The sequence below is a fragment of the Bidens hawaiensis genome, unplaced genomic scaffold, assembly GCF_021521415.1.
Source record: "Bidens hawaiensis isolate Kalapana, Puna unplaced genomic scaffold, B.hawaiensis_p1.1 tig00029003_1, whole genome shotgun sequence".
NCBI lineage: Eukaryota > Viridiplantae > Streptophyta > Magnoliopsida > Asterales > Asteraceae > Bidens > Bidens hawaiensis.
The window spans coordinates 33,538-280,038 of NW_027505142.1; the positions used below are offsets into that span (position 1 = coordinate 33,538).

General features: G+C 36.1%; 18 protein-coding genes, 3 long non-coding RNA genes and 3 pseudogenes across 24 annotated transcripts; 9 read left to right on the forward strand and 15 right to left on the reverse strand.

The window, feature by feature from the left end:
* Nucleotides 1-27,308: 27,308 nt before the first annotated feature.
* LOC143611043 (glutamate receptor 3.4-like) lies at nucleotides 27,309-32,405 on the forward strand. The gene is made up of 6 exons (XM_077085357.1): nucleotides 27,309-27,389; nucleotides 27,505-28,030; nucleotides 28,197-29,533; nucleotides 29,679-29,988; nucleotides 30,932-31,341; nucleotides 31,765-32,405. The coding sequence occupies exons 2-6, from the start codon at nucleotides 27,754-27,756 to the stop codon at nucleotides 32,209-32,211; spliced, it is 2,781 nt and encodes a 926-aa protein (XP_076941472.1). The 5' UTR covers nucleotides 27,309-27,389; nucleotides 27,505-27,753; the 3' UTR covers nucleotides 32,212-32,405.
* A 27,350-nt stretch (nucleotides 32,406-59,755) lies between these two features.
* LOC143611031 (septum-promoting GTP-binding protein 1-like) lies at nucleotides 59,756-62,416 on the forward strand. Its single transcript, XM_077085350.1, has 6 exons — nucleotides 59,756-60,403; nucleotides 61,165-61,303; nucleotides 61,386-61,479; nucleotides 61,569-61,608; nucleotides 61,707-61,790; nucleotides 62,191-62,416. Exons 1-6 carry the CDS (start codon nucleotides 60,014-60,016, stop codon nucleotides 62,353-62,355), a joined length of 912 nt encoding a protein of 303 aa, XP_076941465.1. The 5' UTR covers nucleotides 59,756-60,013; the 3' UTR covers nucleotides 62,356-62,416.
* Nucleotides 62,417-67,062: 4,646 nt separating this feature from the next.
* Nucleotides 67,063-77,498, forward strand: LOC143611049 (kinesin-like protein KIN-7D, mitochondrial; annotated as a pseudogene). Its single transcript, XR_013149696.1, has 25 exons — nucleotides 67,063-67,639; nucleotides 67,728-67,825; nucleotides 67,914-68,003; nucleotides 68,098-68,150; nucleotides 68,636-68,701; nucleotides 68,962-69,015; nucleotides 69,130-69,189; nucleotides 69,703-69,781; nucleotides 69,877-69,944; nucleotides 70,187-70,243; nucleotides 70,331-70,435; nucleotides 70,566-70,670; nucleotides 70,749-70,856; nucleotides 70,954-71,085; nucleotides 71,685-71,863; nucleotides 72,310-72,486; nucleotides 73,238-73,375; nucleotides 73,693-73,812; nucleotides 73,936-73,986; nucleotides 74,064-74,111; nucleotides 74,319-74,462; nucleotides 75,204-75,839; nucleotides 76,328-76,457; nucleotides 76,568-76,681; nucleotides 77,311-77,498. The product of XR_013149696.1 is annotated as a kinesin-like protein KIN-7D, mitochondrial (transcript).
* Nucleotides 77,499-88,449: 10,951 nt separating this feature from the next.
* LOC143611044 (B-box zinc finger protein 21-like) lies at nucleotides 88,450-110,149 on the reverse strand. 3 transcript variants are annotated; one of them, XM_077085359.1, is made up of 3 exons: nucleotides 109,699-110,149; nucleotides 108,425-108,794; nucleotides 88,450-88,797 (listed from the first exon to the last, which is right to left on the reverse strand). In XM_077085359.1, exons 1-3 carry the CDS (start codon nucleotides 109,882-109,884, stop codon nucleotides 88,790-88,792), a joined length of 564 nt encoding a protein of 187 aa, XP_076941474.1. In that variant the 5' UTR covers nucleotides 109,885-110,149; the 3' UTR covers nucleotides 88,450-88,789. The 3 variants fall into 3 exon arrangements, with proteins under 3 accessions (XP_076941474.1, XP_076941475.1, XP_076941473.1); XM_077085360.1 differs by lacking the exon at nucleotides 88,450-88,797 and adding an exon at nucleotides 107,544-107,632; XM_077085358.1 differs by lacking the exon at nucleotides 88,450-88,797 and having other exon boundaries at nucleotides 108,411-108,794.
* An 18,321-nt stretch (nucleotides 110,150-128,470) lies between these two features.
* Nucleotides 128,471-129,437, forward strand: LOC143611050 (uncharacterized). The gene is given in 2 exon segments (XM_077085365.1): nucleotides 128,471-129,190; nucleotides 129,242-129,437. Coding segments are annotated over 2 exon segments (510 nt in total). The 5' UTR covers nucleotides 128,471-128,817; the 3' UTR covers nucleotides 129,379-129,437.
* Nucleotides 129,438-131,893: 2,456 nt separating this feature from the next.
* Nucleotides 131,894-133,059, forward strand: LOC143611040 (uncharacterized). The gene is made up of 2 exons (XM_077085356.1): nucleotides 131,894-132,355; nucleotides 132,457-133,059. The coding sequence occupies exons 1-2, from the start codon at nucleotides 132,098-132,100 to the stop codon at nucleotides 132,775-132,777; spliced, it is 579 nt and encodes a 192-aa protein (XP_076941471.1). The 5' UTR covers nucleotides 131,894-132,097; the 3' UTR covers nucleotides 132,778-133,059.
* A 1,819-nt stretch (nucleotides 133,060-134,878) lies between these two features.
* Nucleotides 134,879-137,545, reverse strand: LOC143611025 (cysteine protease RD19A-like). Its single transcript, XM_077085346.1, has 4 exons — nucleotides 137,074-137,545; nucleotides 136,874-136,993; nucleotides 135,437-135,683; nucleotides 134,879-135,262 (listed from the first exon to the last, which is right to left on the reverse strand). Exons 1-4 carry the CDS (start codon nucleotides 137,500-137,502, stop codon nucleotides 134,991-134,993), a joined length of 1,068 nt encoding a protein of 355 aa, XP_076941461.1. The 5' UTR covers nucleotides 137,503-137,545; the 3' UTR covers nucleotides 134,879-134,990.
* Nucleotides 137,546-157,033: 19,488 nt separating this feature from the next.
* On the reverse strand, nucleotides 157,034-158,396 carry LOC143611028 (E3 ubiquitin-protein ligase RSL1-like). Its single transcript, XM_077085349.1, has one exon. It carries the CDS (start codon nucleotides 157,958-157,960, stop codon nucleotides 157,349-157,351), a length of 612 nt encoding a protein of 203 aa, XP_076941464.1. The 5' UTR covers nucleotides 157,961-158,396; the 3' UTR covers nucleotides 157,034-157,348.
* Nucleotides 158,397-163,880: 5,484 nt separating this feature from the next.
* On the reverse strand, nucleotides 163,881-165,790 carry LOC143611032 (TATA-binding protein-associated factor BTAF1-like). Its single transcript, XM_077085351.1, has 7 exons — nucleotides 165,608-165,790; nucleotides 165,255-165,410; nucleotides 164,725-164,819; nucleotides 164,400-164,617; nucleotides 164,271-164,325; nucleotides 164,111-164,192; nucleotides 163,881-164,017 (listed from the first exon to the last, which is right to left on the reverse strand). Exons 2-7 carry the CDS (start codon nucleotides 165,304-165,306, stop codon nucleotides 163,881-163,883), a joined length of 639 nt encoding a protein of 212 aa, XP_076941466.1. The 5' UTR covers nucleotides 165,307-165,410; nucleotides 165,608-165,790.
* Nucleotides 165,791-166,931: 1,141 nt separating this feature from the next.
* On the reverse strand, nucleotides 166,932-168,825 carry LOC143611046 (E3 ubiquitin-protein ligase RSL1-like; the record flags this gene model as incomplete). Its single annotated transcript, XM_077085361.1, has 2 exons — nucleotides 166,932-167,500; nucleotides 168,439-168,825. Coding segments are annotated over 2 exons (624 nt in total), but the record flags the coding sequence as incomplete, so codon positions are not given.
* Nucleotides 168,826-169,908: 1,083 nt separating this feature from the next.
* On the reverse strand, nucleotides 169,909-172,151 carry LOC143611026 (E3 ubiquitin-protein ligase RSL1-like). Its single transcript, XM_077085347.1, has 2 exons — nucleotides 170,231-172,151; nucleotides 169,909-170,083 (listed from the first exon to the last, which is right to left on the reverse strand). Exons 1-2 carry the CDS (start codon nucleotides 170,836-170,838, stop codon nucleotides 169,909-169,911), a joined length of 783 nt encoding a protein of 260 aa, XP_076941462.1. The 5' UTR covers nucleotides 170,839-172,151.
* A 76-nt stretch (nucleotides 172,152-172,227) lies between these two features.
* Nucleotides 172,228-174,005, reverse strand: LOC143611027 (E3 ubiquitin-protein ligase RSL1-like). Its single transcript, XM_077085348.1, has one exon. The coding sequence runs from the start codon at nucleotides 173,842-173,844 to the stop codon at nucleotides 173,209-173,211; it is 636 nt and encodes a 211-aa protein (XP_076941463.1). The 5' UTR covers nucleotides 173,845-174,005; the 3' UTR covers nucleotides 172,228-173,208.
* Nucleotides 174,006-174,893: 888 nt separating this feature from the next.
* LOC143611030 (uncharacterized) lies at nucleotides 174,894-175,562 on the forward strand. The gene is made up of 3 exons (XR_013149694.1): nucleotides 174,894-174,947; nucleotides 175,257-175,332; nucleotides 175,406-175,562. It is a non-coding gene; the product is annotated as an uncharacterized LOC143611030 (long non-coding RNA).
* A 134-nt stretch (nucleotides 175,563-175,696) lies between these two features.
* LOC143611047 (E3 ubiquitin-protein ligase RSL1-like) lies at nucleotides 175,697-176,236 on the reverse strand. The gene has a single exon (XM_077085362.1). The coding sequence runs from the start codon at nucleotides 176,234-176,236 to the stop codon at nucleotides 175,697-175,699; it is 540 nt and encodes a 179-aa protein (XP_076941477.1).
* A 2,479-nt stretch (nucleotides 176,237-178,715) lies between these two features.
* Nucleotides 178,716-179,708, forward strand: LOC143611029 (uncharacterized). The gene is made up of 2 exons (XR_013149693.1): nucleotides 178,716-179,120; nucleotides 179,601-179,708. It is a non-coding gene; the product is annotated as an uncharacterized LOC143611029 (long non-coding RNA).
* A 2,974-nt stretch (nucleotides 179,709-182,682) lies between these two features.
* On the forward strand, nucleotides 182,683-184,865 carry LOC143611042 (F-box/FBD/LRR-repeat protein At1g13570-like; annotated as a pseudogene).
* An 8,443-nt stretch (nucleotides 184,866-193,308) lies between these two features.
* On the forward strand, nucleotides 193,309-201,307 carry LOC143611038 (uncharacterized). Its single transcript, XM_077085354.1, has 12 exons — nucleotides 193,309-193,580; nucleotides 193,666-193,775; nucleotides 194,521-194,590; nucleotides 195,346-195,487; nucleotides 195,573-195,710; nucleotides 197,512-197,651; nucleotides 198,767-198,814; nucleotides 198,909-199,019; nucleotides 199,337-199,518; nucleotides 199,638-199,759; nucleotides 199,846-199,922; nucleotides 200,172-201,307. The coding sequence occupies exons 1-12, from the start codon at nucleotides 193,407-193,409 to the stop codon at nucleotides 200,289-200,291; spliced, it is 1,434 nt and encodes a 477-aa protein (XP_076941469.1). The 5' UTR covers nucleotides 193,309-193,406; the 3' UTR covers nucleotides 200,292-201,307.
* Nucleotides 201,308-202,816: 1,509 nt separating this feature from the next.
* On the reverse strand, nucleotides 202,817-204,244 carry LOC143611048 (chromatin remodeling protein EBS-like). Its single transcript, XM_077085364.1, has 4 exons — nucleotides 204,112-204,244; nucleotides 203,658-204,003; nucleotides 203,502-203,570; nucleotides 202,817-202,943 (listed from the first exon to the last, which is right to left on the reverse strand). The coding sequence occupies exons 1-4, from the start codon at nucleotides 204,209-204,211 to the stop codon at nucleotides 202,817-202,819; spliced, it is 642 nt and encodes a 213-aa protein (XP_076941479.1). The 5' UTR covers nucleotides 204,212-204,244.
* Nucleotides 204,245-206,374: 2,130 nt separating this feature from the next.
* LOC143611035 (beta-galactosidase 5-like) lies at nucleotides 206,375-208,097 on the reverse strand. The gene is made up of 3 exons (XM_077085353.1): nucleotides 207,913-208,097; nucleotides 207,233-207,435; nucleotides 206,375-206,639 (listed from the first exon to the last, which is right to left on the reverse strand). The coding sequence occupies exons 1-3, from the start codon at nucleotides 207,979-207,981 to the stop codon at nucleotides 206,528-206,530; spliced, it is 384 nt and encodes a 127-aa protein (XP_076941468.1). The 5' UTR covers nucleotides 207,982-208,097; the 3' UTR covers nucleotides 206,375-206,527.
* A 37-nt stretch (nucleotides 208,098-208,134) lies between these two features.
* Nucleotides 208,135-209,754, reverse strand: LOC143611036 (uncharacterized). The gene is made up of 4 exons (XR_013149695.1): nucleotides 209,494-209,754; nucleotides 209,053-209,419; nucleotides 208,439-208,548; nucleotides 208,135-208,215 (listed from the first exon to the last, which is right to left on the reverse strand). It is a non-coding gene; the product is annotated as an uncharacterized LOC143611036 (long non-coding RNA).
* Nucleotides 209,755-217,119: 7,365 nt separating this feature from the next.
* On the reverse strand, nucleotides 217,120-217,938 carry LOC143611039 (protein CASPARIAN STRIP INTEGRITY FACTOR 1-like). Its single transcript, XM_077085355.1, has 3 exons — nucleotides 217,785-217,938; nucleotides 217,616-217,671; nucleotides 217,120-217,525 (listed from the first exon to the last, which is right to left on the reverse strand). The coding sequence occupies exons 1-3, from the start codon at nucleotides 217,849-217,851 to the stop codon at nucleotides 217,379-217,381; spliced, it is 270 nt and encodes an 89-aa protein (XP_076941470.1). The 5' UTR covers nucleotides 217,852-217,938; the 3' UTR covers nucleotides 217,120-217,378.
* Nucleotides 217,939-225,844: 7,906 nt separating this feature from the next.
* On the reverse strand, nucleotides 225,845-228,368 carry LOC143611052 (TATA-box-binding protein-like). Its single transcript, XM_077085367.1, has 8 exons — nucleotides 228,307-228,368; nucleotides 227,715-227,802; nucleotides 227,542-227,613; nucleotides 227,408-227,458; nucleotides 226,882-226,926; nucleotides 226,698-226,790; nucleotides 226,475-226,576; nucleotides 225,845-226,395 (listed from the first exon to the last, which is right to left on the reverse strand). Exons 1-8 carry the CDS (start codon nucleotides 228,366-228,368, stop codon nucleotides 226,117-226,119), a joined length of 792 nt encoding a protein of 263 aa, XP_076941482.1. The 3' UTR covers nucleotides 225,845-226,116.
* A 2,537-nt stretch (nucleotides 228,369-230,905) lies between these two features.
* On the reverse strand, nucleotides 230,906-233,246 carry LOC143611053 (TATA-box-binding protein 1-like). Its single transcript, XM_077085368.1, has 8 exons — nucleotides 233,002-233,246; nucleotides 232,390-232,477; nucleotides 232,247-232,318; nucleotides 232,111-232,161; nucleotides 231,940-231,984; nucleotides 231,763-231,855; nucleotides 231,288-231,391; nucleotides 230,906-231,185 (listed from the first exon to the last, which is right to left on the reverse strand). Exons 1-8 carry the CDS (start codon nucleotides 233,055-233,057, stop codon nucleotides 231,077-231,079), a joined length of 618 nt encoding a protein of 205 aa, XP_076941483.1. The 5' UTR covers nucleotides 233,058-233,246; the 3' UTR covers nucleotides 230,906-231,076.
* A 2,799-nt stretch (nucleotides 233,247-236,045) lies between these two features.
* On the reverse strand, nucleotides 236,046-236,513 carry LOC143611037 (bZIP transcription factor 44 pseudogene; annotated as a pseudogene).
* Nucleotides 236,514-246,501: the final 9,988 nt, after the last annotated feature.

Consider the following 246,501-nt stretch of genomic DNA (forward strand, 5'->3'; position numbering starts at 1 on the left):
GTCTATCTAACCCTCAGGTTACTCGTAATCTGTCGGGGTTCGACTGGTGTTTCTTCAAGGTCCGGACAGAAAAACCCGAAAAAGACCGAAACCCGGACATGCTCTTTAGCATTCGGGTTTTCATCTGGTCAGGTATTCAAGGAAATTCGGTTTCAGGTCGGGTATTGGGCCATGACCCAGGTTAACCGAACTATGTAAGGAGCGACCCAAATCGTGTAATCAAGTATAATAACATATTTAAAACACTTATTTGGTTCCATATTGGTTGGCTGCTAACGATACAAAATCTGGTGACGTCCCAATCGACGTCAGTGTTGGTGAGGTTTTGTTCCGATCGACGTTAGTGTGGGTGAGGATTTGTTTCGATGGCTTATACTTGCATCTTACAAGGACGACGTAAGTGACGTGAGATACAAAATCACAGGTTTATATGGACACCGGAGAAGTACATGAATCATTAATGGCCGGAGAAATGGTTTTCTTTGAAAGAAACGTAGGCAATGAAGAAATATAATGAAATAATTAACTAGTAAAAGTAATCTTTCTTTATCCATCATATACCAAAAGCCAAAGTTTTCTATATGTATGCTACTCATTTATAAAGAATTTTAATTAAAAAGTAAAAAGTTATAAAATACAAGTGCATAAAATGTAAGCTGAAATAATAATATAATAATACATTGAAAACCTGATACGTTGCATGCGTGTACAGTGTAAAGCCATACCTAACGTATCAAAATAATAATTACTAATTTATGTTTTTAAAGTGTTTTCTTCTCTATATTCTCTGTCCCACCTAACCCTTTCTTCTACATCACATTCATAAAGACTCTCATTGAGACTTGAGGATGATATCCAAGCTTGAAGTTCAATTGGTTTCGGTCTTTTCTATCTACCCGGAGTCGGGTTTCGGTCCGGGTCTGGTCGGTCTACACAGATGAACACCCTTACTCATCTCCCCTTGTGCAGCCTCCACTCTCTCTCCACAGAACCACCGTCGGCGTTCGGCTCCCATCTATTCCTCCACGGCACTCATCAGTTGGTTGTCATCGTCAGTCACGCCTCCACGGCACTCGTCTGTTAACGTTCTTGCTTGCAAAAACCAGAAAATTTGTATAGGTTAATTAGTTAAATGCATAATATTCTGTCAATTGGGCCACACTTTTCTACAAATCGTACAACCTAGTTTTGTATTATAAGGTATTTTTATTATTAAAATAGGTGGGTATTTATTTTCTTTAGGTTTTCGGATATCCGAATCACTAACCTACTGGATATCCGAAAGGTCCGTCGGATATCCGAAACTTCGAATATCCGCTTTTGAACAGCCCTACCCATTATAGAATGTTGTGAATTTCAATGGAATTCATCTGTTTGCCTATAATCATTAATAAAGTAATCAACTTGTACTCATTTTTTTAAAGAAATTTTTACCATTAAATAATAAATGATATAGATGATTTTTATGTATTATGACTTTTGGGAAACCTGATATCATCTGAAGTTTCAATTATTCCTTCATTCATATCGATGTTAATGCTATTCCTTCCTTGTTAGACTGAGGGGTGTGGGGGTTTCAATAGGGGCGCTAGAGTCTCTCCGCTCGCGCCCCCAGGCGCTAACACCACACCATCAGGGGCGCTAGAGGGCAAATAGAGGCAGGCGTGAGCTTGGTAGCGGGAGAAAAGAGAGAGAGGAAGTCACATTGTTTTTAGCAAAAAGAGCCGTATTAAATTAAAAAAAAAATATTTTCTTAAACTTTTAATATATACCTTTATAAAATATACTCCATTTCACAATTATACACCTTTTCTCCTAAAATCCTCTCAAAATTAACAAAAAAAAATGTCGTGGTTCTCGTTTGATTCTGACTCCTCCGAAGAGGATGATTTGCTTCTTCAAGTAGAGGGAGTTTTGACTGCAACCGTGGTGGATCTTTTGCAAAATCAAGCCCAGCAACCTCGAGTCCCGAGAGTTAGAGCACCACCTCGTGATCGTGATCGATCGGATGCTAACGATACTTTGATTAGGCATTATTTTAGCCCTCAACCGGTATACGAGGAGTCGGATTTTCGAACTCGTTTCCGAATGAGCAGACAATTGTTCATGCGTATAGCAAGTGATTTAGAGGCACGGTATCCCTTTTTTCAACAAAGGGAGGATGCTAGGGGTCTCCCCGGTTTTACCTCTCTTCAAAAATGCACGGCTGCTATCTGTCAATTAGCGTACGGCACTTCGTCGGACGCTTTGGATGAGTATTTACAGATGTCGAAAAGGGTTGCACGTGAATCCCTTCATTTTTTCTGCCAAGGTAAAAAACATTAATTTTAGTTTTTATTAAATATTTATTACATTTTTTAATATATAGTATATGTTTATAGATTATTTTAATGCCTATAACTATAGATATATATATATACTTATATCGTATTTATATACGTAGGAGTCATATCGATTTACTCTCGGAGATATCTGCGTAAACCTACAATGTATGACATCCAACGCATATATGAGGTGCACGCAGAAAAACATGGTTTTCCTGGGATGCTAGGTAGCCTCGATTGTACGCATGTTGGATGGGCTATGTGTCCAACGGCCTGGCGAGGTCAGTTCCACCTTGGTGATCATGAAGGGCCGACCCTTATACTTGAGGCGGCGGTGTCACAGGATCTTTGGTTTTGGCATGTTTTTTTTGGTGTTGCTGGGTCAAATAACGACCTTAATGTTATCGATCAGTCACATTTGATCAACGACCTTATCGACGGGGTTGAACCACCTCAAGCTTTTGTTGCAAATGGAGAACTCTTCAAGTACGAGTACTATCTGGTCGATGGTATTTACAACGAATGGGCTTTGTTAGTGAAAGCTTTTACAGATCCAATCGCCGATAAACAGAAGTATTTTACGAAGAAGCAAGAGTCTGCTAGAAAAGATATTGAAAGAGCTTTTAGAGTTCTGAAAAAACAATATTATGTGCTGGCGAACCCGATACGTTATTGGACTCGGGAGAGGATAATGGACGTCGTCTACACGTGTCTGATCCTACACAACATGACGTCAGAAGACGAGGGCAAAGCTATCTGCCAAAACTACCAAGGTGACATTCCGCCACAACCGTCCACAATCAGTGATCAACAAAGACTTCATAACATAGCAAATATCAAGAGCCGTGAGACACACGGGAATCTTCGACGTGAGTTGGTTGAACATTTGTGGGCAAGGCGACACGATGATCCTGTATTAGATTAGTGTTATTATTAAGTATTATTGTTTGTTTAATTTTTAGTATGTTTTTTTTTGTAATTTAAATTTTAGATATTAATGTGTTTTTTTATTAATGTGTGTTTTTTTAATATTTTATGTGTTTTTTTAATAATATGTTATTTGAATATATTTATAAAAAAAATAAAAAAAATTTCGTTGGAGCCCCTCCACACCAGGGGCCAGGGGCTCCACCAGGGGCTCCAACACCCCCCTTATTCAGTTTATCTCTCTGCCACACGTCATAATATTATTGGTTCTTGGCTCTGCTTGAGCCCCCACTAAAGCCCCCACACCCCTTAGTCTTATTGGCCTTTAGGGCTCATTTACAAATCCGTCGATCTAGAGTTGAATGTTGTGAATTCCAATGGAATTCATTTGTTTATTTAATAAACCATATTTATTTATTTATTTATTTAACTACTAACATAGAAAGTGACTTTGGGAGATAACGGAAGAGGTTTGCGTCAAAAGCTTTTAGTTTGCCTTGCCGTCCTCATTTCTGCTGTGGTTGTGTCGTCTATCATCATATGGGTGATTCTTAGTCAATGGCTTGGGTCGAATCCTTGTAACATCCTAAAATTTTCATATTGATAAATAAAAGAAAGTCATGTTTAGTAATTTCACGTTTTAGTTATTTAATGTCGAGTAAGGAACGGGTCTTGGGCTTAGTTATTTTATGAACTCGGCCTGTCTCGACCCGTAGGAAGCCAACCCGAGCCTAACCAAACCCGTAGTATATAAACGAAAGTTCTTGACACTTCCACCATTTTCACCATCTTCCTTCACTTACACCCACCCAAACACTCTCATTTCTAGAGAGAGAAGCTAGAGAGAGAAAGTTCTCAAATCACAAATCCGAGTCCACAATCTTGTTCCTAATCGTTTTTGGTAAGTCCCTCTCGAAAATCATCCGTTTTCATAACCATTTTCGACCTCAAATCGAGCAAAAACTCCCATTTTCGTAACTTGAGTCTTCGGGTCAAAAACCGCCTTGTTTTGGTGTCAAATGCAAGCTTTTGTGTTTAAAAGTACTAGGAATCGATAGCCCTTTCAATCCCGAGCATTTCCATGTCAAAAACTTTGATTTTGGGTCAAAAATCTGGAAAATCTGGAAAACCCGTGGGTTTCTCCGTCGCCCAGCTTGAAGGAGTCGAATCAGACTCATTCGATCGAACCAGTCGATCGAATCAGTCCATTCGATCGAATGCGTAGATCGAACAAGTCCAGTCGACCGAATAGGGAAGCAACCGAATGGTCTCCAACTCATTCGATCGAATGAGTTTTGTATTCGATCGAATGAGTGTTGTATTCGATCGAACGTGTTCCTATTCGATCGAACGTGTTCCTGTTTGATCGAACGTGTTCCTATTCGATCGAACGTGTTCCTATTCGATCGAATCAAGCCAGAACCAAGCTGTTTCCAAGTTCGCCTAAGGTTTAACTTCGCCTGAAGCGAAGTTCGTCTATAAAATAAATTAAAAACCTAATGGAAAATGTGTTAAGGCAGTTATCGAAAATAAAATTTTTCCAAGCTGACCTGGCAGCTTAACCCCAGCCAGGGGCTCTGCCCCTTGGACCCCGCTAGGGGCTGCCGCCCCTAGAACCCCGCTGCCAGGGGCGCTGCCCCCGGACCCCCGTTCGTTGTGGGTCATATATAGATAGAAATACAAACGAGTAGCAGTAGTTAATTGATATGTGTAAATATTATACAGTTAGCCGAGCCCAGTTAAAGAAAGGAATTACGATCAACGGCGAGCGTAACAGGATCCAGGTGAGTTTCTAGCCCCATTTATGTGTTACGTCTTCGGGGCTGTGTGCATACTCAATATGTTTGTTAATACACTTATCCTAAGAGATAAGTGTATGCCTTATGTGAATAATGTGAAATGTATGAATGATGGCATGACGGTACGTGAACGATCTTCGGATATTGCACGTACTGTCAGGTTGTAACGCTAAGTTAAGGTAAGTATGATATGTATGCTTAGGGGTATGAACGTAAGAAAGTTAATAAAAGAAGGAAATAACGGATGTATGGTTGTATGGCAACGAAGAGGGAATCGAACCCTACTAATATTCGAAAACATGGGACCAGACCCTAATAATATCTGTGATGTTAGGGACCAGACCCTAATAATATCTGTGATGTTAGGGACCAGACCCTCATAATATCTGTGATGTTAGGGACCAGACCCTAATAATATCTGTGATGTTAGGGACCAGACCCTCATAATATCTGTGATGATAGGGACCAGACCCTTATAATATCTGTGATGTTAGGGACCAGACCCTTATAATATCTGTGAGGTTATAGGGCGAAAGGCTCTTTAAAACGTATGATTATGAATGTAAAGAAAGTATGTAAGTAAGAAAGAAAGTATGTAAGTAAGGATGAAGGTATGAGTACTTATGTGTGAATGAAAGAAAGTTATGAGGTTAAGTACGTATGTATGTAACAAGGTATAGTATGGTAGTGTATGATTAACTAGAACTCACTCAGCGTAGCTGACTTTTAGTATGCACGCAGGTGAGTAGGATGAGACAGCTGGCTTGAGTGGAGGACACATGGCAGAAGACTAAGACCTGGCATCTGAAGATCCGATATGTTTTATAAGTTATGTTTTGATTTTGAAAGACAAGAGGAATGTTTTAAGACATGAGTATGAATTGATATGTAATGTTTTATGAAAGTTTTATATTCCGCGTAAAGTTTTTAATTAACTCTGATATTTAGAACTGTGTTTATGAGTAAATCCAACACGAAAGTAGGGTTACCGGTTACGGGGCCTTACAAGTTGGTATCAGAGCATAAGTTCGAGAGATTTAAGCATCCTACATGCTTAGACTCGAACAGAAAATGGGATTTAAGTAAGAAAGGAAAGAAGATGCCAGTTCAAGAATGCCATGTGTCGCTCAAGCAAGATCAGTAAAGGTAAAGTGTATGATTAAATGATATATGTTAATGAGAGAGAAAAGATATGTGAACGATAGGGATAGGAATAATTGACTGTTTAAATTGACAAACTGCTTAAGTAGAACCAGCACAAATAGACTCATAAAGGGAAGTGTATATGACACGGAAAGTAACGTGATCAGCTAATCGCAACTGGCCACTGTTATTACCTGTTAGCCTTACTATCCTTGTACTAACTAGTTCCTTGAGTGATGATGTTTGTGTTTTCCCTTGTAGAATACTAATGGCGGGAGCTGGAGAATTTGTTAGAACTGGGGGTCGCACTGGACGTCGTGGCAGGCCTCGTCTTGTCCGGCAACCCTCGGTAGAAGAAGCTTCCCACACCGAAGATGAAGGAAGCGCAGCTGGAGGAGACCAGAACAACAACGAGGAAGTTCAACTTAGTCCTGCAGTTCAAGCAGCCATTGTTCAGGCTGTAGTTGCTGCTGTGAAGAACCTGAATCCCGAAGGATCTGCTGGAAGCCGTGAACGAACTGCTGAAGGGGCGGGTGGTGATGGTAGAAAGGATGGGGAAGGTGAAAGAGGGGCCTCGAGTGGGGATAAGTCTGTGAAAGTCGATGATAGGAGAGGAGGACAAGGTGGGTGCAGCTATAAGTCCTTCAAAGGTTGTGACCCGCCTAAGCTGACTGGTTTAGGAGACGCAATCGCTACTCTCCAGTGGATAACCGCTATGGACAAGGTTATCCGCATTAGCGAATGCCGTCCCGACCAAGCTGTGGGCTATGCTACTCAGTCATTCGTAGATGAGGCTATGTATTGGTGGGAGGGTGTGGAGCAGAGGAAGACCCGTGAAGAGATCAAAGGGATGAAGTGGGAAGATTTGAAAGAGTTGGTAATGAAGAAGTTCTGTGCAGATGCCGAGGTTGAAAGAACGGAGATGAAGTTCCAGAATTTAAAAGCCGGTATGATGACGCATCGTGAGTATACCACGGAGTTCAACCGACTATCTAGGTTGGTGCCTGACATGGTTGACACTGAGGTCAAGAGAATCAAGTGTTATGTGAGGGGGTTGCCACAAAAGGTCCGCATGTTAGTCAGGGCGGTTCAACCTGCTACTTTTGATTCGGCTGTTGGACTCGCGGAAATGGTCTATGCTGACGTGGCCGCGGATGATGGGGTGGAAAGGGACGAAGAGGAAGAGAAGAAAGGGGTCACTCCTGCTAAACGACCCGGTACTCAGTTATGGAACTCCAGGGATAAGAAACAGAAAGTGTGGGAGAAGAGATCGTGTAAGACCTGCGGAAAGAGGCATGGTGGTGAGTGCAAGTGGGGTAAAAGTTCTAATGTTTGTCTCAAATGTGGAAAGGCTCATGGTGGAGAATGCAGAATGGGGTCGAATGCCTGTTACAAGTGTGGGAAGGTAGGGCATTATGCCAATGAGTGCAGTGTGAAGCCTGCATGCTACAAGTGTGGTAAGACAGGTCACTTTTCTAGGGAATGTACAGAGATTGAAGCTGGAGGTAGTGGAAGGAAGAATGCCGATCAAGCTAGGCCAAGAACTAGAGCCTACATGCTGACCCAAGAACAAGCCAAGCAGATTCCGGATGTTGTCACTGGTACGTTCCTAGTAAACGGCATTTCTGCTTTAGTATTATTTGATTCTGGTGCGAATAGAAGTTTTGTAGCTACGACATTCAGTAAACTCGCTAAAATGAAAGGCTGCCGAGTGTCTGAAACTTTTGTAGTAGAAACCGCAAGTGACACTTCGGTGAAAATAACAAAAATGGTTAAGAATTGTAAGATAGAGTTAGAGGGACATGAGTTCCCTGTTACTTTGTATGTTATGGCCTTAGGAGGGTTCGATGTAGTCTTGGGTATGGATTGGTTGTCTGAGTTTGAGGCTCAGATAGTATGTAAAAGTAAGATGATAAGGTTAAAGTCATTGGATGGTAGTGCGGTGACGGTTTATGGTGATAAGGAGAGTTATGGACTTAATGTCATTTCGATGATAAAAGCCGAGGGTTTGTTAAGGCGAGGGTGCGGTGCCTACCTGGCGTATGTTGTCAACGCTACGGCCGAGACGAAAGAAATGAAGGATGTTCCTATTGTGCGCGACTACCCAGAAGTATTCCCTGAGGATCTTCCAGGGCTGCCACCGGAGCGAGAAATAGAATTTCAGATAGATTTAATACCAGGAGCCCAGCCCGTCGCGAAAGCGCCTTACCGTCTAGCACCGTCCGAGATGAAGGAATTAATGTCCCAACTGCAAGAACTCCTCGACAAGGGTTTTATCAGACCGAGTGTTTCTCCATGGGGCGCACCGGTTTTGTTTGTGAAGAAAAAGGATGGAAGTATGAGAATGTGCATAGACTATCGTGAGTTGAATAAGCTTACGGTAAAGAATAGATACCCCTTGCCTAGGATTGACGATCTGTTTGACCAACTGCAAGGTTCGAGTTGGTTCTCACGAATAGATCTCAGATCAGGCTACCATCAGCTGAAGGTGAAAGAGGTAGACATCCCTAAAACAGCGTTCCGAACGCGGTATGGACACTACGAGTTCCTTGTAATGTCATTCGGTCTAACAAATGCTCCTGCAGCATTTATGGACATGATGAATAGGGTGTGTCGACCGATGTTGGATAAGTCGGTTATCGTCTTCATCGATGACATATTGATTTATTCAAAGAGTGAGTCTGACCATGCCGAGCATCTGAGAGAGGTATTGGAAGTTCTGAAGAAAGAAAGGTTGTACGCCAAGTTTTCGAAGTGCGCGTTCTGGTTAAGAGAAGTGCAATTTTTAGGTCATGTGGTTAATCCGGAGGGGATTACCGTGGACCCAGCTAAGATTGAAGCGATAACGAATTGGAAGACTCCGCAGAATCCGACTGATATACGAAGCTTCCTAGGGTTAGCTGGCTACTATAGGAGATTCATCGAAGGTTTCTCCAAGATAGCCGCACCGCTGACCGGTATGACCCGAAAGTCGATAGTATTCAGTTGGGGAAAATTTCAAGAAGAAGCCTTTGAAGAATTAAAGAGAAGACTCACGCAAGCTCCAATCCTTACTTTACCCGATGGTGATGAGGATTTTGTTGTTTGTGCTGATGCCTCGCATCAAGGGTTAGGTTGCGTGTTGATGCAACGAGGGAAGGTGATAGCCTACGCGTCTAGACAGTTGAAGGTCCATGAGAGTACTTACCCGACGCATGATTTGGAGTTAGCAGCTGTAGTGCATGCTCTTAAGATATGGAGGCATTATCTGTACGGCACCAAGTGTACTATCTATACCGATCATAAGAGTTTAAAGTACTTCTTCGAGCAGAAAGAACTGAACATGAGGCAGAGAAGATGGTTAGAATTGATAAAGGATTACGACTGTGAGATTAAGTATTACCCCGGTAAAGCTAACGTGGTCGCTGATGCGTTAAGTCGTAAGAATGAGGAAGTCCTTGCAACAGTGAAGTCATACAAGTTGATCATGAACCCGAGTCTTTTTGAAGAAATCATCAAGGTGCAGTCAGAAGTGTTGATAGATGAAGGGTTAGTAAAGAAGGAAAGGATTTATGGCCAGCAAGATGAGTTGATGGAAAACACTCATGGAGTTAAGACTAGGTTCGACCGTATGTGGATCCCACGCCATGGTGATCTTAGAAGTCGAATCTTAGATGAAGCTCATAAGTCAAGGTACTCAATCCATCCAGGAGCTACAAAGATGTACCAAGACTTGAAAAGAGATTACTGGTGGCCAGGATTGAAGAGCGATGTAGTGGATTATGTTGGTAAGTGCTTAACTTGCTTACAAGTCAAAGCCGAACACCAAAAGCCTTGTGGGAAGATGCAACCGCTAGAGATACCTGAGTGGAAATGGGAACACATCACCATGGATTTCGTAACTAAGCTACCTCGTACAGCTAAGCAACATGATACCATCTGGGTGATTGTGGACCGTTTGACCAAGAGTGCTCACTTTCTGCCCATACGAGAGGCCATCTCGTCAGAAACGTTAGCAAGCTTGTTCATTAAGGAAATTGTAACCAAGCATGGAGTACCGTTATCGATCGTGTCAGATAGGGATACACGGTTTACTTCGAGGTTCTGGAAGAAATTTCATGAAGCTATGGGGACGAGGTTGAACATCAGTACGGCGTATCATCCTCAAACCGATGGACAGTCTGAAAGGACGATCCAAACCCTTGAGGATATGCTACGTGCTTGCGTTTTAGATTTTGGTGGAAGTTGGGATGATCATCTGCATCTGGCAGAGTTCTCCTATAACAACAGTTACCATTCGAGTATTGGTATGCCACCGTTTGAGATGCTGTACGGTAGACGATGTAGAACCCCGGTGTGTTGGGGTGAGATTGGTCAGAAGGAAATGGGAAGTATAGAAGTGGTTCAAGAAACGTCTTCAAAATTCGATCAGATCAAAGCAAGAATGAAAGCCGCTCAAGACAGACAAAAGTCTTATGCGGATAAGCGGCGTCGACCAATTGAGTTTAACGTTGGCGACTATGTGATGCTTAAGGTCTCGCCTTGGAAGGGGATTATCCGTTTTAGGAAAAGAGGAAAGTTGAGTCCGAGGTACATTGGACCGTTCAAGATTGTAAAACGTGTGGGTGAAGTAGCTTACAAACTGGATTTACCCGATGAGTTAGAAGGAATTCATTCAACCTTCCATGTTTCTCATCTGAGGAAGTGTCTAGCTGATGACACGTCTCACGTGCCCTTAATGGACATCGAGGTTGATGAACAATTGAACTACATCGAGCAACCGATAAAGATCGTTGATCGCAAGGAGAAGCAGCTTCGTCACAAGATTATACCCTTGGTCAAAGTGATATGGAAACACCGCAAGGGATCTGATGCTACTTGGGAAGTCGAGGATGAGATGCGCAAGTTTTACCCTAGTTTGTTTATGTAATAGTTAGGTTTCGGGGACGAAACCTCTTTAAGGGAGGAAGACTTGTAACATCCTAAAATTTTCATATTGATAAATAAAAGAAAGTCATGTTTAGTAATTTCACGTTTTAGTTATTTAATGTCGAGTAAGGAACGGGTCTTGGGCTTAGTTATTTTATGAACTCGGCCTGTCTCGACCCGTAGGAAGCCAACCCGAGCCTAACCAAACCCGTAGTATATAAACGAAAGTTCTTGACACTTCCACCATTTTCACCATCTTCCTTCACTTACACCCACCCAAACACTCTCATTTCTAGAGAGAGAAGCTAGAGAGAGAAAGTTCTCAAATCACAAATCCGAGTCCACAATCTTGTTCCTAATCGTTTTTGGTAAGTCCCTCTCGAAAATCATCCGTTTTCATAACCATTTTCGACCTCAAATCGAGCAAAAACTCCCATTTTCGTAACTTGAGTCTTCGGGTCAAAAACCGCCTTGTTTTGGTGTCAAATGCAAGCTTTTGTGTTTAAAAGTACTAGGAATCGATAGCCCTTTCAATCCCGAGCATTTCCATGTCAAAAACTTTGATTTTGGGTCAAAAATCTGGAAAATCTGGAAAACCCGTGGGTTTCTCCGTCGCCCAGCTTGAAGGAGTCGAATCAGACTCATTCGATCGAACCAGTCGATCGAATCAGTCCATTCGATCGAATGCGTAGATCGAACAAGTCCAGTCGACCGAATAGGGAAGCAACCGAATGGTCTCCAACTCATTCGATCGAATGAGTTTTGTATTCGATCGAATGAGTGTTGTATTCGATCGAACGTGTTCCTATTCGATCGAACGTGTTCCTGTTTGATCGAACGTGTTCCTATTCGATCGAACGTGTTCCTATTCGATCGAATCAAGCCAGAACCAAGCTGTTTCCAAGTTCGCCTAAGGTTTAACTTCGCCTGAAGCGAAGTTCGTCTATAAAATAAATTAAAAACCTAATGGAAAATGTGTTAAGGCAGTTATCGAAAATAAAATTTTTCCAAGCTGACCTGGCAGCTTAACCCCAGCCAGGGGCTCTGCCCCTTGGACCCCGCTAGGGGCTGCCGCCCCTAGAACCCCGCTGCCAGGGGCGCTGCCCCCGGACCCCCGTTCGTTGTGGGTCATATATAGATAGAAATACAAACGAGTAGCAGTAGTTAATTGATATGTGTAAATATTATACAGTTAGCCGAGCCCAGTTAAAGAAAGGAATTACGATCAACGGCGAGCGTAACAGGATCCAGGTGAGTTTCTAGCCCCATTTATGTGTTACGTCTTCGGGGCTGTGTGCATACTCAATATGTTTGTTAATACACTTATCCTAAGAGATAAGTGTATGCCTTATGTGAATAATGTGAAATGTATGAATGATGGCATGACGGTACGTGAACGATCTTCGGATATTGCACGTACTGTCAGGTTGTAACGCTAAGTTAAGGTAAGTATGATATGTATGCTTAGGGGTATGAACGTAAGAAAGTTAATAAAAGAAGGAAATAACGGATGTATGGTTGTATGGCAACGAAGAGGGAATCGAACCCTACTAATATTCGAAAACATGGGACCAGACCCTAATAATATCTGTGATGTTAGGGACCAGACCCTAATAATATCTGTGATGTTAGGGACCAGACCCTAATAATATCTGTGATGTTAGGGACCAGACCCTCATAATATCTGTGATGATAGGGACCAGACCCTTATAATATCTGTGATGTTAGGGACCAGACCCTTATAATATCTGTGAGGTTATAGGGCGAAAGGCTCTTTAAAACGTATGATTATGAATGTAAAGAAAGTATGTAAGTAAGAAAGAAAGTATGTAAGTAAGGATGAAGGTATGAGTACTTATGTGTGAATGAAAGAAAGTTATGAGGTTAAGTACGTATGTATGTAACAAGGTATAGTATGGTAGTGTATGATTAACTAGAACTCACTCAGCGTAGCTGACTTTTAGTATGCACGCAGGTGAGTAGGATGAGACAGCTGGCTTGAGTGGAGGACACATGGCAGAAGACTAAGACCTGGCATCTGAAGATCCGATATGTTTTATAAGTTATGTTTTGATTTTGAAAGACAAGAGGAATGTTTTAAGACATGAGTATGAATTGATATGTAATGTTTTATGAAAGTTTTATATTCCGCGTAAAGTTTTTAATTAACTCTGATATTTAGAACTGTGTTTATGAGTAAATCCAACACGAAAGTAGGGTTACCGGTTACGGGGCCTTACAATCCTCCCACCCTCCAAGCTTGAAATGTGCCCAATGTTGCCATGTATCTAACAAAGCCAATTATAATCAAGATACAACCGTGTTCGTCGCGGCCACTTTCGCAATTGATGAGATAGTTGCCACACACCATTTTATCCAAGTGAAAGAGGTTGGATCTAATCATTATCTCGTTGTAAGAGTTGGTGACCACTTCAATTTGACACTCTTGGCCCATTGCGGGCGGTGGCATGATACATGGATTAAGAAAGTTAAGTATATAAATTTTTTACCACAACAGATCGAACTGGAAACTGAAGAGCATGTTAGCTTACTAACCCAAAGACTGTTGTCACCGGGTTTTCTGTGGGTCACTTTATACAGCGATACCCGCTATATCTCAAGGCACAAAACCTTTAAACTGTTTCCAAAGAAAAGTCAAATAAATTACGTGGCAGATGTATCGGTTTCAGTTCTGCAAACTTATGGAATGAGATCCAGTAAGTCTGAGCCCACCTGATATCTGAAGAAGACGAAGATGATACCAGTAGGTCTACTTAATCTAAGACTGTTTGTGTGAATATTTTTCTGTCCTGTTAAAGACAGAAAAATATAATCACACTACTAGAATCATAATATTAAATATTCTAGATTAATTACCATCAATCTAAAAATCAATGGGCCAATTATTTTAATTGAAGCATCAAACGCTCTTCTAGTATCATCTTCAATTTCTTCAGATATGAGGTGGGCGCAGACCTACTGGAGCCCAATCCATAAGTTTGCAGAACTGAGACCGAGACTTCTGCCACAGAAGTTAAATGGCATGTCTTCTTTGGAAACAGTTTAAAGGTTTTGTGCCTTGAGATGTATCGAGTATCGCTGTATAAAGTTACCCATAGAAAACCCGGTGACAACAGCTGTTGGGTTAGTAAGCCAACATACTCTTCAGTTTCCGGTTCGATCTGTTGTGGTAAAAACTTTATATAGTTAACTTTCTTAATCCCTGTATCATGCCACAACTCTCCATGGGCCAAGAGTGTCATATTGAAGTGATCCCCATCTTATAACCAAAATTTTCTTTGATCCAACCTCTTTCACTTGAATAAAGTTGTATGTGGCAACTGTTTCATCAATTGCAAACGTGGTTGCGACGAACACGGTTTTACCTTCGATTATAGTTGGCTTTGTTACGAACAATCCAACAATGGTTATGTTTCGACGGTCGGAGGATTCGACCCTATCCACTGACCAAGAATCACCCAGACGGGACAACCACAACAGCAACGAAAATGGCTAGACAAAGTAAAAGCATTCAAAGCAAAACTCTACGGTTATCTCCCAAAGTGACTTCCTGTGTTAGTAGTAATAAATAAATATGTTTTAATAAATAGATAGATGAATTCCATTGGAATTCACAGCATTCAACTCTAAATCGACGGATTTGTAAATGGGCTCAGAAGCTCAAGATCAAGAAAGGAATAACATCGATATGGATGAAAGAATAATTGAAACTTTATGTGACATTCATTAATTTCGGGTCTCGTTTGTATTCGTTTATCATGTAAACCAACCTATTTTGTAAACCAAAGCTTATGATATAATCAAAATGATGGATTTTTTGTTACAGTATTGTTTTACACTTGTTGGGTCTTGAAAACATTCTTTTTGGTCCTTAAAACTCCTTAAAATGACTTAAACCAAACTTTGGGGACTATTATTGCCATTTACCAAAAACTTGTTTGACCATTTCAGCCATCACATGCATCTTTACCCTATTTGTATGAACCATACTCTTACCATTATAAAAACATTGCTCCATACACCATTTTGGTTGTTCATCTTCTCCAAAATCTCTCTCAAATCCAAGTATTCATCTTCAACATTTTGTTATTTTGATTTCTTAAGGTCAACTAACTATAGTTTTTTATTTTATCTTGTTCATCTAATATTACTAACACTTGAATATGGTGGTATAACATATATATAATACACACCCCTTGTTTCCTTTATTTGTTACTTCACCGACTCCGGTTGGTTAAGTTTCGAACGTCATAAGGCAAGGCTTCATGGAGGACTTCGTGTTCTTGATATATATATACACACACATAACTTATTATACATATCACTTATGACTAACTTCTAACCCTTTTAGTTTGTTCATCTTATTTACAAGTTCCATGGTGTGGGTTTGTATAAGACTAACCTCGGTTTAACCGAAACTAGTCCAAACCGGAAACCGAACTTTTATTTACTAATTTTGTTAAAATAGTTGTTTAAACATGTTTATTGCTAGATTTGAGTTTCAAAAATCATTTTTACAAGTTCTTTGATATTAAGCATATGGAATCCATCTATGAACTCGTTGGGAGATGGAAACCGAACTAAACCGAAACTTTTGCTTAAAAGACTTGTAGTTAACTTTTTAGTTGTAAAATTTAAGTTTTATTCATTTATAAACCAATATACAAGTTTTATGATATTTGGGCATGTAGAAACCATCTATGAACTATTTGTGAGATGGAGACCGAACCAAACCAAACTATACCGACTTTTACTCGCTTAAGACACACAAGTGTGTTTTTAGCTATCAAGACTTGTATATTTTCTTTAAAAATAGTTTACAAACTGATTTTAATTATTTTCTTAAGTACTTGGAATTGTTGGATCCAACTTGATCTCATCACATAGTTTGGACCGACAAAACCGTACACTTGCTTAACGTGCGTTGTTTGTTCTAAACAATAGATCTACATACTTGGTTAAGTGTTAGTATATTTTAATGAGTTATCTAATAACAATTAATATGTTGGAAAGTTGACTTTGGGTTTGACCATTTGTCAAGACCCGAATCGACAACCCGAACACTCGTTAAAAACCCGTTTTAGTATCCCAAAGGAACTTGCATTTTAGCATTTTTCTCACCTTATTACTTAACATTGGTTAAGTAAATATTAAGGTTAGATACTTTAACCCGGTTTCGAGCAAACTTACATTTTTAAAGGATTGTTATTATAAATTCTTAAATAGTTACATTTTAAACCTTGAACTTTAATTGTTTACTTTTTGCAACAATTATTTTATTTAAAGACCTTCAAGACAACCATTATAAATCCAAGATTTTATTGTCATTTAGGCCTTGCTCGTTAAACTTCATCCATCCGGTTATTCATCTTTTACCGATCAAGTTTTATACTTGAACGTGAGTAACTTCATACCCCGTTTTCTATCTTTTGTTTTGGGGTGACATTTCATACTTATTCAAATCAAATGCTTTATACTTGAGCCTTAAACCACAAACGTTGTTGTATACTTTACTTGAATAATTGCTCGATTTGGTGTTCTATGCTTATGTGCCTATGTGTTTATCGCTTTCGGTTGGTGGAATCTATAAATCCTAGACTACTTGGCATCCCCTTGTAGCAATGTGTCGTTAACGTAATGCAATTAACGATATTCTATTAAATCCTAGACTACTTGGCAATCCCTTGGAGCTAGGTGGCGCTAACGTAATTCTATTAGCGATTGTCAATTTATCCAAGTTTATAGCTATTATTTATGGTTTTGTATACCAGTTTTGTGGCTTTTCATACTATATATCTATTGTTCAAACTTATGAATTGCTCACCAACCTTTGTGTTGAAAACTTTATTTTATGAAATGTTACAGGTTCGCATCTTGGTTGATTATGGAGTTCGGCGAAGAAAATGACACAAATACCGTTAGGATATTAGCAAAAATGAACAATATTTGATTTGCTATATTTTGTTGTATTTGACTTATGAATATTTGGTTATGTGACATTTTCGATGTTGTGAAATGAAATGAGTTTGTTAAATATTGTCGCTTTAAATAGTGTCATGCGCTTATGGGCAATCGTTACACCTCGGCATGTTCCGCCGCCTTTGGTCGGGGTGTGACACTTTAGATGATATCAGGTTTCCTAAAAGTCATAATATATAAAAATCATCTATATCATTTGCTATTCAATGGTAAAAACTTCATTAAGAAAAGGAAAATTGGATTTTAATAATCCCAACTTAACGCAGTTGGCCGATAATAATCCCAACTTTGAAAATAGTTGTCACTGATCCCAACTTTCACACTATTTGTTTTCATTGGATCACCGTTAAAAAAAACTTAACGACGTTAAGTTTTTTCCAAATTTCAAACTGATATTTTAGGGCTTTTGATCGGAATGAGGATACGAGTCGATTGATGTAAAACTTACCATCAAACGGTGGTCCAAACGACTAAAGGATGCTTCAATTCCGATGTTTAAACTTTTAATTAACAAAAATCAAACCGTTTAAAGCGTCATTTCGAGCTAAGTTTTACATCAGTCGATTCATATTCTCATTCTGATCAAAAGCCCTAAAATATCAATCTGAAATTTGAAAAAAACTTAACGTCGTTAAATTTTTTTTAACGGAGGTCCAATGAAAACAAATAGTGTGAAAGTTGGGACCAGTGACAGCTATTTTTAAAGTTAGGATTATTATCGACCAACTGCACTAAGTTGGGATTATTAAAATCCAATTTTCCTTAAAAAAAAATGAGTACAAGTTGATTCCTTTATTATTGATTATAGTCAAACTGATGAATTCTATTGGTTTGAGACGTGGTTTCTATTTGATGATTGTGCTTGTGTGTGCTTCTTTTGCAGCCAGAGAGTTATCCACAAGCCACTTCTACTCCTCTACAAGATTGATGCCTTCTCTTCTTCCATTTTCTCGGCGCCTTCTCTTACACAGCTTTGAACGGTGATATGGAGATGCATCCTCGATACGCAACACATCTATTTCAGGCCGAAGGTAAGATCTTGGGTTGTTAAAATTTATTTGACTGATACTTATTCGTCAAACTGATGAATTCTAACGGTTGGCAAGGTCGCTATTTGTAGCGCTCATAGAGAAGAAGAGATCGGAGTTTCAAACAAAGGTTTTCGGCAATCGACATGCTGAAGGAAGCCATGGGTTTTGTGGTGAATTTAAGTTATGATGTTGATACTGAGACATTGGCTTATCCTTTCGAACAAGTTGATGTTCTTTAGATTTTTGAGGTATTGACTATAAATGCTATTAACGTGCAGATTCTTGCTTTTAAGATTGTGGGTTTCGATTGAAATTGAGGATTTTATGTTGGTTTAGGTTATTTATAACACGGAGGTTTTGGGTTTGTGACTGAGTATTGTTGAAGAAGTAGATATCTTTCAAAACTTTATATCTGCTTCTTAAGAATGTTTCAATCTATATGCCTGAAAACTTTGATGTTGATATTCATGTACCATAAAATCTTATCCTGACAGTTTGTTTTTTGTCATCTACAGCCGTGACGTTATCCTCAATATTCAAGTAACGTTCTAATTATAGCCATATTTATCTTATTCTTTTATGTTATGTTTTTAATGATAAACCTGCATTGTTTGGAACCTTTTACAAGTGGTTGAAACCAGGTCAAAAAGACTGCAGACAATTTTGGAATACCATTTGAAGATTTTGTAAAATACATTAAGAAAAGAGGATACGATCTTCATGATGTGGAAACCTATGGTAAGACAAATCAAAAAACGAATGCATAAAAAACGTAAAAAGAGAAACCTTTGTGTTAGTTTATTTGTAATTATTGTGTGTATTGATTCATTTACTTTTATTCTTTAGATGCTTCGAGATACGGGATATGTAACGGCGATAGTGGAGGATAGAACAAAGCAGGTTCTTTTATAATCCCTCAAGGATCATTTTGTTAAGAGGTTAAATTATTTTTGAAATATTATACTAATCATAAAAGATGAGGGCCGGAATAAGTTCCTTGCCAGTCACCGACACCCTTCGTTCATCGGTTACCTTGAAATAGACATGTCGATGAATGTGTTTAACACTTTCATTTATCGTTGTTTAAAAGGTGACCCTGATATAGACACGCCAGCCGTTCATCTATGTTTATCATTGGCTTTTCATCACTCAGTTGGTGTTCCTATTAAGGTGCGTATCTTAAACCATTTAACTTACTGAATATAACACAAAGGTCAGTTTTTGTAGAGTTTATGCCCAAATTGCATTTAACACAAAGGCCAGGATGGTCAGTATAGCTAGAGTTATGGGCAATTGTGGTTGTCATGGTCAGTTTTTTGTAGAGTTTATGCCCAAATTGCATTTAACTATGACAAGTAACAAATTGCGAGTGAGAATATAGGGAGGTTTATTTGGTTTTGCTTACAAGATTCTAACTTTAGATTGAATCTTGTAAAGCAAATATATGGTGTTTTTTTTTAAATCAGCCATATATATAGCAATATCAAAGTTTTCAATCATTTAGACTTGAGATTAATGGTTTTGTGGCTCATATTTTGGGTTTGTAACTACGACTGAAATTTGTTACCCACTATGTGTTTTCCTTAATCAAGGGTGGTTTTAAGAGCTTTCATGCGCTGTAAAAAAATGACTATAATTATTAGTATATTTATTAAAAAATAGGCATGTAATTTCCATCCTTCCAACTTTGGCTTCACATGTTGAGTCTTAATCACAAATACAGTACAGATCCTATCCGACCATGCACATCTGATAGTGTAGATTACTCAACTTTTGACTCAAACTTAGGCAACTATAAATTTGGTTTTAGATGTTCAAAAAGTGAAAAACTGGTTTCTAGGTCATATAGGAAGATCTCGAAGATTCCGCCCCGGAATAATTTTACCAAAACAAGATGATTTTTTGCTAAGAGGACAAGGCTATAAACAGATTTAATGTCAGCAACATTGTTGATGAACCATTTGATCGTACAGCAATTTAATAAAACGTAATATTATTAATCAATCTGCATTGTTGAAAAGTAGGTATGTGAAGTAGCAACAATTACCACCTAACAACTATAAAGATATACCAACCTTTTTGTACATCCTTTAGCAGCTTCAAGTTTGGACTTCTTGGATGATGTAGTGTTTTGTACATTTTAATTGAAGTTTGTTGTTCTTTATAGATGCCTGCAATATGCTCCGTTTATATGATTCACAGTATTATTAAATGGGGCATTTTCCAAACATGTCAACCTGATATGTCGAACATTTCGCCTGTATCCGTTCTACAAACGATGCTTTAACCCACCGCGCAACGTGCAGGGGACTAACAACTAGTTAAAGAATAAAACACAGATGTAACAGTTGAGTAATTATTAATAGCAAAAGAAAGATTTCTTTGCACACATTATTAACCTTTGTGAAGTATAAAGTGAGATTTTGGGTGGGGTCTTGTTGGTTTTTTAAGATATAAATATTAGAATTGATTCTAGTTTATTATCATGGCTAGTATGGTTTATTAAAAAAAGTACGGTATACTTTGTTTATATCATCGTATAAATAAAGTCTGGCCAAAAACATGAGAATCGATTCGGGTTTAACTTTTATCACTTCTATAGAGAACCATGACTTGATAAAAAAAGTATGCCATGTTCTCGTGTTGGTTTGTTTTAATCACCATTTGAATGAAGTTTGGTTTAGTTTAGACGTGTATAAACGTGTCGTTTCATAGTAAAACAACAAAAACATATTACAATCACTTTTATGTTTCAAATGAACGAGTATTGTGTTTAACGTTATAAAGATACAAGAAAATGTTGTGTGTTAACCTATGTATTGTAGAAATTGCAACAAATACCTTTTTAACATAGAGTTAATATCTTTTAAATCTAATAAGAGTTCATTGCAAATTGTACTAATCCATCAATTCGAAGCTTGTGAATTAAACTAATTGATAAACTAAAGCTTTTTGAAAATGGAATTGATTGACGATTTGAAGCTTGCAACTGAGATTATTTAAACAACCAAAAATTCAAAAAACAGGGTTTGATATGTTGTCGTGTATTACACTTCAAAGGTTTTTAAAATGGTAACTAGAGTAATTATTTTCCTTAGTAGAGTAATTATATTATTGGATGTTATAACCTAAACACATAACTAGAGTAATTTTGTCCTAAGCAGATTAATAATGTAAACATAAAAATTAGAGTAATTTTTAATTTCAAGCAGCATACTTTTATATCATAAGTAGAGTAATTTTCAATTACAAGTAGTGTAATATTATTATAAATAGAGTAATTTACATTTTCAAGTAGCGTAATTATATAGTATAATATTATTAAAAATAGAGTAATTTTTATTTTCATGTAGCGTAATTATATATTACAAGTAGAATAATCAACATTTATAAGTAGAGTAATTTGTGAAATGGGGGGTTCATAATTTGTTTGATTTCATAATTACTTTAGTTATATAAATAATTACTCTAGTAGAGTAATTTTCATATCTTCTACATCTGAACATCCTTTAAAACCCTAAAAACTTCATAATCTTTAATCGACTGGTTAGTGCATTATGTGGTTTCAATTGAACAATCCCAAAACTCAAATTGAAGTGTGCAGCTCATGATTCTGATTCTAAAATCAAATTAATTTGGTGAAGATGTCGAGCGATTTTGATGAAATTTGGGAAACAGTTTGATGGAAGTGATTAAATTTGATGAAGATGTTGAGCGATGTTTATTTGTGAAGGTGTAGAATCAATTTCTTGTTAGTTATGGCTATGCCACCGCCCAAATTTCAATTATTGTTTAGTTCGCATGTTTAATACCATTTTTTAATTTTTATGATAACTTCCCCCTATATAAAAATTGTTTCTTTCTTTATTATACTTTTAACCATTTTGATTTGCCCTTATTTTCGGCTTTCATTGACGAAAATTTTTTAATCTTATCATAGTTGATACTAATAAGTAATACTAAATTTAGTGAAAATCATTTTTTTAAGTCAAATTTCTTTTACTTCTCAATGACTTAAATTCATAACGTTCGAGAGGCTTTCTCTTTATTACTGGGCCAATAATGCTAAAACTAGCGGGATTTATTTCTAGCTCATCTGTTAATATACTAAACAGTTTGCTACATATATCATTAAGGGTGTGTTTGGGATTTCTTATATAAGTGAAAAAAGACTTTTGATAAAAAAGACTTATAAACTTATGAAATTTTAAAAAGAAGTTTTTAAAAGAATGTTTGGATTAGCTTATGTGTTGGGAAAAACCAAAATGACTAAAAGGGACACTCTTTTTTAAAAGGAGTGTAATGGGGTTTAAGGGTGAGAGGGGTGTAATAGGTTAATCAAACTCATTAAGTTAATAAGTTTCAAATTTCTAACTTTTCTAAGGCCTTTTCGTTTGCCAAACACCTTATACACTTTATTAACTTTTCAAAAAGTTTATAGGTTATAAGTTGATGAAAATAAGGAATCTTAAACACCCCCTAAGTTCTCATCTTATAAGAAGACTATACCTATGTGAAATCTAATTTGTAGTAAGAAAAAATAATTATTTTTGAAAAACCAACAAAGACTGGTCATCCGGGTATACATGGAAAATGGTCGCCCACGCCCGCAATCACAGGTAGGGCTGATGATGTGGCTTGTCATCGATTTTAGGGGAAACTCATCGCCTGAAGACACACAATAATAAAGTTCATTACTCATATGATATTTTATCACCGATGTGACTCATACACATGACCTTCCATAAAAAAATCATTGGAGCAGCTGAGCTTAAGAAAAATAGATAATTGTAGCTTTGAAAGAGGAAATATAATTATAGTATGTCACAGTGGGCTATGTTTGTTATAAAATATCGTAATGCGTTCTACGTTTATATAAAACTAGCTTTATAAACTCGTGTATTACACGGAATAAATTAATGTATAAATTACAATAAATAATTTAATATAATTAATAAAAAGATAACTAAGCCTCTTTATATTATGTAAAAAAAATGTATTACAAATATAGTCGTATTATATCATCAAATATATTTGACTTTTAAATCGAGAATGAGTTGTTCTACAATCGGTATACGATAATGAAGCAATGCCACTGAATGAAATTTAAAACAATAAGGTCTTTCGATGTGAAAGATATAGCTAAAGTCTTTCACAAATTTTCAATATTTAATAAACATGGTTTGTTGTAAATTTTTGAATTTCACCAAGTATGTCATGAAATATATTCTAACAATGTACATTAGTATAATATGTAAATATTTATTTGTATAAAGATGCATAGATATAATACAAATAGAGTTTAAATAAAAATGAAAATTTTTATTAGATATAATTTAATAGAGTGTAAAAGGAAAGTGAATAATTTTTTATATTTGCCATATATAAATTTTAAACCACAAACTGACACGTGTCACAATTATTTTACTTTATTAGAATATGTTGATATTAATTAATCTTAAAAGTCACCTGAGAACATAAAAGTAATATTATACCATTATCGTATTTCAAGTGATTAGAAATTCGTTGAGTGTAAATACAATATTAAATAAGAGTCTCCAACGTTTGAAAATAAAAAAATGAAAAAAATAAGAAAATATAGGATGAGTCTACCAATAATATAAGAAACACATGTTCGACGTGTAGAAGTACGCACCACACTGGTCAAGGTGGGCCTTACTTATCAAGCTACGTAAAACATCAATTCTCAAAACTACAGACAAAAATTCGCCAAACACTTAAGATATTTTTCCTTTGCTGACTCGTTAACCTAACTATCCTATTATTAAATTTATAATACTTAATGAGTTATGTCATGACGATAATATTAATAGGATTTATACCTTGACGTATATGTAGATTTAATAATAGGATTTTTATGGTTTACAAGTTTCATTCGTGACAAAATGTTATGTATTAGTCAGGAATTTTACTACAATAGGCCTTCAAGTGATGGGTTTCTTCTAAATTTGGTGGTGGGTCGAGTCACCCGCACTGTCTATGGTCACAAGCGAGAGTGGCCTTTTGCTAATGAATATACCCGAGTGGTCGGACTTTGTTGATTGTTAAAGAAAAAGAAACATTTTCCCAACACATCTTAATACCTCTTTGCTACAAACTTTTTTTATTTTCTTTTGGTAGTCAAGTGGTATTAAGGAAAGAAGACACTATATCAAATTACCAATAATCTATCATCCAATAATCTATGTATTTAACTTAGTTATATCCGTTAAGTTGCTTACTTCCATGGGTAATTATGTCTATTCAAAAGAGAGTTGCGATGCAGCTTGTTGTCTGTTTACCTGCCACTTCATTGTAATCGTTTGAAATGTTATATTCGATTAATATATATGAACTATTAAAATACCATAAAATTCCAATTTGCCATTATATATTATACAATCTAATTCTAAATTATATCAATGAACGGAATATTTATATTATATGGTATCTTTGGGAAAAATACAAATACAAACAAAGAAAATGCAATTTGACATGTAAGATGCGGTTTGAATAAAACACAGATGTAACAGTTGAGTAATTATTAATAGCAAAAAAAAGATTCTTTGCACACATTATTAACCTTTGTAAAGTATAAAGTGAAAGATTTTGGGTGGAGTCTTGTTGGTATTTTAAGATATAAATATTAGAATTGATTCTAGTTTATTATCATGGCTAGTATGGTTTATTAAAAAAGCGTGGTATATGAATCATCGTATAAATAAAGTTTGGCCAAAAATATGAGAATCGATTCGGGTTTAACTTTTATCACTTTTATAGAGAACCATGATTTATTAAAAAAGTATGCACATGTTGTCGTGTTGGTTAATTTGTTTCGATCACCATTTAAATGAAGTTTGATTTAATTTAGACGTGTTTAAACGTGTCGTTTCGTAGTAAAACAACAAAAACATATTACAAACACGTTTATGTTTCAGATGAACGAGTATTGTGTTTCACGTTATAAAGATACAAGAAAATGTTAGAGGGTGTGTTAACCTATGTATGGTAGAAATTGCAACAAATACATTTTTAACATAGAGCTAATATCTTTTAATTCTAATAAGAGTTCGTTGACAAGTGAAGCTCATAACAATCCTATAATCACATACATCAGCCCAAAAAACAAAAGTAAATTTAAATAGCATGTCACCTTTCTCTAAAGGTACATGATATCCACGCAATACTCGAACTATGTCACTCTTTCATCACCATATATATATCATAACTAACTTATGTGCTCCACCACAACACAATGGGCTCCCTTCGTTTGCTTATTGTATTCTCCGTTTTTTTAAAGGAATTGTTCCTATATTCCATGTCTTACACTTAGCTAAATCCGTTTTTGAAAGACTAAATTATCATACAACAAGCATTGTAGCAATTGTAGCAACAGTTTGTTACATCGACCATTTGGAAGATGGCGCCATTTATTGTATTTTGTATTTGATGTCTACTTAGATCTTGTATGCGATTCTTTGGTGAACTAATTCGCTTTAAGATTTAGGGGTGTGTTATAACGTGTTTAGATTCATGAAATGTGCTTATGACCGCATATAAACATGTTAAAACACTTTTTAAGTGGAGATTGGAACATGAAAAAAATTAGTCATGTGCTTGAAACATGAAATCTTATACACACATGTACATAAAGTTGCAACACCGCTTTAAGTAGCATATGAAAAATACCCTTTTATTCTTAGGACTAAAATGTGAATAGGTACTTGCATGTTCGTATGTTACACCATGTAGTAACATATGAATCTTGTCACATGATGCAACTATGGTACGTACCTTTTCGGAGTCCTTGAAGGAAGTGAATGGGTTATGGCCTATGGGTCTTATCTAGAGTGGTATAGGACATTGGCCATGGTACTCTTGTTTGTCTCGGTTAGTGATGATGGTATAGTAGTCTGGATCAAGAAACATTTTTTTAGATAGTTAGGACGATTGGTTTGCTAACCTAGTGAGACTCGTCTAATCACCAAGAAGAAAAATTGATTTTAAACAATTCAAACTATGCTATATTGGCAAATAATAGACCTCACTCCACACGTGGATAGTTGCTTACGCGGTACGCCTAACTGCCAAAAAACCTTATGTAGCATGATTACGTGGCATGGACTCTTTATGAACATCTTTTAAGTATTATATAAACAAAAAATTAAACTCCATCTCTCCATTCACTAACACAATTATGAACAAAATGAAGAGACGTTGCCTCCACTGTCACTAACATTGTTGTTGTCGTCGTCGCCACCGTTGTCACTAACACCACCACCAGCACCGCCCACGCCACCACTACCAGCGGCCCAACGCCGTTGCCCCCGCCATCACCATCACCACCACCGTCATCACCGATGCCACTACCGTTATCATTTCCATTGTCACCACCGTCACCGTTACCATTTTTCACTTGGTAAATTTTCTTTATTTTAAGGCAATGGTATATTTGTCATTTGCATTTGATTTCTTTGTTTTTCCTTGAATAGCAAACACCACGAATTAATAACTAATACATATGCCATAACTTAACCCAATAGGACATATGACAACAAAAGAAGATGATCAATTTCTTCTTTTTTTTTTATATTCACTCTCTCATACATTTTATTACACGGTTAGTTTTAACTCTTTACTTACATGTAACATTTTACCCCTTGATAATATTAAAAGAAATTATTAACTTTTTTTTTTAAACTTACTATTATACCTTTTTAATTAAAAACTCCAAACATACTTATTAATGCCGTCATAAATAGTCTTCGTACCCGTCATCAATGCCCATTGTCAATGATCATAAATGGTCTTCATGCGACCCATACCAACCACAAGCCCACTTGTCTAACCGCCTAACTGGTAACATTAGTCATTCTCCTTCTTCTTCATGGATTTGTTGAGGATACGTCAACAAAATAACAGAATTACTTAAGGGTATAAAGGTAACTTTATAGTAATAAAACATTTAAGTTTTAACATTTACTATAGTCAGGACTCAGGAATCAAAATGCCACTAGTAATTAAACAATTAAGATTCAAAGTCTAAATTCTTAAACCTAGTCTAAATTCTTAAAACCCAAACTGCTTAATTAATTCCAAAGTTATATATAGTATTACTATACTAGAGACAAAAAAAAGTTCAACATTATTAAAGTAACAAAAGGGTATAATCTTATGTGGATGTGAGGAGGTTTGGTTGTTAAAACAATCTTCTCTCTATTTCTCTCATCTCCCACATACTCATCTCCCTTTCTCTTGTACTTGTTCAAAATCAACCTATACACCATATTTTATGCATCACTTTCTTCATCATTTTATATTTCTTTCTATAAGTTTCACAATTTTTTAATCCAACTTATGCTACTATTTCAGGTTTAAAAATCTTCTTTTGATTACCTACATCATCATCTCAAACAGTTTGCTAAATTAAGTTACCTATCCAGCAAAAAAGAAAAAAAAAACATTTATTCTATATTCCTATGCTTTAAATTCTTGATTTCTGCTCTAAATTTCAAGATTCCAACTTCACACCAACACCCAGATGATTCCTTCTAAACCCACCTACAGTTGACCCATATTTCAAAAGGGTATCTTCCAAAACCAGTTTTTAATCATCCTATAATGAGAAAAACTGTGTTTTTCTTGCTTTTTGCTACATGGGTTATGCTTGCAGTGGCAGATGAGGGCATAATAGGAAATTCAACTTCCTCAAGAACACCTAAAGTTGTGAATATTGGAGCTTTGTTGACAGTTAATTCAGTTATTGGAAGGTCTGTAAAGCCTGCTATTAAAGCTGCTATTGATGATGTCAACTCTGATACTTCAATTTTGCCAGATACCCATTTGAATCTCATTCAACATGACACCAATTGCAGTGGCTTTTTAGGCACCATTGAAGGTATACTTTCAATTTCACAAATAATATCATCATATTTAATCTTGATTGACCCATCAAAACCAGTGTTAAAAATGTTAATAAACAGAAGATAATTTGGGATTTTAGAAGAATTAGTTTGACTTTAAAAAGTCAAACTTGTTGATTTTTGAATAATAATTTGGTGTAGCTTTGGAGTTAATGGAGAAAGATGTGGTGGCGGCAATCGGGCCACAATCGTCTACAATCGCACACGTCATCTCACACGTTGTCAACGAGCTTCAAGTACCTTTACTGTCGTTCGGTGCGACTGATCCTACGTTAGCAGCTTTACAATATCCGTATTTTATCCGAACCACACAAAGTGATTATTACCAAATGTCGGCCGTTGCTGACGTTATTGAGTACTTCGAATGGAAGGAAGTGATAGCTGTCTTTGTGGATGATGATTACGGTCGAAATGGTGTTTCGTCGTTAGGCGATTGGTTAGCCCAGAAACGGGCTCGAATTGCTTACAAAGCTGCGTTGACGCCCGGTTCATCGGTTGATGATGTAACCGAAGTGTTGACCACGGTCAACTTGATGGAATCGCGCGTTTATGTGGTTCATGTGAATCCTGACACGGGTTTGCAAGTTTTCACGGCTGCGAAGAAGCTCGGGATGATGACGAGTGGGTATGTTTGGATCACGACTGAGTGGCTGCCAGCAGTGTTGGATTCGTCAGGCCCACTGGGTTCAGTGGGCCTGTTACAGGGTGTGTTGTCATTCAGACAGCACACCCCGGACTCCGGTTTGAAAAAATCTTTTACTACAAAATGGAACAACATTAAACCGAAGGAAACATCCGGTTTTAACGTGTATGCGCTTTATGCTTACGATTCAGTATGGCTCCTTGCGCGGGCTCTCGACACGTTTTTAAAATCCGGCAAAAGCATCACGTTTTTGTCTGACCCGAATCTTAAAAACACGAGTGGGTCTCGCCTGCAATTATCTGCGCTTCAAAGGTTTAACGAGGGACCACGGTTACTCGAAACGATATTATCAACTAATTTTACGGGCTTAACGGGCGAGGTTCGGTTCGATCAAGACAAGAATCTCGTTCAACCCGAGTACGATGTTTTAAACATTGTCGGTAACGGATTACGAACAGTCGGTTACTGGTCAAACCATTCCGCTTTGACCACAAACCCGCCTGAAAAAGTTTATGCGAAACCATTAAACGGTTCAACAGATACTAAGCGTCTTTATAGTGTGATTTGGCCCAGTGAGACGAGTGCGAAGCCACGTGGATGGGTGTTCCCGAACAATGGGAAGCCGTTAAGGATTGTAGTACCATATAGGCATAGCTATACAGAGGTTGTTACAAAAGATGTTCGGTCCCCAGAAGGTGTACGAGGTTATAGCATTGATGTTTTTGAGGCGGCTGTAAATTTACTACCATACCCCGTGCCTCGGAAATATATTTTGTATGGTGATGGTGTTCGGAACCCGAGTTATAGTAATCTTGTGGCTGCTGTTGCTGATAATGTAAGTTGCTGTTTTGGTGTATATTGTATTTGACTTTTTGTGGTCAACTTGCTTGTTCTTAATTTCATAGTTACAAGTAAATAAGTAATGTGGTTACTTTGACCACCAAAGTAAAAATCTAGAACTGATTTGCCTTGTTTTTCAGACATATGATGCTGCAGTTGGAGACGTTACAATTACTACAAACAGAACAAGAATAGTTGACTTTACACAGCCGTACATGGAATCGGGCCTCGTGATCGTTGTTCCTGTAAAAAAGTCAAAAACCAGCCCGTGGGCTTTTCTCAAACCGTTCACCTTTGAAATGTGGCTCGTCACCGGTGGCTTCTTTCTTCTTGTTGGGTTTGTTGTTTGGATTCTTGAGCATCGATTAAATCATGAGTTTCGGGGACCCCCGAGTCAACAAATTATCACAATTTTCTGGTTTAGTTTCTCAACCATGTTCTTTTCACATAGTAAGTATACTCCATTTGTTATAAGTGTCTTGATTTGTGCTTCGGTACTAATTATCTATTATTCATTAAACACTTTTTAATGTCCGGATAAACACATTTAACATCTAATTAGTTACACTTTCTAAAACCTTTTTTGCGCCCATGAGAACTTGTTAGAGAAACTCGCGGGCCCCACCAATGCATTGCTAACCCGGTGGGACCAGGTAAAGTGCACTTACGCTAGCGCTAGAGGCATGCCCAAAAACTTAGCTAACCGGAATAACCGACGGTTTGGTATGTATTTTCAAAATCTATTTTTTGGTTCAGTTTCAGCTTTGTTATCAGGCAAAAACCAAAAAATCGGAACTGAAGCGAAAAAAACAAATTTTAGTAATTTATTGTAATTTAATAAATGGTGTAGCCCACAAACTTTAGGTCCAAATGTGTAATAAACATTTAATTAGTAAATAACAAAAATAATTTAGCCATAATTCATTATTTTGGCCTTTTTCCGGCCAAATTCATTATTTTAGGCTTTTTTTTTCGGCCCAACATTTTTCAAGCACAAACAGTAATACCAAAAATCCATTGTGAGAACCGAAATTAGTTAAAACTAAAACTAATCGGTTTTCAAAAATAAAAAAAGTAGAAGTTTTGGTTTTTTGCCTTTTGGTTCTATTTGATCCAAATACCAAAATAGTACAAACCAAAAAACCGAACTGAACTCATCGTGAAAACTGAAAAAATAGAAACAAAATAGTTTTCGATTCATGCACAGCATTTACCACTATTCCACACCAGATTTCAAAACCCATTTAGTGACCTTTACTTCCATTTCACAAAAATCTACTTTTTAACAAAATATGTCACTTTTGATAATCTTACCAATAAAATTATTTTCAACTAATCATGTCTAACATTCAAAGTTTCAAACATCTAAATATCTTATGTACTATTCATATAGGGGAGAACACAGTTAGCACATTGGGAAGATTTGTTCTACTCTTATGGCTATTTGTAGTATTGATCATCAACTCAAGCTACACCGCAAGTTTGACGTCAATCCTCACCGTCCAACAGTTGAGTTCACGAATCGAGGGCATAGATGGGATGATTTCAAGCAATGATCCTATTGGAATTCAAGACGGATCTTTCGCATATAATTATTTGGTCCAAGAACTTAATATTGCACCATCTAGAATTAAAATATTGAAAGATACAACAGAGTACATAAACGCCCTTCGGCTTGGTCCAGGCCGCGGTGGTGTAGCTGCCATTGTTGATGAGCTCCCTTATGTTGAGGTTTTTATGACTTACACCAAGTGTGAGTTCAGGATTGTTGGTCAAGAGTTCACGAAAAGCGGTTGGGGATTTGTAAGTTTGTTCTACTTTTAACTTTTTGACTTTTGTGGTTTGACTTCTCGAGTCAAACCTTAAACTTCCCAATATTGAAGTTGAAATATTTCTTCACTGGTTTAACACCAAAATCTTTATATTTTTCTATAGTATTGTGAGTTGACTTTTGAGTCAACTCTTAAATAAAATGTTCATGTCAAATTTTAAACTTTCTAAAATGAAATTTGCTTCGAGATTTTGGTGTTATTATCAAAATTTTTACGTTTTGTATAATTTATATTGGATTTCTTACTATTTATTAAATCTGATTTTTAAAACTTCGAAAGAATCCGCATCGACTTTGTAGTCAAAAACCAAAGTGTTTGACCTCAAAAGTCAAACTATTAGTTTCACACCTATAACCCCAATATCAAAATAATAACCAATTTGTAAAACTTTCAGGCATTCCAAAGAGATTCACCTCTAGCACTTGATTTATCAACCGCGATCCTCCAACTTTCAGAAAATGGCGATTTACGAAGAATTCATGACAAATGGTTAACCACAAGTTCTTGTGCATCTCAAGTTTCAGAAATAGACACCAATAGTCTTTCTTTAAGTAGCTTTTGGGGTTTGTTTCTAATATGTGGGATCGCGTGTTGCATTTCTCTCGGTGTGTATTTTTATAGAGTGTTGCGTCAGTACCTTCGATTCGACCCGGATTTAGAAGAATCACGCGCGGTTCCTGAACCCGAACCGGATTCAGCTAGACGGAGTTCAAGAAGGTCATTTCGGTCTACGAGTTTTAAAGATTTGATCGAGTTTTATGATAGAAAAGAAGCTGAGATTAAGGAAATGTTGAGGCGACATAAGCGACAAGTTAACGGGCATAATGATTCGCCTAGTTAAATTGAGACGAAGGATTTCATATATTCCAATGCATAATGTATGACGAAATATAATGTTTTTTAAGTTTAGAGGGGATATATGAAACCGACTATTTTGTAGAATGGGATGTATTCTTTATACTCTTCTATGTGTATATTGTCATTAGTTAAAATTCAGTGTACTCTATTTTACAATATATCAATTTTATAATGCCATAGATTAGGGCAATAAAAGTTAAATAAAATTTGTTACTAAATGAATAAATGATATTACTTATAAAAAACAAATGTATGTATTTGTTTGTTATTTTTTTTTTAATTTTAGTGTTATCAACATATTTTAATAATTTGTGTCTTGTAAATTAAGAAAAATGATTTCAAGTTGTGTTATAGTATATAAGCTGGAAGATGCAAAGTGGATGCTTTTAGATGTTAGCGGGACATGCTAATTCCCGACCCAACTACACGTTCGGTAATGGGTGGGTTGGGCTGATTCCATGGTGCACAGAGATTTTGGTGTGTTAAAGGATAATTTGAGGTTTACTAATTAATGAGTATTAGGAGTGTTTATTTCAAATTTATGTTTAGATATAGATAAGTTAGAACTATATCTTGTTTAAAGGCTTTTTGTAATTATTTTTTTGTTATCAATGAAATTTTGATTATTTGAACCCTTATTAGCCATCACTTGTAAAGGAAAACTTTATCCAGCACATTAATACTACTAAGACAAAGACTGTTTGATAGAGTTTGTATTTAATAAAGGGTTTGAGCTTAGCTAGGACTGGTTAGGTAATATAAACACGTGTAATCAAGTTTTTAAGTTGTACGAGCAATGGCCACATTTCTTCTAGCTCCATATAAGTTTCCACTTTCATCCCTTGAACTTCTATGAGCAGTGCACGATGATCCTTACAAATCTATGTTGTCATTTAAGCCCTTGATCTTTCAAATAATTCTTTTTCAATCTGAAACATAAACAGTTTGGGTTATAACTTTGTAAGTCATAAAATAACTTGTTTCATTTCCTAAAATTTTAAATTGATTCAATTCAAGATTGAAATAATTTGTATGAATAATCACACGCGTGTGTGTATATTTCAACAAAAATTGAATTTAAGCCCTTAGAATACGATTCGAACTTGAATGTGTATATTGAAGTTCTGCACCAGGGTGGTAAAAGGCTAATGAGAAACTTTTAAGGGTCGGCACGAGTTACTCATCAACATGAGCCTTTGTGAATCAACATTGAACTTTATAGATGAGCAAAAACGGTTGTTGGTTATGATAATGTATATATGTTAATAACAAAATTGTGGGTCAACGATAATTGAAGTGGGTCGTAATAACATTTATATGTTAGTAGCAAAATTGCGGGTCAGTAACATTAAAGTAGCTCATGATAACGTTTATATGTTAGGCCATGGGGTATACTCTAACCTATACATAGGTTAAAGTGACATGATACTTTAAAGATGGATTAAACCACTCACCACTTGTGTTAAGTGTGTTAAAATGGCCCATGAGTTATGCTTTTAAAGGGTTAAAAAGAACAATATGCATTAATTATGTATTAATTACTAATTGATTTGTTATATTAATTATGTGTTAAATGGGGATTAAACCATTTCCTTTGGATGACATAGAGTGAAAGAGAAAAAAATGATTGATGTGGAACTTATGTGGAGTTAAAATAGGTTAGAGTATACCCCATGACCTTAGTTGCAAAATTATGGGTAAGTGAAAATTAAGGTTGCATAACTTATTGCTCACATGTGACATTGATTATGATCTTATGTTCTCACTACATTATATTTTGGGTTTCAGTTGGCCTAATAAAATGTACACTAGTCTTTTTTTCACATATGTACAAATATGATGTAAACTTTGAAAGCGCGTATGTTCAACTCTCTTGATCCAACATTAAAAAGTGGGAAAATTACATAAATAGATATGTTTGACTAAGAATTTAACAAAACAGACATGTCTATTTTAGTCTACATCTCTCTAATCATTGGTTTTTTGACCAATACCAACTGACACGTCACCGAAGCCAGCCTTAGCCGCCACTTTATGGGCACGAAATTTTATGAAAAGTAAACGGGTCTCACCTTTAACCAATAAAAATTCGACACGTGTCAAAGGCGGCTAAACTTAGCCTACATCTATGGTTATTTAGCCGTCATCTTTGACTCTTAGCCGGCTTTGTGATACGTGTCTATTTAGTTAGCCGGCTCCAAATATTCCTTCTTAGCCGGCTCCAACTCGGCTTATAGGCTAAGGCTTCACTTAGCCGCCTTCTTTTTTTCATTTAGCCGTCTAATTTTAGCCGCCAAAATTGAATATTATACCAACCTTATTAAATATTTAGCCGACTTCAGTTAGCCGTCTTCTTAGCCGGTGTAAATTTAGCCGCCAAAATTGAATATTTTACCAACCTTACCAACTCTATTAAATATTTAGCCGACTTCACTTAGCCGTCTTCTTAGCCGGTGTAAATTTAGCTCCCAAAATTAAATATTTTTACCTACTCACTTAATTATTTAGCCGGTTTCGTTTAGCCTCCAATTGTTTTTCTCCTAGCCTACATGTTTTAGCCATTAGCAATAAATATTTTACCTATCCATGGAACCCATGGGCACTCCTACTATCCATTTCTTAACTTTATTTCGTATTTTTGTTGGAGTAATCAACGTGGTGATTCACAAGATTCTCCGACTACCCATAATTATTTCGATAGTTCGTTATTTAGTTTGGTCGGTTAAAACGCCGTGTAACGCTCATTGGGACGACTGTAACATCCCGAAATTTCTAAGAATAAATAATTAATATATTATTTATTTAAAATGGAAAAGTTTACTTGAGTTAATAGAAAAATAGTAAAATGATAAAGATGGAAGGATAAGTATGCTAATTAGATGTAATTAATTATGGACCAAAAAGGAAAGATGGGCCTAAGGTCCATGGGCTTAAGGGAGTATAAATACCCCTTAAAACCCTAATCCTTTCCATTTTCATTCATCTCTACACCATAGCCTACGCCATCAAAATACACACTTAACCGAATTCCCGTTTTTGAGAAAACCACCCACAAAGACACAAAGATTCCCGGAGATCTAGCCGTCGGATCGGTCTCAAATTTTAACCGAGTGTTTATGGTATATAAATGAAGATTCCCACCGATTAGATCTTCGATCAGAGGTCGAGAAGTACGTCTTTTATTAGCAAAACCGTAGCAGCTCAACATGAAGATTTCCGGCCACTGTTTCACTATTCCGGCGACTGTAGCGGCCGTTTCCGGCGAAGTTGAGCTGATGGATTTGTAGATCGGGACGAGAAGATTCCGTGGCCGCTTGAATCACTCAAATCGGAGTTCGTTTGATATGGTTTTGGGCCTCTCGAGTGATATTAGACAAAAACTTCAAAGGTACGTTTTTGTTAAAAAGATTTACTTTTCATGACCGGATTTATATGAAAATTGGTAGGATGATAGATCGGGTCTAGATAAATCGTAAAGTTACAAACTTGAAGATTAAAATAGACTTAACGAACTCATGCTTATGAACGGATCGTTTAAACGTTTTAAGCTTAAAGATCCAAACTTTATGCGTTTTCGGGCCGAGTCTTATCCGAAAATGACCATGGGAATGTTCACGGGATTTATTAACATCGTATCAAAGGATTTCACGTTAAAACTGAGATGTTTATGGGTTCAAAACAAAACCCGAAACTGATACTGTACAACTTCGCCTGCAAGCAAGTTCGCCTACTGATCAACTTCGCAGTATAAGTTCGCTACTGTAGATAAGTTCGCTTAAATGATAAGTTCGCTTAAAGGATAAGTTCGCTTAATGTTAAGTTCGTTTAATGTTAAGTTCGCTTAACACTAGGTTCGCTTAATACTAAGTTCGCTTAATACTAAGTTCGCTTAAAAGATAAGTTCGGTTAAATGATAAGTTCGCTTAAAGGATAAGTTCGCTTAATGTTAAGTTCGTTTAATGTTAAGTTCGCTTAATACTAAGTTCGCTTAATACTAAGTTCGCTTAAAACTAAGTTAAAGTAATCTAATACGATAGGACGAGTTTTGATACGTATAACTTATATACAGTTAGCCGATCTCAGTTAAAGAAGGGGATAACGATTAACGGTGAACGCGACGGGATCCAGGTGAGTTTCTAGCCCCATTTATGTGTTATGTTTTCGGGGCTGTGTGCATACTCAATATGTTTGTTAATACGCTTATCCTAGGAGATAAGTGTATGCCTTATGTGAATAATGTGAAATGTATGAATGATTGCTTGATGGTACGTGAACGATCTTCGGATATTGCACGTACTGTCAGGTTGTAACGCTATGTATAAGGTAAGTATGATATGTATGCTTATGTGTATGAACGTGATAAAGTTAATAAAAGAAGGAAATGATGGTTGTATGGTTGTATGGTTACGAAAAGGGTACCGAGCCCTAATAATACTCGAGGTATGATGTATGGTTGTATGGTAACGAAGAGGGAATCGAACCCTACTAATATTCGAGGAAAGAGGGTACCGAGCCCTAATAATACTCGAGGAAAGAGGGTACCGAGCCCTAATAATACTCGAGGAAAGAGGGTACCGAGCCCTAATAATACTCGAGGAAAGAGGGTACCGAGCCCTAATAATACTCGAGGAAGGAGGGTACCGAGCCCTAATAATACTCGAGGAATGTAGGGCGTAATGCTCTTTATAACGTAAGATACGAAAGTAAGTTAGTACAAAAGAAAGTATGAATGAAAGAATATAAGTTTATTTGTATTGTATAATGTATGATTAACTAGAACTCACTCAGCGTAGCTGACTTTTAGTATGCACGCAGGTGAGTAGGATGAGGCAGCTCGCTTGAGGAGACACGTGGCACTGAATAAAAGGCTGGCATCGGAAGACTCAAGACGTTTAAGTCTAATGTTTTGTTTATTTTGAAAGACAAGATGTTGTTTTAAGACAAGATGTGTTTTGTTATGAAATGTTTTATGAAAGCTTTTATATTCCGCGAATGTTTTAATTAACTCTGATATTTAGAACCGCGTTTATGAGTAAATCCAACACGAAAGTAGGGCTACCGGTAACGGGGCCTTACACCGACAAACTTCATTGCATTGTTAATTCGTTAATTAGTTGGGACAATCAAATTGCCAGGTGACGCTTTTGGCTGTCCAACTCAGTTGTTTTTTGTTAGTTCGTTGGGCCATTCAAATTTCCATGGGAAGCTCATGGGAGGCCAACACCCACAAGTTATATTGCGTTAGTTTATTGTTAACCTAATAATATAAATTTTAAACTTACTTAACTCCTCGTGTAGTCATGTTAATCTTATTGACTACATCATTTAACAACTGTTTACGCAATGTACCCCCCCCTCGTCTTATAAACTTTCACTTTTAATCCTCATGACGCAATTTCCTTTACTTCTTAAGGCAATGTTATTATAAGTTACCTACATACTTAGACATTTTATTATCCTAATGTTTTCCTCAGCTCATCCTTCATCTTATAAATCTCTATTTTTGGTTCTCGTAGAATGTCTTCCCTAGGAAATTATCGTAATCAATGCCGTTCACCTACTTCTCGTGATTGTTGTTCGACTACTAGAATCACCAAGGAGTGTTGATGTATGCTATTAATCGACCAACCGCCAATCTCGACAAAACTAAAATACGCCGAATAAGAAATTTATACTAACTCATATCCATTAAAATATTATTTAAGTTGTATTTTCTTATTTATATCCATATCCTTAAACTATAAATTTCTAAGTACATTTAAATCATTATCCTCAACTTTAAACTATAAATATCTTATTATCTCTTATTTTTCTCAATATCATGATGCTTTTCACAACTTATTTTTCACTCTATAAATCTTCATTATTAAAATTCAATTATTGTAAATTTTACTATTAAACTAAATTATGTATTCTCTAAATTTAATTTCCATTTCTAAAAAAAATTAATAATAAATAAATAAAATAAAATTCATTAATTCAACTTTTATTATTAAATCGACTTTTTGATTGAACCTTCATCGTAAATATTTCAACTCCCTACTTTGATTTTTTTGAAAATTTTGAATCTTCACTAGTACTAATACATATACATATACGCATCCCCATTATCTCATATCAACTCATTCCCACAACTTACCCATCATTTCATTAAAATTTCATCCTTGGTTCAACTCTCTAAATGATAAATTGGAATGTTTTAAATGATAATTTTGTAGTTGTTAGAATAGTCATGGTGGTTCATGCATTTCTAGCCTCGCATTTATCTCAATATATTGTATGCTTCACTTTAATTTAAAATTTATTATTTACTCAAATTTTCATTATTGGTAATTCAAATTACTTACTCCCTAATATTTATAACGATTTTGTGAAAAAGGAAAAAACCACGAATTCCCAATTTAATCTAATTTATCAATTACCTACCTTATATTTTATATAATTTTAAAGGTTTAATTTGAATAGGACTATCTCACTGATTCGGGAATATCTGCTTCCCAGTTTAATCTATTAACAATTTTATTCAAATACGTATATTTTCGCATTATAAATAATATTTAAATTATTAATTACTAACTATTATAATATTATAGAACATCTTAAACGAATTAATCTAATCTCAAAATCACAAACTTGAAAAGTTATAAATTTATCATTAATTCCTCTTTAAATCTCATAAATTCTCAACTAACTGAACTCGACACACCAAAATCTTCGTTTAAACTTATACTCTCGATCTTAATAAATGTTATAAATTAAACCTTTGCGTAATTCATCCCTTTAATAAAATTCCTTTATCGAAGATTAATCAATTAGGATCTTGTATCTCCATCTTATTTCCTTTATTCTCGATTATCTTAAATAACACTTGTCGTATCCCGCCTACTGCACAAGTTGTCCCGCAACAACCTACCCCTCATGCTCAACCTAATGTTCCTAATACCCGTGCTTGCTACCATTGTGGAAACCCAAATCACCTCCGAAATGCGTGTCCTCAACTTATCCAAGCTCACCAAACCCAATCTACGACTGCACCATACTACTTGACCCATGCTTACCACGCTCAAACCCATCAACCTCATGTTCGTCAAGCTCCTCCCATCAATCAAGGTCAACCTTACATAACCCAACACTACCACACCTCGCAACCACAAGCACAAGTTTACCAGACATATTTCCACCAAACAATCTTCATGCAAACTGTTCAAGCTCACGTTATTCAAGTTACCCAAAATCAATTTACCTCAACTGCTCCTACTCCTGCAACTCTTCATGGTGCCTCAAGTCACGCCAATTAAGCTACTCAACGTTCACGAAGACCCTTGCTGTTCCCTTTATCTATCTTATTTTATTTTGTCTTTTTCTTAATTACGTATGGTAATGCCTCATTATGGCTTTGGATTATTTCCAATTTGCACTATTTACCTTCTACCTAATAAATAAAGTTTCTTTTGATTTAATAGATTGTTTATTGAAGCCTGCTTCCATCTTATTCTTTTATCTTCATTAACTCTACCTATTTATAAGCTAACCCTTCTTCAACTTTAAATACTTTTATCTTTACGTTTAAAGTCGTCTTAAAATTTCTTTGCTTTAATAAAATTCACTACAACTTTTGAAATTATTTTATATATTGGTTTTATAATTAAAACTTCTTGAAACTTTTGTTTACACAAAATCATGAATTTTCAAACGTTTTGTAAATCCACACGATAGGACGAATCATGTGGACCATCCGACGATGAAAATAATTATGGTCCGGAACATAATTATCGAAATCATCGCATGGAAATCATGATGCGTAGGATTGTGTGTCATAACATAGAATCGAAAGTAGTTGGGATAATGGTACAAATGTAAAGATGATAAGGACATGGTGGATACGCCGCTGGTACATCCTATATATAAGTGCCCTTATCGGATTTGCATTTGGAGCGTTAATTTAACTATTCAAAGTTCTGTGCTATGATAAATTTTTAAATTTAATTTTAAAATTTTCATTTCCTCAAAATCTAATGGTGTCGTTATAGTAATCTTTAATTTCGGGACGAAATTTCCTAAAGTAGGGGAGACTGTAACAACTCGAACTTTTCAGAACTTATAAACCCGAACCGTTTCGGTGTTCGGTCATTTTATAAATTATTTCGTTTATCGATTTATTTATATTGTTGTTTAATTATATAACTATAACTTCCTTACTTTGGCAAGAATAACCCAGCATAAAACCTTTTATTCATATTTGTATCCAACCTCAAACATTAAGGGTTCAAAGTGAAAATTATTATAACCCATTTTGCCAAATGGGTATCATGACCCATAACTAGATCCCAGCCCAAATCCTTGCCCGTTTAGCGAAACCCAATCCCAATCTATTTGTCTTGGACCACAATTTACGTAATAAACATGGAAATTGAATATGTTGTTATGTTATTCATGCCTTTTTAGGCCAACCGACGTTCTTAATTTGGTTAATCGATCACAATTGATACGTCTTTGTTGATATACTTGGCCGACACTCTTTGATCATTAATCTATATCATAAAAATCTTTATAATTCAATTTCTTTCACTCACACAACCCTTATACCATCGAAAACTAAAACCCTATACTTAATTACGTTAATATCGTTGTCTGAGTTGTGTACGTGAGTTCGTATAGCCGGCCATTGGTATCTCAATTAACCATCGCATAAACAACGAACAAGGTAATTTCCTATATGATTAGTTTCGCGTTGATCTTATATCTAATAGCCCTAACTGTAATTAATCATACAATGATCGAATTTAAAGAACTGATTGTTGCTAGGGTTTATGTTCATTCTGGTCTGGTTCACTGTTTGGTTTTATTTAATTATTTCAAATCTATTTCGCATGAACTGGTTAGCCCAGTTGGTTGGAACCTTGCTTGCCGAGTGGCAGGTGGCGGGTTCGAGTCCCTGTCACCCCGTTTCTGATTTATTTTAGTTATTATTCTTTTTTAAGCTATTTCAATAAACAATATATATAATAATAACTAAGAAATAAATTATCTTATTAGAAACCAATCATATAAAACTTGTCTTCTCACGTTTTTGGTCCGTGTATGTACGTATATGTGTATTTAGATATACATATATGTATATATACGTGTATATATATATAATACCACGTAAACTAATATTTTTGGTTATATATATATATATATATTTATATATATATAAATGGACAAGCTTATTGAATGTTTTAGCAAACTAATAAATTTTTTTAAATATGTATTTTACTTAAATAATATTTCATAAAATAAAATATTATAATACACTTTTAAACAGATTAATAAACTAATAATATTGTTAAAGATGTGTTTTATCTATAATAAAGTATTATAAATGACTTAATAGCTTTATAAATATCGAACTCGCTTATCCGATCTAGTTCATTAACTCAGCGTATCTATGTTCTATCTTCCTTTATAGGCCTTGTCGTCAACGTGTGATTTCTGCGAATCATCATTTTTAATATTTCTCTTTTCACTTTTGTTCGTCTATCGAGGTGAGTACCCATTCCCCTCTTTTTTGCTCGTTTTCTCACGTTTTGGGGACATATGCGTAAAACTTATATTTCTCATATATACTTATACACAAAACTGCAACTATTGTCTTATGTGTTAACAACTTATACCTTACTTGTTTATGTGCTTATTTGCTTTGTATGCTTCCGCATTCGGAGAGGTCTAACATAATCTCAGTCTAGTATGATCATACGCTAGTCGTTAGCCTTTGTGCTTCTCGACATCTCAGTTATACTTGCTCATTTGGTTAATTTGTTATTCTCATATGACTCGTTCCAGCTACATATTTTTGTTATATACTATATATACATTTAAACTGGTGTGTTGCTCACTCAACCTTGTGTTGACAAACTATATTATTTTCAACGCATATGCAGGTTATCGTGTAATGTGGTTCTCAAGCTTGTATTTGAAGAAAACTTAGGTTGCATGCTAGAGAAGAAGACGCAAGAATTAGAATATTAAATTTTTATTTGATTAAAATTTTATTTATGTACTTTGGTTAATTTGATGTAAATGATTATTTAATTTAATTAATAGATATTATCATTTTAATAATGTATGATAATAACCTTTGAAAAGCTGTGAGCAATCAGTTCGCCCCCGCATTTCCGCCGTAGGTTGGGGTGTGACAATTGACAGCTAAGCGGAGCTGGCTAAATAATTGAGTAGGTAAAAATATTTAATTTTGGGGGCTAAATTTACACAGGCTAAGAAGATGGCTAAGTAAAGCCGACTAAATATTTAATAGAATTGGTAAGGTTGGTAAAATATTCAATTTTGGCGGCTAAATTTACACCGGCTAAGAAGACGGCTAAATATTTCATAAGGTGGGTATAATATTCAATTTTTGCGACTATAATTAGACGGCTAAATGAAAAAAAGAAGGCGGCTAAGTGAAGCCTTAACCTACAAGTCGAGTTGGAGCTGGCAAAGAAAGAATATTTGGAGCCGGCTAAATAAATAGACACGTATCTCGAAGCCGGCTAAGAGTCAAATATAGCGGATAAGTAACCATAGATGTATGCTAAGTTTAGCCGCCTTTGACATGTGTCGAATTTTTATTGGTTAAATACGGGACCCGTTTACTTTTCATAAAATTTCGTGCCCATAAAGTGGCGGCTAAGTGTCGAATTTTTATTGGTTAAATATGGGACCCGTTTACTTTTCATAAAATTTCGTGCCCATAAAGTGGCGGCTAAGGCTTAGCCGCCTTAGCCGGATTCGGTGACGTGTCAGTTGTTTATTGGTCAAAAAACCAATGATTGAAGATATCTAGGCTAAAATAGACATGTTTATTGTAACATCACGTAAATATTGGGCAAAAAATGCCAAGTTTCCAAAAGTCAATGGACCAAATTCGTTAATATTCAAACTCAAGGGGCTAAAATGAAAATTCTAATTTTCTGACCCATCGCGCTACCCGATGGATCAGAAAAGACACCCATCGCGTACCGCGATGGGGTGTCTGACACGTTGTGACACGTGTGCCACGTGGCACACGGTGGCACCGTCTGCCGCCACGTGTCACCACGTGGCAAAACGTCCGCCACGTGTCGCCACGTGGCAGGTCTAGAGGGTGACTGGCCGAGCCTATGTCGCGGTACGCGACAGGTGATCCAATTTTGGCTATAAATAGAAGAGCCACGGGTTGTCACAACTCACACCTCAAAACACACACATTACTCTCTCTCTCTCTCTCTCTAACATCTCTCTAAACCTTGAAGTTCGTGCCCTCGATCCATCTCGATAACCGTGCGTCGATTCCTCGTTTTCCGTGCGCATTACCTTGATATTCATACCACTCCCCGACAATACTCCAATCAAGAAGGAGGTGCTGCCCCAACGTCCCGATGATCTTCTCGAAGTACGTGTCGTGAAGAGTTGGCGTCTCGATAAGTGAGTCCAAGGGGAAAGGATTGATCAACCGTGTGTTGATAAGGGAAATAGAGTTGAAGTGCTGCCCAAGTGAGTAGGGTCTATTAAGCCAAGAAAGGTAGGCATAATGCCCGAATAAAATAATAATAAAATATTATAAAGGCTTAATACCTCAAATCGAAGTTATTATCGATAAACAAAGAAATATATAACAAAGAAAATAAAGAAAAGAAGAATGAAATATATATGTGTGAAAATGTATATATGTATATGATTATTCTTTATTATAAAATATATTATTTAAGAATAATGAGTATTCTTAAATAATAAAGAAAAGGAATACGTTTCTTAATGAAAAAGAAACGTAGGGTTTTTATGAATAAACTAAAGGTTTATAACAATTACTTTTCAACTAAATGTTTTAAAGTAAAAAGAAATATTGAACTAAAGGTTCATCGAGATAAATAAGACTAAAGGTCTTAAGCCGGATCATGTATCCGACTAACAAAAAGTTATACTCGTACTATAGGTACGAGATAGCAAGAGAAAGACTCACGGACGGTGTTGGAAGCCGATACCATTGAAAAGGTGAATACGCCCCACTTTTACATACTTGTTTTCAAACAAACAAACGTGTTATGTGTAAAACTTTACATGAGGCTACGTGTCTCTAAAAACATTGTAAATAAGAGTATAAGCCTAGCCCTTAGGCTGTGGTATACGTTTGTCTGGATCCTTACATATGTGGAACGCGGTGGGCACATCGCACCACGCTTGGTCACGACCTCCAGCCACGATGGGTCGGGCCTAAGTTACGTCCGAGTGAGACTGACCATGTGTATTATATTTATGGTGCCTAAGTTATGTCGAAACGCTGCGGTGTTTTGCTGAGGTGACCTAGTGTAGAGACTCGAGTTTAAGATGATTGTTTAACTTGATTATTCCTAAGCCTAGATGGGCCGAGACTTACGTGGTCTCGAGGGGTGATTAAGTAAAGAAAATATTTTTAGCGTCAGCATATTCTCCAGCATTCGTTGCTGATGTATTTTATAACATTTTGCAGGTAATCAAGATTAGAGCTTGAAAGACGAAGAGCTCAAGAATCCGATGGCTCGGATAATTTTGTGTGAATATTAAAATATGGTGGTTTTGTAAAACTCATAACAAGTAAACTTAAAGGAGACTTTCGTCTCGTATTATGTAATGTAAATACTATAATTTTGATCCTCATGTTTTTATAAAGTCTTCCGCATTAACCCGCTACTCTGATTTATTTACAAATGTGGTATCAACTATTGATCACACTCCTAGGCCTAAGATGGAGGTTTGACAGGTTGGTATCAGAGCCATCGATCTTAGCGAATTGGGTATCATAAAACAATACCCAATCTTCGTTCCAAGCATAGGAAATATTTACTTGTTTATTTGAATTAGGGATAAGATTGGTTGGTAACCTTTTATTTCCCTCTCCTCTATCTAAACCACCTATCAAGATGTCTTTCAAGAAATTAATGGAGTATTATGATAATGAAGCAAGAAGGGCAAGAAAATATTACAAGTTTCCAAGAGACATCATGAGCAAGGATTACTTTGAGTCATTCTTTAACTCCAACGAGGAACATAACCAAAACCCCAATCCAAGTCCAATCTACCATTTAGATAACACTCCACATCAAGAATACCAAGCACCAAGACATTCCAGCTATCATCCAACAAGTCTACCCATGTATCAACCGTCCGAGGTTCCGACATACTATCCTTCCGAGATTCCGACTTATCAACCAACTGAAATTCCACCGTATTACCCAACTGGAAGTTCAACACACTTAGCAACTAATCCGCACCCTTCATATGCTTTCCTCTCTAATTTACCAATCAAGGAGGAACCAAAATCATCTTCATCCGACTGGATGCAATGCCACTCCGATCAACGAAGGTGGCATACCGGCACTTCAATTATAGACTCTGCCGATTCCGTCATCAACAAAGAAGGGCCATCTCAGATGAGAGTAACGATGCCATACGAGAAGATCCATATGCCAGCAATGACCGAAGAAGAACCAGAAGAGGAACCTGAAGAGGATCCCGACCTCGAGGAGGAATATCCTGACAATCCAAATGAAGTAACCACATCGATCGAAGAACAAAACTCAACTCCAAGCTATGGTTCGGTCGACCCGTATATGCAATTTCTCCATGAACTCAAGGGTAAGGCGTCATCAAGCTTTCCACCATACCAAGGTGAGATTCCATCCATTGAAGAGCAAGCAAAAGAAATTCAAGAACAGAATGAGGCTGCCAATGCTTTCTTCAACTATCAATCTGATGTGACAACATCTCCATACCCTGATCCTAAGAACCACTATGATATTGTGATGATGGGTTACCGCGACCCACCTCCAAGATATGGGTATCCTATTGACATACCTCAGTCCCAGGAGGAGCATTTGGATCGAGCCCTACAGGAAACGGATGAGTTGAGAAAGAAGATTGATGTTAATGGAAAGAAAAAGAAGAAGATAGGAGACAAGCTTCTTCGAAAGTGCAATAAGCTAACCAAGGTGGTGAAGAAATTCATGAAGGAATGAGAAGATGATGGAATGTTTTCAAGAAATGAAGTTTATGTGTAAAAATAGTTTGTATGTTATAATATACGATGTAATAAGGATAGGACTTTATATATCGCTTAAACGATATATAAGTATGTTGTAAAATAATATACATATCACTTTATGATATGTATATGTATGTGAAATAAATAAACTTGTATATTAAGAAAAGAAATATGTTAAATTACAGATAAAGAATAAAAGAAAAGAATGTCTTGACAAAGTAATAACCGGGAGGTTTCCCGAAAGGAAGCCGAGAAACGAGAAGAAAAAGGGAAAGGTCCCGAGAAAGAACAACTGGAACCAATTCCCGATAAATATATGAATCAAATTCAACAAATGATCAAAAAGGCCGTTAGGGAAGAATCTGAATTCAGATCACAATCTAGACAAACCAAACATTCCCAATCAGTTCACCCTTCCCAAAAATCTGTTAAGTCTCGTCCAAAACCATCTCATTTAGAAGAGAGTGTTCATGAGTCGAATGCTGATGGAGGTGTTAGACAGGAATTTAAGAAACTTAAAATCGGTGGGTGTTCGTTTACAGATTTCAAATACTATGGACCGAAGGAATTCCATGGTGACAAGGGAGCCATAACAACCGTGAGGTGGCTTGAAGAGATGGAGACGATAGTGATTACAAGCAAATGTTCAGATGAAGAGAATATTCAATACTCCGCCCTGATGTTCAAAGACGAAGCAATAGAATGGTGGAACACGTTTATGATGAGTAGAGGAAGGGAGGAGATGTATAGTTTGACCTGGACGAGTTTAAAGAGTTGTTGATGTCGAAGTTCTGTCCGATGCACGAGACGGACCAGATTCAAACCAAATTCTTGGCTCACAAGTTTGTTGGAACGAACCTTCGTGAGTATAACACGAAATTCCACGAATACTGTCGTTTGGTTCCCCAGCTGGTTACCCCTGAATCCAGCAATGTTACACGCTATATATGGGGGTTACCACGAGAGATTCGTGATATGGTGAGGTCACACATGGCAAAAACCGTTGACTCCGCGATGGAGTTGGTTGGGTACCTGATGGGCGGAATGATCCGCAATAAGGAAGAGGACAAGAAGGTTGTTACAACACATGACACGAGGAAAGGAGGAGACTCCCGCTTCAAGGGTAAGGGAATTGACCAACGAAGGTCTGGCTTTAACCCCAGTGTTCCGCAATGCAAAGTTTGCAAGAAATATCATAGGGGTAAATGCAACTTCACTCCTCGAGTATGTGAGTCGTGCAATAGACCCAGCCATGCGAAGGCCGACTGTTGGAAGAAGAAGATGACCTGCTACAACTGCAAAGACATGAGGCATCTTAGCTTCGAGTGTCCAAAGAACAAGCCCGCGACTGGTGGTGCGGGTGGTAGCGGTCAAAAGAATGAGCCCAAGAAGGGCGATGCAAGAGTCTTCGTCCTTGATACGAAGAAAGCGGCCGACACACCGGAAACCATTACCGGTACGTTCCTTGTTAACAACGCTTATGCTAGAGTCTTGTTTGATTCAGGAGCCAAATTAAGTTTTATAGATTATAACTTCTGTAGTCTATTGAACGAACCTTTAATCAAACTAAATAAAACTCTAAGCGTCGAGACAGCTAATGGCGAAACCGTTAAAATCACCGAAGCCTTAGAAAACGAATAAATCTTATTAGCCGGTTATGTTTTGCCTATTCAATTATTACCTATGACTCTTGCTGGCTTTGATGTTGTATTGGGTATGGATTGGTTATCCGACAACCATGCTCGTATCCTCTGCAATAACAAAACCGTTGAACTTCGAGCCCCAGATAAACGAACTATTCGAATTGAAGGGGATAAAGACGCTGGCCAAGTTAGCCTAATCTCCATGATAAGGGCTAACAAATGTCTAAATCAAGGATGCTTAGCATTCATGGCCTACGTCACCGAAGAATCTAAACCCAAAGAACTCAAAGACGTTCCTGTTGTTTCCGATGTTTCCGATTATGCCGATGTCTTTCCCGACGAACTTCCTGGCATTCCTCCCGATCGTGAAGTAGAGTTTAGGATCAATCTTATTCCTGGTACTACTCCGATCGCCAAAGCTCCATATCGACTCGCGCCAACCGAGATGAAGGAATTGTAGAAACAATTATACGAGCTTCTCGAAAAAGGTTTCATACGACCAAGTTCATCGCCATGGGGAGCGCCAATACTTTTCGTTAAAAAGAAGGACGGATCCATGCGCATGTGCATTGTCTACCGAGCTCTCAACAAAGTCACAATCAAGAATCGTTATCCACTCCCTTGAATCGATGATCTTTTCGACCAACTTCAAGGTGCTAGCTTCTTTTCAAAAATCGATCTTCGTTCCGGCTATCACCAGCTCAAAGTTCAATCTGAAGATATTCCGAAAACCGCCTTTAGAACAAGGTATGGCCATTATGAGTTCACTGTTATGCCATTTGGACTTACTAATGCGCCAGCTGCGTGCATGGACATGATGAATCGTATCTGCAAGCCTTACTTGGATAAATTTGTTATCGTCTTCAGCGACGATATACTTATTTACTCTAAATCTAAGGATGATCATGAAGTCCACCTTAGAACATTACTCGAAATTCTTAGAACCGAGAAATTGTACGCTAAGTTCTCAAAATGCGAGTTCTGGTTGCACGAGGTGCAATTTCTTGGTCACATCATCAATGTTAATGGTATTCAAGTGGACCCCGCTAAGATTGAATCTATCTCTAAGTGGGAAGTCCCAAAGTCACCAACCGAGATTCGAAGTTTCTTGGGATTGGCCGGCTACTATCGAAGGTTTATTGAAAACTTTTCCTGAATCGATGTTCCCCTAACTTCTTTGACTCGTAAAAATATTAAGTATGATTGGGGAGCAAAGCAACAAGAGGCATTCGATATACTCAAACAAAAGCTTACCCAAGCACCTATACTGGCCTTGCCAGAAGGTACTGAAGATTTCGTTGTCTTTAGTGACGCGTATCATTCTGGTTTGGGATGTGTACTAATGCAACGAAAGAAAGTAATCGCTTACGCCTCTCGTCAACTCAAGGTGCACGAAAAGAACTATACAACTCACGATCTAGAGTTAGGCGCCATAATCTTTGCATTAAAGATATGGAGGCACTATCTCTATGGAGTAAGATTTATCGTGTACACTGATCATAAAAGCTTGAAACACATATTTGAGCAAAAAGAACTTAACATGCGCCAACGACGCTGGATGAAAACTCGTAACGAATATGACTATGAGATCGTTTATCATGAAGGTAAAGCCAACGTCGTGGCCGATGCCTTAAGTCGTAAAGAGCATGAAAAGCCAAAAAGAGTCCGAGCATTAAGGCTAGAACTTCAAATCGATCTTATTGACCAAATCAAATCTGCTCAAACTCAAGCGATCAATGAAAACAAGATCTCCAATGAAAAAAGTAACGGCACCATTGACTCGCTAGTTAAAAGTGACGATGGTATTCTTAGAATGGGAAACCGAATTTGGGAACCAATCATTGGAGATTTGCGTGAGAAAATTTTGAATGAAGCCCATAAGACCAAGTACATGATGCACCCCGGTAGTGACAAGATGTATCAAAACCTCAAATCGAACTACTGGTGGAATGGGATTAAAAAGGACATCTCTTCACACATTGCGAAATGTCTAACTTGTTTGAAAGTCAAGGCTGAACACAAAAATCCTTTGGGATTACTTCAGCAAACCGAACTTCCCATATGGAAATGGGAGTTAATAACCATGGATTTCATAACCAAACTCCCAAATACGACTCGACAACACAATTCTATTTAGGTGATAGTCGATAGATTAACCAAATCCGCTCACTTCATTACTATCAATGAGTCGTACTCAATGGATAGATTAGCGCGTATTTATATGAACAACATTGGTGCCTTGCATGGAGTACCGCTATCTATAATATCTTATCGAGACAGCCGTTTCACGTCTCACTTTTGGAAAAGCTTCCAACAAGCGTTAGGTACAAAACTAAACCTTAGCACCACCTATCACCCACAAACTGATGGGCAAAGCGAAAGGACAATTCAAACGTTGGAAGATATGCTCCGAGCTTGTGTGACTGACTTAGGTGGAAGTTGGGATGACCACTTTCCCCTAATGTAATTCTCGTATAATAATAGTTATCACACAAGAATTTAAGCCGCACCATTCGAGGCGTTATATGGTCGAAAATGTAGAACGCCCGTGTGTTGGTATGAAACCGGAGATAATCAATTGTCTGGACCCGAAATAGTCCAAGAAACCACCGATAAAGTTCTTCAAATCTGAGAACGACTTAAGACGGCACGTGATCGCCAAAAGAGTTACGCCTACGTCCGTCGTAAGCCGTTGGAGTTCAATGTTGGTGACAAAGTCTTATTAAAAGTCTCGCCATGGAAAGGCGTAGTTCGCTTTGGAAAAAAAGGAAAACTAAGTCCTCGATTCATTGGACCCTTTGAGGTACTCGAACGAATTGGAACAGTTGCATACCGATTGCGACTACCAGAGAAAATGCAAGGGATACACGACGTATTCCATGTTTCGAATATGCGAAAATGCTTAGCCGATGAATCTCTTTCGATGCCACTAAAAGATGTAGAAATTAACGAAAACCTAAAATTCATTGAAAGACCAATTCAAATTGAAGATTTGAAAACAAAGAAACTTAAAAGACGAACTTTGAAAATCGTAAAAGTAAAATGGGACTCACGAAGAGGGCCCGAATACACTTGGGAACTCGAGTCCGAAATGAGAAAGAAATACCCCCACTTTTTCTCGTAAGCAATCTCGAGGACGAGATTTATTTCAAGGTGGGGAGGATGTAACATCACGTAAATATCGAGCCAAAAATGCCAAGTTTCCAAAAGTCAAGGGACCAAATTCGTCAATATTCAAACTCTAGGGGCTAAAATGAAAATTCTAATTTTCTGACCCATCGCGCTACGCGATGGATCAGAAAAGACACCCATCGCGTACCGCGATGGGGTGTCTGACACATTGTGACACGTGTGCCACGTGGCACACGGTGGCACCGTCTGCCGCCACGTGTCACCATGTGGCAACACGTCCGCCACGTGTCGCCACGTGGCAGGTCTAGAGGGTGACTGGCCAAGCCTATGTCGCGGTACGTGACAGGCTAAGCCAAGGCCCGTCGCGTACCGAGATGGGATCCAATTTTGGCTATAAATAGGAGGGCCACGGGTTCTCACAACTCACACCTCAAAACACACACATTACCTTCTCTAACATCTCTCTAAACCTCGAAGTTCGTGCCCTCGATCCATCTCGATAAACGTGCCCCAATTCCTCGTTTTCCGTGCCCATTACCTTTGTATTCGTACCACTCCCCGACAATACTCCAATCAAGAAGGAGGTGCTGCCCTGACGTCCCGACGATCATCTCGAAGTACGTGTCGTGAAGAGTTGGCGTCTCGATATGCGTGTCCAAGGGGAAATGATTGATCAAGCGTGTGTTGATAAGGGAAATATAGTTGAAGTGCTGCCCAATTGAGTAGGGTGTATTAAGCCAAGAAAGGTAGGCATAATGCCCGAATAAACTAATAATAAAATATTATAAAGGCTTAATACCTCAAGTCGAAGTTATTCTCGATAAACAAAGAAAATAAAGTAAAGAAGAATGAAATATATATGTGTGAAAATATATATATGTATATGATTATTCTTTATTATAAAATATATTATTTAAGAATAATGAGTATTCTTAAATAATAAAGAAAAGGAAAACGTTTCTTAATGAAAAAGAAACGTAGGGTTTTTATGAATAAACTAAAGGTTTATAAGTATTACTTTTCGACTAAAGGTTTTAAAGTAAAAAAGAAATACTGAACTAAAGGTTCATCGAGATAAATAAGACTAAAGGTCTTAAGCCGGATCGTGTATCCGACTAACAAAAAGTTACACTCGTACTATAGGTGCGAGATAGCAAGAGAAAGACTCACGGACGGTGTTGGAAGCCGATCCCATTGAAAAGGTGAATACACCCCACTTTTGCAAACTTGTTTTTCAATCAAACAAACGTGTTATGTGTAAAACTTTACATGAGGCTACGTGCCTCTAAAAACATAGTAAATAAGAGTATAAGCCTAGCCCTCAGGCTGTGGTATACGTTTGTGTGGATCCTTACATATGTGGAGCGCGGTGGGCACATCCCACCACGCTTGGTCACGAACTCCAGCCACGGTGGGACGGACTTAAGTTACGTCCGAGTGAGACTGACCATGTGTATTATATTTATGGTGCCTAAGTTATGTCGAAACGCTGCGGTGTTTTGCTGAGGTGACCTAGTGTAGAGACTCGAGTTTATGATGATTGTTTAACTTGATTATTCCTAAGCCAAGATGGGCCGAGACTTACGTGGTCTCGAGGGGTGATTAAGTAAAGAAAATATTTTTAGCGTCAGCATATTCACCAGCATTCGTTGCTGACGTATTTATAACATTTAGCAGGTAATCAAGATTAGAGCTTGAAAGACGAAGAGCTCAAGAATCCGATGGCTTGGATAATTTTGTGTGAATATTAAAATATGGTGGTTTTGTAAAACTCATAACAAGTAAACTTAAAGGAGACTTTCGTCTTGTATTATGTAATGTAAATATTATAATTTTGATCCTCATGTTTTTATAAAGTCTTCCGCATTAACCCGCTACTCTGATTTATTTACAAATGTGGTACCAACTATTGATCACACCCCTAGGCCTAAGATGGGGGTGTGACATTTATTTTGGTAAATTCTTGGTCAAACGTGTCTATTTATGTAATTTTCCCTTAATAAGTGATCTTAAGTATTGTTTTTCTACATTATCCAAAAGATTATTTCGTAATTTACTACTTTTAAAAAAGTGATCTTTACCTTATAAAAGATCTATTGGTTTTAAATAATTCTAACTATCAGCTTTTCTTTGATGTCGTCCCAACTAACAAAATAATTGGTGACACTTTCACCTTTTATTATTTTTCTTCCATCGAACCCTGGCTAACAGAATACCAACTCCATAAAAATGTTGCTAACATGCCAAAAACTTCTTAGCACATTTGTGTGGCATTAATCACCACCACGGTGCCAGACTGATGTGTGCGTGCGTGTGGTATAAAATATGATGGATGGAATGATTTGATTTTGAACAAGATCGTGTTTTAAATTTATAAAAGTGATTTCTATAAAGACTAAACACACACAAAATAGGCAAGTGTACCTATCGTATATGTAGAATAGTATTGGTAAGAACCAAGTATCGATCCGTGGACACAAATGTTTCTAATAATGAATCGTTGTTTTGCTTCAATCGGAGGTTATAATCATTTTGGGGTTAATTTTTTTTGAACTTTTTAGAAAATATAAATACTTATATAAAATATATAGGTGACCAAGACAAGAGATTCTAACAAGAGATTCATCGCATGCTTGGATCAAAGTATGTGTATCTTTGTATATAGTGGGCCAGAAAAATCCTGCATCAAACACTTTCCTGACCGTGGTGGCGGTACCATGGTGTCCACCTGTTGGTCCTTCATGGGAGTGTTTGAGAATGTCTAAGGCCTCCTTGCCTGCTACACACCTACGAATGACTTGATCCACACCTATTCTAAATACGTATGGATCCTCCTAGAAGTAAAACTTAAGATCGGAGAAGAACTTCTTCCGCTGTTGATGGGTAAGTCCTTTTCTTAGGATCCTACAGGCTAAGTAATTTGCGAAGTCGGCATACCAAGGACTTTCGTCTTTTTCTTCTATGACTCCTTGAATGTGCATGAGGATCTCATGTGGGAAATTATCATTGATAATTTCTTCGTGAAGTTCTTCGGGAGTTGGACATTCTAAACGTGAAAGGTGGTCTGCGGCTACATTTTCTGCTCCCTTCTTGTCCTTAACCTCGATGTCAAATTCTTGGAGTAATAGGATCCATCGAATGAGTCTGGGTTTGGCATCTTGTTTGTTGAATAGGTAACGTATTGCTGCATGATCGGTGTAAACTATGGTTTTGGAAAGAACTAGGTACGATCTAAATTTTTCAAAGGCAAATACTACTGCTAGTAACTCTTTTTCTGTTGTGGTGTAATTCTCTTGTGCATCGTTAAGAGTTTTACTGGCATAGTAAATTGGGTGAAAGTGATTTTCTTTGCGTTGTCCGAGTACGGCTCCAACTGCAAAGTCACTTGCATCGCACATGATTTCGAATGGAAGGGTCCAATCGGGTGTGGTCATGATTGGTGTGTCAACAAGTTTGTCTTTTAATGTGTTGAATGATTCAATACATTCTTCAGAGAAGACGAATTGTGCGTCTTTCTCCAGAAGTTTGGTCATAGGTCTTGAGATTTTTTAGAAGTCTTTTATGAAGCGTCGGTAGAAACCTGCGTGACATAGAAAACTTCTAATGGCTTTGACTGAAGTTGGTGGCGGAAGTTTGGATATGGTTTCTATTTTGGCCCTGTCAACTTCTAGTCCGTTTTGAGAAATCTTGTGACGTAGAACAATGTCTTCCTTTACCATAAAGTGGCATTTTTCCCAGTTGAGCACTAGATTTACTTCTTCACACCTAGCTAACATTTGTCTAGGTTTTTCAGGCAATGATCGAAGGAGTCTACAAAGACTGAGAAGTGGCTAGAGCGTTGGAAGGTGGCCACCATGCAGCGTTGGAAGGTGGCTGGAGCATTACATAGTCCAAATGGCATTCTTCGGTAGGCGAAGGTTCCATACGGACATGTAAAAGTGGTTTTCTCATGATCTTCAGGAGCGATGGGAATCTGAAAGTATCCGGAAAATCCAACAAGAAAACAGTAGAACATTTTTCCAGATAATCGTTCGAGCATTTGGTCTATGAAAGGAAGTGGAAAATGATCTTTTCTTGTGGCGTCATTAAGCTTTCGGTAATCAATGCAAACTCGCCAGCCTGTGATGGTTCTCATTGGTATTAGTTCATCCTTTTCGTTCATTACGACCGTCATTCCTCCCTTCTTGGGTACTACTTGAACGGGACTAACCCAAGTGAATCCGAAATCGGGTAGATTAATCCGGCATCAAGCAGTTTGATTACTTTCTTCTTCACCACATCTTGCATGTTGGGATTGAGACGTCTTTGATGTTGGACCACGGGTTTGTATTCCTCCTCCATGAGGATTTTGTGAGTACAAAAGGAGGGACTGATGCCCTTAATATCCATAAGGCATTAAATTAATACTAGCTCTTAGGTCAGCCAGGGCATTGCTAACAGATAAATTTCCTATGAGACAAGGGATAGTAAAGCTCCCTGGATCGGTCATCTTTGTCGGTAGCTTGCTTAGGAGGACAGCTGAACATTCTTCACTTAGGGTGACATGCGAGAGCTCCTCCAGCTTCCTTTTGTTTGTCAGTACTTCTTTGAGAAATTTGGCATATTTTGGCATTTGAGCAATAGCTTCGACAAAAGGGATGTTGATATGGAGTTGCTTAAAGAGTTCTAGAAACTTCCCATACTGGGCTTCCAATCGCTCCTGCTTCAGTCTTCCAGGGTATGGAATAGGTGGAACATAGATTCAGACTGGTTCCTTAGGTTGTACTATGCTTGTTGGGGTCAGCCTTTCCTGCGTTTCATCAGGAGACTTTTTCTCCATAACTGATTCTGAAGTTGGTGAGACAACAGTGGTCGTATCGCTCCTGAGTGTAACGGCGTTCTCTTCGTTTCCAAAATCGCCCAAATCCACGCCTCATTACATATGGCCTAATGAGCTAACAGGATGGTTACAACTTACAAACCCATTGGTTTTTTTTATGGACCACTTGATCCCAACACGTACTTGGTTCTAACTGGTCTCCACAAACATGGATCTTGAAATCCAAACATTTATCGACAACCCTTACCCAATTTATTGTATATGAATTTATGGTATGTGACAAACAATTGCATATGCTGTCATTGCACGTTCTCTTCACGTGCCATGTAAAATGGTGCCTAGATCTTGGTGTAGATCTTGGTGGGTTGTAAGCGAAACTCTTCTTTGTGGCCTTCTCCAGGACTTCAAATTCTTCGTTAGGTGATTTGGATCCCAGGTCTCCACCAGCGATCTGGTCGATGGCCTGTTTGTTTTGACTGGATTGTGCATCAAAGAAAGTTTGAACTTGTAACCATACGCTCAGTACATAATGTGGGCATCTTCTTAGAAGACTTTTATATCTTTCCCATGCTGCGTGTAACGATTCGTCATCATCGGTCCGGAATCCGGTAATGCATTGGCTCGGTATTAGGCAGTTTTATCGGGCAGAAAATATTTGAGGAGAAACTGTTCAACCATCTGGTCCCAAGTGGTAATGGAACCAGAGGAAAGAGATTCTATCCATTCTAGGGATTGGCCCCTTAGAGAGAAAGGAAAGAGTTTGAGTTTGATTTGATCTTCTGAACAGTTTTGGATTTTAAAGGTTCCGCAGATTCGTAGAAATGGGGATATGTTAGAAATAGGGTCTTCGTCGAGGAGACCATGAAATTGAACTGAATTTTCCACCATATGAATGGTGCTTGATTTGATTTCGAAATTTTCGGTGATTTCGGGTGGAGCCACTCCATTGCCGTAGCCTTCGAGAGATGGCTTGGCATACTGGCTCATGTTCGACTCATTGTTCTGGGCCGTCATCATTTCTTCGGTTTGATTTTCTCCTGATGTGGTGGCGTCTACTGATTCGTCTTTGATTGCTTCGGCGGTTTCTGCAGTTCGTTTACGAGTTCGTCGACGAAAGAGTCGTTCTGGTTCAAAAATTGGAGAAACAAGCTCAGGCCCAAAAGTAGATGACATACATGGGACTAAATCAAAATTGAACTAAAGTAAAAGTTAGCTAAGGTTAGTCTAAAAGGTTAGTCTAATATTAAGCTACAAGTTAAGCTAAGCTATTTTAAACTAATATCTAAATTAATTATGCTAAAGTAAAGATAAGGTAATTAAAGGTAAAAAGTAGGCTAGCCGTAAAATTATATATTTTAATATTTAGTAAAAAAATATTAAAGTGAAATAGAAGTTAAAAATTTGTACAACTATAAACATTTTACCTCTCTGAGGACATGGTCCAGAATAGAGATTCGTGGAGACGTAGGATTAAGGTTAGAGACTTTTTAGGGGAAGGTACCTAGTTAGCTTAGCTTTGTATTTAGGGTCTACTTAGGCTAGCTTGACTCCTTGTTGCTTATGTATATTTTTTGTTTGATGCTGTCTTGTGATTCTTATGCCCAAATCTTATTTACAGATTCCTTGGTATTTTGGTAGGGTGCTACTCTATGTATTGCTAAGTGTCTTTGCTTGTAGGATGTATGTTTACTCTGTTTACCTGTATGTAGCTTTATGAGCCGAGGGTCTCTCTGGAAGCACCTCTCTATTCTCACGGATAGAGGAAAGACTTGCCTACATCAAACCCTCCCCTGACCCTACCGATAGCGTGCTATGCGGTGGGATATACAGGGCTTGATTGATTGATATAAACATTTTTTTTGTTTAAACAATTTAATTCCAAATGGGCTTACTTTATTATGATTTTAGTTGTGTAAAAAATTTTTGTATAAAAATAAACTTAAAAATGCCTCAAATAAAATAAGAACCCACAACCTTTTGGTTAGTTGTCATACCCATTACCACTAGACCAAACTAGTGGTCATGTTATTGTGTTGAAACATTGAATATACATATATTTAAAAAAAATCAGGTCTAGCAGGGTGTCGGGTCTGTGGCCGTCGACTACCCCGCCATACCCTATAGCCGGCTCTGGTGACTGTCATCGAAGATGGGGAAGACCACCATTATTGATGATGATGTTAACCATGTGTGTGCATTTGACACATAAGCGGTTTTTTACACGTAAGCATGACATGTCAGCAACATTTTAATAGAGTTAATACTTTGTTAGTCAGAGTTCAATTAATGAAATAAAAATGATAAAGTGTGAGATCATCACTAACCATTTTATTAGTTGAGACTGACATCGACCTATATGTAATAATTGAGATTACTTAAAATCAATAAATCTTATAGAAACATAGCCAATAAAATTTTGATTATCATTACCATGAAACTTTGAAATTAAGTAAATTCCATATCAGTTGAGTAGTAATGAATTTCTGATATGATAACGAAAACACAACATGAATGAGAAAATTTGATCGATAGTAACCCAAATTGTTTGCAAACATTGAAAAGGTTAAGGTAATAAACTTTAAAAATTACAACGCGTTGAATTAAATTCATAAAAAATGAGAACATAAATTACCTTAAACTACTATCAAATAATGTAACGACAACCTAACTATGCTCTCCTTACACATGTACCAAGGTTTATATTCGTGTATTCCAATTGATGAAGGTTTGCCACATGGCCAACATTTGGTCTACATTGCTATGCTAACTTCCAAACTAACTATATATATTTAATTGGCCACCTTTCAATTATTATATTAATAATATAAAACCACATAATTACCCTCACAAACAATACCATTATTGATCATGTATGATCTGGCTTAACTACATGCGTGACATAGACAATGTATGGTCTTAAGAAATTAAGCATGCACGTTATACATGTATATGCGTATAAATATATTATATACACACATATAAAGGATAAAATTAATAAAAATTGAGAAAGCGATTAGGGGTGTCAAATTAACCAATGTGGTTGAAATAGACGCGGTGACATTTTGTTAAATTGTGTTAACAAATTTAAGCTTTGAAGTTGAACATATATGCATTCATTTACATTATTTTAAATTTATCTAATTTTTATTTTTTTTCAACAACTAATTTTGTTGCCCAGATAGTACGCATGTCAACAAAAAAATGATGGAATCGTCAAAGATCTGGTCTTTTCTTTCCACATTAGTTATTATTCGTGCGGAACTGTTTGTAATGCTTGAAATCAAATTTTATTTTAAATGAACACTTGTGATTTGATGTTCATCGTGTTTGTTGATAGGCAGGATTCAAAATCAGACATTCATACGTATACTTGAAGGATAGGAACATCAATAAAAATGAGGAACATATCAATGAAGACGAAAACAAAAATTTTAAAGCCTAAATATGTACGTATTTTCTAATATGATTAATGATTATACCCATATAACTATTCAACATGTGTTTTGTGTGTGTTCATAGTTTGAGACTTTGAGTTAGTTACACGGAGATGACCATCGTAAATTACACATCTGCTTCATAATTTCATTTTCAACAAATTTGATCCATATTGTCAATTTTTACTTTCTTCAAATCTTCAATGATATCTTCACTTGACGAGCGCCATTCATGAGTTTTGACCGTCTCATATGAGCTTCACACCAAGCGTAAGATTGTAAAATTAGGCGTGTGCATGGAACTAAAATAACCGACTACTAACCAAATCCTAAAATGTTTAAAACTAAGTCTCAAACTACAACAAATATTATCCCTTTTATATTACATAAAAAGTATTTATGAGATCCTTAATCTTATTGTATTAAAATAATAATTGGTTGTGAAATAGAAATAGCCGAAAGGTAGCGGAAAGCCGGTCGAGTGCAAATTGCCACCATACGTGATTACCATAAAGCTTCTTCCTAGAAAACCGGTCAAATGTCCCTATTACACGGTCACCGTCACCAATCCAACGGTTGTTAAATATACATACTTTATTCAATTTAATATTCCCAAAAATATTATTATTATTTAAAAAAAAAAAACTCAAACCCCACAAATATAACAACACAACAGTTCTTCACAGTCCATCAATCAAAAAACAATTTACAAAAAAAAAATGAGTCAAATCAGCAGAAAAAAGTGGGGATTAAACCTCAAACGAACAATAATATGGCGGGTAGCTTTCCTCCGGCGATGTGGTCGATCCTTCTGGCGCCAAATTCTGGCGTGTTGGATCGGAAAATCAATCCGGTACCGGCAGTTGTTGAATAATAATACTGGGTCGAGTCCTTTGATTCCGACGTATCATCGGGAGGCGGAGAGGACGACGGCGATTGATATGGCCACCGTGTGCCACCAGTTTCCGTCAGGGGAGTTGACGGCGTCAAGCGGTGAGATGACGTCATCTTGCGGTGGTGGTGATGAGCTTGATCAAGATGCGTCTGATTTGGTGGCATTGAAGATTTGTTTGTTGGGTGATCAACATATTGGCAAAACAAGCTTCTTGGTTAGTATTTTGTTTTGTTTTATGTTATTTTTTCAATAAATTTAAATTGATATTTCGTTAGTTTTTAAATTTTGTATGTTTAATTTGTTCATTTTGGAGAAAAACATTTCTCACTTATTATTTTTTAGCTATTGAAACATTTTTCGTGTCTAGTTTTGATGGTTTTTAGTTCAATCGATGATTGATCATTGGTAAGGATTTTTAATTCTAAACAAAAATCGAACGGTTAAAAGTTAATAACAAATACATTTTAATATTGTTTGGGTTTGAACCGGACCATAAACGTGCTAGAACAATTTAAGCAATACCAAAATCAGAAATTCATAGTACACATTTTATCATCATGTTGGTTTTTTTACCTCTAGATGACTAGATCTATCATTTTTCAACATTTGCTCTAGCCTAAACCTAAGAAAAATTATTTTATATTTTCTTGACAAACACAAATAGAAAATACATGTTTTTACCTATTTATTGTTTTTTTTAGACTGAAAAATTATTTTCTTTGTTGGGGTTTTCTTAAGTTCTTAAAAAACTTGTACATTGTCTGGCATTCTAGCAAAGTCATAGAAAATACCAATTTTCTAGAGTTGATATCTATTTTTAAACTAAATTTGTTACAGACTTATTGCTATATTATACTGTACGAGTGACACAAATAATATTTATAAATACCCATATGGCCATTTTTACTGTTCCATTGAAGTTTTCTTGAAATCTTGACACCTATTTAATCAAACCTTTTTTTTTAATCATTGAAGGCAAAATATGTTGGGAAAGAAAAGAATCAAGAAGAATTACCAGCTAAAGGAATACATCACATGGATAAAACCTTATGTGTCAGAGGAGCTAGAATCTCTTACAACATATGGGAAGTTAGTGGTGATGCATTGTATCCGGGTAAACAACAAATCATATTTTTTTTTGTTGAAAATTAATTCAATTTTTAATTCTCTAATGACTGTTTTATTATGGTTCATAGATGGTGATTCAAAGACTTTGATTCCTACAGCTTGTAAGGATTCTGTAGCGATCCTGTTCATGTTTGATCTAACAAGTCGCCGAACTCTTAACAGGTATACGAACATAGAAATATTTATCTTTTTTTTTAATACATCTTTTATTTTAATTGTTGTTTAAACTGCTGGTTTTGTATTGTGTTTAGTGTTATCAACTGGCATAAGCAAGCTAGGAACTATAATCAGGTGGGTATAAATTACATCTAAAGTAATATATATTTTTAAAAAAAAATTATATTTCTTTATCGATTTTGTCTAATTAGTTGCTTGTTTGAATCTTATAGACCGCGATCCCAGTAATGATCGGCAGCAAATTTGATGAGTTTGTCCAGCTTCCGTTAGATTTGCAGTGGACGATCTCAAGTGAGGTAATATATGATGTTCTTCCTGTTTTCATATCAGATGAAGCTTATTGATAAAACGACAACGCTACGTATGAGTATTAATGTAGGGTAGGTTTGTGTGCCCATGAGGTTTAAGTTTTCCAAAATAAACAACCAAACTTCATTATTATTGAAAGGGACATTTGACCTTTAAAGCAAATTTAATTTTGAGGTGAACACCATTGACCTTTTCATGATGAAAGTGATGGAGCACCTATCACTAGCTTCTAAAAGAATGTTCTCTATCCCACCTCCAATCTTTAATATTGTCACAAGAGTCACATCATGAGAGGTAACTCACACCCTTTACTAAAAGTAGAAAGCTACATATGATGTCATATACATGTGTTTTATGTTATGTTATGTTACTTTTTTAATTATGTAGGCAAGAGCATATGCGAAGGCCATAAACGCGACCTTGTTCTTCTCAAGTGCGTCTTACAACATAAACGTAAATAAAATCTTCAAGTTTGTAACTGCAAAGCTATTTGATTTATCATGGACTCTGGAACGTAATCTTACAGTTGGCGAGCCTATTATTGATTTCTAGTGGATTATTGCTAAGCATAGATTCACACCCTCCTTCACATTTGCATTTATGATGTAAATAGTATTTAAAGAAATATGTAATGATCGAGAGGAAGTGGTCATAGGATCAATATCACATTTTGTGAATCGTCTTTCTAGATAAGTGAGATATTCACGGTTGTTAGCTTGTTTTTTATTTGTTCGTTGGTCATTTGATTTTGAATGTATTGTGGAGAGCTTGGTGGAGGTATACAGGCTTCCCTGTCTTCATGTATATCCCATGATTTATTTCTTAACTAATTGATTACAAAAAAGTTAAATAGCTCGTTTAGGCACGTTTACTTTTGTTATATAAGTCTTAGTTAACCGCTCGTGAATGTGGGTGTTCCTTGAATCTTCTCTTCTATTGTCTCAAACACAAAAACATAAAATGATCAAATAATGGCAGGTTACTAATGACTCATGGCCATCCTTTCATATTTTAAAATTCGATCAGAATTTGGTTTGTTCTGTAACTATTGAGCTAGTAATATTTTATATTTCAAGTTAGCTCCGACCCATGTTACTCTAAGGTGCTAAAATTGGCCTCTACATCATTTTGTTGGTTGAAGACATTTTGGATGTTAGATTTAATTTATGTCAGGGGAGAATCTAACATGAACTTTACGGGTTTTGGATTAGTTTAGACTTAATATGAGGGTTAAAAGTACTTAAAACCCGTGATCATGTTTAGCTGAATGGGTTGTTGTTTAACCTGTTGTTTTTCTAACTATTTTAGACTGTCATTTGATGTCACACCTAAAAGTAGTTTGGTATTCTACAGAAATGCTTGAATCCATATTTAGCAGTTCAGGGTTTCTTCAATTATTAATGTCAAAATTTAAAACTACAAGCCTGGAAGAACAATTTAATCTCCTTTAAGTTACAATAAAGCAAACTGTTATAATACATTGTAAATTCCTAGAGTGCTCATTTTGTCTAAAAATTTAATCGTAAATTTTTTATATTCGTTTGTAATTTTTTATTAAAATTTGTAACATTAGTGTATTAATTTGCAAAATTGAAATAAGAGTTATTTTGTTGTGTAGGTTTTAATATATAATGAATTAACTAAACAGAGAAAATTGTCACCAAGTAAATTATTATTTGGATCCATAATTTAATTGGGTTTAATTTCTCACATAATGCAATTATCTTCTTCTCTTCGTAATCATTTTAACCTCCGGGCTTTAATATGTTTTTAGATGGCTAAGGTAAATATTATTGGACCAAAAGAATCATCACAAGATGATGGATAGAGAGGACAGTTTACACGTAGGCTGCAATGCTGCATATTTATTTCAAATGCACTCAAATCTCGAATTAATTGGGCTGAAGGAAAATTGACTAATAGAATGCTATTGGGCCGGCTGTAAAGAAAAAAGGAAATAAAAGATTTGGACGTCATCCCTTGGGCCCAAGATGTACATGGCAGTGTGGGCTTGTGGCACTCCAATGGCTCAGCTACGAGATCAAAATCATTCCCAGGCCCACGAATTTCTATTGCAGGCAATATGACCAAGCTAATGTTTAAGGAAGCTATTACACGAACAGTCGAACACCACCTCCAATCTAGACGTCAAGTTGTATAGGCTTATACAACTAGTATCAATTCCGACAAGCCCGCAGCCGGCCCAATGGGGGGCAGGGTGGGCTACAACTTCAGACCCGACCTTCCGAAGGGCCCAAATCTAATTATTTTAATAATTATATATGTTTAAAGTAATATACACATCTAGTTTGTGTACAACAAAATTTCCTTAGTTCAGCTAGAGTTACAAGTTTTAGTCTTGAAAAGAACATAATTTGTTTTTTATGTTTTTTATTCTTCTTTCTCCTTATAAAAGATGTCCCACAAAAGGCAATAATTGTTTAAACAATTAAACCAAATCTAAAAAAGATACAAAAATCTAGGAGTTTAACTAAAATTTCATGTGCCGGGATTTAACGTGTAAGTAGAACTAGCGAGTTGTGTAGCAATCTCCTACGAATTCCATTAACATACTACCTTTAAATAGGCCAGGGGGTAATGGGGGTATAGTGTTTGGTTAACTTAAAAAACACATCCCAATTGTTCATGAAACCTCTTAATGACATAGCACAAGATTACGATATAACCGCCAATTGATATTTTTATGGAGGGCAGTTACCCCTCAATTTTTTCAATGTCGGTCCGCCAGTGTCTTGATAGTACATGTGTGTACATGTACAGGGCCGTCCCAGAGAATCTATAAGAATTTGTGGGCTCGGGGCGAGTAAAAAATGGGCCCTGAAAATATAAACTCAATAACATGTACAACAATAATTGCGATATCAATAAAAAAACAAAAGTATTGTACCAAAGTATACTTAAACGAATGAGAGTCTTTCCTAACATTTTTATTTTAATGTAAATGTTCTTTATATAATAAAGTCTTATAAAATAGGATTAACAAAATATATGACTCATAAAATGGACTTATCATGTTTGACAGTTCTAGAAAAATATTAAAGTAACATGTGTTAAGTTATAGCTCAAACTCTAGTTTTAGTGGAGCTGGGCTTGCAACCAATTAGTAAAAATAGGGGTGGGAGGAGAAATTCGAACATGCACATGTTGCTTGGAAGATGAGAACGCAACCAGTTACACTTACTTCCTTTTGGTAGTTTATGTATGTTTGTTATTAATATATTAAGTGTGGAAATTTTTTATGGGCCTCAAAATATGATGGACCTTGGGCTGCAGCCCTCTCCGCCCCACCCTCTGGGCCGGGCATGTACATGTACATATATCACAATTCTTAAGTTACAATAAAGCAAACTGTTATAATACATTGTAAATTTCTAGATGTGCTCATTTTGTCTAAAATTATTACAGACAATAAGAAGATACAATCATGGGAGCGTAACACAAACGTTGTCCGATAAAGGGATTGAGTGTGTTTGGGTAACTAACCCCACTAACATGTCCACTGTTATTCCCGCTCAGTTTACGTTACCTTTTCCACAATAATATTATTATTGCCCACGTCACTTTCACGTTTTAAATCACCCCCACATGCCACGTTGTCTTTTCAACTCCCCCACCTTGCTATTTATACGGAATCAATTAATAATAGATGGTGTATGCTTCCATATTTTCTCTCATTAAGTGATCATTCTTTCATAATTCAGATAGATTATGTTTGGGACCTCTCTATTGTAGTAATAATTTGAATATTGGATATTAGTTTTGAATTAAGAAAATATTAGACAATCATGCATTATATGTGGTATAGTATAAATAGCGTTAATCGTTACTAGTTAGATAGCCCGTGGTTGAATACTCAAAAAATATTGCTTGAAATTGGCTTGATCAGTTGTAAAGAAAGCAAGCTTGAGATAGCCCGGGCTTGACTTGTTTGCTCGTTTCATACTCTAGTTCAATGGACTAACATCAGCTTTTTCATAGAATAGTTAGTAAAAAAATATTTTCAAAAATCTAGAGGTTCTAGGTTCATACCAAACGTTGTAATAACACACCTAGCTTTACAAAACTAAAGAGTATCACGTTCTCTCTTTCTATAAAACTCACTTGAACTTGCACCAAACACAATAACCGAGCCAAGCTGAGTTAAACTAGCTCGGTTTTAAACAAAGCCTAGTTTGCTCTCTGCGTTTAGCTTAGTTTGTAATTTACGAATAGTGCTGACTTGTTTTGTAAACGAGCCAAGTTTGAGATAGTGTGCATGCTTGATATTAACGAAATATAGATACAAGCTCGTGCCACGTAGGAACAACATACTTGTCTTAATGTTCATGTTGGTTGTTTATACAAATTCGCATTGATGTAGCTACTACGCACATCTCATATAATGTTTCATTTATGATGCATTAATTGTCGTATATTTGTTTTCTTTTTTACGCAAATACACTGTTATTAATTTATCTCATTAATACCGCTAGGTAAAACATTTGTTGGTGGGCCGGTGGTGCCACCACCAAAAACAGAAAGAATTATATAATATCCCCCAGTTAAGTAGTAGCTTTCGATTACCTACGCCAATTCTCCAATTCCCCGCAAAAAGCTTTGATCTATTTCTAATCCACCAGTAGCTCAACTACTTAATATCTCTAATAATGTCTTCAATTTTAACCTCTCTATCCTAATGAAGCTTCTCGTTTCCAGCTTTTCAAATTCTCCAACTAGCTATGTTCAATATACCATGTAAGATATATTTCTCTTTTTTCCTTTAGATTAAGTGACACATGTAAATTAAAGCATCCTTGGTAGAGAAGGGAAAAGGCGAAAGAAACTTACACCACATCTCAATATGATGTCAAGTTGCCAACCACCGTCGAAACCAAACAACCAGTAAGAATGTATTCAATAATATCAGCGTTAGAATTACATAACAAACGATTGACGTAACACACCACTATTTTTCTCTTCTCTAAGTTGTTATTTTCATGTAACAAACAAATATAGCCGTTTTTTGTTTGGCATCATATCATAATTAATTTATATTTGATATATTTAATTTCCTAATTAGTTACAAAATAATATTATACTAGTACTTTTATTAATAATAGATTCTCATTCAGAAATTTTGAAAAAACAATAAAAAAAACGGAAATCCGTCCATCGTTCTCCGTCTCACTCTCTCTCATTTTAGGGATCTCTTGCTCTCTATCTACTCTCTGCAACTGCTGCAACTATTTCCTTTGTCTTAACCAACAAGAAACACACACACACACACACACACACTTATCTCTATCTATACGTATCGATACTCACATTGTTAATTTCTCTCTCTACAATTCCTTCTATCTCACTCACCAAAAATTAATCAAATCACTTTACCAAGGACCATCACCATGTGAACCTCTGACAATATTCTCTCTCTCTCTCTCTATCACACACACTTACTTCACTTTTTGAAGACTTACGATTGATTATATTGTTTATATATAATATAATCATCATCGATAATAATGTCAGCTTCTTCATCATCAAAAGTAAGAAACAATTCAACTTCCCACCACCACCGTAAACCGTCGAGTCCGTTTTCCTCATCTTTTTCATCCTCGTCCTTTAAGCAGCAGCAGCAGCTTATTCCTCGATCCGGTAACGGTTCCAGATCCACGCCTCGGTCTGACTCGATGTATTCCAAAGGAGGAGGTTACGGCGGCCGGTCGCCGGTAGGTTTTCCGTCACCGGATGAGCTTATTGGAGAACCGGTTGATAGTGTGCCGAGATCCGGACCGGGAGATAGCATTTCTGTTACGGTTCGGTTTCGGCCGTTGAGGTAATTTGATTGTTAATTGTTTGATTTGAATTTGATTGCCTAGGGTTTTGAGAAATAATTAGGTGATATTTTGTTGTTGACATTGTAGTGAACGAGAGTATCAGAGAGGAGATGAGATTGCTTGGTATCCGGATGGAGACAAGCTCGTGCGAAACGAGTATAATCCTGTCACGTCGTATGCGTTTGGTATGGTTTTGGCTTTATTCATGGATGCAATGATTAAGTTGAATATTTGATAATTGTTTATTATTATTATTATGTGATGACACTGCAGATAGAGTTTTTGGACCGTCTGCTGTTACTCAGGAAGTGTATGAAGTAGCCGCTCGACCTGTTGTGAAGACTGCTATGGAAGGAGTAAATGGTGCGGTAAAAGCATATCAAATTAAATCAAACAATTGCACAACGGATTGAATGAATGTTAAGTTGATCGTGCTAATGTATGTCTGTTAGTGCAGGTACTGTCTTTGCTTATGGTGTTACAAGCAGTGGGAAGACGCATACAATGCATGTAAGAGAAGTTTATACTCGGGTTATGTTATTAGTGTGTAATGATTTTCAAAGTTATATATTAAATGATTTCATCTTAAGAGGACTGCTAGTAGATAATTCATTAGTCACTTGGAAGTCTTTATTAGTTTAGTGATGTGTGTGGCACCTAGTTATTTGAAATATCTGGTAGTTAGTAGTAAAGGACATACTGGAATTATGCTGCTGCTGCTGATATCAGTTAAGTAGTTAACTGTTATAGTTCCTTAGTTGCATTCTGTAAGCTTTTTCGGTTAGACTATCAGAGGTGCTGATTAGATAGATTCTTAGTTGTTTGGTTGATTTCATTGGATTACATAAGGAAATGCTGATTTGATTTGATATGGAAGAAATATGATGAAATTATCAGTTTATCATGACTTTCAGTCATCTCTTCAGCTAGTCTTGCCGTCTTGGTTTATATGTATGCATGTGTATTTTCTCACAAGTCTTTCAATTTTTTTTCAGGGTGATCACCATTCTCCTGGAATAATACCATTGGCCATAAAGGATGTTTTTAGCATTATACAAGATGTAAGTGTTTCACATAACCTTATCTTTGGTATTTGAATGCTTGTTAATTACATAGTTTGGTTGTGCGGCATATTCTTTGACAGTTTATTGTCGATTAATTGATGTCTCTCTTACAATCATACACCATCTTCTATACACTCGCACACATGTGTGTCAGTGTGTATCTAATATCCGTATTGAGTTGTGCCACACATGGTTTATTCTTGATGTTTCAGGAGCATAGTTTATGACTATAACCTCTTTATATATTTACATTGCAGACTCCAGGAAGGGAGTTCTTGTTGCGCGTGTCATATCTAGAGATCTACAATGAGGTTAGTGACACCGCTTAGATGGTTGCTTATGAACTAATCAATGCAAACACACATTATATTTTACTTCTGACGGCCAGTATTGTCACCATAATTTATATATGCTACTTGTGTCAGGTAATCAATGATTTGCTTGATCCAACTGGACAAAATCTCAGGATTCGAGAAGACGCACAGGTTTCTACAGTAACTATACATCTGATTTCCGGTTTTTAAATGTTTATTCATTTGCTTTTTGTTATCCCTTTTGAACTCGATGGCAGTGATTTAAGAAAATATTTTTAGGTTTTTTAAGTGTCCACCTAGCTGTTAAGCATCCACTTGGCACTTCAACTAGTCAACACCACTTAATTGTCAAATTAGTTGCAATAGTCAAGTGGAAATTAATCAGCCTTTTCAACTAGTGTTTATCTAATTTTCTCAATCTGGTGGGCTTCGTTCCAATCTTTTTATTTGCAGTTGTGTTGGTAAAACAAAATTATTAACTTAAAAAAGTATATATGTTAAAAAGTTGATTCCATTATGTTTAGGTAGTCTAAAATAAGTTTATTAATATATTCAAGTTGACTTCTTATGCTTTCGCTTAACATTTGTGTAGTTGCCTGAATTTATTTTGGTGATCGAGCTCTAACCGGTCACTTGTTTGTGTGTATGTATGCTTTCCTGATCGTGTTATCTGTTCATTCATAGGGCACATATGTGGAGGGTATAAAGGAAGAGGTTGTCTTATCACCTGGACATGCTCTTTCTTTCATTGCTGCTGGTGAAGGTACTGCTGAAATCTGAATTAGACTGTGCTCTAATGTTTGTGCATGTATATGTTCATGCAATCTCTAGCTTATTTGTCTATTTTTTTTGTTGCAGAGCACCGCCATGTTGGTTCAAATAATTTTAATCTGCTCAGTAGCCGTAGTCACACTATATTTACTCTGGTATGTATTTAATAATGTTTCAAGGTGTACTTGTGTTTATTCTTTCGTTATTTTCAGTTTTTCTGTATTCAGATAGATACGTGTATGTTGATTTCAAATGCCTGATGTTTGTTTTTAGTTCCATTATTGGCAATTTATATTCTTGAATTAAGACTGCACGTGTCAACAAGTTACTTGCTTTGCTGATAGTCGTTGTGACAACCAGTTACCAAATTATCTCTAATATAAATTTGAATGTACAGATGATTGAAAGCAGCGCTCATGGTGACGAGTATGATGGAGTGGTCTTTTCTCAACTTGTATGAACAATTTTTTATTAATATCCTTTACATAATTTTATTGTTTTTATAGTTTACTTATACCTTTTTTTTTAATATTTGTTCCAGAATCTAATTGATCTTGCGGGATCAGAGAGCTCAAAAACTGAAACAACTGGACTAAGGAGGAAGGAAGGGTCTTACATAAACAAAAGCCTTCTAACCCTTGGAACTGTAAGTCATTATATATTCTTTACTGATGTGTTTGATCATTCTTCTGGTATTCTTTACTGATATATCTGTTGTTGGTAATGTTATCGAGTTATTTGATTTTTTTTTAATTTGGAAATTTATGCCACTACAGGTAATTGGAAAGCTTAGTGAGGGGAAGGCATCTCATGTGCCATACAGAGATTCCAAGCTTACCCGACTACTGCAGTCTTCATTGAGTGGCCACGGACATGTTTCGGTTAGTTTAAATAAACGCCTAAACGATATGATAAAGTGCCAATTTATAAATTTTTTAAATTACTTCTTTTCCTGCCAGCTTATATGCACCATAACCCCAGCTTCTAGTAATATGGAGGAGACACATAATACCTTGAAATTTGCAAGCAGGGCAAAGCGTGTTGAAATCTATGCTTCTCGGAATAAGGTTTGCAATGGAACAATATTTTATGATTTTTGTTTACAAATTTAAAGTTATAAAACTAAGCTGACAGTTGTATGCTATTGAAACACTCGTTTTTCAGATTATTGATGAAAAGTCTCTTATTAAAAAGTACCAACGAGAAATATCAGTTCTTAAAGAAGAGCTTGATCAGCTCAGAAGGGGGATGCTTATTGGTGTTAATCCCGAGGAGATAATGAGCTTAAAACAAAAGGTATTTTTTTTATGTTTGGGATAATCTTTCTGGTAGTGATCTATGTATTCAAGTTTTTTCATTATGGGCTACACATATATTGAAACTACTTTTACACGCCACCTAAGTATGCGTCAGTTTCTTATACACCAACTTGCAAAAAAGCGTGACAGATGATGAATCGTTGAAAATATCCTTTTGAATTTCAATCACACAAATGATTCGATGTACAAATAGTAAGGTATTTATTGTTTTTCTTTTTTTACAATGTTTTGGCTTGCTTTTGGTCGGGTTTGGTTTTTCATTAAACTGTATAAACTATTAAACTATGCGTACTTTGATTGGGGGGGAAGGGATCTATATTTGTATTCTACTAAATATATAATCAGGTTTTATATGGTTATACCAATTCTGGCAAAAAAAACATTACTAATGTGCCTGTATCTGAAAAAAAGACATAAATGCCCTTCTAAAAAGTTATGTTGTTCCTTTTGATTTACAAAATTCTGGCATGTTTTAGGCCTAACTAAAATATATAGACAGTGAGCATATCAGTTTCTTTAAGTTTGTGCTGTGTATATATCAATTTACCAAGTGGTATATACCTATATATTTAATAGTTAGAAGAAGGACAAGTAAAGATGCAATCACGGTTGGAGGAAGAGGAAGAAGCCAAGGCAGCTCTAATGAGTAGAATTCAAAGGCTCACAAAGCTAATACTTGTTTCCTCAAAAAATACAATTCCTGGATTAACAGATGCATCTGCTCATCACGCAGTTTATCTGCAAATGAGGATGATGTAAGTTAAGTAGTTTCAATATTTTATCAATCTACTTTTTCCTTTTATCAGGTTATGGTTTTTAAAACATTAACAACTGCATATATATCTTGCTTGTGCAACATTTTGTATGAAACCTGAATTTCTTTGTTTTAGCTGGTTAACTTTTTTCTGTCCCCCTTTTTTCCTCGAGTTTTATAAGTAGTTAATTTAGTAAATGGGACTACAAAAGCTATATTATTTGAATAATGCTTTTTTATACATTTATCGCTGGTTTAAGACGTTAAGAGGTTGCAACTTGCAAGCATATAGATACACTTTGGATCACTTTTGACGCAATACATTTTTAACCATCATTTAAGTTTAACCCGAATCTATTAATTTATGTTTCTGTTCTGGATGTTTGGTTGCATATTGACTTATGAGACTTGACTTTGATGACCTTTTTTTATTTGCTTATATTTCAGAATGGTTCTATGCTCTTGCAAAGTGAGAATGTAAACGATTCCCCATCAGAAATATCTTACGAACACAAACACAGAAGAAATTCCAGCAATTTATCAGCAGCAGGTAGCGCCATCACGGAATCTACTCCAGTGGGTGACCTTATTAATGGTTCTGCTGGTGGTGCAAAACTGGCAACAGTATGTTTCAAAATTCTTCTTTTGTGCATAGTTATAGTTATTTAATTATCATTAATGTTCAGTTTGTACTGTTTAGTACTTCACAAAATGCCTATGTTGGATATGGCTAAGCTTCACCTTGACCCCAAATAACACTTCAAAAGTTAGTTTTTTTTTCTGTGAGAATTTTTAATGTCATAAGAACATGTTTTTACACCTAGTTTGCTTTCACTCCAATGTATGCGTCAAATCTTTTAGGACTAATTATCTTGTATATACATTGTAAATCGTATTATCCAAGTTATCTTTTTATACAATTAATACGTACCATATGATTTGCTTAATACATGTATGCACCTTCATTTCTAGTTTTACTTGGTTTAACTAAATAATTATGTGAAGAACTATAGATGCGTAATAAAAAGCTACATGTCATATTCAATATTGGACTCATTTTAAAAATCTCAATGACATTGTTCTAACAATATGTATTTTATAAAAATAATATCAATCTTTTACGTTGTCTATTTAATAATTTATAAACTAGCCAACATATAACATGGGTATAATTGTATAACAGTATAAATAATAAAAGATCATTGCTGAGAAGGATAACCAAACCTATATAAGTTTGGTGGGATGAATTTGAGTAGTCTTACACCAAATTTTGTGTGTTGGTGCATGCTTTGGAGACCGTTTTGGGTTCAGAAACTATGATTTTTTTTTCTTCAAATATATTAATCTGATATGAATAATCTTTTTATTCTTATAGGGTGTAATCTCGATAGATGAGATGGACCTTCTAGTGGAGCAAGTTAAAATGCTTGCAGGAGAGATAGCATTCAGTTCAAGTACAATGAAACGTTTAGTAGAGCAGTCTGCAAATGATCCCGAGATCTCAAAAACACAAGTATTACTTGCTTCTACATCTGAATTTTACATGCTTTATATTCAAGCTATGAAATTTGTTCTTCAAGTTTCATGCCTTACACTTGATGTATAACTTACAAGTAATTTGTATAAATAGGCTAGGTATTATAAATTAAGGGTAATAGCTAATAACCTTACCTATTATAATGACATTTACCTTAAATGTGCTTATGAAGTATAAAGGAGATAAATAACCTTTTAAATTTTTATGAGGATGGGACATAACCCAGATTTCTATGCTAATTTAAAATATATATATATATATATATATATATATATATATATATGTTTCCACAGATAGAAAACTTGGAAAAAGAAATAGAAGAAAAAAGAAGGCAGATGAGGGTATTGGAAAAACAGATTATTGCAAGCAATGAAGCTTCAATTTCAAATACATCATTGGCTGATATGCAACAGGTAGTTTCTTTTTCCATTTATTGTGTAAATTCTCATTTCTGTTATTTTTGGTATTTGCAAGCTTGTGATTTTTTATGTATTCATTTGCAAGTTCATTAACATGTATGTCTGGTTGTTTTATAGACAATGATGAGATTGATGACGCAATGTGACGAAAAGGGGTTTGAGCTTGAGGTCTGCATGCTTATATCATTTATTATTTTGTTCTAGTTGAATTATAATTTTCTTAATAATATCTTTCACATTTATAGATCAAGACAGCAGATAATCGCATTCTCCAAGAACAATTACAGAACAAGGTATATATGAACGTCTTTAATGCCACATGTGGCCCTTTTATTTCTGTTTATTTATTACATGTGGTTTGAAACATTACTAAAATTGGTTTTAAAATTATGTTACACATCATTGAACTATAAACAACACCTTCTTATCTTTTCTACACCTTAATGCTACACAGTTAATATATGTTTTATTATTTTGACATTTTTTGAAACATATTGTAGTGTTCTGAAAACAAGGAGCTTCAGGAGAGAATAACATTGCTTGAACAACTGTCTGCAGCCCAGAGTGAGAAAGCCATGCCATCATCTCGACATCATGGATCTGATGAATACATTGATGAACTAAAAAAGAAAATTCAGATTCAGGTAATTTATCTCCATACTGTTGTTTTGACCTAAAACTCTTTATGGTCCAAAATATATTATGTTAATTAAGGGGGTTGCGGCGCAGCTTGTTGCCCGGATACGTATTGTAATTTTTTTTTACTTTGAGTAATGAAAAAAATATACTAATTATAATATATATTAATATTGATTACTCGATTTTTGTGCAACAAAGTTGTTTTTTTATAAAATTTTAATTTCACTTTTATACTTTAAATAATATACGCCTTTAACCCGTTTAATTTTCATTCAGCGTGATTTTTATCTGACAACTTTCCTTAACATTTAAAAAAAAATTGAATACACAGTTGGGTTTAATTTATTTCTCTCGACATTTTGGTATATTTTGTTGAAAAAGGAGTTATATTCAAAACAGAGCACCGTGACGAACCCGAACCGATCGAACAACATTGATACCGGTATCGGTATTAACAGGATCGGTAACAGTATTTGTTATTCTGGTTACGACATATGTAAAACACGGGCTGATATTCTTTTGGCGTATCAAGACTTTATTTTTTTGGTTTTTTATTTCATTTGCTATAGTGAGTGGTTGTCTTTTAACAAACCAAATCGATACCGACCAAATGCCTGCCGCATCGTGCGGAGGAAATCAAGTTTTATTATTTCAAATTTTCAATATATATTATTAAAAGTACAGTTAATTGACTTTCAGTCCGTTCGGTTGTAATTTAACATCTTTACTTTTCATTTTTTTGGCAGGAATTTCAGAATGAGAAACTAAAGCTGGAGCATGTTCAGCTTCTAGAAGAAAACAGTGGATTATTAGTACAAAATCAAAAACTATCAGAAGAAGCTTCATACGCAAAAGAATTAGCATCCGCAGCTGCTACTGAACTAAAAAACTTAGCCAATGAAGTCACCAAACTTTCATTTCAAAACACAAAACTGGAAAAAGAATTAGCAGCTGCTCGTAGCAATAACCGACCAAAGTCGGGTCGAAATGGTCGGATAATACCGGGTCGGGTCAACGATGAGTTTGACTTAGAAGATGTTAAAAGGGAGCTGCAGGCAAGGAAGCAACGAGAAGCGAGTCTCGAGGCTTCATTGGCTGAGAAAGAAAATATTGAGAATGAATATAGGAAAAAAGTTGAAGAATTAAAGAAAAAAGAAGCGGTTTTGGAAAATGATTTGGCAAACATGTGGGTTCATGTTGCTCAGTTGAAGAAAGAGGTTAATGGAACAAATACTAACAGTGTTGAAGGAAATGACAATGTGAATGAAATGAAAGTAGATAATGGTGGTTTCAATAATTCTGTTGTTAAAGAAAGCGTTTCGGATGTTGAAGAAGTAGGTCATGATGTGCCAAAGGAAGAGCCCCTTGTTGCTCGCTTGAAGGTAATTCGTTATTTTGAGCTATCTTTTAATCTTGTGCTAAATAGTTTGTTAATGTTTTCTATGATTGTTTGCTAATTATGGTTACAACAAATATTATCTTTTCTAAATCTTTGAAACTCACGGCACCCCCGTGAAGAGATCATTACGTTAAATCTCAATTGCGCTGGGCACGTGGTCTTTAGAGGTGTTTGTATATGGGGAAAGTTACTAAAATAACTATTTTGATCATTGACTTTGACAAAATAACCCTTGACTTTTTTGTTTATCATTTGACTCTCTTATTTAAATTAAGAAAATCGTTCAAGATGGAAGTCTGAAATGACACATGTCGCCCTCTGGTTGATCCGCAATTTTAAAAAGTCATGTTATTAATCTCAGTCGAAATGGCTATTTGTTGATTTTCCTTAATATTTGAGGACTGTTAGATGAGCTTGTTAAAATTAAGGGATTTAATAATTTAGATTAAGTTTCGTACTTGTGGTCTTCAGGCTCGAATGCAAGAAATGAAGGAGAAAGAACTCATTTACAATAACCACAATGATGCAAATTCTCATGTATGTAAAGTATGTTTTGAATCACCAACTACAACAATGCTTCTTCCTTGCCGCCATTTTAGCTGTGAGTTCCATCAAATTGTCCCAATCATATTTCAAACATGTTTATTTCACAGTTTCTTAAAGTCGAACACATTATATTTATCATACCACTATCTCTTACATTTTTTGCAGTGTGTAAATCTTGCTCGGTTGCATGTTCTGAGTGTCCAATTTGCCGGACAAAGATTGCTGATAGAATTTTTGCTTTCACCTCTTGATATGCAAATACCTTCTATTAAGATGAAGGTATGTCATATATCTTGTTTCATAATTGATGAAGGTATGTCATATATCTTGTTTCATAATTCAGATATATATGATCATCATTGTCCTACTGTCATTTTATTTTTTGCAATCTTACTTCCAAAATTTCACAAAAAGAAAAAAAACACAAAATTTAAGATATGCTCGTTTTACATTTAGGCTTTGATGTATTTAAGCTTACCAATTGACCATATAACTTTCTAAAGTTAATAATAAAAATTTGTGTATATATAACTGAAATAAGAGCAAATGATTTTGTCCTTTCGGTGTACAAGGAAATAACATAAATCATCCACTATGTCCCATTAGTTGTAGTCCTTTCCGCTAGCGGACATTAGAATGTCTGTTAGACCCATTTATGTGCCTTGCATATGAACACACATATGTAGAGAGAGAGGTATAAGTGGGTGAAATGACTAAACTACCCTCATGTGCAAGGCGCATGACTGGGTTTAACTGAAAAATATATTTAGTTTTTTAATCATAATATATATTATACTTTATAACCTGTTATATTTACAAGAATTTGGCTTGCAACACTGATTAAGCTCACTAATACTTTATATATACAAGTAATTATATGATTTTGATATGTGTTTTATGTGTTGCAGGAATCATCCGTCATTCACCTGCTGGTTATGTTTTGTGTTACATAGCGGGTGCCATTCTTTAATTGGTCAAATCATATACAAGTATTGAAAATGTATAGTACCATTTTCTGCATCTTATTAGTCTTAAATGGATTGTAAAATTAGAAAACCTTAAGAATAACTAAAAATAGAGGTCTTGTTTGAAATTCTATTTTCATGTATAAAGGAAAATCTACCACCAAAAATGGCTTTGTTGGCCATGGGGCATAACCAAGCAACTGTTTGTCACGTAAACATGTATTTATAAAACGAGTACTTGTTTGAATAATTTTAATCAACTAAAGGATGTCAATTTTTTCCTAACAAACTTAAAAATAACATTGGAACAACCATTGAACTTTACAACTGTTATCTCTTTATCATTTTGCTTTAAAAATATTCTAAATCTTTCAGTCTTAAAGGAGCAAATGAGATTTTTCATTTTTGATTGAAGTTAATATCTTTTAGTTTAAAGAAATATATAATATGTATAGTAGAATTTAACAAGTTAAAATGACTAAAGTTTTTGCAATAATTTAACTTTATTAAGTGGTTATTGTTAATTATACTCGTCTCCAAAATTCCGTTGTGTATATAACAATGTTATTTAATAGTAGCTTAGTTATATTATTTAAGACATCAAAATTCTTGCTTTTTGCATAATCGAAAATGCGTCTCGGAATCTTTTAAGTACATAAAATAAAAGCAATTGTTGTTTTTCCTTTTTTCAAGTTTTTAAGATACAAGTTACATAACGTTTACTTAAACTTATTCAAATGAGTGTAATCGTTTTATAGATACAATTTTCGGTGATGACACATGACGGAATATAATTGGTTTGTGGCACAATGTACATTACATGAGACAACCTCGTTCGTTGGTTTAAAAACATCTTGCTTAACCTTCGTGTGATGTATAAAAGTGCCTCACGTTTTCTACTTTATGAAAAAATTTTAAATCTTCCATTTAGGGTTGTGCGTGGTGCGGTTTTAGGCTAAAACCAAACCGAAAACCAAAACTTCGGCTTTTGGATTTTTTTTTAAAACCGTTCAGTTCTGTTTTCGTTTTTCGGTTTTTTTTAGCTTGAAAATTTGAGGCCGAAAAGAAAATTAGCCGAAAATAATGATGTTAGGTGGCCTGTATAAGTAATGCTGTTAATTTTTAACTAACAAACTATTATACATTTAGCCAAAAGTATTTGAGTTACATATTTATCATATTATTATAAATTACTTAAAATTCGGTTCGGTTTTTTGACATGCAAAATCGAAACCAAACGGTTAGTTCGGTTTTTACAAAACATAAAACCAAACTGTCAATTTTTATTTCAGTTCGGTTTTTTTGGTTTAGGTTTTTAGTTTCAAGCCAGTTTTTTGGGTTTCATGCTCTATTACCAAAAGTTACAAGACCTACCTCAATTAGCTACGTTTAGTTGTTATGTTGGGGAAATGAGAAATTGAAGATATTTAAATGAGCCGTTTTGATTCGAATTATTTTGACTTTTAACACATAATCCAACCCGTTTATGTAGCAACCTCTCGTGCCCTATTAAACAAACTAGGATGTTGATCTGTATTACATACAAGTTGATAAAAAAATTAAACAAACATGTCAATTTATAAAAATTATAATATACATGGCGATAACAAAACAAAACACTAAAAATTACAAATTTTAAGAAATACAAAATAATAAATTAGAACAAAAATCCATATAACATTAAATATAGAATATCGAGTAGGTGTGGGCTCTGTGGCTTGGCGCCTGAATCGATGGACCGTATTTTTTTAGAGTGCTCGACGGCTTCAGAGGTTTGGAGGTGGGTTAGCAACTGGTGTAAGGTGCCGATGATTGCAGCTTCTTCAGTTAGAGATTTACTTACACTTCATGATCAAGTGGGTTTGGGGAAAGTCGAGAAAGAGGCTTTCCAAGGGATCGTGGTTATAACCTGTTGGAGTATTTGGAAAGCAAGGAACGAGAACAGGTTTCGCAGTAAGGATATCAAGATTGAAGGCATTATTGGAGAAGTAAAATCGTGAGGATTCCTTTGGTTCAAGTATAGGTCAAAATGTAGAACAATCTCTTGGTTAGATTGATGTTCTTTTAATTTTAATATGATGTAATTTTGGTGTGTTTGGCCTCTCTCTGTTTTTGGAGAGGGGTGTTTGGTGTTTGTTTTTTCGGTGGTGTTTATAAAAGTTATAATTCGAAAAAAAATAGGGTAACATATATAGGGTTTTACACCTTAAAATTACATATAATAATTAACCAAACCAGATGTTATTAACATAAAATAACATTTTACATGATTAATTGTTTTCCAGTACCATGCAAAATGCATTCCAAGTTGGAGGAAGTACGTTTACCATCCAGACTTGCATTAGAAAGTTCATATGCCTTTCGAATTGCAGTATCACATAGTGTTTGAACTCCTACTAAGAGGCATTCAGAAACATGAAAAAAAAATCATCGGGTAACAAAAGAATCGAATTATTTGAAATAAATGAAGCCTTAACCCGCTCAAAGTAAGCTTTGCTTTTTCAAGAACAATGTGCATCCTTCAAAGAATTTTCACTTTATCATAAGCTACATTATAAGTATGCATATAGCAGCATACCACGTGTTAACTTTTAAGCCTAATTTTAATTTGTTTTAAATGAACATTACTTAATAATAATTCATTAGTTACGAGTAGATATGAGGTCATGACGATTTGAGTTTTCCCCATTCTATTAAAAGAATGAATGAATATACTACAAATGCTTAGTTTTTTTTTACCTATTGGTGCTTATGCAGTTGATTAGTACCCACACAACTTTCTTGAACCCGGGCCATGATGAGTATATGTATATTGGTGCAAATATCGGTTTAAGATCTAACATTAGCACGGCTACGTGTGCAAATTTGAAGGATGTATTGACGTGAGGTCGAATACTTACTAAAAAATAAACCGATTACAACTAACTAGATAACGGTAAGCGGGTGTTGAACACGGAGAGTTTGTGAAAAATGTGTTACTAAGTAGCTATTAAATTTATCTATATTAAACTAAGTGCAAAAATTAAATTCAATGATTTGGTTGTTTGATTTGAATAACAAAAACGAACTAACACAAATAAACGAGTTTTAAACCAATATGAGAAAATATGTCTTCCCTCGGTTTCAGGTTTCTACAAATGCCAAAATAAATGTTTAACTGAGATGAACGATAAAGATATAGTTCGTGATTATGCAACGATTGTGATAATTGAAAACCAAGTACTTGGATTGTAAATGCAAGGTAATCACTCAAATATCAATTAGATTATCTAACCCCAAATCCCTCCCAATTAATCTCGATTGCTTACAGAACCAAGAACTGACGGCTTAGAACACGAACTCGATAAACTAACAATCTAACAATCAATTCATAACACCATAATAATGAAATCAATAAGATCAAACTATTTTCTCAGAAATTGCATAAACATTCAATCAACATTCATAAAGAAACCTTACAATCCGAGGGAAAACACAAAGAGAATTAGCCAAGCATCATTAGGTTCATCATCCTTTCGATTAAAGTAATCATACGAATCACAAACCCAACTAATGATTACCAATACCAAAATATTGTTCTTGCACTCCAAATTCGTCCCTAGGGTATTCTTGATTGAAAGATGGCTAAAAAGACAATGAAAAACGGATTAAAAACAAAGAAAAATTGGCAGTTAAGGCTCTGACCGTGGCCCACGGTTCCCACCGTGGGTCATAGTGATGTTCTTGAAAAGTTGAACCATAGCCCATGATGGTCGGGTGTTTTGTATGTATTTTAGTGTATTAATTATGTAGTTTTATTGAGTATATTGTTAAAACTTTGGTACTTCATACGTGCTTTTGTATTTCAGGTAATTGATCGTTAAAGATGCTAAATGGGAGACCTGTACGAGCATGGAATGATATCTCGGGAAGACCGAAGCATTATTTGATGTCTTGGGAAGTGTTTCAAGGATTCGGGAAGAGTATAGATGAGTGATCATAAGCCGATGCTAAAACTGAACAAGATGGGTTGACTAAATGCGACCTTGAAGTAAAATGAGCATATCCTGAGCTAGAAAATGAGTTACGAGAACCATAATATATGAATTTTGGGTTTCTCGACGAGAGGAATCTGAAAATGAGGTTTTCTTAGGTCGCGGTACGCGATGTGATGGTCATATGGCCATCGCATACCGCGACGGGAGTGCAGACTAGAATTTTAGGTTTATATGTTATTTTTCATTCTGAAGAACCCGAACTCCGTTTTTACAACCAAGAGGCGATTTCCAGCAGTTTATAGGCGATTTCCACTACCCTAGCTTGTGTCAAGACTATATCTATAATCTCCTAAAATCGCACCCGGGATGTATAGTTTGTAATCTTTACAGTTTTTCTCATGTGATTAAGAACACTTGTATATTGTTATTGATGATTGATATATGATTATTGATGTTTAGTATTTCTGTGTGTTCGGTCGGTTTAGGTTTACGTTGGTCTGAACGACCTGTTACCAGTTGCTAGATAATTAGTCATATAACTTTTTGGTTAGAATGAATACGATAAAACGTACAATTACCCTTAACTGAGTCACACTGGCAAGGACCGTTTGATAACCAGTGCCGTGTGTAAAGTAATTGTTGACGTCTAAGGTTTTGTCTGGTTGATCAGTTTTCAGTTAATCATTAATAATAATTTTGTTAGGTTGCATGAGATACTGTTTGGTTGCTTACTTGAATTCCCGGGTGTGGTTTGCTTTGTTAACTGTTTACAACTCGTTTATTTGTTCGTTGCTTAGTTCTCTTAATTCAAAATATTGCTTGTGTGATCAACACTAAAACCAGTTACTTCATAATTATAATTCTGTTACACGAATTGCATTGACCACATACTCCTTGTGACACGATACCCTACTTGCTCTATCTATTTAGAATAATTAGGTTTTTGATTGACTCAAACGACGGTCATCAAAATGGCGCCGTTGCCGGGGAAGTGTATTAGCCCACGGTTCCCACCATGGGCCCCGGTGGCCTCCACGGTGATGTTGCTGCCACGGTATGGTGGCTTATGTTACTTTTTGGTTAATTGGACCGTGGCTCACGGTCTGGACCGTAGGTCACGGTGGACTTCAGCCACACACTTCATTTTTTCACATGTTTTGACTATCTCGACTTGCCGGTTCCTTCGGTTGCCTCGTTAGACACCATAATAGCTCCGGAACCTCCTTTAAACCTGCAATTAACCACACAACAATAGTTATCTATTTCCCACAAAATTAACACTTAATATATGGATTTTTATGTCGGTTAAGCACACTTACTGGTCATCCTCCGATGCACCCGTCATGTATACTCAAAATTAAACAAACTTTATCTAAGATCACATCTTCACTTCGCAATTTGTTAGTGGGGTTGCACCCCATAATTTTGCTGTAGATGCAAATTGTACAAATTTATGTATGAGTTTTGGCTGCACTTGAAACTAAACGACTTATACAATCGTCTAACAACTATCACCCAACTAAATTCAACATCTAATCAACTTAATAAATTATAGAGGTACTAAACCAAGCGCAACAACAATATTTAGTTTACAACTTCGGACAAAAAATGGTACTTTGAGATTGTAACTTTTACTTTTGTTTTGTTGTACATTATCTAAGGCACATTTTACATTGACTTATAGTTAATATTCATCATATATGGACTATGTCACATTTTATATCTATGTTATTTTTTAATCGATAAACCACTATGTTAATGTTTTTCAAGTTGAGTAACGAAATTATTTGGATCATTACTTGGATACCGGAGAGTTCATTGAGTGTTTTGTAAATCCGCTCAAAGCTAATTGGTGATAAGTTTGTGTTTTTGTAACATAAATTTGTATTCTCTACCTAACTTTACGCCACCCGCCGCAAAACGGGGGGTCTAAATACTAGTTTATCCTTAAAAATACATGTATGTAAAGAACACGTATCTTTGGAATAAGATCAATAAATAAACAACTTGAAAAGGAGTTGGTCTTCGTAGAAGCCCATGCTTCCCCATGCCAACTTTTGTATCATGTTTTAATACATTTACATTTACATTTAGCGTCTATAGTATTTCACTGTAAGTGAACAAGTGACACTTACAGTCCAAAGTTTATCTATTTGTATAGACTGAATTGTTTACGTAATAATGATTTTGTTAGTTGTCAAATCTATAATATTAAACAAACATGTGTATCATTATATTTGATATATCCATATTGAGAACCATAATTGTATTTATTTTCACAGCTTTCGCTTTATCTTTTACATTTCCGTCAGCATTCACAACGCTCTCCTCTACATTTACAACATGCTTGTAAATGCTTTTATATTTGTCCACAAATGATTTAATCTTGTTTGTGTTTAGAAACTAGAAACATGCGTCACGCAACGCCTCTTCGATTATCATGTTATCTTGCGCTATGCATTCAAACAATGTTTCAACTTTACATGTATCTAATAATAAAACACATCACATGTCACTAGTGTTATGAAATTCAATATACTAAAGAATATGCAATGGCGTGTACATGATAATTATAAAGCATACTGTGAAATCAACAACTTTATGCCCGTTGTCTGAAAATTCGACTTCACTCTCGTTGTCACTCTCGTTATCACTTTCATCACCACTCTCGTTATCACTCTTATCGCCACACTCGTCCACATACAAATCCCTAATCTTTCCACTCCCAAATCCCAATTTTTTTTCTCGAACCTTTCTCTATGTTGCAACATATCATTTGTCCAAAATTTTACTAGACTCGTTTGACGATCTACATTATATCTTGGGAAAACCAGTCTAGCAACATACATCAGCTATATTTTCTCAAACAATAACAATCAATATTGGCGCATGCAGTAAGAGCAATAACATTTAATTATTGTACACGCGACACAATACGTACTAAGAGGATTGTTAGTGGACCGCTGAACATTGACTTTTCATTGCAACTTTCCCATTTAGTTTTACGTTAATTCATTGAATTAGCAATGAATGAGCATTAGCCGACGTTGCCTAAATCTGTGTCGTCTTTGATGCGGTGGAGAAAATCAAGATTGTATGCTTTACTTCTCCAATTACATTGAAAAACAGCTTCACAAGGTCAAGTTTAAACATGATTTCGTCATAACGGTACGCAGACATCATCTTCGCTATTTTCGATGACATAATGTAAATTTTCTTTCAAGCCAACCGTATACCCGTGAATCTATTATTGTACTTAAGTAAAGGTAATCGGATCTCGTGGTTTGGATATCCAAGCAACTGACCTATAGACTTTTCGTCTATTTTTACCTTAAGGTCACCAACATCGATCTCCATCCGATCTTGGTTGAAACATGTCAACCACGTAGTGCCCAAGCGTGACGAGTATCCTATCTATTCTAAAATCAAGCATCTTCACAAAACATATGCTCCTAATAGCATGCAATTGTTTTTTTGAGAGGTTTTTTTATGGCTTCAAACAATTGGTGCGGAGATGAGCGGGTTCGTATGCCGAACCATTGACTTTTCCTACGTTGTCTGTGCTTTCCGTCACCTATCAAAACATCAATAACACATGTGTGCAATATGTTATTAGTGTCTATACATAAAATATTTGTACTTTACATATGCTATGCATCATTATTGCATATATGCAATAGATAGGTGCATTGATATATGTAATACACCAGAATCATGATTACGTGTAATACATGAGTAATGCATATACTTAGTATGTAATAATGCATATACGTAATACGTAAATAATGTGTATATGTACATAATGCATATACGTAATACGTAAATAATGTGTATATGTAATACACCTGTATTTCATATATGTAATACACTAGAACCTCGCGTATACGTGTAATACATTAGTAATGCATATATGCGATACACATGTGTATGGCGTATATGTAAACATTTGCATTATGTATTGCGTATATGTAATACATTTGTGTCACGTATACGTGTAATACAAAAGTAATGCATATACGCTATGCATTAGTAGTGCATATATGCAATACAAATGCATTACATATATATATATATATATATATTATCAGTAATGCACATATGTAATGCATCAATCATGCAAGTAATACATCTGTATTTATACGAGTCATACCCCTTATAGCGGTGTCTTCTTCGCTACTAGTTTATTATTTGTTTTCCTCTATGTTCTCCTCACCATCACCATTTGAACTATCATCGGCCAATGTCTCACATTTCACTCTACGTGTACGTGTTAGTTCGTCCCCTGTTTCACATGATTTGTAAAAAATGATATAAAAACACACGCAGTTTAAAATAAAGGAAAACAACTTAATAATATAAGCTACAATTCTGTTTGGAGTTATACATATTTTTCAAATCAAACTTTTAAAAAAATTCATAGAATTGTGAATTAAAAAGTTATAAACATATGTATAATTGAATTATCGACTAGATGGATATATTGGGAACTTTGTGGATTAACGTTAACAATTTCAGATGTTCATTGAAAAAAAGTACATTCATGAATAACCCAACAAAAATAGTATACAAATATGTAACATTAACAGTACGTTCGAGGTCATAAAGTTGAATTGGGTTATCCATTGTGTTAAAATATTTAGGTACTTGTTTAATTGCAATCTATTCACTTTTCTTTCCTGCATAATTAGATTTTCAAGAGGTTGAAGACACATCATAACCATTAACAGTAACATAGAAAGAGCATAGTGTTTAACTACTTACGTGGAGCCACTTATCATAATATGCATTTGAGTTAATCAACAAAATTCATAATTATTGTTTTTGTTAACTATTAAGAATGTCACAAACATACATATGTGTATTTACACTCGTATCATCTATGTACATATGCGTACAATTCACTAAACATCGTCTATGTGCATAAGAACAACTACTACATAAGTTTTGAGCACCTATTTGCACGCAAGTTTGAACAACTAAAGATATATAAAACACCTCAATCGGTTGGTTTTATATGAATTTATTTATTTAAAACAGTCTAAAATGTGAACAAAAGTCGGCTCGGATGTTACTTTTTCTATTTCGACCCGCCAAACCAGACTGTATTTGCAGCCCTTTGTTCGTAGTTTAAATCAAAGTTACAACATATATTGGCAAAACATGTTTGCGGTGAATGTATGCATGATGTGATTATTATTCAAGCATTTCATCAAACACTTAGTATGCATCATAAAAATAAGTTGACATGACAACTCAATTTAGCATCACCTTACAAACACATATCGTTGCAAACACTCATCACTAAACAAGAGTAACAAGCATGCCCTAGATTCAAGTTAATCATTTAACTCAAAATCCGTAAGTTGTAGATACATACATACATAGCAACAATTAATGATTACTCTCAAATATTAACTAACTATAAGAGAAACATTTCTAACTCAAGACTGTAAGTTACATACCAGGAGACGAGACGAGAGCGGTAGTAGATTCGGTTGTGTGTCGAGCTTAGTGCGTGTTAGGGCTGGATTTGTCTATCTTTATATGAATAATTCTAAAATCTATTATTTTATTAATTTTAATTCTATTCTTCTTTTAGTGTATAACGATTGGCGGTGGAACACATGTCATGTATCCTTCGGGGCATTACGTTTTAGGTTATTAAGGATGGAGCTATTTTGTCTAACACCATACTTGAGTCGTTACGAGGTTATTGTCATATTACCACCAGAGCTTCTCACAAATGATCTCAAAGAAGCAATTCCGAATCACGTATAGATCCATATAAATGCCCTCTGGTGATGAAGAAGATCTCAACCACATTTCGTCTTCTCTGTTCAACATCAAATATGAAAGCCCGCAAAGCACTTGTTTGAAGGGGTTAAAGATCAAAATCTCTGAACCACCCACCGATGCTTAAGGAAACACTATGTTCGACTATTGACGTGTGTGTATAAAAATGATAGTGTGTAGAGGGAGTTTGTGGAAGAGGAACTACTTACTTGAATGTTGAGAAAAAAAACACATGTATATATAGGAGGATAGTAGGCTTAACCCTAATGGGCCATTTTCAACTTGGGCTTGCCACGATTACGGTTACATGGGTTAGGTTTAACCTATTATACTTAAGTCTTCTTAGATTGGTACTTTTACATAACTTTTTTTAAGCTGCAAATACCATTTAATAGTACTTGATGTAAAGACAAAATGTGGTCCAGAAAAAGACATACAACGGCCATTATCACATGGGCCCCCCAAAATTGTACTAATAGAGATTTAGGATAACGACGGGGAAAGGTCTCCTCCGGGACCACTTCCATCATAATTCTTTTAGATGCGATCCGTATGGCTTTCCCAAACCACTAACTTCCAAAGTCCTACCCAATATGTTCTAAAAAGCGGAAGGAACTCGACTGAAGATAGGTCTGCAAGAAAATCCAACTTTTTCACGAGTTCATTGATAAAAAAAACGTCGTAAGAATGAAGATCTTTTAATAGAGTGGAGTCAAACTGATCAACAAGAAAGAGGCCCTATTTACTAGTTATTACGAAGGAATACTTACCAATATGAGTAGGTTTAATTCCATTGTCATTTGCTATTCCATATGATCTTTACATTGACACCACAATTTATGTTTTGGGTTATGAAAAAAAACTTTTTTTATAAAAGTAAGCTTAAATGAATTGATTAATTAGGTTTAAATATTAACAGTAAATATATTTTTTTTTCTTTCAAAAAATTATAAATACATAAAATTTTCTTTTAAAAATTTCGTGCCTACTGAGGTAACCGGTTCGGGAGTCGAAAGGCGTTACCTTCCCCGCCCCTCCTAGAGCCACTTCTAATCTTCAATGACAAGACGCCTCCACCATCAAGATGAACATCACAAACCTCTCTTCGTTTTACCCCTTAAAGATACAATTATCATAATTAAGTAAAAAAACAATTGTTTGATTGTGAGTCAGGGTCCTTCCAGCGTCTAATTTTAAGTGTTACTAGCTTCATTGTTTTGTATTCAATACTTAAAGTTATTATATGTAATTTTATATATTTAATATACAAACTTTAATTAGATTACTTTGAGAAAACAATAAGAAACCCATGGACCAAGAAAACGACAATTTAGAATCCAACTCACAAGAAAAAAGAGAGACCCTGCATTACCCTACCCAACCCAATATTCTAAACCGAACAAAACCATACAATTTAAATACGATTTATGGTTATGTTGGTCTCTTGATGGATGAAGAAGAGCATACAAAGAGTGCATTTTTTTGCTCTTCATCTAACTCTTCAAATAGTTGACCTCATTGATGACTTTCACACAAACATTGTCTTGATGATGAATTTACACAAATGCCCATGTCTTGTGACTATCAATAATCCAAATCACATGGCTTTGAGGATCTTATGTATAAGTGTATAACAAGTAGCAATATGCTTCTCATAAGCCTGTCCATTCATTTTTTTTAACGACCAACACTATTATATTTAAATAAAATCTAGCGAGCCGCTAGACCCACCCGTACATACGCCAACACGTACAAAAAGACGAGACACCAAAACAAATACAACCAAAAGAACAAAACGAACCTAGTCACCTAATCGACTTAAGTGTGTTACAAAGGCTACACCAAAATCTCCCAAGATAGATAACCTTTTTTACCCCTATTCTTAATCCAAAGAAATCTCATGATCTTTATCTCTTCCACCAAGCTCGACACATGGATCGGAGTCCCGGAGTGCACTAACGTATTTCTTCTTTTCCACAAGCACCAAGTCGCAATCAAACAAACTGCTTGGAAGACTTTGGCTTTCTCTTTAGGGAAAGCCGAGAACTTATGGAGGTTTAGTATTGTTATGATATTGACCAATATAGTATTTTTAAATACGAAGCTAGAAAAACTTAATTAAGATTTATGATTCAGTTTATGGCATATTTCTTTATTTCCTTTCAAGAGGAATCACGTATATATTGTTAAAAATTTTAAGAATCTTGGTAAATAATCTCATACGCAGGAAAAGAAAAGAGTCAAAATTGGGTCACTTACTAATTAATATACTTCCAAAAGAAAATATGGCTTATTGTGAAAATAAAGTGCGTACACGAAATTTGTACGTGAATTTCATGGCCAATGCGCTAAAAGCTTTTCTGACATGGACATTAATATTAAGGGGGTGTTTGGGATTGCTTATTTTCACCAACTTATAACTTATAAATTTTTTGAAAAGCAATAAGATGTTTGGGATTGCTTATATTGTGAGAGGAAAAGTTTCATAAATTACACTTTTGTAACTTATTAACTTAATGAAAAGTTATAAGGAGGCAAAATAAGGAATCCCAAACACCCCTAAATCATTAACACATATAATATATGAAGATATTTATGATTAATATTATTTTTAAAGGTTGTTATGTCTCGTAAAATATAGCATAATAGTATGTTTTTTTTTTGTTTTTTTTGGTCTAAGAACAATAATCAATGTTAACTTGGAATATTGTTTATCAGTAGTCAATCGGTTTAGTTGTAGTCTCATGACAAGGACGTGGGTTCGAGTCTCGTTTGTGATAATAATGTAACGTGTAAGCCAGAGGTTTCACCATATTATGCATTCGAACAGCGGGTCAAGTAAATTGTGTTGTCTGCTATCACGGACGTCGTTGGCTTATTGCTAATGGGTGTATCCAGGTAGTCGAGCTTTGTTGAGCGTTCATATATTTTAGAATATTATTTTTAAAAAATTATAATTCTTTTTGAAAAGAAAAAAATAATATTATTTTAAGGGTTTAAATTGTAGTTTTTTTCAAACTTAAGATTCCAATTTAATTTTGTTTATAACAGCTTACCGAAACCGTACGGATCAAGGACCTCATCAACATGCCAACCGGGTCACGTTTCGGTCAAATACTCCTATATATCCATTGAACCACCTTCTTCTTGACTCACACCACAATTCAAATAACAATTATTCGTCAAACCGCTTTTCTGATCAATCGAACAGTTGGAATTTGACGTGAAATGAGTCAGATAACGACGTCGACAGCGTAACTCCGGTGAGTAGAAACCGAGTGTGTTTCTGTGTGTGTCCGTTCGCTCTATGAATCAGAGCATCGCATTCTCTGCATAATGTAGCTCGGTCTTCTTTGTAAAAAAGTTGTTAATAAGAATAGTTTGGTAAATATTTTTCAAAGAACACCATTTTAGTAAATAGTTTTTTCATCAGTTTTTTTATTAAAGAAAAAACTTGCAATCTCTCGATTGATAATAAGACAAGTGGAATTTAATAATTTATCCTTAAAAGAGAGATGTGCAAAGAAAGCGTATCATTGGAATAAGATCAATAACTAAACAACTTGAAAAGGAGTACATATCCAAAAGTACCTTCAAACATTTGTGGTCCTCGCAGAAGCCCATGCTTTCCCATGCCACCTTTTGTATTGGTGTTATACACTTATACTACATTTACATACACACATGTGTATATGAATGCATGTATACATCAATATTAAGGTTTTGACATAACTTGTTTGTATTATTTGAATACCTTTTTTTGTTCAATGTTTTGTAAACGGACAGGATGTCAAAGCTGTAGCTTGAACGCACCTATGTTAAAAAATCAGTTGAAAGGAGAAGATAGGGATATGCAACGACGGTTTTTAACTTGGTTCGCTTCAATGTTCGTCACTTCATTTGATTCGCTCAAAACCGAGCTATTCATTTAATTCTAGTGCTTCTAGTATTTGACTATAACCGAAAAGTGACACTTAGAGTCCAATGTTTAACTGTTTGTATAGACCGAACATTTTACATAAAAATGATTTTATTAGTTGTCAAATCTATAATATATTAACAAACATTTGTATCATTATATTTGATAGATGTATAAATAATTTTTGCCTATAATAACTATGAAAATATGCGAAAATTCATCATATAAAGTCAATTAGGACAAAAATTTACACATGTTTAAAAGTTTTTATATATAAAAGTTTAAATTAGTTTCACAAAATCAGCTTTTGCCGACTTCGATTTCAAACACAATTCATTAAACATGGGAAAATAAAACTAAGCTTTTATTTGGAAGCAAATAAAAACACACGTTTAATGCAAAACAAATTTTACAAATAAAATTATGAAAAAATCACATAATAAATCTGTATAACTCAAGTTATGTATAGTGTGAACAAACAAGTTTTTAACAATTAATCCATCACACTTTAAGTTAATGCATTATAAGTATTTATGTGTTTCTTTTATTTCTTTATAAACGTATTTAGAGAATATTAAAAAAAATACATGAAATTCTAAGATAAGAGGGAGATGATCTAAACCATTGATCAATCAAATATAGCTAAACTAAGGAAAAACAATAATCATTAACTTTTATCTATGTTTACTATATTTTTAAATGTAAATAACTTTTAGATATTTCATTATTTTTTAAAACTGTTATACAATTAGAACAATTTTTTTCTTATATTTATTTTGAGCATGCTATTACACTTCATTATTTTTAAATGGTTAAATTAAAGAAAACAAATATTTCTATCTTAGTTCAAGAATAGTATTGTTATATTGAAATTTTTGTAAAGAAATTTGAACAGGGTGTCAACTGTGTTCGCCTACGTTGCACTACATATAATGGCGCATCGAACCCTTGCCTTCTTTGTTTTTCACATTTTTGTTAGACACTTATCCCTCCTTTTTTGGTTCAGGTGTCAAGTTTTGATGGCTTCTTAATAGGCCTGTAAACGAACCGAACATTAGGTGAACTGTTCATGAAATATTCGACGGGAAGTTCGTTTATGTTCGTTTATTTAATAAACGAACGAACATGAACAAAAAGTTTGTGTTCGTTTAATTAAACGAACGAACATGAACACATGTTCCGTTCGTTCATTTATGTTCATGAACGTTCGTTTATGTTCATTATTTATGTTCGTTTGTGTCTGTTTGTTTATGTATTAATAAAAAATAATTAAATATTATTTGGATGAGTTATTTACTTAAAGTTATATATTTGTTAATCTGTGTTCATGTAAGTGTTTTCATTCATGTTCGTTTATGTTTGTTTGTGTTCATATATGTTCTTTATCTTTGTTTAGTTATATTTGTTTATGTTTGTTTGTGTTCATATATGTTCTTTATCTTTGTTCAGTTATATTGTAGATTTTAAACAAACAAACCTAAACGAACACAAATGTTCATTTTTTAAATAAACGAACATGAACATAAATATTTGCCAGATTAAGTGTTTGTGTTTATTTAAAGTTAGATGAACGAACATGAGCATGCCCTTGTTCGTGTTCGTTCAATTCGTTTATATGCTTTCATTATTCACATTGATGAATACATCGGTCTTAATATCTAGGCTTTGCCGATTTTATTAGTGTTCGTTTGTGTTTGTGAACCGTTCGTGAACACATTATTTTCCTTTCAAGTCCCGTATCGATAATCAACACACAAACTAAACGAATAACTCTCGTTTATATTAATCAGAAAATATCACTCTAAAAACTGATTACAAACCCTCAAACCCTAACTCGGTTTGACTCTTGATGAACCCTAACTCGGTTACACCAAACTCACCTCTCTAATGTCTAACCATACCCGGTTTATATAGACTAACCTAACTTGCTAGTCAAGACATTACCAAATATAATAAACCCTACTTCTTGGGTTGGGCCTTACACTTGGGCCAGGCAACATATCACACCCCGACCAAAGGCGGCGGAACATGCCGGGGTGCAACGATTGCTCATAAGCGCATGACACTATTTAAAGCGACAATATTTAACAAACTCATTTCATTTCACAACATCAAAAATGTCACAAAACCAAATATTCATAACTCAAATACAACAAAATATAACAAAATATAGCAAATCAAATATTGTTCATTTTTACTAATATCCTAACGGTATTTGTGACGTTTTCTTCACCGAACTCCATAATCAACCTAGATGCAAACCTGTAACATTTTATAAAATAAAGTTTATCAACACAAAGGTTGGTGAGCAATTCATAAGTTTGAACAATAGATATATAGTATAAAAAGCCACAAAACTAGTATACAAAACAATAAATAAGAGCTATAAACCTGGATAAAATAGTTATCGCTAAACAAGTTAGCGACACCCAACTATAAGGGGTTGCCAAATAGTTTAGGATTTTATAGTTATCGTTAATTGCATTACGTTAACGACACCTTACCATGAGGGGTTGCCAAATGGTCTAGGATTTATAGTTCCACCATCCAAAAGCGATAAACACATAGTCAAATAAGCATAGAACACCAAATCGAGCAATTATTCAAGTAAGGTATACAACAACGTTTGTAGTTTAAGACCCAAGTATAAAACATTTAGTTTAGATAAGTTGAAATGTCACCCCCAAAATAAAAGATAGAAAACGAGGTATGAAGTTACTCACGTTAAAGTAATAAACTTGAAAGATTGATTATTTGGAGATTTGCCGGAACGGCGAGTTTAACGTATGAAGCCTAAATAAAAGAAAGTCTTGGATTTAGAAAGGTTGTCTTGAAGATCTTTAAATAAAATAATTGTTGCAAAAACTAACCAATTAAAGTTCAAGATTTAAAATGTAACTATTTAAGAATTTATAATAATAACCCTTTTAAAAAATGTAAGTTTGCTCAAAACCGGGTTAAAGTATCTAACCTTAATATTTACTTAACCAATGTTAAGTAATAAGGTGGGGAAAATGCTAAAATGCAAGTTCCATTAGGCTAAAGATACTAAAACGGGTTTTTAACGAGTGTTCGGGTTGTCGGTTCGGGTCTTGACAAATGGTCGAACCCAAAGTCAACTTTCCAAAATATTAATTGTTATGAGATAACTCATTAAAACATACTAACACTTAACCAAGTACGTAGATCTGTTGTTTAGAACTAACAACGCACGTTAAGCGAGTGTTCGGTTTTGTCGGTCCAAACTATGTTATGAGATCAAGTTGGATCCAACTATTCCAAGTACTTAAGAAAATAATTAAAATCAGTTTGTAAACTATTTTTTTTAAAGAAATATACAAGTCTTGATAGCTAAAAACACACTTGTGTGTCTTAAGCGAGTAAAAGTCGGTATAGTTCGGTTTGGTTCGGTCTCCATCTCACAAATAGTTCATAGATGGTTTCTACATGCCCAAATATAATAGAACTTGTATATTGGTTTATAAATGAAGGAAACTTAAATTTTACAACAAAAAAAGTTAACTACAAGTCTTTTAAGCAAAAGTTTTGGTTTAGTTCGGTTTCCATCTTCCAACGAGTTCATAGATGGATTCCATATGCTTAATATCAAAGAACTTGTAAAAATGATTTTTGAGACTCAAATCTAGCAATAAACATGTTTAAACAACTATTTTAACAAAACTAGTAAACAAAAGTTCGGTTTCTGGTTTGGACTAGTTTTGGTTAAACCGAGGTTAGTCTTATACAAACCCACACCATGGAACTTGTAAATAAGATGAACAAACTAAAGGGTTAGAAGTTAGTCATAAGTGATATGTATAATAAGTTATGTGTGTGTAAATATATATCAAGAACACGAAGTCCTCCTTGAAGCCTTGCCTTATGACATTCGAAACTTAACCAACCAGAGTCGGTGAAGTAACAAATAAAGGAAACAAGGGGTGTGTATTATATATATGTTGTACCACCATATTCAAGAGTTAGTAATGTTAGATGAACAAGTTAGAATGAAAGACTATAGTTAGTTTGACTTGAGAAGTCAAAACTTCAAGAATACATAAGAAATAACAACCTTGAATCTATGGAGTTTTGAGAGAGTTTTTGGAGATGTAGCAAGAGTAAAATGAAGAAGATGGGTGTGTATATATAGGGAAGGAGTGAAGGGTTGGGTATAAAGATTCTTTTATGGTTTGCATAAAAATGGGTATGTTTAAATGGTCAAACAATGCATAATAAAAAAAACCAATATTTTATATATTTTATATATTTTAAATGACAAGATCCAATATTTTATATATTTGAAATGTTCGGGTTACAAACGGGTCGGGTTTACATAACAAAAGTGACCCGAAATTGACGAATGTCACACAACAATTGACCCAACAATCACCCCCTCAATTGTTGTACCCGAGTCACCCCCTAATTTCCTACTCGAAATTGGCGGGTCTTCAACTTCACGCTTGTCATCATTCTCTTGATTCTCCCGAGGTTTTTCATGATCTCTTGCAATGTTCTTTCGGCTCCACTTGGCTAGAAGTAACACTTGCTTCGTTTGATCATCACACGCCTTCCCCTGGGCTTGAATCACTTTCTTGACAACGCGTTTAGTTTCTTGAACACTCTTCTTTGGACTTTGAATTTTGGAACTTGGATCTTTGATTGGAATCTGACTCGTAACCGGCTTGTCTTCTTTCAGTCCAATTCTTTGAAGATCCCTACCTGCTAAATTCTTCATTCCAATGATAGCTCGTTTACCGGGACTTGTTATCTTGAGACTAATCTTGTACAATCAATTCTTGGTCCTTGTCACCTTCATCAAAAGCTTACCTGTATCATCTTTCATGGTTAGCAAATCATGTTTCATGTGAATCTCGCATCCACCTTCCGTTACTTGACCAAGACTTATGATATTGCACTGTAAGCTCGAAATGTAGTAGACATCGGTCAACAAACGTTGCTCCCCCGTTTTTCCTTCAATTAAGACCGACTCTTTTCCCCGAACATCAATACAAGATTCATCTCCGAACTTCACCGTTCCCGTGACTTGCTCATTCAATTCATAAAAATACGATTTATTACCTGTCATGTGATTCGATGCTCCGTTGTCGAGATACCAAACATCTTTCTACATAGGTTCAGTTTCGAAACGCTTTGGAATCACACAATCTTCATTCAGAAAAACCGTTTTCTGATCACCTTTAATCATAAATAAACTTGGATCAAAATCATCAATTTTGTTCAAATTAGATTCTTCCGTTTTCTTCATACGTTCCGGACACGAAGACGCAAAGTGACCGAACTCATCACAACGGAAACACTGAACCTATGACATATCATTTCTTCTCCATTGATGATACTTTTTTTGACCCGTATACCTTAACCCACGATGTTGACCATCTCGGTTTTCACAACCATCTTGATCCTCATCCTCTCGGTCTTGACCTCCGGTTTCCCGGCCTCTTCCACGTCCCTGTGAACTCGGCCAACCCTTACCTCGGCTACCGGACTGATCATACGACTTACCTTTGTAACTACTTTCCGACCGATTGAAAAGTAACTGACCTTGTGAATTTGAAGCGTGTTCTCTCCCTTGTAGACGTTCCTCAAACGCCTTAAGTCTTCCAACAACATCTTCAAACCTCATACTATCAAGATCAACCGTTTGCTCGATTAATGCTACCAAGTTGAAGTATTTGTCTGGAACCGCATCCAGTAACTTCTTCACCAAGACATTTTGCTCGAACACGTGACCAAGACCCGTTGCCTTTGAAACCATACCGGTTATTTTTCTTGCAAACTCGTCAACAGTCTCGTCTTCCGCCATCTTGAGTTTCTCAAATTCACTTTTCAACGTCAGTAGTCGAGCCTTTTGAACTCGTTCGGCCCCAACAAACTGTGCCTTCAAAGCCACCCATATTTCTCGAGCATTCTTGTATTGAGAAACCTGAAGAAGAATATTACCTTCCATAACCTGGAACAAAAACAACCTTGCCGTTTTATTCTTCTTCGCATCAATAACCGCACCCTCATTCGGTTGAACAACTTCCCATAACTCTTGATCATCCAAGATCGCTTCCACCACAATCACCCATGTGATGTAATTAGTTCCGTTCAACTTTGGAACCTGCAACGATATCCCCCCACTCGCTTTGGGTTGGATTATCGAATCTTCTTTGTTACCTGCCATTGACGGTGTCAAACCCCCTTGCTCCACTTCGTTGGAACAAACACAAACAACTCAGTCCCAAACAACCTTTCGGAACCGAACCCGTTTACTCACAAAAACCCGGTTACAAATATCTCTTGAAAAACCAAATTGTTGAAACAAAAAAAAACACCTTTTTTTCTTGCTATAAAAAGAATATTATACTTTCTCCTTCGTACACAAGACCTGTGTAAAAAAAATTCGTGTTGACCTTTTGTTCTGATAAAGAAATCAAAACTATTGTTTTCTTTTCTTTTGAATGCTGTGAGGATGAATTCTTCGAGATCCTCACAACATTCAACACCAAATATAAAGTCTAACACCAAAATCTTGGTGAGTAATAATTACAAAGAATTCCAAAAACACCTTTATTTTCTTTCTTTATTTAATCGCAAAATAAAGACCAGAAGAAACAGAAAGCAAACTCAACTTGTTCTTCGAATTGTCGTCGTTGGACAACAAAAAGAACCACCAACACAGGTTAGACTAACCCGCGTTAACAGAACACTCTTCGATTCGGAAACCCAACTTGGTTCCGATATGCGCCAATGATAGCTCCTCCTCAAGCCACCGCTCGCCGCCGACCGATTATCGATTTCTTGAACTTGGCTCTGTACCAATTCAATTCCCGTATCGATAATCAACATATAAACTAAACGAATAACTCTCGTTTATATTAATCAGAAAATATCACTCTAAAAACTGATTACAAACCCTCAAACCCTAACTCGGTTTGACTTTTGATGAACCCTAACTCGGTTACACCAAACTCACCTCTCTAATGTCTAACCATTACCCAGTTTATATAGACTAACCTAACTTGCTAGTCAAGACATTACCAAATATAATAAACCCTACTTCTTGGGTTGGGCCTTACACTTGGGCCAGACAACAATTGACCCAACATCCTTAACGAACGAACACGAACATAAAATCTCGTTCGGTAAGTGTTCGTGAACACATTATTTCCTTAACGAACGAACACGAACAAGGCCATGTTCGTGTTCGTTCGGTTCGTTTGCAGCCCTACTTTTTAATCTTTATATCACTTTGTTGTTATAGTTATAATCAGTTTCTATAGTATGTATATTATAATTAAAAGGTTAAAATTTTGGTTGATGGGCATCTTTAAAGATTTCATTCATAAATGTTTCAAGCGCCCACGGCCCATGCTTCACAATAATCTTGTGTCTAGTTTGGGGACCATTATCTCCAAAGCAAAGAAAAAGATAATCTCCATCATCTTCCAACCTTGGATCACACAACCCTTAGATTTTCTAGTATCTTTTAGGTTGTCCTATTTATGCCCTTTTCATCTATTAAATCAAAGTATTGATTATGTTGGCATGCATTTTGAAGAGGTAGGTCCCAGCAGAGACCAGTTGGTCCCGCAAGACTCACCTTGAACAGGGACGTCTGCGCAAAGGCCATCTGCTCCCGCAGGACCCACCATGCTCATAGGATCTTACGCGCAGTACACAAGCTGAACACGCAGGGAAAGCCTCCCAATGGTGAAGTACCCCGCCTGTTCCCGCAGTTGCGGATACAAGCCATCAGGAAAGGCTACCCGCAGACAGCAGGGCTACACGCACAAGACACTAGCTACTTCAGTAGTCACATGAAGGAATGAGCAAGGCGGGAACAATCCCGCCTAAATGAGCCAGTCTGATTCTGAAAGATCTTTTGTACCATACCTACCAAGGTATGGATAGGACAGACGATCTGACCAGAACAGCCCATGAGCCAATCACAGGGTGACAGCTCATCGACAACAGGGCGAGGAGGAGCACCCTCTAGTACTGTTTGTCACTATTAGCCGCTGCCTACTCACCAACCCTTACTGAGGAGCATGCGCGGCCTACAGTTGGTGGAATAGTGTTACTGTTGGCCGTAACCTATTCACCAACCAGCATGGCCTGCGTACAATCCACAGTAAGTAGGACGTGCATAATCTACAGTTGGTGGAATAGTGCAGCCGACTTTGTTACTGTTGGCCGTAACCTACCCACCAACCAGTATGGCCTGTGCATAGTCCACTGTTGGTTGAACAGGAATACTATTCAGCCGGCTGTACCTTCTAGGAAACCTACCTTCGGCTATAAATACTCCAATATCTTGGAATGGTAAGATCATCTGCTATCCAGTTATCTAGCAATCTCTTAATATACACTTATATTCAGAGCAACCTAGTCTGATTCTCACGCCGGAGGGTGGTCACAAGGAGGAACCCCCCCTTCTCAGTGACGAGCTTACGGTGTTTGTTTTGCAGGTCTCCTGAAGAACAGCCTTCTCAGCTAGACCTCATCCGTGGGAAACATTACTTAACCCCCAGATTATCTATAATCTGTACAGGGTCACTTAGTGTTTCTTCATTGGCGCCATCCGTGGGACTGAATTATCAACTCGTCAATGACATCCTTTACAGACGTAACTTTCTTGGCCCACTTTTGAGATGCGTGGACAACTAAGATGCCAACTACCTCCTAAGGGAAGTACACGAAGGCATCTGTGGGGTACACGCAGGTCCCCGCGCTGTTGTAGCCAAGCTAAACAACGCGGGATACTTTTGGCCAGGGATGCATACGGATGCACTGGCATACATCAGAAAATGCAGATCTTGCCAGCTTTACGCACCTAACACGCATCGCCCGAAAAACGAACTGGTTCCAGTCACTTCTTCGTGGCCATTTCAGAAGTGGGCCATCGATGTGACAGGCCCATTTCCTACAGCAGCAGGAAATGTTCAGTTCCTAGTGGTAGCCATCGACTACTTCACCAAGTGGATAGAAGCAAAACCTTTAGCCCAAACAACCGCAAAGCATATCAAAAAATTTATTTGGGAATTTATAATTTGTCGTTTTGGACTTCCACAGAATTTGGTGAGCGATAACGGCACCAACTTTGCTGACAAAAAGCTACAACAGTGGCTAAAAGAACTTCAAATCACCCACACCTTTACCTCAGTGGCACACCCGCAAGGAAATGGTGAGGTGGAAAGAGCAAATAAAAGCATCGTCGAAGGCATAAAGAAAAGACTCTTGAAACACAGATCCGGCTGGGTGGACGAGCTTCCGCACGTCCTTTGGGCAAACAGAACGTTGAAGAAGGCCAGTACGGGAGAAACCCCGTTCAGCCTCACTTATGGCACTGAAGCCATGGTCCCGGTCGAAATTGGTCTACCCTCACCAAGGGTCTTGAGTCAGCCAGAAGACAATGATGCGGAAAGACGGTTGGATCTTATGCTAACCGAGGAACGCAGAGACTTAGCCGCAGTGCGTGAAGAGAACTACAAACGACAAATGCAAAAGTACTACAACACGGGGGTAAAACTCTGCAACTTCAAGGAAGGAGACTACATACTGCGTAACAACGAGGCTTCGAACCAAGAACGCCCAGGAAAGTTGGCCCCGATCTGGGAAGGGCCATACGTTATCAAACAGGTTCTGGGAAAGGGCGCATACCGGCTCGAAAGGCTCGATGGCACTCCCATCCCAAGAACATGGAATGGAGCTCAATTACGCAAATGTTATATGTAGATCAATTCCAAAACTTGTAAAGAAAAGGCCAAGAGACACTTCTAATGGAAATGATTCTCCTTTCATAATGTGTTTACCTTTATCCTTATGAACTCCCCACTGGTGCCGGTATTTACCGCATAAATGAGGAGAAGTAAGTCATTGCGTGTGGAAGGCGGCAAAACCCGCATAAGCACAACGTTAAAAATAAGGGAAACCTACACGCAGGTATGATGAAAGTAAAGTTTAGCCATCTTTGTAAGTGCAAGTGACGGTCTTATCCGCACAATCACAAATAAGGAAGCAAAACTTCAAACTATCATCTACCACGTTCAAAGGTTATCCTAAAAAAAAAAAAAAAAAAAAAAAAAAAAAAATACTTAGAAATAAGGATAAGGAAAACCTACACGCAGGTCAGGTATGGGTAAAGTTTAGCCATCCTACCAAGTGCAAGTGACGGTTTACCCGCACAATCACGAAGGAGGAAGCGAAACTTTAACCCACTATCAACCACGTTCAAAGGTTAACTTATCCTAAATACTTAGAAATTTCGAGGAAAAATGAGGAAAACCTACACGCAGGTCAGATGACGGTTAAAATTTAGCCATCCTACCAAGTGCAAGTGACGGCTTACCCGCACAATCACGAAGGAGGAAGCGAAACTTTAACCCATCATCAACCACGTTCAACAGGTTAACTTATTCTAAAAAACTTGGAAAATTGCTAACTTAAACTAAGTCATGAGCTTGTAAAGCAAGGAATCCAAAGAAGGAAATAACAATCTTATCCGCAAAAAGATTTATATTCCAATGATATATTACAAGAATGGCCGGGTTACTACCCGCCTGAAAGAATAAATCTATACAAGTCTCTTAGCAATGGAAAGGGATCTTCAGGATCAAGCTTCAGGGGCGCTTCCACTTGGACCCGCTCCGTCAGAAGAACGGGGTGGTTCGAGGAACGCTTTAAGGACAGCTAACCCATCATCAGCAGCAGCTACTTCGTCCACCTTTTCCACCACTGGATGCGGGAAGGCGGCGTATTGGTTCAATGCTTGGTCATAAATGGCTTCGGTATCCACATCGAACAAAGGGAAGTTGGAAGGCGGGACGCCTTTCTCAACAAACCCTAGACCCAGCAGGAAGCCGGCCTTTTCCCCATCCTCATGAGAAGCGTTGAGGGCTGCGGTCATAGCATCATCGTAAGTGGTCTCTGAAAAGACCCGACGCACAACCTACAAAGAAAAAATACAAGTATTAAAACCTTTTCTTACAAAAGAAAAGCGAGAAGATAAAGCTAAAACATACCTGAGGCAACGCTTCTCGAAGAAGCCATTGGAGGGCAGCTTGAGCTTCGTTATGGGCGCGTTCGGCTTCGCTCTTGTTAAGGTTGGCAAGTAAAACTTCCTTTGCGGCAGCCTCTTCGACGCCCTTAAGCTTCCGCTCGGTGTGGTCAAGCACCCCTCTTTGGTCCAAGATTTCCTGGAGTTTCTTGGCATCCTCCATTGCCAAGGCATCATGAGCGCGTTGGAGAGCCTCTAATTTGGCCTTGAGCTCCTCATTCTCCACACGCAAAGGCTCAGCAATGGCTTCAGCCTTGGCAGCCCTCTCGGTTGCGTTTCGCGCAGTCTCCCTGGCCAGCCGAAGCTGTTCATTCACAGCTTGGGCAGCCTTGGAGCGGGCCTCGAGTCGCGCCTGAACTTCAACCTCGAGGGCCTTGAAGGCCTTCTCCTTGTCGGCGGCAGCTGCCGCCAGCTGTTGGTTCTCCTCCCGGAGAGCACGCGCCTCAGATACGTCCTTGGCGCGAGCTGCTTTCAACTTGTCGTTTTCACGACAAAGCAGCTCGACGCGCGGCTGCATCCGGGCTTGGAGAACCCGAAGCTCATTGGTTAGCCTACCCTCCTGGTAGCTAGCCATGGCTTCCCCCAACGCACCATGAGGAGCAGCGTGGCGAGCCCAGTCCACGCACTCCACAGGGGTACGAAGGGTTGTTCCTCGGCGTATGTTCCATCGCGGAACATACACTTCATTGGAATCCGACACTGCAAAAGAAACAAAGGCAGTAAGGAAAAGATGATAAAAAACATAAGGGAAAAAGAAAGGAACCCTACGCACCTGTAGGGTCAATGACAGGCCGATAGCCGCCAAACCCATCACCTGAACCTAAAGGAAATCCATCCAACAGGTCAAGCAGACGGGAAGGGGGCAAAGATCGGCGGGAAGCCCTGCGCGTACCTGATGGTCCGGCCGTAGGTGCCGGTGGCGCGGGCATGGTGGCAGCCGCCGTGGTCGCCGTTGGGTCGCCGCCGCGGTCGCCGCCTCCTCAGCAGCAGCAGTAACCGCCGGCTCCGTGAAGGATGCTGTAAAAATCGCACTCACGGCCGGCGGTGACGTCATCTCGGCCGGAACAGTTGGCTCAAAGGAACGAGCAACTGGACCAGCGGATGCAGGCGCAGGCGCCTGGGTCGACGCCTCAGGAAGGCTGACCGAGCCTACCGTCATTGGCGGGGAGGTACTCCCCTGCGCTTCACCCCGGAATGCGTCAACATCCACGCCTGCACAAAGAAGAAAGTGAGAAATTTAAGTAATAAATCTGCAAAGACATTATGATTGCACTTACGGGTTCTCTTGACCCTGAACGTACGGACGGGCGGGGAGGAACCCGATGGAGCCGGCCTCTTGGTACCGGTCACCGTCGTCTTCGTTGGTTCCCCGGAGGTAACGGTCGTAGCCTCCGGAACAGTGGTCTTCTCACAACCGGGCTTCCCCGCCACCTCTTCACTATCTGACTCCGAGTCAGATAGAACCACCGGACCAGCCGTGGAGGCCTTCTCCTTCCCTTTCCCGCCGGCAGCAGCTTTCTTCTTCCGCACCAATGGAGGAGCATCTGAGGATTCCTCAGAAGAAGACAGGTCAAGAATTCCAACAGCGGGTACAGCGTTAAGGGGTTGAGGAAAGAATATCGCCTTACCTGGCCGCCGGTGGCTCAGGATCTCGTGGCCCAGCGGATAGACCTCCACAAACCGATCCGCTGTTTGCTCCAGGATGGGCAACTCGCCCTCGTCCAAAGCACGAGTACCCATCCGCGCGGGACCGTCGGCTTCCCGCGGAAACAGAAGCGACTCCAAATCATTTCCCTCTGAAAGAAAAGAAACAGTTAGAAGACAAACTTGTATCAAAAAAGAAAAACAAGACATACCATAGGGAATAGAGTTCAAACCGTATTCGAGGAGGATGGGAACCAGAGACGCATCTTTCCACACCCGGCTCATCCCTAACATGACCATCCCGGACTCCGCAAACCGGTAAACCGGAGATTGGATCCGGGATATCTTCGAAAACCATTCCGCCTCCTGGTAGTTGGGGGCGTGAAGGCTCGGTATCGCTTGGCCATTTTTAAACTTCATGGCAAGGGGGATGGCGCGGGCAGAAATGTAGAAGAATTCCTGCTTCCACGCGCGAAGACTGCGCTCGGTGTCGCAAATCTTCAGACCCTTAATACGGGTCGTCAGGGTGTACCACCCTTGGATGCACCTCCAGGTATAGAAGGTCATCAGGCGGTCCACATGGGGCTCGATGCCCAAAATCCGGCACACCCACTCAAAATGGCGAATCTTGGCGATCGCCATGGGGTGCAGCTCGGTCAAATGGACACCGTGCCTCTCAAGGACACGGTAAACAAATTTTGTCAATGGGAATCTAAGATTCCCATAGACAAAAAATGCAGCATAAACCCCGATCTTGCCACTGGGGGCATCGTACACGGTCTGGTGGGATTCAGGAAACTCAGGCTCGAGATGATCGAGCATGAACTTCCTGACAACATACCGGTACTGATCGCCGGGCAGAGCACACTGGCACTCACCAGCAGTACCCCTGTCGTCAGCTATAGCTTCAGCATCACGAGAAGACATTTTTGCAGAAAGAAGAGTGATTTCGGGAAAATGCTTGCCTGAAAAGGGGGAGTATTTGCCGGAAATCACTAAGAAGAAGAAGAAGAGTGAAAAGTGTGAATTGCAAATAACCCTCTCCCCCTTTATATAGTAATCGCAATTAATGCGGTGAATTTAATGCGGAGGAGAGAGAAATCAAAGGTGCAATGAAACTATGACACGTGGCAAAAAGCAAGCTGGCAACAGCTGTTGAAAGGACGTGTGCCAGTAATTTCGCGGCCACGCGCCGGAAAAATCATGCCCACGCGCCTGAAAAAGCGACTGGAATGACCATGTTCTGTCACGTCACCATAACTTCCTGCACGTCCTGACATAGTCAGAAGAAACCGTCACACGACGTTTCAGATGTTTGGATTGTTCTTATCCTCACCAACCTTTCGAATTTCAAAATTCAAAATTCAAAAAGATTCGAAAGTAAGCGGGAAAATACCCCTTACCTTGGCAACCAAGTAACCATAAGACGGATGCGGGTACAGTGTTAAGGCAAAACCTTCCACATACCTAGCACCCGCAGGGAATTGAAGCCAAGAATACCCCGGCAACAAAGTAACTATAAGACGGGTGCGGATACAGTGTTAAGGCAAAACCCTTCACGTACCTAGCACCCGCAGGGAATTGAAACCAGGAAGGATCTTCTGGGCAATGCTTGTGGAAACGGAAATAACATCCCCGCATAGCGGGAACGTCGAGAACTACATTGTTTGAGGCTCCAGGATGGAATTGGTGGTTTAAACATAATTGATCACTATGTTCAAAACCACTAAAAACTCAAGGAGAATCCACACAAGTGAGACTCAACGTTCCTGACTTGCGAGAAGGTTACATACCTACCCGCATCATACCCAAAGATCAAGCAAAAAAAATCGTGAATTTTTGCAAGTGACATTAGGAAACCCGCGGGAAGGATCCCCACGGAGAACCTTAAAACTAGAAACCCTTTTCAAAACCCCTTGCTCAAAGTCCAAAAGTTCACCTCACTTTATTAAACATTCATGAGAAGAACATTGGACTGGGGGGACTTGAAGAGGTAGGTCCCAGCAGAGACCAGTTGGTCCCGCAAGACTCACCTTGAACAGGGACGTCTGCGCAAAGGCCATCTGCTCCCGCAGGACCCACCATGCTCATAGGATCTTACGCGCAGTACACAAGCTGAACACGCAGGGAAAGCCTCCCAATGGTGAAGTACCCCGCCTGTTCCCGCAGTTGCGGATACACGCCATCAGGAAAGGCTACCCGCAGACAGCAGGGCTACACGCACAAGACACTAGCTACTTCAGTAGTCACATGAAGGAATGAGCAAGGCGGGAACAATCCCGCCTAAATGAGCCAGTCTGATTCTGAAAGATCTTTTGTACCATACCTACCAAGGTATGGATAGGACAGACGATCTGACCAGAACAGCCCATGAGCCAATCACAGGGTGACAGCTCATTGAACACATGGCGAGGAGGAGCACCCTCTAGTACTGTTTGTCACTATTAGCCGCTGCCTACTCACCAACCCTTACTGAGGAGCATGCGCGGCCTACAGTTGGTGGAATAGTGTTACTGTTGGCCGTAACCTATTCACCAACCAGCATGGCCTGCGTACAATCCACAGTAAGTAGGACGTGCATAATCTACAGTTGGTGGAATAGTGCAGCCGACTTTGTTACTGTTGGCCGTAACCTACCCACCAACCAGTATGGCCTGTGCATAGTCCACTGTTGGTTGAACAGGAATACTATTCAGCCGGCTGTACCTTCTAGGAAACCTACCTTCGGCTATAAATACTCCAATATCTTGGAATGGTAAGATCATCTGCTATCCAGTTATCTAGCAATCTCTTAATATACACTTATATTCAGAGCAACCTAGTCTGATTCTCACGCCGGATGGTGGTCACAAGGAGGAACCCCCCCTTCTCAGTGACGAGCTTACGGTGTTTGTTTTGCAGGTCTCCTGAAGAACAGCCTTCTCAGCTAGACCTCATCCGTGGGAAACATTACTTAACCCCCAGATTATCTATAATCTGTACAGGGTCACTTAGTGTTTCTTCACATTTATAGTGTCTTTATCAACTCTTGTTTTTTTTTCTTTTCTTTTCGGAACAATGTTAGGGAATTCTAGATGGGAAAATTAACTCTTATCTATGTTTACGAGACACCTCCAGCATCAAGACGAATATCACAACCTTTTTTCCGTTATCCCTTAAGACACAATTATCACATTTCATTGAGAAAAACAATTGTTTAATTGTGAGCCACCGTTCTTCAATCCTCTTTAAGTGTTACTAGCTTCGTTGTTCTGTATTCAAGACTTATTTCATATAATTTAATATAAAATAAATATTTTTTATTTATTAATTACTCATAACACAAATCGAATTGCATAAACATTTATATATTTTGTACAATTACGATATATATAATGGTTATCTAATAACATAAACTATCTTTCTAACACATATTCTATATGTCAAATACTTCATACAAACAAAGCTTTTTTAGCAATTTCTTAAATTTAGTATCATATTAAACAAACTATTAAAGCAACTAGGAAAAAACAATAATAAGAAACCCATGGATCAAGAAAACGACAATTTAGAATCCAACTCACAAGGAAAAAAGAGAGACCCTACCTTACTCTACCCAACCCCATATTCTAAACATAACAAAACCATACAAATTTAAATATGATTTATGGTTACGTTGGTCTCTTGATGGATGAAGAAGAGTATACAAAGAGTGCATTTTATTTTTGTTCTTCATCTATCTCATCTAATACTTGACCTTATTCATGATTATTTCACAAATATTGTCTTGATGATGAATTTGCAAAAATGCACATCTTGTGACCATCAACAATCCAAATTATATGGCTTTGAGGATCTTATGTACCAAGTAGCGATATGCTTCTCATAAACCTATCCATTCATAGGAAATAATAATTGTTATGATATTGACCAATAGTATTTTTAACTACGAAGCTAGAAAAACTTAATTAAGATTTATGATTCAGTTTATGGCATATTTCTTTATTTCCTTTCAAGAGAAAATTATGCATATATTGTTGAAAATTTTAAGAATATTGGAAAATAATCTCATAAGCAAGAAAAAATGAAGTCAAAATTGGGTCACTCACTGTACTTCCAAAAGAAAATATGGCATATTGTGAAACTAATGTGTGCACGAAATATGTACGTGAATTTCATGACCAATGAGCTAAACACTTTTCTGACATGGACATTAACACATATAATATATGAAGATATTTATGATTTATGATTAATATTATTTTTACGGGTTGTTATGTGTCACAAAATATAGCATAATCGTAAGTTTTTTTTTTCTGAGTACAAATTTTAGAACAATAATCAACGTTAACTTGGAATATTGTTTATCAATAGCCAATCAGTTTAGTTGTAGCCTCATGACAAGGACGTGGATTCGAGTCTCGTTTATGATAAAAACGTAATGTACAAGCCAGAGGTTTCACCATATTATGCATTCGAACATCAGGTCATATAAATTGTGTTATCTGGGATCACGGACGTCGATGGCTTATTGTCAATGAGCTTATATATTTAAGAATATTATTTTTAAAATAATAATATAATTCTTTTTGAAAAGAAAAAAAACAATATTATTGTAACGGTGTAAATTGTAGATTTTTTTAAACTTAAGATACCAAATTAATTTTGTTTATGAAAACTTACCGAAACCGTACGGATCAAGGAAGTCATCAACATGCCAACCAGGTAACGTTTCCGTCAAATACTCCGATATACCCATTGAACCACCTTCTTCTTGATCTTGACTCACACCACAATTCGAATAATAATAATAATCATTCATCAAATCAGTTTTCTGACCGCCAAAACTTTTTGTGCTTTCAATCGAGCCGTTGGAATTTGACGACGACGGAGTTTGGTGAAATGAATCAGATAACGACGGCGACAGCTTAACTCCGGTGAGTAGAAACCGAGTGTGTTTCTGCGTGTGTTCGTTTGCTCTGTGAATCGGAGCGTCGCATTCTCTGCATAATATAGCTCTGTCTTCTTTGCAAAACAGAAATGCTCTCCGTTCCTGATTAGTTTTAAAAAATCGACACGTAATAAGATTCTAAATCTGTACAACATGCGTAATTACGATAGAATCACACCGATTGATGAAAATTACGATGGAATAATGCATCAGTTTTACCGGATTTGAAATTTGTTAAATATATGCACAGTTCTGAGTTAATATGAGTTCCGATTGATAAAATCGCTACGGTAATTGACAGAATTAGGTCTTCTGAATACAGAGATGAAATCAAATAACTCTTAAGCATCGATTTCCTCATATTCTTAGTTCTGATCGATGAAATGTTATTTGAAATCAGTAACACATGCACAATTACGATACAATCATGCATCGATTTCACCGGATTTCAATACTGTTACATATGCAAAAATTTGATTTCCGATTGATGAAATTGTTATCAGTAACATGCACAATTACATTGAGCCATGCGTCGGTTTCATCAGATTTCAAATTCGTTATATATGCACAATTCTGATTTAATCTGAGCTTCTGTTGATGAAATCGTTATGGTAATTGACAGAATTAGGTTTTCTGAAAACGGAGATGAAGTTCAATAACTGATAAGCATCAATTTTCTCATATTTTTTACTTCCGGTTATCTGATTAATGAAATTGTTACGGAATAAGATTCAAAACACATGCACAATTACGATCGAATCATGCGTAAAATTTCTTTCAAATTTATTGTATATACACAATTATGAGCTCACCTTAGCTCCGATTGATAAATCGTTACGGTAACTGACCGAATTAGATCTTCAGAAGAGAACGATGAAATCAAATACTGTTAAGCATCGATTTCCTCATATTTTAAGTTTATGATTAATGAAATTATTACGGTAATTGACAGAATTAAGTCTTCTGAAAACGAGGATGAAATTAATTTACTGTTAAGTATCAATACCTGACAAATATCGCAGCGAGGTGAGTCTTTGAGAGAAGGATGAAGGAGTGAGAACCGTGGATGTTTATTGGCGAGTTTGTTAGCATGGTGGACGCGGTGGTCGCAGGCGGAGCAGAGGGAGGCTTCATCGGCGGTGCAGTAAATGACAGCCTCCGATATCTGGCAAGCGTCGCACTGGATCTTCATTACTAGAGACAGTGTGGGGTTTAGGGAATTATAGGATGTGATGGCCCCTATGATGAGAAAGAGTGAGTGAGCTTATATGGAAAGAGAGCTAGGGACCAGAAGACAGAACTAAGCTGTTGTTATTAGGATTTAGTTGATAAAGAGTTTTGATTGATTGTGTATTAAGTAATTAAGGGTAGGGACAAATGAAGTGGCAACTTGGTTCTAAGTATTGAATGAATAGGGACAAACGAATTAGTAGCAACTTGAGTTTGACAGTGGCGTCGACGACTAGGGCTATTCAAAAAGCTCGCGGCTCGTGGCTCGCTCGAAACTCGCTTGAAAATAGCTCGAAAAAAGCTCGGCTCGAAAAAGCTCGATTCTAAATGAGCTCGACTCGACTCGACTCGACTCGGCTCGATTTTTAAACGAGCGAGCTCGAGCCAGGGTCAGCTCGGTCTTGGCTCGACTCGTTAGCTCGGCTCATTGGCTCGTTTAGATTAAACCCTAAATTTTAATATCTATATATAATAATATCATACCATGAAATAAATAAATAAAAATTATACATATATTATGTCACTCGATACCTAAAACCTTATAAAAGAATAACGAAAATAAAGCATTTAAATTTATAAATTCTTAAGTTTATAAATTTTAAATAATATGTATGTTAAAATTATATTTTTTGTATTTTATATATCAAAATTTGTAAAGTATAAAATAAAAAAAAATAAAAAATAAAAAAAAATAAAAAATTTAAAGGAGTCCGGCTCGACGAGCTCGAGCTCGGCTCGAGCTTTATACGAGTCGAGCTCGAGCTCGAGCTCAATTTTTCAGCTCGATATAGAAAACGAGCCGAGCTCGAGCCAGCTCGATTATCTTCGAGCTCGAGCACACTCTGGCTCGACTCGACTCGGCTCGTTTACAACCCTATCGACGACGATGGTGATGGGGAGGATGGAGACGACGGATCAACTAGTATTGTGTGTTTTATAGATCAGGGTGTATGGCTTTGTGTTCTTGTTGTGCTTATGCGGGTTGTCTCGTACTTATTGTGAATTTATGATGTTACTTTTGGCCAAGCGTGATTTAACTGTGGAGTTTTTATTGCTACAATCAAAATGTTCAAAACATGTTAATGGTGTTTTGAGACCATGTGTTCCTTGTCTACAGCCAATGTAAAGTTTGTTTAAGGTGTTACACTCACCCTTTAGTGACTGACTCATTTGATAAGGTTTACTGATTGTGTTGGAATAATTGTGTATATATCATTTAATGAGATCAGTTCATATGAATCATTGACCTAAGGGATAAATTCATTTATGGCTTGCCCAAATATACAAAAGGGTGTGTAAACCTCTTACTCTTAGTCAATCATGCTCTAGATTAGGCCCATCTATTGAGTGAGCCAGACCAACTTTAGCTTGAGCTTCGGCTCGAGGAAATACTATTTGTTTTGGTAAATACGCTCTTCAGGCACTTGAACCCGCTTGGATCACATCTAGACAAAGTCAAATGAGCTAGCTTCAACTCTCTTTTTTTTTCCTTTCCTTTCAAATTTTAACGTTTTGTATCTCTTGCAAATATGAATAGATAACAACAAAAGATAATATTTATCCACTTGTAGATAGATATCACAAAATATACTGCGGGCGATTTCTTTCTACAAAATTAGTGGCTTTATTTAACTTGAGTGAACCAACAAGCGGGTCTGCCTCGACCTGTTTATTTACAACGCGATTTCGAGTGACTTTTGGTAACATATTATTGAATAACCCTGGTGTGAATTGTGAATGTTGATAAGCATTGTTTTTAAGAGTTTGCTATAGGAGTTTATTTTTTCTTTTAAAATATGTGTTTAAATTTACATTACTTTTGCGTACATCTTTAAATCTTGATTTTACTTATGTAGTAAAATAAAATACATAAAAGATTTATATCCAAATTTATAGTTAAACATGTATCTCAAATAAACTTAAAGTTTCTTTTTTATATTAAAGATACATATAAATAGACTTTAAAAATATAAACACATGTACTTTTCAATATATCTTTTCTTATAATCCAACTCTCATAGGCAAATGGCCCATCACGTAATCGTATTAATGTCTACCTTTTTCTATTTCTAAGAGTCCACGAGCCCCAACGATCCCATTACTATTAAATAAATATACATTAATTCACCTCTCATAGGCTCATAGCCCATCACATATTAATGTTTTTTTCTTTTTTTTTACACAATGGAAATGATTTATTAGTAAAAACATATACTTTTTTTTGTTTTAATAAGCCATCTGTTTCTGACCTAGACGAAGGAAATTGTCTGGATTATATGGATTAGATTTATGCGTGATATCGGGATGTTGTCAAACACCTTATTATTGGCACACCAAATATCCCAAACGGAAGTGAGAATAATCGCTTGGGTTATTTTCCTCTTAAAGAGGGGTTCTTTTTTTAAGCAAAATTTCTATTTGATATTATTCTTTTGTGTATTTACAAATTTACATCGTGTTCCATCTTTATATGAAAAGGTTACATTGGCATTATTGTATTCAAATAAAAATAATATTGTATTTTCACGTATGCTTTCGTCGCCTCGAGAACACAATCTTGGAAGTTACAGAACCATATTTTGCGTGATTGTGGTGTTGATGGGTTAGATTACGATTTTGGGTGTGTGATGAATTATTTGCACAACTCTATTCCCGATTTTGATCTTGGCGGGTTTGCTAATAAGGACACTGCCCCCCCCCCCCAAGTCCAAAATGTTTTAGCGAGTGCCCTTTATAGTAAAACCGTCCAAAGTTTGGGAGAAAAGTTTGGCATGTCCTCTCGTCAGAGAGTGGTATTAGAATGTCTTAAGGCTCCTCATGCTCAAGACTTTTTGACTGTCACCCCCCGTCGAAGAGTTAGGCCAGCACATGTTAGAAGTGGAGTACCGAGCCATTCTTAAATATCGTTTAATGATCCCCCTGTTCCCAGTTGATGAGCCATGCCCGATCTGTCGTAAGGTTTGTTTAGATAATTTTGGTGAACACGTGGTTCATTGCAAAGAACTCTCGGGGTGTAAATATAGGCATGATTTGGTCAGGGATGTCCTTTGTGATGTGTTAAACGGGCGGGAATCTCGGCAACAAAAAAGGCTCATGTGAATTTCTTGACGGATCCGCGTGAAGGAAGTTCTACTCTCCGACCAGCGAACATTCTTGTGTTTGGATGGGCGGTGGGGGGGAGCATGCTTGTGTGGACCTTACTGGGGTGTCCCCTCTTGTCGGGCTTAGGGACACCGGGTTTGTTGCTAGGCAGGAAATACTAAAGGCAGAAGTAGGAAAAATTGCTAAGCACGAGAAGACGTGTGTGAAGAATTTCAAAAGGGGATGACTGTAACATCCTACTTTCGGTTATATTAATAAAATAAAGTTCGTTTATTTTCAAGCGGGTCGTTATCGGTTTAGTTGAATAGAATACGAGATGGACTTGTGTTGGGTAAATGGATATGGGTTATGGACTTGGGTTATGGAGGAATGAAGGAAAGACCATGGGCTTAAGCCCATGATCAAAAATATATATACCTTTAATCCTTCATTTAATTCATTTACACATATCCCTTACACCATCCAAAACACACACTTAAGATTCTCTCTCTAGTTCTCTCTCTCTCTCTAAACCGATATCAAGAAGGAAACCGAGAACCGACCCGAGGTAATGATAGTATTTTATTGTTTGAGCTTAAATCCGTTAGATATAATCATGAAACGACGAGCCGACACCGTTAAACCGTTTAAGTCACGAGATCCAGGTGGATTCGGGTATAAACCGAACCTATGATGAGCTTAGGAGTCACCCTAGCTCAGATCTGGATTGAACGGGACGAAAAACGGTGAAAAACGAGCTAAAACCCGTTTTTCCGGCGAAATCGTGTTTTTTCGGCGGCTTTCCGGCAAGGACGGTGCCGGAAAGTGGTACGAGGTTAAGGGGGAATGTCAGGGAATGTTCTGACATTCCTGACCTAACCCTAGTTCACTACAGGAATATAGCGAATTAAAGGTGATTCGCTAGCTAGTTCGTCCATGGGAACATAGCGAACTGATTACAGTTCGTGTTCAATTCGTTAAGGGGTGACGAATCACCCTTGATTCGTTATGACCAGTTCGTTAAAGTAGATAACGAATTAGAAGGTCCAATTCGCTACTTTGACTGGTTCGCTACATGGACTGATTCGTTAAGAGTCCAGTTCGTTAAAGGTTCCAATTCGTTACAAGAACCAGTTCGTCATGGTAAGTCAGTTCGTTAAGGATAAGTAACGAATTAGAAGTTTAACAGAATGACAGAATGGTACCTGGACTTAGAAAAGAATGATTTAATTACAAATAAACCTTGAACTTTTAAGTAGCATATTATTCAATGATTCAAAATGCTAATGGAAAATGTGATAAGACAGTTAATGAAAATAAAATTTTTCCAAGCTGACCTGGCAGCTTAACCCCAGCCAGGGGCTCTGCCCCTTGGACCCCGCTAGGGGCTGCCGCCCCTAGAACCCCGTTGCCAGGGGCGCTGCCCCCGGACCCCCGTTCGTTGAGGGTAATGATTAAACTAGAAAGACGATATGTGTAATGATAGTTTATTGATACGTATAATTATTATACAGTTAGTCGTGCACAGCTCAAGAAGGGAATAACCGTAAACGGTGAACGCAACCGCATTGAGGTGAGTTTCTAGCCCCACTTCCTTGTTATGTTTTCGAGGCTGTGTGCATACTCGATGTGATAGTTAATACACTTATCTTAAGTGGTAAGTGTATGCCTTGTATGATTTATGTATGATGATTGTTTGACGGTGCGTGAACGATCTTCGGATATTGCATGTACCGTCAGGTGGTAGTTAAGATATGATTGATAAGTATAATGAAAGATAGGATGTATGTATGAATATATGATGTATGCATAATGTATGTATGTTATGATGATGGTACGTGAACGCTCTTAGGAGATTGCACGTATTGTCAAGGAAATTATGTATGAACAGGTACAGTACAGTTACACGAAACAAAGGGACCAGACCCTAATAATATCTGTGATGTTAGGGACCAGACCCTAATAATATCTGTGATGTTAGGGAACAGACCCTAATAATATCTGTGATGTTAGGGACCAGACCCTTATAATATCTGTGATGTTAGGGACCAGACCCTTATAATATCTGTGAGGTTATAGGGCGAAATGCTCTTTAAAACGTATGATTATGTATGTAAAGGAAGAATGAAGGTAAGAATGAAAGTATATGCACTTACGTGTGTATGTAAGAAAGTTAAGAGGTTAAGTATGAAATGTAAGAAGGTATTGTATGACTATGTAATTAACTAGAACTCACTCAGCGTAGCTGACTTTTAGTATGCACGCAGGTGAGTAGGATGAGGCAGCTCGCTTGAGGAGACACGTGGTACTGAATAAGGGGCTGGCATCGGAAGACTCAAGACGTTTAAGTTTAATGTTTTGTTTATCTTGAAAGACAAGATGTTGTTTTAAGACAAGAGGTGTTTTGTTATAAAATGTTTTATGAAAGCTTTTATATTCCGCGAATGTTTTAATTAACTCTGATATTTAGAACTGCGTTTATGAGTAAATCCAACACGAAAGTAGGGCTACCGGTAACGGGGCCTTACAATGACCGCACAGCTTGTTACCCGCTTACATGTCTCTTTTTTGTTTTCTTTTAAAACAACCACTTTTAAATTAAATAAAGCATTTAACATTATTATTATTATTATTATTATTATTATGGGGCAAACAATGAATTTTATGCCAATTTCTATTTTAACCAATAAAATTTAAATACTTGTATTTAAAACTTGGTTATTGAAACAAATAAAGTGGATACAAAAAATATATATGTAAAAACTAGTGACATAGAAAACACGTAAAGAACGTTTGTTAGATGAACTGAATACTCCTTTTTTGGCGTTTTTGCACTGATGATATCTACTGTTATAATAAACAAAAATGATGTTTGTGTCATATGACACCTAATTGGCTTATTTTTATGCCAAGTGGTACCCTTATCTTACAACATTTAATTCATAATTTTTGAGTTTTTAGCCAAAATGGGTGAGAGGAGAAAAGTATTTACTTAAATGGGTGATTTGAAAAGTATTTACCAAAATAGGTTTTTCTTTAAAAACCTATCTTTTTTCACTCTTAATCTTATTGAGTAAAATAGTTTATATTAAAAAGATTTTATATAAAAAAACATAGATAAAATAAAGAGATAAAAATAATAAAACTCCTTTTTTGGCGTTTTTGCACCGATGATATCTACTATTATAATAAACAAAAATTATGTTTGTGTCCCATAGCACCCAATTGACTTATTTTTATGCCAAGTGGCACCCTTATCTTATAACATTTAATTCATAATTTTTCTAATTAAAACAAATCAATTAAAACTTTCCTTAACAAGCTCTCTTTAGTTTAGACAATTCTTAATATGAATGAAAGACTTGAATTAATTATACTTATTTATATTTAATTTAGGTGTGATGGGCTACATATATACTATTATCTAACCAATACAATAATTTTTCAAAATAATTGTTGTTTTATTTGTTAATTTACCAATTAACAACTTCCAATTAATATGTACTCCGATTACAGTATGTTGATAGAAGTTTTCTAATTGTGAAGCATGGGAAAATTTGAGGGAAAAAAGATCATGGCTTCTTTAGATCTAAGTTTTTTTGCCAATAAAGTTTTTGACAAAAAGAAGGTTTTTGATTTCTATTGAGTGACTCATGTTCATATAATTAACTCTAGCAGCGGGGTGTGCTTTTGTTTTCTTTTCTTGAATTACTAAGTTATGATTATATTTGTAAAGTACACGATTTAGAAAAGTATTTTGAAATTTGATGTTAATGAATCAAACTAATAAGTTATTCGTTGTAGTGTGAACCAAGTTTTTTATTTATATGGAGTTATTTTTGCATAAGCGTGATTATTGGTTGGGCTTTCAAGTCAGTTTTTCAAGACATTCTACTTTCTTTTGAGGGGTAGATGAGTAATTTTATTTTCCACGCATGATATTTAATTTTTGTATATGTAAAGACATAATTAGTAATTTGTTATGATTTGTTTGATGTATATTTGCAGAGAAAAGTTGAATTATATTGTCTCTGTTTTTTTTAGCATTGACTCATTTCGGTATTGCCTTGGATTAATTCAACTACGGCTTATACAACTAAGTTGACCATCTCTAACCATCTTGATAATTTTTTTTCCACATCATCTGTTTCATAGTTCATGGGTCCATATTGAGTATGTCTGATTGAACAACTAATGTATTTATAAGATAATTAATTAATTTATTATACATGTGAATTGTGGTAAAAAGTAGAATCTATCTGAGGTATTATAGTAAATTAGTAAATTGTCATTAGATTTATTTAAACAAATGAAATGTCACTCAAAGTACAAATATAACCCTTTTTTTAACTTACGTTGTTATGTTATATTTGAGTAGGAACATACATACATAAGTTTCTTAAATGTATTTTATGTTTTTATTAGTATTATCAACTTTTATAGTTGATGAAAAATTAGAGTCTATTATGTATAGAAGATTATTTTAAAAAAAGAAAAAGAAAAAAAGGAGAACTGGACAATTAGAAGAGGAACAATTGAAACAACGGGTTAAGAAGTCAACAAAGTGATACTTTTGTATTTAAGATATGAATTTTAGCATTTTAATTTTTCAGCCCGTGTAACACACGGGTTTTTAACCTAGTTTAAGGTAATAAGTAAAAGTTTAAGAAAAATGCTCTTATGCAAGGATGTTCACTAAGGACATGGGGTATACTCTAACCTCTACATAGGTTAAAGTGACATGACACTTTAAAAATAGATTAAACCTCTCCCCACTTGTGTTAAGTGTGTTAAAAGGACCCATGTGTTATGCTTTTAACGGGTTAAAATGAACAATATGTATTAATTATGTATTAATTACTAATTGGTTTGTTATATTAATTATGTGTTAAATGGGTTAAACTATTTCCTTTGGATGACATCAGTGAAAGAGAAAAAAATAAATGATGAGGAATTAAGATGAGTTAGAGTATACCACATGACCTAACGGGAAAAGATATTTCCATGGCACTTTATTGCTTGCGGATGATCTAATGCCACATGGACCAGGGTTTTTTTAATCATAAAAGTAATGGATCATTACCCTACTCATCTACTAGAAAGTGGAAATCATTGGAATTTCTAATTAATCATGCCTCATTTAGTCATGGAAATTGGTATCGTCACTAACTTTACCAATAATTAAATTAGTGAGAGACGAATATTTTGAATACTAGATTGGATCGTGGATTAAAAAGTAAATCGTTATGTCATCGGTTAAATTGCGAGCTAAGAGATTAGATGCTTTAAGAAATTAACAAGAAAAAAATGGTAGAAGACAACCAACAAGTGATTTGGGCTTCAAAACATTGATTGTATTTATGTAAATCCACAGTAGTTTGTCATAAAAGAAGTTGATGGCATACAATATTAACAAATCCATTGTTCTTAATTCCGCTATCAAATCTGATTGCAAAGCAATGTCTGATTCCTGGTCTCATACACGTCAATCAACTATTGGGTATACCTACGAATATCGAGTATACTCGTTCGATAATCAAAATTACCCGTTAGAAGTACCAATTACTTTTTTTACAAGGACTTTTATTTACTCGTTAATTTAATTTTTTATATAATTTAATTACATAGGGGCATTAAAACTGATCATATGCCCAGTCCGTACAAGTCCAGTTACTCGTTCTGTTTGCTTAGAGTTTGCTCGTCATGTTCGAGTTTGTTTGTCATCACTTCACGTATGCTAATATTGAGCCAAAATAGAACTTGCTTATATATAAAAAAGACATAATATTCTGCCCGTCAAACCCTCTCGTCCATTCCTTGATAATTGCCGATATCCACATTTTTTTAAACCCATGCCATCTTCACTTAAGCCCGATATAATTATTTAAGCCCAGTTAACTTTAACCCCAGAGCCCGTCTCACTAATTCGTTAGCCCAATTTAATTTCCTTTCGATTAGGGTTGGTTGTTCACGAGCCGAGCCGAACCGAGCGAAAGCTTGCTCGTTGCTTGGCTCGTTTACAGCCAAACCGAACCGATCCAAACTGGACCAAACATCTAACATTCGAAGCGAGTGAAAATTGAAACGAGCCAAAATCGAATTGGGCATTTTTCGATCGAACACCGAGCATTATTTTATTTCTTTTTCACTTTAAAATTTTCAATAAGAAAAAAGTTTGAAGGTTGTAAATAATATATTTTATAACCAAATTAGTAGTTTTTAAACAAACGTGTAATATGTTGTAAGTTTTTATGTAAAAGAAGTTTGAAGTGAAATATAATGAACATGTAACAAACTTTTAGTATTTTGAAAACTTGAAGCGAACAAATGAAACTTTCGTTGTTTACTCGTTTACAATCGAGCAAAAAAAAAACAAACGTTTTTCGAACAGATTGGACGGCCCTATTTTCAATATCTTCATTTGTGATTAATTGAATTGTCCCATTATGGTATGTTAGCAGCCCAAATTACTTTTTAACTTTTGGCTTCATGGCAAAATCCACAATCACTTAGAATCTTAAAAAGTTTAATAATGACCATTGAAATAAACTAAACTTTTAATAATGTTGAGGAGCATTCTGACTAGAATAAGTGGTTAAATCATATAATTTAGCTAAAAATACATATATTCATAAATTTTATTTTTTTTAATGTCCTACATTTGATTAATATTATAATATCTATTTAACTTATATATTCTAACTAGCTTTTGAACACGTGTATTACACGAGATTAATCAAATGATAAAAATAAATAAAGTCTTTATTTCAATTGTGATTCTCAAAATACTTATAACTTAATTAATGTACAAAGTAAAACTTATGAATTATATTTTTTTTCAGGTCTTATGAATTGTATATTTTCCATATTTCACCCTGTGTACTACACATAATGGAAAATATGAACTTAGTGTAATTTCTTGTGTAACAATATTTAAAAGATAATAATTAATGTGTATAGACAATAATCTAGATCATAATGCCATTAAAAAATTTGCATACCAAAATATATATTTTCTATGAAAAACTACCACCAATCCAATAATTGATTCTATTTAGCATCAACTATTTTTAAATGTGATTATAAAGGTGACATTACAAACCTTAAATAATGAAGAGTTAAGTTCCATTTTTCGTTTATTTTTGTTAAAAAAAAGTGAACTGGTTCATTTATTTTTATAAAAAAGTGGTTCGGTTCATTTATTTTTGTTAAAAAAAGAGGTTTGGTTTGTTTATTTTTTTAAGCAGTCCGGTTAGTTTACTTTTGTTAAAAAAGTAGTCCAGTATGTTTAGTTTTTGTTAAAAAAAATGTGGTTCGGTTTGTTTCTTTTTGATAAAAAAAAGTGGTTCAGTTTGTTTTTTTTAAAGTAGTTTGGCTCATTTATTTTTTACCAAAGGGTTAAGTATATGAGAGAAAAAAACTATTTTATTTTAATGCAAGAAACAAAAAAGTTTGAAAAGTACTAAAATAGCATGATTTTGGAAACATTAGGTGCTTATTTGCGTGAAATTTAAAAAAGGTATTAAAGTTGTATAGTTGGTCAAACTCCGGGTATGAAAGACAGTTAACACAATGATGAATAAAATTCACACTATATTATAACCCAATTGACAAAATAATTTTGACCCATGACCCATGAATATCTAGAATGAATGAGATTAGAGATTAGGATTTAGAAGAAATATAGGTTTAACACCTAAGCTTTAACATTTTCTTTTATTAGTATTTTAAGATATTTCTTTTTTTACTCACAAAATGATAAAAAGAATGGAATAAGTATATGAAGTTAATAATAATCTCTATATGTATGAAATCACTATTCAATCCACATATCAATACTATATTTTAGAGATTCAGATGAAGAATTTGATATCAACCTTCAAAATTTTCTTAAAATATATGATTGGACATGAATTCTAATGTGAATGCTTAAATCTACTATCTCTAAACTATTGTTGGGGTAATGAAAATAAAAACTTCTAATTTACTTTTTAATTTTATTTTTTTTGTTATTTTCTTATTTGTTAAATACTTTTGTCATATTATTACTATAATGTTTTATTTATATGCATATATAATAATATACATATAATATTATGTTCTTAAAGGAATACGAGAGACGGAATTTAAGAATGACTTTTTATTAAACGGTTATGTATTATAATAAAGGAATCAAACACGAGCCCAATAAAAACATTCAAGACAATCTGAAGAAATAATTACATATTTAAGACATACTTAAAGTAATTATAATCCCTCACAAAGTATAATCTTCAAGTGGTATATTATATAGGGTTTGGATCAAATACAAATGAAATTAACGTGCTAAACATGAGAATCAAGTAGAGTAATTATATATATACAAGTAGAGTAATTATGTAATTAATCTATGATAATTACTCTATGATGTAATTACATAATTACTCTACTTGTATATATAATTACTCTATTTGATTATCACGTTTAGCACGTTAATTTCATTTGTACGTTAACCTTCCCCTATTATATATGTGTGTAATGATGAAATATAGTTAGGCCGAACAAATCTTTCACAAAATGATGGTTTGCTTCTTTGGGGACCAATGGTCTACCGGCTACATCAATCACAGCCAAACCTTGTAGAATACGATGTTGAATTATGATGGAATGAAATCCAAACTGTCGGCCATGGAGATAAGACACCAACCTATTTGAATTTGTTACAATTTTGCTTCTAACGAAGCTCCAACCAACAAAGAATCATGAAAGTGTGTTATATAATTGTTTTCCTTCTAAGCTTCAAGCTACCTAAACCACGTTTCTTTTTCAAGTCACTCTCGATGAGGAGTTGAACTCGTTTCAAGATATTAAGGTTGCTTTTGAAGAGTTTAATAGAACACCGAAGTAGACATGTCTCGAGGAACAATAACACGTGTCAAAGAATCAAAACGTACGCCATCTTGTCATTCATTGAATATCTAAGGGTGCGAATGGTGCCCCTTTCAAGTACCCTAAGTTTCACAAATCGTACACCGTCATGTCATTTACACTCTAAACTATCCTAAAACCTCTTTATCACATACAACACTTCTCTCTCAAGTATCCTAAAACTATTTTCTTTTTTTCTTATATACTTTTAGGACCATGGATATATATATATATATATATATATTTATTGCTTATTCTTAGAGGTTCATTCCAAGTTTTGAGCATAATTCAATCTATCCTTAGACAATGGTCCCGTGGTTCTAAGTATCCTCGTTAGGTTCCAAACCGGTCATCTCAAGTAACTTGTACATGCTAAAGTTATGTAAAAATAAAGTTGCCGTTCGAACAAAATTTTAAACCTCTTTACTTTGCTTGCAAACGATCCGATTGGCTAAGGCCGACTCATCTAACTTGGGCTACCTTGACTTTGGCTTCATAGCTCGACAAAGCTTGTCAATCTAGACTAGCTTGAATAATATATTCAATAAACAAAACTCATTTACAAGTATACGAATTTACCGAAAGACAAAAACTAGCTTAGTTAAAGACAGAATTACAAAAATTGTCTTTTATGTTTACCCCAAATTTCACTCGTGGTCCTTTATCTTCTAAATTAATGTATATTGTCCTTTACGTTTCAGAATCTTACATCGTTTGTCCTTTAGGCCTAACTCCGTTAAAAATCTTCGTTAAGTTGTGTCACGTGCTACTCACGTGGGTGTATAACCGTAATTTTTTATAAATTGTTGAACGATCGAGGTTGGATTGGGTTTAAAATGGGGGGAAATGTGAAGGGAGTCTGAAATTACGGTTATATATACCCCCACGTGAGCAGCACGTGACACAACTTAACGAAGATTTTTAACGGGGTTAGGCCTAAAGGACAAATGATGTAAGATTCTGAAACGTAAGGGACAATAACCATCAATTTAGAAGATAAATGACCATTAGTGAAATTTGATACGGATTCGTATACGAGTGGACGCTAGAAATCTAGCTTGAACGATAAAGAACAATTATGTTCTAACAAATAGAAAACTTTTCTTTTTCAAAATAATAACTTAACATCCAACCAATGGTTACAGACTTGCTCGTGCAACAATTTAATTTGGTTGGCCCACTCCTCCCCATCTGCACAGAAAGGGCTAAGATCTTGCAATGGTGCCAAGTCAATAAGGGTAAATGGGTTGCGCCCGTAAACAACAAAGAAGGGACTGTGGCCCGTGGCACTGTGGTTTGACCGATTAAAGGCGAACTCTGCTTGAGGAAGAACAAATCACATTTCTTTGGATTATCGCCCACCAAACTACGAAGGAGGTTTCCTAAACTCCGATTAGTAACTTCGGTTTGTCCGTCGGTTTGGGGGTGGTGGGAGCTACTAAATTGTAGCTTCGCTCCCAAGCGTTTCCATAAAATACGCCAAAAGTGACTAATGAATTTCACATCCCGATCTGACGTAATTGTTTTGGGGACACCATGCAAACGCACGATCTCATCGAAACAGAGTCGTGCCACTTGTGAAGCATCGTACGTCTTGACACATGGTAGAAAATGGGCCATTTTAGAGAAACGATCAACAACAACCATGATTAAATCTTTTTTTCGTTGTGTCAGAGGCAGGCCCAAAACGAAGTCTATACTAACATCCTCCCATGGCCGTTCGGGAGTAGGTAACGGAGTGTAAAGACCTTGGTTCGTATGATGTGTTTTGGCGACGTGACATGTACGACACCGTTTCAAAATTTTTGACACGTCGTGACTGAGCTTTGGCCAAAAAAACCGGTCTTGCACCAAGGCGATTGTTTTGTCACGCCCAAATTGTCCTGCTAAGGCTCCTTGGTGATACTCAAGAATGATCGCCTCGCGAGATGAAGAGAACGGAATGCATAGACGAGCTCCCTTGTAAAGTAGGCCATCCCGGCGCACGAAATCTCGATATGGCGTTGAGGCACTTTTGGCCCAAGCGTCACAAAAATCAGGATCATCTTGATACAAAGAAGACAAGGATTTAAAACCCACCACCTCAAAAGCGATCGAGGTCATAAGGGCCGGGCGACGACTCAAGGCGTCGGCCACGGAGTTTGCTGCACCGGACTTGTGTCGAATAACAAAGTTGAAATCTTGTAACATCTCAACCCATTTAGCATGTCGTGGGTTAAGTTTTGTCTCCCCCTGAATGAATTTTAAAGCCTGTTGGTCGGAGTAGAGAATAAATTCGCCCGGGAGAAGATAGTGTCGCCAATACTCGAGACTTCGAACGATAACATAAAACTCCTTATCATATGTACTATACCGGCGTCGAGTGTCGCTCAATTTCTCACTAAAATATGCAATAGGCCGTTGTTGTTGGCTCAAAACGCCGCCAATACCTACGCCCGATGCATCGCATTCAACCTGAAAAACATGCTCGAAATTGGGAAGGGCAAGAACCGGGGCTTGTGTGACAGCGAGTTTGAGTGTGTCAAATGAGCGTTGCGCTGTGAACGACCACTCAAACTTTTGGCCTTTTAAGAATTCTGTGATAGGAGCCATGATGGTACTAAAATTACGAATGAATCGGCGGTAGAAGGAGGCTAACCCATGAAAACTTCGAACATCATGAAGCGAGGTAGGGGTCGGCCATGTGGTAATTGCCGATACTTGAGTCATCCATGCGAATGCCCGTACCTGATACAAGATAACCCAAAAACACAACCTCGGGTGTGAGAAAGTGGCACTTTTTACCATTGGCGTATAGCTTTTGTTGCCGGAGAACCAAAAAATGTCGCGGAGGTGGACCAAGTGTTGCTCGACATTATTGCTAAAAACCAAAATGTCGTCGATATAAACGACGACGCATCAACCGATGAAGGGCTTAAAGACATGATTCATGAGGCGCATAAACGTGCTAGGAGCATTAGACAAACCGAATGGCATGACCATCCATTCATATAACCCGTCATGCGTTTTAAACGTTGTTTTCCATTCGTCACCGAGGCGCATCCGGATTTGGTGATAGCCGCTGCGTAGATCGATTTTAGAGAAGACCGAAGCACCGTGTAAATGGTCAAGTAAATCATCAAACCGGGGTATTGGGAAACGGTATTTAATCGTGATTTTATTAACTGCACGACTGTCAATACAAATGCGAAACATGCCTCCTGGTTTTGGAACCAAAAGAGCCGGTACGGCACATGGTTTCATGCTCTCGCGGATAAGACCCTTATCTAAGAGCTCAGTTACTTGGCGCTGGAGCTCTTCAAACTCTTGCGGATTCATGCGGTAAGCTGGTTTGTTTGGAATGCTAGCACCGGGAAGAAAATCAATACAATGTTGGATATCACGCTCGAGGGGGAGACCGGCTGGGATATCATCAGGAAACACATCCGGAAATTCGGTGATTAACGGTTGGACTGCAACCGAAACTATTGGGATGAGTGGATTCCACAAAGGTAACAATTTGTTTGTTGGGGCATTCCCGTTTGAAATGCCCAATACCGTGGCATTTATGACAACGATTGTTATTAGTGCCGGATCCTGTAGTGGGTACCGTTGCCGGTGGGTCGGCTTTAATTGGGCCGATCCGAGAGGAAATAGGTGGAACAGTCCCTAGACGGGTTGGAAAACGCGAGATACCCGCTTTTGATTTTGACGCTAACTGTTTTTCGACCCGCTTTGCTAAGCTGCACACATCATTAAACGACCAATATTGTTGCAATAAAACCACATCGGAAATTTCGGACCGAAGGGCGCCCAAGAAACGGGCTAGTATCTGTTCCTCCGCTTCTTCGATCCCACACCGCATACGTAACTGTTCAAACTCGGTGATAAAGTCCTCAACCGAAAGTGAATTTTGTTTAAAATTGTGGTAGTCTAAGAAAGCATCTTGTTTGTGATTAACTGGTAAAAACTTGGAACGCATTAAGCGTTTCATCTTGTCCCATGTCTCCACCTTCCGTTTACCCTCCCGATGACGTTGGTGTTGTAAGTGTTCCCACCATAAAGAAGCATGTTTCCGTAAACGAATAGCGACAATTTTTACCTTTATGTCATCTGGAATTTGGCAAAGGTCAAAGACGCGTTCAACAGTATGGAGCCAATCAATAAAGTCGTCGGGTTGCAAGAGACCCTCAAACTCGGGAATCTCGGTCCGAAGACCCAAAGAACGCAACGGATCAACCGGAGGGGGGTTATGAACATGGCGGTGTGGACGACGGCCAAAAATATTGTAGTCATCGACATCGTCCCAAACGTCGGTTTCCGTTTCGGACTCGTCTACTAGTGGTTGTTGATTCAATTCGAGTTCACGAACCCGTTGTTGCAATCTTTCGATCTCAGCGTCACGTGGGTCACGTTGAGCATGCCCGTTGCCTCCGGCGGCGAATCTACGGTGATGACGACGATCTCCCTCACGATCTGACATTCTGAGTAACCTGAGGCTGCTGATACCACTTGATACGGATTCGTATACGAGTGGACGCTAGAAATCTAGCTTGAACGATAAAGAACAATTATGTTCTAACAAATAGAAAACTTTTCTTTTTCAAAATAATAACTTAACATCCAACCAATGGTTACAGTTCTTAAATAGAGATTTTTGAAAATATAAACTTGGAAACAAAGAGACGGTAACTAATGAAAAGATAATGACTGAAAATAAATAAAACATAAATGGTTGGTTGAATGTGGATAATGAACCGGCACCGATCCTAGCCACGGGTTGCTGGGTCGGGTCCTTGATCCTCATCTTCGGGCGAGTCAGGATCCATATCAAATTTGGGGTAAACATATAGGACAATTTATGTAATTATGTCCTTAGTTAAATAACTTAAAAGGTAATACGATTCAACGAATAGATTAGTTACCTACAGTTATATATATATATATATATTTAGATCTATTAGCTCACACATCTTCTAAAACTACAAATTTATCTAAGATGAGACTAGAACCTTTAATCACTTAGGGAAGAGCACCTTATCACTTAGCTGACTTCTACATGTTTAATTAGTTTGATTTTCAAAAAAATTGGGTGTTTTATAGCTCACCTGTAGATGTGACTTACTTGGAGGCACATTTTTTTTCCTTAAAACGCATAAAAGGGATTATGTGAGTGATGCGACAGGGGAAAGAATTACGGGGCGATTTTAGAGCAGTTTTTTCATTGTGAGAGGGGCAAAACCCATACAAGAGTGGATGAGGTGCTAGCATTTTTAAGCTTCTCGTTATGGATGCTATAACGCAAATAGAATCTAACCTATCTATAACTAACTAATCTAAATGAACACTAGCTTCTAGTAAATAGAGTTAAAAGTAAACAAGATTAATTATCACCTCACATAAAAGGGTTGAGATCAGCTAGCCAGATTTGTTGATGGTTATACTTTTTGTCTAGATTCTTAAAGGGTTGCTGCTTCTGAAAGAAAAAGGTACATAATGGTTAGTGGTTACTAGGTGGGCACATGCTATGGGTATGCACTGTATCATTATAAGATAAGGTAACTGGACCGACAATATAAATGTAGAACATCAAAATCTTTTTAACTTTATAAACAAGAGGTAAAAGATAAAGGATATCATGGTAACTTTAAAGCGTTTTGATATTGTACTCCTCCCTGTATATTTGTTAGCGGGTCATGTATATTATAGGGAGTAAAGAAAGAAAATATTTGAGAAGACACTATATTTGAGAAGATAATGTTGAGAAGACACTATTTAGTGTTGGCTACCACGCATTAGTTTTTTAATAATTTTTGAAAGTATTTGCGATTATATGAGAAATAAATTATTTTATTTAATTAAAAAAAGAATGAAAATGAAGATTTTTTATGTAATTTATTGAATAAGGAAGGGGAGACTACTTCCCCGTCACATATATAAAATAAATGATATCATTGTAATTTCAAAGTATTTTGATAATTGACATTGTACTTAAATATATATACTACATACACGTTATCTACTTCTCCATCACATAAATAAGGACATCATTTTAATTTTAATGTGTTACTATTGTATTGAAATACTGCATATATGTTATCCCACCACATAAATAAAAAGAATGATATCATTATAATTTTAAGTGATTTAATATAATATTGAAATACTACATATATATGTTATCCTACTGCATAATTAATAGAAAAGGACATCATTGTAATTTTAAAGTGTTTTGATATTGTATTGATATACTACATATATGTTCCCCCACCACATAAGGAAGAAAAGGATATCACTGTAATTTTAATGTGTTTTGATATTGTATCGAGAATTGAATAGTTCATAATATGTTCTCCCATCACATAGTAAATAACTAAATATAGTAAAGGATATCTATCAATGTAATTTTAAAGTGTTTGATATTCTATTAATGAAATACTACATAATATGTACGTTCTCCCAAGTCCCATCACACACATATATTGATATATATATACAACAAAAGATATCAATGTAACTATAAAGTGTGTTGATATTGTATTGAAACACTACATAATTTGTTCTCCCACCACATAACTAAAATAAAGGATACCATTGGAATTCTAAAGTGTTTTGATATTGTATATGTATATTTAATCTCCCTAACAAAATGGCTTTTGCATGCCTGCAAATTGCAGGAGCTTTGTAGCACACTACTCCATTATTTTACTCTGTTTGTATACTTGCATGCTTGTAAACTTTTGCTACAAGTCATTGGATTGGATTGTGAAAGGGGACAGAGTGTATATTAAGCCACCCCACCCTGTCTCCATGATTTTGATTTTGGGTGGTGGGGTAAGTCTAGTTGGCAGTAGGGTACTACTAACACTTTGACCTTTATAAATTGAGGACTTCAAGGACTACAGGACATGTTGGATTTGGATCAAATATGAGGGTGGTAATAGTAACATTTTCGTGGATTCTTATGTTCTTTTTCACAGGATTGCTGTTTCATAGGATTGATGTTACATCTCTAGATTCTTCTAGAAGTGAAGGACTTCAAGAAACAAGAAACCAAACCACCAATAGTGTAGTGATCAACAACAAAGGTAAAGCAAGTAATGGTGGTGGTTATGGTTGGGGGTTTGGTTGGGGATGGGGTGGTGGAGGTGGTGGCGGTGGCGGTGGGGGTGGTGGTGGAGGGGGAAAAGGAGGTGGTGGTGGTGGTGGAGGAGGAGGCGGGGGTGGGGGAGGTGGATGGCGGAGATGAGGTTGTCGAAAACATCCAAGAAAGAGAAACCGCCACCATTATGTTCAACATGGTGAGCATAGGAACTTTAATCCTACCGGAGAAAATTATTATGTGATTGGAGAGTTTGCCGAGTGCATGGGAGAAGGGCAATGTAAAGGGATGAGATTGGATTGCCCGCTTCATTGTGGCGGCCCGTGTTTCTATGACTGCACTTATATGTGCAAGCCTCATTGTCGTCGTGGCAGCCACCATCACTAACAAACCCTCCTATGGTCACCTTCAAGTTTTTCATTTCTCTTTTTCATTTTCATGTCATTCATTTGATTGCAAGTTTTAAGGTTACCTTATGATTTTCTTGTTTTATTATTCTTGGATAAGCTAGATTGGTTTGTGAAGCTAGCATTGCTTGTTGTTATGATTTTGACTAATTTGGTGTTTCACTTGGCTGGGATATGGTTTATTGCTTTTTAGTATCTAATGTAACGAAGTTTAAAATCTATCTATGATTTAACTTTTTAACTAACTTTGAGTTTGTTTTTAGGTTGGTGATGTGAACTCCTCTAGCTAGTAAACAAGATAGTGTGACGTTGGTTAAGGTGTTGTATGGGTTTGTGTGTTTCGTAAGGCCTAAAAGAAGTTAAGAGCCCATGACAAGTAACTAACATATGTCACTACTCACAAATAAGAAAAATAGCTACGATAACTTTCTTTTGTATACACCTATACATAAAAGTTTACAAGTAGTTTCTATCTAATTCACTAATCACTACTAAAGTTAGGGGCCAATAAATAACTTGCCATTTTGTAAGCCACCTTTATATCGATGACCTTTTTCGAATATTCTTAAAAGGATGAATTTATTCCCTTTCCTTTTGAGAATGTATGATTAAAACTTTGAATTATAATAGTTCAAGCTTAAAGAAGCTAAATGTCTTGCGCCCTCGGTTGTTCGAGGGCCGATCACTTTGTCTTGCTTATAGAATTATAGTTAAGATCACTGGTTTCGTTTAGTCTAGGACTCATCAGACTAGCGACAACAACTCACGCCTAGTGATGCGTTTGGTATGGAAACACATCTTAACATGATCACGTCTCCATCCCACTGAATGATTCAATGACACCCTTTTGCTTTGTAATGAGAAGGAAATTCATCTAACAAAAAGTTATAGTAGACCAAACGACTCGGGTAGAGTGTAACTATACTACCGCCTATCGAATACAAGATTAGTTTTTATAAATTTTTGTTGAATCGAGTTTGAGTGTGCTATTAAGTGATCCTCATCCCGACAATTCTAAACTGATACCATATGTTTTACAAGCACTAGAACTGAATATATTAATATTGTATATATAATTTTTAAATTTTTTTGAAACATAAAACTATTAATTAAAAATTTATAAAGAATAAAAGTTATACTTGACTATTTTGATATCTGAAATCCTTAGATGATATACAAATTACCAAAGAGCATCTCGAATTCGATTTATTACCATCCAGATTACCACAATGATTTTTGTTATTGTATAAGAGCACAATCCCAAATGAAGTTCTTCTTGGATAAAGACACCTTGACGATGTCTATGATCCAGTACGTGCCCTTTATCTTCGTATCCTCTTAATAAACTCGTATATGATGTACGAGCATTCAAGTCAAAGTCTAATATAATCTTGATGTGACTGAATTCGGCACATTATTTCAACTTGATATTGATATGATAATAAAATTTCATGAAACTGAACCACTTGTTTTATAATTTAATAAGTTATTTAAATGTTAATCATCCTTTAATTGATATTAAATATCTCTTAAAACATTATGTAATTTTACACTGGGGTTTAGTAGGTGAAATAACATGACATAAATCTTTTTTTTTTTTCAAATTATTCTTTTATTCAACGTACCAGATAAATATTTTAATAACTTGGAGCATGATTTTGTTTTATATATATTGTTAAAAAGACTAGAAGAATATATACTAGACAATATTGCACAAGTTACATATAAGGAGAAAGAACACCAATCTAATAAAGACAAATTACATAATTTCACTCTTTTTTCTAATCCAAGTCATGATTAAAGCTTGATTTCCTCCGTCATTTTCAGAGTTGAAAGAATATAGTTTTTGAAAAGTAAGATGTTTTGAGCTTTTCAAATCACCCAAACATTGAATAGTTTTTCCTTTTCAAATCACCCAAACCTCTTGGAAGATGGAGAGACCAAGAGACCACCTTATGCGTCGAGCCAATTCCAAATGGCCACTAAAAATGATCACCTCCTCTTCAACTAACTATATCATTCTTCAATCAAAGCGGATTAAATTCAACGAACACAATTTACCCATTTGAAAATGTCTCACGGATCTCCCAAACCAGCCTCAACATGATTTCCTAACCAAAATATCCCTCATGGTAACATTAACATATATCCATCTTCAGAACTGGAAAAATTCCCCAAATGACTCATTAGAAGAGATATTCCAAAAATTGGACGCGTGAATTTGAAAGCCATCACTGAGATTCAACAACCAATTAAAAACTGATACGTGGCTCTCAATTCTATCGTCGTGATGTGATTTGTGACCATTCTCATCGTAAAGATGAGATTGAGAGCCACGTGCCAGATTTTAATTGGACCGTTCAAATTATAACATTGACTTTCAAATTTATATTTGAAGATAAGTTGAGACGGGTTATTTTGAAAAATTTCCAATTCAAAAAGCCTTTTAATCAGAATAAGTGAAGATGTCAATCTCCTTGATATATAAAAAACATTAATGATTAATCTGTTTTAAAACTATGAATTGAACACGTTGGCTGACCAATAGAGTTGCAGAAAACATCCACATAGCCGAACACCATAAAAACACGACACGTGGCAGTAACTATCTTATTAAACACGATACAGAGCCTTTAAAGTTTTCACTTCCCAGAGAACAAAATAAAATAGACAGTTAACAAATCCATCCCAACTCAAAAATGGCAAACAAATCTGTGATCATGGCTTCATCATCATTCACCGGAGAAGCCTTCGAACCGATCTACGTTGACGTCTCCGACTCCGATTCCTGGCAGGTCATCGACCCGTCCGATTCCGACAGCGGAGAAGACTTCTCGTTCGACGAAAACGAGGATGGATCATCGGATTCCGATGATGCTCTTCAACATCGGTTTGGGTCTCCGTCATCTGACATATCTATGCAGTCTTTAGCAGATGAAATCACTCATCACTGTCAGGTAATAATAATAATAATAATAATAATAATAATAATAATAATAAGTGGGTCTGTTTTCAATTTGAATTTTTGAGTTAGATCTGAGTTTAATTGTACGGACAGGAACTTCAATACCCATATGAAATCAATCACAATCGTGAAACAATTGATGACGTCACCGTGACGAAAGATGGTGAAGAAGATCCTTACGAATCGGATGAAGATGAAGAAGAAGATGATGATTTGGATTTGGATTTGGATTTGGATGATGAATTGGTGCCGAAATGGTTGAATAATAAGTTCGAGAGGCAGAGGATGAGGAAATTGGGGAAAAAGGTGTACCCGAAGATGAAGAAATCGAAACGATTGGTTTGTCAGTATAATAAACCTGGGTGTGTTCATGGAAAGCATGGATTGGGAATGAAGCATAATCTTATTTGGTAAGGTTTTGGTTCTGGATGGTTTCGATTATGTTCATTTGATGTTCGGTTTGAATTGGATGATGGTTTATTATGTTAATTTGAAATGTACAGCAGTTGTTTAGGGTTATTGAAGTTGGGTTCTTTTAGATCTGCAATGTATATATGAATTAATGAATTGTTATCTGTTCAAACTTCAAATTGCATTATCTTATGGTTTCTTTTCGACTAGTTAGTAAATCGAATGCTTAGTTTTATCTGTTTTCTTTACAATCTTCAATGACAAAAGTTGATCATTTGGATGGTTTTCGTTATTTCATATACATTATGTTGAGAATTGAACTTGTTTGTTTTAACCGAATTAGTGCAAACTAATGAAAAACCGTCGATATTTGTCTCTTCTCGTCTTGTTTTACTGACCGGCCAATTTTTTGTTGTAGCTGACGGTCTAGTCTGGCTACTACATTTACTGGCCGGTTAATTTTAAGACGGGTCTGGAACCACTGTCCGTGGTAACATGAGATATTATGGCCTTTCATAAACGGATACCACATATTTGGGACAAAATTTGTATATGGTATGTTAGGCACTTTCCTGTCAATTGCCAAACATTTGGGTGGTTTTGATGCAATGAAGTAGGATAGATGATAAAGATAATGATTTGAACATGTATGGTAACAGTTTTAAAACATGTAAAGACTTTTTGCACCGGATTATCAAAGTTGGGCTTGGACGCTTGGTATACAACAAATTTTCATTTTTTTTAAGAAATTGATTAATTATCGACATGGTAAACTATGAATTACTGAGTTTATTATAATACTTTTTTTTTATAAACCAGTTTGGGTGTTTAAATGCATTTGGTTACATTTTGTGTGATTTTCATTTTACTGACTGGACTTATCGCTTTGACGGCCATTTTGTATAGAGGTGCACAAAAAACCCGAACCCGGAACCGGACCCGAAATAAATACCCGGAACCGGTTTTTCTAATACCCGGGTTTTTAATACCCTAACCCGAACCCGACCCTACCCGTAGGGTACGGATAGGGTATGCATTTTGGCACTAAAACCCGAACCCGAACCAGACTCGATTTGTACCCGGTAATACCCGAAAACCCGATTTGTATCCGGTAATACCCGAACCCGGAACCAAGGTTGTCCAATACCCGAAACCGGGTATTTCAAATACCCGATGTATACCCAAAAAATACCTTAAAAATACCCCTAAAAAGTGTAAACTTTTAAAAAAATCCAATCTATATAAAAAAAATACAGGAAAAAAACCCGTAAATAGAGTTTTTTCAATACCGATAATAGGGTATTCAAATACCCGGTTTTAGAATACCCGGTTCTATACCCGACCCGAACCCGATGCATAGGGTATGATTTTTAGAGACAATACCCGATTATTACCAATACCCGGTCATACCCGTACCCGGTTCTATACCCAAACCCGGGTATTTAGAAAACCCGATTTGTGCACCTCTAATTTTGTATGTGTAACGCTATGTAAGTTTTTTTTTTTCGATCAAACAAAATAAAAAGCAGTTTAATGATAACTAACAAACCACAAACTCGACAATATTAGCGAATAAGAGAGTAATAAGAGAATGGAAATCTTTATGTCAGAGTAAAAGTTAGTTGTTATTGATAGTGACGAATAAGAGTTAATTGTCATTGCTAGTGACAAATAAGAGGTAATTGGCATTGATTGTGGCGAATAAAAGTTAAATTGACATTGTTAGGGACAAATAAGAGTTAAATTGCAATTGCTAGTGACGAATAAGTGATTTACAATACTGACTGTCCTACACCCCTATTGTTCTCTTATTCGTCAATATTAACCCCAAAAACCCCATTTTGATTAAAAACCATACCCAACACCCCTTGTGATTAATTTTTGAAATAAACACCATTAAAAAAAAAAGTTCCAAAAATACCTTGTTTTTGTTTATTTTGTTAAATCAGTACATGTAATCATCAAAGGATTTGGATTGCTGGAAGAACCATGCAGTATGGTTCCAATTTGGTTTAGTCAGGAGTTTTTGCTATAATTCATTACACCATTATCCATACCATATATAATAACAAAAGCTACTTATCCCAGTTGATAAACGACATTCAATAGTTTTTATTGTTGTATCGAACTAAGAAACAAACTATAATTAATTAGATATGTCTATCAACAATTAATAAAACATGTATAGTTGTAGACTATCGAACAATACAATAGTGCTAGTGTCGGTCAACTGCAACGACAGTAGAAACCATGGAATCCACACCACATACGTTATGGCCTTTACAAATCTTATAATATCCATTTTCTCCCCATTTTGGTCCCCAAGAATTCTTGATGATCCAGTATGGTTTGTCCTTCATTCTAATAGGTGAATGTTCACCCGAACCATACCCGACCATTAACACGCCATGGTCTAACCTCTTTGAGCATACATATGGACAGGATACTCCCCCAACATAGGTTTGCATGTAAACCGCATTGATAGCCACTGCATTTGAACAAAATCATTAAAATGTTAAATGTCTGGTTTGAAATTTTACAATTTATAAGTAACAAATTTCATATAAGTTTTTTAAACTAGTAAGAGTTATATATATTATAAGCTCATTGGGCAAATTAGCGAATATTAAACGAAATGTAATGTGTAAATAATGATGCATACCGGCAAGAGGACCATGTGTGACGAGGTTAGCAGCAATCTGGTCTTCGTCAAGGGACACGACACTGAAATTACGGACAGATGCTACAACCTTATTTTTATCAAATTTGCAGCTCCCACCGTCTGATCCTGTGTACGGGTAATCTTTTTCCCTCATAAGCCCACCGGCTTTGAGAGTGTACTCAAAGGCACTATTCATAAGACCTCCATCACACCCGGAATCACATGATCCTTCTTCTTCTGGGTCACACTTCAGATGATACCAAACTTATCAGTGGGTTAAAGCTTATACTTTATATGCATAAAATAACAATTGTATATAATTAACCTAATCAATCAACTCAACATTAAAACCAAACTTCAATTTTTATAATTTGAAATAATGATATACGGAAAAGTGTTATGTTATAATTATTTTATCTAAACATCATCATCGTCGTTGTCATCATCATCATCATCATCATCGTACTCAGTATATCCCACCAATAGCAAACTTATGATAGGGTCTGAGATAGGTAAGATCTAGACAACCTTAGTTTAAACATATTGTTGTTTATTCTCCTAAGTTTAAAACATATCATATATCATTATTTATTCTCCTAAGATGTACACAGCCTTATTTTATCTAAACATATTGTTGTTTATTCTCCTAAGTTTAAAACATTTCAAATATTATACATAGCTCAGGATATGATTGAGTTAATTACATGAAATGAGCTTAAATCCGCGGACATCCAAAGTCGGCTAACCAAATTAGCTAAACCATTTTCTATGATAACCCTATTTCGTTTTCTACTACTATTATTGCTAGTTCTAGTTATGCCTTTGTTTCATATACATATTTTATGCTATTTGTATTTTATAACAAGAGGGCTTTTGAACCGATTGTCACACTAGCAACAACCTCAATTGATAAATTAAAGCTAGGGCCCTGTTATTCCTACGTCACCCCAATCTCAAATAAACAACCCGTTTCAAACGGTCATTTGACGAATCCTGAAACAACTATTTGAATATGTTTTGACATATTACCAAACGGCCATTTGAAAATGGTGTTGGATTAGATTAAACTATAAACTAATCAGTTATGTCAATCTAACCGAAATGGGTTAAGTATCACTCCCTCCGTACCTTTTTAACTGTCATGGTTTGAAAAACACAAAATTCAACTTAAGATTGAATTATTAATTTTTTTGCTTACTAAATGACAATAATACCCTTAGAAATTGAATCAATCAAATATTGTTTATTAATGTTAGTCACTTGGTTGTGTGTGTTTAAGGGTATATTTGGAAATTAACTAATAAATTTTGAAAGTGTACATTTGTAATTGAACAAATAAAAAAGAATATGAACACTTTTAATAGGACGGAGGAAGTATCTCATAACCAAACAGAACCGACAAGAAACACAGCCAATTAAAGTCCAAAAGAATCAAACCTCATGATCACAATCAACAAGTTGCTGCTCGCTAAGGCTTTCAAGCTTTCCCGTAGCAAGAAAATTCGCACCTTCTAACGCCCCAGTCGTACTAAACGACCAACACGACCCACACGAACCCTAATTAACCACATTCACAATTCCAATTAGAAACCCTAATTATAATCAACATAATAACAATTAACAACATTAACATATACCTGATCCTTTACATCAGTAACAGCACCATGATCTCTCCAATCAAAATCCGCCGGCAAATCCGTCGTCGGAAGAATCGGAGCTTTACTCGCGTCGTCAGGAAGCCTGAGACGAGACCTCAGTCCGAGATGCTTTCGGAACTCTGATGACGTCATGTCGAAGAACTTAGTGACGCCATGGACAGCCGTTGGATCAAGCTTCTGGTGACGCCTTGCGCGGCGCATGTTAGTCTTGAAAACGGTAAATCTGTAATCATGCTCCTCTTGTGACGCGTACGATTTGCCAAACTGTCGCTTGAACACGCCGAAGTGGTGCTGGTACTCATCTGAACCGGTGACCTGACGGATGATGACGTCATCGCCGGTGGCTGAGACCGAAGATGAAACTGCGAGAAGAGATATTACAACGACAATAAGAAATTGTAGATTCATTATTATTAATTACGCTTTCAATGGTGAAGTGATTTGTTGGGTTTGTTATGTGTATGTATACTATGTATGGATTGTTCGTCGTCTACGTGAAGAGCAAGGGAGGTTTATTATTAATATTAACCGTGAGAGGACACGTGGAAGTTTTTAATTGGTGGAGGTTGCTTGTTGGGTCGGTTATTCTTTATCTGTGTGATTGGACCGACCCGAATAAGATTCATAAAGCGGGAAAAAGGGTAGTCAGTTACGTGGAATAAAATACAGAGTTGGGCCCTAGCAAGTTGCTAGTCACAAGTCACAGCCCAACCACAATAAGCAACAAACCGGTTTACTAGAACCTGACCTGGTTACATCACATTCATTCTTTTATGATAACGAAATCCTATCCCGGACCTATTTTTTATCCAACATCGCAAAATCTAACACAATGCTGGATAATAATATAATATAATGTCAAGGGAAAAAAAACACAATGAAGAAAATAAACAAAAAACACAATGATAAATAAAAATACACACAATGATCTAAATAAGTTCTAAAATCTACATGCTAGAAACCGAAAAGCGAAAACTTAAAATCTAATATCGTAGAGTTTAATGAGATGGCTCTAACGTCGCTAGTTTGAGTTATTCAGAGTCAGTTTAATACGCTTCCTAGTTTAAAAACAATATGTATTTGAATCCAAACCTCACGTATAAATGCTTTATGTTGTTTTTCCGTAGTTTTCAACATGGCCTATAAAGTGGTGGGCGTGAGATTGTAAGTGTTGAGTTTTTAATATGAATTTTTTTCAAACAAAAATTTAGAATGTTTAAAACACAATTGACAATCTTTTAATTCTCATCTCATCACAACTATCATCGTATTATTGAATTCTCTTTCATATAAGGGCCTATTTTTCTAGTCATGGCATCTGATACCCACATTCAAAAATTTCAAAAATATACTATTTACATTAAAAAAATTATGAAGTTTAACATTATATTTATAAATTATGATCATTAATACATGCCTTCCAAAGTAAAAGACAAAACAAAAGATCATAAGGTCCATAACTATATATAAACATTTGGAAGCAATATTTAGTCCTGATCATTGTTTGAATTAAAGAGTTGAAGTTATCCATCACGTTTACTTAGTAATCAAGATTTGTATCGATAGAGTTGGTGGTCTATTGGTAAACCCTTTGAGAAGCCTTTAAACACCTTAGGTTGGATGGGTTTGCAAGATCTTAGGTTCAAGTATCACAGAAAACAAAAATTTAAAAAAACAACGTTAAAAAAAGTAACTAAGAGCTGTTAGGGGTGTTCATCGGATCGGATAACGGATTATTCGGGTTATTCGGTTCGGGTTATTTGGATTTGAAAATTTTTAGACCCTATCTGAAATTCGATCCGATCCGAATTTGGAATATTCCTATCCGATCCGAATCTATCCGAATTCAATTCGGATCGGATTCGGATAATATCCGAATAATCCGAAATTATCCGAATAATCCGAAATAAAGCTAAAAAAATTTTCTATTTTTTTGTTCATAACATTTAATAGTTTAGAACCACAATAAACATACAAACCGGAAAATACGAATTACTCTTAACATAAATTTAAAGTTTAAACTTCAAATAATAGTCTAAAATATATACCAAACCGAAAAATACCAATAAAAACATATTTTTTATTCAGATGAATCGGATATCCGAATAATCCAAACAATCCGAATTTTTTAAAATTCCATATCCGAATCCGATCCGAATTACTTATTCGGATATTCGGATTGATCCGATCCGAATAAGAATTCGGATCGATTTATTTGGGTTTCGGTTTCGGTTTCGGATCGGATTTCAATTTTTTCCGGATTTCGGATTTCTTGAACACCCTTATGAGTTGTGGTCGAGTCTAAGAAGTAACAATTTTCTTTTTGAGAAGCAGCTCATCAACAATGACATTAATGTTGACATCATGTCAGGTCATATCAACAAGCATCATCAAGGAAAAAAAATGTTATTTCCAACCCTAGGGTTACTAAGGGGATTAGTAGCCACAATGATATCATTAGTTTTTAAAAAATGTACGAACGACCGGTACGGATTAATTGATAGAAAATGCGAAAATGATTGACACAAGGAACCATGTCTAGAGCACGACAGGTAACCTCCGGATGGGTAATACAAGCAAGGGCCAAAATAAATTTTTAGAAAAATTTAGTGAATGAAATATAAGAATTAACCTTTTTAAAGAACATTAACATATAAATTTATTAGGGTCTGAAACCACGGGATTTAATTCCCAAGGAATCTTATAAAGCTCCATGTTCATCAATCTTGGTCGAAAACCTTAGACACATCTTTCTTTGTCATAACTTCACATCTCGCCGAGGCAAAGCACGGACGCGTGACGTCATGTATACCGTAAGTATATGTTATCTATTATGGGATGTAAGTGTTGAGTGTGATACAAGGGAAATACTCAAAAGAAGGTATGGTTGGGTTGGGAAGTGGAGCCGGCTAGAAGGGGAAAGACAAAATGAGAGTGGGTGTACTTGCATGAGCATGTGGATGAGTGGTGAAGAAACACTAACCGGACCCCGGGCAGATTACGAGTAACCTGGGGGTTAGATATATGTTTCCCACGAGGGGTTAGACCCAGAAAAGATGGTTCTTCTGATAACCTGCAAAACAGACACCGTGAGCTTGTCACTGAGAAGGGGGGGGGGGTTCCTTCTTGTGACCACCCTCCGGCGTGAGAATCAGACTAGATTGCTCTTTAAATATAAATGTATATTAAGAGATTGCTAGAGCAGATATCAGGTATAATATGATGATAATGTGATAAGATATGATAAGATGAGATGGTCATACCATTTGTGGTATTTATAGCCGAAGGTAGGTTTCCAAGGAGGTATGGCCGGCTGCAATAGTATTCCTGTTCCACCAACAGTGGCCTACGCACGTGCCCTGCTGGTAGTTGGTGGGTAGGCAGCGGCTGATAGTGACCAGGCCTGCTGTGTACTATTCCTTTTCCACCAACTGCCGGCTATGCACGTGGTATGACAGGAGTTGGTGAGTAGGCAGCGGCTAATAGTGACATACAGTACAGGAGCATGCTGCTCGCCATACTGTTGTCAATAAGCTGTCGTATCTTTAGTCAGATCTTTTGCCCATACCTCGTCAGGTACGGTACAGAAGATCTTCCCGTATCGTACGGACAGGCTTAGTTGGGCGGGAGTATTCCCCCTCCCGCCTTTGTGCGGGATTGTTCCCGGCTTTGCTCATTCCTTCAGGTGACACTGAGTGATTGAGAGCTAAGTGCCTTGTGCGTGTAGCCTTGCTGCGCGGGTGGCCTTCCCTGATGGCTTGTATCCGCAGCTGCGGGAACAGGCAGAGTCCTTCACCATTGGGAGGCATTTCCTGCGGGAACAGCTTGCGTACTGCGCGTAAGGACGTCACGTCTCTGAGCATGGTTGGTCCTGCGGATCCAGTTGGTTTCTGCGCAGACGTCCCTCTTCAAGGTGAGTCTTGCGGGTCCAACTGGGCTCTGCTGGGACCTACCTCTTCAAGTCCCCCCAGTCCAATGTTCTTCTCATGAGTGTTTAATAAAGTGAGGTGAACTTTTGGACTTAAGCAAAGGGTTTTGAAAAGGGTTTTTTAAGGTTTTCCATGGGGATTCTTCCCGCGGAAGTCCTTGTCACTTGCAGAAATTCCCGACTTTCCTGCTTGATCTTTGGGTATGATGCGTAGGGATGGCAAAAATCCCCGAATCCGACGGGGAAACCCGAAAACCGGCTTATTTCGGGTCGGGTCGGGTTTTGTTTTTTCGGTTTCGGGTCGGGTTTCGGAGATTGTTTCGGGGATTGTTTCGGGTTCGGGTTCGGGTTTGGGTTCAGGTACCCCCGCCCCGACCCGCCCCGATATAATATATAAATATAAATATAAATAATATATATATATATATATATTAAAAACCTAAACCTACTGTAGGTTTACAATCTGCTTAATCAGTCACTTTCCTTCCTTGTTAGGCTTTCCAGACGGACCAGACATCCACTCATCCAGACTCCGCCACCGCCAGTCCGCCCCCGATTCACTCAATCGCCGTCTGCACCACCATCACCATCCACTCAATCGCCGTCTGCACCACCGGACCACCCTCCTCCTCCTCGTTCTCATCCTACCACCTGTAAGATCCCTAATTCTCTTATTATTATTATTATTATTATTATTATTATTTCACCTGTTTTCACTCCAACTTATGTTAACGTAAATATTAACGAACTTATTCCGATCGAATTGCATGTTTTAATGTAAATCGTATTGAACTTATTGATTTCTGCTAGCTAGCTATTTAACTGCTCCTGCATTGAATAATTAGACTGTATTTGACTGTTGATTGTATTCGGTGAGTACGTGTAGTCAAATTAGACAGTTTGGCAGTTTGCGTGTTGTGGCTATTGAGATGAGTTTGGATTGGAGCTGGATAGTGTTTGTAAGTATGTGATCGATGGCTTGTTGATGAATGAGATGGCGATTTAGGTTAACTTGATTAACTCTGACATGAGTTCCGATTGAATTATATGTAACACGGAAGTCGTATTGAAGTTATTGATTTCGGTTAGCTAATTAGCTGCTGCATTGAATAATTTTTTTAGCTCTGATGATTTTCGTGTTTCGTTAGGTTGTTAATTATTGTTTTTGTGTCGTCGTCGTGTTAGAAGGAGCTAATTCGATTCTCCACCGCTCCTTTTAATACAACGAGCGGAAGTCAAACTTGCCACCTCTAAGTCAAGAATCATAAAGAATGATTTTAACTTGTAATAAATAAAAGATGCAAGACACTGCAAGTGACAGAAATAAATAAAAGGCTTACTGCACAAGTCCCTGCTATGAACTGCACCAATCCGATTGCCTTCAACTACATTTAAATAAATAAAACGGTAAACCAAAAAATTTATACTGATATCAATCATATTATTTTTAAATTCATGCATGTTGCACTGATCATCTAAAACAGAGTTCAAAGATTTTGAACTAAAAAGTGCTTCGGGTCAAACTAAACCCAACCCATAGAAAATATAATCCATTTTGAAACAAACCGACTTTTGACTGGTTACCAAACACGCTCGAACTAACATAGATGAATAAATGTAAAACATCGATTAAAGTGAGACTCACTTTCAGTAACAAGATGTCCATCGATTAAAGTCTTCTATGTGCCATTCTATTTCAGTTGCATCTACAACTATATGGCATCACAAGGTGATAAATTTGCTTCAGACACTTGTACTCCTACTCCCGTTGCTTCAAACACTCCTACTTATTCTACTCCTCAAGGAAGCAGTGAAGGGGTACATGATTCTAATGAACCACCACCAACTAACTTTACTACCCACGATGAGTCTAACCTTGATGATACTTTTGAAGATGGTCAAAATGTCGGTGGTAAAAGGAAAAGATCTGCCTTGTGGAACCATTTTAAATTAATGAAAGTGAACGGTGAAGATAAGGCGGAATGTAACTATTGTAAGAAAAAGCTAGGAGGTTCAAGCAAAAACGGCACATCGCATTTACGAGATCATTTTGAACGTTGTCCAAGACGAACTGTTAAAGATATACGACAAAGCATCTTGATTATGGAGCAAAAGAAAGTTGATGGTAGTTCATCATATCTCTCCAACTACACGTTTAATCCAGACAACTCAAGGAGAGATCTCGCGGAGATGATTATTGTGCACGAGTATCCTCTTACAACGGTGGACCATCATGGTTTTAGAAAGTTTGTTAAAGGTCTTCAACCTTTGTTTAAGGTTCCGAGTCGAAATACCATCAAGAGCGACATTTTAAAAATTTATGAATATGAAAGGGTGAAAACTAAGAAACTATTAGGGAGGATCACAAGTAGAGTGGCAATAACTACTGATATGTGGACAGCTAACCATCAAAGAAAAGGGTTTATGGCCGTCACTGCACACTTTATAGATGACTCTTGGAACTTGCAAAGCCGAATCATGAGGTAAAGCATATATATTGTACAAGTCTAATATAAAGTTAGTTTAAAACTTTAAATGTATTTTACACTTATATTGATGCATAAATTTTATATAGGTTTATTTATGTGCCTGCACCACATACAGCTGATGTTCTTGCAGATACGCTATATGATTGTCTATGTGATTGGAATATTGATAGAAAAGTGTCTACTCTTACCGTTGATAATTGTACCACAAATGATGCAATTATCAACAAGTTACTACAGAAGCTTCCATTGAGATCACTCATGAGGAAAGGAGAGTTGTTTCATATGCGTTGTTGCGCGCACATTCTCAATTTGATTGTTCAAGATGGTTTGTCTGTTATTGAGGATGGGATTGAAAGAATTAGAGATAGTGTTTTATTTTGGTCTGCATCAGGAAAAAGAGAGCAAAAATTTGAGGAAGCAGCCAATCAACTTGAAATGGAATACACAAAGAAACTGATCGTTGATTGCAAGACTCGCTGGAACTCTACTTATTTGATGCTTAGTGTTGCTATACCTTATAGACATGTTTTCACGCGATTAAAGCAAAGAGAGCCCAGGTATACTAGTTTGCCTACGGACCTTGATTGGGACTTAGCAACTGAGATATGTAACAAGCTACAACTATTCTATCGGGTAACTCTTTTGTTTTCTGGTAACAAGTATCCTACTGCTAATGTCTTTTTCCCTTTGATATGTGAGATTCGTTTTTCTATGCGGGAGTGGACTAAGTCTTCTATTGTTGACATTAGTCTAATGGCGTATAAAATGAGTATCAAGTTTGATAAATATTGGTCTGTAATTCATGGGATTATGGGGATGGCTGCGGTTTTAGATCCACGTTACAAGCTAAAATACGTAGAGTTGCTTATGCCTGCCTTATACGGTGAAGAAATGGCAAAGGAAGAGTTTAAATCTCTTGAGGATTTTGTCCGAGCTATTTTTAAAGAATATGAATCTACCAACTCACGTGGTAAAAACTACTATGAAGGTATAATCATATTAATATTTAATGAGTATAAATATAAATTGCTAATATTTGATTTATCTTGATTCACATTAATTTATAGGTGGTGGTTCTAGTTCATCTTTATTCAGTTCGGGGTTGTCAGAGTGTTCTTCTGGTGGATTCCAAAAATTCCTATCTGACATTAAATCCAAAGCTAAGGTGAATGATGACTTGAATGATATGGCAGAGTTAGATAACTACTTGAAAGAAAATCTTTTGCCTGATGAAGTAGAACTGGATTTGTTGCTTTGGTGGAAGACAAATGGAGGTAAGTATCCGACACTTCAAAGGATGGCAAAAGATGTATTGGCAATTCCAGTTTCCACCGTTGCCTCTGAATCTGCGTTTAGTACAAGTGGAAGATTAATAAGTCCTCACCGAAGTCGACTTCACCCAAAAACTTTGGAGGCTTTAATGTGTGCTCAAAGTTGGTTGTTGAATGAGATTCGAGGTAACGCTATATTGAATATTACATTATTACTCATGTTATTTATCTTCATAATCATGAATATATGTTTATGTTATTACTATTAAATATAGAAACTTGTTCGGAAGAGACCGAGGCATATTGCCGCACCATTGAATATGAAATGGATGTGGAAGAGGTAATAATATTTATAAAATTTACTATTTTTGTAACATAGCTTTTATTCTTTTAACTTGGTTGATTTATTGATAAATATTCTTAATGTAGGTAGGTACTAAAGAAAGTGGCACGACGACTTTGGATGATTTGGTTTGATTTGGTATTTAGATTTGGTCGCAAGTTTGTAGTTTGTGTATTTGGCATGATTTTTCGGCCATGTAGACTTGGTTTTATTTCCTTTGTAACACATTGTTTCAGCTTTCATGTGTGTGATGCAGAAGTTTATTTCGATAAATGTTCAGTTATGTGATGAACCAATTTCGGGTCGGGTCGGATCGGTTTCGGGTTTTCGGGTTCGGGGACGGGGCGGGTCGGGGGGGGTACAAAAAACCAAACGGGGAATCCCCGAATTAAACCCGACGGGTAATGGGGCGGGTACGGGGATGGTTTTTGGTTTCGGGTTCGGGTTCGGGTTAAGCAAAACCCGCCCCAAACCCGCCCCGTTGCCATTCCTAATGATGCGGGTAGGTCTGTAACCTCCTCGCAAGTCAGGAGCGTTGAGTCCCACTTGTGTGGATTCTCCATGAGGTTTTGGTAGTTTTGAACATAGTGATCAATTATGTTAAAACCACCAATTCCATCCTGGAGCTTCAAACAACGTAGTTCTCGACGTTCCCGCTATGCGGGGATGTTATTTCCGTTTCCGCAAGCATTGCCTAGAAGATCCTTCTTGGTTTCAATTCCCAGCAGAGCGCTAGGTATGTGAAGGGTTTTGCCTTAACACTGTACCCGCGCTCGTCTTACGGTTACTTTACTTCCAAGGTATTCCTGGCGTCAATTCCCTGCGGGTGCTAGGTATGTGAAGGGTTTTGCCTTAACACTGTACCCGCACCCGTCTTATGGTTACTTGGTTGCCGAGGTATTCTTGGCTTCAATTCCCTGCGGGTGCTAGGTATGTGAAGGGTTTTGCCTTAACACTGTACCCGCATCCGTCTTACGGTTACTTGGTTGCCAAGGTATTCTTGGCTTCAATTCCCTGCGGGTGCTAGGTATGTGAAGGGTTTTGCCTTAACACTGTACCCGCATCCGTCTTACGGTTACTTGGTTGCCAAGGTAAGGGGTATTTTCCCGCTTACTTTTGAATCTTTTTGAATTTTTTTGAAATTCGAAGAGTTGGTGAAAGGATAAGAACAGTCCAAACCTCTGAAACGTCGTGCGACGGTTTCTTCTGACTGTGTCAGGACGTGCAGGAAGTTATGGTGACGTGACAGTACATGGTCATTCCAGACGCTTTTTCAGGCGCGTGGGCGCGATTTTTCGGGCGCGTGGCCGCGAAATTAATGGTACGCGTCCTGTCAACAGCTGTTGCCAGCTTGCTTTTTGCCACGTGTCATAGTTTCATTGCACCTTCAATTTCTCTCTCTTCCGCATTAAATTCATCGCATTAATTGCGATTAGTATATAAAGGGGGAGAGGGTTCTTTGTAATCCACACTTTCACTCTTCTCTTCATCTTCAAAACGATTTCCGGCGAATACTCATCTTTTCAGTCGAGCATTCCCTTGAAATCGTTTTCTTCTTTCATCTGCAAGATGTCTTCACGTGATCTCGAATCTACAGCCGATGACAAGAGTACTGCTGGCGAGTGCCAGTGTGCTCTGCCTGTCGATCTGTATCAGTACGTCGTCAGGAAGTTCATGCTCGAGTCTCTCGAGCCTGAGTTTCATGAACCCCATCAGACGGTGTACGATGCCCCCAGAGGCAAGATCGGGGTATATGCTGCATTCTTTGTTTATGGGAATCTTAGGTTCCCATTGACAAAGTTTGTTTACCGTGTCCTTGAGAGGCACGGTGTGCACCTGACCGAGGTGCATCCGATGGCGATTGCCAAGATTCGCCACTTCGAGTGGGTGTGCCGGATACTGGGCATTGAGCCCTTCGTCGACCGCCTGATGACCTTCTACTGGAGGTGCATCCAGGGGTGGTACACGTTGATAACCCGGATTAAGGGTTTGAAGATTTGCGCAACCGAGCGCAGTCTTCGCTCGTGGAAGCGGGAGTTCTTCTACATCTCTGCTCGCGCCATCCCCCTTGCCATGAAATTCAAGAATGGGCAAGCACTTCCCAGCCTTCACGCCTCCAACTACCAGGAGGCGGAATGGTTTGCGAAGATATCCCGAGTCCAATCTCCGGTTTACCGGTTTGCGGAGTCCGGGATGGTGATGCTGGGGATGAGCCGGGTGTGGAAGGCTGCGGATGCGCAAAAGATCCCAATCGTCCTTGAATACGGTTCGAACTCTGTTCCTTACGGTATGCTCTGTTTCTTTTTGTTAATTTAGAATTTCTTCTAACTTCTTTCCTGTTTATTTCAGAGGGGAACGACTTGCAGTCGCTCATGTACCCGCGGGAGGCTGATGGTCCCGCTCGGATGGGTACTCGCGCTCTACACGAGAACGAGTTGCCCATCCTAGAACAAACGGCGGATCGGTTCGTGGAGGTCTATCCGCTAGGCCACGAGATCCTTAGCGCCAGGCGGCCAGGTAAGGCGCTATTCGACCCTCGACCCCTCAATGTTGAAACCTCTGCTGGAATTCCTCTAATCGTATGTTCTGATGAGGAATCCGCAGATGGTCCTCCGTTGGTGCGGAAGAAGAAGGCTGCCGGCGGGAAGGGGAAGGAGAAGGTGGACTCCACTGCCGATCCGGTGCCTCGGTCTGATTCGGAGACCGAGAGCGAAGAGGTGGCGGGGAATCCCGGTGGTGATAAGACCACCATTCCGGAGGCTGTGACAACTGTCACCGGAGAGCCCAGGATGACAATGGTGAGCGGCGTGAAGAGGCCGGCTCCATCGGGTTCATCCCCGCCTGTTCGTACATTTAGGCTCAAGAAAACCCGTAAGTACAAACTTCCTTATCTTTAACTTCATAGTTTTCCATCATTAATGCTTATCTTCTTTGTGCAGGCGTGGATGTTGACGCATTCCAGGGTGGAGCGCAGAGTATCCCTCCGCCCATGACGGTAGGCTTGGTCAGCCTACCTGAGGCGACGACCCAGGCGCTTGCGCCTGCTTCCGCTGGTTCAGTTGCTCACTCCTTTGAGCCGACTGTTCCAGCTGTGATGACGTCACCGCCGGCTGTGAGTGCTATTTTTACCGCATCTTTCACCGAGCCGGCGGTTACTTTTGCTGCGGATTCCGCGGCTGCGACCGCGGCGGCTTCTACCATGCCTCCGTCATCGGCAACGACGGCCGAACCTTCAGGTATGCATGGGGCTTATCGCCAACCTCTGCCTCCTTCCCATCTGCCTGACCTCTTGGATGGATTTCCGTTGGGTTCAGGTGATGGGTTTGGCGGCTATCGGCCTGTTATTGACCCTACAGGTGCGTAGGGTTCTTTTGGCCCATTTTATATATATTTTTTTATCATCTTTTCCTAACTGCTTTATGTTTTTTGCAGTGTCGGATTCCAATGAAGTGTATGTTCCACGATGGAACATTCGCCGAGGAACAACCCTTCGCACCCCTGTGGAGTGCGTGGAGTGGGCTCGTCACGCTGCTCCCAGTGGTGCGTTGGGGGAAGCCATGGCTAGCTACCAGGAGGGTAGGCTAACCAATGAGCTTCGGGTTCTCCTGGCCCGGATGCAGCCGCGCGTCGAGCTGCTTTGTCGTGAAAACGACAAGTTAAAAGTAGCTCGCATTAAAGAAGTAGCTCAGGCGCGGGCTGTCCGGGAGGAGAACCAAAGGCTTACCGCAGCTGCTGCGGAAAAGGAGAAGGCCTTCAAGGCCCTCGAGGTTGAAGTTCAGGCCCGGCTCGAGGCCCGTTCCAAGGCTGCCCAAGCTGTTAATGAACAGCTTCGGCTGGCTAAGGAAACTGCAAGGAACGCAACCGAGTGGGCCACCAAGGCTGAAGCTGTTGCTGAGCCTCTACGCGTGGAGAATGAAGAGCTTAAAGCCAAATTAGAGGCTCTCCAGCAGGCTCATGATGCCTTGGCGATGGAAGACGCCAAAAAGCTCCAGGAGATCTTGGACCAGAGGGGGGTGCTTGACCATACTGAGCGGAAGCTAAAGGGCGTCGAAGAGGCTGCGGCTAAAGAAGTGTTGCTTGCCAACCTCAACAAGAGTGAAGCCGAACGCGCCCGTAACGAAGCTCAAGCTGCCCTCCAAGAAGCTCTGGTTGCCAAGGAATGGCTTCTTCGAGAAGCGTTGTCTCAGGTATGCTTTTCATTTCTTTACGCTTTTCTTTGTAGATAGAAAAGGTTTTGATACTTGTATATTTTCTTGTAGGTTGTGCATCGGGTCTTCTCAGAGACGTCTTATGACGATGCTATGAGCGCAGCCCTCAACGCTTCTCACGAGGATGGGGAAAAGGCCGGCTTCCTGCTTGGTCTAGGGTTCGTTGAGAAAGGCATCCCGCCTTCCAACTTCCCTTTGTACAATGTTGATACTGAAGCTGTTTACGACCAAGCAGTGAATCAGTATGCCGCCTTCCCGCATCCGGTGGTGGAGAAAGTGAACCAAGTTGCTGCTGCTGATGATGGGCTAGCTATCCTTAAAGCTTTCCTTGAACTGCCACGCTCTACTGACGGTGCTGGTCCAAGTGGAAGTGGCCCTGAAGCCTGATCCTGAAGATCCCTTCCCACTGCTAGGATAGATTTAGCTTGTATAGATTTATTTCCTTGAAGGCGGGTAGTTACCCGGCCATTCTTGTAATGAATATTATGAAATATAAATCTTTGTGCGGGTAAGACCGCTACTTTCTCTGGATTCCTTGCTTTATAAACGTTATATGACTTGCATACTTTAGGTTAAATTAGCAATTTTCCAAGTGTAGAATAAGTTAACCTTTGAACGTGGTAGATAATAGGTTGAAGTTTTGCTTCCTCTTTCGTGATTGTGCGGGTAGGACCGTCACTTGCACTTAGTAGGATGGCTAAACTTTACCTACGTCTGACCTGCGTGGAGGTTTTCCTCATCTTTGTGAAATTTCTAAGTATTTAGGATAAGTTAACCTTTGAACGTGGTAGATAATAGGTTGAAGTTTTGCTTCCTCTTTCGTGATTGTGCGGGTAGGACCGTCACTTGCACTTAGTAGGATGGCTAAACTTTACCTACATCTGACCTGCGTGTAGGTTTTCCTCATCCTTTTTTGAAATTTCTAAGTGTTTAGGATAAGTTAACCTTTGAACGTGGTAGATAATAGGTTGAAGTTTTGCTTCCTCTTTCGTGATTGTGCGGGTAGGACCGTCACTTGCACTTAGTAGGATGGCTAAACTTTACCTATATCTGACCTGCGTGTAGGTTTTCCTCATCCTTTTGTTAGAAATTCTCTGTTTTGAATAACCGTTCGACGCGCGGTTGTTAATAGGTTAGTGTTCAGTTTCCTCTCATGATTCATGCGGATAGACCGGCACTTTCATTTAGTGGGATGACTGAACTTTTCCCCTTCAACTGACCTGCGTGAAGGTTTGCCGTTTTTTGGGTTTATGCGGGTTTTGCCGCCTTCCCCACGCAACGACTTTCCACGTATTTATGCGGTGAAAACCGGCATATCCGTGTTGAATAAATTAACCGTTCGACGCGCGGTTATCAATAGGTTAGTGTTCAGTTTCCTCATGATTCATGCGGATAGACCGGCACTTTCATTTAGTAGGATGACTGAACTTTTCCCCTTCAACTGACCTGCGTGAAGGTTTGCCGTTTTTTGGGTTTATGCGGGTTTTGCCGCCTTCCCCACGCAACGACTTTCCACGTAATTATGCGGTGAAAACCGGCATATCCGTGTTGAATAAATTAACCGTTCGACGCGCGGTTGTTAATAGGTTAGTGTTCAGTTTCCTCTATCATGATTCATGCGGATAGACCGGCATTTTCATTTAGTGGGATGACTGAACTTTTCCCCTTCAACTGACCTGCGTGAAGGTTTGCCGTTTTTTGGGTTTATGCGGGTTTTGCCGCCTTCCCCATGCAACTACTTTCACACTTATGTATGCGGTGAAAACCGGCATCAGTGTTGATAGTTCATAAAGTATAAATGTAAAATCATCAGCGTCGATGTTCTAAGGAGAATCATTTCCATTAGAAGTGGCTCTTGGCCTTTTCTTTACAAATTTGGAATTGATCTACATGCAAACTGTGTAATTGAGCTCCCTTCCATGTTGTTGGGATGGGAGTGCCATCGAGCCGATACGCACCTGGTTCGGGATCTCGTTCTTTACGCAGCATGTAGTCTCCACATTGAAGCTGGAATTTTTATTCGTGTTTTCCCCAGCTGGGGTTCTACACGCATCAGCCTGCTCAGCGTTCATTGCGCCACGAGGTGCGCGAGCGTCCCATCTCTGACAAATGCTTCGACCATGTCCTTTACGTCTGTGCATTCTTCAGTGTTGTGGCCTTTTGTCCTGTGAAAGTCACAGTATTTGCTCCGATCGGCATTGGGACGATGTCGGATTATTGGAGGCTTTGGCCATGGGAGCTCCTCAGTGGCGAATATCTCGGTGACGCTTTTGGTGAGCGGCGTCCATCTGGAGTTCTGGTTCGACTGTACGTTACCCCTTCCGCCTAACCGATGTTGCAAGCCGGATGAGGTGTCAAAGTTTACCCTTGACTGCCAAATGCCTAGCTTCCGCTTTTTGTTTAATCGGGCGGTAAGGACGTTGTCTTCTCTTGTTTTTTGGGTGTAGAGGTTTGTGCTCTGTGGGAGATCTCTACCCAGTTGCTTCTCCGTTTCCGCAAAGCGTTTAGCTGCTGTCATGATGGCATCCCATGTGGATGGCATGCCATCTTTACCCGTTAAGGTGCGGATGAGCTCTGGGTCGTTCGCGCCCTGGATAAAGGCAGCGCGAACAAGATCTTCGCTAATGTTACCCAGACTTAGCTTCTTCGAATTGAAGCGAGTGATGAAGTCTAGCAAAGATTCATCTTCCTCTCGAATGCATTTGAGGATTGTCCATTGCTCCTCGGTATACTTTCTTTGCTGGCTGAAGTGTTGGCTAAACTTCTGTTGGAAGTCTGCCCAGTCGTAGATGTGGTTGACCGGTAGACGATCGAACCACGCTCTAGCAGCCCCAACAAGCGTCATTTGGAACATGTAACACCACGTAGGTTCCGTCCAACTACTGACGGTTGCCCCCGCTATGAATCTGTTCAAATGATCATCTGGGTCAGATATACCATCATATGTGCCTATGCTGGACATTTGTTTGGCACTTTTTGGGGCAATTGCTTCCGCAATGTCCCTTGCAAATTTGGACGTTCCCGCATTTGCAACGTTTGGTCTGAATGTTTTGGAGAAGTCACGTGGACTTCCACCTGTGTTCTTTGGTTTGAAGGCTTCTCCAAAATGCCTTCTCGGTTGGGAGTCCGTTTCCTTACGCTTCCCTTTTGCCCTATGGCGAGGGTTCGCGTCGGTGTCGGATTCCTCCGAGTCATCGTCCAAGTATTCTTCGAATTCGTCAGCCTGTTGGACGGAACGCAAGCGTTCGTCCAACTCAGCTTGGAATTCCTTTTGACGTGCCTCCGCCCATGCCTTAACTTCATCGAGTGTTTGGCGGGGGAGTCTTGTTCGTTTCTCTAACTGGGTATCGGTGATTCCCAGTGAGCGATTATTTACTGCACTTGCCCCAGCTTGGGTAACTGGGGTAGTGTTCGTAAAGACTGTGTAGCCGGTATTCCCCCCAGTAGCTGGGGTTGTGGTTACCGGAGTTTCTTTAACCATCTTTCCAGAAGTTTGAAAAAACTGAAAAGAAATGAAGTTCTAGCTTTTATGCACGGATGGCGCCAATGAAGAAACACTAACCGGACCCCGGGCAGATTACGAGTAACCTGGGGGTTAGATAGATGTTTCCCACGAGGGGTTAGACCTAGAAAAGATGGTTCTTCTGATAACCTGCAAAACAGACACCGTGAGCTTGTCACTGAGAAGGGGGGGGTTCCTCCTTGTGACCACCCTCCGGCGTGAGAATCAGACTAGATTGCTCTTTAAATATAAATGTATATTAAGAGATTGCTAGAGCAGATATCAGGTATAATATGATGATAATGTGATAAGATATGATAAGATGAGATGGTCATACCATTTGTGGTATTTATAGCCGAAGGTAGGTTTCCAAGGAGGTGTGGCCGGCTGCAATAGTATTCCTGTTCCACCAACAGTGGCCTACGCACGTACCCTGCTGGTAGTTGGTGGGTAGGCAGCGGCTGATAGTGACCAGGCCTGCTGTGTACTATTCCTTTTCCACCAACTGCCGGCTATGCACGTGGTATGACAGGAGTTGGTGAGTAGGCAGCGGCTAATAGTGACATACAGTACAGGAGCATGCTGCTCGCCATACTGTTGTCAATAAGCTGTCGTATCTTTAGTCAGATCTTTTGCCCATACCTCGTCAGGTACGGTACAGAAGATCTTCCCGTATCGTACGGACTGGCTTAGTTGGGCGGGAGTATTCCCCCTCCCGCCTTTGTGCGGGATTGTTCCCGGCTTTGCTCATTCCTTCAGGTGACACTGAGTGATTGAGAGCTAAGTGCCTTGTGCGTGTAGCCTTGCTGCGCGGGTGGCCTTCCCTGATGGCTTGTATCCGCAGCTGCGGGAACAGGCAGAGTCCTTCACCATTGGGAGGCATTTCCTGCGGGAACAGCTTGCGTACTGCGCGTAAGGACGTCACGTCTCTGAGCATGGTTGGTCCTGCGGATCCAGTTGGTTTCTGCGCAGACGTCCCTCTTCAAGGTGAGTCTTGCGGGTCCAACTGGGCTCTGCTGGGACCTACCTCTTCAAGTGGTCAAACAAGTAATGAAGTGTCGTGGGAGCCGATGATGGATGTGGTTGATTGTCATTGTGTTTTATTAATGATACAAGAATGCGATGATGTATGAAGCAAATTATAAGTATTTCATTATGATCATTAAATATACAATACCAATGGATGTGTTATATATGTGTTGAGTGTTATATGTAGTATATAAGAAATGCTTTTAAACGATTTTTATAGGGAAAATGATTTTTATTAATGAAATATGGGTACGTAATATCAATGTTATGTAGGAGTTGTGTTTATGTACATAAAATAAATTAATGATTCAAATAATAAATATATGAAGGTATTTGAGGTCATAGTGTGGTCACGAGTAGTGTCGGTTTAACGTTCGGTTTAATGTGCTCGTGTGTGTGCTGAGAAGGGAAATAGAGTGTTCAACATATTTGTTTGAATAAAGCATGGGTTGGTGATAGCAATTGATAACTTACAAAACTTGCATGCTTCTTCAAGTAACCATGTGAGTTTGTTTATTACATGCTTTCAACACCCGCCTTTCTTTCTTTCTTTCTTATTTATTTATTTATTTATTTTTTTAAGTTTAATATAGGAATTTAAGTTGGGATTTTTCGCAAGAATTGTTAGTTCTAAGAGAGGCTTTTAGTACATAAATATTTTAACTAAGTGTATTTGATAGCTCAATTATTGAGGTGTTTAAGAAAAAAACTCGATTTTAACGTATGATTTTACATGCTTACATACATATATTTAGCTTGTTACCCGTAATTAGTTACTTACGAGACACACTTTTTTTTAATTATATAATATATTCTAACGAAATGTTACTTTGTCTCGTACGAATACATAAATATAATTTTTGCATTTTTGTTGCATGTAATATTATTATTTTTGTCTCCAACGTTTGTCTAATTCTATGTCGGTAATATTTCACGAAATATAGGTTCTTGAAAATAATAATAAATGCTCGAAGAATCATTTCGTTTTCATTGTTGATATTTTATAAAATATATTCGTATAGTGTAAAATCAAACATTATAGGTATGTTAAATACATTCGAGTCGTTTAAACAAATTATCACCAACGCTCATATTTGTCGGATAACATCTGATAGTTTGGGTAATTATAATAAATTACTTAGATACCAAGTAGCGTGTATCTAAGGGCTAATGCTAGACCAATTTAATTAACTTAACAAAATTAAAATATAAAGAGAATTAGCGTTAAAAATCATGTTTAGTGATTGTACGGAAAACATATAATCCATGGGGTGTCACGCTTAAGAAAAGTGAAAAGATATGCTAAATTGGAAATGAAGAACGAAAGAGTCATCGAAGAAGATGAAAAAGAAAATGGATGATTCAAAATATATTGGTATGTTGGTAAATGATTAATTATTGAAATTGTCATATTGTCAAGGCTAGACGCAATGATACGTTAAACGGAAAATCAAAAACATCAAATAAAAAAAAGGGGACTAGTACAAACATTAGGCAGGAAAGGTCAAAATGACAAGGCGATAAAATTGAAGTCACGTAGTAATAAATCAACAAGCAACAACAAGCCAGTTGATACGAATCCAAAGCATCGTACCAACTGACTAGGGCCGAAAAATCAAACCAAGTCAAAATCAATATCAACATAGAAAACGACATCAAGTGATCCTAAGAAGATGTTACAAGTTGTTATCAAGAGCGGGCCCCCAAAAGAAAAAAAGACGTTGACAACTGAACATTATCAATTAAGTGGTCCCATACAAGGACCACAACCTAACATCATCATTGTAGTTGTGTATTCTATTTCTCTCTTACTCTTTTTGTCATTCACATCATATCAAATCTAAATTATTTTCCTTTGATAAAGTGCATATGATCAGTAATCTATCATTCCAATGATTTTTGCTTTAACACCGTGTTTAGATGTTAATTTGCTTTAATATCATAAGGAATGAAGTTGAATTAGTATCATATATGGGTGGTAAGAACCTTTTGGTGAATGATTCTTGTTCGGGATCATATGTAGTAGTAATGGTACACGTGATATGTCATTTGAGATCCAAATGCTTAAGTTTAGTTAATAGTTAAATTTGTGAAAGTTACGGCAAATTGTTATGTCGATATCAATAACAAATCTCTGGCCGTCATTAGTCATTACATAAAAAAACACAAAAAATATATCATCTCATATATATCATGAATACACTAATTTTTAGAGACTGTATAGCGTATTAATAGCCAAATATTGTACCAAACACCAATTTATCATGCTATTGTAAACAAACTAATTAGACTATCAATATTTATGTGATCACCGCCATATCTTTCTTTTTTCTTTTTTCTTTTACGAAACTAGTACTCATTAATTTGATATTTCAAATCTACTTCATTGTCTAGATTTGAACACGAAACACACACAGTCTAAGAGACATGCCTCTATCAACTAATCATCAGCATTCTATGAAGAAATTTAAAAACCTAGAGAGACCGGATCCGTGTTAATGAGCAAGGATCGATACCCTTATTATTACTACCTTTATCTTATTTTCAATTTAAATATATTATTCATGCATTGACGATGTATGTTTCAATCGGACTCCATATTTAAGCTTAAGCCTAAATGAGATCCAACCTACCTAGTGTTAACTTACATGATAAGCAGAGTCAAAATTAGTCAACCAAAGTTGAAGAACAAATAATATACATAACTTTAATCCAAATTAGTATATTATCATAACCAGAATTCGCAGTCTTTTTTAACAAGAATATATAGACAGTAACACTACGATGAAAATCAAACTATATATAACCCGATCATGGAGCTAAACGTCAATAGTATGTTGGTTCAGCCCAGGTTTTACACACACACACACAATATGGACACAAGGATTGCTTGCAAACTTTCTTAATGAAAATGGAGAATACAATAATATAACATACTATGGTATCCTATTTATAAAAGGAACTGAACACATGGTAAATAAATCTCCTACTTTATAGCAACTAACTTCCAACGTGCTATTCAACATCCATTGTCAGCCATATTCTCTTTTAAACTCGGTCAAATGTAGCCCTTTTCTGCTCCATACCCTTCGACACATTCCATGGGTTGACCCGTGACCCGATTGACCCGTACAAGACCCGTAACATCAAGATTAATTCCAACATAGTATGATAATGAAACACCAATCTTATATAGGAGCCAAATTATAAGGATTGGTGAGAGAACCTTAATCACTGTGCAGGAATAGGAACCCCGTCTTAATGTTGTAGAATCTTTACACTTGCACAAAGTTTTACCGCATCCGTTACAAAATGTTACACCGCATCTGCACCAATTAAGTTTAATGCAAAATTATAGTTAGTTTGATAAAACCATATAACTTGAAATCTGATGTTTCCATTTGAATTTAATAACAATGAGTTTGATTAACATCCCAAAAACATAATATTAAAATTATTAAAAAAATAAATTAACACAATATTATTACCTGCATTTAACACTGTTGCAACCTAGAACAAGTTCAACACAATGCCTACAGTTTGGACACCTCTTCCATTTCTTCTTCTCAGACAAAACACCAAAAGCGACATCGTTTTGATCCCGAATTTCCCCAGTCTCTTTACATCTGTAACCCACATGCCACGGGATCTTGCAACGGAAACAAAAGGGTTTCTTACAATTCGGACACGCACATCTCTTCAACTTACTTCCACCACCACACTCATTAATAATCAAAGCCGAACAATCACTATTTGGGCAGTAAACCCGGTCAAGCCCGAGCACAACCGAGTCACAGAGCACGTCGCACCATTTATCAAAAAGTTGGTGTGTAACTTTTGGGCGACATGAAACCGGGTCCAGAGAGTGGTGGCAGTCGAGTGCTGGGCATTTGATGTCGGATACGTTGTCTTGGAGCTTCACTTGGATGTATTTGATGATGCAGTCGGTGCAAAAGGGGTGAGTGCATAGGTTATTGTTGTTGAATTTGGTGTTGGGGAGTGTTACTGGCTCGATACAAATTTCGCAGGTGAATGTGGTTGATGATGAGTCTTGAAGTTCAAGTTCTTGTTGGGGTTTTTTATTTACGTTACCCATAAGTTAAAACTAAAAGAAGGGTAGAGAATTTGTATTTTTTGAGTGATGTTATTATATATTGAGAGTAAAAAGAGTATAAAGGTATGAAGCTGAGGTGGTAGCTACAAGGAAATTACTGGGAAGGTCACTATTATTTGATGACTACTTGTATTCTTATTTGTTTTTAAGATGTTGAGTACACGTTTAATATTTACTCTTTTTAACCGCATGGAATTTATTAGTAACTTAATATATCAAACAATCCTAGCAAGAGAATATATACATGAGCACATAGCTAAAAAAGTTAAGTGTTCATCATATATACGTTTCGCCAAGCTCTTTGCCTATGAATAAGAAAGCTTGTCCTTAACAAGATGGTACCTACTTTCATACAGGTGCAGCATGGCTGTCGTCAACTCATGTCCTGAGATGTTTGGTCAAGTTCTATAAAGAGCGTAACCCTCGTTTTGTGTTGCTGAGACATGCGTCTAACAGGGCCGTCTCAACGTTCATGAAGGCCTAAAGCAAACTAAGTGTTGGGGCATTTTTAAAAACAATTTGATATAAACCCTCCTCATTTACCTGAGCTTGAGACAAACAATAATCTATTAATTTCATGGTTGGTGGTGTTAAAAAAATTAATTTTTTTTCCTATCAGAGTTCTATCCGTCCTTTTGTTATTTTTCTTTTCTTTTTTTCCTTATCAGGCGTCATAATAAAAAAAATTGAGCCTAAGTTTTTGTTTGTGGCCCATTTTAAAACATATATTATACACAAGCATAATACTTGTAGGCCTAAAAAGGTTGGAGACCTAAGGCAATGGCCTGAGTTAGCTGGCCCATGGGCCGGGCCTGGCGCCTAAGGAGAAAGTCTTTGCAGCCGAAGTCAGCCGAGTGACGTGCCAACGCTACTATTGAGTGCCGACACGTAGCTGTGTTGTCTGCAAGAAGGTAGTCGGCGCCTTGCGAAGCCTAAGATCTTTCTTTTCTAGTGTGCGTTTTATTTTGATTGCAGCTAGCGCGTTTGAATAAGAAGATAAAAGGGGCTTTTCTCGCTTGGTTAGTAAAGTCAAGTTTTTGGCCTTATCTTACAGGTGACGACGACATCGAGTTGACGACTGAGAAAGAATGGGCTTTCAGGCGAGCCGGCCGGTGATGTGGCACGTAGTGGAGCCAAATGAAACGGTCCTTACTGCCGAAGTTTACTACTGGATAGGAATTCCATTTGGTATAGCATTAGAACTGCTCGGAGAAGTTCGATATAAAAGGTATATAGTTGATAGATCGGTATTGAAGTGAGATATTCAATCCTCTTTTAGAGATGGTCAAAAAAACCGGTCCGGGAACCGGTTTGCCGGTTTAAACCGGAAACCGGTTTTTACGAAAACCGGTTTTTTAAAAAACGGTTTGACCGGTTTACAAACCGCCGGTTCGTATTTCGGTTACAAGTTTTAGAGCCAAAACCGGTTAACAAACCGGTTAATGGAAAAACCGGTTTTTTTTAAAACCGGTTATTATGAAAAAAACCGGTTATTAACCGGTTATTTAAAAAAAAAAACCGGTTAACCGGTTATTAACCGGTTCTAACCGGTTTCTAAACCGGTCCTAACCGGTTAGACCGGTTAGGGTTTTGACATACAAAAACCGGTTATTAACCGGTCCGGTTATTAACCGAACCGGTTTTTTTTCGGGCAAAAAAAACCGGTCCGGTTAATAACCGAACCGGTTTTTTTAAAAAAACCGATTTGTGCACCTCTATCCTCTTTCTATTTAATGGTATTGCACTGCCTTTCATGTACAAGATGCTTTATGTTGTTTTTCCGTAGTTTTCAACATGGTCTATAGAGTGGTGGGCGTGGGATTGCACATGTTGGGTTTTTAATATGAATCTTTTTCAAACAAAAATCTAGAATGTTTAAAACTCAATACTAACTTACAACTCAACGAAGTTTTTAAACCCATTGACATTCAAAAAAAAAAACAAACCCAACTAAATCATGTAACTTTTTTAGTTTCAGCTCATCTAAACCCATTTGTCAATTAACCAATCAATACTCATTTAACCTAGTTAAAAAGTTAATTTAAAGCTAATTAAATAATCAACTATCGGGGAAAAGAAATTAGAAACCCAGGGGCGACAATATGTTGACTATGATACTAATCGGGTGCTGAAAGCGGAATTGATTGCAATCAGCGATCATAGTTTTCGAAGGTTGATAGTCGTTCAAATAATCAAGTCTAATGCCTGTCTATTCTTTGTTTTAATAATTGATCAACTATCAGTAGCTCTCAACTTTGTCCAAATCGTTCAAATCCAAACCAATAAATAGGTTCAATCAAAAATCCTTAAGCTTCATCAAATCTACGGGCTTCTTAAAATGATTATTCCTTCATTGCATGCTTAGTTTAATATTTACATTATATGATTAGATTATATAATCTGCTTGATTATTGATTATGTCTATTCTCTAGTGATTATCGATTATTAGTTACATCCAAATCGATCAACAAGTTTTAGGTTTGCTCAATCAATCAAGTTCAAATCTATAGACAAGTTCAATCGACAATCTTTTAATTCTCATCTCATCACAACTATCATCGTATTATTGAATTCTCTTTCGTATAGGGGCCTATTTTTTCTAGTCATGGCATCCGATATCCACATTCCAAAATTTCAAAAATATACTATTATGGTCAATTAATACATTCCAAAATTTCAAAAAATTATGAGGTTTAACATTATATTTATAAATTATGGTCATTAATACATGGCTTCCAAAGTAAAAACAAAACAAAAGACCATAACTATAAACATGTGGTAGCAATGTATAGTGATCATTGTTTGAATTGGAGAGTTGAAGTCATCCATGACGTTTTATTAGTAATCAAGATTTTTATCAATAGGGTTGGTGGTTTATTGGTAAACAATTTGGTTGGCCTTTAAACACCTTCGGTTGAATGAGTTTGCAAGGTCTTGAGTTCAAGTATCATATACAATAAAAAAAATCCTTTAAAATATTAACTAAGAGTTGTGGTTGAGTCTAAGAAGGAGCAAATTTCTTTTTGGGAATCCCATCAACTATGACATTGGTGACATCATGTTAGATCATATCAACAAGCAAGCAACTATCATCAAGGGAAAAAAATGTTGTTTCCAACCCTAGGGTTAGACCATCCGTAATGGCACGTTTTCGTTTGCGTTTTGAGGTATAACGCCGGGGCACACCCCCTCCCCCCCCCCCTTCGCCGTTTTGGGGTCTTGATTTTTTCCGGCGTTTTGTATAAAACGCAAGAAATGGCACGGAATTTAAAAAATATAACCGTTAAGGTGGGGTGTGGGTGTTGGGTTAAACGGGTTGACCTGTTGGTTGAACAGGTCATGGATTTGCCGGCGAGCTGGTTGAACAGGAGGTTGACGGCGGAGGACATTGTGGTGTTATCTGTTAAAGCCGGTGCCGCACTTATGGTTAGTGGTGGTAAGGTGGGGTGTGGGTGTTGGGTTAAACGGGTTGACCCGTTGGTGTTTTGTGTCATCTAGCTGGATCAGGGTTGGAGGTGGTGGTGATGGAGGTGGATACCACCGTGGAGATGGTGGTAAAGGCGGGGGGGGGGGGGGGGGGGGGGGGTTGTGACGCTGGAAATGGTAGTGGAGGAGTGAGGTAGATTAAAATATTTTAACATATTTAACATATTGATTTTTTTGGATGTGGATACCACCGTAACATTTTGATTCTTTTTTGGTAACATATTTATTATTATTATTGATTATTATTTAAAAAACAAAAAAAATAATAGTGACTGGGCGCCACGTGGCGCATAACGCTTGGGGGTGGAGAGTTATGACTACACCCTGTTTTGGTAAAAAACCATAACTCTAACTGGGCGCCACATGACGCATAATGCCTAGAAATGGAGAGTTATGACTACGGATGGTCTTACTAAGGGGATTAGTAGCTAGAATGATATCATTAGTTTTCTAAAAATGTACGAATGACCGGCACAGATTAATTAATAGAAAATGCAAAAATGGTTGACACAAGGAACTATGTCTAGAGCACGACAAGTTACCTCCGGATGGGTAATACAAGCAAGGGCCAATACAAATTTTTAGAAAAATTTACTGAATGAAATATGTGAATTAACTTTTTTTAAGAACATTAACATACAAAACAAATTAACAAGAAGTAAAATGGTAAATCAATTTATTAGGGTCCGAAACCACGGGATTCAATTCCCAAGGAATCTTATAAAGCTCCACGTTATCATGAACTTCCTCATCAATATTCGTGGTCGAAAACCTTTCAAACACATCTTTCTTTGTCAAAACTTAATGTCACACCCCGCCAAGGTGGAAGCACGGACGCATGACGTCATGTATACCGTAAGTATATGCATGATTATCTAGTATGGGATGTAATTAGTGTTGAGTGTGATACAAGGGAAACACTCAAAAGAAGGTATGGTTGGGTTGGGAAGTGGAGCCGGCTAGAAGGGGAATTAGGCAAAATGAGAGTGGGCGTACTTGCATGAGCATGTGGATGGAGTGGTCAAACAAGTAATGAAGTGTTGTGGGAGCCGATGATGTATGATGGATGTGGTTGATTGTTATTGTGTTTTATTAATGTTACAAGAATGTGATGATGTATGAAGCACGTACATTATAACTAAATATATTGTTATGATCATTAAATATACAATACCAATGTATGTGTTATATATGTGTAATGTGTTGAGTGTTATAAGTAGTGTATATATTGCACTGATAGGGAAACTGATTTTTATTAATGAAATATGGTACGCAATATCAATGTTACGTAGGAGTTGTGTTGTACATAAAATAAATTAACGATAGTCAAATAATAAATATATGAAGGTTGTATTTGAAAAGGTGATAGGGTGACGTGTAGTGTCGGTTTAACGTTCGGTTTAATGTGTTCGTGTGTGTGCTGAGAAGGGAAATGGAGTGCTCAAGATATTTGTTTGACTAAAGCATGGGTTGGTGATAGCACTTGACATGCATGTTAAACGGGAAATCAAAACATCAAATAAAAGAAGGGACTAGTACAAACATTAGGCAGGAAAGGTAAAAAAGACAAGACGGTAAAATTGAAGCCACCTAGTAATAAATCAACAAGCAACAACAAGCCAGTTGATACGAACCCAAAGCATCGTACCAGCCCAAAATCAAACCAACTCAAAATCAATATCAACATGGACAATGACATCTAGTGGTCCTAAGAAGACGTTACAAGTCGTTATCATGAGTGGGTTCACAAAAGAACAAAAACATGTTGATAACGTAACGTTATGTGGTTCCAAAGAGGGACCACTACCTAACATCATCATTGTAGTTGTGTATTCTATTTCTCTCTTACTCTTAGGGGGTGTTTGGTACAGAGAATGGAATTGTAGAGAAATGGAATAGAGAAATGGAATTGCAGAGAAAGGGAATTGGTCTGGAGAATGAGAATTGACTGTTCTGTTTGGTAGTACAGAGATTTCAGTAGAGAAATATAGTTGAGAATCATTTCTTTTGTTTGGTACATAGAAAATAAACAAAGAATTTATATCAACTTTATCATTAGCACAAGTATTTTTTTCATAACAAATATTTATTAAAAAATAAAAAACATATAAAAAGATACATAAATTCCAACCAAAATATGCATTGATCAAACCAATTCACATACAAAACATAGTTTTTAAGCAAAAAACATCAACCATAGTTAAAACCAATTCACATACAAAACATACTTCAACCATACACAACTATCCCATTGAACCATCGGTATACAACACAACTATCCCATTGAACCATCGGTATATATTTTTTAGAATATACCTTCACGTATTCATTCCAAACACTTACGTTTTGAGGAGTTTCTTTGACGAGCACTTTCCCCCTCTGATCTGTAACCAGGAACCACATCTACAACAAACTGCTAGACATTACGCCCCGGTCTTTGTAGGTAAAAATCAGATGGTACACTGCTTCCAGCGGGATTAGGTTTATGCATCACAAGATCTTCGTCTCCAATCAAACCTTGTACATCCGTAAACAGCTCACACACATCCAAACCTGCTATCAGACATACAAGTTTAAAGCAATTCAATAAAGAAATTATTTCACGATGCAAATATAGCCAAGGGTAATAGCACATTCACAACTCACCCATCCGCCGCTTTAGGTTTTGCCTTTGTTTGGCTAGTCTTTCTTTCGAGTTGCTGCCAGAATCACTTGCAAGGTCATACTCCTAAAACAAAATAATCAATATATCAAGATTAACTATATCCACAAGACTCTAAGCTAAAAGTTCAAAAAAATACAGTACCTGTCCTCTGGAAGCCAAAAGAGCCCCATGTCCCAACACTTTAGAGAGTTCAAAGCTGTCAATTTAAAATGTCAGATCAATAGCTGAAACAGAGCAAAAAATGGGCGTACGTAAGGGACCAAGAAAAACCTCTGGAATGAAGTGCTAACACTTATTTTGGGGAGAGATGTTGGCCAAAAAACAACCTCTTCAACAGAACAGTTTATGCAAGCCTCCTTCATCTTTGTCTCAACAAGATTAAAGAGATCAGTCATAGATAAATGCTTGAAACATCCAGCAATTGCTCCAATGGCATGAGCCGCCGCAACTCTGGTATCCCAGTTTTTGCTATGAAGATATTGTGATACCTGAAAAATGCATTAAGCAATAATCAAACCAATTTGAATGCACAACCGCCATAATATGTCCCAAACTAAAAAACAATATTAAAATAAATCAATGCAGTAATACATACCTTACGTAGCAAAGAGCTTAAATCTTGAGGATGTAATTTTGCAATCTCCCCTATCTGGCGAGCTGCAGTGAATCGTGTGGCTTGTGTCGAGCCAGCTTAACAACGGTCAAGAAATACAAGCAGCCAGCATGAACATGAAAAAGTACACATTTTCACTCTACCTTATTTCAAGCTAATATTAACCTAACTCTAGATTAAGCTGCTTCTCTCATACCAAATCCAAATTGTGACATTCAAGTTCCAACCGTTAATTATGTCAATCTGCTGCATCAGATAGTATCACCACTCTAAATCCATCTAAACTATATATATTAATGATTTTTCAACTAAACTCCCATATTGCATGATTAGGCATACATGCATGGCACCTAATCACTTTTTAAACAATTCAAAGGCAAGTCGGTTATGAAACCAAATTATAAACTTATTGCTAAAAACTCATCCGTTTTCCCACAAAATATGCATTTACAATATAATAATGATAATAACAACAATAAGCCTAGAAAAGAAAGATTGCAATAAAAAGATACTCTCGAGTAAAGTCAGCAACTGTTGGAGGCGAGAAGATTGTTGCTGTGCCATATCTCTTAATAATTATACCACTCACAACATTTCTCATTCTACCAAAAACAATAATCTTTCACAATCCTGTCAAATGATTTCATTCCTCTCACCAACACACAATCCTACACCAACCAAAAATTATAAAAAAAATATACAAATCAACATCCAAACCTAAATAATAATAATAATAAATACATTCCAATCGAATTACACTAGCAATACACAGCATTATCCAATAACTATTAACAATTTCGTTATTATAACGGTTGAATCGTTAGCAGTGATGGTAATATATAGAAATAAGAGAAATTGAACGTACCTTAGGGTTTTTTCGTGAATGGAATTGAGAAACCTAATAATAATAATATTAAGTGTGAAGCATTCGATTCAATTGACGGTTATCGGCGTGGTGACGTGGCGGATGTGTGTTACGGTGATGGTGTGTGTGTGTGTGTGTGTTGTACGGTGAAGATGAAGAACGAATGAGGGTTTCGGGTTATTATTATTATGATGATGATAACTGAGATCGGTTCTTGGATTGGAGATGATTTGTGGGTGATTACAGGCTGCAAGTCGATCGAGCAGGGAGAGGCGTGAGAGAGTGAGGCTGAGAAATGAAACCCTGGAAATCCAATTCTCCGCCTTTTGTAGAGAAACAGAATCAGAGAAATGAAAATGGTTTATTTCCATTTCTCACCTCTTTCTTTCATAAACAAACAAGAGAATTCTTTCCAATTATATTTCTCACCCCTCAATTCCCTCTACCAAACACCCCCTTATTGTCATCCACATCATATCAAATCTAAATTCTTTTTCTTTGATAAAGTGTATATGATCAGTAATATATAATTCCAGTGGTTTTTTTGCTTTAACACCATGTTTAGATGTGCTTTAATATCAGAAGGAATGAAGTTGAATTAGTATCATGGGTGGTTAGAATGATTCTTGTTTGGGATCATATGTAGTAGTAATATATGGTACACGTGATGTCAATAACAAATCGCTGGCCGTCATTACATAAAAAAGCACAAAAAAATATATCATCTCATATCATGAATATACTAATTTTTAGAGACTGTATAGCGTATTAATAGCCAAAGATTGTACCGAACACCAATGATCAATGCTATTATAAACAAACTAAGACTGTCAATATTTATGTGATCACCGCCATATCCTTTTTTTTAACGGAAACTAGTACTCATATTTGATATTTCAATTTACCCATATAAATCTACTTCATTGTCCAGATTTGAACATCAGTATTATATGAAGAAATTTAAAAACCTAGAGAGACCGGATCCGTGTTAATGAGCAAGGATCGATACCCTTATTATTACTACCTTTATCTTATTTTCAATTTAAATATATTATTCATGCATTGATGATGTATGTATGTTTCGATCCGGCTCCATGTTTAAGCTTAAGCCTAAATGAGATCCAACTTACATGATAAACAGAGTCAAAATTAGTCAACCAAAGTTGAAGAACAAATCATATACATAACTTTAATCCAAATTAGCATATAACAATATTATACGTATATAACAAATCATATACGTAACCAGAATTCACAGACTTTTTTAACAATATTATATATAGACAGTAACACTACGATAATCAAACTATATATAGCCCGATCATGGAGCTAAACGTCAACTGATAATGCATCAATAATCTTACTTATGAGCCAAAGTATAAGGATTATTAAGAGAACCGTAATTATCACTGTGCCGAAACAGAAACCCAATCCGAATGCTGTAGAAACTTTACACTTAGCACAAAGTTTTACCGCATCCTTAACAAAATGTGACACCGCATCTGCGCCAATTAAGTTTAATGCAAAATTATAATTAGCTCGATAAAACCATATAACTTGAAATCTGATGTTTCCATTTGAATTAATAATAATAATAATAATAATAATAATAATAATGAGTTGGATTAACATCCCAAAAACATAATATTTATATTATTACCTGCATTTAACACTGTTGCAACCTTTAACAAGTTCAACACAATGCCTACACTTCGGACACCTCTTCCATTTCTTCCTCTCAGACAAAACACCAAAAGCGATATCGTTTTGATCCCGGATTTCCTCAATCTCCTTACACTTATAACCAGCATGCCATGGGACCTTGCACCGAAAACAAAATGGTTTCTTACAATTGGGACACACACATCTCTTCAACTTACTTCCACCACCACACTCATTAATAACCAGGCCCGGCTCCGAGAAACACAAAAAAAATTTGGGCCGAAGACGAATCTAAATTTGGGCCTTAAGACTTAAGTAAAATATAAACTCGATAACGCAAATAAAAAAGCAAATCATACGATGATAATATTAATTTCAATACACAAAACATAAATATTGTAGCAAAATAATCTAATTTACATACCTAAACGAAACGCGATGCTCGTCTTGCATTTTTTGAAGCAAAACTATCGATCAATTCTTGATAATCTATGTTTTCCAACACATCGCTCTCAATAGATATCATCGCCAAGCCATTAAGTCTTTCTTGGGACATTGTGGATCGCATGTAAGTCTTCAACAACTTCAATTTTGAAAAGCTTCTTTCGGCCGAAGCCACGGTTACCGGAATAGTCAACAACACTCGATATACATTTACCTTGTTAGGAAAAAAACCGGATAGGTATTTGTATTTAGGAGGCATTTACCCTGCTGGCCTGGACGGACTGACTAACGGTGACGGAGCAAGGCTGGAGCGGAGCCGGCTGCAGGCATGTGGCAGTGGTCGGGTGGTGGACTGGTGGTCAGCGCCGGCGGTCACGACGGTGGTTCACTGGTTTGTGGCTGCCTTTTTCACATTTTGTGGTACGTATCGTACGGCCTAATTGGAGATGGAGTATGAAGATGGCGTTGTTTGTTTTTTTAAAAAACCTTTAGACTTCCAAGTTCCTTGTTTCCATCTCCTGCATCTTCAAATGGGTTATTGGGCTACAAATAACTTGGGCCTTGGGCTACAATTAATTTGGTCTACAAACAATTTAAAAATGGGGCCTAAACAATTTTTTTTTTATTACAAAAAATAAAATAAAATAAAATAATTTAAAATTTTCGGGCCTACCGGGTTGTCGGGCCCATGGCGGTCGACTACCCTGCCATGGGCCTGGGCCGGCCCTGTTAATAACCAAAGCCGAACACTCTCTATTCGGGCAGTAAACCCGGTCAAGCCCGAGCACGGCCGAGTCACATAACACATCGCACCATTTATCAAAAAGTTGGTGTGTGATTTTCGGGCGACATGATAACGGGTCCAGAGTGTGGTGGCAGTCGAGAGCTGGGCATTTGATGTCGGATACGTTGTCTTGGAGTTTGACTTGGATGTATTTGATGATGCAGTCGGTGCAAAAGGGGTGAGTGCATAGGTTATTGTTGTTGAATTTGGTGTTGGGGAGTGTTACTGGCTCGATACAGATCTCGCAGGTCAATGTGGATGATGATGAGTCTTGATGATCAAGTTCTTGTGGAGCTGGTGAATTTTGTTGGGGGGGTTGATTAACGTTCGCCAAAAGTTAAAGTTAAAAGTAGAAGATGAAGATGGGGCAGTGATATTATTGTGAGTATTGGAGGTATAAAGAGCAATAAAGATACACTGCTAGTTACATGGAAATTACTGCGAAGCTCACTTTTATTTGATAAATAAAATTATTATTATTATTATTATTATTATTATTATTATTATTATTTTCAAGCATAGTGTATTTATATATATCAACTTATCAAATAATTGCATAATAGCAAGAGGACATATACATAAACACATAGTGACTAAAGAAAAGTGTTCACCTCATTGAAATTACACCAGTTTAATTTATCCATAGATACGTTTCGTCTTGTTGTTTACCAATAAAAAATCTTTTTATTTTAATTTCTTCAGGTATATTGGGGATAACTGTTGGTTTGTTGTTGGAAAGCTTGGCATTCAGTGATTGTTAAATATACATTTTGTTGCTAGTATTATGGCCAATAACATCATTTTGTACAAAGTTGGTGTCTGCACGTGATTTCTTGAACTGCACGTATGGCTCAATAAGAAAGTACATTGTTGAAACTTGAAACTCACTATCTCCACATGTTCATGCAACTCTCGCTTACAACACCAGTTCTAAAAATATAGAGTTAATTTGTTTATAATACCGGTCCATTATTTTTCATTTTTAACTTTTTTACAACTCCAAGTCGAATAGGAATGCTAAATTGGTAGTTTTTGTTTTTTAAGCATCCCACGCCCAGACCTCCTAAGAATTTTTCTTATGCCCCAAACATCTCCCACGCTACCCAACGTATTTTCTTGTTATTATTATTTTTCTCAAAGAACCTTCTTATTCCTTGTAGTTTTTAGTTTATGAGTGAAGAAGTATGTTGGTATACTCCCCAAAACCACTTTTATTAAACCAATGAGACAGTTTTGCTTAAAATAAAAACAAGGAGTTGAATCTATATACACAAAATTAAACAATTTATCATGTTATTGTAAACAAACTTAGTCTTATCATAACCAGAATACACAGTCCTTACAGCCAATTCAATAAGAATATATAGACGCGTCTATAATCGAACCGCATATATATAATCCAATCATAGAACTAAATGTCTAGTGCTTCTTGTATCTTTTGTAGAGTACGATAATCAATCTTAGATAATAGAATAATTAGTGCAATAACCATAATCACCATGCAGAAAACCATAATCAATCCGATAATCGAAGCTTTACACGCGCACAACGTTTTACCACATCTGTAACAAAATCTGACTCCACATCTGCACCAAAGTTAATTCAAAATTATAGATTCCATCTGAATATAATAATAAATTAGTTATAATTGTTGGATTAACATCCCAAAAACATAAGTATTTTCCAACTGTTTAGGTGATATTAGGTATAAGTTATAATATGAATATTATTACCTGCATTGAACAAGTGAGCAACCTTCAAGACGCTCAACACAATGTCTACACCTCGGACACCTCATCCACTTGTTCATCTCCAACAGAACACCAAAAGCCACATCATTTTGATCCCGAATTTCACCAACTTCTTCACACCTGTAACCTGTATGCCATGGAACCTTGCACCGAAAACAAAAAGGTTTCTTACAATTGGGACACACACATCTCTTCAACTTACTTCCTCCACCACACTCATTAATAACCAAAGCCGAACACTCTCTATTCGGGCAGTAAACCTGATCAAGCTCGAGCACAGCCGAGTCACAGAGCACGTCACACCATTTATCAAAAAGTTGGCGTGTAACTTTTGGGCGACATGATAGCGGTTCAAGGGATTGATTGCAGGTGAGAGCTGGACATTTGATATCGGACACGTTATCTTCGAGCTTGACTTGGATGTATTTGATCATGCAATCGGTGCAAAAGGGGTGAACGCATCGGTTACTGTTGTTGAATTTGGTGTTGGGGAGTGTTACTGGCTCGATACAAATTTCGCAGGTGAATGTGGACGATGATGAGTCTTGTAGTTCTAGTTCTTGTTGGGGTTTTTTATTTACGTTACCCATAAGTTGAAACTAAACGATGGCTAGAGAATTTGTACTTTTGGAGTGATATAATTATTGAGAGTAAAAAGAGTATAAAGGTATGAAGCTGAGGTGGTAGTTACAAGGAAATTACTGGGAAGGTCACTATTATTTGATGACTACTTGCATTCTTGTTTGTTTTTAAGATGTTGAGTACACGTTTAATATTTACTCTTTTTAACCGCATGGAATTTATTAGTAACTTATTATATCAAACAATTCTAGCAAGAGAATATATACATGAGCACATAGTTACTGAAAAGGTTAGGTGTTCATCATATATACGTTTCACCAAGCTCTTTACCTATTAAAATCGGTCTGTTTTTATATATTTCTTCAATATCTTGGGGATAACTGTCGGTTTGTTGTTGAAATCCTTGTCATTAGGTGCTTGTCAGATACGTACAACTTATTGTCAAAATTATTGTGATTAACATCATTTGATTTGGGTGTCCATAATCTCTTTAATTGCTAGCTAGTGTCAAATCACAGACCAAACAAACTTTGCAATATGACATGAAGCAACGGGTGAAGGGAAGATTTCTAGTATTCGTTGTATAGTCCACATATCAATACTTTTCATATACATAACTTTATTTTTAAAGGAATTAGTCTTGTCTAGCGGTAAATGTAGTTGATGCATTTCGATTAATCCTTTTGATATCCAACCAGAGAGATTATACTGGAAATTTGGTCGAGTCTCCACCTATACACACCCATTTTTATCTCGTTATGGCATTGTAATCTGACTCAATAAGGTAATGCACTATTGAAACTCCAACCGAAAGCACGTTAGTATCGTAACGAACTTAACCTATACCTATCGAATCCATGTTAATACATTGCCACAACGCGATGGATAGAAACAAACCAAGACTTAAAAATCTATACGTGATCATCACTATATCTTTTACTGGAACGACATATCAATATTACTCATATATCAATTTACACCAATATATATAGTCTCTTACCCCTGTTTCAACCGGGACCTCCCCTCTAAGAAGCATATACCTCTACCTAGTTCTCATCACTATATCGTGAACTTTTAAAAAACTATTGAGAGACCGGACTCATATTAACGAGTAAATATATTTCTTTTAGTACTGCATTTATCTTATTTTCATATATTGATGATGTATCTTTCGACATGGCTTCAAATTTAAGCTTAGACACAATTGAGATCCGATCCACATAATGTTGACTTACATGATAATTGAAGTCAAAATTAGTCAACCAAAGTTGAAGAACTAATCATATACATAATTCATATCCAAATTAGCATATTATCATAACCAGAATTCGTAGTCCTTACAATTTAATGAAAATCTATAGACATTACGATTATCAAACTATATATAGTAACCGATCATAGAGCTAAACGTCTAGTTATTTTAAAAAATTTTCCAATGATATGATGCCGAACTATTAATCATGGTTTTAAATGCAACAATGAGTATACAGACAACTATAATCACTGTGCAGAAACGCGTAATCCATTCGATAATAGAAGCTTTACACTTGCACAACGTTTTACCGCAACTGTAGCAAAATTTAACCCCACATCTGCACCAAGTTTAATTCAAAGTCATAATCAGTTTGATAAAATAACATATATCAACTAAAATGTGAAGTTTCCATTTGAATATGTTGAGGGCACAAAACGAGTTGAATCATTGCGAGCTACTCGAGATTGGATCGATAAAATGCATGCTCGAAACAAGTTTGGCCTGAATTTCAAACAAAGCTGCATGTTTAGTTATCGAACCAGAGCTCGATCCTTGTATAGGAAGATCATTTACGCTCGTCGAGCCTTAACGAGCCTAATGTATTTTTAAGTTTTACCTTTTTTTTTACTTAAAAGTATTAATTTAACGATGTACAACCGAACTCGAGTAGAACTATGAATCGTTTAAGGTATTACACACTCGCTAGATCAAGCTTAGGATTGTTAAGGTTTTTTTTGTTAAAATAAATAAAATACTAAAAAAAAGTTTGTAAATAATTAATAAAGAAAAAATGAGCCAAGCCCGACCCTTGCTCCAGCTTGAAAACTGACTCACGACCCAAGCTCGGGCTCAGCTCGCTTTCTTTACAATTCTGTGAACTCTATGAATATGACCATGAGATAGCTAGTTTTGATTTGTTGGATTAATATCCCCAAAAACATTAATTTCCCAAATGTTTAGGTATGCAACTTCCAAATGTCATTCTCAATTTTGCAAATCAAGAGAGTACGTATGATGTAAAACTTCCTCTTACTTCAACTACCCACGCGATTACATCATTTTATTAGGTACAACTTATGATATGATCATATGAATATTATTATTAAAAAAAAAACAATATTATTTACCTGCATAGAACAAAGGGGCAGCCTTCGACACGCTCAACACAATGTCGACACCCGGGGCACCTCATCCATTTATTCCTCTCCGACAGAACACCAAAAGCGGCATCGTTTTGATCCCGAATTTCGCCAATCTCGTTACACCTATAACCAGCATGCCATGGGACCTTGCACCGAAAACAAAAGGGTTTCTTACAATTGGGACACACGCATCTCTTCAACTTACTTCCACCACCACACTCATTAATAACCAAAGCAGAACACTCTCTATCCGGGCAGTAAACCCGGTCAAGCCCGAGCACGGCCGAGTCACATAACACATCGCACCATTTATCAAAAAGTTGGTGTGTGATTTTCGGGCGACATGACAACGGGTCCAGAGAGTGATGGCAGTCGAGAGCTGGGCATTTGATATCGGATACGTTGTCTTGGAGTTTGACTTGGATGTATTTGATGATGCAATCGGTGCAAATTAAGGGATGAGTGCATAGGTTATTGTTGTTGAATTTGGTGTTGGGAAGTGTTACTGGCTCGATACAGATCTGGCAGGTGAATGTGGTTGATGATGAGTCTTGTAGTTGAAGTTGTTGTGGGGTTGGTGTTGTGTTTTGTTGGGGTTTTTGGCTTACGTTCCCCATGATTAAAGGTAGAACCGAAAGAAGGGGAGTGATGGTATTCCGAGTGAAGAGTATTGAAGGTATAATAAAGAGCAATAAAGGTATGATTACCAACGCGGAGGAGGTAGTTTACATGGAAATTACTTCGAATGTTACTTTTATTTTATGAATCTTATAAATTATTATTATTATTATTATTATTATTATTATTATTATTATTATCAATAACTAAAATAAAGTTGATTTATTTTTATAAGTTGTACGGATATATCTCATTATGTGTTTTTGTATGACACAATTAAGTAATAAAATCTTTTTTTCTATCTAACTATATTTCTTATATTGTTTTAGCTATACACTTAGTTTCATAACAATAAATACTTATATTGTTATTTATATTACTATCATTATACATTCTTAATTGTTTTTAAAATGTTAATGTCAAGTTTTAGTCTTTTGAGTCACGGGTATTTACACATATCAATTTATCAAATAACTATTGCAAGATAATATATACCTAAACACATGGATTAAAGAAACTCGTTCAACATATTAAAATTACATCACTTAATTCCTTAGTTTATTCATATACACGTTCTCCGAATATCAGGGATGTTTGTCCATAATTTTTTGTTGAAAACCTTGTCATGTCGTGTTCGTCAAATACGTACACCATATTATACATATATTTAATTTGCAACTTTGTTATGCATACAGGTATGTACATGATGCTGATGTGGTTGTACCTTTGTTTTGTTCCCGGTGCCCTGCCACGCGTCGTTTTTACCTCACAAAAACACCTGTTTCTTCCCTTTTTCCACTTTCTTCATGGTTTGCCCTCACTTTTCCGATTAAATCCACGGTGAGCTTCAAATACATTTTGTATATACAGGATGCTGTACTTTTTACTTCACTTTTGGTTCTTCTTCGTGGGGGTTTTCTTTACAGGTGTGTAACTCTAGACGGAGACACATGAAAGTATTCAAATATAGATATAGATACAGAGATAATAGGGAGATCAACGACGACGACCGTTGCGGACAACAATAGTCGATGGCCACCGGAAGCTAATCTTCATTGTCGTCTATCTTCCCTTCTTATATATGTTTAGTGCAACCACTCAGGTACAGTAATCCTCTACCTTTCCGCACTTATTCCATAATAACTCCCAAAATAGATCGAGTCCTTGATGAATTTCTACATCGGTAACTCGATTAACCTGTTCGGTTGTGTTTTGGATGGTAAAATCGTTGCAACTTTTGTTCAGTTAGTTTGATTTTATAGACCTATGGTTTACATTTAAATGATTATATAGTTTCGATTGTTCAGCATAAACAATTTTTATCATCCACATCAAAATAAATACTTTGATTGTATAAGTTAGTGTTAAATTGTTCTTTAGTTCATCCTATTTATTGATTTGGGTGTAATAGGGAAACATGATGTCAACTCATGCAAGGAACACAATATTTAGGCATTTCAAGGGCTACATAAAAGATCCTCTTGCTGGTATCATGGTTTTACTTAACATTATGTAGAATATAAGAATATGAGACGATTTATTGATTAGTTTTATTTGCAGTGCAGTCCAGACGATACTCCTTGGGATGAAAATGTTGTTTGGCATTCATCTGAACCGAAGAGTTGATGATAACGTTTCACCTTTTGCTTGATGTTTTAGGGTTTCTTTCTCCTATCAGATTTGAGATTATGAAATTGATTTGTTACAGGTTCTTGAATCGGCTGGAAAGGTAACAAAAGATAAGAAACCGGAATCCATTTTGCACAACTTACTAATTTATCCTTAGTGATTGTTGCATATTTAGGTTGTCTAACTTATTTAAACTTATTTTTAAACAGGTTTGATTGATTCTCAGTTTGATTGGAAGTTGCTTGGTTTGAGGTAAATACCAAAAGCGACATTGTTTTGATCCCGAATTTCGCCAATCTCATTACACCTATAACCAGCATGCCATGAAACCTTGCACTGAAAACAAAAGGGTTTCTTACAATTGGGACACACGCATCTCTTCAACTTACTTCCACCACCACACTCATTAATAACCAAAGCCGAACACTCTCTATTCGGGCAGTAAACCCGCTCAAGCTCTAGCACGGCCGAGTTACAGAGCACATTGCACCATTTATCAAAAAGTTGGTGTGTAACTTTCGGGCGACATGATAACGGGTCCAGATAGTGATGGCAGTCGAGTGCAGGGCATTTGATGTATGACACGTTTTCTTGGAGTTTCACATGGATGTATTTGATCATGCAATCGGTGCAAAAGGAATGACTGCATAGGTTATTGTTGTTGAATTTGGTGTTGGGAAGTGTTACCGGCTCGATACAGATCTCGCAGGTGAATGTGGATGATGATGATGAGTCTTGGGGAGTTTGATTTACGTTTCCCATAAGTTAAAACTGTTAGGGAGATTGGATTTACGAACACTATATTTTTGTGTTAACTCAATACAACTTTTTTCATATTATATACTAAAAACAAACTTGTATCCTATTCCTAATAATTAGCAGTTATCTCCTAGCATTTAAAAAATAAATTTAAGTTTATCTTAACTAACCCGATGCATGTAAGTAAATAAACAAAAACAAACTTTATCTCCTTTTAATCAAAATTAACATCTTCAAAAACCTAAAGAAGAGGATAGAATTTGCAGTGAGTGTTGGCCGGAGGTATAAACCCGGTGGTGGTAGTTACATGGTAATTATTATGATGGTCACCTTTATTTTATGAACACTTGTATTATTATTAACTTGACGAATGCCCACACGATGCGGCGTGGAACAAAAATCTTAGTACTCACGTAACGGTTGTAGATATTCAAGGTTCGTTTGAAACCTTGAAAATGTTTGAACCAATCATCACTTTTGGTCAGCCGGTTTCCGAATGTTCAAACCATAGCAAACGGTTTGGTTTATGTTTATACAGAAAATTTGACATATAAAAATGGATAGGATGGTAAACTTATTATTGAAGGTCAATGCGTGAAACCAAACCATTATTAATTATTCAGTTTAAAGTTTCAATGGTTCAGTTTCGGTCTCAATAACAAAAAATTGAACCAACGGTTTGGCTCACGTTATAACTTGGAAATCGTTAAACCGAATGGTGAACACCCATACGTAATATGTTAATTTTTTTTATTTGAAAAAATATAACAATACAATACCCAAATTAAAAACAATAAAATGCTCATTTTTATGGTGCAATTTTTTATAAAAAATATTAACGTACGAAAAAGTTATGGATGTTGGATAATCGTTGATAGGAAGTTATTTACAATTAAAATTAAAATGAATACATAAGTAAAGAAAAAGATCAAAAGTAGTAACTATTTCTTATATTTACAAAAGTTAAGTAAAGTTGAAGGGACAATGTTATAACTATTTCAAAACATAAATTTTATAATGGACAAGTTTCTTCATATCTTATATGTTATATAAGATGTACCTTAGGCATTAATAATTGTAAATTACTTAAATAGGACCTTAGTTGTTATATGCAAGTGTTTGTTTTTCATGATGTAAATCACCCACTCAAGGGGAGCTCACATTAAGTGAGGTCGGTTCGTTTATTAATATATCAAATTTTTTAGCGATAACGAGATCGTTCACTATCCTTTATATTATATGTTCAATCATTTGATTTACCGCACCTGTCTCGATCGCTTGTCAAGAACAAAATTCGTTCGTTTGTTGGATCCGGTTTCGGGACCTACACTTGGCATCAGAGCGGGTTTGAATCAACTGATTCAACTTTGTTCTTGATATTCGGGTTTTAATTCCGCGATTATCCGAATCGAGACGCAGATTTCTTGAAGACCCCCGTTGAAGTTTTGAAAATAAAGTTTGAAGATATTGGAAATAAAGTTGGAAATAATCGTGCTAGGAGTTTGTCTTTGTATAACCGGTGTTTCGGGACCGTTCTGCCAAGTGCCAATATTCTGGCGAGCCTAGGGTTCTTCTCCGGCGACGATTCCAGAGAATAGAGTTTTTGGGTACTTGTAGGTATGTGTTGCAAGTTATTTTGTGGTTTATGGGTATTTGAGGGTATATATTGTTGGACTTAATTCCCTTCATCGAGTCAATGAGGTGGGTTGGGCCGACCTATCGAGCCTATGATGGATTGGTGTCTTGTTTATCAAGTTGAGCACGTGACTTGGTTTACATAGAATAAATTACTTGGTGAACAAGTTGAGCCAATGACTTTATTTAAATTTGTTTTTTACTAATTAGTATTTATGTATGATCAGTGTTTGTATTCTAGTTTAATTAGTTTTCAAGTTTAAATTAGTATATATACGCGAGATTGTGGGTTATATTAAGAGAGTTTAAGAAGAATCGTGTATTGTAATTTCGAGCTAATGAGAATTACAAAGATCGAGCTTATGATCTAAATAAACTATTTTTTTTGTGTTTATCGATCCTGGTCACCAAACTTCATATATGAAATGACGATGTATGATTGGCCGATGCATAGGTAATACCCACGAGCACCCCTTCCACTCTTAGTTTTGTCTTATACTTGGTTCCATTTTTTCGTAACTTGTCTTTCGCTACATCAAACACATAACTTCGAGAATTGATATCCTATTGATCTTAGCTTCATGTTGGATACGGTTTAATTCGTTGTGAAGCTCTAACATCATAGAACTCACACAAAATGGTTAGTACTTAATTAAGCACAATTAATATTTTTACTAATGTCCAAATTGAAAAACTACGTTAACGATTTAAAGTGCATAAAACTATAAAGTCGAGTTCACTTGACTTGGTTACCAAAGGTGGGCCCGCACGTGAACCCCAATTATGCCATTGTAATAACAAATCAACAATATTCTTAACTTCAACAAACTTCGATGATACAATCAAATTGAGACAAGATCAGAAAATGGTACAATCAAACCAAGACAAAAACAAAAAATGGTACAAGTCATTCTACCTAGAAATCACCGTAGTTATTGAGTACATGTCAAAATCCAAAGTTTTGGACGTGTCACACTGTAAAAAACCTCTATAAGTATCCTCCTTAATAAGATAACACCAAGAACATCATCTAGTGTGTTATTTAAATTATTTTATTTAGAAAATGGGATTTTGCAAGTGGTTTTTGCTTGCATGTTTATGTATTTTGGCATTAGATAATGGAGGTAATTTATTGTTGCTCTCTAATGGAGGTATTACAAGCTCTTTTGTTAGGAATGAAGAAAGAAGCATAGACATGCCCTTTGATAGTGATGTCTTCAGGGTTCCTCCTGGCTACAATGCCCCTCAACAGGTGATGCTAAATTATTTATATATTGCTCTTACAATCTATTTTTCTTAACATTTATATATTGTTGTTAAAGATATATTCTGAAAACATCCTAAATGATTTTGGTAATTATTTTGTTACAATGGTGGTCTGTTATATATAGAGACACATTACAAGCAAGACCCTAAACTATCACTAACCGGCTGGTCAGGTAAAAATGTTCGACTGGAGGGTCACAATCGAATTAAAACTGGAGGGTCATATATGGTCGAATTGAAACGAATGGGTTGAAAATGGTAGGATTGAAGCGGGTCAAGGGTAGGATAAAATCTTAAAGCATTATAAATAACTTTTTTTGGAAGCTACTAATAAAAATTGTTTTAAGCATTTACTAATAAATTACACAAGATAATCAACTTATTTGTGAGTCATGCTAATAAAATTGGAACTTTTGCATTTAAAATAATCAAGACATGTCATTATGATGTTTTTCATTTTTTTAAGGTTCATATAACACAAGGAGATCATGTGGGAAAAGCAGTAATAGTGTCATGGGTCACGGTGGATGAACCGGGTTCAAGCAAAGTTCTCTATTGGCCTCAAGATGGCACCCGGAAGGACCAAGCTACAGGCCAAATCACCACTTACAAGTACTACAATTACACCTCTGGTTACATACATCATTGTACCCTCCAAAATTTAGAGGTCTATTTTCAACCTCTTTACATTTTAGATTATCCATGTGATTTAGTAGTATGTTTTTTTTTAACTTGCTAGTATCAGTAAATATATATACTTCAATGAGGGGGAATAATGCAAGTATTATATTATTTATTGTATATCAAAGTAAAAGTATGAAAATACATTATTATTTTATAATAGTATCCATTTCTTTGTTATTAGTTTATTAACACAACTTTTAACAAACTTATGACAGTCCAATACCAAGTATTATTAGAGGTTGGGATTGATCGTACTACAAGGACATTTTAGTTTGTGACTCCTCCTGCAGTCGGTCCAGATGTGCCCTATACTTTTGGAATCATCGGTATGTTATTGGAACTAGATCTTGTGTATTGTTGCACAAAATGTGACTTGCTTAATTAAGTTGGCATTGTGTAGGGGATCTTGGTCAAACATATGATTCAAATGTCACACTCACACATTATGAATTGAACCCGATTAAAGGGGAATCAGTGTTGTATGTTGGTAATTTGTCTTATGCTGATCACTACCTGTATCATGATAATCGGAGGTGGGATAGTTGGGCAAGGTTCGTTGAAAGAAGCGTTGCTTATCAACCTTGGATCTGGACCGCCGGAAACCATGAAATCGATTATAATCCTTACATAGTAAGTAAACGTCTTAAAAATGATTAATTGTATTTGGTAAGATGGGCAGGTTAAACTTCATGTGAAAATGGATCATCTTGTAAGTGAACCTACCCGTAAACATAAGTTTGTCCATTTAAGTTTATTATAAATAGTTAACGTGTTAAGTATGATTAATAATAATCAAAGTTTTTAAATAGAACAATATACATGATTGCATTTTTTTTAAAATATACTTAGATGATTTTAATCTGTTTACATTTTTTTCCTTTTATTTTAAGTAACATTTTACACGTAGTAATGATGTATGGCTTGATATAGGGCGAAAGCAAGCCATTTAAGCCTTTCCTTCACCGATATCATGTTCCTTTTAACGCATCAGGGAGCTCCGAACCCCTATGGTACTCGATCAAGAGAGCTTCGACATATATCATTGTATTGTCTTCTTATTCGGCATACGGTAAGACTTATAATATCATTTATTGTTATAATTAAATAATTTTCCAATACGGAAAACCATTAACTATGATAAAACTATAAAACATTTAACTAAATTGGTGTAGGAACATACACTCCTCAATTTATGTGGCTCGTGAAGGAGTTACCTAAGGTCAATAGATGCGAAACTCCGTGGTTGATTGTTCTTATGCATTCGCCATGGTACAATAGCAATGTGTACCATTAATGGAAGGCGAGACCATGCGAGTTATGTTTGAGGCATTGTTTGTGGAATACAAGGTTGACATCGTGTTTGCTGGTCATGTTCATGCTTATGAGCGCTCGGTAAGTGGATACAATCTAACATTTATCAGATATTGCATACATCTAACGGTGTCGCGTAAATTTTTAATGAAATTGGGACACAATATTGTAATTTCTTACCATTTTTTTTTTAAATGATTACACACACAGAATCGAATATCCAACATTGCTTATAACATAGTGAATGGGAAATGCACTCCTCTATTTGACCAAAATGCCCCTGTGTACATCACCGTTGGAGACGGAGGCAACATTGAAGGCCTAGCGACTACGTAAGACTATGCTTTATTTTTAAAAATTCTCTCTTTTGATATTATCTGTTTCTTTCTTCTATTTAATCCATCTTTAAATTAATATAAGGCCCAAAAATGATTACATTAACATGACTCTACACTTGATTATAGTGTGATGGTCATTTTAGTTGGACTATAACGTAGTAGCGGCTCGATTAGCTTATTTACCTCTAATAAGATGTGTATGAGGTGGTTTAGCGTGAGCTGGTTGGGTGTCGAGGTTGTGGGGGTTCGACATTTATCTAGAAGTAAACCCTAATGCACAATCTTTTGTACATGCAGCATGACGGAGCCACAACCAAGCTATTCGGCATTTAGAGAAGTGAGTTTTGGTCATGCAACAATGGAAATTAAAAATCGAACACATGCGTACTACAGTTGGCATCGTAATTCAGATGGATATGCTGTTAAATCTGATTCAATAGTGTTTTTTAATAGATATTGGTATCCAAAAAACGAATCTGATTTTTAAACTTAATAAAATCGTTGTTTTGGATTTCTTGGCAAAAAAATAAATAAGCTTGTGTTTGAATGATTATTTGGAAAATGTATAGTTGTAATACTTCAATTAAAATGTGTTCCCAACTCCATTTTACACATATGATTCCTTTGACCCAATAAACCCAACCTATGGAACTTTTAACTTTTTTTGGACAAGCCTAGTATGTTAGTAACATTTCGGTACGTTTGGTTTGGTTTGGTATGGTTTGATTTTATTTCACTCTTTAATTAGTACTCATTTTGAATTGAAAACCATAAAAATCATATTTAAAGACCTCATGTGTTACTATGTACAAAACCGTCGATCTATTGAAAAACTTGCTCGATCATATATACTCTTTTAACGTTTGTTCTACCACTTGCTTGTGTTACCATCGATAATGAATCAAGTACGTAGAGTGTTTGACGACTCAATAAGGATCGGAACAACTGTGATACCAGTTATACGAATCAAACAGAAGTAGAGGGAATTTGAAAGGACTAGTGAGACATTGAGACAAATTTCTATATTCATTCATAACCAGAACAAACCATACAGTAAACATACTTGAACTAACAATGGTAATTATTGGTAATTATTTGCGGACGACATACCTAATTTAGCTGATCAAAGTCGCTCGCCGTGGACTAACCAGCATCTGATTCAAGCAATTAGTGTTACCCTCGACCCTCGTCTTTGTTATCGATTTATTAATCTAGGGTCTCTTTTACAATAATGGTAAGTGTAGGGACTCCTTTGTAATGGTTGAGGGTACAGTTGTAATTTAGCCGATGAATGAGAATGGATTAGTTTTGTGACCTATTTATCTCTCTTGTTATTTTACATTCCGGCCGGCCTAAACCCTAGTATGCAATTCATATTCAGTTTCTATTTATTTATTTATTTTTCAGATGTTGTCATGATCAAAATATCCTAAATATGATTTGTTCCGTATATGTTTGCAAATCCTAGGTCTAACTCTAGTTATGGAGCATGAAAACCCAACAGGTAGTGCTAAAAAGACACAATGCCTAGATTCAGATATCATCAGCAGCCTTCCTCAACACATAATTGAAAGTATAGTCAAATGCCCATCCGAGATGCAGTGAGAACGAGTGTCTTGTCAAAGAAATGGCAATATTGTTGGCAGAGCATGCCCGAGCTTGAATTTACATTCGAGATGGTCAAATATTCTGATTACGATACGGTTGAATCACCGCCTGATTTTGATTACACAAAATTTATGAGATACAAGCTTGCCACTGTCATCTTCCATGTTTTGTTATCACACAACGGTCCAGAAGTACTAGACTTTGACTGTCCGGTTACTCGTCTTGATTTTGAATCTGAGGTTGCCAAGATGATGAGTTATCTTGCAAAGGGAAATAAATTAAAAAAACTCTACTTCGAAAATTATGGTGTTGATGTTCGCCTCTACAAGCTTCCTGTTTCTTTCTTTTCATTGCAACGACTAGAGGTTATACATCTCAGAAACTGTATTTTTGAACCTCCATTGGCGTTTAATGGATTTAGTCGCTTGACAACCATGGTTTTTTGGGATATTGAGGTTTCTGCTCAAACGCTTCAACGGTTCCTCTCCAAGTGCCCGATGCTTGAGAATATCCATTTGGTAACCAACTATTTTCAAAGTTCCTTTAGTTAATGATAGATGTTAATCTGTTAGTATATATAAAGGTATTTTTATCCATTTGGTAACCAACTATTTAGAAAGTTCCTTTAGTTAATGATAGATGTTAATCTGTTAGTATATATAAAGGTATTTTTATCCATTTGGTAACCAACTATTTAGAAAGTTCCTTTAGTTAATGATAGATGTTAATCTGTTAGTATATATAAAGGTATTTTAATGCAGTGGGATCTAGAGAATGTCTTTATAGCAGGCGGAAACAAGATTACATTCGCTGATGTTTTACAGTGTGTACCTTTGATTAAGACTTTGCATGTCACAAAGGATTACGTGAAGGTAATATTTAGGTTAAAGATTATATCTAATGTAAGAATACCCTCGTATTTGTTTGCTAATTTTGGCCTTTGTATTCGGTTAAAGTACTTATCTGCAGGTGGCATGCCACGCACGCTTCCAACTTCACTCGTCCATCTCAAAGATCTTGAATTGTGTGTGTGCTTGATGGATCGAAACGAAATGTGTTCTGTCATTTGTATTATCCGAAGCTCTCCTGTCTTGGAGAAAATTGTTTTTTGGGTAAATTGTATTATTCTTATTTATGGTAGTGAATAGTGATTCTTTAAACTTTTTCATTTTTTGACATTTCTAACATGTTTTCTGATTAGATGTATGATAATGAGAAGTTGCCTGATCAACATACTCCCAACTTTCTTGATCCAAAAGACCACCCAGATTTGAACTTGAATCATCTTGTGATATTGGAGATACGAATGATGAGTAATTACTCACCTATTGTGATGGAATTTGCGAAACTCGTCATGGCCAAGTCACCTGTGCTAAAGAAAGTACAAATTCACTTTCATTGTACTGATCCTGTTGATCGTGAAGAATTGAAAATGCTACTACTCTCATTTCCTCGAGCATCACCTTCTGCGAAGTTAATCATTGGCCGCCCACCAAGGCTATAAAGGCTGTTGTTTTTTATGAAGCTACTTATTTTCCTTTCCAGAATGCTTTTATGGACTATTTTGCGTGTGTTTTGATGATTTCGTTTTGTGTTCTTTATGAAATATCACAAGTTGATCCGAAGCTTTCATTTAAAGTAAATCATCTTGGTTTTGAACCTAAATATATGAGTTCATTATTTAGCTATAGTCTCCAGTGATACAGATCTTCATGGTTAAATTATCAAGAAAGTCCAACTCATAAGCCATTACATATTGCAACTAGTTTTCAATTGTTTAATCTGGTTTATCGGGTTGTCACGGCCAATCGTTCTAGTTGAACTTCATTCGAAGTGAAACTCGACAGATCTTCATTCTTGAGTTTAACTTCATCCTTGTTTTTGAAAAGAAATTGAACCAATATACACCCTTACCAATTTTTTTGGAAATCACTAAGCTTTAAAAAGTTGTAAAGAAAGTAGCTTGAAACAATCACTAGCCTTCCTCGGAGATGAGGTTATATTTTGTGACACTCTTATTTTCACGAGCTACATATTTTTTTTGGACAAATATTAATAACATAAAAAAAATTTAGTAATTAAAGTGTTCATGAGTTATTCAAGTTAAATCTCTTGCTAATTCTTTCAACTCCGATCTAACCCGTAATTTTTCATATTTAGTTTTCCTTTCAATTTGTACAACTTATGACTTCGTCGTCATGATCAACAGTGGTATATATAAACATCAATCCAGTTGAAGTATATGATAATCAACCACACAATAAATTGATTTGAATAAATTTCTAAAGCCTCCAATTTTTCCATTGTTTTGCCCTACATCTGATTTGGTAGCAGGAAAAGAAGATTTGTGAGGCATCTAAGTGTGATAACAAATGTGTGTTCAGTGTTTACACACTATTTAGTTAGTCGATATTTTATACTTATGTATGCTTGGCTTGTTGCTTTGACTAAGAACAAAACATCCCAAATTTTCTAGCCACAACATTTGATTTTCCATTAATTAATATAAAAATGTATCCATCACTTGTGGCCCAATGGTAGTAGGCTTTACTCTTGAGTTTTCCCAAAACCACCCGGGTTTTTACCCACTGTGTGTTACGTTAGAGAGTCTCGCTCTTGTGTCAACACAGCGACTGTCAGGTGCCAGTCGGCGGTATGGTTTCCCAGGGAATGCCAAACTTTTAAGCCAGCGTGGTCCCGGTTAATTTGATTGGGTGTCGAGGTTGTTCGGAACATTTATCTAGAAGCAATACATGGAAAATAGACCCTGATGCGCTAATCTTTGTACTTGCAACATGACGGAGCCGTAACCAAAGCATTCGGCATTAGAGAAGCGAGTTTTGGTCATGCAACAATGGAAGTCAAAAATTGAAAACATGCGTACTAAAGTTGGCATCGGAATTTAGATGGATATGTTGTTAAATCTGATTGGGTGGTTTTTTTTTAACAGATACTGGTATGGTATCAATGGAAAACGAATCTAAAGTTGAAAATTAGTCGATAAGTCATTGTTTTGGATTTCCTAGCAATGTAGATTTGTTGTAATACATCAATTAAAATGTGTTCTCGACTGGGGTGTTCACGATTTGGTTTTAAACCGTGAAACAGTTCAAACCGTTGAACAGTTTGGTTACACGGTTGGCTTTTAATTTCCGCAAGGTTTTAGCCGGTCAGTTTCAAAACTTACAAACCGTAATGAATGGTTTAGTTTATGGTTTATACCCAAAACCGCCCGTATAAAACCGGACCAGACCGTTAAGTTTATGCGTACATTTTTATTTTAAAATTATTTATATTTTACATTTTATATTTAATATTATAGTTAATAAAGATAGATTGGATCTAATATTGAAATGCTAATATAGCCTACAAATCAACATCAACATGGTTCAGAAAGCTTTTGTAACAATACCCTCTTATTTCGGCAGACAGACATATGGCCAATAACAATAAACTAATAAATGTTTTTGCTTGCACGATGTGTTATAAATTTAATCTTCGGCTATTTTGTAAGAGACTATTTCAAGTAAATGCCACACGCAAGTCCCTCAAACAACAAAACTTAATTTATTCTCCATGATGAATTCTTTCCATTATTTTGTGCATTTTATATAAAGTCTAAATCGTGAAACCAAACTGGAACCAAACCTGTTTATCACGGTTCGGTTTCAGTTTTAGATAATCAAAAACAATTACTAACGATTTGGTTCACGGTTTGTCATAAAAATCGTCAAAACCGGACCCTAATCCTGACTACATTTGATACATATGATTCCTTTTACCTAATAAACGGAACGACCCAATAAACCCAAACTGTGAAACTTGTAACTTTTTTGTTTAAGCCAGTAACATTTTCATTTGGTTTAATATGGTTTTTTGAACAAAGATCATGCTCTTTTAACTTTTTGTTCTACTAACTAATCACGTGTTACCATTGCCATTGCCATTGATTGAATCGGTTAGAGCGTTTGGTAATAACAGCTCGGATACCAGTTGAAGAAACACTGATCCGCTCCCCGGGTATGGGTCCTGGATCCAGTGAGTCCACAGGGTACAATACGATAATTACTACCACGATATGAATAAGGCTTCCTAAAGTCCAGTGACCGGAACCTGCAAAACAGACACCGTGAGTCTCGTTACAGGAAGGACAAGAGGGGGGGGGGGGTCTTCCTGTAACCAGCCTCCGGCGTGAGAATCAGTAACGTTCGTAATGAAGAAAGTACTGATGTATAAAGACTAAGTGTAGTCAGAATATATATGAGTGAATGAATACCTCATACCGTTTGACAAGGTATTTATAGCCGAAGGATGATGGAAGATGATTGGGGCAGCTGTCCTCTTCTAGAAGATCTTTGATAACCGCCTGGACACGTGTCTTCTTGTGATAGGTTGAGCTATACGTCCCATGTGCATGAGTATAACAACTTGGACACGTGTCACCAGCTGATAGGATGGATCGCACCCTGACCATGTGCACGGTTATAACAACCTGGCCAGGTGTCCTTTGTTCATTGGTTAGTATGTCACGTATTCCCCAAGTAAGAATCATGAGCCTTCTTCTATAAAGCATTTGAATGGTGACAGCTGTCCTACTAGCATTATCCTCCAGTTATTTATGCGGACATGTGTCTTGTCCCGCGGACGACTTTTGAGGTTGTTCGGATGCTTCCGCGCGTATTATGAGGACGTTCCTCCTCTATCTTGATATGCGGGTGATCCGTTTGTCCCGCGGGTGGCTTATAAGAGCATTCTCTGTGACCCGCGGGTGGTACTTAAGGGTATTTGGGTCTTTTTAGTACCCTACCTCTACACCAGTTAATCAGTTATACGATTTAAATAGTATTGAACGTAATTGGAGAGAAGAAACTAGAGAGACGATGGGACAATTTTCAAATACTTCATTCAAAACGAAATGAGCAATAGTAATAATTACACTAACAGCCCCTAAACTTCCAGCAAATGATCCTACAGTCCTTACTATATTCACACCATATATTTCATTGTCCGCTCATTTTACAGACGACAGACCTAATATAGCCGACCAAAGTCTTCCGTTCGTGGACTATGCGGCAGCCGATTCAAGCAAATATCGTCGTCTCGTCTCCAGCCTAAACCCCAGGTACGCAATGTGTATTCAGTTTTATGTATTTATTTTGCACATGTATTAACTTATACAATTAGTTATCATTATCAGTGCTGTTTATAAATTATAAATATCATTTCAGTTCAAGAATATTGTCTGCCCTAAATCTGATTTGTTCCGTGTATGTTTGCAAATCCTTAGGTCAGCTGTAGTCATGGAGTATGAAAACCCAACAGGTAGTGGTAAAAGAACCCAATGCCTAAATTCAGATATCATCAGCAATCTTCCTGAAAACATAATTGAAAGTATTCTTAGTCAAATACCCATCCGAGATGCAGTGAGAACGAGCGTCTTGTCAAAGAAATGGCAATATTGTTGGCAGAGCATGCCCAAGCTTTGGATGTCTCAAAGGATTACATGAAGGTAATATTTAGGTTAAAGATTATATTTAGTAAGAATACCCTTGTATTTGTTTGCTAATTTTGGCCTTTGTATTCGGTTAAAGTACTTATCTGCAGGTGGCATGCCACATACGCTTCCAACTTCACTCGTCCATCTCAAAGTTCTAGATTTGAGTGTGTGCTTGATGGATCGAAACGAGATTTCCGCTACCCTTTGCATTATCCGGAGCTCTCCTATGTTAGAGAACATTGTTTTATCGGTAAATAGTGTTATTCTTATTTTTGGTAATAATTCTTTATACTTTTATTGGCATTTCTAACATGTTTTCTAATTAGATGGATGACAAGGCAAACTTTCATGTTCAACAAACTCCCAACAACTTTCTTGATCCACAAAACCACCCAGATCTGAACTTGGATCATCTTGAGATATTGGAGATAAGCATGATTTATAGTATGTCAGCTCTTGTGATGGAATTTGTGAAACTCATCATGGGCAAGTCACCAGTGCTAAAGAAAGTACAAATACGCTTTGATTATAGAGTTTCTTTTGATGCAGAATTGAAAATGCTTAGAGGCATGCTACTACTTTCATTTCCGCGAGCATCACCGTCTGCTAAATTAATCATTGAACACCCTGACGGCTATGAAGATTGTGCATGTTGTTTTCTATGAAGCTAGTTATTTCTTTTTTCGTTTTTGGATTTAAGGATTGCCATCACAGAATGCTTTTATGGACTATATTTTATGTGTTTTGATGATTTTGTTTTTGTTATTTATGAAATATCAATACTCTAAGAAGCTTTTATTTCAAGTAAATCATCTTGGTTTGAACCTAACTGAGTCCATTATATAGCTATAAAATCCACAACGATAAGTGATATACCGAATTCTATAAATTGAAAATAGTGGTATGATCTTCTTGATTTAATTACAAGAATGTTGCCTCTTTATTGAGTTATTGGTATGATGTGGGTCATCCAACTCGTATGCCACTTCATATTGTAACTAGTTTTCAGTTTGTAAGTGTATGTCATTTCTTTTTGGAACCTACTTGTACTGGCCAATTGTTTAATGTTTATTGGATTGTCACATGTTAATAGCAAATCCAAGGGGATGCCAAAATTGAGGTTAACAAGGGGTTAGAAGTTAAGTCAAACTGCCAGTGACGCAATGATATGGATACACATGACACGAGTGTTAGGTGACGTAATAGTTACAAAGATACTCATAACGGTATGGCACATGTATAAAAAATAAAGTAGTATAACTAAGAATGTAAAATAGTAATGAAGAAAACTAAAGTGTTTCAACTAACAATGTTCCCAGATACCGATCACTAATGATATTGTATACAATCCACATATAAATAAATAAGTACACATGTTGGTGTGTCACCGTACCTATGAAATACAATAGGCACATAATTATATAGTATATTGTTTCCCATAAAAAAAAACTGATTTTGGATTAATATCAGCCATTAGATTATTCTGAAACAAAATCCTGACCGCTTAAACTCAAAAAACTGCTTCTAGAAGCAGAGGTTACAAGCAGTTGCTAGACCTATAGCAGTTTAACCCCACTACCCAAAATTGGCGTACGTTTTCTAAGCCTTATATAAGAAACCATTTACCAAGTGCCATCATTCTCCAGACGGCACTGAAGAGGAAGAGGAAGAGGAAGAGGAAGAGGAAGATATGCATCTCAGCGACTGACTGATTTCAAGCCAAGATATGCATCTCAGCGACTGACTGCCATAATACATCCCGCCTGCATTGGTTGCTCGTAAGCTTTCATATTATTTCAAACCTTGAATTGGCTTCTATTCAGTTTACCCGGCATTGAATTATATTGCTCATGTCTCTATTAATGGTTCTGTACCTGTATAGATGTTATAATCAGTTATTTCATGGTTATGTCTGTCCAGTATTGTGATGTGAACTTATTATATGCTAAAATATTTATGTATATAAAGATTTAGCAGTTTCTCTTTTCTATGTTACTACTATTACTAATTACAGCTTTTCCTTGAATGATTTGTCAGTTCACTGCATTGGATGGATTGCAGCATCTTATTTTGAAGATGAAAGTGCCAAATTGGTGTGTAGCTCCTTATTATGTAATCCATTTGAATTTAATATTTTTAACTTCTTATTCTTTTGTAGACACCAAAAGCTCATACAAAAAATTGTTAGTTATCTGAGTGTAACGTGCATTGGTTTCTAATTCAAATATTTCTTTTGTGTTCAATTAGTGTTTGGAAAGACACTTTTAAGTCTTAACTTGTAAAATACGCTTATACGTGGGGTTTCATTATATCATGTTGGTTTTTTTTAAGGAGGATGACATTATTTTATATTCTACCTCCTCTTATATTGTGTATTTAGAATAAATAAAGTGCTAGCCAAATACCATCCACCATTTTAGATGCAGACATTTGCAAGTAATGGAGAATTCAACCGATAAGGTCTCTGTATTTGGTTATATTTTTCTATTTTTAATCACTTGAATAGTGGTTGTGCTCAAACTGGCTTTAAACAGGAGTGAAAGAAGTTGTGATCAAACTGGCTTCATGAGCAGATTTGCATAATCTTGGATTGTTTTTAGCAGCAGGCAATCAGATGCACCATTTTGCAAACGGGTCAAGATTACCATTTTAGTAAGTAGATCAAATTATCATTTTAATTAACCGGGTCAGATTATAATTTTTAGTAGACGAGAAAAATTTTTATCTTTTTCACTGAACGGGTTATTTACCATTTTTAGTAAATGGGTCGAAGTTATCATTTTATAAAACGAGCCAGGCTTTTCTTTTTTAGTAAACCGGTCGACCTTAACTTTTTTCAATAAACGAGTCAAAACCACCATTTTTTAGTTTAGTGATTAGCATCTTTCATGGGCAGGTAACATGTTTTTTGGTTCGGGTCAACATGAGTCTTCTTTCTCGGGTTAGGTTTCTTACACTACTGTAGACAAGTAAGACTACTGTCTTTCAGGCTTCACATTTAACCTATGCCGCTCTAAGCCTCACCGGATGAGGAACATGGGGTCACCAACTCACCAAGGGAAGGGGCTACAACCATGGCTTCTTTTGGCAGAATAATACTGTTGTGACCATATATGCATCACTAGGTGATGATGAAATAAAAAGAACTATAAAATGTCTTAACATATTACACATGGCTATTGGTTTTGGCGTTACACTTTTTGGTGAGGCGGTAGGATAAAAGCTAAGCGAGTATCAATCTTGAAGCATCATAGACCTGCACTTGATCAGCCACTTGGCCCCTCCTTGACTTTGACTTTGATTGTGCATAACCAACTTATTCGGGTGTGATATGCTTATTTTTCTTACTACAATACATATGTTTTAGAGCATGTATTTGAAAGTATTGGTCATGATTTGTTTCTTTCATATACTGACTACAAGCGATCCATAGATTTCAATCTAGGTATTGGAGTTGCTAATAAGGTAAATGACAATTTAGAAAAGCTTGTATCAAATCAATTCTCCTAGATTGACTTTATAATAGTCAAAGATCATTTTGAAGTACGTTTTTCTATTTAAATGAGGTTTTTTCCGAACACCCTTGCACAAACAAAGCCATTGTGTTCAAGGTTTTAATAAGCAAAGTATCTATTACTAGTAGTTTGGTCCGACTTCAGTGTATGATTTCCCATTTTACATGGTCCTTGATCCATGAACCATGAACATCCCTTTCTTTATGGTCCTAGCCCTGATCAGTTTACATAGTTGTTTATAGTTTTTAATATATATTTAATTCGTTTACTTAAATTTGTGTTGATACTAAACGTGTTGAACATGTATCTTAAACGTATATTGTTTTAGTTTAAAATGCAAATAATTATAATTTTGACGGTGGACGGGTATAAAACTAGTTGTTATGACCTGAACTTCTTTATCCTAAACACTAACCCATTTAACTTTGTATTGTGTAAACATGTGTAATATATTGTCAGCTCATGTTACTCCTCCATCGTCTCTCTTCTAATGCATTAGTATCACTTGTTCCTATATTACCTAATCACCCTATTAAATTTTGTTAAAAAAACTATGCAGCTTAACTAACTTGTGACTATAACATATCCCATAAAAATGATTCCATTCCCGACAACAATCGGACATGAAAACCCACCGATTGTAAAACTAACGGAATGTCTGAATTTGAATATCATCAGCACATTAACATAAGAGAAATTATTCTAAACTGACATTAGTTACTTCGACATCGTTCGAATCCTAGCGGTAGCGATGGTGACAGATTTTAACCATCGATGGGGATGACCATAGCGAAAAAGGGAAAAAGGCATGCGTCTGTTATATATGTGGAGACAGAGGCGAAGCATAGTGAGGGCCAGGGGTGGCCTCGTCCCCCCTTTCGCGTAGTTGTATAATTTAGCCGTTTCTTGTTCAAAAAATTTTATGGATTGTGTAAATTAACATGTTTTCAACCGAAAAACTAAGTGCCCCTCCACCCCACTCGTTTATGAATTTTTTCAATACATTTATAGTTTGATCTCGATATTTTTGTTCAAGTTTCGCTGCTGTTTTTACCTATTAACCATCGAACTGCCACGTGTCAACCAGCATAACTATTAACTTTACCGTCACGGACTGACCGTAGACCGACGAACGAAACGGCACATGCTCTCGTTGTCAACGCCAATTTCAAACTCCCGTGAACCTTCGATTTGTTGCAAAATCGTAGATGAGATTCGATCTGTAACGAATTAGACAGTGTAAATTTATAACGAAGGATCTCGAAACCCTAGATTTATGCATCATTAGTGTGAATGAAGGATTCTACGGAATCGTAGAGATGACGGATCAGACGATCAATGAAAATGAGAAGAAAAAGAAAGACGTAACCGAAGATCCAGAAACATTTAGCTGTTTGCTTCAACCGTGTCCTGCCGATTCCGATCCTAATTACATCGGAATTCGCCGTATTCTTCTCTTTCGCAAGGCGAAATCAGGCGTTCTTCGCCGGAAGGTACTCTGATTAATAACTCATTTTAATTTGTTGTTTTGTTTGATGATTAATGAGTATAGCTGTTGATATGTGTTGTTGTTGTTAGGATTGGAGATGCAATGGCAAAGGATATGTGGCATATCGTAATTTCATCAACAGGCCGGATAATTGGTTGAATTCGCAAATGCCTAGTCGAACTAGCACTCCTGGAACCAGGTGGCTCAACTTTTTTACTTGCTTCTTTCTGTCTGATTATAACTGCACTTGTTGAATTGAAAATGTTCATCACTAAGCATAATGTGGTTGGATTAGATGCGGTGACGTTGTTACTTGCTAGTTTGTTTACTGGTTAGAATATGGTTAGAGAAGTTGCAAGTGAATTCTCATGTGTTTGTTCGTCAATGAAGATAATGTGGTTGGATTAAGGTGCAGTGACATTGTTAGGTTGTTCACTGGTTAGAATATGGTTTGAAAAGTTGCAAGTAGATTGTCATTAGTTTGTTTGTCGACGAGGATAATGTGGTTGGATTAGATGCAGTGACAATGTTAGTTTTTTTACTAGTTAGAATAGAATATGATTTGAAAAATTGCAAATGGATTGTCATGAGTTTGTTTTTCAATGAGGATAATGTGGTTGGATTAGATGCAGTGAAAGTGTTAGTTTGTTTACCAGTTAGAATATGGTTTGAAAAATGCAAGTAGTTTATCATGAATTCGTTCATCATGGGCATAACGTGGTCAGATTAAGATGCAGTGACATTGTTAGTTTGTTCATTAATTATAATATGGTTTGAAAAGACGCAAGTAGGTTAAAGTGAATTTGTTGTCACTGAGTAAAATGTGGTTGGATTAGATGCATTGACGTTGTTAGTTTGCTCACTAGTTAGGATATGGTTTGAAAAGCTGCCAGTAGATTATTATGAATTTGTGATAATTGCTAATCTACTGGCTGGTTTATCAGTGGGCGATGGATATCTTCTCCAAGTCAACTCTCCCTTGCACTTGAGGCGGAAAGCTGGGCTGGTAGCAGGGTATGTTTTACTTCTTTCATCACCCTAAATACATATATATTGGGATAATGAGGGGTTGTTTGGGATTATTTTCTTAAAGCTGTTTATATGATAACTGCTTTTTAATACAACTGATAAGCATTTTGAGGGTACCTGGAACAGCTTATCTGATCATTTGTTAAAAAATTTATTTTCAAACTACTTATATTGTAGGGTTAATGGCATCAAAAAAACCAACAAAACTCGCATTTTGCACAAAACATTTTCTCAAAGGAGTTTTGGAGTGTTATCATCCCTGAAGTTATTAAATTTATACAAACCTGTGGCATGGTTCTTGTTACCTGCACACCCAGCACATTTGTGGACACCACGTAGGCACTTTTAGCTGATGTGGATGCCACATAGATTCTTTTTGCGTACTTGAATGGTTTTGTTGTTGGCAGGGTTCTAAGAATTGTTATTTGTTAGTTTGTTAAGGTCAGCCAAAAAGCGAATGCATGGCATACATGTAAAAAAATGCCTAAGTGGCATTCAAATATGTGCTGACTGTACAAGCAGCCAACGTTTCATCCCTGAATTTTTATAGATATTTATAAATTAGCAAACTCAGTGACTTCTAATATGTCAAACTTTTACATGCAAAATGAGAAAGTATGTTATGTTGCATTTTCTATGGTACTAACCCTGTCTCAGAAGGCAGTAAGCAGATATTGAGTTTTAATAAGCAGCCCAAAGAGTCCAAATGGTGTGTTTTATATAATTCGTTATATTTTCAGGATATACGTGAAAGTCAAACACTAAGCCGTACTGTTAGTTTGGGTGCAAATTCAAGTGATATTGATAACTCACGTCGAAAGGTTGAACCTGCATATTCTTTTGTGGGAATGCATTGCATATTTGATGAATGCAAATCAATGGGTAACTTTCAAGTTAATTTTTTATGGTAATTTAATTTTTAGTTTCTTTTAAATTCATGCAGTGAGTGTTTTAATTTTACTTGCAGTTACTGTTATAAAGTTTGGGCATATGTCTTCTGATATACTTGCCTATGGAGCAACAGAAGGAACAATAACAGTTTGCACTGTTTCTGAACCACCTTCAATCATGAAGAAGTTGACTGGACACTCAAAAGATGTCACAGGTTGGATCAACTGGTACTGACCCTTGAGTCTTTGCTTTAATGTCTTTTGATGCATTCTCCATTTTCTAGTTTTTTGTTGCCAAGTATTCTTGTGATCTGTTTGTGTTGATCATGTTTAAAGTTAGTGCAAACCGAACGAAGTTGAAACAAACATCACACTTTTTCTGATTTAGGAACCGCCAATCATATGCACATATCATTGTACAGTTCATTACTAGTTTTAGCAACCCCAACTTCATTTTAACTGATCTTATCTGTAAATTACTGTTGTGACAGTGGTGGTTGTCATGTCAGCTGCCACATGAGATGTCACATGCAAATAAAAAGTTCTTATCTGAAAAAAAAAATGACCTGCTGCAGGTTGAACACATCATTCATTGTTACAATAGGTAATAAAATGTAACTTTGTTGATAAAATTGGTTACTTTAAGTTGGTTTAAGGCGTTTGCCAAAATTGGTAACAAAGTTCGGTTCAATTTTAGTCGATTTTCTCTTTAATTTGCCGAATGATGCACATACGCTATAAGTCTATAATGCGTTGAAATTTTTTTAAAAAATATATATATATATGTTTGATATGGTTTTTCTTACAAATTATAGTTTCAAATAGTCATGAAAGATTACATCACATGGTATGTCGCATATACAAATACTGAAATACATTAACCTGACATGTAAGATGCCGCATCAACAGTTTTCTTTTTAGAGAAATCAGCAAAAGATGGCCTGTTGCTGCTGGTTGAACATGTCCATTGTTGCTACAATCGACTATAAAGTATAACTTAGTTTCTAAAACTGATCCTTATTGAAATTTGGTTTCTCTTTTGCGCCTAATTGTTTCTCCTTCGTGCAGTTTACCCCTTCAGTTATGATTATATATTTGGATGTCAGTCTGCAAAAACTTTGGACTGGGACAAACATTTATTAGCTTTATAAATAGTAACAGAAAAACTATTTAGTGTATGTGGTCAATTTCTAGCATATATCTGTATAAAGCTACAACGCTCTGCTTGCGGTGCACGCATATAATGTATATATGTGTGAACCCTCGGGTGAGCCAAAGTAAATTTGCACTAATTTTGACGTTATTTTACTAATCTCATGAAAATAACGTTAAAAGTGGCGGAAGGTTAATCAGGCATCATGTGGTGGCGTTGATAGCCGAAAGACAAGGGCACATGCACCAATCAGCCGGTGTCCCGATGATTGAGTGCTATGTGCCTTATGTCCAAGGCTTGATGCAAAACTACTATCGAGCCGGGGGTCTCACTGGAAGCAGCCTCTCTATCCCTATGGGATAGAGGTAAGGCTGTCTACATCTTACCCTCCTCAGACCCTACCATAGCATTGCTATTGGTGGGATATACTGAGTACGATGATGATGATGATGATGATGATGATCTGTATAAAGCTACAGTAGTTTCTACACATACAGAATCATAAGCAACTGGAACGAATTAAAATTTTCATTTTGGGCCGCTAATTGATGTATAAAATGCCTTGCTAGTGTAAACTTTAATATTCTAAATGAATTTTGAAACAAAACAGCTTGAAAATAAAATGTTTAGGTGATGATATACGTTTTTCATCGGGTAAACTTTAAGATGTGAAAGTATGCATATATTTGGAGCACATTGTTGTATTAAACCTTTAATGAAGCTTAAAAACGCAAACAATATAATGTCTCGAGGGTGTAATAAGACATTTGTCCTGATGCCTTTATGTTGTAGAAAGGACACTTTAAAGTTTTATGATTTCTTTTATACTTTTAATCAAATTTTTTTTGTTTTTCTTTTTATAGATTTTGACTTCTCACTGAACAATCAATACATTGCATCATCTTCACTGGACAAAACTGTGAGGGTCTGGGATATTCCAAATGGCCTCTGCCTTCGAGTAATATATGGAGTTACCTCTCAGCTTTGTATTCGATTTCACCCTGTAAGTGCAAATCAACATTTTATAGTTTTAATATAGTTATATCATAGTTATCAAATGCGATAAGCGCTCAAAAGCGTTGAGGCTGGGCCTAGCGCTTAGGCGATAAGCGCAAAACAAGCGCCCGATTTAAAAAAAAGCGCACATTAAAAAAACAATTTTTTTTAACTAAAATAGAACATCTTAATAAGAAAACATACATTCATTCTTGAAATAGTTCATAGAACAACCAAACACCAAAATCCAAAACATGAAATATGCATGGGAAGGTTGGGAACATATTAATGGGCGCTTTAAATATCCGAGGCATGCAACTCGCAGTTAATGCGCCTAGCGCTTTAAATGCACTTAAGCGCAAAAGGCGCTCGATTTTAACAACTATGAGTTATATTGTAAGGAAAATTGCATAAATCCCACCCTACTTTGTCATCTGTCCCACATTAGTCATCTTACTCAGGAAAATCTCACTTGTGTCATTAAAGGGTAAACATTTTGTTTCACATCAAGCCATTTGGTAACCTTATGACACTGCATTTGTTTTCGTTTACTTTATGTTCCACTTATGTCATTCAATGACCAACACATCAGTGTATTTAGTGGAATAAAAAGTCGTTTTTTAATGAGCGAAGCGGCATTATAGACCGTTTAAGAAACAAAAAAAGGCAAATTTGCAAAATTTTAGACTGCGTAAGTGTATCAGTGTATGTACTGTTTGCCTTTAGTACAAAACACACTTCAAAGTTCAAATATTCATTTAAGAAAAAAAAAGTTTTTAAATTTGAAAATTTTTAAACTGCACAAGTGTATGTAACGTTTGTTATTTATACAAAAATACACTTCAAAGTTCAAATATTCATTTAAAGAATGTTAATTTGATATCATCTTAGGATTATGGATCGTTGATACAATTAGTTCCACGCATTTAAAGAAAAATATAATTGGGTTATGGGTTTACACTCTTCCACCATTGTTGTTCTTGGCAGCTTGCCTTGGAATACTCGGTTTAAAGTAATTGTTATTGTGCTGCCCCATACCATCATTCCTAGACCCACTAGCTCTCATATTGTTCCCGGTGCCTCCCTTTGTGTTACTAATTTAATTTATGTAATTAATTGCAGGTGAATAATAATTTTCTTTCAGTTGGAAATGCAAACAGAGAAGTCTCGGTAACAATGCAAATCTTTTGCTTCCTTTATTTTCATGAGAGATTTCTAATTAACTAATCAAGTAGACTGTCTGATAATGTATTTTCTATCGCAGGTATTCAACTTTAGTACAGGAAGATTAATAAGTAAGATAGTTGTTGATGGCGAGGTTCCTGCCCTTGATTATGACCATACGGGTCAATTAATTTTCTGCGGGGATTCGCAGGTCAGCCTTTTACAAACCAAGTCGACTTTATTCTGATATTTAATCATGTTTTATACGAAATGGATAAAAATTTTGACTAAAAGAGGAACGGGTCAAAGGTTGGCCAAAGTCTATTTTTGATGCTTACAACCTCCTAAATCCTTTTTATTCAAAGATTTAGATTGTTATCTCAATAATATTGCCTTTTTTTTCCTTCTAATTATTATCAACAATTCAACACATTGATTATTATAAATAGTGGATAATATGTGCAAATCGTTTTGTCCTGTACCAAGCGCACACACACATAGACTAAATTGTTAGTTTTGATCTGTTAGGGATCTATATATACACTTAAAGTGAATTCTCATCAAGGTACCTTATCACGGACCCACCGCAGAAGAAGTATGAGCAAACATAAAACTGAATTTACAACAATACAGTATAGATCATTTTCTCTTATGACACAAGGTCCTGTCTTGCTTTCTCTTACTCGGGACGGAAGCTTGTCTTTCTTCAGGTATTTGGTTCAATAAAATTGCTTATATTTCTGGGATTAAAACAGTATCTTACTTATCAGTAGCGATCAAATAATTTAAAGTTTAAAATGCTGATCAGTTTTTTGTTTCATTTTGATAGTGTTTCTTTGGAGTTACAAGGTTATTTGACTCTTCGGTGCTCTTTAAAGTTGGACCCACGGGTTCACAGTATTCGGGCTTCTTTTTGTCCTTTGCTTTCCCTTGAAAAAGGAGAATACATAGGTATCTTATCTCTCTCTTCGGTTCCCACTGTTTATGGTTAGTTAACATATTAACTTTGGTATTTCCATAATATGTTGATTTTGAAGTTATTGGAAGTGAAGATGCAGCTGTTTATTTCTATGACTTAACTCGGCCCAAGCATACTTGTGTCAACAAGCTACAGGTTTCTTCCTCTTATATATGTGTGTTTGTGTGTGTGTGTGTGTTATACACTTATACCCATGACCTTGTGGTATAGTGTTTGCCCCTCCAAAAGTGAGGTGGCGGTTTCAAATTCTTGCAAGTGCAAGGTTAGTGGGATTTTAGGTGGAAAACTTTGTTGTTCAAAAAGAAATATATATGTTAGTTATACAAATGGTCAAACATGGTTTTGCCAAAAATAACAAGTTTGGGCTTAACATTGTATGCACAGGGGCATGGATACCCGGTGATTGCGGTTGCATGGAATCATGGTGAGAACCTATTAGCATCCTCTGATTTTGGTGGCACTGTAATTGTGTGGAAAAGAGAAAAAACAAAGCAAAAAAGGTAAATTAGTTACTTTTAATGAACTTTATATGTATACTGAACATTGTATAGTACCGATCATCGAGAAGTTTAGTGTAACCAACATTCATATAATACTTTTATGAAAGCGTGACGCTATAATTTTTTCTTAACATGTTAAAATGAGAAGTGTATCTTCTTTTCATTTCCTTTTAAAAAAAAGTTGTAAATGAATTAAGATAAATAAGACACAACATAGCCTTAACAAATTGGGAGCATAGTTTTGTTGTCATACGGTATGACTTTGTTTAGTTTGTTTAACTAAATAGGTTGACCTTTATAAGCTGTTTATGATATGCTTAACCCATTTTGTACAACTCACCTATTAGGGTTGTTTATGAGCCGAGCCGAGCCAAGGTAAAGCTCAGGCTCAACTTGGCTCAGAATTGAAACCGAGCCAATTGTACTATTGTAGGCTGTAGCAAGTTTTTTTTGAGCTTTTTGGACAGTCCCACCGCCAACCCAGTTAATATATCAACAATTCTTATATAATATATAGGAAAAATAGAGAAAACAAATAGAACACTACTACATTAAAATCTCTATAATCGATAAAAGTTTATGAAAAAGCTAAAGCCCACTCTATATTTTGTTGTGAGGGTATGAAATAATAAAAATTTAAAAAGAGATAGGGTTGAATGAGGGAGGTTTTTGAAAAGTAACTAAAGAAGAAATGAAACAATTGTTTGTAACTAAGATAGACATATCTCAACTGCTAAGCAGTTGAAACTTGAAAAGTTCTAACAAGGCAACTACAACCAGGTATAGGCACAAAATTTGACATGTATAAACCATAGTTTCTCTCCATGTTAACAACCTATCCTATTCTTTCTTTGTTAAAACTTCTGCATCACCTTCGACCACGCTTTGACACCACCTATAAATAACACGATCATAGACATCAGTTTTATAACACGTAAAAACAGAAGAGTGAATATTAAGAGTATCGATATACTCTCAACGACAGTATATCAATTATGTCTAACTTATAACTTTTTTCGATCCATTTTGGTAAATTATGGGTTTTAGAATAGTAGGTATACAACACTAGTATTTTATACATTCCTTTTTAATTTTTAATTGATTGTCTCCTTGGGTTCTTATATTTTATAATGTTTATGACTTTATATGGTTCTTAAATCCGGTTAAAACAGTTAAGTCTGGCTGGTTCTGAAAAATCGGATGATTTTACCTATGATTAAAAGAGTGAGCCATTAAAAAACATGAAATTACCAAGATGGACCACTTGAAAGTATATTTGCTATTTTATGACATTTTTTTGTTTATTAAAACAGCTAACATAAAAAAACAGATTTTGGCTTGTTTCTAAAAAACATTTCCAAGAATAAAATTTTGAGATTGTGTGGCTGCTACTTGTATACCTTGTAGGATTTGATTGGTGTTTGGCATTGTGTTCCAAAAGTAATTGTGCAATAATATGAAATATAGAATAAGATAATCCACAATCCGAGTGTTTGAAAATTTCTGATTATAAGGATTTGCATGTAAAATGACCCCTAAAAACCAATAAAATAGATTATCCAAATTTGAGATTATTTGGCCCCTAATTTATCAAATTAATTACAATCAGTTTCTCTTATACAAAAACAAAAGGGGGGGTCATGTGTGACTTGAAAACGCTATAATCAGATCATTTTCGGAACATACAATCCCAAACGCCCCCTATACAAATCTTCCCGTGAAGATTCATAATAAACCAATGGATCTGATTTTGTCCAGTATTACCAACAATGTTAAGAGTTATTGTAATATAAATTGTTTATATAATCATGATTAATGCACTAATTATTTATTATACAAAACCATTAAATGGCATAATATTTAGGTACCAAATCTCAATCCTCATAATTGTCATAAATATAAGTAATGTGGCCTTGACTATTTACCATTTTAAATTTTCATATGTATTAGTCCAAAGGCGTGTAAGGTAATATTACGTTTATGACTCGCTATATATAGCTAATTACCAAATGGCCCTTTTATGTCATTAAGATTTTCACCAACTTTTCTTTATAAGAACGCGTAGTCAAGTTCAATGAAATCAGATTAAGTTTATGTATCCTGTTTCGCTACCAATTTCAGAAAAGAAAAAGGTCCCATGCTGAAATTTGGTGAGGGGTTTTGTCATTGGTAAACAAAGTTATGTAAAAAAAAAACCTTTCAAGCTTATTTTCGGCATTTGACATGTTTGTGGTCAAAACTGGTGAAAAGGAAACAAGATACATACTTGGGTGGCCTATAACTAGTTTTAATGTTTGGGTGGAATGTAAAAAAGTCAAATACTCAGTGACTTTCGCATACATTATGCCCACTAATTTTAATGAACAGACTTGCAAAATTATAGTCATTTTTGTTATGTTTATGTTCATGTATAAACCACTAAAGCCTAATGTTGTTGAATATACCAGTGCCATGAGATATTATTATTCAAGGCACAATAAGCAACTCCCATATAAATGAAACATATAATGAGTTTAAATAGTGTGAGAATTAATTAATCACCTTCATGGATGAATGTGCGGGAATAGCATGAGAATTTTGGAGACAGTTATGACAGAAAAAGTGTTCCATTCCATTAGCCTCTTCTCCAGTTATACCTATACAAGCAGGATGAAACCTGAACCAAAAAAGCTGTTAAATTCTAAAAAAATAATATCAATATACTTCAAATATATTATACCTACAAAGTAAACTCAAAATAATATCTGTAACTATGATTCTTGTTCTTAACCTAAAATAATGTCAACCTTATGAATAAAGCAACACTTAGATCAATCTAATCATTAAAATACTAATAATAATAATAATAATAATAATAATAATAATAATAATAGTAACCATAGTTACAATACTAATAACAAACAACTAAAGCAGAGTCTAAGAAGAGCATATCAGGATTTCAGATATACACAAGGATGCAGATATTAACTTTGTGCCTTGACTGCGTTCGAGTTTCTAACCAACCTAATGTTTTATGAAATATTTTTTTGCTAACATCAAAATTTTCATTTTGTGAAAAGAGTGAAATTCTAAGTTTACTTTTCAGCAAATGACACCAAATCAACACGGTTACAGTAAACGATGTTTATCGAACACAATAAAAGCAACCAAAAAAACACAAATTTAGGTCAAATTCAACTAATGAAATTAACAGTAATAAAATAATGAAAATTACCAATCTTTGCAGCTCTCACATTGAATCATCAAATCATCAGGATTATAAGGCATCTCACATTTGCAATACCTAAATAATTAAAAAAAAATCACCAAATTTAATCCTTTAGCAACTAATCAACCACCTAAAAGTATTAATTAGTTAATAGTCACATACACAACTGCTCTATTCGGATAGAACTCTCCGGTAGCCGAAGCATACTCAAAACAACAATAAAAATCGTCGTTTTCAACTGCCTCGAGCTTCGTATAACTCTTAATCGAGTGAACCGTACACTTTCCTTCAATCGTTTCAGCGCTCTGGACATCATAATGATCAGAAATAAACAATTCCTTACTTCCATGATACCGTTTCCGGCCACCGGTAGTTTCCTCCGGCCAGTAATACCACTGCACGTGGACACTCACATCACTTCCTTTGTCGTCCGGTTCGATCCTCTTCACCTTCGCTATGTACGGCCGGTTCGACGACTCAGGCGATCGCATGTACACGCAATCGCCGGCTGAAAACAGAAATTGAATAATAATAATAATAATAATAATAATAATAATTTGGGGAAAATATAAATTAATTGAAATTGATAAGATTTCAGTGGATTAATTGAACGAACGTTGAATGGATTTACGAATGCATTTGACGAAATAAGAGTCTAGGGTTTGTCGTTTTCCGGTGGACATGGACTGAGACTGAAAATGACTTCCGGCTGACATGCAGACGATCTAAGAGGTTTGTGTTCTTCGGTTACTATTGTATTACTACTGTTGGTTTAAATATTTATGGGATTTTTCAATAATATTCTTTATCATAAATGTAGGTTTAACTTTTTTAATTAGGTGGTTAGTAATTAATTAATTAATTATAATCTATATAAGTTATTAATTCAATTTTATTAGCTTAACTTAAATGGTTAGATATTAATTAATTATAAGGTATATTTATAATCTATACAAATTATTAATTCAATTTATTAGTTTAACTTAAATGGTTAGATATATTTTAATTAACTAGGTTAGTTACCCGTGTAGCACACGGGTTAAAATAACTAGTTTTTTTAAATAATAACTTAATGTAAAATACAAAAAAGATGTATCACATATATAAAGATAATATTACACGGTAAAAAAGTTACACATTACGCAATTTGAAAATAAAAAGTTGTTAGAAATTCATAAATTTTAAATTATTTCTTTGTTATTTTCTATATTAAAATTTAGTTGAAAATGACTACTTTTTTAAACCAACTCGTGGACCAAAAGTCATTCTGATCTTAAATTGTTTTGGCATGAACAATGTTTGATGTTTTAATCGGTTAAAGAAACCCACACGTTTCGTGTTAATTACTTATAAAACTCTAATATTAATAACTAATGCAATATATTTTATATTAAACAAATTAACATATTTATGATGGTATTAATTCTTATAAATTAAGATGGAATTATTAAAAACTGAAAATGAAATATTAAAAAGAGAATGTATTTAATATGAGAGAGAGGAGAGAAAAATTTTATAAGGATTAACATGGTGATGACATGTTGCATAAGTAAACCTTTATTTATTAATTTATATAGATTATGTGTGTGTAATAAATCAAATTTATACAAACCACGTATAGTAGAAGTCTAATAGATTAAAATACAAAGCGAGACACAATGAAAAATGTGAGAAAGATTTGTGGTCATAAAAAAATCTCTCGAAACAAAAGTCGGAAAAAATAATAAAAAAATTATAACTCAAAATATAAATAAAAAACAAAAAAAGTAAAAAAACACAAAAATGTTTTTCACTTCATTCTCGTTAAAAAATGACGAGAATACAAAATGCCGAGAAAGAGACACAATGACGCAAATAAACAAAGAACACAATGATAAATAAAAAAAAGACCCAATAGATCGCAAAATATAACAAAATATTGAATAAAATTTAACACAATGTCGAACAAAATATAACACAATATCAAGTAAAAAAACAAAATGACGAAAATAAACAAAAAACACAATGATAAATAAAAAGACACAATGATCTTTTTTACTCAGCATTTTTTTAAAACGAGAAGACGGTAGAAACATTTTTGTATTTTAACTTTTTTCGGCTTTTTGTTAATTTTTGAGTTATGACTTTTTTAAAGGCTTTTTTTTATTAATTTTTTCATCATTCTCATTTTTGTCTCTATTTCTATAGTAACTTGACACTTACTTCTATTTGTGCCAACTGTACATGTTCATGTTTTATTGTATTGTATTATGACAATTAGTATAATATATGAATTTTAACAATTTTTAGTTTGATTTGTATTTGTGTAGCTAGGAATCTTAAATAATTTTACATGTTTGTTAACTTCTTTTGAAGCACTAGTAAATTGGTCATTAGTGATTCAACGTATGTGTTCGCAAAACGCGCATTAAATATGCTTGTAAGATACCATACCTCTGCCCCTCTGATTGTAAAGCGATCACCAATTAAAATTTACCACGAGTATTTTTGTGTAATTTCGATTGCAATAAGTCATTTACAACCAGTAGCAAATAATCAGTTTTCTAGTGGTTTACTAATAGTAAGAAACCAAGTATATTAAAATTTGAATTTACAATTTAATCTTTCATTGTTAGTTGAATATATTGTTAAGTGTCAAGATATTGAATGTAAAATACAACATTATAGAATGTAGACTTCACAAAACTTGAGAGCTGAGATTATTAGAGCATTTATATAAGAGTCTCACGCTTTCATTGTGTGATCCACGTTCCTCTTTTGGTTGCAATAATTTAAATCAAACGATGAAGGTAGATATGAGTATTGATGCTATCTTTTGCCTTTCACTGTATCATTTCTTATAAAGTTAAAATACTTTTGAATACCATGTTGTTAAATAATGTTGAACACCATGATTGTTAAATAATGACATCTATAACACATTAGTTGTACATTTCTACAAAAATCGTATGTTATTCGACTTCTTACGCTAGTTAGAGGTCTTGATCAACCCGTCAACAAGTAACAATGTAACATCCTTCTATACGCAATTCTCACCTTGATGATCTTCTCATAATAGAAATGGCTGATGCATCACCACCTATTTCCTCAAAAACAACTATGAAGTTTCGGGTCGGTTTTAACCAAGATCGAGGAATGTGGTACCTACATAAAAAATATATATAATAATATAACTTCTATCATCATCGGGTGGGCAAAAGTAAAATTGCACTAATTTTGACGTTATTTTACTAATCTCGTGAAAATAACGTTAAAAGTGGCGGAAGGTTAATCAGGCATCATGTGGTGGCGTTGATAGCCGAAAGACAAGGGCACATGCACCAATCAGCCGGTGTCCCGATGATTGAGTGCTATGTGCCTTATGTCCAAGGCTTGATGCAAAACTACTATCGAGCCGGGGGTCTCACCGGAAGCAGCCTCTCTATCCCTATGGGATAGAGGTAAGGCTGTCTACATCTTACCCTCCTCAGACCCTACCATAGCATTGCTATTGGTGGGATATACTGAGTACGATGATGATGATGATGAATAATATAACTTCTATAGTTCTATAATCATATATGATATTTGTAAAACAAAGTAAAAGTTTTGGAAGATAAGTGTTTTATTTGTTGAAACTCGTTCCACCAGCCCGTTTTAACTAGTTCCAAAAACTATCCATTTTGGCATGTTACCCAACTCATCCGACCTCCCATTTTGGCACAGCTATGGTTTATTATCTAGAGTGTAAAGTATACCATCGTTGAGTCGGTTCTCCACATTGAGTTTGACACTTGACGGGTCGAAAAGTTCCAGCATAGTTGCAATCAGAACAACTACCCTTTGCATTAATGGTCCAATATCTTCCTATGCTCTCACCATTGATCCATACTTGACCCTTTCCCATACTATTCATATCAATAGCCAAAGGCTCCTTACCTTCTGGTGCATTGAAATAAGCCTAAAATGTTCACAAAATTTCATGTGATTAATGCATCTTTCATAAAGAAATGCAAAACAAAACGCTACAATTCGTGAGTGAATAACGAGAATTTGTCTTGTAAACGGGTCGATTTGGATCATATTTATATCCATTATGTCAAATGGGTTGAACCCGCTAAACATGTTGATAGTCATGATGAGTCATCTAAAAAAATGTGAAAAGTTGATAATACTTCATAAGCTCCTAAATTCCTTTAATAAAGTGGGTTAGATTTTTTTTTAATAATGTTAATTAAAAGTTTAAAACTAAAAACCTTATTGGTTCTTATGGTCAACTGTAATAAATATTAGTAAGATTAAGATGTAAAAAGAAAATTCTTCAGTAAAATACTAAAAACATAAAAAGTTAATCTCCAAAAAGGATATCCCTTTGACCAGTCAAAGCCCGTCCAACAGGCCCAATCATTTGTTTTGCTAAACTGTACAACAACCGTACCTTGTGCCATGTAAGTGGCCTGTGTATTTGTCCTGATAACGACAATTCTGTCCACTCTACTGACGACATTCCTGTTGGTGATGCTAAGTTTTTGGATTCACCTTTCAAGCCAATCTGTAAAATGATACCGAAAGCTCAAAAAGACGAAAACGACTCTCGCTTCGATAAAAAGATATAGTTAGAATTTAAGGTCAAACCGGCTAATTTTTGAAATGAAACACACCTCGAATCGTCACCTACGCCATGCAACACAACGGGTCCTAAAACTCCTGTTTTTGATAGCTCAAAACGTGGCCCGTTGTTCTTGGTCATAAAGAATCAAAGAATTTAGACACATTAAAATAATTAAATCAACGTAGTTAAATAACGAAGTTTTATATATGAAGCTCATGCTCGAGCTCGCTTATTAAATTAGCTCCATCTTAGGCTCGAGCTTTTAGCGAGCCAATCTGGGTTGCTTGACTCATTTACACAATTGCAGCACTTATATATTTGCTCCTAAATAGGAATGACTTAAATGACTCACTTGTAACCCGACAGCAACACTAAGGAGTTGAATCTTATTCATTCCGGCCCGTAAATTGGCTTTTCCTGTGAATCTTATTTTCCTACTTTCTTGATTCCCAAATGCTGAACCTGTTGATTTGGTGACAAATAATAATAAGTTAAAATCACGTAATATGTACACGACCCATTACCCATTTCCTTGGACGTGTCAAATGGGTTGATGGGTAGTAATCAAGTTGTAAACGTGTTAATCAAGTTGTTAAAAATAGGCTAAACGGGTCATTAATGGTAAGTATGTCGACTTGTTTAATTAAACAAGTTGGCAGTTAAACAAGTCGACCTGAACCATTGACAGATTAAAAAACTTTAAAGCAGGGGACAAAAGTTGGTTAGGCTAAAAAGGGCCCGTTAAAACAAACAAATATACTACTGATTGTAGACTAAAAGGTTATCTTTTATGGGCTTATGGGGGATCCGCTTTTGGCCCGATCACCGCTCAGTTGATTAAATAAGTTTACTTAAACACGTTCCTTTTGTTAAACGGGTTAAATATAACTCAAAACCTAATTATTTTGTGTCAGTGTTTCGGGTCATGCCAGAAGTTGCCACCTAAGGTGCTTATCAGAGTTGTACCTATGAGCTCGTTGTTCATGAAAACATGTAAAGCATGGCCTTCGGATTGAACAGTTATGGTCGGAACACTATCCGCGTGTAATTCAGATGGATCTATCACAAGACTACAAACCAAGTGCAAGAACATAAGTTACAAGCTCTACTGCAAAATGTACAATCTCTAATGCACAACGTACAACTTTCCTTACCTCGTTGAATACCACAGGTAATCACTTGCGTCCCTAGTCACACTCAACTGATCCACCAGCCCGAAAACCGTCATCTTAGAATCAGAATCCACCGATGAAACATCTTCACTAAACGTTTGCCAATCAAGTTTGTTAACATTTGTTGGCAACCAACTAACAACTGATGTTTTGGACCCAACCTTAAAACAGCCAAAAAAATTTATCAGAAATGTGGTTTTCGTGCCTGTACCTTATGCAATATTATACTAACTACCTGGGCAGTGTTGAAGGCAACATTTTTGCAATCAGGCAGAATGCTGATAGACCATGGTGGTAGATTGTAACGATTGTTTCTGAATCTAACGGTTGCGGATGAATTGATATGATAGTTGGCTAGAAAAGCAGCACAACCACCTGTTGTTGAAGAAAATACATGGGCCTGTAAGATTTGAACATTGGAATATGATTTAGTCTGGATGAGTTAGCAAAACACATCACAATAATATGAATGTAATCGTATGGAATCGAATCGAGCCAAGCTGCGCTGAACTCATCTATGCTTTAACTAGGATCATATAAGTATATGACACAATACATGTTATTTAGTTATTCTTATCATAAATTTGTATTTAGTGACAACAATTGTTATGTAGATATTATTCAGTATATTAAATATAGTTATCTAATAAGCAGGCTTAGGCTAGCGAGCTTAGTCTAGCTCGATAAATGAAGTTTGGGCTCAAATTAGTTTATTAAACGAGCCGGGCTTTAGATTGTTCGGGTTCAGATATGATCTGTTTGCAAGCTCATCACGAGTAGCTCACGATCAGCTAAGCTCTGTTACACCCATAGTTTGCAGGTTGTGCGCGTTGTTGCTAAATGTTTTATTTGTAGATATTTGATATTTCAAATAACGTGGAACAGACATAGATTCTTCAAAACATATATAAGTTTAAATTTAGTTTTTAAAATTAATTTTTCCACTACACAATATAGCAATTATGTTGAAGTGAATGGAAGACATGTGAACTAGTGGTCACTTTAACATATACCTTGCTTTAAAGTACAAAACTCTAATTATATACTCAATTTCTAAATCAAATTACCCAAAATTCCACTCTGCACAAACAAATGGCCCAACTCTTAAATGCATATACATTCCAGCTTTCTGAACCAGCTTTACAAAATGTACCAAATCATATCTTCCTTCAAAGTTATACTACAAAAACATAAAACCAACCCAAAAGTTAACCAATATAACATCATTATACCACATTTAAAAAAAATTATACAAAAAAAAGGATATGAAAAGAAAAACAGTGTACAATGCCAGGTGAAGGCTCATGGACATTCCAAAAAACATATGTGTCAATAACATCCAACCCTCCATCTTTAGCTTTTTGAATAAGATCTTCACACATCTGCATTCAGTTATTATTATTATTATTATTTTTTTTTTATAAAAAATGGATTACATTTGAGGGACATGTAAAGAACACAGAGAGAGGTTACTTGAGGAGTGCTTCTTGGATAGTGTATAGAACCAGAGAAGAGGATTCTTCTTTGGCCATTGAATATGAGGGATTTCTTGTCATAAGTCACAATGCATTGAGTAAGTTCAATGCATAATACCAATGAAATGCAAACTAGGTAAACCCATTTGGAAGCTGAGCTAGCTGCCATTTTTTTTTCTGTAGATTTCACTAGAAAAAAGTGTGTGTATGTACATACATTCATATATGTGTGTCAGCTTGTCTGTGAGTATGTACATATGTAGAGAGAGGGATAGGTTATGTCATTGTGTTTTTATTGGTGAGTCATTTTGAGATCTAGTGCTAGATTGGTTTCTTTTATTCATAGAAAATGACAAGTTTTTTGGTAGTTTTTTAGTAGAGTAAAGTGTCATTTTCGTCCCTGTTGTTTGGCAAATAATGCGAATTTAGTTTAAAAAGTTTATTTTTTGCATATGGACCCTCCACGTTTCTCAGTTCTTGCCAATTACATCCAAATCACTAATCCCGTTAAATTTAATCGTTAAGTCAAGGGTAGACATGTATTTTCACTCTTTCTTTATATAATACTTTAATACTTATTTTAGTGAACTGCGGTTTTGGTCCTTCTGGTTTGTCCAAATCTGCAGTCTTAGTCCAATAGTTTCAAATTTGCAATTTTCTTCCTTATGGTTTCATTTCACTTACAATTAAACCCGACTCCCTCAATCTCGTTAAGTCTGGTCGTTAAAATCATCGGTGTGCCTTTGGACAGTTTTATCGTTTTCCTCCCCAAATAAACCTCAGACTTAATTCGCAACTCCCCTCACGTGAGGGGCTGGGGTGTATTTGGGGAAAAAGGAAAAAAAAAAGAAGTAAACAAAACTGTCCCTCACGTGAAAGGCACACCGATGATTTTAACGACCAGATTTAATGAGATTAGGGAATTCAGGTTTAATTTCAAATGAAATGAAACCATAGGGAAGAAAATTGCAAATTTGAAACTATTGGACTAAAACTGCAGTTTTTGACAAACCAGAAGGACGAAGACCGCAGTTCACTGAAATAAGAATTAAAGTATTATATAAAGAAAGAGTGAAAAGACATGTCTACCCCTGACTTAACGATTAAATTTGACGGGGTTAGTGATTTGAATGTAATTGGCAAGAACTGGGAAACGTGGAGGATCCATATGCAAAAAATAAACTTTTGGGACTAAATTCGCATTATTTGTCAAACCACGGGGACAAAAATAGCACTTTACTCTTTTTAGTATTTGATACTTAGCTTAAACCAATGGAAGTGCTCAAAACAGGGGAAGGAAAAGTATTTAAATAATGAGGTCTTGGTATTAATTATGAGAAGACTCATTATAGGAAATTGGACAGTATAGAATGGATTTACATTTTCTTCCTTTTTTTTATTTTGTGGTTATGTTTGTTTAGAGTTGTACTAGTATAGAATAATAGAATGTTTTTCTTTTTTTACTTCTAATGCTATTAAGTTTGGTTGAACATGTGAACATGTCTAAAGATCAAATTAATTTGAACTTTGCACGAAACTAATCTCGAGTAATTCACGATCACATCTAATTTATATAGAAATGAAATATCTATCATTAAAATGCATGAAAGATGAATTTTATTTCTTGTTTATGAAATTATATTTAAAATTATGATTATGACCGTGTATGAAATCTAAAACCAAATGACATCAAAGCGACAAAGTATCAGCATAAGATTAAGATCTACTACATTTGTTTTTTAAATAACCTAAATGACCAGACCATAAGACAAAAACTTAATTAAACTTTAATTAAGCACATGGCTTCAAACTTCTAGTCTAGATAACCCAAATCAATACTTCAATAGGTCAAAAGAACATCAATGCATACTATAATATTTCTCAACTAAGTCAACTCTTGTTCTTGAAAAAAAAAGACCAAACACGATCTAAATCACTTAAAAGTTCACCAAGATTTTCTTGGGGACATAAATTACTAGTTTTTTAGGGTAGAGAGGTTGCACCGAGCAGTACCAACATGGACAGTGATCGGGCGGGTCAAATTTGTTGGGTAACGGTTTGGTAAACTTTTGGGTCATTTTTATAAATGTTTGGTCAGATTGATCCACTGACAACTTTTTACCTTAACTTATAAATAACTTGGCTAGTTGTGATTCAAAAGCTGGTTCAAAAGTTGTCGGAGCCGATAGATTTAGTTCAGAAGTTGTTTGAGCCGATGGATTTACGTGGCTAGTTTTGATTGGCTCTAACAATCTCGTCGGCTAAGATGGATTTGGCTCAAAAAGTATCTCCGTCTATTTTGGATGAACATATATGAAATATTCAAATTAAATGGGCCATTTGAGGTTTCTTCCTCCTATATTGGAATATTTCACTATTTTGTCTATAGTATATTAGAATATATAATCCAAATTGACCGTTTATATAAAATGTTAACACTCATTCTATAAGCAATTATATAAAATGTTAACACTCATTCTATATAATCCTACGTGATCGTTTTCCAGAATTATTTGCATTAGAGAAGCATAAAAGATGTTGGGTGTCGGATCGGCTAAAACTGTTTGGGGATCTCTTGGTGTTTTGTTGGCAATGGTCCCGGGTGGAACTGTCCGATACAGAGTTGCAACGGGTGCAGGACATGGAAAATTACCTTGGAACCGTAGCGTCTTTGGAAGGAAATGATAGTTGGAGCTGGAAGCCAGACCAATCGGGTGAGTTCTCGGTTAGTAGTATAAAGAGATGTATCCGGGAGTCGCAAGGTTTACAATCATTTTCATCTTTTCAATGGAATAATTGGGTTCCAATGAAAGTGGGTATTATTGCATGGAGGGCGGCACAAGAAAGATTACCTACCTTGATGGCACTAGCCGCAAGAAACATCCACTTGGAATCTACCCGTTGCCCGCTTTGTGGGGATTATGATGAAACTAGTGATCATCTCTTTGTGTCATGTCAGAGTTCTCAAGTTATTTGGCAGGTTATTGCTCAATGGTGCAAGGTTCCAACCTTATATGCCTTTAGTATTAAGGATCTTTTGGATTTTCATCTCACTATTCAAGGAACAGAGAAGCGGAGGAAGGTTATTCACGCTATGGTGCTTATTACAATTTGGAGTATATGGAAGTTGCGCAATGATAGAGTATTCAATCAAGCGGAAACCTTGCACTCAAAGACCATCGAAGAAATAAAGTCCTTGGGTTACTTGTGGGTAAGATGTAGATCGAAGGAGTCGGATATCACATGGAATTCTTGGAGGAGGTTTGATGTTTTTACTAAATGAAGTTAGTTGTATATGTCTGATTAATAATTTCTTAGTTCCGTGAATTGGTGCTATTTGGTGTATTATGGGGTATATATACTCTTTAGCCGCTGGCTAAGCGGATGAATAAAATTTTTGTTGGTCGTTCAAAAAAAAAAAAACCAATCAAGTTTTGACTTCTTTTGGACCCATGCAGTCAACTTTTGTAAAATTATTGAAGCAATGGCAAGATCTTGGGAACATGAAATTGATTAGTTTAATGGTTTGACTTAATGTTATGTTTTTGTTGCACATTCTTGAGATGCATGAAATGGTGTTTTTTGGGGATGAAAGTTGACTTGGTTTTGTACTTGTTTTGGGGGACAAACATGTAATTTGCAGCTTTGCCCTCTAAAACAAAATCAAACCATAAAGTCGAACCATATTTAAAATATGATGGTGGAAATCCAAGTGAGGAAATGAAGGCCCGTAAAGAAACGAATTCTTGAGATGCATGTGAAAAAGAAATAAAACATGTTTAGGCAATACATTGATTCTTGTTCTTAAATAATTAAAGATTATAATTTAGAGGATATAACTCTAAGGGGTTGTTTGGTAGCCTCTTAATAAAGCTTATTAATGATTTTATCAATAGACAACCTCTGAATCGGTCAGAGTTTGAGTATGTTTGGTTCACGAAAAAAGACGTCTCTTAATGGGTAAAATTCAAAAAAATGTTGAATGAATCAAATACTACATCTTAATCAGTCAAGTTTCTTAATGACTTAGCACCCTAAATGTTTTTGGCCATATATTCATGAATATGTTTTAGATATCATTTTTCCAAAGTCTAATTAAGCAGCATATGGTTTTCTGTTATAATTTGAAGGACTTATTAAACAAAAAGATTATCTTAATATTGTTTTTGCTCTTAATTTCTAAAATCTAGTGGATTAAATTAAAATCTCAAGGCCTGCTAAGAGAACAAGTATACAACGTTTCCAGCCCACAACATTGTCAGCCTACTATGTTTTGGGTTATTCAATTGGGTCTTAAAATAAGTAGGTTTGACTAATAAAACAAAAACTGAAGTGTAATTACAAAAATCTAAACTAAATTCAAATTGAACAAAGAACAATTTGCAGGTAAAAATACATGTCACAAAAGCGTTTACAATATCTTCCTATTTCTATCAAATCTCTAAAAATAATAAAAACGTAAAAATCTTACATTTTCACCCTACATCAGTTCCCTATCTCTATTCTCCATCTCCAAACTGTATGAGAAAGGTATAGTAAAACCCTATATTGGAGGTTCCATTATTCTTCTAAGACTATGTGTTGCCGTTGAAGCTGAACTTCAAATTCATCCAATATAATTGTGCTATGCAGTGCTTATTGGATGTTGAATGACCCTCGCCGAAGCCACCGCTAAAGCCGCATGAGTCTGTTGTGGTTCAGGCGAGTGGTGGCTTCATCGAATTATCTGAATTTTTTTTCAAGTTAAATATAGCATAATAATATAGCTAAAAACTAATTTATATAAAAAAACAATAAAAATCCTAAAAACATAAAAACAAATATATAAATTAAAAAAAAATTAAACTTCCTAAAAATATAAGTCTCATGATAGGCTTGAAAAGCTTCATTTGTAATCATCCAAACATTTTTACAAGTCTCTCAATAATATATTCTTTTATTATGAATAAAATCGAACAAATTAATAAGAAACAGTATAACATTTTAGGTTAGTAAATACATATGGGCGACAAATTACTAAAAAAAAAATCCCATTTGCTTGTTTATAAAACAAAAGACCCAAAAAAAAACCTTCTCTTCTTCATCTCTATCCCATGGTTCATCATCTTTATTTTTTTCTGATTTTTTTATTAAACTAACGAAATTACAAAGATCAAGACCCGACTTTCCTTTCCCCACTTCCAAATTCCCTTTCACTAGCCGCTAGAAGGGTCGCGGCCACTCGCTCGTGCCATCCATCGCGCCACCGTGTTGTGGTGTTCGCCACCGACATGGCTAGCGCCAGCCACTCATGGCTTCGATGAAGCCACCACAACGCATGGTCTAATAATTATCTATTATATTCTTTTATTAGTTGTTAGGGGAAGATATAAAAAAAAAGTAATAGAAGTAGTTTAAACATGTATTATTTAATTGAATAAAGAAATATAGGGGGAATGAAATGTAGGAGGTTATTTTTAAATTGTTCAAATTGTAAGAATACATATGTTATTTAGTTAAACTATAGGAAAGAGATGGGAAGCTAATGTAATTCTTTAAGCCTATGCGATATGTTCTTTATGTGTGATTATTTTTCTTTTAAAAGCTTCGATTTTAATAAAAATTTATCGCTTTTTATTGTTCTAATTATTACGTTAATTTACCAACGCGTTGCAGTGGGGACGCGACGAAAATCGGCTGATATTGGTTTGGATTTCTAAATTCAAAATAAAAGAAAGATTAAGGTTGTTTGAAACTTTATACAAATTGATGGGTTATTTGTGCAACCTTTGAGTGAGGTTGTTTGTATAATAACCTTATGAAGCTGTATAAAGAGTATCATATGAAAACCTTATAAAACTTTCAGGGTACCAAATGAAAACCAACAACGGGCCACCCCCACCGGCCACCGACACCGGTTTATAATATGATGTAGAACATGTATATATGTATATACAAAATAAGGAAGAAATTACAAGTAGCAAACTAGATACAACTAATAGGTTAGTTAAAAGAGATGAAAGAGTGATTTAGTTTCTTGTATTCCATTAAAGTTGTTGAATCCAATCACAAACCCGGCGTACCTGACGTACTTGGCTTGTTTCATAGTAAATTAAGAGGAGCACGCGGTTTAAAAGTGAATTCATATTTCAATTTATTTAATTAAGTTGCTGAAAATAAATCGATCGTGTCATGTGAGTATTATACGTTCAAGCAGAAGACGCCAAAATAAGACATTGCATATATATATCATGTATGCATACTTTCTCTTCTCACCATAAAACACATGCATGATCGATGCATGTGTTGCAAACCCTAATTAACTATACACGTACGTAGAATCTAAAAGCATTAACATCCACATATTCATATATAGTTCATAGTTCAACTTCATTAACACGTACACATACACGTACACATCCATAATTCAAAAATATTTTACATGCATATGATCGATCGATACTTGCTGGGCAGCATAAACCCCAGCTACAGCACGTAGTCACCATATATAGATATTATGTATATATTTATACATAGGGAGAGTATTATCTTTAAAACTTAAGTGCAACCATAACTCCATACGTATATATACTCCCTAGGGATATATCACTAGTTTCTTTGCTAATTTTTCGATAACACCACGAGCTGATCGATCCAGCTCTAAATCTAGTTCGGTATGAGTTTAAACGGAGGCTTGACAAACGTTGGTGCAGGATCCGGTCGCCCATAATCTTTTGTATTAGCCCTTAGAAGCCTCTCGTGAATTATACCATCCCTCTCTAAAACTTGATCATCTTCTAGATGTAAAGATTCCTATGTATACATATACACACATAAACTTATATGATAAAAAGTCATGAAATATAAATATTATGTACAAAAATTGAACTTATAATCAATTACCTGATTTTGATCAGTTGCACCAAGTTTCACCATTGGAATGGACGAACCGCAACGTGCTGTTTCATATATGAACATGGTCAAGAATGATTCATAGACAACTCAAAAACATGTGTTCATAAAGATTAGTGTAAAGAAGAAAAGATAAGAAATTGATGAATATATTTCGAACCTGCGAATGATGATGATACAAGTGAGGCTACAATGAGAAGGGTTAGGAGAAAAATCTTGTAAACCATGTTTGGTTTCTTTAGCTTGATTGCTTCTCTCTCTTGAGATCTTTTTGGATTAAAGGATTCAAGAAATGATGCAAACTTTGTATCTTCTATACAAAGGGTGGGGTGGGGTGGGGGGTTATAGATAAAGTTAATTAATTAATAATTAATAACAGTAGTGGTGTTGGGGATAAGACCTAATTAAGAAATGGTAGTTTAATGTAAAGAATCCTGACATAATGCAATGCTTTATCCTATGCTTAACTTTTAGATTAAATTTAAAACCTAAAAGGTGAGAAGAAACCACTTTGCTGTTGTTGGGGGCACTAAGTCCAAAGGATTAGTGGAAATTTAAATCTATATATAAAAGATTAATTTAATGTCTTAATGGGTAATGGACCCCTAATACAAAGTGTGAGCAATAATATTATGTCCTTTATTATCTTTTGATTGGGTAAAGAGGTGAGACTTGAACCTAAAATTGCGTGGACTTGAAGTCTAAAGTAGCCAAATACGTTGTTGGTAAGAGTTTCTTTTCATTATTTGTTTATTTATTTGTTTGATTGATTTCACTCCATGGATCTCTAAACACAAGCAATCAATTAAGGTGTTTGTACCTTTTTCATTAATTATAAAAACTATTGTTGCATATAGATGAGTAAAGCATATTTGCATTCTTTTTGATAATCTTAGAGACTAGCTAGAAGATATTTATTTCAATTAATGTAGTAATGTATAAACAACGCTTAAATTCGCTTTCATCTTGACCTTTTTCAATGATCGAGGGCTCAAGATAAACAACTTCGAATTGCTCGAGATGAGTGTGCATATTTAACATGTACGTACGTTTGCGTCGAATAATGAAGTTTGTAGGGTAGATATTTCGTAAAAAGACGAGCCATGTTAGATGACAAGGATCCTTTTGGGTATTCAATTGTTTCGTGTGAAGCATAACACACAATGTTAACAAATTAACTGGTATGAAGTGTAGCTTTTGTTCATAAGGTGCTACTTGCTAGGGGAATGTCTAGGATTTAATTGAAAACCATTAATGTAAAAAAGTTATGATATTTGGTTACCGAGAGTGATTAGATGAGACATAGATACTCGAGTGGTGTTTACTTGGGCTAGTGATCAATATAGGAATGTGACATTAGGATCGGGTCATATGGATGTGAGCTATATTTGGGAGTGCCCAACCGACAGTGGAATTTTATTTATGGACAAGTGTCTGTCATGTCTTCAAGTTCTAAGTTCTAACTCTTTGAGTATCTCTCATTATCGGACACCTATATCCCTGCCCCTCTCATCTTCTCTCGGACATATAAAAGCATTATGTAGTTTTTTTTAATTTATGAAACCATAGATTTTTCCTTAAACCGCGTACATAGCACGGTCATATTAAAGTATATTGGTGGTTTAAGACGATAATTCAAACTAAAAACAAGAACGGGAATGCTTTTTAGGTTTGAAAGTACGTTGTATAAAAGTTCCATGTAACACATTTTGTTGAAACCATTATGTAGGTGCTTTTAGGTTGAAGTTTTTCCTTATAATATATGTAGCAACCATCAAAACATTTTGTGAAAACGTTACAACTCTTCGTGGGAAGCATGTTAATCGGAGGTTAGAAACATCGATGGTTCTTCAGTTACGAAAGCAATAACTCTATTACTATTAACAACTATACATCCCTCAACAGTAACTTAGTTACCACCGATGATATATTGGCATGCCATAAACAACTGTGTTTTTTATGATTGTCTATGTTGTTAATTAACACTTACTAATGTACACTTATGCAAATAGTAGTTGCTACAACTTGTAGTCACTAAAAACGTTCATAACCCGTTCCTTATATTTTGTGAGGGTTTTTTTGCAAATTTTAGGATATGATTGGGTATGACTATGAGTCTAGGATAGAGAAAGTGTTTCGTAGGAAATTTAAATGTGAGAATACACTGTTTTATTCCACCGTATAATTTTTAAATATTTTATAAAAGTTATGAGTGGAGAAAAGAGAAAAAAATAATAATAACGATATAAAAGATATTATTTAATTGAATAATAGAGAAAAATATGATAATTTTTAATGTAATTATATAAATATGTACATGGAATGGGCTGGAGAGTTAGTTTTTTTTATCATAATTATAACTTATGAGATAACTAGCTATGGAGCTACCACTAAATATCTAAAGAGTAAAGATCAGCTCATACAACTTTTCAACAATCGTGCAAATACAAAACAACTACATGTTACAAATACGTGACAATGGCCTTGAATCTGCCAAAGGGAACAGTGGCCCTTAGGAACTCCTTGGTCACTATGGGGATGTGCCGTCTTAAACCACCAACTTTGTTGTGCCATAAATCATAATAGTCACAGGGGACAGTGGCCCCTAGGAACTCATATGGGCATTTCACATATAGTAAGTTATATTGATGTTTATTATAGTTCCACTTTCGTCATAAGTTTATAACATTGCACTAAAATGAGAATGCTAAAACTAAAATCTCACGTGACAAATGAAATTTCTATAGCACAACTGCACAAGCTCAATATACATCATTCAAGCAAAAAAGCTAAAACATTTTCATGGTTTGCTAGATAATTTGATAAGTTAAATTCTTCTTTTCAGGTTAATTAAAATGCAGCTGACCAACATGTTTATCAACTGTTACGATAAATCAGATTAGGTTTTGTATTTCTTTTTTGTACAATACGCCTAAGTGACATGAGCGTGATAGGGGTACTTTAAAGATAAGTTTTCTTATTTTAATTTCCTTTACCCGTACACACATTTATCTCTTTTTCTAATGTGGCTTATATTTATTTTTATCGTAATTCTTTTAAATGTAAGTGTTCAAATTTAAAATGTTCATGGAATTTTAAGACGAACGGAGAAAATTACTGAATAAATTTTGTCAGTTAAAACGAAAAATATGTTAAATGTTTAATTTATTTACTCTATAATCAAATACATATTTGACAATAATTTAAAACTGGATACTTAAAAAAAAGTCTTGTGTACATAAAACTTTATTTGCTAAATCAAGCTTAAAAAACTTGCGTGCATCATCAAAAAGATAAGTAAAGAATTAGCATTATCAATTTGGTTCCAGACGAAGTTTAACTTAACCAACACAACCTAGCTTTATGAAAGATAAACAAGTAAAGTAAACCATTTTTTTAACAGCGGTTGAAACTACCCTCGATACCGGAGGAAGCTTTTCTGAGACATGATGTCAACCGTCCATACCGATTTTGACGTTTCACGTCTGACTCACCCAGGAACACGATCAATTAGAAATTAAAGCCCATTGGTGGGAAAACCCAAGAGCCCCTTGAGTTTGCTTTCAAACTTAAGACTATAAGAGATCTCAAGTTTAACCATCATCCCCATGCCAGTGGACCGGAAAATCAATTACAAAGCAAACCATTAAACCATCTTGATGAAAGATAGGTAAAGAATTAGCATTATGAATTATAAGTTAGGTTGAGTTCTTGGGATGGGTTAATTAATAAAGGTTCTAATGTTCTATAATGGATGGTAGTGCAGTATTACCTGAAATATCTCAAAAGGCAACTAGTGGCCACTTTAGAAACATTAGGGTTTATGTTTTGTCTTTTAATTTATGAGCTAGGGTTGCTAAAAGATTTAAAAATAATTAGTGGGATTTTCAAAGGGTTTAAAATTTGGATGGTTAGTCATTAGTGCTTTCAATAATACATATGGACAAAGACTTGGCACCAAATACCACTGAGATGACACTGATGGAGAATAAAGATGCCACCCTCTTCATTATTATTATTTTTTTTCAGTCTTTTCTTTTCTATTAAAGCAGTTTTGGACAGCTCCACGCCTCCCAAAAACAGAAAAAGACTTATGAATAAAAATTTGATTTGATATAAATATAACGAATTTGCTATGATCAGTGATTTTTGATATTTTAAAATTTTTATGTTAATATAAGTTTTAATTTTGTATTTTTTTTTTACTCTATATGTATCACCTACATAATATAACGCACCATTCTTGATGTTACAACTAAGGGGGTGTTTGGCTAAGCTTATTTTTTTTGCTTATTGCTTTTTGGAGAGACAAAATGTCCAAAATGCCCATTCAAAAAGCAAAAAAGCTTCAATTTAGTGCTTTTAGATGCTTTTGGAGGGGCATTTTGAACATTTTGCCCCTCTAAAAAATAATAAGTAAAAAAAATAAGATCAGCCAAACACCCTCTAAGGTGGGTTGAAACATAAGACAATGTACGCATGTGGGTGTGGAGGGTATGTAATCTTTTCATTTATCTTTCTACTTTATATTTAAATCTCTCTCAGTAATATCATGTGATCTGATCCAATAGCTAATGGTTAGAAAGATTGCAGTGAAAAATAAAAGTGAAGTAGACAAAATGATCCACAAAATGATTCACAAGCCCAATCACAAGATTTATAGTTACAACTTACAAGTTACAACCTCCAATTTATAATCTTTAATCAAAAAAGATGTTTTCTTTCTTTGGGGTCACATGGGCTAAAAAGGCCCACAATTCTGTTTATGTGAAAAAGGGGAAGCAGACATATGCAGAGGTTCACACAGAACCCGGTTAACCAGTTTCTAACCGGTTCGTACCTAAAACTGTAACCGGTTACTAACCGGTCCAATCGTAACCAGTTACTTTAATAACCGATCCTAACCGACGGTTAGTAACCAGTTTATATTATTGATTTCATAACCAGTTAACCGAACCGGTTAACCGATTTTTTATTATAAACTGGTTTTTTTCGGTTATTAACTAGTTAACTGGTTCGTTCTAATCGGTCAAAACCGTTTCTCAAACCGGTCAACACCGGTTAGTAACCGACCCGAAAAACCGGTCTAACCGGTTAATTCCCGAAAAAAAAATACCCAATTAGCATATCAACCGATTAATTGTTAACATGTTAACCGATTTGTGCACCTCTAGGCATATGGGCCTTCATGTCCATCACTTGGTTTTGCACCACCATATTTACACTTTTTCCCACCAAAGCAAAGTCAAGCACTGAAGTCAAGTTTCATCCCAAAAATACAATTTCATCCAACTCAAGAACCAGTGCCAATAACAACACAAATTTCGTGCATGCGTTTGTCCGTTAAGCTTTTATGTGAATGAACCAGACCGGACGTGACCTTGTTGGTGTTCGTACATTAAGCTTTTTTCGGATAGATGGACAGTTCATGAACAATTTACTCTTTTTAAGGAATTGAGCGTGTTCATGTTTGTATGTGTCGGTTCATTAATAATATTGGCCTTTCAAAAAAAATGCATCCGTTCGTTAATATTGTTAACTGACACTAACGGAAACAAATGTTACGATACACTAAAGGACACTATATTAATTTGAGATTAATAATAACTGAATTAACACAAAATCACTCAAAAATAGAGAAGGACATCACATAATATCTTAAAAATAAAGGCTTAACATAGTAGTCATGAGCATAATTATAGATCTATATCAAAACAGTAACAGTAAAATATAAAGAAAAATTGCAATAGTAAAATTCTAAATTCTAATAAACCAAAATAGATATGTAAATGAACGTAATCGGACGAACATAAACGTTTCATTAATGAACATTAGTGAACGAACTTTAACGATGCCATGGTCCGTGAACAGGTGTGATGGTTCACTAAAACCACTTTGATTCACATGTGGAACTCACAAATAGGTGCATTGTTTTACGAACAGTCATCATAGTTCATGAAGGGCTTCATGTTGACTATAAACATGACGTCCCGCTCCATTTCATTTTTCTTCATCTTGTTTTCAACATAACTATAACAAAAATTCTACCGACAATTCCTTCCATTTTAGAGAAGAATTACAAACAATCTTGTTATAGACACAAGATTTTAGTAAACCTAATACCTTGATTCCCATCTCGTTGTGCAAAAGCTGGTTAACAAATGTTGGGAGGTAATTTGCTAATAAACAACGCACACACGTTAAAAAAACTAAGGGTGGCGAAACTGTTTTAAAGATAGAGATCACTCGCCTTAACGTAATACGTAGCAAAATCATACACATCAAAAGCCTGAAAAAGTTAAGCTTGTTGTCTTCCGTATCTTGTTATGTTTTCCTTAATAGTACTTTACTTATACAATGTTAAATCACACGTACAATTAGGCAAAAAGTTAAGCTTGTTGTCTTCCGTATATCTATTTTCTTGATACTTTTAGGGACGTTGTGTCTACTCTGAATCTTGATTGCATGCTAGACCTAAAGGTGATTGCATTGAAAGCTCATAATGTATAACACAATCCAACAATACAAATTTTGTTATAGTATATAAATAACCCATCCTTTATAAACCGGAAATTATGTTTCTCAATTATAAAAAGGTCTTCCCTTGTTATTTATATATCTATTATCGTTTCAACGTTTCGCTGCTGTTATCATGAGGATAAGAAAACCTAAAACAACAACCTTAATTTTCGCTTATCCGCATGACTACAGCAGCGATCGTTGAATAACAACAAAATGACTATAAATACATCATCAACAAAAACATGATTACCACTTTATATAGGAAGAGGTTTTTTCTAGCTTGCAATCAAGATTCAAAGTCCACATAATTCCACAAAAATAACATAATAATTTAACATATCTAGGGACATACATATAACGCCTGAACATATTCAAATATTCAATAGAACAACATGAAAAATAAAATACCATGATTCATGAAAAACAAAAACAAAACCGAATATGAATTCCCACATGATTAGCTTACGATTTTGCAATTCGATATGAACATCAAGAAAAGGGGTGAGATTTTGATTATTTTGATCTTTTAGTGTATACGAATTGTGGGGAGAGATTTAAGACGAGATATTGGCATTTAATATGGGATAACAAACGAATTTAAAAAATATATATATTTAAATAACATCGCGCCTAGCTCTCAACTGTATTTTAACAAACTTTCAAATTGAGTTTAGGACATTGACACAATTACCCCTTTTACTTTTAAAAGTTACAAAACGAATCTTATACTTTCTAACACATAGCAATACCCCTCCCTTAACAAAATCCTTTACCACAAGGATGTATTACACGTGTTACAAAGTAAACTACTACAACAGGAAGTCAGGAAAACGTGATAAGAAATCATGACAATTTTCCCATGTAGCGTAGGGGTGTTCTTCGGGTTTCGGGTTGTTCAGGTTTGAGCTCAAAACAAATTGACCCAAGAACCGACCCAAATAAGTTTGGTTTGTTCGGTTTCGGGTTGAACGGGTCGGGTAAATTCGGGTCGGGTTTCAGGTTTAACCCGTTAAAAAAATTATCCACCTTTAACAATAGCATAAATTAAAAACCCATATTCCAAGCCGTTATGAAACCATAATATACAGCCATATTCAACAATAACATATATTGTTTAGCAAAACATAAAATTTATCATATAGCATGCATTAGACGGGATGAAGGAATGTTGTAGCATGTGGATCAATACTTGTGTAAATTGAATAATCATGCTCAATACATATTGGTTTAAATACTATATTATTTAAGTTTTTGAATTGAAGATACATTCTCAAAATGCTTTATGGTAATTAATGCATTAAGATGTGATAGATCCAATATTAATTGGAGTCTTGAGAACAGCCTAACAAGAATACATTAAGATGTGATAGATCCGATACTTCACCGCTAAACTACCCTATAAAAATTAAGGATACATGCATCAATGTACTATACTTCGGGTTATTCGGGTCAACCAAAATTTGGGTATTTCAACCCAAATACCGATCCGAATAATTTATCTCGGGTTCGATATAAGAGTTTAATCGGTTCGGGTGAATTCGGGTTGGGTTATTTGGGTCTCGGTTCGCTTCAGATCGGCTTCGTTATTCGAGTTTAAGAATGTGCGATAGCCATTCGAAAAACGAGTTTAAGAACAAGAAATATAATTAAATAAGATAACTGTAGCTTAGACTATAGGAAAATGAAAATCAACACATTCAGTTTTTTGTTGAACAAAATGATAATCATCTTCGGTATGTTTTGTTCTAGAAAGGAATAGACACAACGCCCAAATTATCAAATGCAAAGGACATAAGATGTTGATCTTGTTAACAAAAATCAATGTATAGCCAAAAAGATTAAATTGGTATAAACTCTGAACTGTATTCTTTAATTTTTTGAACAAGAATCAATGTAGTGCCAAAAAGGTTTTTATACACTTTTAAGCAGCATAATTGGTTTCAGTAATGTGGGGAAAAAAATGGGATACACTAGCCTTGAATCTCCAACACCATATTTACACTTTTGCTCACCAAATTAACTTTCAGCCCCAGAAACCACCATTTTATACATCTCAAGAATCTGCACCAAAAACAACACATTGTGTCACATTTTATAATATTACACATATTGGTCCAAAATAAAGTCAAGTTACAGAAAATGGGTTGATATGATGAGGACATATATACCATTGTGGATGTGCGGGTTCTTTCTAAATTCGTAAGGACGGGATATATGTTCTCAAATGCAGTGTAAATTTCATCTCTGACCTGAAAAAGGTCAATATAGAATTAAATAAAACGCTATTAGATAACAAAAAGCTTAAAGGTGGTTAAAACGTCAACAGACCTTCGCTCCCGTGAGAACAATTTTCCCTGAAACAAAAATCAGGAGAACAATCTTTGGTTGTTTCATTCGATAAACAAGACCTGGGAATAATTCGGGTTCATACTGTATGAAGAAGCAGAAATGATAACATATCAGAAAATGATAATAATGATAATATTTTAGAGGTGGCCTTTTCGGCCTGTTTATAATAATGGCTGAAAGTCAAACAAGATTGTGAACTCACGGTTGAAAAGGCGCCATGAGAAGAAGCAAGGCTCTCGAGTCTAATGGGAAATTGCACGTCGCATGAGCCAACAATATTCTGAATCTTGAAATCCTACAACAAACAATAGGTTGGGATAAAATGTATAAAAAGAGAAAATATGCAGTATGAGAGATTAGTATATACTAAATATGAATAAGGCTACCTTAAATTTTTCTGGGAATCCAAGTTTTTGAATAATCCGAGCATACTGAAGAACCAACAATTTGCACAAGGCAATAAGGATAACCTTCCATTCTAAAATGTCATATGAAAGTAGCAAAGTTTTGAATTTTGCAAAATTTGCAGCTGGAATGGCCCATTTGCCTATTTTCATTTCTACAGAAGATATAATGTTGACTTTGGTCAACTAGAGTTTCACAATCACTATGACTAAACATATGTTGTGGTAAGTAATAATGAGTGGTCTTTTACATTAAATTTTTAATTCATCCCATTATTTATTTTAAACAACTAACATTATTTAAATTTCATTATTCAACAATTAATTGCTTTTAACAATGTATATTAACTATTTCTAAAAATTACTTATCATCCGAAAAGGCGATCCTTATGAGACCAAAAATATTATTTTTTAAAACAACTAAAAGTTCAGAAATGCTTTTTAGCAATACTGTGTATTTCATTTGTCTAAAAAAACTAACGGATACAAGTTATGGGCTTGAAATAACCTTGCGTGCGGCCAGTTTGGACTGCTGTTCACTCTTGGCTCCTGTACATACCTGCAGCAATAAGGTCAAAATGGTCAAAACATATTTGTTCCGTTTTCCTAAAAGATACTCGTACAACGTTAAAACAGGCTTACTATTCTCCCAGAAGCAAAAACAAGAGCTGTTGTCTTCGGCTCTTTAATTCTCATTATAACTGCGGTGAATCGCTGAATAACAATAATAATAAACATATAAACAACAAAGAAAGACTTTCCATGATTGGAAAACATAATATCTGGTTTAAAAAGAAAGGGCTTTCTTTATATACCTTTGGATTGTATTCGGCATTGCGGGCCTGTAATGCAATTGTCTGTAGGTCCAATTCACACTCGAGATTCACAGTAGAGACAACATTCCTACAATTTTCAAGAAAACAAAATACACAAAATTTACAAGTGCAAAAGTAATACAGTAACAGAAATTATAGACTTATGATAGATTCACTTCTTTAGATTTTTGCCTTTAATACTATAGAAGAACTGATAGGTTGCAACTAGTCTGATGCATTGCTCAAGATATCAAAAGGGTTATTAGTACACTACCTGTCTTAATGTTTCCATTGGGGTATTATTATTATTATTATTATTATTATTATTATTATTATTATTATTATTATTATTATTATTCTACCACCACCACCACTATTACAATTATTATGAAAATTTTAAAAGTGTAAAACTAGTATTGCAACACAGAATCAAGAATTCAAAGTGAGTGATTACAACATATACATGTATAATGATCAATTTTCTGTCTCAAGGCTATTTGAATCCACAATTCAAGAAATAAATTGTGAATGCGTGAAACTATGAACATCAAACACAAGGAATATACATGGGAAAGAGATCAAAAATACTCACTGAAGTGCAGGAACGATAATTCCAGATGGGTTACTACTACTCACTGAAAGATCTTCTGCCATGATTGAATCCCCTTTTACTGTTTGTTTCTTGTACATTAATCACATTATTAACCATTAGGGTTCTTGAAAATAATAAACCACTATAAAAGAAATAATTAAAACCCAAATTAATATCTCTCTCAAGAAGACCTCACCTATAATTCGGCTTCAACTTTGCGAAAACACAATCTAGGAATAAATGGCGGCGAAGTTTTGAATTCGCTTACTTAATATGATTTTAATTGCCGAAAGAAAAGAGAGTGGGTTTCTGCATATTTATAGCCTTCCATGGATACATGGTCCTTTTTATTAATATTTTATTTGATAAATTACACGTGTCATCCTTTTTTATATTTGATAAAAACAGAAAAAAAAGTCTTAGATTTTCATAAGAACGTGTGTTGTGTATGATGTTTTTATAGGGGCGTTATGTGTTATGTCGAGGCACGTTATCATAGGGCATGATACACAAAAGGGGTTTAGTGGATAATGTTTCTCACATTATTATTATTATTATTAACACCCCAAGCGCATTGGGGGCGTTTTGGGTGGTTTTGAGTGTGGAAAGCGCCCCACTATGCATTGTCTAATGGTTATCCTATACGAAAGGACCACGAGTCACGACCGGGACAAATGAACCAAAGACCTCATTCTGTAAGGATGGGTCATTAGACATAGGCGAGTCAAAGGGATTTTTTTAAACATTGGCGAGACGACGTGATTTTTGAAAGTGATTAGACAAAGAAACCGTTTGCCCGCAAAGTTAAAAGTTGTCGGACTTATTTCTATAACTTTGGGTTTATGGATATTATATTAACATAATCTATTCTACTCATATTTTGTTTTTCGCATATAACTTTTAATGTAAGTAATTTTATAATATTTCGAATGCACCATTACAACGTCCTTATTTTAATCTACGCGTCGCCATAAATTGTATACAAAACTAACCAAGTCAAATCTATATTAAACGTAGAATGCAAACAGAGACATCTCCTTGAGATGGCACGTGCCCTTAATTTGAAGCCAACTTGCCCTAAAACTTTTGGGGAGAATGCATATTAACGGCCACTCACGTTATTAACGGCCTAATCGTGAAGGAGTGGCATCGGCCCAACATGAAGAGCCCATTTTCTCCATCCATTGAGAACACAACTGAAGAAGAAATAAACCTCATCCAAGAAGAAACACTGCATGATTCTTTGAACCATGTTGAACCAACTAGAGGAAAAAGAAACATAATGAAACCGAAACGTTCGGCACCGATTACTATGTGAAGCTTCCCCTGTTGGTAGACCATGTACAACCAGCTTCAAATCAAGAATCCACTATGGTACATCCTTTAACTATTTGTTACATATGATAAGTTCTCAAATGCTCACAAAGCTTATTTTGTTGGGAATTACCGAGTCGACTTATGGCTATTGCGTGGAGCGACTTGAGATACAAGAAACCGGTTATCTTGGCGTGCAAGTAATCGGGTTATTTATGGATAATTATTTATGAAAAATCTATTTTAAATTTAGATGGAGATAATTGTCATGTTTATTTCAGGGTTAGGCTAAATGTACCCCCCTGGTTGCTTGTCATACCCCCCTTGGAAAAACTAACTTTCATATTAACCCTTGAAATCATATAATTACCAAATTAGCACAAAAGTAAGGATTTAATATTATTTTTTTACAAGTTGCGTTTTCTTTTTATGATTTCGAGTTTAGGGTTTCGGTTTTAGGGTTTAGGGTTCGGTTTCTTGTTTCGGGTTTAGGGTTTTGATTTTAGGGTTTAGGGTCTAGGGTTCGGTTTCGGGTTTAGGGTTCGGTTTCGGGTTTAGGGTTTAGGGTTCCGTTTCGGGTTTAAGGTTTAGGGTTCGGTTTCGGGTTTAGGGTTTAGGTTTTAGGGTTTAAAGTTTCGGGTTTAGGGTTTAGGGTTTTGGGTTTTTGGTTTATTTTGTAAAAGATAAGTGGTAAAATAAGGATATTATAAATACATATACTATTAAAATTTAAAAAAGATATTATAAATATTTATAATATTAAAATTTAAAAAGATATTATAAATATTTTTAATATTAATATTAGAAAAATAAATTAATAGTAATACTTGATAGTTTTTAGTTTGATATATGTAGTGGAGGTTATCAAATAAAAGTAATGTTGTAGGGACTAATATGTATATAAATAATGTTATGAGCTAATTGTAATTTATGTAATAAGTTCATGGGGGGTATATTTAGTAAAAATGGAGCAAGGGGGTACGTTTAGCAGCACCCTTATTTTATTGTATCCTAAATATATTCTGATGTGTTTAGGTTAGTCTATACACATTCAACTTTTTATTGAAAAAAATTGAAAATCGTCTTCAGTGTGTGTTGTTCTAGCATGGAATATACACAACGCCCAAATTATCAAATGCAAAGAACAGAAGATGTGGATCTTCTGTTAACAAAAATCAATGCACAGCCAAAAGGATTAATTGTTATACTCTCTATAATCTTCACTTGATCCAAAATCAGTATCTATCAATGTATAGCCAAAAAGATGTTTTGCATTAGCCTTCATTTCTCACGTCGATGTCCACCACCATTTCACGCATCTTCGAGAATCTGCACATAAAACAACAAATCGTGTCACAAAATTTGAGGCACGAACTAGTCGTCTCATGTTTCCATAATGTTTTTCTGCATCACTGCTTCTCTAATTTTACACACATTGGTCAAAAATAAAGTCAAATTACAAAATATATGTTGATATGATGAGGACATACCATTGTAACTTTTTTTCTAAATTGAGTAAGGACAGGATATATGTTCTCGAATGCAGCATAAGTTTCATCTCTGGCCTGAAAACGGTCAATACAGAGTTAAAATCAGAAAAAAAAAATAAATAGATAAAAAGAACTGTTTAACAATAAAAAGCTTAAAGGAAGTGAAAAGATCAACACACCTTGGCTCCCGTGAGAACAATTTTCCCCGAAACAAATATCAGGAGAACGATTTTTGGTTGTTTCATTCGATATACGAGACCAGCGAATAATTCCCGTTCATACTGTATGAAGAAACAGATATAACAAATCATAAAATAATGATACAGAGGTGGCTTTTTCAGCCTATTTAAAATCATGGGTTGTGTTTTAACGGGTCAAGCTGAAAGTCAAACGAAAGCCTATTTTTATGCAACATTCTAAAGCCTTTTATTCTAAGATTTTAATTTTAATTGTTGAACTTTTTTCCTATTTGTTTACTGAGAAATGCACAAGTATGATATTGGTCATAACTAACACAATAAGTCAATAATTATTTTTTGTTTTAAAAACAGGCAAAAAAGTGCTAACGAGTCAACTCAACCTAGTCTGACCCGTTTAAACACAAACCCATTTTGACGATGTTGCGAACTCTAGTGGAAGATTGTTAACTCACAGTTGAAAAGGCACCGTGTTGATTAGCCAGTCCTTCAAGCCTAATGGGAAACTTTACGTCACATGAACCAACAATATTCTGAATTTTGAAATCCTACAAAACACAATAAATCGGGTTAAATGAATATAAAGCATACATTAATAAGAATAATGATGGAATTTATGACAGAAAAGTTACCTTAAACTTGGCTGGGAATCCAAGTTTTTGAATAATCCGAGCAAACTGCAGAACCAGCATACGCAAAAGACGATAAGAACAAAATACATTGGTGATGAAACAAAATAGCTTCCATTCTAAATTTATTTAATTATAAGACTAAAAGTTCGAAACAAATTTGATAAAAAGAACCTTGCGAGCGGCCAGTTTGGACTGATGTTCACTCTTGGCTCCTGTACATACCTGCAGCAGTAAGGTCAAAATGGTCAAGACATGTTTGTTCCTATTTCCTTAGTGATATACTCATACAATGCTAAATCAGACTTACCATTTTCCCAGTACGAAAAATTAGAGCTGTTGTCTTGGGTTCTCGAATTCTCATTATTATTGCAGCGAACCGCTGAATAATAACAATTATAAATCCTTGATTTCCAGTTTATTATAAAGGAAGCGTTTTTTTATACAGAATACCTTTGGATTGTATTCCGCATTGCGAGCATGCAATGCAATTTCCTTTAGATCAAGGGTACAATCCAGATTGACAGTAGACACAACGTTCCTACAAGTATCAAGAAAACAAGCACATCAAAATTCACAAGTGCAGATTAATATTACAGTATGTCAGTATTGAAGAATGCAGATTAATAGATTTATATTTTCATTAAATTTTTTTCAAACTATCTATGCCTATTATATATTTATATGTGTGTGTGTGTGTTTATATTACACTTCCGTGTCCTTTTCGTGCATGATTAAATCTCTTTTAGATCTAGCTTGCAATCAAGATTCAAATTTGCAAGATTCTCGTTCGTACAAAATACACCGATAATCAAAGTTGTAAGATACTCATTAAAGCCCAAAGTAAGTTAATGCAACATATATATTATTATTTTTAACGATAAATTTCTTACTTCCCGAGCGTCCACATAAATCCCCAAAAGTAACATAATAATATTACAGATTCAGAGGAAACAAATCAAGCACTCACAAAACATGTTAAGTTATTATGAAAGCATTAATTAAACGATTTGAAAAACTAGGTTTTCTATATATAATGTTAAAGGTAATAAGAAAACTACTTACTGAAGCGTAGGAACAATTCCGGACGGGTGCATAGAGAGATCAACTTGATCAGCCATTAATAATACCTTTACTGTTTTAAAACAAATTTAACGTTAATAAATTCGTTGATTTTATTCAAGAGTTCGATTTTAGCGATTTAGGGTTCTTTAAAACACAATTAACAATATCAAATTAATTGACCATTAATGGAGTATTAACGGCTACGATTAGATGACTGAATGAAGTCTAAGATACGATCGCAATAGGTGCAACTTGCAAGGGGTTTAATAAGAGGCGTGAAATTTCGAATGTGGTGACCTTTAATACCAACAGATGGGGTTTGTATATTTAGAGTTCCCAAAATACCCTTTTGAGACTTCTTGGTACTTGTTAAATAGAGGGTATGATTGTAAATTCGATGTGATTGTATAGATTTATGATTTTGGGTTTTCAAAACTTGGGCTGATGATCTAGTTAGATGTATATGGGCCGTTACATGATCATGCTATGTAAAAGTAAGTTTAGCCGTTTAGGGGTTAGAATTTAGTAAAAAAAATTATATTATACGGCTAACAAATCTTTCAAATAGGCTACTGGCAAAATTCATTGCATCGGGTTACACTCACCAATCACCTCCGAACCGAGGAAAACCCTCACCTAGGGCCGACGCCCGGCGGACACTCGCACGAAGGCACGACAGTGTTGTGAGATAAAACTCGTTAAGTTCAAGGATCAAACTATTGATCATCTCGCCACTTTGAATCTTAATCACGCTCGCCAAGTTAAAAGTGAGATCGATATGATATGAGGGATAATACCCATTTTTGGATCATTATGCAAGAACAGCTAAGGGTTATTTTCCCCACTCTTTTTGCTAATGAAGAAGATGAAATTTGCCTAGTTCGAGATTATTACGATAGAACTTATGGTAATGTAGTTTGGAAGTGTAGAAGGAAAGATGCAGTTGTCTCCCAACAAGCTCCAAACCTCTTTCTAATTGCCTCTCCTTGTTACAACAAGCTCATATTTTTCTTTTTCCTCCGGATAGATGGACTAGGTCTAGCAATTTGTTTAGTAATTTGTCATTGTTTTCTATGAAACGGCTCTTGTTTGACTTCTCAAATGCTACTATTCCGTTATGAAGTAGAATAATTGGATTCCTAAGAAAATAATAGAAAAAAAAATGATGGAAAACAAAAATGAATCGGTTATCTACGCTTGTGACAAGCATTTGTTAACGTCATGTTTCTTCGCCAGCTTACTTTTGCAAATTGTGAGTAATTGGTATAAGATCCCCCCACCACCCTTTTTTTTCTCTCTCCTTGTTTATGGCCATTCTGGACGGGGTCTTCCTTTGATTCACAATTCTTGCAACTTCATGCATCATAAGCCATGAGGGCAAGGTGATTCATGACATTATTCTGTGTCGTGTTGGTGTATTTGGTAAAGGATAAATGATTTGGTCCATTCTCTGGAAAGTCATTGGGGATATGTGTGGATTAAAAATAGATCGAAGTTTAAAAGTTTATTGTGAGACGATTGGTGTAACTTGGTTGTTGATTTTGTCTCCTTGCGTCTTGCTAGTGGGTCTTAATGAATTTGTTGTTAAAAATAATAAACAAATAAATAAAAAACTTAAGCTAGAGTCTATTGTTGCAAATTTTATAAAACAGATGGTATATATTCTTTTAATTTTATTAGATAAGTTAAAATAAAGTGTATATATTCTCTAAAGCATATAATCCATGTCTAACATCATCGGGACAACTTTAACTACTTAAGATTACATTTAATACACAATTAATCGCCCACTAATCCGAAGTCCGAACCAAAAAAAGGACACCTTTTCCTAGACCTCATGTGAACCATTCAAACTAGCATAGCTGGCCACATGTTCTTTAAACACTCGATAAATAAGAAAAAGGTATGACAAGTGATTTCATCATCTTTGTTCCCTCTTATTTATGCTCACTTTCCTTCCAAAAAATATTAGCTTAACTCTTTTGATTAATCAACTTGAATGCAAAATTCATTGGTTGTTCTATCTTTTTAATTAAATATGCTTATCTTATCAATTATTTAGTTAAGATTTTGTGGTTCACATGAAGAGCTGAGATAAATAAAACTATATTTATGCGGATTTTCTGGATGAAGAATCGGTTGAAAATCAAAACTATAATGATCTTATTCTTATTTGTGTAAATTAACTCGTTTGATAAATCAGAAGGAGCGCAGAGAATTCCCTTTGTTTACGGAAAAGTGGGCAATCCCGCACTAATCTAAACTAGAACCTGTCATTTCAGGCAAGTTTTCGTATTTCTTGAGGTAACCTTATTAATAAAGTGGAAACAAGCACTTTCATTCTCAAAGTACGCTTTCTCTGTGACACCCTTGGACCAATTTACGATGTCTCCGTCGCTAACATTCATCAAGTAGACCACGTGGATTGTCCTTAGCAAACCACCCTATATAAGCTCTTAATAGGTTGCTTTTAGTTATTTTTTTAATAAAAACTCTTTTAAGTTTAATTTTTGCTTTTATAAATGAATTTAAATTAGAATTAACAATTTGATTCAAATCCAAGTTTATCAAAATAAATTGAATTATAAAAAAATAAGTAAAATGGCACCATAGAAACGAACTAGTGAGATGCCTTTTGGTCCTTATACTATTTTAGTGGGTGTTTGAAATTCTTTATTTTGGCATTCCGATGACTTATATGAGAAAGTCATAAGTTACAAAGTTGTAACTTATACAGCTTTTTCACTCAAAAATCATTTAACTTTTCAAAAAGTTAAAAAGTCGTAAGGAGCCCAAAATAAGAAATCACAAACACCTCTTAAACGGCAATCTAAAGCCCTGCAGGTACCACAAGTGATGTAGTTGAAGCTTCAAGTACATCAATACAGGATAGAAATTGTTTCCACAAACCATACAACTTCAGCAATTACTAAAAACAAACTTGGGATACCAGGTGCAAGCCCTATTTATGCATAATAATAATAATAATAATAATAATAATAATAATAATAATAATGTTATTTTCCGTGGCAACCTTAATTATTTGAAAAGTGACAATTTCAGTACATAATCATGTCAGCAGAAGCCAAAATAGGTTGGCAAGCGTAAACATAACTCAGTGAGTTATTCATAAACTCGTCGCCACCACCGCCGTACGGCTCACCGGAAAACCCACCTCCGGCACCAACAGCTTGTTCCGTAAACACCATGATCTCGTTAATAGACTGCAGCCGGCTATTAATCTCCGCCACCTGAGCTCTCAGCACCGAGTTCTCAGCCTCCATGTTCATATAATACTGTGTGATCATGCTGATACTAGCCATGACTCGGTTATTCTCGTTCCTGAGTTGACTCAGCTGAGTCATGAGATCGTTCAGGTGCTTCTGCTTCCTCATTCTTGACCGCCTTGCGGATTCCCTGTTCGATATCATTCTTCTTCTTTTTTTCATGTTCAGTTCTTCTTGAAGATCTGAGTCACCAGACGACGTCGTTGTGCCGCTAGTGGAACCCATGAAAGTGCAAAAAAGCTTGAAATTGGTGATTTTAAGAGAGAATTTAGCGAAATTAGCGGAAGCCCAGATGTCGATTAAGCTTCAAATTGATTTTTCATTCGATTACAAGATCTGGTATTGTGTATAAATAAAGATCTAGAGAGATTTATTTATAGATGCAAAAACAGAGGAAAAACCATTAATTTGAAATTGATGATTTGAGTGAAAAATTGGAAAAATTAACGCGATCCCAGATGGTAATTAAGGTTTAATTTGATTATTTTATCGATTAAAAGATATGATATTACGTATAAGCAAAGATCTAGAGAGATTTATTTATTGATGCGAAAACAGAGGAAGAAGAATTATTTTGAAATTGATGATTTTGAGAAAGAGATTGGAGAAATTAAGAGGATCCCAGATGGTAATTATGCTTTAATTTGATTATTTGAGTGATTGATATGATAATTTATAGATGGGAAAAACAGAGGAAGAAGGAAGAATCATGAGATGTAATAAAACCAGTAGAGGAAGACAACTGAGAAAGATTGAACTAAATGAGTACAGCACCAATAAGTGGAATTGATGATCCACCCAGAAACAAACAATTCACTAAGAATTGGAGACATTTATTAGAAACATTAAAGACCTTAAACTGAACATGAATGTTGGCTAAAGAGAAGTTGAAATGAGGGTTATGAGTAGAGGGTAGAATTTGCAGAGGAGTTGAAGAACTTAGAATGGAGATGGAGAGAAGAACACAAGGTTTTAGGTCTTGTTTATAGGGATTTATAAGGGGAAAAGAAGACTAAATATATTCCATTATATTTAATATTTCAATCTGGTTTTTGGGTTAAGCTTGAGATTGAGTCTTAGGAGTTAGGCCCTGAACGTTAAAGATGAGTTGACAAGATTAACGAGTGGCAACTGGCAAACCATTCTTTTTACGGGTTAAGGTGTGTTAAATGCAAGGTAGATTAAAAACTTAAAATGTTAATGGGTTTTAAAAATTCTCTACACACAACCACAATAATTTAAGAATCAAAATTACATTAAATAAGGAGAGCTAAAGGGTGTTAACCAATTTGTTTAGAGTGAGGTGGAGTGAAATGGGGTAAAATAGGTGATGTGATGCCTACGTGGAGTTAAGAAGCTTGAGTGTATACCTCATGGCCTTAGGTAAAGGAAATCTTAATGCGTAATATTTAACTACACAATACACACAATAAAATTCGTGAAACTAACAAGTAATTAGTAATTGGGTTACCGAGAAGTATCAGTTATGGTTAAAAAGTTACATTAAATAAAGAGAGGTAAAGGGTTAAACAATTTGGTTATGGTAAGGTGGAGTGAAATGGTGTAAGTAGGTGATGTGATGCTACGTGAAGTTAAGAAGCTTGAATGTATACCTCATGGCCTTAGGTAAAGGAAATTTTAACGCGTAATATTTAACTACACAATGCACACAATAAAACTCGTGAAGCTAACGAGTTTTAGTAATTGGGTTACCAAGAATTATCAATTATGGTTTTAAAAGTTCCTTATGGCTAGGGTTATCAAAACATGTCTAATGCACATATGTTACCATCCCTATCAAAGATTTATAACTGTATTAAAAAAATAATGGACTACATCTTAAATTTAAATTTTAAATGATTACAATGTGGAGGGAACCTTTAATATTTATGAAATTAACTAGATACAAACCTTAAAGAAATCTAACTCAAATACGTGGGCTATACACAATTAAACCCTAATACTAATACTTTCTAATTTGGGCAATACCTTTGTAAAGACTGATTACCCAATTTTTGTTTATCTCATTGGGAAAATACAATCATATATGGTCTAAATGTCCAATAGTATCTATAGGTATATATGAAGAAGCTTTATCAAATTGAGATATTTTCGTACAACCATATTTCGAGTTTTAATAACGACCGCAAATGTATACTTGACACCTCTCCTCAAGTTGTAGCATAGACGTTGATCATGCCCAGCTATCCCATGTCGTATCTTGAACTATTGTATCTGGAAAATAAGAGCATGAAACCAAATCAGGAATGAACGACGACTTTTGGAATATGAACACAGGCAAATGGTACTTCGACATTGGAATCGGGAACACTAAACAATTGAGTTGTTAACAAGTCAAATATAGGACAAAAAGATCACGGGCAATTGACTAGAAGTCTAGAACATTAATAAAAAACATGCAACAATTCTGCAATAGGCTAAAGGAGGCAATGGTGATCTTTGGGTAGTCGACAAATGGTGGACGACAACAACGATATTCCGGGTGGCGTATTACGGGCAGTGAAAGCATGGGTTTAAATCGATATTTTGCCACCATCATCACCATTGTCGCTGCCACCACTACCTTCATCACAATCACTGTCGCCGCCACCATCACTGCCACCATCGTCGCAACCATATCTACCATAACCATCTTCACCGCCACCGCCACCGCCACCTACACCATCGCTGTCATAACAAAGAAAAAACTGTTTTGATAAATTTCTTTATATTGAGGTAGGAGTATTTTTGTCATTTTTATTTCATTCAATTGTTTTTCCTTCTTTTTTTTACTACCAAACAACACAAGTAATATTGATCTATTCCATTTTAACAGGTTAACCAAACAAGACAATAAAATTATTAGATCCATTTCATTATCTTTTTCACTTCATATCAAACAGAACCTTAATTCATAACTTAATGTAAATGCATGAAGTATAAACCTTTATATGCGTTTGTAAATTCAAATTTTGCATTTGCAAGAACAAGCTATGTTTACAAATTCGTAGATAAAATTAGTAGACAAGATATGGAGAAAATAATAATTATATGATATATTCCTTTATTATCTGTCTAGCATATCTTTTGAAAAATAAAGAAAGAAACAAATAAGATATATTCACACGTTTTCTCTAGTTATGTTTTCTTTTTAACCTTTTAATATGTTACAAGCATCTTTTTGATAAAAACAATAAGTTGTAAAGTAAAAACATACGTAACTTCTGGTGGAAAAACATTTAGAATCTTGATTTTAATAAAGTAAAAATGGAGATCGGACAAGTGGGGTTTGGGGTTTGGAAGGCATAGCCTCCCAACGGTCTACAACCATTTAGAACTAGCTAGGTATCAATATTTACTAGATGGGTGGCCGTGAGATGCAGCGTATGTTTAAACTTATTAATCACGTACCAAATATAAGTGTTTATGGTTCAATTAAAACATTGAAATCGTTTAAATCTGTCATTGGTTTGACTTCTTTTTTCTTTTTCTTTTTTTACTTTAGGTTTGTTGGTTGGTTACAAAATTTTCAAAACGTAGTGAACGGTTGGTTCGCGGTTTATACTGGCAACCGGCCATAAGAAACCAGACCCGACTGTAAATGTTGAATGCATTTTAATGTTTTTTATTATTAATTATTAGATATGTTTTGTAATATATATTAGATATAGTTAAAATTTAATTTAATATAATCTTTTTATTACAAATAACTTGGCTATACAACTTCAAATTAACCTAATTGCAGTATGATTCGTTTTGTAATCTTTGTTGTTATTATTTTACGTCCTAGATCTTCCATTAATATTTACCATTTATGTGGCTAAAATTATTATTTTTCATTTATGATCATCTCAAGTATCATATTATGTTGGTTTTTAGTTAAAATTGACGGTACATTTAAATTATTAATTATTTTAAACTAAATTTATTATTAAAGTTTAAACTGTGAAACTAAACTGGAACCAGACCGTTAGTAACGATTCGGTTTCAACTTTCAATGGCTGAGTTTGGTTTTGGACGACAAAAAATCGGTATTAACGGTTGGACTCACAAGTTTAAATTAAAGCCATCAAAATCGACACTAAACACCCCTACGTAACATATTAATTTACTTAAAATGAAAAAAAATTACAACACTATCATATCCAAATTAAAGAGAATAAAATGCTCATTTTTATAGTGCAATTTTTTATAAAAATATTAACGTATGAAAAGGCTATAGTCGTTTTAAAAATCATGGGTGGGAAGTTAGTTTACAAGTTAAATTAAAAACATAATATAGTTAAAGATGAGGGACTAAACTTGTAAGTTGAATGAATTGTGTTTAAAAGACATGTTTACCCTTACTAACACATGTACCTCATGCTTTAAGTGTTGTAAATTACTTAAAAATGGGTGTCTTAATTTGCCCTTGTTTGGTGTATTATATATAGTATAGATTTAAATATTTCAAATTTTTATTGTATAGAAAACAAAATACAATGTAACAACGTGAAAATTTCGAGTTCAAAGTATCAACTTTCCAAAGTCTAGGGGACTGAAATTGCCAAATTCCAAACTTGAGGGTTAAAATGAAAATTCTGATTTTTCTACCCATCGCGCTACGCGATAGGTCATCAGAGAAACCCATCGGGTACCGCGATGGGGCGTCTGACAACGAGACACGTGGTATGCCACGTGTCCACACGTGGCACATCGGTCGCCACGTGTCCTGACACGTGGCCACATGTGGCGCAACGTCCGCCACGTGTCAACACGTGGCACAACGTCTGCCACGTGGCGACACGTGGCAGACCTACGTTGTGACTCACCTGGGCTACGTCGCGGTACGCGACGGGTGCCCAGGAGCCCATCGCGTACCGCGATGGGACATCAAATTTCGTCTATAAATAGCAGCCAATGGGTGGATCATTCTTCACACCAAAACCTGCTCTCAAGTCTCTCTCTACCTTCTCTCTAAATCCGACAATCATATAAACGATTTCCTCGATCATCGTTTCCTTGAAAGTTCATACCACCCTCCACCCACATACCAAGAAGGTGTTGTTGAAATGGCAATGAATCTCAATAAACGTGTCAACGAGTACCGAAGTTTGGAGTAATCGTTTGACAATCGAGAAGTAAAGCGGCGTCGGAGTGCTGCTCAAGTCCCTAGGATTTCGGTACGCCATTAAGGTTAGGCGTAATATCGAATTCAATATAATTTAATATTATATTCAAGGCTTTGGCCTTAAGTCGAGGTTTATACTCGATACCTCGATAAAAGAAAAGAAAAGAAAACATAACAAAGAAATGAATGAAAGCTTGAATGTTGAATATGTGATAACATATATATGTGTGTAAGTATATATGTATATATTATTTGTTATGAAAATATTATTTAATGAATAAAGAGTATTCTTAAATAATAAAAGAAAAGATTGTGTTTCTTAGAGAAGAAGAAACGTCGGGTTTTCATATAAACTAAAGGTTTATAATTTACTTTTAAACAAGAGGTTTTTAAGTAAATAAGAATTGAACTAAAGGTTCAATCGAGGATTGAGATATAAGACTAAAGGTCTTAAGCCGGATCGCGTATCCGACTAACAAATATTTATACTCGTAACTATAGGTTCGAGATAAAGAAAGGGAAAGACCATTGGACGGTGAGTGAAGCCGATCCTAAAGAGATAAGGTGAATACGCCCCCAAACTTTTAAACTTGTTTTCAAAAGAGTCAACTTGTTATATGAATTTGTTTACATGGAACTATGTGTTCCTAAAACTGTTATAACTATGGGTATGAACCTAGCCCTCAGGCTGTGGTATACATATGTCTGGATCCTTACATAGGTGGTACTATGCGATGTATGGGCATGATCGCACCACCCTTGGTCGTAGGACACTCTCCTGCAGGGAGTACGACCGTTGTGTATATTTACGGGTACTTAACTAAGTCAAACGCTGCGGTGTTTGTGAGGTGACCTAGTGTAGAGGCTCTAGTTTATAATGTGTTATTTGACTTTGTTATTCCTAAGCCACGTTGGGCCGAGGCAGGCGTAGTCTCGAGGGGTAATAATGTAAAAGAAGTTATTTTGCCTCAGCATGTTCACCAGCATTCATTGCTGACGTATTTTCTTACATTTTTCAGGTGAACAAGTTTAGCACTTGGAGTGACGAAGTGCTTATATACCCGATGGCTCGGATTTTATTTTGTAAAACTTAATATATTGTGGTTTTGTAACATAAACAAGTAATCTTTTGTTAACTCAAACGGGTATTTTATAATCCCGCCTTTTATGTAAATATTATATTTCGATCCTTAAAATTTATAAGTCTTCCGCAAACTAAACGTAACTCTGATTTATTTACAATTACGATACCAACTTATGGGTCATACTCCTAGGCCTTAGATGGGGGTGTGACAGGTTGGTATCAGAGCCATCAATCTTAGCGAATTGGGTATCATAAAACAATACCCAAGCTTCGATCCAAGTTTAGGAAATAATTGTTTATGTGTTTAGGGATAAGATAGGCTGGTAACCTTTCTTTCCTCTCTACAATCTAAACCACCCATATTGATAGATGTCGTTTAAAGCTCATATGGAGAATTATGTACGCAAGGCAAAGGAGGCTGGAATTGCCGAACCCTACCCCGAAGATAACATGAGTGACGGATACTATGAAGCATACTTCAACCAAGATGTGGAACATGACTTGTCCAAACCCGTGTACTACCCCGGAAGCAGGCACTACCCAATAGATGTTCCCGATAGTCCACCAAAGCAGGGAATTGAGCCACCAAGACACTCAAGCTACCATCCAACAACCCTACCGATGTATCAAACTTCTGAAATACCGACTTACCAACCCTCGGAGATACCACAATACTATCCAACCGGATACCTACCAAACTCTCAACCATCCTCCGAATGGATGAAATATCTCTCAGAACAACAAGAGTGGCATGCCAGAAGTTCCACCTTCAAAGAAGTTAGTTCCCAACCAAACAACGGTAAAGGACCGTCCCGTAGACCCAAGATGAGGGTAATGATGCCTTCTGAGATTTTCCAGATGATCCCAATAAACAATGAGACCACACAACCCATGGAATAAGATGAACCAGAAGAGGAGGAGGAACCGGAAGAGGAAGAAGAACCAGAAGCAGGGGAAAATCCCGAAGAAGAAGAAGAACCCGAGGAAGAAACTGAGGAAGAACCAGAAGAAGAGCATCCTGATAACCTTCATGAAATGGCAAGCCCAATGGAAGGATCACTCACTTTCCAAAACGCAAGCTATGGTTCTGTGGATCCGTATGTCCAGCACCTTGAGAAACTGAGGAATCAAGCTTCGTCAAGCTTCCCACCATTCCAAGGAGAAATTCCATCAATTCAAGAACAAACCGACGAGATTCCAGAGCAGAATCAAGCTGCCAAGACCTACCTCTACCTTTCATCCGACATGGACTATGTTTCGTATCCAAAGCCGAGGAATCATTACGAGATGGTGACTCTGGGTTACCGTGACCCACCTCCGCAGTATGGATACCCCAATATAGTCCCTCAATCGTATGAAGAACATCTGGATCGTGCATTGCACGAAACCGACGATTGGAGTAAGAAGGTAGACGATGAAGAGAAGAAAAAGAAGAAAGTTGGGGAAACACTCCTTCGAAAGTGCAACAAAATATCGAAGGTTGTGAAGAAGTTTTTGAAGAACTGAAGATGATGGAATATAATGAGAAGCTATGTGTGTAAACTAGTCTTGTATGATATGTGTATGAATAAAAGAACGTCTGAAAACGTTCTTATGTAATGATAGGACGAACTATATATATCGTGGAAACGATATATATATATATATGTGTGTGTGTAATTGATGGTCGGTATTTTGTACATATATTAGTGTATTAATTATGTAGTTTTATTGAGTATACTGTTAGAACTTTGTTACTTCATACGTGCTTTTGTATTTCAGGTCACTGATCGTTAAATATGCTAAATGATAGACCTGTACGAGCATGGAATGATATCTCGGGAAGACCGAAGTATGATTTGATGTCTTGGGAAGTGATACAATGATTCGGGAAAAGTATGGATGAGAAATCATAAGCCGATGCTAAAACTGAACAAGATGGGTTGCCAAAATGCGACCCTGAAGTAAAACGAGCATATCCTGAGCTAGAAAATGAGTTACGAGAGCCATAATATATGAATTTTGGGTTTCTCGACGAGAGGAATCTGAAAATGAGGTTTTCTTAGGTCGCGGTACGCGATGGGATGGTCATATGGCCATCGCGTACCGCGACGGGTGTGCAGACGGGATTTTTTAGTTTATATTATCTTTTTCATGAAAGAAAACCCTAACTCCGTTTCGACGACCAAGAGGCGATTCCAGCAGCTACAAGAGGCTATTTTCACCACCATAGCTTGTGCCAAGACCTCCCGTATGATCCATATCATCCGTATCGAAGATTCAATGATGTCTAGGCTCGGCTAGTCTCCTAGAATCGCACCCGGGATGTATAGTTTGTAACCTTTTACAGTTTTTCTCTTGTGATTATGAATACTTATGTTTTATTATTGATGATTAATATATGATTATTGATGTTTGGTTTTATGTGTGTTCGGTCGGTTTAGGTTTACGTTGGTCTGAACGATCTGTTACCAGTTGCTAGATAATTAGTCATATAACTGTTTGGTTAGATTAAATACGATCAAACATACAATTGCCCTTAACTGAGTCACACTGGCAAGGACTGTTTGATAACCAGTGCCGTGTGTAAAATAATTGTTGATGTCTAAGGTTTTGTCTGATTGATCAGTTTTCAGTTAATCGTTAATAATTAATCTGTTAGGTTGCATGAGTTAACTGTTGGTTGCTTACTTGAATTCCTGGGTGTGATTTGCTTTGTTAATTGTTTACAACTCGTTTATTTGTTCGTTGCTTAGTTCTCTACTTTTACTAAACTTGCTTGTGTGATCAGCACTAAAAACCAGTTACTTCATAATAGTAAATTTGTTACACGAATTCATTGACCACATACTCCTTGTGATACGATACCCTACTTGCTCTAACTATTTAGAATAATTAGGTTTTTGATTGACTCAAACGACGGTCATCAAAATGGCGCCGTTGCCGGGGAGTTAGTGCGCTTAGTGTCTTTCGTGTTAATTGATTTTGTGTTTAATTTAGTTTTTATTTTAGTTTTTATTTTTATTTTTTATTTATCTGTATTTTACGCGGGTTGTGTTAGTTGTGCAGATTACAAGTTTATGCGCACCCGCCATTCGGGTCGACAGTCTCCGTTAATTTACGAGCCCGAAATTGAGAGGTTGGCTCGGCAGAACCGAGTACAAAACAGAAACTCAGAAATGGAAGACCAGAACCAGAACCAAAACCAGAACCAGAACCAAAACGAAAACGAAAACCAAAACCAGAACCAGAACAACAACCAAAACCAAGACCCACTTCCACAGAATAACGCGTTTCACCCAGACAACATACCTGACCCACCAAACTTCAATAACCAGAATAACCAAAATCACTCAGCTCGTGCTTCCAGAAGCCGAAACCAAAACCGAAACTGAAACATAAACCGAAACCTATTTGACCAAGTTGGACTATCTGCTCCAAATAACAACCCCAACCGCCGAGTTCGGATAAATCCCGATAATGTTCGACCGAGTATTCCGACAGAAGATGAAGACGAAGGGGAAAATAATAATGGAAATGAAGATTTGGAAATCGATGACGAGGTAGACAGATGGGTTAGAGGTAATCGGGCAGTCGAGCCCGAGAACGAGGGTTTTGAGCAAGAAGATGTGGGTTATGATAATTGGGATGAAGAGGTAGAAGAGCCGGTTAATCGAAGACGGGCTGAACCAGTTAACAGAAACGGAAGGGGTCGAGACCGGGGTGAATCGGGCGGAACGGCCCGAAAGAGTTCGTGGTATTCCGGTTAACCGGGGTGGTATGGGAAACCCCGGGGGGCTGAGGAGAAATTATATGGCCCCGATTCATGGTGTCAACAGTCGGTTCAGACCGGCTATCTCGGATGGAGCATCCCCGTTGGTCCCACAGGAATGAGTGCAGGGACAACAAACTTTCAAGTCCCAGCCATCTTACATCAACATCGTTCCTCATTTCCATGGGATGGCTTCGGAAGACCCGTATTCTCACTTGACCGATTTTTCGGCTATTTGCGGGTCTATTGATGATGGCACATTTGATCA

What these genes read in the sequence shown, in the direction of transcription:
- LOC143611043 (XM_077085357.1), top strand. Translation starts at nt 27,754, where the DNA reads ATGAGAAAAACTGTGTTTTTCTTGCTTTTTGCTACATGGGTTATGCTT. An exon ending in TGGCTGCTGTTGCTGATAAT is followed by an intron (nt 29,534 to 29,678) that starts GTAAGTTGCTGT and finishes CTTGTTTTTCAG; the next exon opens with ACATATGATGCTGCAGTTGG. An exon ending in CGAAAAGCGGTTGGGGATTT is followed by an intron (nt 31,342 to 31,764) that starts GTAAGTTTGTTC and finishes TAAAACTTTCAG; the next exon opens with GCATTCCAAAGAGATTCACC.
- LOC143611031 (XM_077085350.1), top strand. Translation starts at nt 60,014, where the DNA reads ATGAGTCAAATCAGCAGAAAAAAGTGGGGATTAAACCTCAAACGAACA. An exon ending in TTGGCAAAACAAGCTTCTTG is followed by an intron (nt 60,404 to 61,164) that starts GTTAGTATTTTG and finishes TAATCATTGAAG; the next exon opens with GCAAAATATGTTGGGAAAGA. An exon ending in AAGCTAGGAACTATAATCAG is followed by an intron (nt 61,609 to 61,706) that starts GTGGGTATAAAT and finishes TGAATCTTATAG; the next exon opens with ACCGCGATCCCAGTAATGAT.
- LOC143611044 (XM_077085358.1), bottom strand. Translation starts at nt 109,884, where the DNA reads ATGAAGATCCAGTGCGACGCTTGCCAGATATCGGAGGCTGTCATTTAC. An exon ending in CTCGCTGCGATATTTGTCAG is followed by an intron (nt 108,795 to 109,698) that starts GTATTGATACTT and finishes AAAACTAATCAG; the next exon opens with GAACGGAGAGCATTTCTGTT.
- LOC143611040 (XM_077085356.1), top strand. Translation starts at nt 132,098, where the DNA reads ATGGCAAACAAATCTGTGATCATGGCTTCATCATCATTCACCGGAGAA. An exon ending in AAATCACTCATCACTGTCAG is followed by an intron (nt 132,356 to 132,456) that starts GTAATAATAATA and finishes TTGTACGGACAG; the next exon opens with GAACTTCAATACCCATATGA.
- LOC143611025 (XM_077085346.1), bottom strand. Translation starts at nt 137,502, where the DNA reads ATGAATCTACAATTTCTTATTGTCGTTGTAATATCTCTTCTCGCAGTT. An exon ending in TTGTTGATTGTGATCATGAG is followed by an intron (nt 135,684 to 136,873) that starts GTTTGATTCTTT and finishes TATCATCTGAAG; the next exon opens with TGTGACCCAGAAGAAGAAGG. An exon ending in CACACATGGTCCTCTTGCCG is followed by an intron (nt 135,263 to 135,436) that starts GTATGCATCATT and finishes GTTCAAATGCAG; the next exon opens with TGGCTATCAATGCGGTTTAC.
- LOC143611028 (XM_077085349.1), bottom strand. Translation starts at nt 157,960, where the DNA reads ATGGGTAACGTAAATAAAAAACCCCAACAAGAACTTGAACTTCAAGAC.
- LOC143611032 (XM_077085351.1), bottom strand. Translation starts at nt 165,306, where the DNA reads ATGGCACAGCAACAATCTTCTCGCCTCCAACAGTTGCTGACTTTACTC. An exon ending in GTTAGCACTTCATTCCAGAG is followed by an intron (nt 164,326 to 164,399) that starts GTTTTTCTTGGT and finishes TTAAATTGACAG; the next exon opens with CTTTGAACTCTCTAAAGTGT. An exon ending in AAACCTAAAGCGGCGGATGG is followed by an intron (nt 164,018 to 164,110) that starts GTGAGTTGTGAA and finishes GTCTGATAGCAG; the next exon opens with GTTTGGATGTGTGTGAGCTG.
- LOC143611026 (XM_077085347.1), bottom strand. Translation starts at nt 170,838, where the DNA reads ATGGGTAACGTAAATAAAAAACCCCAACAAGAACTAGAACTACAAGAC. An exon ending in TGCTCACTTGTTCAATGCAG is followed by an intron (nt 170,084 to 170,230) that starts GTAATAATATTC and finishes ACTTTGGTGCAG; the next exon opens with ATGTGGAGTCAGATTTTGTT.
- LOC143611027 (XM_077085348.1), bottom strand. Translation starts at nt 173,844, where the DNA reads ATGGGGAACGTAAGCCAAAAACCCCAACAAAACACAACACCAACCCCA.
- LOC143611047 (XM_077085362.1), bottom strand. Translation starts at nt 176,236, where the DNA reads ATGGGAAACGTAAATCAAACTCCCCAAGACTCATCATCATCATCCACA.
- LOC143611038 (XM_077085354.1), top strand. Translation starts at nt 193,407, where the DNA reads ATGACGGATCAGACGATCAATGAAAATGAGAAGAAAAAGAAAGACGTA. An exon ending in AAAGCTGGGCTGGTAGCAGG is followed by an intron (nt 194,591 to 195,345) that starts GTATGTTTTACT and finishes TTATATTTTCAG; the next exon opens with GATATACGTGAAAGTCAAAC. An exon ending in TTTGTATTCGATTTCACCCT is followed by an intron (nt 197,652 to 198,766) that starts GTAAGTGCAAAT and finishes AATTAATTGCAG; the next exon opens with GTGAATAATAATTTTCTTTC.
- LOC143611048 (XM_077085364.1), bottom strand. Translation starts at nt 204,211, where the DNA reads ATGTCAGCCGGAAGTCATTTTCAGTCTCAGTCCATGTCCACCGGAAAA. An exon ending in TATCCGAATAGAGCAGTTGT is followed by an intron (nt 203,571 to 203,657) that starts GTATGTGACTAT and finishes TTAATTATTTAG; the next exon opens with GTATTGCAAATGTGAGATGC. An exon ending in TGTGAGAGCTGCAAAGATTG is followed by an intron (nt 202,944 to 203,501) that starts GTAATTTTCATT and finishes TTTTTGGTTCAG; the next exon opens with GTTTCATCCTGCTTGTATAG.
- LOC143611035 (XM_077085353.1), bottom strand. Translation starts at nt 207,981, where the DNA reads ATGTCGTCAGTAGAGTGGACAGAATTGTCGTTATCAGGACAAATACAC. An exon ending in GGCCACTTACATGGCACAAG is followed by an intron (nt 207,436 to 207,912) that starts GTACGGTTGTTG and finishes TGAACATTTTAG; the next exon opens with GCTTATTTCAATGCACCAGA. An exon ending in GGAGAACCGACTCAACGATG is followed by an intron (nt 206,640 to 207,232) that starts GTATACTTTACA and finishes TTTTTTATGTAG; the next exon opens with GTACCACATTCCTCGATCTT.
- LOC143611039 (XM_077085355.1), bottom strand. Translation starts at nt 217,851, where the DNA reads ATGGTTTACAAGATTTTTCTCCTAACCCTTCTCATTGTAGCCTCACTT. An exon ending in TGTATCATCATCATTCGCAG is followed by an intron (nt 217,672 to 217,784) that starts GTTCGAAATATA and finishes TATATGAAACAG; the next exon opens with CACGTTGCGGTTCGTCCATT. An exon ending in GTGCAACTGATCAAAATCAG is followed by an intron (nt 217,526 to 217,615) that starts GTAATTGATTAT and finishes ATGTATACATAG; the next exon opens with GAATCTTTACATCTAGAAGA.
- LOC143611052 (XM_077085367.1), bottom strand. Translation starts at nt 228,368, where the DNA reads ATGGCAGAAGATCTTTCAGTGAGTAGTAGTAACCCATCTGGAATTATC. An exon ending in CCAAACTGGCCGCACGCAAG is followed by an intron (nt 226,927 to 227,407) that starts GTTATTTCAAGC and finishes TTGGTTCTTCAG; the next exon opens with TATGCTCGGATTATTCAAAA. An exon ending in CTCATGGCGCCTTTTCAACC is followed by an intron (nt 226,577 to 226,697) that starts GTGAGTTCACAA and finishes TTCTTCATACAG; the next exon opens with TATGAACCCGAATTATTCCC.
- LOC143611053 (XM_077085368.1), bottom strand. Translation starts at nt 233,057, where the DNA reads ATGGCTGATCAAGTTGATCTCTCTATGCACCCGTCCGGAATTGTTCCT. An exon ending in GATTCCCAGCCAAGTTTAAG is followed by an intron (nt 231,856 to 231,939) that starts GTAACTTTTCTG and finishes TGTGTTTTGTAG; the next exon opens with GATTTCAAAATTCAGAATAT. An exon ending in AACACGGTGCCTTTTCAACT is followed by an intron (nt 231,392 to 231,762) that starts GTGAGTTAACAA and finishes TTCTTCATACAG; the next exon opens with TATGAACGGGAATTATTCGC.